Genomic DNA, 288,358 nt, shown 5'->3' with positions numbered 1-288,358 from the left:
GCCACCTATTGAATGCTCCAGACAGTGGCCTCTGAGCTACTGAATTTTCTAGTCTGGTGTTTTGGTTCAGATGTGAGATGTCCCCGCAAAAGCTCACGTATGAGATAATGTGAAAAAATTTAGAGATGAATGATCCATTATAAAAGCTTTAACCTAATCAGTGCATTAATCCACTGTGGGCAGGTAGGGCGTGGTTGGAGGAGGTGGGTCCCTGGGGGTGTGCCTTTGGGGTTTGTATTTTGTCCTGGTGAGGAGAGCTCTCTCTCTGCTTCCTGATGGTCCTGGGCCACTTCCCTCCACCACACACTTCCGCCATGCTGTTCTGCCTCACCTCCTGCCCCAAGGATTGGAGCTGCTGTCTATGGACGGAGACTAAGAAATCGTGAGCCCCCAGGTAAACTTTTCCTCCTCTAAAATTGTTTTCATCAGATCTTTTGGTTATGGCAGCAAAGAAACAGAGTAGAACATCTGGTGAGAAGGAACAGCACTATTCTTCAGTCTGAGTGAGCTCCCTCTGGGTCCTGTGCCCCACGATCATTTGGGGTGGTTCATTCCCAGGCCTCAGAGACATGAATGATCAGCACCTTGCTGAGTACTCCCAGGAGACCTCTCCTGGAGCGCAGTCTCTGCTAATACCTCCCCTTCTGGGGCAGCACCCAGTCCTGTGCTCACCTGTCCTGTCACGGCCTCACCTCCGCTGGGAGTCTCTAGGCTCCGCGGGTCTCGCCTGCCTGTGCAGAGGCCTGGATTCTTCTCCCGGCAGCACACTGACGGAGTCTCAGGGCTCAATTCACTTTGCTTTCTGTTCCCAGAAGTCACTACCTTATTTTTCCCTCGATGTACAATGTCTTAAAAACCAGTGTCTTGAAATTGCTTCCCATGTTGTGACTATTTTTAGTTCTTTTATATTGAAATGTAGAAACAGAGCATGTGACTCTATTTTTTGGCTAGAAGCAGAAGGTTCATCATAAGAGAATTCAATTAGAATTATATTGGTAGCAGAGACATATGCAGCAAATCTCCTAATATTTGGAAATTGGACAACACGCTTTTAAATAACCTGTGAGTCAAAGAAGAAATAAGGGAAATTATACAACAATTCAAATTGATTAAAAATGAAAATATAGTATATCAAAATTTGTGGGATGAAGTTAGCATCATGATTTAAGAAAATTTATAAGATAATTTTAAGTCTAAGATTATTTGAGTTGCCACCTACAGGTACTGCAAACAAGAGTAAATGAAACCCCAAATAAGCAGAAGGAAGAAAATAATAAAGGGCAGAAATCAATAGAATAGAAAACAAACGAAACAAAGGAGAAATCCAAAAAGCTGTTTCTTTGAAAGGATCGATAAAATTGACCAGCATTTAGTCAAACTGATGAGGTAAAAGTGAGGACACACCAATGACAATATTGGGAATGCGAGTGAGTCCAGACATCACTTAGACCCCACAGAACAGGAGGGTAATGAGGGTTAGTAGGAGCCACTTCAAGGAATCTCAACAACGTGGATGAATGGCCAATTTTTAAAAGACACAAACTATCAAAGTTGACTTTAAAAAATAGATAGCCTAATGTTCTTAATCGATTTAAAAATTGGGTTTGTAGTGAAAACACATTTCTAAAAAGAAAGCTTGTATGATTTATGATGACTGCTACCAAATATTTAAGGGGCAAATGATGGCAATTCTACATGGAGACTTCCAGAAAATGGATGGAAAGGGAACACTTCTTTTACCATGCTACATATTTTTATACTAAAGCCAGACCAGTACATTATAAGGGGATAAAACTGCAAATGGAAATTCCTCATGAAAATAAAGCCTTTAACAAGATGTTATCAAAATGAATGTAGCAATATATAAAAAATTATATGTATGACTTCATGAGATTTTTTGTAGTGAGGCAATTACCAATCTATGTAATTCATCATATTAGCCAATAAAAATAAAACAATATAATCATCTTAGAATGCACAAAAATATATTTTACAAACTTTAATACTCATGCTTCATAAGTAGGAATAGAAAGGAACTTTCTTAATCTTAGGTATGAAAACCTACAGGTAACATCACATTTAATGATTGAAATTTACCTGTGTTTCTATTGACATTAGGAATGAAGAAATAATACATTCTCTCTTTCCCTCACTCTCTTCTCTCTCTATCTTTCTTTGTACTGGGGATTGAACCCAGGGATGCTCTACCACTGAACCAGAACCTCAGCCCTTTTTTCTATTTTTTATTTTGAGACAGGGTTTCATTAACCTGTCCTTAGGGCCTTGCTAAGTTGCTGAGGCTGGCTTTGAACTTGTGCTCCTCCTGCCCAGCCTTCTGAGTCACTGTGACTACAGGTGTGCACCAGCGTGTCTGTCAAGAACTTCTTCTCTAAACACTTTCATTGCAACATGTGCTGGAGGTCATAGCCAGTGCCTTAGCCTAAGTAAGTGAAATACAAGAATGGGATGGAGACAGTAAAATTATCTTTATTTACAGACAACCTGATCATCTATGTAGAAAATACTGAGTAATTTTTAAAAAAATATATTTATAATAATAAGTGAATTGAGCAAGATCACAGGATAGAAAATTCATATACAAAATCAATAGTTGTTTCTCTATACTAGTCTAAAATAATTGGAGATTGGAATTAAAAGCTTAACGTCATTTAAAGTAGTTCCAAAATTATGAAATATTTAGGGATAAATATAACAGGAGATGTGCTAGACCCATATACTGGAAACCACAAAACTGGGAGGAGAAATATTAAAGAAGATCTCAATAAACATGGAGATATACAATATTCATGAATAAGAAAATTCATTATTCCTAAGATATCAATTCTCTCAAATTGGCTTATAGGTTAAATGTCGCCACAATCAAAATATTAGCAGGATCTTTTGTAGCTACCAACAAAACAGTTTAAAATTTATGTAAAAACACAAAGGGTGTAGAGTAGTCAAAATAATTCCCACAAAGAACAAAATTGGAGAATTAACACTAACCAAACTTGACTCTGACAAAAGAGCTTCAATTGTCAGCCAGCATGTGCTGTGGGAGAAAAGAAATATTGATCAATGGAAGAGAATGGAGTCTGGAAATAAAGTCACACATGTACTGTCAATTGATTTTGAAAAAGGCTCTCAGACAGCTTGATGCACAAGCATTGCTGGGACACGGGAGGCCCACATGCCACATGGGTAAAAATCTCCAATTTCACTCTCACCATATGAAATGTTAACTTAAGTAGTGAGCCCAAGTCCAAGAACTAAAACTATGGTGCTTCCAGAAGGAAGAGGGGAATATGTTACTCCCCTTTCTTCAGTAGGACCCAGAAAACACAAATGAGAAGAGAAAGCCTTGATATATTAACTCTGCCAAAATCACAAACTTCTGCTGTTTGAAAGACAATGCTAAGAAAAATGAAAAGATGATTTACAGTGTAGGAGGCAATGTTTTCAAAGCAATCAGAAAATATGTATAACTTATAAATCAGTAAGAAAATAAATAGCCCGATTTTTAAAATGGCAAAATATTTGAGTAGATACTTAGCTTGAAAAGTTTTACAAATGGAAAACAAACAAATGAAAAGATATTCAACCTTAAAATGTAAATTAAAATTAAAATGAAATACTACTACATGAACACAAAAAATAACTAAAATTAAAGAGAATAACAACACCAAGTGTTGGCAAAGATGTGGAGCAACTGGTCCTCTAATACATGGTTCACAATACAGTTACTGCAGAAAGCTGCTTGACAGTTTCTTGGAAAACTAAGTATGCATGTAACTCAACCACTCCACTCTTTACCCAAGGAAAATGAAAACATGTGCCTCACCAATATCCATACACCAATGTCGTTATCTACTTCATTCATAATATCTCAAGTCAAGAAAACAACCCAAAGTCCATCAACTGGTGAAGAAATGAACAAATTGTATATCCATACAATGGAATACTATTCAGTCATAAAAAATAATAATTTGCTGATATTTGCAACTACATGGGTGAATCTCATAAAGCATTATGCCAAGTGAAAAAGTTAGACACCAAACTATAAGTCTTGCATGATTATGTTTAGATGGAACACTTAGAAAGGAAATGACAGTAACAGAAATCAGATCAATGACTGCTGGGTCCTGGTGAGCAGTAAGAGATCACCCGTAAAGAGGCTTCTGAGCGCTTTCCCATTTCCACTGTGATTGTGGGGGTCCCACAAGCGTGGCCGTTTGTCAAACCCTCCTAATTGTATGCTTAACATTTCTAAATCCGATCGAATGCAACCACACCTCAGTATGGCACAAAGGTGAATGCCAGGCTGGCACCGGCCTCTCTCCACGGCACACGCCTGCCGTGCTTTCTGGGACTCCACTGTGGGTGGGATGGGGAGCACCTCTCACAGGTGATGCGCCTTCGCAGAAGCAGCACCCACTCCGGAAGGGTGACGGGGCCCCTGCGAGCGTTGCTTTTCAATCACTGAGCCCCAAAGAGCCTTCCAGACCCCTCTCCCAGTCCAGCTGGCCCCCAAGCCTGGGTGGAGTGCGGAGTCCCGTGGAGCTGCCTGTGCTCTGGGCCTGCAGCCGTGCTTCAGACAGGAAGAACAGGGAGACGTTTCCCGAAGAACCCGATTTCGCGGCTGCCATGGAGAAGGCACAGCAGGGCCAAGAGCAGCGGTCAGACGTTGGGCAGGTTGGTCCTCCCTCTCCTCGCTGCTCAGGCTGCCAGAGCCTCCCGATGTGTGCCGAGCCTGATTCTGAAGGGGCAGTTCGAGGTTGCCATGGTCCCCTTCCAGGCTAGCCCGTAGTGGGCTGGGCAGAACCAGGGGTAGCGACGGACTTGGGGGACCAGGAGGAGGTGGTGCTGAGTCCCTCAGCCAGGGCAGCCGAGGCTGGGCACCCAGCAGGGGCCCAGTGACACGAGGTCGTTCGAGAGCCACACCCTGTGTCTCGGGAGGCATGGGGGCCTGGGCAGGCTCTCTGGAGCCCTCCTGCCACCTGCGACCTTTCCTTGGAAAGCGGCTTCTTACCCCTGAAATGGGAGTCCTCGGCCTCCCGCTGCCAGCCCCAGGGCCAAGGTGGGGAGGCAGGGTTTCTTACTTGGGGAGAAATGCTTATTTTCCCTTCCTTGTAGGTCTGTGAGGAACAGAAGGAAAAGTTGCTTTCAAGAAATTCACTCACAGGCGCAGATATAAATATGAAATATCTGCAGGAGCACATGGACGGGAGCCGCGGGCTGGCCGCCAGCTCCCAGGCACTCCTAGTCTAGAGACGGCCGGCTGGCAGGGCGGCTCGGGGCACCCTGGGACACGGGCTCTCGCACTCAAGGCCGTGGCTGATTGGCCCAAGTGTGGACATGTGACCCAAGCCAGACCCGTCAAAGTCCCCACGACACCCGTCTCCTAAGAGATCTCTGGAATAGGGCGGCCTTCCCGACCAAGTCCTGGGCAGGCCAAGGCCGTTCCACCGAGGCCCAGGCTCCGGGCCTTGCGCCTGTGGGTTGGGAGCGCGAGCTGCGTTTCTGCTCTCTGAGCTTCACGGTAGCCTTCCAACCAAATCCCAGGATGCACCCGTGGCAAGTTCTGACCCACATCCGTCGACCAGATGGTGCCCCGGCTGCTCTGCCCTCAGGGAGAGTGTGGCTCCGCGGCTTGTGCGGACAGTCGGTGTGGCTGTGTGTGCTCAGGAAAAGCCAGGAAAGAGGTCTCAGGATGGGCTCAGGCGACACCCAGGGGATAAAGACGCCACATGCCCTCACGTCAGGTAGTAAACGTTTCGCAGTCCTCGCTGTGCGGGCCTTTCACCCCAGAGGTCAGTTTAGGGGAACGCGTCCCTGAAGCCACTGTCCTTCAGCCCCGGGACTTGCAGGGCTCAGGTCAGAAGCGGCTCACACTGCGCCCCTGATCTCCACGGCTGGCCTGGTTCCTGTGTCCTCAGTAGCCTTTCTCCCCAGGGAGGGCTCCTGGCTCCTGGGAGACCCAGGGCAGGGAAGCTCACTTGCCTGCCGCAGCCGCAGCCAAGGGGAAGGAGAGTCCCCACCTCCATCACCGTCTCTGTCCACAGCGGCCGCCCAGAACACCAGGTCTTGGTTCTCACACCACCTGCTTCCCAGCCCCGGGGCCACCTTGCTCTAGTGCCAGGTGGGAGGTTCGTTTTGACACTGGCTGCTTGCACGGCCTGGGTCAGGTGAACACGTTACCAGGACAATTATCGGGGGCCAACTGCACTGGCACCTCCCAGGACCAGAGGCGAGATGCGGCCCGGGCTTCGCCATAGAAGTCAGGAGTGGGGTCTTCAGAGTTGCCAGCTCTTCTCCAGAGCGCGTCCTACTCCACGACACTTGGGATGTCAAAGTTCTAAACATGCCCTCCATTGTGCACGAAAGTCTGCCGGTTAGTTCCATTCTTCGTACGAGGGGGTCTGTGTTGTGTTCTTGTTGTTCTTTCATAAAATTAAACAGAAATGTGGAGGAAATGAAGGGCAGCTGGGTCACCTCGGGCGTGCCTGCCTTTTTCTGGTCAGATAGATTTAAAGTCGCAGACTCTGTTTCATGGTGGGCTTGGGGCAGGTTTAGGATTTGCTCAAATGTTCTCCAAAACAAGAGGCTAGCACGTGAAGACTGGCCTCAACCAGAGACTGGCCCCAGTGCTTCTGTGTGTATGTGTATGGTGTGAGAGCGTGTAAGCATGTGTGTGTGTGTGTGTGTGTGTGTGTGCATTTCGTGCAACACAAGCGGCTTGTCCACCCTGGGATGGGTCCCTCTGCTGTGTCACGGAATCGGAGACAGTCTCTGCCACCCTCATCTCAGGTCACAGAAGGGCCACGCCGCCCAGGCCCTGCGTTCTTACCCTGCATCATCGGGGAAGAGGGGTGTCTCTTAGGTTGTTCCCTCCCCTCTCCGTGCAGCTGACACAGCCACCTTATTGTGGCCGGAGGGACGGGATGTGCTGCTGACGCCAACACCTCCCAACCCAGGACTTCCCAACTCTGGGGACTGAGGAGGGAACATGGCAAGTGACCCCTTCCCCAGCTGCCATCGTCTCTTCGACTCTATGTCACTTTCCAAAGCCCAGGGTTGCTGCCCTAGCCCAGGCCAACACCTCGGTGGGCGTGGTGTCACTCCGTCACTCACTAAATGATCCCACCCACAATGTCTCTTTGGAGCCTCAGAAAAACCCTCCATGGTGCCTGATTTACAGAGGCCATGAGTGAGCCTCAGACCTTCCCGGTCTGACCCAAGAGCACGCGGAGGTGACGGGGCTGAACGGGGGCCCTTCCCCAGGCCTCCAGACACTTGCTGCCTCCGCCTCCTGAGCCCTGTGGCTGCCTGCTCTCTTCTGCAGGGCCTCCCTCCAGGCTCGGGCCTCACGGGGCTGCTCTCGGTGGGTGTATGAGTTTTCTATGGCTCTGCAGAGGCAGCTCACAGCTCCCCAGGCCTGGGACGCAGAGCCATCCAGCCAGGCCCAGGCTGCAGGGTGGAGGGGTCAGACAGGTTCCCGGCACTGGGACACAGCCTACCTAGCTGGGGGCCTAGAGGACACTCTCCCAAGGCTGGACAGCTCTTCTGTGCCCCGTGCTCAGCTCTTCCAGGAGCAGCCTGTCAGAATAAATTGTAGATTATGTATTCCAGGGGGCTGGGGGACCAGCTGTTGCCAAAATGCCTGTGCTAATTTTAAATCAGCTCATTATGCATGATTAATTCCCAAAACCCTAGAGAAGCGAGCCTGGCTCCCCGTACATGCTCGGTCACGCTGGGAGTGTCAGCGGAGCTGCCCCTCCAGGGTCGGTGCCGCGGTCTTAATGACGATCTTAAAGCCAAGACAGAGCTAGACCTGCCCCGACCTGCACCGCCCGCACGGCTCCCACCCCTGATGAGCCAGCGCCACTGCGCCAAGTCCATGCCTCGTCCAAGTTTCCTCGCTCTTAGCTAATGTCATTCCTCTGCCTCGGGGTCCCATGCAGCTTCCCTGTTACCTTGGTTGTCAAGTCTCCTTGGGTTCCTCCTGGCTAAGGCAACGCCTCAGGCTTTCCTTGCTCTCTGTGACCCTGACACCGGTTTGGAGGAGGCTGGGCAGGTGCAGACTGCGCCTCTGCTGGAATCTGCCTGATGTCTTCTCATGAGAAGGCTGTGTCACAGGCTGGGGGAGGGGACCACAGAGGTCCAGTGTCACTCTGTCACCTTATAGCCAGGGCACTGTGGATGTCCATCACCAGGCTAAGCTGGGCTTGTCAGATCTCTACTGCGACTCCAGTTCCACGCTTCCTGTACTGTCCTCTTGGAGAGAAGGTCACTGTGTCAGTGACCCACCCTGAAGGAGTGGGAGGCAATGGCACCTTTCCAGAGTGGAGATCTACACACACCCCCGCTGTTCTCTGCGTAGCCGTTTCAAATCTTCTCGATCTATTTACTCAGTCACCTACCTGAATCTGTATGGACTCATGGTATTGATTTTATGTTTTGGATTGTATTCCAATACTACTAACTTATTTTTTTGCCCATATTGGCAGCTCTCTCAGCTGGATCCTGTGCCCATTGACGTGCATCCTCACTGTCCTAGCACAGGCTGCCCCATGCTAGGACCCCCTCCCGCACAAGCTGGAGTCAGTGGTTTCTTCAAGTGGCCTGTGCCCTTTATTCAGAGTGGCATGGGGAGCCCGGGTCTGGGAGCTGGCTTGTGCACCATGGTGGCACATTCTTGCTTCTAGGCTGTCTGGGCTGACAGCACGGGGACCCACCTCTCCCCACTCGCCCCTGCGTGTGTGCCTGTGCAGGAGTAGTTCTCTGCTTCTCTCTCCCTCTGTAGCTTTTACTAAGTTACACATGAACTCCTGTCAAACCTCCAATTTCACCTGTCACGGGAAGGGTCATGCTAGCGTCTCCCGAGCTCATCTATAACCTCGCATGCCAACAGAGAACGACTTCAGGGTACCTGTGCAGAGGCTTCCAGACCCCTGTGGGAAGCGGCTTTATCAAGTAGAGTACAGTGCTGTGCGCTGTTCCTTTGCACCTCGTCCACCGCGATGAGTAGCGCTCCTCTTGCTCAGCGCCCTGGACATCGTAGGTACTGTCAGCTTGTTAATTTTCTTCCCTGGCCATCCTAGCATTGTGCTTTGCTTTCCTTTTAATGAGAAGAACCGGGGCAATGTTTAGCCTTTACGACTGGTGTTCCTGACCCAGTGACTCGGCGGTCACGTGCTCAGACGGAGTGCCGAGGTGGGGAGGGAGGGGCTGCCTGAGCCCAGCCTGCCGCTCCTGAGGGCATCCTGACTCCGTCTCCTTTGCCTTCTATTTTCGCCTTGGTGTATTTCCTCAGTGCTCCACTGTTTCTTTCAGGGTGATGAAAACATTTTTGAATACCTCCTTTGTGTCTAGTGCTGCACAGATTGCAGACATGTAGGGATAATGACATCTCTGACAGTGGGGACAGAGATGGGGACATCCACAGTTCCCTGGGATTGTTGCTACTGCCCTGCCAATTCCCTGGGAAGGAGAAAGACTGGGGACACACAGAGGGGTGGAATCTGTCTTCTGGGACCTGCCGACCACATAACCCTGGGCAAGCTACTTAAATCCTGGTCACTCAAAATGTAGCCAGTGGACCAACAGCAGGAGCGTCACTGGGGGCCTGGTGAGAATTGCAGTCTTGGTCCTTCCCAGACCCGCTGGGTCGTGGTGACAGGATCCTGAGGTGACACACAGTGTGGATTTCATTCCCACTGCTTCATGAGCCCCAGACTTTGCTGGCCCGTCAGGGGACATTAAGTGCTTTCCAGGGGTCACCCATTCTTTCCAGGAGGGCAGCCTCCCAACTCCTGCAGGGGGACCCTCAGTCTCTGTCTCCAGTCACCCCAGCTTCCCCACTGACCCTAACTGCTGGAACCTGATGTTGCATCCCTGGGAAGGAAGGCCAGGAAGTCTCCGAGCTCTGCTGCCTGTGCTCAGACCCGGGAGCTCTGCCTGGGGGGACCTCTCCAGCGGCAGGATCTTCTGCCCAGGCCTCAATTTGAGAAGCTTGCGCTCTGTAGAGGCTGGGAATCAATGCCATCACCTGGGAAGCTCATGCTACTTGGGGAATTTCTTCTCTCTCAGTATCTCTCCCTTCCCCAGGGGATGGAACCCATGCCCACCCATGCCCACCCCCACTCAGCACGGCCAACAGGTCTCTTTCAGCAGAGCTCCCAATTGGTGCGGGTAAGGCTCGGGGAAATCTGACTTCACCATCTTCTCCCCTCCACCCCCACTCCGGTCTCCTCCCAGGAAGGCTCAGCTTGGTGACCTCCAATCAGCAGCCACCTGTTATACGCACTAAAAGCTGCCTCCGCTCCCATTTGACATGTCTTTCTTAAACAGAAGCCAGCTCCGTTTTGCCCTCTTTTTTTTTTTTTTTTTTTTTTTTAAAAAAAGGAACTTCTTTCCCCTTCTCACTCCATTCTCATTTCAACTTCCACTGCCATGGAGTCTCTTCCTGAAAGCCCACCTTTACCCCTCGGGCATCATGCATGCACTCAGAGGGTCCTTCTCCCTCCAACTGCCCAGACCCTGGCAGGAAGAAGGGGCTCAGGAGTCCAGGATGAACTCAGCTCTGTTATTTTGCAGATAACTAGTGAGGTTTCATGAGGCAAAGAGACTGAGATCCACATCACCCCCAGCTCAGAATTGTACAGGTGCTCTCCTACCTCTCTCTCTTTCTTGTGCTCTCTCTCTCTCTCTCTCTCTCTAGCTCTCTACTGTATTAAATGATCGATTTCTCATCTGCCTGTTCAAAGCTCCTCTCCAGGACCTCGTTATCATCCACCATAGGAGGTCAAGTTGTGAGCAGGCAACCATGCTCCAAGGACCTTTGTGGAATTGAAAGAGTCTGTGAACCCTTAGGTAACAGGGCCCCACTGGAACTTTGAGGGAGGGAAGCGTTCTTTAAGGGTCTCCTCTATCCCCAGTTGGCAGCCTCCAGCACATTTTCTGGTGTCAAGGACAGATGTGAAAATGCTCCGCTCTGGAAATCACTTGAATTTCAGGTGGCCACTCTGCACTAAAGAGCCAGAAGAAAGAGGAGCCTCGGTTTTCCTGTTCCAGCCATGACGGGCTTGCAGAAGGTGTCTTAGGAGAACCCAAGTTCAAGGACAGCCTGGGAAACGACGTATTACCCTGTCTCAAAGTGAAATTTTTTTTAAAGGCTAGGAATGGGGCACAGTGGTATAGCACGTGCATAGAGGCCCTGGGTTCCATCCCCAGTACCAACAAAGAAACAAACGCTCAAGTGTTTCTGAAGGCCTTTGGAAGCCACTGTGTGAGACCTGTTAAAAATACATGCTTCTCTGTCAGTTTTCTTTCAGTAGGTTTGAAATAGAATCTATCCATGCCATTTCTACTTAAAACTCAGGATTTCCGAGACCCAGCGTATAGGAAAAGGGTGCTGATAGGCCATTTTGACACTAGGAGAATCTGCGAGGGATGATCAGCCAATGTGAAAATCAGGCTAATTTGACCACATCTCAGCTCCCCAGGGGGTGGGCCTGGGAAGCTGAGTGGCCCTGGCTTCTGCTATTAGTGCCCCTTGTTCTCCTGAAACCCAGGCTGGGTTTCTGCTTCCATGAAGCTCTAACTCCTGGGCCTTTGGAGATAATATACGCAAAGTGCTTCTGGGAATAGTCATTGCTCAAAACCAATTTTATATCACTGTTCTGCTAAAAGCACTTGCTACTGAGAATTAGCTAATGCAAGACTGATGGTTAGGAAAATCTTCAGAGAAAGTGCAAGTACCTGGACTTGGGGCACTGCCTACTTTCTGTGTTTCCTTCCTTTCCTTTTTTAAAAATTCCCTTTCCTCTCTCCCCTCCCCTCCCTTCCTTCCTTCCACTTGCATATCCAGGGAACATTTTAATTTTGGAAAGAAATGCTATGTGAGCTGCAGTCTCTGATGTGTGAGAGTATGGGGTGTGGGGAGGGAGGATCAGCAGGAGGCAGGGAATTAGTTTTGTGGAGGCTTCTGGAAAACCAGAGAGATGCAGTCCTCCTAGAGGCTGGCAAAGAGGCTGAGAGACCAGGATTCACAGGGGCAGCAAGCCTCAACTCAGGAAACGTCTCAGGCAAGGTGGGGGTATGGCACCCCATAATGCCATTCAATCGTCAATCCTCACATCACCCAATCCACCACTCTTGGCTGAGACTTTCAAAATGTGTAACAGGTATATTTTGTAGCTGAATGTTTTAATTGGATGGTGTTTTAGTCAGTTTTCTCTCTGCTGTGACCAAAAGACCTGACAAGAACAATTTTTGAGGAGGAAAACTTTATTTGGGGCTCACGGTTTCAGAGGTCTCAGTCCGTAGACGGCCGACTCCATTTCTTAAGACCCAAGGTGAGGCCAAACATCACGGTGGAAAAGTGTGGAGGAGGAAAGCAGCTCAGGACATGACCAGGAAGCAGAAAGAGAGAGTGCTCCACTCAACAAGGACAAACCATACACCCCAAAGGCATGTCCCTAGGGACCTACCTCCTCTAGCCACACCCTACCTGTCTACAGTTACCACCTGGAGTTAATCCCTATCAGTGGATTAATGCGTTGATTAGGTTAAGGCTCTCATAACCCAGTCATTTCACCTCTGAACTTTCTTGCACTGTCTCAACATGAGCTTTTGGGGACACCTCACATCTAAACCATAACAAATGGGGGGAGTCAGGAGTACAGAAGGACACTGAAAGTCACTTTCTCTTAGCTTCTGGGACTGGAATGGCAGTTGGTAGGCTAATCAAAGGAGGCACTAATGAGCAGCCATCATTGGGGTGGTTTTAGGCAGGACGCCTGGAGAGAGCCCCCTCTGGGAGGCCTAGCACAGCTGTCTCTGAGACTCGCCCCTCTACTCACTGGGAGCTGAATGCAGCCCAGGATCACCGTGCTTGCTATTGTCACTAAACAGTCCACAAAAAGTGATGAAACAAGAGAGCCAAGAGAAAAGGAATTGTTTCCATGAAAACTAAGTTTGGTTCTTTAGAAAGGCTTGTTCTGTAAATGGAAGTCACTAAAAATAATCGCAGTTGAATTAGGTGTAGGCGAGATGACTTTGAAAAATTAGAGAACTGTATACATGTAAAAATACCTGCCTTTTCTTAAGTTCTTGCTTATTTTAAAGAAACCAAAAATGGAAATTATAGACAACATGTTGAGGGCGGAGTTTACGTAAAAATAAAAAACCTGGAAATTCTAAACGAAGGACTCATTCTCAAAGTAAAGTGCTTGGCACTCCATGAAGGTTTTGGTGAATGAACGACAACGGCTTTAAGTTAGAATAAAAGGGTTAATGTATTATTTGATGATTAAGAGGAATCATAAATATCACCATGGGTCATCTATGGCTCAAAGTGCTTTAGGTCTTTCCTGAGGCGACGGGAACCACAGAGGGGTTTTAAAGAGGCAGTGGAATGATCTGGCTTCTGGGATCATTCCGACTGTGTGCTGGGGACGCGTGGCAGGGGATAGAGGTGGGGATGGTCACAAAGAGATCATCAGAGAGTCTCTGATCTGGGTGGGTAGTAGGAGTCTTGAATAAACAAGGGGAACAAATTGAGAGCTCTTTGGGAGGCAGCAGGGTAGACTGAAGACTGTGGTCTGGGTGACGGGGAGGGAAGGAAGAGTTTGCTCGTTCTTGTTAGGGTCAATTCAAGTAACAAGGACCAGAAACAAGTGGGACTTAAAGAAGACAGGAGTTGGCACATTTCTGGACTCTGTCTCAAAAAATTTCCCCTTCTCATCCATCTTTCCAGACCCAGGTGTCCTTCCAAGTCAACATGGAAGTGTTCAGTCCTTGAATTTTTACCCCAACAAACCTGTGTCCCCAAATGGAGCTGCCCGCCACTCTGCCTGGAGCACTTTCAACTATAACTTACTGCCACAATAACCAGTTATTTTTTCTCACCTTTCTTTTCCACTAAATTGTGATGCCCTGATGCCTGGGGCAGCATCTCTTCTCAACCGGCACCTTTAACCCACCACCCAGAACCAAGCCTGCACGGATCCTCACCACGTGTGCTGTGAACTAATCAGTAGTCACCTGCCTGGTGATTATCACACTTACACCTGCTTCTCCCTCTTCCCTAGACCCTGCCCCAGGTGTCTCTGCTAATAGTGATCTTTCATCAAGAAGTTAGTTCTACCTTTCCTACCTGCAGAAAGAAAAGGATACCATGTCTCTCCCCAATGGCACTGGAAGCCCCGAGGACACAGGGACAGCTTGTAGCAATGAGGAAGAAAAGCACATTTATCAGAATCTGAGATTATTGTAATTTAGCATTGAATTTATTCCCGAGAGTCCTACCTCCAGTGTGAGAGAGCAAAGTACCTAAGCTACATAACAGCATTTCCCCTCCAAACCATGTTTTACAAGACAGTGCTATAGGACATCTGTGAGGAGAGGAGCGAAAGGGGTCTTCTTCCCTGATTACTTCAAACACCTAGTGGTGTTCTTTTTATTAGGAAACATCTTGAGGCTTAGTGTCAAGAGGGCATCCTGCATCTCTAAGTGGGGGACCTGGGAACCCCATTGCCTTGCACAGTCTTAGAACTCTAAGATGCTCTGCAGAGTTCTAGCTTGGGAACTATCTGCTTAATACAGACAGAAAGGCTACCATATCAGAAGGCACAAATTTACCCTAGGCAAAAAGTCTGCAAGGACCTTTGCAGGTAGATATTTACCCAGAAACACAGGCTGTGGGTGGCCTCGTGGGAGAAAGAAGGAAGAATCCCAGAGCACATGTCTGCAGTCTAATTTGTTCCCCACCTTCAGTAAGATAAATTGGTGTCTGGTATACATGGGCTGATGAATGTTTTCTCTCATTCTGTGTATTTATTTATTTATTTTAAGGTATAATTTATGCATGATAGAATTCCCCCAATTTGTGTTCATTTCTGTCAGTGTTAACAAACATATGCAGTTTTGTAACCACCATCACAGTTAAGATAGAGAGCATCTGTCAGCCCCCCAACTTCCTGTGTCCTTGGAGCCAACCCTTCACCTTCTCTTGACCTTGGCACACACCAGGGTGCTTCCTGTTGTATTAGCCAAGATTTCGTTGCTGTGACAAAGTACCTGAAATAAATCAACTTACAGGAAGATCTGGGATCAGGGTTTCAGAAGTTTCTATTCCTGGTTATTTGGCCCTGGCACTTTGGGTCTGTAGTGAGGCTGGAACATCATGGTGGAGCCCAGCTGCTTACATCATGGCAGCCAGGAAGTGAAAGGCAGAGGAAGAGAGAGAGGGTCAAGAGTCCAACATTCCCTTCAAGGGCACACCCTAGCCTCTTTTTACCAGGTCTTGCCTCCTAAATGTTCCATCACCTCCCAGTAGTGCCACAGGCTGGGGACTTTGAGGGACATTTAAAATCCCTATATTTTGCTTTGCTAGAACATCCTATCAATGGCACCATGCTCTAGGAGGTCTTTGGAGTCTGGCACCTTTCCCTCCTGTGACACGTAGGAGACTCAGCACTGCTGTTGCCTGTGCTGGCAGCTCACTGCCTTTGTGGTGGGGTGGTGCCATAGTATGGAGGACTTGTTATCATTGCTTATCCACTCACTGGTTGAAGAACATGCTTTCAGTTTTTGGTGATTACTAAGAAAACTATAAACATTAGTGTGAAGGTTTTGTTCGAATGCAAGTTTTCAAATTACCTGGGTAAATGCCTAGGAGCAAGAATGCTGGGAGAGTGTATGTTTCACTTTATAAGAAAGAACCACACCACTTTCCCAGGGCATAAGATTTTGTCCCTCGGGAGAGTTGGGGGCGGAGAGGGCAGCAAAATGCCTGCCACTCCGGGAGAAGCAGCTCTCCCCTCTCTCACTCCCAATCCTTGGGATAAACACCTGGTGCCACCAGTAGAGAGGACACCCAGTGGGCTCAAATTCCTCCTGCATCTGTGGCCCCGGAGCTTGTACAGTGTCCCTGTTGGCCACTCTGAGCCTGTAGCAATCTGTTAAAATGTTAGTTGGCTTCTTACTGGTGTCCAGCATCTGTCCCAGATGCCTGTGAGCCATCTGGGCCTGGAGGTACCAGTGTTCCCTTAGACTTCTGGTGAGTTGACTGCCCTGTGACCCAGCTCTCTGCTGGCTCAGGAAGAGGTGTGGACCTGCAGACCCCTGCCCTGGCTCTTGTGTGATGATGGGGTGGGAGCCATGCTCTCCCAGCACTCCTCATCCTATGCGGAAGCCGAGTCCTGCAGTGAAGTTTAAAGCACGTGGACTCAGCCCTGGATTATTACCCAGAGCAAGTGATTATTGTCCTCTGTTCAGGGAAAGAACAGGTGGGATCAGTTGGCAGATTGCTTTGTCCTCCAATGGCTCATTCAGTCTCATTTAACCCTACTTTCAGCCAGGGACTGGAGGTTGAAGAGTGAATTTAGGGAGTTTGCAATCTTTAGGTAAAACCCCATTAGGGTGGCATGGGGGGCTATGGAAAATGTCCTGTCAGGGAGGAGGGGGAATCTAGGACAACTTCCCAGAGAAAGTGATAGCTGTGGCCCCTGTGAATTGTCCTGGGGAATGGTGGGTTGTGTAGGTAGAGTGGGCCTTTGTCAGACTGAAGCTTTGGATGGGGTACCAGGAGGATGGGGAGAGATGAGGCTGGTGGGCTGAGGGCAGATCTACGTAGGGTCAAGTGTGCAGAACTAGAGCTGGCTGGCCTGCTGGTTTGAGTGCTGGCCTTTCTGCCTGGCCCCTGGGTGACCTTGAACAAGTCACAAAACTTCCCTGCTCTTTGAGCTTCTCATCTGTGAAACAAAGATGTGGTGGAGCCTACCTTGGCCATCTGGGAGAAGTCAAGGTGCTGCAACATGGAAGGAGCCTTGTCTGGGGCTATCCATAGCGAAGGCCTACAAAGATTTGCTGTGGCAAGCAGGGAACCAGCCCCGAGAGGTCCTGAGAGCTACAGTCATGGTCTGGAGAAGGTCATGAAGGAAGCCACTGGAAGGTTTTAAGCAGGAGACGGATATGAGTAGATTATTTTAGAAAGTTATGATGGCAGCACAGGTTGAGGATTAAGGTGGAAGGAAATCAGAAATGAGAAAAGGAAAGTCCTGAGTCAAGGTTGTGGCAGCTCTTTATTTGTGTTGCTATCACCAAACACCTGAGGCTGGGCAATTGATAAAGAGCAGAGATTGATTGTCCCACAGGTCTGGAGGCTGGGGAGTCCAAGATCAAGGCACCAGCAGATTCAGTGTCTGGTGAGGGTTGCTGTCTGCTTCCAAGATGGTGCCTTTCACTGGATCCTCCAGAGTGGACAAATGCTGTGTCTTCACATGTGGGAAGGAAAGAAGGGCAAAAGGACTGGAAAGTCCCTCCAGCTCTTTTATAAGCACCCCATCCCATTCATGAGCACTCTACCTCCTGACATCATCACCTACTAATGGCCTTACCTCTGAAGGCTGTTGCATATGTGGATTGTGGGGAATGCACTAAGATCATAGCACAGGGTCTAGAGAGAGAAGCAGATGGACTGGGGAAATGTCTAAGAGACACAGTGAACACGCTTGGAGAATGACTTAAGTGGTACATGAAGTGGGAGACAGAAGCCAACAATGGAACCCAAATTTGGTGATGAGGCTGAGCAGTTACTCAAAGATACAGAAATATTCTTCTATTTGTACCACGAGGAGCCATGCCTTCTGAATACCTGCATTGTCCTGGCCTGGTGTAGTAGGCAGCTAGCATAGACAGTGTATTCAGGAAACTCCTGTTGGTGGGAGGGCTGACTTCCCCACTTGGGCAAGTCATTGAGGTAAAGAGCAGTGGAGATCTTTGAAGATCTGGTTGGAACCTTAATGGGCTACTTTTAACTCTTCATTAAGCCAAAAAAAGTAAAGGTACATGCAATAAAGGGATCCAAGGAAATACAAAATAGCAATAGGTCCATTTTTCTGAAGTACCCTGCACCTTGTAATGAAAATGCAGAATTTTTCTGCAACTTGTGTCTCAGTCATGGCTATAATGCAAACTCTTATTTCATGCTTTGGAAAGATTTTTGCTCCTAGGGAAAAATGACAAGAACATCAGATCTTTGGAAGTATGATTAAAGGATATCACTCTCCCTTTGAACTTCATCAGAGGCCCCTGAGGCACAAAAGACATTCTTTCCTTTCTCTCCCCTTCTCCAGCTCTCATTGTTCCCAGTCAGCTAGCTTCTCCAGTCAAATATTTCAGCTGTAAAATTGGTATGATTTCATGGTCAAAAAGGGTCCATTTTCTCTCTGGTAAAAAGTCACACACACTCATTCAATTTATAAGAGGTGATTATGATGCTTTGTCCTTCAAAAGGCCTTTTTGGCCTATTGTAGCACCAGAAAGAAAATTCCTGAACAATCCTCCTTTGAAATGCATTGTGTAGGGAGAGGGATCAGGTTCAGATTTTCCAATATGACATTTATTCTATATGTTTCTTGTGTTCAGCCAGAAACAGTGAGTAAAGGAGAGATAGAGATAGAGACAGAGAGAAGATAGAGATAGAGAGGTGCCCCATGAGTTGAAAAGATCAGTTGTATGTTCTGCACAGATTTCATTCCAAGTTCAAGTCCCTGACAGCTTGTTCTGAGGGTTTATTTTGTGCCAGGTGCTGTGCTAGACCCATGGGTGATGGGACATACAGGTGATGTGCTGCAGGATCCATTAAGAAGATCCTGAAATCTGAGAGTGGGATCAGACATAATTGAGGGTGGAAGGTGGAAGCCAAAGTATGATCTGCACAGTGGAAAGTGGGGAGAAGGTTATGTGTGGTCAGCTAGGAAAGTCAGGAAGGAGCAACAGGAGCTCCCAGCTGGAGTACCAGTGATGTGCCAGAGAGTGGAGAAGGGTTTCTTGGGCAGACTCCATCCAATCCCCATAACATCTCTGCAAAACAGATGTCATTACAGAGCTGAAGAAAAGTAGATTCAGAAAGGGCAAGCCACATGCCGAGTCCAGTCAAGCTCAAGCTTGTATTTTACAGTTACTATGGGAGTTGGCTGAATAATGACTGCCCGAAGATATCCATGTCCTACTCCCTGGAATCTGTGAGTAGGGTGTTATATGACAAAAAGGATTTGTGGTTGTAGATTGAAATTAAGGTTGTTAATCAACAAAATGGCAAGTTTGGGCTGGACAAGCTGAATGTGTCCAACGGAGGCACAAGTGTCCATATAAATGGAAGGTGGTGGGGGGTGAGGTGCAAAGGAGAGAGGATTAGAGAGATGGAAACTTGAGAAATACTTGAACTGCCCTTGCTAGCTTTAAAGACATGAAGAGGACCATGAACAAGGAAGGTGGCAACTTCTAGAATCTGGAAAGGGCTTACGCTGGACTCACTTAGCTAGTCCACAATAATCTTACCATCCCAAAGCCTGTTGATTAACAAGCTCAATTCCATCATCATCATTATCGTCATCCTCCTCCTACCATTATTGTCTTCACCATCTTCACCGTCACCATCACCCCTAGAACCTCCAGAAAGAGCACAGCCTACTGACAGCTTGGGTTTAGCCCTGTGAGAGCCTTGTTGGCCTTTAAAAAAAAATGTAATGGCAGAAACCAGTTTGTTATTGATATAAATGGAAACCATGCATATTCCTTGAACATGTCCAGAGTAGATCCTTACTATGTGCTTAAGGATGGATAAAAAACATGAACACCAAATGAGAACCCATATTTCTTACTTTACTTTCTCAGGCGAGTAGAATCTATACAAAGTTGTTTGGGAGTGTGAACAAGAGGTGGACCAAGGAGCAAGTGTGTTATTAGAGACGCAGATGAACATGTGAACAAAATGGCAGCAGGAGTCTGCAGAAAACATGTTGGCTTGTCAGAAGTGTGACAGTACTCACAGCTTCAAGCAGATTAATAGTGGTAGGGTCTTCAGAGCTGAACTTGACCCACCCAGCACGAGAACACATCACATTCATGTAGTTTCATAAGTTTTATTCTCACAATGATTTCTTCATAGGCCCATTAGCACTTCATGTCATAACCTCTCATTTCCCAAGATATTATCTCATGAACATGAGTTCTCTTGGCTCAGCGTTTCTTTCTTTTTAAAAAATTTTAAAAATTTGTTCTAATTAGTTAAACATGACAGTAGAATGCATTTTGCATTTTGATAAATCATACATAAATGGAGTGTAATCTCTCCTTTTTCTCATTGTACATGTTGTAGGATCACATCAGTTGTGCAAACATGTATGTGCTTCTGACCTCCAGAAATATAGCACATTTATGCTTTTTGAGCATCTAAATTTGCAATTATTTTTACAACATCAATAGAAAACCAATACATTGTGACACACTTTCGGCAGAATTTTTAAATTCAATAGCATTTCAACAGGCATTTCATGCCTAGAGAGCTGCATGAGATTTAACAAACCAAGCAGGTGGGCCAGACAGCCTGACTCAAGTCCTATTTCTCTGCTTACCAGCTGGATTACTTCGAACATTGACTTCAGGTTTACAAACTGGTTTTCTTCTTGGTGGAGTACAGATTATAAAATATTGCTTCCCAATAGTGTTGTAAAGATCAGAAGAGTTAATGCATAAAAATGGGTTTGGCCAACATCTGCTGTGGACTAGGCACTTAATACATCACAGTTATCATCATGATTGGCATTATCTTTACCCCACCATCATTACCCTACCAACATCGCTGTGATCACCACCCCCAACACCATCAGCGTCATCACCACCATCATCACCATCACCATCACTATCCCCATCACCACCATCGTCAGCATCACAGTCGTCATCACCACCATCATCATTACCATCACATCACAATCCCCATCACCATCATCCTTATTCTACCAATATTATCGTCTTTACATCACTGTTATCCCCATCCTCATCACCACCGTCATCACCACCATCATCACCAGCATCACCACCATCACCATCACCACCATCACCATCATCACCATCACCATCACCATCATCACCACCATCACCACCATCACCATCACTATCCCCATCACCACCATCATCACCACCATCACCATCACCACCATCACCATCACCACCATCACCATCATCACCACCATCACCACCATATCATCACCATCACCATCACCACCATCACCACCATCACCATCATCACCATCACTATCCCCATCACCACCATCATCACCACCATCACCATCATCACCACCATCACCACCATCACCATCACTATCCCCATCACCACCATCATCACCACCATCACCATCACCACCATCACCATCATCACCACCATCACCACCATATCATCACCATCACCATCATCACCACCATCACCATCATCATCACCACCACCATCATCATCATATCATCACCATCACCATCACCACCATCACCACCATCACCATCACTATCCCCATCACCACCATCATCATCACCATCACCACCATATCATCACCATCACCATCACCACCATCACCATCACCACTATCACCACCATCACCACCATCACCATCATCACCACCATCACCATCACCACCACCATCATCATATACTATCATCATCATTTTTGCATCAGCAGCAGCAGCATCATTACTACCATCGCCATCACAATTGCCACTAAAGAGTGCCTAGGTGGAGGATGGCTCAGGGGCAGATGGGGGAAGGGTTGGAAAGGAAAACTGAAGAGTTGTGACCTTGCCAGTCCCACCTCCTCCACTTCTTCCTCTCTCCACACAGGTGTCTCTGTGTGACTCCCACTACCTACAACTTGAGCCTCCCTACAGCTTAGCTCTAGGTCTTTGGACCTAGGACAGGCTCTGGAATGGATTTTGGGTGCCCTCTGGCATGCAGGCTTTCAAGGTGTGGCCCTCCAGGCCTTCTGTGGCCTTCCAGGCCAGCAGGACCTGGTTCGCTCTTCTTGCAAACCCTCCTTCAGAAGAGCTGACTTAGTGAGAGATGCTCTGAACCCCCTGGGGATTTGTTTACCAACCTGGACCTTCTGTCTGCCGGCCCCAGGTCGGATACCCCCAAGCTATGCAAGCGCCCGGGGTTCCTGCTCAACTCACGCTGAGAGACTCAGGGACTGGATGAGGTGGGACTCAACCTGCTTCCCACCCTCTTCTCACTGCTGGGTTTGCCCACTACTGAGGAACGGTTTAGTGAGAAAAGATTGCCACAGGTGTGACTGACAGATGTAAAACCGTTGCCCCTGGGAACAGCCACCACCGATGCCCAGAGACTGGCAGGCCCCTTGTCATCTGAGATTCCTTTCAGCAACGTCATCCCTGGAAGGAATCCTCTCAGGCCTCCCAGGCTCCAAGAGCATGCCTGTGGCACAGGGAGGACAGTGGCCTGGCACCACGCCCGATGTGGCCCAGAAAGGCCCAGCGGGTGGGAGATGCCTGTGGGTCACCGCCTGTTTCCTCCTGTGCAGGTCCTCCCTGTGCCCAGACCCAGAAGAATGACTCAGTGGCTGAGGCCACCAGGCCCTGCAGAAAACAGGCCTCAGGAGGGGCCTGGGTCAGGACTTTGGCAGGAGTCTCTCTCCACAATCCCTGGGGCTTTGGGAGGAGGGCAGCTCTATTACTTACATACCTACTTCCAGCTGGGGAAGTGGTCACCTGGACTGTCATAGATAATTAACCGTGAGCTCTTGACAAGAGTGGGAGAAAGCAACCTCATTAAGCCCTCAAGATTTCCTTAAATGTTTCCAAGGGGGTGGCCCACTCAGAAGTCTTTCAAGTTCTGCTCCACTGAATAAGAAGATGAATCCTGGCAGGGAAGAGGGATTTGAGCCAGTTGCAAAATTTTGCTACATATTATACTTTTAAACAGTCAAGTAAGTCCCCAAACTAGTAATAGTCCTATGTCTCATTCTGTAAAATAAAAAATAAACGAGGATCTTTCTCACCTGATTGAGGGCTTGCTGCTGGGGTTGAGGCATGTCTGAACTTTTGCTTGAGTAATTTCCCTTTTTAAAGAAGTTTATAAATGGTGCTGGGGATTGAACCCAGGGCCCTATGCATGCCAGGTGGCTGCTGTACCACTGAGTCATACCCCATCTCTGCTTGAGTGATTTCTATCCACCTTATTTAAAGCAGAAGATTTAAAAGTTCGAACAGCTTTTAGTTTCCTGGCTTCATCAGCTCTAACCAGTTCAGCTGTTTGTCTGACTTCAGCTGACTTGTCCCCTGCTCTGAGTTCAGCCAGTTGGGTCAGGGGACATTCTCCCCTTGACATGTGGCCCAGGTAGAGGCTGTGGTTGACTACCCCAGGAGCAGGCTGGTTTTCTTGGAGAACAGACTACACAAGGAGAGGCCAGGATGCAGCCCAGGGCCCCGCCCATGAGGAGGCATGGCCGGGTCAATGACAGTGGAGTCCAGGTCATGTTCGTGGGACACAGGAGCTGAGGGGCAGGAGGGAATGCTTTCTCCCTCCCCCAGCTGGCTCCTGAGGGGTGGTCAGCAGCCTGCAGGGCAGGAAAAGGGCAAACGGAGTATTTTAAATCGTGAAAATGGGACAAATGACATATGATTTAAGCAAAACAACAACATAAGATTCCCCAAATCAAATCCTTGGGGACATGCATAGAACCAACCTTGCTAGTCCCAGCATCCCTGGACTGACCGGCCCACCATCCTGTTCTCTCCACATCAGAGGTCTGTTCCTGTGTCCTGTGTCATCCTCGTGGCTTGTGCGTGGCTCAGAGTGCACCCTTCACCCAGAATATTTCAGAGATATTCTCTCCCTACCTACACCCCCAGGCTAGCTCAGGTGTGATTTCTCCCAGGAAGCTTATGTGATTGCCCTCGAGAGAAATAATCTCTCTCTCTTCTTCAAAATCTCATAATCAATTGATCACACATATAATCCTTTAAGTTCATATTTAACTTGGTATACTTTTATTTTTTAAATTTGACAACTACATCATGTTTTATTTGTATCTAGATTTTATATTATCTATTAGAATTATAGACTAACATACAATTTTAAAACATTCAATAGATTTGCAGTTAGATCTGGGCTAAACTTTCTAGTGACTGTGGTCTTTGTGCATAATTCTGTTTTGTTCTGGGTAGAATTTCAGTTTTTTTTTTCTGTGCATAAAGACAAGAGCACTGTCTTCCTAAGTTTGTTGTGGATGTTTAATGAAATAACTGTTTGTGAAGACTTAGAACATGGAAGAGCACATAGTAGATGCTTAATGTATGCTAACCAGCTCTACCACATTGTGATCTCCTTAAAGCACGGGTCACAGCTCCATCAATTCTACTGCTGTATGATTTAGATGCGAGGTGTCCCGCAAAAGTTCACGTGTGAGACAATGGAAGAGTTTAGAGGTAAAACGATTGGCTTCTGAGAGCCTTAACCTAATTAGTGCATTAATCCCCTGATAGGAATGAACTTGGTGGTAACTGTAAGCAGGCAGGATGTGGCTAGAGGAGGTGGGTCATTGGGGGCATGCCTTTGGGGTATATATTTTGTTTCTGGAGAGTGGAGTTCTCTGCTTTCTGGTGGATGTCCTGGACCACTTTCCTCTACCACACTCTTCCACCATGATGTTCTGCCATGCCTTAGGCCCAAAGCAATGGAGTGGGCCATCAATGGACCAAGACCTCCGGAACCATAAGCCCCCAAATAAACTTTTAATCCTTTTATCAGGTCTTTTGGTCACAGTGGCTAAGAAGCTACCTAAAACAACTTCCATCCCACAGTGCATGCCTGTCAGGTACCTTGATCCTGATAGATACTCAGAAACACTTTACTGAATCAAGGAGTGAATCATCAACAGGTCAGGAAGGTGGGAGAAGATTCTTTTTAGCAAAACTAGCATGCTGTCTTCACAGAATTTCCATGGTTGATCCTAGATTCTTCACTTCAGATAAGCACATCTATTTCCTGATATGCAAAAACAAAACAAAACAAAACAGAAAACAAATAAATAAGCAAGCTCTCAAGTGGGCCTTCCATCCACTTTTCCTCTGGTAAGTACTTAGGTACTTGGATAGTGACCCTAGTTAATCTATAATACTTTGGAAAAAAAAAAAAAAACAGGAAAGAAGAAGAAAACTCATCTTGATAAAGTTTCTACTGTTTGAGTATTGTGTATGCCAGTTTGTTTTTACATTTGTTTTTCATTTCAACCTTCAAAACCATGGTATCATTCCCATTATTCAGATAAAGAAATAAAGCTTCAAAATCTGAGCAATTTGCTAGAGTCACACAGATAAAAATTGGCAGACGAGTATTTTACAACCATCAAGGTGGTCGGTAACTCCTTGCTTTGCTTTTAGCATGGGGCCTGAGACAATGATAAGATAGGTATTGGTCACTAGAGCCACCAAACCTTAGTTCAGAGCACAGGCAGAGATTGCAGTGGGATCATCATTCAAGGCTTGTTTAAGTAAATAGGCAGCAAACTTGGGAGCCGAGTGCAGCAGAAGCAAGTAAAAGGTGATGGCAAGGGGTTGTGTCAGCACCATGGACAGCTCCCCAACCCTTCCTGCAGCAGGGACCCGGGAGGAGCTGCTTGCTGCCTCCTTATCCTGGTTTCCTACAACCCCAGACAACTGCCACAAGTGGGCCCCATATAAAAAAGACTTATCTACAAACTGGGCTCCGGGCTTTGCACCACCCGAAGATTGGCCATGTTGCTAATGTTGGACTGCAGCAGGAGTGGGGCTTGTCTGGGCTATTTTGGTCCCTCCAGGCTGATGGAGATGTTTCCCCAGGCCCCTGCACTCTTCCTCAGTGTCCATTCAGTGCCCAGGCCTCCTTGGATCCAGGCAGGGTCCATATGGAGCCACTTGGTCAAGAACTTGGCACACATGTTGGGTGTTCCTGGAAAATGATAGAGCAACAAAGGAATCTTTAAATGCCTCAGATTGCAAAATGACATCTGAAGACAGCTCAGCATTTCCAAACTTGCAACTCAAATACCCACGAAATCTAGAAAAACACAATCGGTCATGACAGCCTTAAAAACTAAGATGGATGATATGTGAGCTGAGGCCCAAAACTGCCAGTATTTATAAGGGAACTGGGGCTCAAATAACAACCTGGTGGGAAAGCCAATCTCCCAGCCCCAAGTGGGCTCCTTTCTAGGAAGTTTCCAGCCTCCCCTGCTTCCCTCCAGGATGCAGAACTCACAAGTAGAGTTGGCGCACTCCCATCCCCAGCCCATGAAGCACAAGTCCACACATCTGCATCCCACACCTTTTTTGTTTGTTTTGTTGTTCGCAGAGCCCCTCTAGGACACACCAGATCATGTTGGAGAGTGCACCACAGTGTGAGCCTTCTTGATGTCACTCAGCTCTACACACAGGAATGGTTAAGGTGACGCTATGGCCCGAATGTCTGTGTCTCCCCCAAATCCACATGGTGAGACCTGATCCCTGACATGGTTTTGTTAGGAGGTGGGACTTTGGGAGGGGACTGTGTCACAAGAGTGCCACTCACGAATGTTGTGAGTGCCCTTGTGAAAGAGGCTGCAGGTATCTCCTTGCCTCTTCCATGGTGTGCAGACGCAGTGAGAAAGTGTGAACCAGGGCAGAGGCCCCCCTCAGACCCTGGATTTACTGGCATCTTGATCTTTGACTTCTCAGCCTTCAGAACCATGAGAAATAAAGTTTTGCTGTTTATAAGCTACTCAGTTGATGAGATTTTGTCACAACAGCCCAAGACAGATGGCAAATTTTATGTTGTAGATATTTTACCACAATTCAAGTCTTTTAAGTAAAAGAAAAAAATTTTTTCAGTTAATTATTGCCTTGTAAGAAGCCACCACAAACCCGAAGTTATTTTATTGCTCCTGATTCTGTCTGGACAGGGCTCAGAGGGGAAGGTTCCTTTCTCCTGCTGTGGTACAAGGTAGGGCTGTGCACCTGTGGCTGCAGGGTCCAAACTGACTTCACACATGCACATGCCTTGACTGGCTGGCTCTCAGGTGGGAGGCTCTTTCCCACATGTCTCTCTATTTGTTCAATAGTTCAACCTGAACTTTTGGTACAGAAGCTGGATTCCAGAGCCAGGTCTCTAGAGTCTAGGACCTACACTGGCATACTTCCACTCCTTCCGTATCTTTTGAATTGGAACAAGTCACAACAAGAGCTGAGATTCAAGGTGAGAAATAGGAAGCACTATACCCTTGGCTGCAGGGAGTCACATGCACACACATGGTTGGTGGCCATGTTGCAGGCCACCTCCTCGGTGAATCTCAACACATTTCCTCCCAGTCCTGTGCAGAGCGGGCAGATGAGTAAGGACCACAGGGTCAACTGTGGATTCATCTGGAGTGTAATCCACCCTGTTGGAACAATTTCAACTTGGGCTCTCAGAGACGAGGCTGCGTGGGCATGACGTGCACGTGTGCACCAGAGCTTGGGAGGACGGGCAGTAAAAGTTGCCTTTCCTTCTGCATAAGAAGAAAAAAACATAAGCCCACTTGTGACAAGAGTCAGCCATTTAGTAAGCGACCAGATCAGCTGTGTCATACTAAACACACACACACACACAAGAGGGCCTTAGATACATACAATAAGTCATGGCATCTCTCGGTAATTATGGAGGAGATTAATTCAATTCAAACTCTTCAGGTAGCCATCTAATTTCCCACTCAGTGTCCAGCAGAAACCCCAGCCGCAAGCAGCGGGTCAGCCACTTTATCTCCTGTTGGCAGAGGTGTGCGGTGACAGGAGCTCTGTGTGTGCAGATGAAAGTTGGATGGAACTGACTTCCAAGGCCAAGCCTCTCCAGACAGGCCTAAATAATAACAACTTGCTTTGTGGATTTTTCCACTGCATTAACCAGCTCTTTGAGTTCCCTGAGGAAAACCCTGGGCAAAGAGAATTTCTGAAGATCTCGACATGGAAGAGAAGCAAGATGTGCCCATGGCGTCCAGAAAGAACAGGACACCGTGAATTTGTCCATCTCTGGAACTGGACCTGAAGCTGAAGCACATAGGATTCTGTGAGCTCCCCTGGTGCTGTTTGAGAACCTGGCATACAGCTGGGGCCCCCCTAGGAGAACCCCAAGGAGAACATGTGACTGGAGAGAGGTCATGGTCTGCAGACACTTTCAGCTATGTGCATGACTGTTGCTGGGCCACCTCTCCCCTAACCACCTTATCTTCAGCAGCGCTTGCCCAGAGTTTTAATAGCATCGCCTTCCTACGTTGATCACAGTCTCTAGCCATCTTAGTTATCTGTTTCCTGTTTATGGTAAGGTTCACCCGGTGGTTGTGTCTGACTTGTTCACGACTGTGTTCCCAGTGCTTGAGACGTGGTCGGCATTGAACAAATGAATTGGCTAAAACTGGATCACATGAACTTGTGCCCAGCGGAAGGGTTTCTGTTATGAAGTTGCTGCAGGAGTGGAGTTAGTGGCTCTTGGAGGCAGGACGCAGGGAGTTGACTCAGCACTGCCCTTATGATGTGTGTGGTCTGTGTCATTGGGCACTGATTTTAGATGCAAGCAACAGATGAGGGAAGCTACTGACAGTTTCTTGAATGGACGTTTGGAATCTTACAGAACTAGGGGGCAGTGCTGGAGAGCTGGCTTCTGGGTGCATTGCTGAAGATAATGCTGCAGAAGTGGCCTGGTGAGAAGCCAGGCCCACGGCCACATGCTCCTGCTGTTCCTACTCTGAAAACACTGGCTTGTCCACAGGGTCACTCACCAAAGTGGTTGCCTCTGAGGGGTCCCCATCCACACAGCTGCCTTGCATGGAACCACAGTCTTCAACCCAAGCACGTCCGCTAGGTGTCCCCTAGGTGAAGCCCTGGTCAATGCCTCCAGGCAGCTGCTGTGGACAGGAGTTTGGGGGAGCAAGGCTTACAGGCTGGCGGTACCCAAACAGGGGAAGGCTTTTCTGAGCGTCCTGGGCAACTGGAAAGCCTGACAAGGCTCAAAGCGTCTGCCTCAGTTTCCTCGTAGGCAACGCAGGCCAGTCTTGTGTCCTCGAGCAGTGCGTTGGAAATCGTCATGTGAAGTGCTGGCGTGTCCTAAGGACTTCTCTCATGGGGAAGCGCTGCTCCTAAGGAGAGGAGAAATGGGACGGAGCAGGGCTGGGCCCACAGCAGAACGTTTGAGTTTGCTGGGTGTCAGGGAGGCCTTCCCTGCACCCACCTGTCCTCTGGCCTGTGTAGCTGTGGCCTCTGGTGACGGCAGGTGGAGCACGTGGCGTTTGGAAGTCTGGGAGCAGCCAGGCTCTGCACCAGGGCACACCCGTCAACTTGGCTCACCCCAGGACATAGGAAATTGCACTTCCATCATGCTCCCGAGAGGTACAGAAGGTGTGGTGGTTCAGATAAATGGACGGAATACAGCTTGTTCCTTCAGGAACAAAGAAAGGGCCAGTGTGCTTCTGCACGTCACCAGTGTAGAGGACCCTGGGAGAGCCTGCTAAGGCTGGGAAAGGAGCACTGTGCCCCACCCGCCCCAGACCTCCACTCCCTTCTCCACTGAGGAAAGTCAAAGACCAAGAGGCCTGTTGATCAAGGATTTGGGGGTCAGAGGATACAAGGTGAGGAAAAAAGTGTGTTCAGCACCGCCCCCATGTCCTCTCATCCACTCCCTGTTCCAGGCACCCTCACCTGGAAGCACTTCTCTTACGTTTCTCCCCTTCTAGGTCATTTACCCCAGGACCTCTTTTGGTTGGGAGCAGGTGGCTACCTCCTCCCTGGAAAGCCGGGTAGGGACTGACTGGTGACCCAGAGAAAGGAGGTGTTGTTTAAGCTGCTTAGGATGAAAAGAGGGTGTCCTCACAGTGCTGGGGACCCAGCCCTGCTCAGTGGGATTGGGAACCAGAGGGCCTGAGGATGAGACCAGCCACCATGGGAGTGACTTCTCCGAGGGGCGTGCGCTGCCCTCCACAGCAGACGCCTGACGTGCCTCCTGAGGGTGCGGAGCCCTTTCTCAGAGATTTTTGTGTCACTCCTCGGGCTGTCCTCAGGGCAGGGGTCGGACCCTGGTTCCCCGCTCTGCTGCACTTTTGTCCTTGTGCCAGCCGGTTTCAGCTCATGGAACTCAGTCTTGTGACTACCATGGGTCACTTTAAAGATAGGGAAATGGGGCTGGGATGTGGCTTAGTGCAGGGTGCTAACCTAGCATGTGTGAGGCCTGGAGCTAATCCCCAGCACAGCAAAGTGAAATAAATACAAATTCAGGAAACTGATTCTCAGAAGAGACATGGGCGGCATCAGAAGCCACAGTGAGCAGTAAATGTCTGAGCAAGAACTGGTGGCAGGTGTGACTGGCTCTGCAAAGCTCAAGTGCTTGCAAACACCACCCTCCATGATTTCCTACAGCCTCAACTATGTCTCTATCCTCAGCTGCCTGCCCCTTCTTACCTTCATCTGGTGCAACCCTAACTATGTCCTGGCCATAGCACCATCTCCAATGCAGGAAGTCCCCACTGAATCCCCAGTCTAGTCCAGTCCTTGTGTCTTTGCCTCCCCGGCACTGTGTGAATCTTGGCATGTGCATTGACCTGTGGCTCAATGTCCTTATCAGAAGACACTCAGTGCACACTGAATGAGATGCTGGGCACAAAGGTGTCACTCCAGCCTCTGACACAGAGCCAGGCTACATACCTACTGGTGCTATGGTTCAGCAGTTCTGTTTATCTGGTGGGTCCCGCCTCACCAGCCAGAGGCAGACAGCGAAAGCTCTCACTACATCACAACACAAGCCATTTTCAGTGAACTGGGCAGCTAAGGCTGTGAGACCACATTTTGGCATCTAGCTAAACTGTAAGTTTTATAAACGTTGAGAGAGAGGGAGGGAGGGAGAGAGAGAGAGAGAGAGAGAGAGAGAGAGAGAGAGAGAGAGAGAGAGAGAGAGAGTAGGAAAATGTCTATTTTTGTGCTGAAAGTCAGCCTGAGCAAAGTAACAGGGCCTCCTCAAAAGTGCTTTTAGAAAATGACTTTCCTATTTTAGCTTAATGACATTCCAGACAGAGCCAAATGATTAAATATTGAAACAGGACTGGCAATGTTGAGTTTCATCCGGCTGATCAATTTAAGATGAAGGAGCAGAAGAAAATGCAAATGTCAAATTACCAAATCCAAACGAACTCCATGCTGATCCTTGGTAAAATGTCACAGGAGGTCCACCAGGACATTGTGCATTCTTTTGGCCCTAAAGGTAAGATGCAGGAGGAAGGAAACAATCAGGGTTCTCAGCGTCTGGCTCTGCCTGGGAGGCCAGTGCTGCTGAGAAAGGTCATCTGTGTTGACTAACAGGGTACATGTTGCAAGGGCCAGGACTGGAAGGGGCGAAGCCCAGGGGTGACAGACCACTCCCCCTGTGCTACTTCCTGGACACAATCCTGGCAGGTCAGAACACTCACCTGATTCACTCAATCCAGATTGGTTTGGATTTGCAAACTAATTGCTATGGTCACTGGGATTGACAGAGAAGGAGAGAGATAAAGACACAGCCATCCCCAGCAACTGAAAATATCGCAGCTATTGTTTATAAGAGCTAAGGACTGAAAAGGCCCAGATGTCCACTGGGCAGGGGCCACAAAGACATTGCAGTACATGATACGTCTTTTCAATTGAACTTGTTGAAAGGTGGCTGGAGAGGGGTACTTTCCCCTGGATCCCTGTTCAGGTTTTTTTTTTAAAACATCTGAACCACATAATCAGGTTAGATTCAGCAATGACCCCACTTCTGGTACCAATTTCTGTTTTAGTCAACTCTTTTGCTACTGTTCCTTAAAGAACCAACAAGAACAGTTGCAGAAGAGGAAAAGTTTATTTAAGGGCTGACGGTTTCAGAGGTTTCCATCCATAGACAGCTGACTCCATTCCTCAGGGCTCCAGGTGAAGCAGAGCATCATGGTGGAAGAGTGTGGCTGAGGGAAGTGGCTCACCTGTTGATCAGAAAGCAGAGAGAGTCCACTCACTAGATATGAAGATCTACCCAAACCCACGCAATTCCCACCTCCTCCTGCCACACCCCATCACTTCAGTTACCACTCAGTTATTCCCTATCAGGGGATTAAGTCCCTGATTGGGTAAAGACTCTTACAACCCAATCACTTCTCCTCTGAACCTTCTTGCACTGTCTCACACATGAGTTTTGGGGGGACATCTCACATCCAAACCATAACATAGATCAAAGCCCCACAGACTCAGTAACTAATTTTTCTGCAAATTACTGGTTAGCATGCCAGCCTTCATCAGATTCAGGTTTGATTCACTTGAGTCTTTTTGTCAAGACCATTTCACTGGGAGTGTCCTGTTCTTCCATCAGAAAGCACAAGATGTTGGTTTTCTCCAGTTCTGTGACGTCAGGCACCTGTGATGTCAGGCATCATCTTACAGGATGAGGATGAGTTAATTGAGGAGATGGGAAGCAGCCATAAGGGCATTCCAGGTAGAGGCTGGAAGGACAAGTGTGTGATGTGTCATGGTTGGCAGGAGGCTCAGCATGGCGCAGCAGAGGATGTGGATGTGGAAGTCCTGGGCCACGGGCTCCAGAACTCGCCTTCTCATGGAGGGCATGGTGGACGAGATGCCTGGCCATGTATGGTAGAGTAGAGGGAGAGTAGAGATGTCTCCTTAGTCAACTGGCTCTGTGGTTTGAGGCAGCAGTTTTCACCCCTGGTCCAGCTGCACCCAGCTGGGTCAGTTGCTGGTCCCCAGGAACCAGCATCCTCTTCTCAACAGCCCAGGGTTGATCTTTGCCTTCGACTACCTTGGAAAGAACTCAGTGCTCCCTCTAGAAAACCATGAAACTCTGAGTCTGTCTTAGTCTGCCAAGGCTGCCATAACCAAGAACCACAGACTAGGCAGCTTGAACAACAGAAGTTAATTCTCTTCATGTTCTGGAGTTTGGGTTCAGAAGGGCCATGCCCCTTCCACAGTTCTCAGGGCAGGCCTTGTTCTTGCTCACTTCAACGTCTGATGGCTCCAGGCATTTCCTGGCTGTGGCAGCATCCCTCTAAGCTCTACCTTTGTCTTCACATGGTCATTGTCCTTCTGCCTTTCTATCTTCCCATGGCATTCTCCTCTCTGAGTGTCTCTTGCTGGCTTTTCTCTTTTTGTAAGAATACCAGTCTTATTTGACTAGGGCTATCTCTACTGCAGAATAGCTTCATCATAACTTGGTAACATCTGCAAAGACTCTATTTTCAAATGAAGTCACCTTCACTTGTATCAGGAGTTAGATTTTGACATAGTCCTTTGGGGTCCCAATACAACCCACAGCAAAGTCTATTACCAAAGCACACCGTAGATGTCCCAACACCAAAAAGCAACTTCTAAGTGTAATTTTTGAGTGATTAATTGACATTTCCAAGTTTCCCTGCTGCACACATTACTCCTCTATGAACTCCATTCCCCCAATCGTGTAGGACTCAGTCTGGCCAAGGGTGGTCTCCTGTCAAACCACATCCCACTGGAGATGCTCCCATCCCATGTCTGGTGGAATAGACAGAAAACCAATTGTCAAATTGGGTGTGAATTATATTTATGAAGAAATAAAAGTAGAGAAGTGCATTACATCTCCAGAAATAAAACTATTCCAAAAAATTAGGTTTTTACTGAAATAGAAAATGAAGAGACAAGAAAGCTCACATAAGTTGGGAGTAGGAAAGTGTCACCAACCACTTCCCAATCACTTCCCATCCGAAACACTTCTCCTTTGTGAGGGATGCTCTTGTCTCTATTCCAATTTTACTGAGGTATAACTTTCAAATCCCAAACACATCCATTTGAAATGTATAGTTTGGTGATTTTTGAAAAATGTATGTACCCATGGAACCAATACCATAATCAACATAAACATCACCATCACGTCAACAAGTGGCCCAGTCGACCTCATTCCAAACCTGAGCCCCAGCTCACCTCTGACCTCGTTTTCGTCACTGTGGATTAAATTCAGGTTTTTTTCTTTTTTCCAGAGTTTCATATACATAGAATCAGATGGTTTGTGTTTGTCGCCTTCTTTTTGCTCCTTACACGTTCTAGATTCATCCATGTTGTTGTGTGTTGGGGGTTAGTTTCTTTGTGTTCTTTAGTAATATTCCATCATATGAATGTATCACAATTTGCTTACCCATTCTCCTGCAGATAGACATTAGCAGTGCTTCTGCCTTGGGAAGATCATGAGTAAAACTGCTGAGAACACAGTGTAAAAATCTCTATGTGGATATAGACTTTTATCTTTTGGGTAGATATCTGGGAGTAGAAGGGCTGGGTCATATGATTAGTATCTTTTTAATTTTTTAAGGAAACCGCTCCTCTGTTGACAAATGCTATTGACCAGTGTTTCACGGTGTATTAACCAGTCATACGTCTTGTGAATTGTTTCTTCAAATCTCATGCATTTCCTAAATTTGGGGTTGTGTTTTATTATTAAGTTACAGGTGTTCTGGATATAAGATTTGTTTTCAAATAGATAATCATAATTTTTTTCTCTCATTCTGTAGCTTGCTGTTTTTCATTTCTTGAAGATGCCTTCAGAAAAAGATTTTAATTTTTTTTGGGGGGGCAGGTACCAGGGATGAATTCAGGGGCACTGAACCACTCAGCCACACCCCCAACCCTTTTTGTATTTCATTTAGAGACAGGATCTTTTTGAGTTGCTTAGTGTCTTGCTGTTGCTGAGGCTGGCTTTGAACTCGAGATCCTCCTATCTCAGCCTCCAGAGCTGCTAGGATTATAGGCATGAGCCACCATGTCCAGCTAAGTTTGTGCTTTTGATGAAGTAAAAGAGAAATTTTTTTTTTTTTTTTTTTTTTTGGTTTACACTTTCCTGGGTATCCTAAAACACTGTTGCCTACTTTAAAGTGGTGAATATTTTGTCATGATTTTTAAAAATTTTTAAATTTTATTTGTTCTAATTACTTGTACATGACAGTAGCTGTCATGATTTTTTAATAGAAGTTTTCATAGCTTTCACTTTTAAATTTAGGTCAACGACCTATTTCAACTTTAATCTTTGTGCATGGAATGACATAAGAATCATTTTTTCCTATTCGTATGTCTAGCGTTTCCAACACAATATATTGTCCTCCTACCCACTGCTGAACCTTGAGACCTTTGTCCAACTTCAACTGTTCATTTATGTGTGGGTCTCTTTCTGGAATCCCTAAAGACTGAATCTTTAGATTAATGTCTTTCATTGACTGAGGAACAGTTCTATCATCATTTCTAAAGACACCAACCACATCTATCCCATTTTCCCTACACCTCTAGGATTCTAACTATATGTATGTTAAACCATCTGACTGTGTCCTGAGAGCGGGTTCTGGATTTTTATCACTATTTCATTATTATATTTAATATTACTTTATTATATTTCAAGTTGGAAACGTGCCAAGAATTTGGAAATGAATCATCAAACTTCTAAATAACCTATGGGTTGAAAAACAAATGAAGAGGAAAATATTTGAGCTCAAATATTTAATTAAAACCACATTTATTAGGCAATTTATATCACTACATTCAAGTAACAAAAAGAAGGGTCTCGAACCCATAATCTAAGCTTCCGCCTTAAGAAGGTAGAAATAAGTCAAAGTAAATGCAAACCAAATGGGAAGACAGAAAAAAAGAAATCAAGAAACTAAAGTCAATCATATAGGAAAACTAGCAAGAGCAAAAATCAGTGAAACTCAAGGCTGCCCTGTTTTCATTTTTGTTAAAGATTGATGCACCTCTAGTTAGACTGATCCGTAAAGAAAATAAGGGGTCTGGGGAAGTAGCTCAGGGATAGAGTGCTTGCCTAGAATATGGGAGGCCCTGGCTTCCATCCCAAGCACCACTAAAAAAGAGAGAAAGGAAGAAAAGAAGGAAAACCAGCAAATTTCCTACATTAGCAGGGCAGGAATGAAATGGAATAATATTATCAATGCTATAGACTTAAGCAGCTAATAAGGGTAAGGAAAACTTTGAATACCTTTATACCAATATTTTGACAACATAGATAATATGAAATAGTTCTTGAAAGACAGAAACTACCAAAATAGATTAGAGAAAAAATAGAATATCTGAATAGGCAATCATCTATTAAATATTAAATTATTAATTAAAAATCTTCCCACTTTCCCCACGGACTCTGTGGCAGTAAACACAAAAGCCAGAGGGCAATGGGGTGGCATATTTAGAGCTGAAGGGGCAGGGACGGAGTCACTTGCAATTTTATACCTAGTGAAAAATCCTTCAAACAACAAAGGGGAAAGAGATGTTTTCACACCAAAAGGAGACAGGATTCAAGAATTCAGGAAATATTAATGGAAGCTCTTCAGGTTATAACAAAATGACCTCAGAGGGAGCATGGTATTGCAGGAAGGAATTAGAGACAACAGGAATGGAGACTGATCAGCCATTATTTCTGCACTAGCTACACCAAGGCTATTTTGAATGGATTGCGGATACTTTTTCTTTTTTATTTTATTTTATTTTATTGTAAACAAATGGGATACATGTTGTTTCTCTGTACATGGCATAAAGGCGTACCATTTGTGTAATCATAAATTTACATAGGGTAATGTTGTTTGATTCATTCTCTTCTTTTTTCCCTTCCCCCCACCCCTCCCACCCCTCTTTTCCCTCTATACAGTCCTTCCTTCCTCCATACTTGCCCCCCTCCCTAACCCTAACTCTAACCCTAACACTAACCCTTCCCTCCCCCCATTATGTATCACCATCCACTTATTAGCGATATCATTCTTCCTTTGGCTTTTTGAGATTGGCTTATCTCACTTAGCATGATATTCTCCAATTTCATCCATTTGCCTGCAAATGCCATAATTTTATCATTCTTTATGGCTGAGTAATATTCCATTGTATATATATACCACAGCTTCTTTATCCACTCATCAATTGAAGGGCATCTAGGTTGGTTCCACAGTCTGGCTATTGTGAATTGAGCTGCTATGAACATTGATGTGGCTGTATCTCTGTAGTATGCTGATTTTAAGTCCTTTGGGTATAGGCCAAGGAGTGGGATAGCTGGGTCAAATGGAGGGTCCATTCCAAGTTTTCTAAGGAATCTCCACACTGCTTTCCAGAGTGACTGCACTAATTTGCAGTCCCACCAGCAATGTATGAGTGTACCTTTCTCCCCACATCCTCGCCAACACCTGTTGTTGCTCGTATTCTTGATAATCGCCATTCTAATTGGGGTGAGATGGAGTCTTAGGGTGGTTTTGATTTGCATTTCTCTTATTACTAGAGATGTTGAACATTTTTCCATATGTTTGTTGATTGCTTGTAGATCTTCTTCTGTGAAGTGTCTATTCATTTCCTTAGCCCATTTGTCGACTGGATTATTTGAATTCTTGGAGTAGAGTTTTTTGAGTTCTTTATAGATTCTGGAGATTAGTGCTCTATCTGAAGTATGATTGGCAAAGATATTCTCCCACTCTGTAGGCTCTTTCTTCGCATTGCTGATAGTTTCCTTTGCTGAGAGAAAGCTTTTTAGTTTGAATCTATCCCAGTTATTGATTCTTGCTTTTATTCCTTGTGCTATGGGAGTCCTGTTAAGGAAGTCTGGTCCTAAGCCGACATGTTGAAGATCTGGACCTACTTTTTCTTCTATAATCTGCAGAGTCTCTACTCTGATTCCGAGGTCCTTAATCCATTTTGAGTTTAGTTTCGTGCATGGTGAGAGATATGGGTTTAGTTTCATTCTGTTGCATATGGATTTCCAATTCTCCCAGTACCATTTGTTGAAGAGGCTATCTTTTCTCCATTGCATATTTTTGGCCCCTTTGTCTAGTATGAGAAAATTGTATTTATTTGGGTTTGTGTCCGTGTCCTCTATTCTGTACCATTGATCTACCTTTCTATTTTGGTACCAATACCATGCCATTTTTGTTACTATTGCTTTGTAGTAGAGTTGAAGATCTGGTATTGCAATACCCACTGTTTCACTCTTCCTGCTAAGGATTGCTTTAGCTATTATCGGTTTCTTATTCTTCCAGATGAATTTCATAATTGCTTGCTCTATTTCTGTAAGATACGTCATTGGGATTTTAATTGGAATTGCATTGAATCTGTATAGCACTTTAGGTAGTATGGCCATTTTGACAATATTAATTCTTCCTATCCAAGAACATGGAAGATCTTTCCATCTTCTAAGGTGTTCTTTAATTTCTTTCTTTAGTGTTGTATAGTTCTCATTGTAGAGATCTTTCACCTCTTTTGTGAGATTGATTCCCAAGTATTTTATTTTTTTGAGGCTATTGAGAATGGGGTAGTTTTCCTAATTTCTCTTTCTGAAGATTCATCACTTATGTATAAAAATGCATTGGATTTATGAGCATTGATCTTGTAACCTGCTACTTTACTGAATTCACTTATGAGTTCTAAGAGTTTTCTGGTGGAATTTCCAGGTTCCTCTAAATATATAATCATGTCATCAGCGAACAGGGATAGTTTGAGTTCTTCTTTTCCAATTCGTATCCCTTTAATTTCTTTGGTTTGTCTAATTGCTCTGGCTAGAGTCTCAAGAATGATGTTGAATAGAAGTGGTGAAAGAGGGCATCCCTGCCTTGTTCCAGTTTTTAGGGGGAATGCTTTCAGTTTTTCACCATTTAGAATGATATTAGCCATGGGCTTAGCATAAATGACCTTTACAATGTTAAGGAATGTTCCCACTATCCCTATTTTTTCTAGTGTTTTGAGCATGAAGGGGTGCTGTATTTTATCAAATGCTTTTTCTGCATCTATTGAAATAATCATGTGATTCTTGACTTTAAGTCTATTGATATGGTGAATGACATTTATTGATTTCCTGATGTTGAACCAACCTTGCATCCCTGGGATGAAACCCACTTGATCATGGTGCACTATCTTTTTAATATGTTTTTGTATGTGATTTGCTAAAATTTTGTTGAGAATTAAGGATATTGGTCTGAAATTTTCTTTCCTTGATGAGTCTCTGTCTGGTTTAGGTATCAGTGTGATATTAGCTTCATAGAATGAGTTTGGGAGGGTTCCCTCCTCTTCTATTTTATGGAATACTTTGAGAAGTATTGGAATGAGCTCTTCTTTAAAGGTTTTGTAGAACTCGGCTGAGAACCCATCTGGTCCCGGACTTTTCTTTGTTGGTAGGCTTTTGATGACTTCTTCTATTTCAGTACTTGAAATTGGTCTATTTAAATTGTGTATGTCCTCCTCGTTCAGTTTAGGCAATTCATATGTCTCTAGAAACCTGTTGATGTCTTTGAGGTTTTCTGTTTTGTTGGAGTATAGATTTTCAAAATAGCTTCTAATTATGTTTTGTATTTCAATCCTGTCTGTTGTGATATTTCCTTGTTCATTCCGAATTTTAGTGATTTGGGTTTTCTCTCCTCTTCTCTTTGTTAGTGTGGCTAAAGGTTTATCAATTTTGTTTATATTTTCAAAGAACCAACTATTTATTTTGTCAATTTTTTGTATTGTTTCTTTTGTTTCAATTTCATTGATTTCAGCTCTGAGTTTAACTATTTCCTGTCTTCTACTACTTTTGGTGCTGGTCTGTTCTTCTTTTTCTAGGGCTTTGAGCTGTAGTGTTAGGTCGTTTATTTGTTCAGTTTTACTTCTTTTATTAAATGCGCTCCATGAAATAAATTTTCCTCTAAGTACTGCTTTCATAGTGTCCCAGAGATTTTGATATGATGTTTCTTTGTTCTCATTTACCTCTAAGAATTTTTTAATTTCCTTCCTAATATCTTCTGTTATCCATTCATCATATAATAGCATATTGTTTAATCTCCAGATGTTGGAATAGTTTCTGTGTTTTACTCTTTCATTTATTTCTAACTTCAATCCATTATGATCTGATAGAATACATGGTAGCGTCTCTATCTTCTTGTATTTGCTAACATTAGCTTTGTGGCATAATATATGGTCTATTTTAGAGAAGGATCCATGTGCTGCTGAGAAGAAAGTGTATTCACTCTTGGATGGATGGTATATTCTATAAATGTCCGTTAAGTCTAAATTATTGATTGTGTTATTGAGATCTATGGTTTCTTTGTTCAATTTTTGTCTGGAAGATCTGTCCAGTGGTGAGAGAGGTGTGTTAAAATCACCTAGTATTATTGTGTTATGGTCTATTTGGTTTCTGAAATTGAGAAGGATTTGTTTGACATACATGGATGAGCCACTGTTTGGGGCATAGATGTTTATGATTGTTATATCTTGCTGATTTATGCTTCCCTTAAGCAGTATGAAATGACCTTCTTTATCCCTTCTGACTAACTTTGGCTTGAAGTCCACATTATCTGAAATGAGGATGGATACTCCAGCTTTTTTGCTGAGTCCATGTGCATGGTATGTTTTTCCCCATCCTTTCACCTTTAGTCTATGGGTATCTTTTTCTATGAGGTGAGTCTCTTGCAGGCAACATATTGTTGGATCTTTCTTTTTAATCCAATCTGCCAGTCTATGTCTTTTGATTGATGAATTCAGGCCATTAACATTCAGGGTTATTATTGAGATATGATTTGGTTTCCCAGTCATTTGGTTCATTTTTAAAATTTTGCTTATTTGTTTGACACAACTTGGCTCCTCCTTTATTTGACAATTCCTTTAGGATAATTCCTCCCTTTGCTGATTTGCTTCTTTGTTTTTCATCTCTTCCTCATGGAATATTTTGCTGAGAATGTTCTGTAATGCTGGCTTTCTTTTTGTAAATTCTTTTAGCTTTTGTTTATCATGGAAGGATTTTATTTCATCATCAAATTTGAGGGTAAGTTTGCTGGGTATAAGATTCTTGGTTGGCATCCATTTTCTTTCAGGGCTTGAAAAATGTTGTTCCAGGCCCTTCTAGCTTTTAGGGTCTGGACTGAAAAATCTGCTGATATCCGTATTGGTTTCCCCCTGAATGTAATTTGGTTCTTTTCTCTCACAGCCTTTAAAATTCTGTCTTTATTTTGTATGTTAGGCATTTTCATTATAATGTGCCTTGGTGTGGGTCTGTTGTAATTTTGTATATTTGGAGTCCTATAAGCCTCTTGAACTTGATTTTCCATTTCATTCTGCAGATTTGGGAAATTTTCTGATAGTATTTCATTGAATAGATTGTTCATTCCTTTGGTTTGTTTCTCTAAGCCTTCCTCAATCCCAATAATTCTTAAATTTGGCCTTTTCATGATATCCCATAGTTCTTGTAGATTCTGTTCATGATTTCTTACCATCTTCTCTGTTTGTTCAACTTTGTTTTCAAGGTTAAATATTTTGTCTTCAATGTCTGAGATTCTGTCTTCCAGGTGTTCTATCCTACTGGATATGCTTTCTATGGAGTTCTTAATTTGGTTTATTGTTTCCTTCATGTCAAGGATTTCTGTTTGTTTTTTTTTCAATATCTCTAACTCTTTATTGAAATGATCTTTTGCTTCCTGTATTTACTCTTTTAACTGTCGATTGGTGCGATCATTCAGTGCCTGCATTTGCTCTTTCATCTCATCATTTGCTTCCCTGATCATTTTAATTATGTACATTCTGAACTCCTTTTCTGTCATTTCTTCTGCTATGCTGTCATTGGGTTTTATTGATGTAACATCTAGATTTGTTTGCAGCATTTTCTTTCCTTGTTTTCTCATATTGTTCAGGTACCGCTGAGATATTGCAGATTTCCTCTATTGATTTACAATGTCCCTGAAGATTTCTATATATATCCCCCCTTAGCCTTCAGTAGGCTGAAGTCTTGGAGGAAGTTGATAATGCGGTGCTCCACAAGGAAGCTGCCTCTCTAGGAGTGGTGGCCTTCAGGTGGGGTATATTCCCTGCTAGTGGGCAGAGGTGTCTCCACTTGTTGACCAATGGTCATCCAAAGGGGAACTAGGCTGCGGGCTGAGGCAAGGCCTGTTTGGGCCTGTGTCTCTGGTTTTACCGTCCTTGTGGGGAAACCTCACCCGGCAGGGAAGACTCACCCGGTGGGGAGGTCTTGCTGGTCAGTTCCCTCCTAGAGGTTCCCCTCAATTTACAGCTACCGCCTGGGATGGGCTGCCTTCCTCTGCAAAGTTCCCAGGGGCCTGGCCCTACCTCCTGGGCCTGGGAGCCTCACCCTTCGCAGATGAATCTCCTTAGGCTGCCCCTCCTCAGAGAATCTGCCCCATTCCTGGAACCTTCGCTCCGCCCTAAGCATGTCTCTGTGCGGCTCTTCCACCAAGAAGCCTCCTAGATCCTGGGACCCTGCTCTGCACCTAATCGCCTGGCTATGCGGCCCCTCCTCTGGACAGCCACCTGGGGCCCCGTACATTTGCTCTGAGTCCCAGAGACCTGCCACACGCCTCTTCCTCCAGACAGCCGCCCAGTATTCTGGTGCGGTCACTAGGAGTCCAAGCAACTCACTGCGTGCCTCCTCCTCCCACCGACCACCCGTAGCCCGGGGCAATCAATCACTCCGAGTCAAAATGACCCTCCCTGTTCCTCCTCCTCCTCCAGGTAATCCCCCGGGTGTTCAGGAGCGGTCACTCTGAGTGGCTCTGAATCCATGTGACCCGCTGCACACGTCCTCTGGGCAGCCGCCCGGAGCTCTGGTGCGGCCACTGGAGACCAAGCGACCCACCGCGCTCCTCCTCCAGGCAGCCCCCCTGTGTTCAGGAGCAGTCGCTTTAAGTCCAAACAACTCACCACTCGCCTTCTCCTCTGAGCAGCTGCCTGGAGCTCCAATGCAGTCACTGCGAGTCCAAACAACCCGCCGCGCTCCTCCTCCTCCTCCTCCTCCTCCTCCTACTCCTCCCGGCAGGCCCCGGGGTTCAGAAGTGGTCTGAGTCCAAACAGCTCGCCGCGCAGCCCCTCCTCTGGCAACCACCTGTAGCTCTGGTGCAGTCACTCCGAATCCAAGCGGCCACGCTCCTCCTCCTCCTCCTCAGGGCAGGCCCCGGTGTCCTGAGTCCACACAGCTCTCCTCGCCACTCCTCCCCTGGGCAGCCGCCGGAGCCCCAGTGGTTGCTCCGAATCCCAGCGCTGTGCTGAGCGGCCTCCTCTCCGATGCTCCCAGTTGTCCGAGTTCACTGCTCCAGCGGGGGGAGAGGTGTCTCGCCGGCAGCTCTACTTCACAAAGTTCCCTGCGTTTCGGGACCACCGTCCCATCCGGGATGCCTCCCCAATGGGAGAGACTCACCTGGCTGCTTTGAGTTGGTCCCAATTCTCTCAATTTCTCCTCTTTTGAATCCTGAATCCTGGAGCAACATGAAATGCAGCCACCCTCTAGCCGGATACTTTTTCTGTAGCTGGGTGCTTCGTGTAATTTATACTGGAGCAATATTGCTGGTAAAACATTTTCTACCGAAAAAGTAGTCATGGGTTTTGTAACAACAGTAAAAACCATCACTGTCATTTTCAGAGGACTGTGGCATGTGAAGTGTCTTTACAATAGTTGCCTTTTGTGGAAGACTTTAGGAAGCATTTTCCAGGCATGGGGAATGCCTAAACAATAATATTCAGGTGTTGGAGACACTTGAATAAGTGGGAGACATTAACTTTGTATTTTCCCATTTGTGTGAAGAGCTCTTGGAGTTGTATATGCCTTAATTTACAATACAAAAAATTAATATCAATAAAAATTAAAAATCTGTATATAGAATAATGCTACCTTTCCATTTATGTTTCTGTTCTGTCTCTGATTATTTTGGTTTTGTACTTAAAAAGATTCTGAGTCTCATGCTTTCCAAAGACATAGAAAAGATTTATGTCAGGAAGCAAAAATATCTAATACTTCTACATTTTCGACTTTAAATTCCTAGAAGTTGCTTTTTCAATAAGAATACTTAAATATTTGTTTACTCAACAGAAAATGCACCATATTTCTATGGTGTAGTTTTGCTTTCTTACTTGTTTTTATATTCTAAGCATCATAAATTCATGCTTTTTTTAAAAAAAATTACACATTGACTAAATTTGAACTTTACCTAGTTCAAATAAACGGGTGTACATATAATACTTTCCTTTTAAGAAATGGTTTTCTCATTTAAAAAAAAAGGAGAGTCCACACACTGATTTGAATTTGTAAAGCTAGGTACACATCACATTTTTAAAAAAAACGGTTGATTTAAAAGGCACATTTCTTAGTTTTCAAAGTGTTGAGTAATTTGAATCTGTTCACTAATCCTGTTTTTATAATTGCAAATTATATTGAAACATATAGCAACATATGAAATGATATTTTGCTTTTAATGAGCATGAAGCTTGTATATGTTGGAAAACTTGATTTAGATTTTTTAATCTAAAAATTAACAAAGTAGAAAAGATGCCTTAGCATTTATCTGTAGTCTGTAATTTTTCTATTTAAATGTTCTACGATGATCTAGTTTTGTGCCCATAGAAATTAAGACTGATTGTTGCTGTATCTTTCTCTGTTTCTTATTGGATGCTGTTTTAGAATCATTGCAATTTTAGAGAGAGAGGGATGTTTTGGGGAGCTGTTTCCTTGGGAGTTGAAGAATTACTTTAGCAAAGCTAGTGCTTGTGTACACTGGATGGAGAAGGAGTGTGTAAGGGTGTGCTTCCACCCCACCAGCTGAGTGCTATGGCTGAGTGGACCAATTTAATGAGGTTTATACAGATTTTCTTCCTTCCTTCCTTCCTTCCTTCCTTCCTTCCTTCCTTCCTTCCTTCCTTCCTTCCTTCCTTCCTTCCTTCCTTCCTTCCTTCCTTCCTTCCAAACTATTAGAAATCTTCAGTGGAAAATAAAACAAAAGGTTATAAAAGGGGTGAAAGCAATAGCCAAGGGGAAAAGATGTACCAGGCAGGCCCTCATGAACAGAGGGCTGCAGTGGCTGCATTAGTTCTAAACAAAATTATCTTTGAGGCAAAAGAATAGTAATAATAATAATAATAATAATAATAATAGATAAAGAAGATCAATGCATAAAAGAAAAGATTCCTTGAGAGGAAATAAGGATTCTAAATTGAGTATTAGTCATAATCCCTCAAAATGTATGATAATACAGAAACTGAAAGAATTAGAAACCTCCATCAGTTTGTCAAGTTGTTTTTTTTTTTTTTTTTTTTTTTTTTTTTTTCCTGTAGGCATGCAAGGCATGACTGAAGCAGGTGGAACTTGTAATAACTTTGGAAAACAATTTGGTGTCAGGAAGAAAATCCTCAATCCTGAATCCCCCCAGGAATACTGCTAGGGGAAAGTTCTCCCCAGAGTCTGTCCAGGCAGGTCCAAGGGGGCTCCTGGGTTGAAAGCTGCTGAGCCTGCAAAAAACAAAAATTGCCTAAGGAGACTGGTGGCAGGGTGGATGGACTAGGGACTGATCATGTGATTGACAACAGACAGCATCTGGAGTGGAAGATGGAGCTGTGGGCAATGATGTGAGCCAACTTTGGAGACATAATGTTGAACAACCACCAAAAGCTGTCACTGCTCTTTGCATTGCTCTCCTGGATGACATTTCCTGTGGCTGGTGACGTGGAGAAGCTTGACTTCCCTGGGCAGTGTGACTCAGGGCCCGAGTCAGATCTCACCAGTGAGTCCCCTGTAGACCAGTCCTATCCGGAGTTGCACTCTCTTCACAGTGAATAGAACATGACAGCTTGGAAAGCAGGCACCTCTGGTAGACAGGTGCCCTTTCCTGAGAAATTCCTCTTAGGAGATGCTGGGCAACCCCTGGGAAAGGAATTAAAATCGCACTCCCCCTACTCTGCAGGTGGAGAACCAAAACTTGGGGAGGAGAAGGACAGAGGGCTGCGTGGAATTTGTGTGTCTTTAGGCCTGTGAGTGGCATGTGGCGACTGTCACCGACAGGCGAGGTTGTTCGAGTTGTATAGTGTATTCTGTCTTGCAAAGCAGAGCTGCTCCTTGTTGTCTTTTTTCGGAACCAAAGAGCCTTACCGTGAGCAAGGCACAGGCAGCATTGTGAAAGAACTTCTGCAGACTGGGAAGAGGAGGTGAGTCCTCCCCCACCCAGGGTTCTGGTGTTAGCAAAGAACTCAGAAGGTAGACCACCTTGAGCTTAGGGGTTTATTTGGTGAGAATGCTCAGGAGGGAAAGGAGGGTGCAGCATCCTGGGTGGACAGAACTAGATGAGCCAGACCCAGAGGCATGGACCTGACCACACATAGATCTAGCCCTGAGTAGGGTGCAGTCAGCCCTCGCCTGAGTCACAGTCCACAGAGAGGGCTCTGGGCCTGTCTTTGCTTCCTTCAGAGATCAGAACGAGTGTGGAGTGTGATCGTGTGATCTCTGATTGTCCGGGGCAAGGACATCTGTGATCTGGTGGTTCTCCATCGCCCACGTCTTCCTTGATCCCACAGTGCTAGGATGCTGCTGATATGGTGAAGGAGACTGGGGTGGGCCTCAGGGTCAGGCAAGCAAGCTGAAAGTAAAGCCAGGGCCACGAGCCTGTGTCACCAGCTGCCCACAACTTGAGGAAGGGGTTTCAAACCCAAACAAGCTATAAGATCTCCCAGGGATCCTAGAGATTGGCAGGGATGCCTGGAGAGGTGTTAGTCTCACTTCAATGGTAGCATCTGGAAAAACATGACTGAGGAAAGTCCCAGGGGAAGCAGGAGCTGTTCTGTGTGGTCTCCAAAGTGCCCACAATTTCTCTGTACTTCGGGTTTTCTGTGGGTCACTGACAACAGGGCTTGGCACAGCTGCCCTCAGCTCAGCCAATCTGAAGTCTGGGTGAACAACACTCACTAAAACCCACCTGCCTGTTAGCTTTCAGGCCTGGGTATGCTTACAGACTAGAGTGGACAGCCTGCCCTTCCAGCAGGTAGCCCGCTCAGCTGGGTCCCCACTGCTACTACTTAACAGGAGTTTGCTAAGTTGGTGGCTGTGGCCTGCCAAATCGATTGTAGTTTCCAAGAGCAGATGTGAAGCTGATAGGAGCTTGATGTTACGCTCTTCAGAGCCACGAGCAAGCTTAGCTCTGAGGTTTCACAGAGCATGAAGGCATCACACAGTTTCTTCCTGAATCCATGTCCCAAGCTTGAAATCCACTGTGAATCCACCAACACACTTCAGGTTGGGACACTAGTACTGGTGACTCACAGTGACAGTCCCCCTGTAACAAGGAGGAGACAGGGGTTGGAGGTTGGGAGAGAGTGGACAGGGAGGAATGGCACTCCTGGTGGGTAACTACTGCTGTTTTGAATGTGAAGATGCTAGGGAATGGCACCATGGCTCTTGAACCCTGGGCTTTTCTGCCTATCCTATCCTCTCTGAGATGAAGCAATGATCTCCATTCAATGAATAATCACGCTGAGGTGCAGAGGCAACCTGACTTGGCCAAGGCCGAACAGCGAGTGAACAGTGGAGCTGCTTTCACATTGCAAGTCGGAATCCAAAGTTCTTTGCACCACAGTGGCAGCACCTGAGGCATGTAGAGCGGATGCTACATAAATTCAGTGATGAGTACAAGCATGTGCAGGACCCTGTCCACCTCCAAGGAGCTGGCCGCACAGGTGGAGAGAGGCAACAGGAATGGCTCAGTCTGTCCACTGAGAACCCACTGAAGGTCGAGTGGAGTCTGAGTGGGTGTCGGACAGGAAGCCCACCTCAGTACTTAGGGAGGGATGGACGGCATTTAGGGAAGCTGGGGCCTCTACTGCATCTGCCCTATGAAGCTGGGTTTCCTTGCAGACAGAGGTCAGTCTCATGTGTGTCTCTGTTCTTGGCACCTGTCACAGTGCCTGAGAACATCAGAGCAGGTGCTCAGGGAACATCAGAGAAAGCAAAGAACATGAGGACATCTTAGGGCAATGAGAAACACTCGCCATTGGCTCACTTACGAGGCTTTTCTGTAGGTGTTTGCATTTTCTTTATGAAGCGAAAACAGTAGGACCACCTCCCGACCTTCCTGAGACTCAGATGAGTCAAGAGGCGGTAGTGCATGGCTCCCCTAGGGTTCTCCAAGAGAGAGGCTTGCAGGGCAGACCTGCTGGCCCCAGGTGGCCTTTACCAGGAGCAGAGCCCCACACAGAAGGAGACTCCAGACTTGACACTAACATGTGCCAAGTGAAGGGCTGGGCTCAGTTTTGCTGCTTGCAGAATTCCTCCACATCGACTTAATTTCAGACGGTATTCAGGGCAGAGACCAGTCCCCATCAAATGCTTCTGTCTCTTCTTCCCAACTAGACTCCTAGGGGGAAGAGGCTGTGTCTTGTTCCCTGAGGTGGCTATGGGATCAAGCTGGACCTGCCGTTGCTCTTGTCCTGTGTGTCATTCACTGATCTCTGCCTGGTGGCTCCATGTAGACACACGGGCATTGACTCCATCTTCCCCCATTCAGCTCCGCCTTCCATCTTTGTTCATTTGGGATTTGGTCGGTGTATGCTGATCATCTGCTCTGTGCTAGGCACCGAGGACGTAAACACAGACAACAGAGGAGGCAGGATGCATAAAACCCTTCAGGCAGGGTGAGGGTCTCCAGAGCATGGAATTCAGTGGCATGCAGCCCAGAGCAGGGCCCAGGGTGAGGGCAGGGCCCAGGGTGAGGGCACAGCCCAGGCCCACCGGGCTGAGGGGGCAGGGATGACTCCCTGCAGAAAGTAGCATTTTACCAGAGTCTTGAAAGATGTCCAGAGTTGGAAGGACAAGCCTGCAGGACAACACGGAGGTAAGAATTCTAGGTGTTAGTGAGGGATTCTATGTGAGTAGAACTGTGGGCTGGTGGAGGCAGGCTGGGCCTTGAGCTGTTGGGTTGGAGCCACAAATACCACCAAGGAGTTCGGACTCCCCTGTGTGGATGGTGGAGGGGGTTAAGATTCATGGTTACAGAGGAGGAGGACTCAATCCAATGGTGGTATGGGCAGTGTCCAGGAACAGGAGGGGCCAGCCTTGCTGGGGGTCCGGGAGACCACTGCACACACCCAGGCTTGAGAAGACAATGATACAGGGCAGTGATACTAGGCTGAAAAAGTAAGGATGCTCTGGTCATCCAGGGACTTCAAGGGGCACAGCGAGGATTCCTTGGCCTTTTCAGCTACAGGCAAGCTGGTTATCTTGACCCCAGACTGTATCATGGAAATGATCAAAATTGCAATCCTTGACTTTGAAGGATAAGTAGATTCGCAAATGCACAAGCTTGAACTCTGAGTCAATTTTGTGGCAGGTTGAGCTTGGGCCAGGTAATGAATTGAGCGAGTTACTCCTCACTGGGAGCACTGGAGCCAGGAGGAGGGCCAGACATTGGAGAAGCGCTTGAGAGTGTTCTAACTGTGTGACACTAAACTGGAGGAACTCTGAGTGTCTCCACAGTGGAATATTCTGCAATTCTAACATCCATATGGTCAAAGGAAAACCTGTCCTCCAGGGGCTTATCCCTAAAGACCTTAACTTGAAGCCATGGCGGAGTGCAGCTTCTAGATCCAGTTTGATCTAGACCACACGTACGAGGCTGCAGAGGGAAACCAGTGTCCCTGGTGACTCATCTTAGGGAAGAACTTTCTCTGCTGGGGATCAATAATGAGATCCAGCCACCCCAGAAGGAGAGTCAGTTCTCTCCATTTTTGACACATTCTTGTCTCCATCAGCATCCCCCATGAATTGATCATCCTTTTCTAAAATGAGAGGGGAAGCCCCAGTGGGACTGAGGAACCTGAAAGGTGACCAGCTCTGGGAGGGCAGGGTGTCCCTTGGATAACTTGGGAGATGCCCTTACACATAGAAGAGGGGCTTGGGGCCATCAGAGAAGAAGCCCCTGGAAAGCAGCATCTTGACTCCCTTGCACTGGGGGCCAGGTTGGCTTGCCTGAGGGCCCATGTTTATGGCTGCCACACATGGGGTAGAGCAGAGATGTCCTGATTTATTTAGGTCATTCTCAAACATGCTGCTGGTCCTTTAGTCCACACCTGGAGGGTCAAGGAGAACTCAAATATCTCCCAGTTTCTGAGCACGGAGGGCAGCTCAGCATATGACCCCAGCCCAGCTGATACTACCGGGTCAGTGCCCTCATGACAGAAGCAGAGGGGGTGGGGGCACTTGGCCCTGGCCCTGCTCTCTAGCCCACCCTGCCTTCTTCCTGTTGTCTCTTTCCTAGGGCCTGCACCCACCATCCTGGGACACTTACTCTACCTTCACCCAGCACTCCCAGCCTCTGACCGTGGCTCCCTGGCATTTCAACTTCCTAGTTACCAACCTGATGACTCCCAGTTCTATAATCTCATTACTCGGAGCTGATCTCCTTTCTCCAACAAGCCCAGAGCTTCACCCTTCTGTCTTTTCTTCCAGGGCACCTTGTTCTTGCCCCTCTTCACACCCTTCAGGGCTTGCCCCTCCTGTGAGGCCTGTCAGAACACTGCCTCTTCCGCAGTCTCTTTCCTGGTCCTCAGCTGAACTGAACTTCCTCTGGGCCTCTTACGTTATATCTGTAATGATGCACCGAGAGCTCTCTGCCTGTATCATAGTGACCCAGATAAATGTTACACAAGCTCCTTGGGATCATGAACAGCATCTGCTCCAACTACAGCTCCAGCAGGGGTCTGGTGTACCACAGGCTCTCCAGAAGGATTATGGGTACATTGTCCCTATGACTCCAATCCCCACCACATAGGCAGGATCAGATCCCCCCGGAGACTGGAACGTTCTTTTAAGGACATAAGTGACTTGGGAACACTTATTACCTGTGGTCAGCTTCCTCCAAAGGCACAGTGGGTTTATCAATATGGTCACTAACAGGCTGCCTGCATGATTTATGTATAGGCACGGATTTAAAAACTCCTTTAAAAATAGCATTGAAATAAGCATCCTTTCAATTTATGAAAAATTCCTTTTTCCTCTCACATTATGAAAAATCCACTTAAAGACAATCCACACTCAAGGGAAATAAGCAGAGCATAAAGGTCTCTGCCAACACCTTGGGCAGGTACTGACTCTGCATGAGCTTCAGCCCACGCACTCTGCCTTTGGTCTCCAGTGGCAGAAACAAAAGACTTAATGAAAATGGAAACAGTCTGTCAATTGCCTGCACATTGGGAATTTGCCTAAGTACTTAAAAATATAATTGGCTGAAGTTTTACACATCTAACAAAATGTTTTCTGTCTCGAGTGCAAGGGCCATACTGAACAGAAATTGAACATTTGAAGACAACAGTGCACAAAGTTGGTATTTCCCCCAGCATGAAAATGGATAATGATTTAGAATCAGAAAGAAAGAGAAGGAGGAGGGGGAGAGGGCTGTGCCTGCTTGAACAAAACAATTCAGTTGTCCACAGAAAAAATTGGAATATTAGGGATGTTTCAAATAGCTTTCTGATAGTCTCGGTTGGCCTGCAAATCCAAATGCTTCTCCCCTAATTTATTTTGCTTCTTCTTGGACCCAAAGCCAGTTGCCTCCCCAGGAGTGGCCAAGTGCCTGGCACGTGATCAGCTGCCCAGATGCAGTTACACTTGGCAGGTTGAGGACCCCAGCTCTAAGCTCTCACTGTCCAAGGAGACCTGAGTTAGGATACTGTTACCTGCCAGGGCAGAGCCCAGTGTCCTTGCCTGGGGCTTTGCCACCATGATCTGAGCCTTCATCAGGGCTTTGCATGTCTGTGGAGAGGGAGAGAGTGACATTCTCAGGATCGAGGCGATCCTCCCTTGCTGCCTGAGATGGACAGAAGTAGATGCTGAGCTCCAACTCTAGGAAGAGAACAGGCTTGCGCAGAAGTGAGGGCTCAAGTTGTTGGATGTTTTGTCCCCTAATGAGGGACGTTTCCGCTGCCTTAACAGCCAGTCCCAGTCAACCTCACCGGGCTCCCTCCATCCAACTGCTGCCCTCAGAGGGCCAAGCACTCACGAAAGCTGGCTTTTTCTGACCTAAAGTTCTACCACTGAGATTCTCGAATGGAACTTCTGGGTCAGAGGCCTCCTTACCCCGGGGAAGCGCAGGGCCCGGGAATGTCTGGGGAAAGCAGAGTGTCGAGGGCCTGTGAGGTGGCTCTGCATGGCAGTCCAAACAAGAGGGAAGTAAGTAACTTAGAGACTTCTTCCACATGAGCTTCTGCCAAGGTCGCACGGCAGAACAACCCAAGCCATGGAATTGGTGATGCTGGAAAGACCCCACACTTCTCAGATCTCACGGAAAATCAACACTTCCTCTAAGTAACAGGAAATGGAGGCCACCGATCACCCGCTGTGGTGGAGCCCCTCCCCTAGGACTCACTCAGTGCAAACTTGCAAATAGCTTAGATGAGTGGAAGGTCACTTTGCTTCCAGCTGGGTATAGGACAACTGGGCAAGAGTGGACCTTTGTGTCATTTTGAGTGGTGGGTTCCCAGCTGCAGCCCTCACTAGCAGGGAGAGTTCACCTGGCCTGGCCTCAGTTTTCTCACTGGCACAATGAGATGCTGAGAACCACCGTGCAGGCTTGTGGGGAAAATGAAAGGCATAGTATGAGGAATCTAGGAAGAGCTCGTGTGAGGCGGGGGACAGGTCTGAGGGGGGTTGGCACACAGCGCTCCTGTTGCAGGTGCTGAGGACACAGAGACAGGCCAGGCAGATATCATTCAGGTGTGGTGGCAGCTACTCCAGAGTGCTCAGGACCGTGGGCTGAAATTAAATATGTTCATCTGCGCATCCAGCTGTTCTTCAGTGACACCTTTAATTCGCTGAACACAGTGCTGGCCCCGGGAATGTGGTGGTGAGCAAGACGGGCGCTGGTCTACCATGTGGACTTTACAGGCTGTGACAGGGTTTGGGAGAGGAGGGTCGGCTTCTTAAAGGAAAGCATTAAGTTATTCTTATAATAATGCTAAGCACATTTGAATATTGAACTGTGAGTCGATTCCACAATTTTGCAGGTAGCTTACAAACAGCTGCAGAAACAAAGGAAATTTACAAATAAAGTATAAATAAAACTTTAAAACCAATAACATGTGAATGATTGTATTAATTTGATGTGACAAATGATTCTGTTTTGCTGAAACTAAGTGTCCAATTTGGAATTTAAATGTAGAAAGATGTTGCCTCATATTTACTTTGTTCTATATTTACTTTGAATTTTGTCTTTAATAAAATGCATTCACCCACTGACTGGGAGAAGATACTTGTAAATTATACATATGATAAGGGATTATTATCAGAACACATAAAGAATTTTAATAACAGTAATAAAAAACCAAATAGCTCAATTTTTAAAATGAGTAAAGAATTTGAATAGATACTTCTCCAGAGAAGATGTGCAGATGGCCAAATGAACACAGGAATAGATGCTCAGCACTACTGCTCATCAAAAAAGTGTATCAAAACCGGTGCCATTTCCCACCCCTGGCATGACTACATCAACCTAAGTACGAGGAGAGAGCTTCTCCCACACAATGAATTCATCTGGGACTGAACATGGGTTGGGAAAACACACGGGCATATCCAAAGAGAAGAAGGAAGACGACAGTTATCAAAAATAAGATGAAAAATGTTACATGGATTTACAACTAGAAGGATCAATGATCAGGATGGCATGAGCCCGAGGCTGGACAGGTGGTGGCTGGGCAGATGTCCTCTTAGAAATCTTTTTTTGAATGTGTAAAATGCAAGGTTGTGGTGGACTTCATGTGGTCCTATGGGGTAGTTCCTGGTGTAGCATAGTCACAGGACAGCCCCTCCCTCACACCCTCGTACTATTTATTTATTTATGTGTGACTACATTTTGATTCTGACAACTGTCACATTTTTAATATTGAAATCAGATAACACCAAGATTTGGAAAAAATGTGGAGGAATTGGAACCCTATACATTGCTGGTGAGAATGTCAAATGGTGCAGCCACTTTGGAAGAGTTTGGCATTTTGTGAACGGTAAGCACAGAGTTTCCATCTGCAACTCTGTGGGCCCAGCAATTCTGCTCTTCGATAGAGCACTGAGGGAGGTGACAGAGTAGCGCTTTTCCTAATAGCCCAAATGGAAATGTCCATCAACTGACAGATGGATGCATAAAGCATAGTGTATTCATGCAATGATTTGGTGATCAAAAGAAAGCAGCATCCAGTTACTTGCTAACATAGATGAACCATGAAAACATTACATTAGGTGAAAGCTAGATCCCAAAGACCCCATATTATCTGATTCCATTTGCATGAGATGTCCAAAACAGGCAAATCCACAGAAACAGGTGATTAGTGACAGTCTAGGATGAGGGACGCCGGGAGAGGCCAGGGGTGAGAATAAGTGTCACAGAGAATGGAGTTTCTTAGCTACAGTGGGAGGAGCCCAAAGCTTCTAAAATTAGATTTATTGTTTGTACAACTCTCTATAAACTAAAAAATATTGAATCGTGTACTTCAAACAGGCAAACTGTATGACATGTTAATTATATCCCAATAAAGCTGTTAAAAAGAAAAAAATAAAATACATGCCCAGAATGCTAGAAAGAATAAAGACGTGTATCCAGTGGTATTAGTTATGCCAAGGCACTATTTACTAGTGCCAGAAATTCAAAGCCTGCATGGAAGGAAAACTTCCCATGAGCAATCCGCAAATGCCGATTTTAATGAGGTATCTGTCCCTCTAAACTCTAAAAAGCTACCTTACAGCATTGAAGGTAGCGCTGGGGAATTATTTAAGTCTTAATTAAATAGGTGCCTCTTCTAATCATTACTGGAGTTGGGAACCAAATCTTTTTTCATGGTTTATGTATATGGTAGTTGCAAGCTAGGGCCCGTGGGGATGTGGCCAGGATGAGTGTGGTTTATGGGCAATCTCTCACACCAGGGCTGGGAAAAGTCCAGGTCTCAGTTAAAAACCTTCTCTGGGTGCCACGTGAAGCCCCACTTTTTTTTTGCCCATAAAATATTCTATACAGGACATCCCGAGGTCCTTTGGTGTTCACTCAATACAAACGTAATTGTAAATACATATGTGAACATTGAAATTCTAGGGTAGAAATAGGTTATTCAGTGAAGGTCCTGGAAATTGTGTGTGTGCGTGCGCGTGCACACACACAATCATTATAAAAAAGTCTCAGACCTAAATCGAGGAACACAAATCAACAGACTGCAGAGCCAGGGGTCTGTGAAAGAGGTCGTGAAAATAAGCCAAGCTGCACGGGAGAAAAAGGGTCTCTGCTTCCTGGTGGGATGGGGTGGGGTTGGCACTGAGCCCTGCACAGTGGAATAAGCATTGGGACCACCGTGGGCTGGGGCAAGCCACCCAGGTGGGAGGGCCAGGCTCTGAAGGACAGGAGTGCAAGGAGAGTGAAACGCTTCGAAGCCATCAGTCCCTTCTGCTCCCAACGGCCCTCCCTTAATATGCCCCTAGACCCTCTGGGTCTTCTCATTCTTTTGCACAGGGGTTTCCAGTCTTTCCTGGTGAAAAGAAGAAATCCACAGCCAGCAAGAGCCTTGGCATGGTGCAGCCAGGACAGCAGCTAGACCAATCCCCAGCCGCCAGCCAGGCGTCTTTGCAGCAAAGGCCTGGGCCTGCTGTTGCTCCACAGCTTTTTGGTTCCCGCGGGTAGAAAGGAGAGAAATCAACTCCAGTTGCTGAATCTAGGGCCACTGATGAACATTGCAGGTGACTTCTGGACTGAGAAGTCACCCACCTCCGGGGCAACCTAAATGGGGGTGGTGCTGGCGCGTTTCCAGGTTGTTTGGACAAATTCCAGTCGAGACCCTCTGGGCCTCCGTCCGGGGTAGACCCACTCTCCCTGCACGTGCAAATCTCCCTCCAAGGGATGCCGGAAGCCAAGACCCTCTCTTGTGTTCTGCACACACTAGGGCTTGTGTTCTGCTTTAAAAGGTGGTGCTCACTGCAGATAGGGGTGGGAAGCCCAGGAGTGGGTTCTCCAGGGCTCTGGTAGGTGGGGCCTCGGGCAGCGGGTGGGGAACTTTTATGCCCAGCTCCTGGCACAGCACCCAGCTCCCAGTGGGGCCAATACAGTGGGCTGGTGAACCCAAGTCATGCGGAGACCCCTGTGCTGAACACCCACTGAGAAGCCCCTGGAGGGGATGACTCCCCAGGATCCTGACATTCAGACGCTGTTGCTCATCAACCTGCAAATAGGTGCTGGGCTCCTGCCCTGGACACAGAGAGGAGAGGTCCCGCACACCAACTCTGGACCACATTCTGCTCCTTCCTAGCTCGGGACCTGGGGCAAGTGACCCAACCTTGTTTTCCTCCCACAAAAGTGAAGACAATAGTGAAGACAATAGTACCTAAAGATGGAACAGTGACGCTTGAGATGCTGGGAGGCAGAGAAAGGCCGTGCCTCCTCTTCCCTCCATGTGCACAGCCTCCTCAGCTCGCTCTTTGGCTCAGGGTCAAGTCCCCGTTGGCCTTCATGGCCAGGTCATCTGTGTCCCTCAGGTGCGTGTTCACATATGTATTACCTCAGGGGACACCTCCCCACATTGGAGGAAAATCAGCTGATAAAGAAACTAAGCTGTGGGATGATTAGGCCTCTCGGCACAGGTGACAGCTGGGTATCACGGTGCAGGGTCACTGACTCCAAGTCAGAGGGGGTGTCTCCTGCTGCTCTGGTGCGAGTGGGAGGTGGGGAGGCACCGTCATGCACTCCCCCACCCTGCATTGGCCTGCCAGTCATGGTGCTGACAGCCTGCCATCCCCCTCCCCAGTTCACGCCTCTTGGCCTTGGATATTAAGAGTCTCTAAGTGGGGTTCATCCCTGGAATACAAGGATGGTTTAATATCCGTAAATCAATAAATGTAATCCATCATGTCAAAAGACTTAAGGATAAGAATCCTATGGTTATTTCAATTGACACAAAAAAAGTGTTCAACAAAATATAATACCCCTTCATGCTCAAAACACTAGAAAAAATAGGGATAGTAGGAACATACCTGAACATTGTAAAGGCTATTTATGCTAAGCCCATGGCCAACATCATTCTTAAAGGAGAAAAACTGAAAGCATTCCCTTTAAAAATGGGAACAAGACAGGGATGTCCTCTTTCACCACTTCTATTCAACTTCGTTCTTGAAATACTAGCCTGTTGGGACTAATGACATGTTAACTAACTCAGGCTGACTCCTTACTCCCTGTTTAGTGAGCAAGATCAAGGCCTCAAAGGCGGTTTCAATAGTTAATGATGATAAATTGGATCACCGTCAGGGATTGGTTAACAACAGTTCTGCAAACGTGATCAACTCGTGCTTGCCATATAGTCCTATGGGACTCGCGCCTGCGTGAACGCCCTGTGCCTTGCTGACCTTTAAGCTGATTGGGTCCCGCCTAGCCCCCTCCCTACATAAAAGCTGTGTGACTTCCTCAATAAACGAGTTCCTGCTGTGACTGGTCTCCCTGACGCGTCTGATTGTCCTCCAGCCGGAGGGCTGGGTGCAGGGGTCAGTAGGCCCTACCTTTCCCAGTCTGGCCTTGCTGGGGAGTGTCCCCTTCTGTTGCCGCTGGTCGAGAAGAGCAAGGGGGCTAAAGACCCTGGCACTAGCCACAGCAATTAGACAGACTAAAGAAATTAAAGGGACACAAATAGGAAAAGAGGAACTTAAGCTGTCACTATTTGCTGATGACATGATTCTATATTTAGAGGATCCAAAAAACTCCTCCAGAAAACTTCTAGACCTCATCAATGAATTCAGCAAAATAGCAGACTATAAAATCAACATGCATAAATCTAAAGCATTTTTATACATAAGTGATGAAACATCTGAAAGGGAAATGAGGGAAACAACTCCATTTGCAATAGTCTCAAAAAAAATAAAATAAAATACTTGGGAATCAATCTAACCAAAGAGGTAAAAAAGATCTCTACAACGAAAACTACAAAACATTGAAGAAAGAAATTGAGGAAGACCTTAGAAGATGGAAAGATCTCCCGTGTTCTTGGATAGGCAAAATTAATATTGTCAAAATGGCCATACTACCAAAAGTGCTCTACAGATTCAATGCAATTCCAATTAAAATCCCAAAGATGTACCTTACAGAAATAGAGCAAGCAATCATGAAATTCATCTGGAAGAATAAGAAACCCAGAATAGCTAAAGCAGTCCTTAGCAGGAAGCGTGAAGCAGGGGTTATAGCAATACCAGACCTTCAACTATACTACAAAGCAATAGTAGCAAAAACAACATGGTATTGGCACCAAAATAGACAGGTAGATCAATGGTACACAATAGAGGACACAGAAACAAACCCAAATAAACACAATTTTCTCATACTAGACAAAGGTGCCAAAAATATGCAATGGAGAAAAGATAGCCTCTTCAACAAATGGTGCTGGGAAAACTGGAAATCCATATACAACAGAATGAAACTAAACCCCTATCTCTCACCCTGCACAAAAATCAACTCAAATTGGATCAAGGACCTTGGAATCAGACCAGAGACCCTGCATCTTATAGAAGAAAAAGTAGGTCCAAATCTTCAACATGTCGGCTTAAGATCAGACTTCCTTAACAGGACTCCCAAAGCACAAGAAATAAAAGCAAGAATCAATAACTGGGATAGATTCAAACTAAAAAGTTTTCTCTCAGCAAAGGAAACTATCAGCAATGCGAAGAGAGAACCTACAGAGTGGGAGAATATCTTTGCCACTCATACTTCAGACAGAGCACTAATTTCCAGAATATATAAAGAACTCAAAAAACTCTACACCACGAATACAAATAATCCAATCAACAATGGGCTAAGTAAATGAACAAACACTTCACAGAAGAAGATGTACAAGCAATCAACAGATATATGAAAAAATGTTCACCATCTCTAGTATTAAGAGAAATGCAAATCAAAACTACCCTAAGATTCCATCTCACCCCAATTAGAATGGCGAATATCAAGATTACAAGCAACAATAGGTGTTGGCAAGGATGTGGGGAAAAAGGTACACTCATACATTGCTGGTGGGACTGCAAATTAGTGCAGCCACTCTGGAAAGCAGTGTGGAGATTCCTCAGAAAGCTTGGAATGGACCCACCATTTGACCCAGCTATCCCACTCCTCGGCCTATACCCAAAGGACTTAAAATCAGCATACTACAGAGGTACAGCCACATCAATGTTCATAGCTGCTCAATTCACAATAGCCAGATTGTGGAACCACAATCTGGATATCCTTCAATTGATGAATGGATAAAGAAACTGTGGTATATATATATATATATATATACAATGGAATATTATTACTCAGCTATAAAGAATAATAAAATTATGGCATTTGCAGGCAAATGGATGAAATTGGAGAATATCATGTTAAGTGAGATAAGCCAATCTCAAAAAATGAAAGGACGAATGATCTCGCTGATAAGCGGATGATGACACATAATGAGGGGTAGGAGGGGGGCAAGAATGGAGGAAGGAGGGACTGTATAGAGGGATAAAAGGGGTGGGAGAGGTGGGGGGAAGGAAAAAATAACAGAATGAATCAAACACCATTACCCTATGTAAAATGTATGATACACAAATGTTATGCCTTTACTTCATGTACAAACAGAAACAACATGTATCCCATTTGTTTACAATAAAAATAAATTTAAAAAAAGAGTCTCTTAGAGGTAGACATAAAAATATAGCATTGGACCAAACATGCTATGGTTTGGATGCGAGGTGTCCCCCAAAAGCTCACATGTGAGACAATGCAAGAAGCTTCCGAGGAGAAATGGTTGGATTGTAAGAGTCTTAACCCAATCTGTGAATTAATCCCTGATGGGATATATATGGGGTATATATTTTGTATCTGGGGAGTGGAGACTACTTCCTGCTGATGCGAGCTGCTTCCCTCTGCCTACTCTTCCGCCATGATATTCTGCTTCACCTTGAGCCTGAGGAATGGAGCCAGCTGTCTATGGACCTCTGAAACCACAAGCCTTCAAATGAAGTCTTCCTCCTCTATAGATGTGCTGGTTGGGTCATTTAGGCACGGCAGAGAGAAAAAGTTGATAAAACAGGACAGGCTGGTCTATGGCCCCCAACGCCATGCCTCCCCCTACGTTGGGTGTCTCAGAAGGTTCTAGGACAGCTGTAGGCCCTTCTGCTAGATATTTACACACACCCTCATGTGTATGTAGGTTTAACTACGAATGATGCTACACAGGATGTCATTCTCAAAGTCAATCTCTGCAACATGTCTCAGGGAGCCTTTTACATCACCCGCCTCGTTGCTGAGGCCTTCAGAGTGACTTAGTGTATGGTTGAGCTCTAATTACCAGATCTCCAAGGATGGACGTTCAGGTTGTTTTCACTTTTTGTATTTGAACATCACAATGACCATCTGAAGCCTGTCATCTTTGTGCACAGAGTAAAGATTTCTTCATTACACACATTTTACAGGTGAAGAAAGAGGGGTCAGGTAAGGGACAGGGATTTGCCCAAGGTCACCAATGGACCTACCTGGGACCAGACGTGGATATCCAGGATCTTCCACGGAAGTTCATTCTTTGGATCACAAAGATCTAAGATCCCCACGGAGGGACCGGTCCTCAGGGTCACATGGGGTTCTGCGTCCTGCCCTTCTTCCTCAAATTGCCTAGGGCTCCTGAGACGCAGCTCTGACTGCATCATTCCCTGCTCACACCTGCTCAGGCACCCACTGTCTTCAGCGTGGAGTTCGTGCCTCTTAGCCATGCCTGCAGACTGCGTGGCCCAGGGGGTGCTTCCCCAACTCCTCACCCTCCTGGAAGTAGCCATGCCACTCTGCAGTGTGCCCAAGGCTCCGCCTGCACAGACCAGGTCCTGCACTTCCTTTCCTATGCCTCTGCTCACCTGGCTGAGTGGGACTCAGCTCAGCTCCCTGCTGGTTCATCTCTCCACCCAGCAAAACTTCCTGGTGTCCTGACTCCCTGGGAAGGGTCAGAGGCTGTGCTACCTTGGGCTGTAATTTTTCTGCTAACCTACTCATCTCACACCAGGCTGTGGGCCCCTGAGAGTGAGGCTGTGTGGCCGTGTTCACTGGCACGTCCTCTGATGTGACATCAGTCTCACAACTGTGGACATGCAGAGCAAATAAATGAGTGCATGCCACAGCCACCCTCTGCTTCACCCTCAAATGCAGGAACATAGCAGACCCTGGGGAGTACTGACACTCAGATGCAAGGCCACCACCAGTGTCCCAGGACCATCACGGATGAGCAGAATTGGGTCACTTGGGGTTGATTTTGTTTCTGTTGCTGCTGTAGCCACAAGAACAGAGCTTCCCTCCAGAGAAGGAAAGAGAGAAAGGAAAGAAGAAGAGAAGGAAGAACCCAGGTACCCAGAAGGGTCACAGCTGAAATGTCTCCAGACATGGCAACTCAGTGGTTGTAACTATCATGAGCTTTTTATGAACAGCCTTGTTTGGAGGCCAGGAAGCTCAGGTCATTCCCAATGGGTGGGGTCATGCTGGTGCCACTGCTCCATCAAGGCAGGAAGGGAGCAGCACAAGGAGGCCAAAGGACATGTGGTCACCCAAGGAGCATCTCGCTGTGGCCATTCACTGGTTCATCTCCTGCTGCCAGCGACGGCGGGTTCTGCCGGCATCAGCCCAGACAGACCTACCGGAGGGTCTGCAGCTCAGGTGATTCTCTGCACACGGGTTATGTATTATTCCTGTGGAAATGTATTCCTGCCATGTAGTTATTTTTGTCTCCATTGTACAAGTGAACAATGGAATTTGCAAAGATGGGCCACACGCCCACGGACTTGGAGCCTCAACTCAGTGCTCTGCCTCCGGGACTCAGGCCCTGAACCCAGGTTCTGCTGCTGGGTCTTCAGGGCACGGCGTACAGGCAGAGCCACACTGCAAACCTAAATTCCTCTCTCCCTTCGTCTGTGTTCTAGGCTGAGCTTCTCCTTCGGGACAGACTCTATGAGCACCTAAGAGCACACAGTCACCTGGCTTGTGGAAGTATCCACACAGATAAAGCTGAGTTAATGCTGGGAACTGGGATATTCTTTATCTTGAGACAGTTGACCGAGGCAGAGTGATCCTAAAAGAGGGAGATTTGCAAAATGCACGCTTCAGATTCTCCTTGGAAAGCTTCCTGCCAGAGGCTGGCATGCCTCTCAGGCCCCAGTGTCCAACCCCCGCCTGGTGCCTCACCAGGGATTTGCAGTGAGTTTCAGGGCAGCAGGTGCCTTGTCTGTCCTTCATGAAGGGTTCAAATGTAGTGTCACGCAAAGATCCTTCCAAGGTCTGCTGACTGGACGGCAGCATCCAGTCCATATGGAAAGGGGCCAGATTTAGAGACAGGCTGACACAGCTCACAGGGAGAGGGTCCCCAAGCCCAAAAGTGAGGGACAAAACCAGATGAGAGATCACTGTATACATGCTGGTTATGGGGAAAAAATTTGGTCATGGAAGATCCAGGGTAGAGGGGGACAAATTAATGACATCACAAGGGAGCAGGAGGACAAGGCTGACTAGTTGGTTTTATCCACAGAGGGCCTGGTCTGGTCTCTTCAAGAAGTCTGTGACACTTAACAGGGACTTTACTGAGCTCCAAGGGACCTAGGAAAACAAGTGCGTGGTCTAGAGTGGTCTTGCATCGAATGCTGCTTTGGACAAACCAGCTCTCAAGGACATTGCGGGCCAGCCAGAGAAATGAGAGAGTGCTCTGGACAGGAGATGGCTTAAAACTCTTCCAGCCTGACAGAAAGTGGAGAGCATCTACTGAAAAAATTAGATTATAAAACACTATGTGCAGAATGATCTCATTTGGGTGAAGTAAAAAAAGAATGAGATGTACTAAGGTGTTAAAAGTGGAAATCTCTGGGTGGAAGAAATATGATAATTTTCCTTTTTTTATTATTGCTTGACTTTATCTTCCATTTCCCCCAGTGCACATGCGGAGCTCCTGGAACGAGAAAAGACTACTTAAAACTTAAAAACTCATCAGTTTGGGCAACGTCAGTGAGTAAGCACGGCAGAAAAGGGTTAATAACCCAAGAAAAGTATTCCCACTGATTAATAAGAAAACACCCCAGCAGGAATGGGGATGTGGGCTCAGGAGGCAAATAGAAAATGCATAAACAAGGAAATGCAAATGACTGGTGTTTTTTAAAATGTTCGGCCTCATTAGTAATCAAGGAAATGCAAACTAGAACAAAGGACCACATTTCTTCCCATCAAATTAATGAGCAATGAAAAGATGAAGCCCCTGTGCTGAGTGAGGTGAGGGGCAGGAGGCACAGCCGCTGCCTGCTCTCAGAGGGCAGTCTGGTGACCCCAGGAACATGCAAGATAGCCTCACTCAGCACTTCCACTTCTGGGATTCTTTCTTTTAAAAAAATCTGTAACATGAAAAATGTGATGCTCATTACATTATTTATAATTCTGAAAAATCATAGCTGTGCCAACCATGTGCAGGGTGGCTGAGCAGACCAGGCGAGATCCATCCAATGCTTCTCCGGGCGGTGGTTCAAGTGGCACCCTGGTGAAGTTGAGATGCACGCAGAACGGTCTTATTAGAGCACCAACTAAAAGAGCCATTGACCTTGTGATCCCAACCGAGGGAAATGAGTAGCTAGGAAAGACAACAATGAAGCCCTCAGAAAGGTGAGCGCCATTTGGCCGAGGAGGCGGGACCGTGGCAGGCTTGGCCCTCCACCTTCCGTATTTGGGAATGTTAACAAACTCCCGCTACTTTCATGATGAAGAGCTTGAGTAGGGGGAGAGAATGGGAGGGAGGAGGCTGATCATGAAGTCTTTCGGGTCTGGGAAGTTGTGAAATCTAGGCGTGCAGAAGGGCAGGGGCAGCCGCCGATGCAACGTGCTAGTCAATTCTCGTGGATGCTCGGCAGCTCGGCAGGTCCTCATTTCCAGGAAAGTGCGTGTGAGCAGCAAAGGGAAAGGAGGTCGCGTCAAAGGAAGACCCTGCCTGGAGGATGGGGCCTTAGCAGGTAGGGGGTGGGGGTTAACTCAGGGAGGTGAAGGAAATGTCTGACCATAGACAGGAGCCAAGCATGCCGAAGGGACTCTCCCACCTCTCAGCAGGATGCCTGGGCTTCCAACAGTGGCCAGGCGGTGCCCTCTGCCCTGCTCTGGCCCAAGTTCCTTTTCCTGCCTCTTGGCCACACCCCACCTCTCCTGCCCTCCACCTGCACCTCTTTCTGGTGGCGGGGCCTTGGGCAAGATTCCTCCCGTCCGTGCCGTTCACTTCTCTGTAAGGTGCTGTGCTCAATTCCTAGGATTATTGTAACAAATGACCACAAATGAGGGCGGGGGAGTCAAAACCTCAGAAATGTATTCTCTACAGTCCTGGAGACCAGACATTGAAATTCAAGGCATTGGCAAGGCCAGGTTCCTACGCAGATTTTAGGGGAGAATCATTCCTTGCCTCTTCTGGCTTCTGGGGGCAGCTGGCAATCCTTGGTGCCCCTTGGCCTGTGGCAGCATCATCCCAGTCTCTGTCTGTCTTGGCATGTCTTCTTCCTGTGTGTCTCTGTGTCTGAATGGCTTTCTCCTCACGAGGACCGGAGACACTGGATTAGGGGCACGTCCCAATCCAGTATGACCTCATCTTAACTCAGTACATCGAAGACCCTATTTCTAAATAAAGTCACATTCTGAGGGTTCAGGTAGACGTGGAATTTATGGGGACACTCTTCAGCCAAGAGCAGGCGGAGACAGCCGTCACTCCTAATCTCACATGGTTGCTCGAGCGTCCATGGGTAGTTTATGAAGCATGCTTAGACCAGTCCTCCACACATGGAAAGCGCCATAGGTGATAAAGGCTGCCCCCCAGCTGCAGTCTGAAGCTGCCCCAGGGACCCACCCCGTTCACAGGCGGATCTTCACAGGTGCAGGCCAAGGCAGATGTTCCCCAAACTTTGCTGTCAGCACATCTCCTCCCCGGGCGGCCTCTCCTCTTTGGATCGTTCCTCATGCTTTGTAATTGCTAAAGCCTCCGATCAAGAGGCACATGGAGGGTTGAGAGGCAGAGTGTGAACCCCAGGGGTGGTGGCCACCAGAGAGCCTCCTTGGTCCTCAGGTCTGCATCCGACCACCCTCCCTGCTATGGGGATGTGGCACTGAAGCTCAGGTCACACTCCTAGCTTCTTAAAAGGCTGTCCTCTCATGTTGGCACCCACCCCTGCCAGCAGAGATGTTTCCAGTCCCCAGGGACCTCAACTGCCTCTGGTCTCCAGGACTAAGACAAAGGTCACGGTGACAGCTCCTCAGAAGGATGAACTTGGCTCTGCCTTCATATTCAATGGAGAATCTGATCTTAAGAATGAACTTGGACCTCACTGCTTCTAACTTGATTAGGGTCAAATGCACACTACATCCCTATTTCTTCTTGACCCTTTGAATGGCTCACACTAGTGTGTCCACCAAATATGTATGCAGTACAAAGCAACCACACTTGGGGGTAGATTTCTGAGCTGCACCTGATCTTTCTTCTCTAACAGCAATTCAGAGATAAAGTCATGGGGCCTGGACTCAGCATGAGCACCAACCCCTTTGACCAGTCGGAGCCCCTCCCTGGGATTTGTTAAAGTCTAACTAAAGGAAGAGGCTAGCTCATTTGGGAGGGAAATTGCTAGGTTCACAAGTCTTTGGCTACCATGTTGTCTACTGGACAATTTGAACCAGCAGGGAGAAGAAAGGTGATGGGGAGCAAGAAGCAGGGTGAGAGGTGGAGAGGAAAGGGTGAGGAGAGAGCTTGCGGCAGCCCTGCTTCCTGACACCCAGTGGCGGGGGTGCTGTGCCTCAAGGTCACCCGAGTACCTCACGCTTTGCAACTTCCCCAACAAACATCCTTTTGCCCAAACTGGGTAAATTGCCCAAACTGTCTACCACAAACACAAAGGCCCTTGCCAAAATAACTGCCAGTGCAGTCCTTGGGTCTAGTCCTTGTCCTCTTGGGACAGATTTTTTTTTTTTTTTTTTTTTTTTTTGAGAAAGGAGAAAATTGAACAAATAATTCAGTAACCAGAGTCATAAAAAAGAGACCAGAGCTGGTGAGGCTTCTTGGGTTTTAGTGTGCGCTTTGCTCCCAGAGCGAGGAAAACAAAGCTGCATATGTGATCAAACACAAGCCAGCGTCCCAGCCAACCCAGTTGGATACCAGAACAAGCTGGTGCTAAGGTTCTGGGGATTATTTCCAGGGGTTGGTGGGTGACAGGTGTTCTGTCAGCTCTCTGGTCGACTCTTCACGTGTCTCACCACAACTCACAGGACAAAGACTGGGTGGCGGAGAGATGTGGGAGTCACCTTTGGACTGGAGAGGGGCTCGTGCCTGCAGGACAGTGCCACGTGACACGTTGCCCATGCGGCTGCACATTGACCTGACACATGGTCTCCATTCCCACAGGGCAGAGAGCGTCTGTTGGTGTCCTTGGCTTACAGATAGTGGTGTCCATCACCTGGTGGGGGCTTTCAGAAGCTTTTCCTGCTGACACCAAAATCAGAAGTAAGGCTCAGGAGGACCGAGCACCCCTGGTGCTCGGGGGGTCCTGGCTGTGTGTTTGCGTGCAGCCCTCCTCCTGCAGACATGCCCTTCCTCCAGGGACAGCTCAGGACTTCCCTTGGACGTTTCACCCCCTTGGTCAGCCAATACGTCTGCGGCAGGCACTCCCCAGCAAATGGACAGATGGGTGCTGCTGGGGAACGTGAACACGACCGCTGTACAGAGTGCTTAGAACTAGCTATGGACAGAACGGCACCCCGACTCTCCGTCAAAGCACTAAGCATGAGCCTACATACGACTCACACACCCAGACAGGCAGGCTCCGCCCCAGCTTTGCCCCATTCTCCTGGGTTGATCTCGATCTCCTTGCACCTGAGGACTCCCGCCAGCCTAGACCCACTTCCTGTAGGAGCTCCCCTTCCCCACAGGAAAAGTGCCCTGATTCCCCCTGAGAATTCTACAGTGAACCTTAAAGAGTCCAGCCCAGGGGGACCAGGCGCTCGAGCGTAGCTGGGCTGGGGGTAAAGGAGTTGACCCTTCTGAGTGCTCGTAGCTGGATGCGGCGGTGATGGGTGGGGCCCGTCTGAGGTTCGCAGGACCAGGCTGGAGTCTGTTGGCCCTCTGCCTGCTCTTCTGTCCTAGGGTTGTGCCCAGATGGTGAGGACACCATGTTTGCATGTCACTGTCAGGCAGTTTTGTAAACTTCCTTCAGGTCCACCTGGACATGACTGACCAGAACCTGGACAGTGAGTGGACGCTTCCAGAAGTCCTGTGAGGAAGCAGCCTTGGCAGTGAGACTACACTCTCCAGCTTACACATTGTCTCTTCCCACCTCTTCTTGAGTGGACAAAATGGGTGGCCCAGCCCAGAGGCCACAGGGGTGGAAAGGATGTAAGTTTGGAACTAGCAGACTCTGGTCCTACTGCCCTTCCTACCTTAGAGTTCAGCCCAGTTGCTTGACTTCTCTGACTCCCTCTCTGTAAAATGAGGCTTTTAATGCACCACTGCCCCGTGTTGCTGTGACGTGGAATGAAGAGCCAGTGTGAGAACAGGCAATGCTCAGGTGGCACAGAGTGGGGTTCAGTAGACGGGAGCCCCAGTCCTCCCCTCTCTGACTTCATCTTCATGCAGAAAAGGGGAAGCTGAGAGCATTCTCCTGAGAAGACGCTGACTTCCTGAGCAAAGCAGAGAGGGTGCATCTGACTGCTGGGCATTTAGGAGGAAGGAGAGAGGGTCTCACAGAAGCAGGAGATAAATAACCACAGGAAGCAGGAGGCCACCTTGGTGAATGCCCCTGGGCTGCAGCACGGAAGTTCCTCCCAGGGCCCAGACAGCAGCACTTCCCAGGGTTCTCCCGGGGCACATTGTAGGGACTGGTCCTTTGGGGATGTCTCTGCAGGGCTATGGGCTATCCTGGAACAAGTCCTTCTTCATTCAAGGACACTGACAAAGACCCTGAGGGGAGCCCACTCAGGAGCCCTCAAAAGGAAGAGGAGCCTCACGCGGGCCTCAGCACCGCCCAGCTCACTACCTGCTTCAAGAATCACAGTCCTGCAGAATCCCACTTGGGGACTTCTGATTGACATCTGTGTGGATGGGCATCTTGCTGCCTCTGTATCACTAAGGACTTCCTCTTTAAGGGCAAGAGGTCACACTCTCTGTATGGGAAATACAGATCTTTTCCTTAATTTCCGGGGACCATGGGGCCAGGGAGGAGCAGATGGATGGCCTCCATGTGCTGTCTTTCATATAGAAAGGAAGTAAGGAAAGGTAGATTCCTGGCTGGGAGCTGGGTGTGGGAGTTCTCCATTCTGTGTGTCAGTGTGTGATCTTCCCCAGTCCCCGGCCCCACACCCTGTGCCTCTGATTTCCCATCTGTAAAGTGTGGGGGTTGTGGTAGACTCTTCTCTAGGTGCGATCAGCCCTCCACGGCTGACTTTGATGACATGTCTAATGGAGGGTTTAGCGTCAACAATTCAGAGAGGTAAAGGCTGGGGTAGTCTCGGAAACAAGTTCAAAATTCAGACTCGTGCCTCCCTAGCAACCTGGGCATGAAATGCATTCGAGGAAAGGCAGAGAGTTGCCAGCAATAACCAGAAGTCCCCACTCCATAAAACCCCAACAAAAGTGTTCTGCTAAAAAAACAAAAAGAAAGAAAAGGTTTTATTGACAACATAGACCTCTTCAATCAGGACTTTGTTCTCGTTTGGCCAGAAGACCCTGTGTTGGCAAAGATGTGCCAGTGGCCCCGCCCTCGAAGCGCCAGAGGGCTTTGGCAAGGACCCAGATTTCCTGGGCACCCTGCCTGTGCTGTCCTCTTCCGCAGGCCTGCAGGTGAAGCTGCCTTTCCCAGGGCCGGCTGTGGTGGCTGGCTGGTGGCGGCAGAGAGGGAAGAGGCAGACACTTATCCCCACTCTGCTGCCTCTACCTGCAACGCTTACCCTGTCTGTGAGCTTCTTCATCCAAAAATGGACACCATAACACTGTGCTGTCTTCCCTTGCAGGGCAGCTGGCGAGAGAACAATACTTGCAAGGGTCTTTACACTTAAAACATTTCCTCTAAGTATACTATACTTAAAGTATAATGAAAAGTAAATATAAAGTAATATAAAGTAAAGGTGAAAGACTGAACGTGTCACCCACCATTGGGATGAGGCAAGGAGGCTCACTGTCAGCACACCTGGCATAGTACTAGTCCAGAGCCATGAAGTGAGACAACAAAATAAATAAAACGCATATGTGTGGTGTGTGATGTGATGTGACTACTTACAAAGAAAATCCTGTGTTATCTACAGAAAGGATCCCAGATACAGTAAAGTTTTGGGAAGTTCTCAGAGTCAAGGTCAATAACAAAATTAAATACATATTTGATATGTATATGATCCATGATATGTATACCCATATATGTATATATACATACATACACATATATATTTATACATAACCCTCATTTATGATAAAATCCAAGTGAATTAAAAGTGGAATTACCCCTTCTTAATGTGATAAAGACATCTATGAAAAACCTGCAGCTGACATTATAACTTATGGAGGATGGCAGAATGACTTTCCTCTAAAAATGGGAGCAAAGCAAGGCTCACTCCATTTTCATCAGATATGGTACAAGTCCCAGCCAGTGCAATAGGTAAGAAATAAATAAATGAATAAATCCACATAAGAAAGGGAGAAGCAAAATTACTTATATTCAGAGTCCATGATTGTGTGTATTCAAAACCCATGAAATCTATGACAGCATCCTAAACTTATATGTGACTTTAGCAAGGTTCCAGAATCCAAGTTGATACATAAAAATCAATATATTCCTATGTGCTATAAGTGAACAAATAGTAAAAATCACAAAACAATGGTGCATGCCATAGCATCAAAAAGCATTATATATTTAGAGATAAAAGAGTTGCAAGACCAAAAATGAGAATTGTTGTTAAAGAGATTTAGATAAGACTCCAATAATTGAAAAGATGCACCATGTTTGAATACTCAGTATTGTGAAGATAATAGTTCATCCCATCTTAATCTACAGTCAAAATTCCACCATATTTTAAAACAATTATAAATTGGCAAGCTAGTTATAAAGTTTATAAGAAAAATGAGAAGACTAGAATAATTAAACAATTTTTTAAAAGGCTAAAATTAAGAAACTCATGCAACCTTATTTTGGCACTTGGAGGTCTCACTAATAGGTCTCACACTGGTGTTCAAGACTTACCAAAAGGACTTGTATCAAGATACACAAAGACACAGAATGCAGTGAAGAGTACAGAAATAGAATCACTCTTACATAGTCAGTGATTTTGACAAAGCTCCCAAAGTAATTTAATATAGAAGCAAGTTATATCCAACAAAAGTTGCCTAAATAACTATATCTAATTGAAAAAATGAGCTTCAACCCTACCTCACACCATACACAAGAATTAATTTGAATGAATTCTTGGCCTAAATAAAAAAGTTAAAGCTATAAGACTTTAAGAAAAAAACAAATCTCTGCCAACGTGGGTTAGAAAAATATTTCTTAGCAGAACCCCAAAATCATTAATTATAAACATATGGTAGATTGGACTTCATAAATATTAAAAAGTTCTGCTGTCAAAAGATACAATTAAAGGCTAGGGACATAGCTCAGGGGGAGAGTACTTGTCTAGCATGTGTGCATGTGGCCCTGGGTTTGATTCCCAGCAACACACACACACACACAACACACATACACACACACACACACACACACACACACACACACACGACTTAGAAAAGGAAGGGGAAGCCACAGATTAGAAGAGTATGTGGAACACATATACCTAATAGATGTATCCAAAACATCTTAAAACTCCTACAACTCAGTAAGAAAAAGATAACCTACTTTAATGCTACTTGCATAGTAAAATTATACAGACACTTTGGAAAATTGGCATTTTCTTATAAACTTAAATATATATGTAGGTGTTCACTGAAAAGAACTGAAACATCTGTGTTTTTAAGAGCTAGTACAAGAATGTCCATAGCAGCTTAATTCAGAATATTCCCAAATTAGATATAACACCAATGTCAATCAACAGGAGAGTGGCTTAAAAAAAAAAAAAAAAAAACCCTGTGGTATATTCATACAATATGTTTCTGCTCAGCAACAGAAAGGAGTGAACTATGAAATACACAATGGCACGGATGAACCTCCACTCTGCTAATTGAAAGAAGCTTCATACAATAGAGCATAGGATGGATGGTTCTAATCAGATGAAGTTCTAGAACTTGCAAAATTAATCTGTGATGATAGAAGTGGAGCAGCAGAGAGCTGGGGGCGGGATGGACGTGAATTGCCTGGAAAGGAACAGGGGGAGCTCTGTGGGGAGGTAGGACATTCTGTACCCCACTAGATGTATGGATAACAGGGACGATGTGCTCATCAAAACTCCTCAAATGCTCTGCGTATGACTTCTACATTTCATTATGTAAATCAAGCCTTGGTAAGAAAAAATCTCCTAAGATAAAAGAAAACAATTGAATATGCATAGAGGAAAAAATGCTTCCCTTCTGAGACCACAGCACACAGAAGAATGACTCAGGGGATCTGATAGCTCCCCGATGGCCTGGCCAGGGGAAGGAGAGCTTCCTGGAGCAGAGCAGGAGGGTGTGTCGGGTGTGCAGCATCGAGTATGTCATGCCCATCTAGCTGGACCAGGCCAAGACGACACCTCACATGGGACCTCATCCTCCTGTGTGTGATCTGGCTGGGACAGTGACCTTCCGATGCTAGCCAGTGGTCCTTGAGCAGGTGTGGCAGGCTGGAGTCAGAAAGGCACCACCAGAGCTCAGCCCTCTGCTTCCTGTAACAATCCCCTTACATCTCGGCCATGAACTAATTATTTGACTACCCTTTAAAGTGGCCCCTTGATATTCATGCGAAATAAAAAATTATTTCCCCTGCTTTCTAAATCTTGCTAAGTCCCCCCAAAGCTGAGTCCTTTAGAAAAAGAGACTTATACCTACCTCAGCTTCCCCATGTTCCTGCACCAGTTTCTGAAGGACAATACCCCTTGATGTCACTGCCAGTCTGACTTGCCCCCTGCCTCTTGCACACGCACACATCCATGCACCTGCACTGCCAGTGCCCCCCACAGGCCCACAGGCAGGCTGTCCTTGAGTGCATCTGTAGAGCAGGGCCTAAGCTGAGCTCAGAGCTTGCTCCCACCCGTGTAGTCAGAGAAGAGCCGATCTCCCCCACACGTCCGCCCACGCAGACCTCGAAAGCTAAAGTGGTGTATCGCTTCAGCTGCCACCGGAGCAGAAGGGACTCCGTTCCAACCATGGGGGAAAGAAGGCTCTAGGATGCCTGCTCTGTCCCCTTTTCCTCTTCCCTCTCTCCTTTTCCCTGGTGTGGCATCCTCCAGCAACCCAAAATTCACAAGTGAGATTGCCACACTCACCCTGTCATGTCACAGTTGGGAAATCCGGGGAAGGGGGATTGTCCAAAAGCCTATGGTCAGCTAGGGTCAGAGACAAGACCAGACCAGTGCCCTGCCTGCCTGCTTCCAGTGCAGGCTGTGTCTGCTGCACAGTGCTGACAACCCACAGCCTCACTCATGTTGGAAAGTGCTAAAAATGGGGCTTGGGCTGGGTCTCCTCCAATAAATGGATAGCTGAGGACATCATATGATTGCTGCCCTTTTCATGGGGTGGGGGCATAATAGAGTGACTTTGGAATCACCAGTAAAGGGAGTCTCCTCTTCAGTTGTACACTGGGAACATATGCATAAAGGTACAGCTCCTGAGAACAGCCCCCAGGGCAGTCAGATCAAGTCAGGTTACACATTCCACTGGGAACAGTCCAGCCTGTTAGGTGCTCAGGATGGAAGGGGAAGTCATGGTTTGGAACATCCCATCTTTCAAAATGATGGGGCAATTTAGTTCAGTGATTAAAAGCATAGATTCTGGAAACCAACAGACTCCAATGTTGCCCTCACTGTGTATGTGACCATGAGACACGGTTCCTGAGCTTTCTAAATGGGACAGACCATTCTTTCCGAGTCTGCTCAATACATGGAGCTGAGACTGGTTGCTCTGAAGACTCAGTTTCAGAACTCAGCAGACACAGCACCCGGAGGCCAGCTCTGTGCTTCTGCAACCAGTGTTCACTGAAGTGAGCAGGAGGCCGAGTAGGAGGAGAGGAGCTGTCCACCATCCTGGTGCTGATCTGCCAGGCTTTCAGCCACCTGGGCTGCCCAGAGACTTTCAGGCAGTGGTTGTGCATTAGTGGGAAGGGGGTGGGATAAGAACCTGGAATAAATGACTTTTCCTAACGACTCTAGTCCTGGAGAAAAAAGACAAGCTCTACTGCCCCACTCCTGCTCAGAGATGGGAAATCAGTGAGGCCAGACATCTTTAGAAGTTAGCACAAACCCAGAGAAACCTCTGTGGACTGGTTCAATGTCTCATGGTCCAACACTCAGGAAGATCAGACACACACTTCTCTGCTCCTGCAGCCAGTCTGAGTTGCAAATAAAGGAGTTGCTCTGCCACAGGCAGGTTTAATGGATTTCCAAGGCAAGGCACAAACCTCACTGGTTGTCTGTGTGCACATGTGAATTCAGGGACTGAAATGGCTCCACTTCTGGGCCAGGCAGACTCTAGCTGGACATCAGCTCTTTCCTTCTAGTCAACAGTGAGGCAGTCATGATGTAGGACACAAGGTCCTGGCCTGGGGAGGATCTGCATTTTATCTCAGACCTGCCCTACTCTATTTGAGACCTTGGGAAAGCTGCTTTGCTGTAAGCCTGTGACATGCAATCCACAAGCAGGGTTGTAACCCCTGTCCCATGAACCACAAGAGGGGAAATGAACTTGGAGTGCTTAGCAGAAAGCCTGGGCCACAGTGGGCTCTCAGGCAGATATTGAATTCCTACAGCACTCAGCTGGCATACTGCCAAGCGTCTAGCTTGGGAAGAGGAGGAGAGGAGGAAGAGTGGGAGGGCTTGTTAATTGGCATCATTAGGAAAGACGGGGGATCAAATCTGGCATTAGAACAGTGTCAGGGTCCGTCTCACTTCCCCCATCAGTTCTAGGACCCCAAGATGCTGCTTGACCTCCTTGAATCTCTGTTTCTTCATCTGTATGATGGGGTAATTGCAGCATCCCTTGCACAGGGCTACAGGGAAGATTAAATGAGATGAGTCAGGCAGCATCTGCAGCAGAGCAAGCCTTGGGTGAATGTGGCCATGCACGCCTTGACTTCTCTCAGGAGGTTGCCAGCTGAGACTGCCAGGCAGCAGGCTTCCTTTTCCCTATGGCTGGGCCTGACACCTTCCATGACTGGTCTGTGGGGCCTTGGACAGCCACAGAGACTCAGAAGTGACAAAGGCCTGTCCATCAAACCAATCCTTAGGAGAGTGGACAAGTGAGTCAGAGGCCCGATGGCCTGTTGGAAGAACTGTTCAGTTGATTCTACTTTCCTGACATGAGGACTCAGCCAGGGTGTGTACATAAGCAGCCTTCCTGGGGAGGACCAGTCAGATCTGATAGTCATAGCAGAGAGCACCAGATAGCTCTGGCCAGCATTCCATGCCCTGGTCTGCCTCTCACCAACCATGTCCTTATGCAAAGACTGGAAAGACATCTGCTTTAGGGTCTTGGTATCCCTATCTGTGCAGGAGAACACTTGTGGTTCACTCTTAGACCTCCCGTGTTCTACAAGGATCACAAGAAGTAGCAACTGTGTTAATGCTTCGAAAATGGAAGCCAGAACATCGGCTACGGGTCCTCCCCCTTCAATGTGCACACATCTAGAACCCTACTCTTCTCCAAAGGAATGTGCTTTCAGTATTAATGTCACTTCCCTGGGTCCTCTCTTGGGAGTACTGGTACCATTCTTGTTCCCATTCAGTTTATATCAATAATCCTCTTTCTGAAGATAACTATGGAAAGGACCACAACAGCCATCGTCCCATGTTGAGAGTGGTGTTTGTGTAACAAAAATAATAGTAGAGTAGGAAGAACGTGGGTTTTATGTGCAATAGATTTGGATTAGAACCCTGACCCGGCTGTCAGAGTCAATGGATGGTGACATGGAGTGACCTAGAACAAACCACTGGCCTTTCTGGGTCTCAGCTCCTTCACTTGTTGAGATGGAATCACGATGAGGACGCTAGAGAGCTGCTGTGAGGATTGGCAGTGACGCGTGCATCCGGCCGCCTCTATGAGGTCCTGCTGCGCGAGCCCTCCCTTGGGGCCCAGTCACAGCATTTAATGAGTCATGTTAATGCTGTCATCAACATTCCATCACTGCTGACTTCTCTCCGGCTTGAAGTAGCGTGCTGTGCAGACCTCGCCACAAGCAGTTCCCTGGCAGGCAGGCTCCAGGCCTGGTTAAGCAGGCTGGATTCTTGAGTCATTCCTGGAAGGGCAGTGTGGACCCGGGTCAAGGCCAGGACAGGGCCATGCACCTCCCCTCGTCAGTGACTTGTGATCTCCCTGCTGGAGGTGTCTAAGGCCATGTTAGAACCTGTGCTCAGTAAGACCCAGCCTGGCTGAGGCCAAGGCAGCTGGGGACATGGTCTCCACAGGGATCAGTCTTCCCACAGCCCCAATGGGGGTAGGAAATTTGCTTTAACTCCCCTCCTCCAAATGAGATTCTACTCTTTAGGAAACTGAGTTTAAATATCCTGAATGTCTTTCTGGTATTTTGGCCCTTTCAATGTTGCCTTTATGAAGTCGGAAAGTGGATAATCTTCAAAATGATTTGTGTGTGTGAGAGAGAGAAAGCACACATGTATGTGCATGTGAATGTGAGCACATCCGTGTTCACTGGTTTTTACCGTTGGTCATTAACATTATTTGATGTTTCAAAGTTGAGTTTTTTTTTTTTTTTTTTTAACTTAAATACCCAAAGACATCTGGAAACCTCTGGAAAATAAAGAAAGAGCCCCTCTGTGGAGCTAGGGTGCAGGCTTGCCTTGCCAACTCCACCACTCAAGTTCTTTGGCTTTAGTGTCCTTTCCTTCTATAACGTGGACAGTGATAAGCTCTCCTTCCCATCACCGTCGCAGGGATCCAGATGTGCCGGTGTGATCATGTGTGGACGTGCTCTGGCCATTCTAACATTCTAGGAGGGTATTACTTAACATTCACATTCAGGCCTCCAGCTGCCTAACCTGGCCACTGCTGGTACAGCACGGTCCTCAAGTGGAAACCTGGACTACCCTCAGGGTCTCCTGAGCGGCTCATGAAAAGTGTAGGATCCCAGACCTTCAGATGTGGAAATGCTTGGTTGTGACCAAGGAATCTAAACCTTTATCCAATATCCCAGGTATACTAGGTGATTCTGCCAAACACTAAAATATGAGGATCAAGGGTCAAGGTAGTGCCCCCAAATATATGGGTTGATTCATTTCCTCCATTAACAGTGCTTAAGCACCTATCTTATTACAGGGGCTATCTGGGGGAGGCATGGTGTTTGGGAGCAGGAGAGACACTCAGATGAATACCTCACTCAAATGCCATATTCCAAATATCTGGTGAAGACACAGCCAGCCCTGAGCTCCAGAGGACAGTAGGGGACCAAGAGATGAGGAAGATTGCTGGCATTCTGCTGTTTCCTCTTCTGGGTAGCAATCACATGATCTTGTATACTGCTCACCACAGCTCTGAAAGGTAGTTACAGAAACTGAGGCTCTGGAGGTTAAGTAACTGGACTAGGGTCCCAAGGAATCAGTGAGTGGCATGCTGGGAAATGTCAAACAGAGGCTTGGAGTGTGGTGAGCCCTGATTTGTGGCATTTGCTGATTTCTATAGTGTCAATACTCCCAACATGGCAGATTTCAAGCTACTAACATGCTGTCTCTGAAGGGGGCTGGGGAGGGATGCTTACAACTGGGGTGAACTGGCTCCGGTTCTGCTGTTTACATTGCCATTCACACAAAACAGCTGAGGAGCGTCCTCTGTGGCAGTGCAGGGGAGAGGGGACATTGCTTTTCCTGCCCTCCTGCTGCCTCATTTCATGACCATCTACACTGTGCTTGATGCAGGATGAGGAGAGATAATTAGTTAGTATGAGACCTCTGCCTTCAGGGTAGACTCAACAGGTCCCTTAGGGAAAGTGTCCTTGCTTGGCTTATTTTATCCAGGGATCTGAGGCCTGGTCACATCCAGTCGCCACTAGCCCTACCATGAGGTTTCAGGATAGAGCTGTCTGCACTCAGGACCAAGGTTGCTAATAGGACACAAGTGGCCACTAAAGTAGGCAGCGTGTGGACAGGAAGGGAACTGTGGTGGCTGGAGCTGCTGCCTATCTGTCCATCATACACCTTCCCCAAAGTCTGGCCCAGAATCAGGAGGGTAGTGGTCATTGCACCTTTACTGAGGGGAGGCTGAGACCTTCTATACCCACAGTTACTGTGGACTCAACCAATCCATGTCAGCCACCATCCTCTCCATTTCCTGAAGAGTTCTGGCACATTATGTGATCAGAGCCCTCATAAACTTGAACTTGCTGCTTCAGCAGACCCAGAGTGGACAGACGTGCAGCCTTCAGGGCTGACGGAAGGCAGCAGCTGGAACTCAGTGCTAAGATGCTGCATATCAGGCACACTAGGGCTGCTGCTGAAGCTGGCTGTGGGAGCCGCCAAGTGGGAGCTCAGAGTCAGCTACGGTGTCACAGCTAAGGGGGGGGGGGGACGAAGGGACACCACGGGAGCCTCACCATCCCCTCAGCAGGTCTGAGATGCTTCTAAAACTCTGCTTGAAGGGCAATGACAAGAAGCACCAGGAAATGAATGCCCAGTAGTGCAGCAGCTGCCCTGGTGACAGACTGAGGAGGTGTCAGGAGATGCCTGGGCCTGTGGTCATGCAAGAGAGAGATGTGGGCTCTTACCCCTCTCAGCAAAAGAAGCCTACCTGGTTTTCCAGTTCAGCACAGAGAGGGAGGGGCACCATCCCTGGGCAGCTCAGCAGTGGGACAGGTGGGCTAGGGCTGTACCTCTCTCCTGGCCAGGGTCTGGCTAGGGTAGCCTTGCAGGGGGACAGGTGACACAAAGTTGTGAAGGTGCAGGCATCCCTTCCCTGAAGCCTTTCTTCCTCAGTCTGTCTTTGACACACACAGGGGAGGAAGGCAGGGGAAGGGGGAGGGAGAGCCACAGGGAGGCGATCACCCTGCACAGGAGCCTTCAGGGCTCATTCTCTCCAAGTGTGTCAGTGTCAGCGACTGAGAGAGAGAGAGAGTGTGTGTGTGCGCGTGTGTATCAGTGGGGATTTCCATGACAGAAGCAGGCAGATTCTAGAGAGAGAAGGGGGAGGGGAGAGAACAAGAGGGGAGGAGAAAATTGGGGGTGGGAGAGACAGACGGAGAGACAGCAGAGAGAGAAAGAGGGAGAGGGAGCGGAGGAGGGGGTGGAAGGGAGAGCAGAAAGGGAGAGCAGGAGAGAACCAGCGAGCAAGCGGAGAGAGGGAGGCAGAGAGAGCGAGAGCAGAGACAGAGCTTAGAGGGACGGAGTGAGGGCAGGAGCGAGCAGAGGCAGAGAGGCAGAGCTGGGAGCGCAGGCGCCGGACCTCAAGGATCCCAGGGCACCAAAGGCTCCGGTGCAGCAGCGCAGCGCGCGCTTGGCCAAGGCGGTGCGGGGTCTAGGGGTGAGCTGCACGCCCAGGTGCTCTGCCGGAGGGTGGCGCGGGCTCCGGGGTGGCTGCGCGCCCAGGTGCCTGCCCAGGGGGCGGCGCAGGGCTCCGGGGCGGCCGCGCTTCCTCCAGGGAGCCATGGCGGCGGGGGCTGGGGGTCGCGGGGCGGCGGCGGCGGCGCCGAGGGGCTGAGGCGGCCGCGGGCTGCGCCATGGCGGCGCGGGGTTGCGGGCCCTGAGCGCGGGCGGCGGGCGCGCACCATGAACTCGTGGGACGCGGGCCTGGCGGGGCTGCTGGTGGGCACGATGGGCGTCTCGCTGCTGTCCAACGCGCTGGTGCTGCTCTGCCTCCTGCACAGCGCCGACATCCGCCGCCAGGCGCCGGCGCTCTTCACCCTCAACCTCACGTGCGGCAACCTGCTGTGCACCGTGCTCAACATGCCGCTCACGCTGGCCGGCGTCGTGGCACAGCGGCAGCCGGCCGGCGACCGCCTGTGCCGCCTGGCCGCCTTCCTCGACACCTTCCTGGCCGCCAACTCCATGCTCAGCATGGCCGCTCTCAGCATCGACCGCTGGGTGGCCGTGGTCTTCCCGCTGAGCTACCGCGCCAAGATGCGCCTCCGCGACGCCGCGCTCATGGTGGCCTACACGTGGCTGCACGCGCTCACCTTCCCTGCGGCTGCGCTCGCCCTGTCCTGGCTCGGCTTCCACCAGCTGTACGCGTCCTGCACGCTCTGCAGCCGGCGGCCCGACGAGCGCCTGCGCTTCGCCGTCTTCACAGGCGCCTTCCACGCGCTCAGCTTCCTGCTGTCCTTCGTCGTGCTCTGCTTCACGTACCTCAAGGTGCTCAAGGTGGCCCGCTTCCACTGCAAGCGCATCGACGTGATCACCATGCAGACGCTGGTGCTGCTGGTGGACATCCATCCCAGGTGAGGCACCCAAGCTGGCGTCTGGGAACTGGGCGGGAAGTCAGTGGGAGTGGGGGTCCGGGGGTCCAGTGTGGACCGTGGGGGACCCCTCTTCCACCAAGCTCCATTTCCTCCTCGGAAAACCTGGGTAGGGAGGGGCCCATCCTCTGGACGGTAGCAGGTGCCTAAACTCAACAGAACAGGGCCACTAAATATACTTGAGGACCGTTACATCGCTTTCTGAAGCATTGAGTAGACATCAGTCAGAACTAACGTGGGCTTTCTTTGTAGTTTTCAGTTTAAATGACACGGAAATGCAGTGGACTTTGTCACTGTTTCAGGTTTGAATTGGACCCTGACAGGGTGGCCAGAGGCTTAGGAAGCCCTTGGCAGCCCTTCAAACTGAGCAGGGCTGCTCCTCTGGGTCTTTCCTCTCTCTAGTGGCTGGCGCTGCCTGTCTCTGACCCTGAGTGTGTGCACGTGTGTGTGTCCTTGCCAGAGGGAACCAGGCTGCACCTTCCCCTGTTGCTAGTTCTGAGGGGATGGAGTCTCCATCACTCCCCAGAGAGTGCTGTCCAGTGTCACCTGGACTTGGAGGCTTTTGAGACAACCTGCCCACCCAGTCCCTTCCTCGCCCTGCTGCTGTTTCTCAGGAAGGCAGAGGGAGGCAGCAAGGGCAGGTACTGCTAGGAAACCCTGCCATCCCAGGAGCCCCTCAGGGAGAGAAAGGAAGTGTACACTGCGCTGTCCCCAGCTCACCTCAGCCTTCCTCTCGGGATTAGGAGAGCAAAGAGGGAGAGTGCTGCTTGTCGCTGTGGATGCAGCTGTCTACGTCCATGGGAAGCAGGCTTCCCCTCTGTTGCCCGAGACCCTGGAGGAGGGCTCTGGCTTTCTGACCGGAGCAGGAGGGGAGGCAGGCAGAGCCCTGGCGAGGGATGTGAGGGCCCTCCTGGTGTGAGCAGAGCCCTAGGACCCAGGGAACCTTGGGGAAGGGCAGGAAGCTCAGTCCCTACGATGTGCACGTTCCTGTCCAGCGCCAGGGGCAGACTAGAGGTGTCAGTCTGAACGAGGGCTCCTTGCTAAGCTTTTCTGCCATGAGCAATAATGACAGCCCTTGAACTTCACCATGCCTGCACATGAAAGATCATGGATGTTTGTGTCCAAGTTGCCCCTAAGAACAGCTGTCCTGATTACATGCTAGAACAATCTCCTCACCACAGGACTGCCCCACAGCATCACATGAAAATGTGCACGCAGCAGCTCTCACTGCCTGTGCCCGGTCCAGTGTGTTGAAGGAACACTCTGCAGCCACACTCGCAGACCTGTCCCCTTCCCATCCCCCTCACTTTAGCAGGCGCATCCCTGGGCTCAGGCCAGGACTGCTCTTGGAAGATGCAAGGAAGTGTTGTTGAACTCTGGGACTTGAACAAGTCCTAGGAGGACTCTCTCACCATGAGTCTCCGGCCAGGGAGAAGTGGAGTTGGGAAAGGATCGGTTCCTGTGTAGACTACTTCCTGTCCAACTGCCAGAAGAGTCTGGGTAGTGACTCCCTTTCAGCCCATTTAGGGGACAAGAGCCAGCACCAAATCTCTCTCTCTCTCTTACTTCAGGCTAGACACTGTGGGAGAGTTCCTGGGGAGCTCTCAGGAGAGGGCACTCCCCTCCATACTCCCCTCTGGGGGGACCCTGAGGAGCTCCTGCACCTACTACCCCAGATTCTCCAAGGCCCATAAGCAGAGACAGCATTATTGGAGAGGAAGGGTTTCTGGGCAGCTCTCAGGCCCCGCCCAGCTCCCACAGCCCTGCCCCCAGCTCCCAGAGGCCCTGCTCAGCTCCCACAGCCCCACCCCTAACTCCCAGAGACCCCACTCACATATAGGGTCAGGAACCCCCCAACTCCCATTGCACTAGCTCCATGGATACTGTGGAATGTGGGCCACTCAGTGGACACTGACGTCCCTCCCTGAGGGCTGGTGCCCACCTAGAAAGAGTGTGGGGGAATGGGCTCCACAGAAGGGACAGACATGCCTCAGAGGACTCCCTGACAGCTGGTCTTCCAGCATCTGTCTTGGCAGCTCCAAACTCTTCCTTCACACAAGAGAGAGCCTGCGGAGCTAGCTCTGGGGGCTGTCTCTGCATCCTAAGACTTGGGCACTGGGGACTCCTCACCCAATTTGGTGCCAAGAGCCTGTGTGACCATGGGGTGCCAGTCCTGGGCTTTCAGAAGGCAGACCTCTTTCTCTGAGCAGTCAGGGTAGCAGGTGGAGTCTTGCTCCCTGGAAGCTTTTCTTAGCCACAACACTGACCACCTCCTGGGAACCATTTCAGGGTCCCTGTGGCCCAGTGTGGCATTGGTCAGGAGGCCCCGGTGGTGTCAGCTCTTCCTGTGGGATATTAATGTGATGAGCAGCAAGCTTTTCTTCAACCACCCCAAAGAGCAGGGACCCTCTCTTCTTTAAACAGGCCCTGAGCAGCGTCCGTCACTCCCGCCTGTCTGTGGCATTTCCCCAGTGACCACTTTTTGAGGCAGGTGGAAGTGGTGGGGGCCTGCACCGGCTCAGTGCCCTGTGTGCAGTTCTCTCCAATAACCACTCCTGACCAGCTATCGCCTGCCCTCCCCAGTGCTGCCAGGCACCTGAAGGCAGGTGCCCCGCTCTTTCCAGTCCAGTGCAGGGCCAGGTTCCCTGGTTTGGGCGAATGATCTCTGAGAAGCATGGTGTTGAAGAGGACTCCACCCCGCAGCAGCTGGGCTCCCCACTAGGAATTCCAAAGGTCTGAAGGGCCTTTCCCCTCTCTGACCTATGAACCATGCCCACAGAGGCTGACTGACTACTGGCGCCGGAGGGTGTCAGAGTGGTGGCATCAAAGTCAGAACCTCACCGTGCCCCTGACTTTACAGACGAGGAAACTGGGAGGCCCAGGAAGTGAGGCACTGGCCTGATTTAGCAGATCCAGAAAGTGGCTAGAGTCCAGAACCATCCCCTGGTCTATGGGGCAATTATGCAATTGGCTCACCAACACTGTGTCCAGATGTGCAGACGCTCTAAGTCAAGCTCACTGTGGCAAATGGAACGTGTTCTCTTCAGCTAGTTTGGCAAATGCACCTTTATAACAACCTGCAAGGTGGTGTCCACACGTAGCCTCTGCAGGCTCCTTGGAGGTCAGCCTTGTTCTTGTTGGGGAGAGGGGAGCTGGGCCACCTGCCTCACCTCCCATCCTGGCTCCACCCAGCACTGCCCCAGGAGCACACTGCAGGCTGCAGAGCCACGTGCACGAACACACATTGCTCACCGATGCTGCTCCTCAGGCCTAGAGCAGGGCACTTAGGCAGCACAGTCCAGCCTCAGAGGCCCGGGGCTGGGGGAGAGATGCCTGCACACGTTTTGGAAGCAGGATCAAGGCATTTGGGCAAAGAATTCCTTGCTCCAAGCACTTAGAATTTGGTCCAGGATGGAAGTGTGGGCTGGGCAATCCCCTTCGTCCTGTGAACTGGCCATTTCATGGGGAGCAGTGTGGATCCCTAAGGTGCAAGCCCAGGGTGGGACTGCTCTTGTCACGTCTGCAGGCTGGACTGCTCACAGCAGCATCCTGACCCAGGCTCAGGGCTCTTTCCATGGGCCAGCTTGTCCCTTGCCATAAAAGCTGGAAAACCAGTAGGGGTCACTTTGTGAGTGTTTGAGTGAGGGCTAAGGCTGGACTACAGTCATCTGGGGTCACTCAGGACCCAGTCACCGTGTGGAGGGCAGGGAGGCGGCTGTGGCTGGAGGTGACAGCAGAGATGACCTCATTCACCGACTCTTCAGACCTTCCCAGAATTGCCGCTCCTTTCGCCTGGTGACTGAGGCCTGCTGGGAGCATCTCTTTGACCCCACGGGTTACCATGTGGGAGAGCCTCTCCCCTTGGTCTTGCGCAGCTCAGGGACCCACCCCCACCCCACTGCAAAGCTGACTCTCACCTGCACCCTGACCAAGTTGCCTGCTGTGGGTGACGGAGGCTCAGCCTCTGTGCCACAGACTCCTCCCATGGGTCCAGATTCTAGGTGCCACCACCAGGCCCAGGGCTGTGTAAGAAAGGTCAGCACTGAGTGATTTTCATGGGTGACGGTGGGGTTGGGGGAAGCACCCCAGAACCCAGGGCCAGCAGACCTGGCATGGGGTCTGGTCCTGTCCAGAACTTCCCAGTGGCCTTGGGCATCTCCCTACCCTCTCTGCTGGCCCGCAGGGTCGTGACGTGCAGATAAGCACAATACCCGCCACAGGGCTGCGGAATTTCAAGGAGCTTGGATTGGCAAAGCTCTGGTGGGTAATGTGGTGACAAACACCAAGTGGTTTTCTGATGCTGTTGCTCTGAGAGTGGGCGAGTCGTCTCGTGCTGAGCTGAAATGACGGTGACGATGAGCCAGGACTGGGGCTGCTTGCTGGGGACGGGGACCACCCTGCCCTATCACCTTCTGCCACCTCCCTCCTCTCACCTGGAAGAGCCCAGGGAGGGAAGGTGGAGTCACCCCCTCTTTCTCCAGAGTTCAGGCAAGGTTCCCAACCAGCAGCACTGGCCCGGCAGCAGTGACCAGATGCCCATCCCACCTGCACACCACTCCCTGGGCCTCAGTTTCCCCATCTGTGAGCTGGGGTGGGCGGATCCCTCCCACTGTCATGCCATGTCCCGCTGCTCTCTCCCAGCAGAGACACAGCCCCAGGCACAGGGCCCAGTCTGCAGATGCCCTCTGTGCTCCACAGTGTGCCGGGTGAGGACAGTCATCTGTGGTCCCGAGGTCAAGAGGGGTCACAGTCCACAGGCAGTCGGGACTCAGTCTCAGGCACCTGGCTGCTCGCTCCGTCTTACTGCACCCCTGGCGCAGTCTCTGGCCACAGCTCCTGCTCGCTCCGTCTTACTGCACCCCTGGCGCAGTCTCTGGCCACAGCTCCTCTTTTTATAAATGCACAGGGTGGGACTTTTGAGTGGGTGGGAGCCCTGTGGCTTAGAAGTTCAAGGCAGAGTTGAAACATAGTATGTAATTATTCAATAAGTTTATGTTGAATGGAGAATAATGGTCAGCGTTTATTGAGTGCTTACTGAGCTAGGAACTATCCTCAGTACTTTTTGCATTAACTCAGTTATTCTCAGTATGATCCTATGAGGTAGGTATTCATTGCCCTCATTTTAGAGATGAGAAAGCTGATGCACAGAAAGGCTGTGTAACTTGCCCAAGGTCACACAGTAATTAAGGGATGGTGCCTGTATTTAAATCCTGAGGTCTGGCTCTTGCTTATCATACTCAACCACTAGGTTAGCAGTCAAGAATGGAGGCCAGGCTAGTGGAGGCTTTTCATGGTCTCATATCCATTGACCTTCCTCACTTTGTCTGATAGGATTAAGATACTTAAAGTTCACTTTAAAAAAAATAATCTATTTTAGAACATACCTCCAGCTCACTGTCGTCTCTTTAGAAAAGGTCACTTAAAAAGTGACTGAGTGAATTTTCTCAAGATGTTCTAAGGGCTGTTCATTAACTCGCACAACACACACTTATTAAGTATTTTCTGGGTGTGAGGCATGGAGCTTAGGGCCACAGGCACCAAAACAGTTCAAGACAGCCGAGTGCTTGCCACTTAGTTTCCCTGCCGCGCAGGCTTTGTGGAGGCAAGCGCAGTTACTTCCCACGGGCTTCTGCAGCTCAGGGGTACCTCCACCATCCTAGCCTGTGAAGGATCCGCTTTACTCCTTCAGAGTCGCCAAAGTGCTGCTGTCCTTCTGAAGACCCCAGAGCGCTCTGGGCATCTCTTCTCAAGTACCTCCTGTGTTTGGGGAGCAAGGTTATCCTCGTGGCTGCTCATCTGGAGACAGCTGGGTTCTCAGCCCCTAAGCAGGGACCTGAGTCCTATTTGGGGGATGCACGGAAGCTCTGCCCTCCGCAGTGGCCCTGTGACTGGCAAGCCGTGTCTGTCCCTGTGATAAACAGCAGCTCTAGTTATAGCGATTGTGAGATCCCTTGGATAAGCGAGGAACTGGTTCAGGGAGGTGAAGTGGCTTCTAGGAGTCCACACAGCTAAGGGTGGAACTTAGGAGCCCTCAGCCAGAGCCCCTTCACCCACAGGGTTGTTCTAAGCACCTGGGAGCTGGCCTGTGGTCAGGGTCACAGCTGGAGAGGGCCCAGCCCCCGTTGCTCTGGGGTCCTCTTCCGGAGTTCTTTATATGAATTTGGTGCTTCTTTTCAGAATGCTGTGCTTGTCCTGGGGACAGTGTCCCAAGGAGGCTCAGGACTCCTGGCTTGTGTCTTGTCTTGATCTTCCAGCACACCTCTCATCAATGGCACCGAAAGTCTGCGGGAAATGCGTTAATATTAATGCGAATAGGCCTCTGTGGTAGAGGCTAACGCCAGGCATCAGGCACAGTAGGGCCACCATCGTCCTGACTCGCCTGGGTCTGAGGGCTCCCAGGCTTGGGACTTTGCTTTGACACTGTCTTGGTGACAATTGAGAGGAATTGGTCCTCTCCTTGCACCCTGGCCTCTGGGGTGGGGCCTCGGCCTTCCCTCCTCCTGGCCTATGCCCTGCAAGTGTCTCCCGTCTGAGCCGAGCTGGAGGACTTGGGTAGACCACTTGCGGACACTCAGGTGCAATCGGGCAGTCCGGACATCAAAGCCCATTTCTGGGGGTGTGACCTTAGCCCCCACCAAGCCTGCCGTGTTCGTCACATTTCCTGGGTGGAGAAACCGAGTCCTGGTGCCTCTCCAGGAGGCGTGATGACGGGGACGGGCGGGAGGTGTTGCTGAAGGCTGCAGAGCCAGTACCTGAACTCAGACCCTGTCGCCACTTAAGGTTGGGACCGAGAGGGGCTTTCAGATGGGGGGTTTTCCTTTTAAAGCCAGGACAGCCCCCTGCAAACCATTTGGGATACAGGACATTCATTGCTAAAACAGGGACGTCTCAGATCACCAGGGACAAGTCACTCACCCTACAGCCTCCACTTCCCAGCTGTGTGAACCTACTGTGTGATCTTAAGCAAATTACTTAACTCCTCTGTGCCTCAGTCTCCTTATCTGAAAAATAGGGACCAAACTGATATCAGCCCCTAGCATATAGAGACACTGTGTCAATAAACAAATGTACATGAGCTCCTGACAGTGTCCGGCATGGCACATAGTACAGACTCGGGAATGTGGCTGTTACTATATTAGTGATTGGAAATTAGTGAGCAGTGTTAGTCATGAGCAATGCACGTTCAACCAGTATGAAACCTGTTTGTACCAAGCTCAGCTCCAGGTCCTCTATGAATTCCTGGAAATGCAGAGTCAAGGGAAGACCATCCTGGGAAATCTCAGAATCTGTCAATCCAAACCAACACGGCATTGTCCATCTGTGACAGGAAAGCTGGTAGAAGAGTTTTGATCAAGTGGGAAATGATGGGTCCCGGGAAGGAGGCGTGGTGCCCAGGCATTAACGCTGTCCTGGGATCTGGGTCTCCCGTCCTCTCTCTCTGAGCAGGCAGGCCTATTTTCAGAGCCAGGTCGTGCCTGTCTCTGCCAAGTTATCTGAACATCCTGGGCAATGCCGCCGCGGCCTTCCTCCCTGCCCCTTTCGGAGTTGAATTATTTAGAACATACACGTCAAAGAACCCGCCCAGGTCGGCCCCGTGAGATGGAGCATGTGAGGCCTGAGCCGCGTGCTGCCCGGGCCGCCTCTCCATGCTCCTAAAACGTGATAACGGGCACAGTAGCTGTCGCTCGTGCCTGCTCCGGTGGCTGCACGCAGTGGGTCACTACAGCCTCTGCTTTGGCGGGCCTTTGGGTGCCAGTTCCGGAAGGTCCTGCAGTGGAGTGTGGCAGGAGCAGGGCGTGGTTAGAGGCATCCGTGGCTCCCGATTCCTTCCTTCAGTCCGTCAGCAATTCCATGAGGCCTTGGTGGTCTTGCTTTTCCAAACTCCATCTCTGGAGGAATCGGTGACCCTAATGTGGGCTCTCTAGCTCCTTGTAGACGAGGTTTGGGGATGGAAGAGACAGGGCTGAGGTTGTGGCGGGAAGGAAGCCTCATGCCATGCTGCAGGCGCAGAGCCCAGGGGGCCCCGGAAAGGCCGGCTTTGAGTCTCACGGATGTGGTTCAGACCCTGCCTCTGGGTGGGCTGTTTGGCCTCACAGAGCTCACGGTGTTCACTGGAAAACAGGGCAGGGGAAGAGCACCCTGCAGGGCCGAGCATGGTGAAGGTAGAAACTAGAAACTGCTGGGCAAGGCTGGTTCTCCCGGGCTGGTGCATGGCGGCGATCAGTGAATGATGTGAGTCTAAGAGTGGAGTTCATTCTGTTCGTAGTCACGCACAATCGCCACTGCTCGACGTGCCCTCTGGGTTGGGCACATTTCATGCATTTTATGTGCTTTATGCCTCTGGTTCTCCAAACAGCCCTTCCTGACGCTGGGCTGCGTTGCGTGTAACCTCAGAGAGCACACACGTCAAACATGCACAGTGCGTGCTTACGTTCCAGACGATGGCCTCAGGCTTAGCAATGTCACACAGCTTGCTCACGGCCACACAGCTGCAGCCAAGACTTGACCCCGGTCTCTAGGGCTCCATAGCCAGGTGCCTACGCTGGAGGCCACTGCCTGTGTCTGTCAACCATACCCCACTGTGAGCTGGCAGGCCACCCACGAGTCACCCTCTCCCCTCTTTCCCACAGTGTGCGGGAACGCTGTCTGGAGGAACAGAAGCGGAGGCGGCAGCGTGCCACCAAGAAGATCAGCACCTTCATAGGCACCTTCCTCGTGTGCTTTGCCCCCTACGTGATTACCAGGTGAGCTGAGCCCTGGCGTGGGGGTGGGGCTTAGGAGAGCAGGGCAGGCCCAGGACCCTTAGCATAGCATCCTCTCCTGGCCTCGGTCTTCCCCAGGGTGCAGCGGGGACAGAGTGCACTCACCAGTGTGTGTGCAAAAGAGCGCGTATGCTTTTCCTAACCAGCCTTGAATTCTTTTTATTATTATTAATTATGATTTTAATTGTGCCCAGTCATGGGGCATAGTGATAATTCGATGCACGTACACAGTGTGTAATGATCAAATTGGGGTAGCTAACATTTCCACCTCCTTAAACATTTTAAAACATTTTTTTATTAATGTGTAGTAATTGTGGATGTTTATGAAGGACAGTGACATTTCAATACATGTCTATAGCATGCACTGATCAAATCAAGGTCGTTAGCAGTGCTGTCTCCTTAGCTTTACTTCATGTTTGGAGCCTTCGAGCGCCTCTCTCCTGGTTGTTCCTGAAGTACATAACAGGTCCTTGGGAACTGTAGTCACCCTGCTGTGCTGGCGCATATGACTGCTGTCTCCTCTGTTCTGTTCGGTTACCTACTATCCAGCCTCCTGTGTTCCCTCCCGCCTCCAGCTTTACTAATCTCTACTCCACGTCCAGATGGATTTAACAGCCATCCACATGAGAACATGTGGATTTATCTTTCTGTGTCTGACTTATCTCACTCAACACAATGTTGTCCAGTTCTATCTATTTTGTTCCAAATTTCTTTTCTTTTTTTTTGGTACTGAGGATTGAACCCAGGGGCATTCAATCACCCAGCCACATTACCTGCCTTTTTTTTTTTTTTAATTTTGACACAGGGTCTTGCTAAATTGCTTAGGGCCTCACTAACTTGGTGAGGCTGACTTTGCCCTTGCAACCTTCCTGCCTCAGCCTCCTGAGCCACAGGTGTGGACACCAGGCCTGGCCAAATGTAATTCTTTTTATGACTGATTACTATTCCCCATTTTCTTTACCCTCCATGTGTGACCAGCGTCTGATTGATTTCCCATCTCAGCCATGGTGAACGATACCACAATAAACTCGGGTGTGTCGGTGTCTCCTGGGGATGCTGATTGCATTTCCTTTGGACATGCACCCAGAGACGGCTAGATCACATGGCGGATCTTCAGCTGCTTGAGGAACTTCCTTGCCATTCTCCTAGTCAGCCCTGCCTTATTTCAGGTAGACTCACCCCTCATTTCCAAATCACAGCTTCCGGTCTTTTGCCAGACTCAACCTAGGAGGCCGTAACAAAAGGAAACAGGAAGAAAGGCAGAGGAGGCCTGTGCTGGGCCTGGGCTCTTGCTGCCCACTGAGTGCTGTGTTGGTGGAGCCTCCGGGGTCCCCAGCCAGGACACCCAGCGTGCTGTAAGGCCACCTTCAGCCTGCAGGGAGCAGGGAGCGTGTCCTGCGCTCCGCTGCTGCAGTGGGGGCCTTGCCCATGGGGCCAGGTGGGCTTGTCGTGCTCCCTGCAGCTGCAGCCCCAGCTGGCCAAGGCTGCAGGCTGCTGGCCTCGGGCTGCACACTCCTCAAGCCAGCCCACTTTTTGGCATTGACCCATATCAGCTTCGGTCTGAAGAAAGAAAAAAGACGATTTACCACCCACTCCATTTTGTGGACTGAAGGGAAGGAAACATCCTGCAACTTTGATCCAGAGCGGCTCCACTGCCTGGGACGTCGGTGGTAGCAAAAGAACTTCCGTGTTCTGTGAGGAGGCGGAAGAGGAAGCTTCTGTTAGACCTGGAGAGTGGGGTCTGTGCAGTTCTGTGTGTGACAGACAAAGACATTGAGAGACAGCACAGCCCGGTATCCCAGCAGTCCCCAGACCCCTCAGCTGCAGGGTCCTGCCTCGCTGTCACCCAGCACCCTGACACCCTGGGAGGAGGACCCCGCTGTGGACAGTCCTCTCCATCCTCTCTTTGGTCCTTACACGATGCCGAAGCCTGGTGTGCTGTAGCTTCAGCCACTGCTTCCGGTTCTGCCTTCTGCTGCCCAGGAGAGGTGCTCTGCTCCCACCAGCTGCGGACGCACAGTGAGCCGGCCTCCCCGGGGCCAGTCCTCTCGTCTCCTCCTTAGACCGCACAGCTCAGGTGCCTCTGCTGTCTCCCCCGGTGTGCTGCTTCCTTCTGGCCTCATCTCACCTTGGACACAAGACCCAGAACTGCCTGCAGGTCTCCCGACAGATTTGACCTAGGCAGAGCAGAGCCGTCAACTCTTCCTTCTAGAACTGTCTACTAGACCTCAGCATTCTTGACGTCCTGTGCATGGATGGTTCTTTGATGCTTAACAGCTTTCCTGGCCCCGTACACTGGATGCCAAGAGCACTGCCACGCTCCCCATCCCCCAGTTTCAGTAACTGAAGACCCTCCAGACATTCCCAGGTCTGCTGGGGACCAGCATTTCCCTGATGAGAACCACTGACTGAGATCCGCTACTTCAGCCAGGAAGCCAGAGCTTTCAGCGATCCGGGCTCTCCAGGACACAAGCCCGTGCACAGTGACAGAGGAGAATGGGCTCCTTGCTTTCCTGGGAGATGAGTATATGGTGACTCTGGGGCCACTCCAGCCCCACCCCTCCACGGTGTGACCTCAGGGCCAGTGCCCTCACCTCCTCTCCAGGAGAGAGCGCAAAGTCATGAGGACAGCAGGTCGCAGAGCAGCGGTGTGTGTGGCCCTGGCCCAATGCGGGTGACCTCCTGGTCAGCGTCCTCCCTCCCTCTGACACAGCAGCACCGGGGCTCCTGCCTGGCACTGAAGGTGATCCTGTCCAGCCAGGGAAGGCACGTCAGAGAGGAAGGGCGCACAGAGGCTCCCGCCTCCCAGACCCCAGCGAGGGAAGCCCCTGGCAAGTAGGTCAGAGCGCCACCTTCCAACCATTGGACTTCTCTCTGGCTGAATCTCATTTCCCAGCAACTTCCCCCCTTCCCCCTTTTCGTTTCTAGCCTGGTTCCTTTCGGCAGTGCCGGAAGTGCATTTTTAGGAAACTCAGTGGTAGGTTCACAAGTCAGTATGGATTGGATATATTTTGAGTTTTAGAAACATGCACCAAACTGTTCATCCTTCACGGGACACGCAGCGATCTACTAGGAGAAAAACTGCACGGGAGGCCCCGTGAACACAAAATCCGGCTCCCGGGAAGCCACCCTGACCCCAGAGCCACTGCCCACTGCTCCGCCCACCCATCTAGTGATCTGCATGCCAGGGGCATTGAGAGCACAGCCCAGTGCAGGCCCAGTGCGCCCAGGTAGAACTAGCGGAGCGCGGAGGACTGGGCAGGTGGTGGAGAGCCCGGAGTCCTGCATGGCTGGAGGGGGAGGCCCTGCCCACACTCGCTCTTGTCTGTAGTTGTGGCCTGGACACTCAGCACACAGATCCCCACCCCGGGGCTCTCCACCTAACATCTCCAGGGGTTTGCCCAGGGACCACAGGAGCTCACGGCGCCGACCTTGTGCAGCCTGCTGCCCTGGCAGAGCCCTGCTGAGTGCTGATGCTCAGGATAGAGGAGGCCACTACTCCCCGGAGCGGTGGGCTCCCCTCTGCATCCCTCCAACCTGCCAGGTGCTCGGTGAGGGTGGTGCAGGAGGAGTGAGCTCAGCTGCAGCCCCAGCCCCAAAGAGGTGGCCCAGATGTGACAGGCGTGGATCTGAGGCGGGTCAGGTTCCTGAGGTGTGGGACTCCTGGCCTGGATTTAGAGGTGGCACCTGCGTGTGACCTGTGGGAGCCCAGAGGTATGTTCTGGCAGCAGTTCAGCTGGACCTGACATGGCTATACTCTCTGTAGCACTTTACAGTTTGGGCAGATGTTACCACTCAGACCCAGCAGCATCCCAAGATAGGGACCCATGAAGTCATTTAGCTACTGAGCCTGGGACCGGCAGCCTGGATGCTACCTGGTGTGGTCAGCACAACAGCTGGGTGCGGCAGCTCCTGCTGCTCTCTGCCTCCTTCTTGTCCTGTCCACAGGGATGAAAATCACAACCCACCAAGGCAGCAACGGATGGAGAATTCAGAAAGAAAAGTTAAGAACAAGCTGTCTCTTAAGCCAGCCCAGGAGCGCGCTTCCCTGTTTAACCCCGTGAGTCCTACTCAGTGCCTGAGGCTGTACAGAGCTGGACAGGCGCCTCTGTACCTGGCTAACCTACCTGCCCATCTTAAAGACGAGGAAGCCGGGGCTTGGTCAGGTTCTAGGCTTGCTGCATACCAGTGAGTGATTCAGTCAGGGTGTCGCCGCCTCTGCCTGGAACAGGGCGCATGGCCCTCTCGCCTCTCTGCTCTGCTTCTCCTGAGTAGTCAGTGCCCAGGGGAGGGGAGAGCCTGGAGCCCTGAGCCTCTCAGAGTCAGAAAGTGGCACTCGCTCAGGTGATCAAGGCCATGTCACTTACCGTCCTGGCGAAGCTCTCAGCACAGAAACTAAATCCCCACAGCTGCCATGACTCTGCTTCCAACAGCCGACCTCTGCTCCCACCCATGCCGGGCCCTATAAACAGAGCCGTGTCAAGACTGTGGATAAGGTGGGATGGTGACGAGAAGGTGGACCTGGCAGGATGGGAATACGGGGGCAGAAGGGGGCTTGTGCTGTGTTGTCCGTCACCCCCTGAACTGATTGAGAAGATCTCGCTGACTGGGGAGCCCCTTCTCTTTGTCCCTCATCTATCCACATCCACTTGACAACTTTCTCAGTTAAGGAAGCACCGTCTCAGTCTGGGAGCCGGTGTTGAAAAGGATCATTCCAGTCTCAAGCTTCTTATTGGAGAACATGAAGTCTGTGTAGCCATGCCTTCCACCTGGTGAGCACCTATCATGTATCCAGGGATATCACTGCATGCCATACTGCACCTAGGATGGCTCTTCTGCAAGGTGACAACTCGGACCCTAGCCTAGGTTCAGAGAAGTGAGTTGAGTTGCCCAGAGATGCAGGAGTAGGGAGTGGCCAAGCCAATGGTTAAATTCAGCATCAGGCCAATTGGCTATAATTTAGGCTTTGGGCCATGCTATAGTTCTGAGGCCTGGGGACCAGGCACCAGAGACACAGAGATGCCCATGGACAGGTTTCATCCCTTCCTCGTGTCAAAACACAAGCAGTCCGGCATGAACCCAGACAGCACGTCGGCCCTCCTGGCAAAGCAGGCTTGTGGGTTTTCTGACTAAAAATGGTTGGTTCATGTGGGTTTGTCCCCATCTCCTACCTGACTGGTAGCAGCCTGTGTGGCTGAAGCAGAGCCTAGGAGGCCGTCAGCACTTGGCCATTGGCAGACAGGTTTGGCACGTGCTGACCAAGTGGTCAGCTCTCATAAAGATACTGTCAGAAAGACGGCCCACCCACTGCGCCAACCAGAGAGCCACCTGCAGCTGTGTGCTGGGGTGTGAAACGCAGCGGGGAGCGTTCCCGAAGGTCTTAATAGGAGTCTGACACCTCTGCTCCACAGTTACACTGGCTCCGTGTCCTCAAATCCGGGGTCAATAGAACTCTTCCTGGAGCCACTGAGCAGGGCCTGCAGATCCACAACAGAGTCTCCCAGAGCAGCGCTCGCTAAATATTTTCTGAATTAAAATTCACGGGTCCAGAAGCAGTTGTAAGGCTATCATCTCTGCAGTGATATATGCTCACAAATAGTTATGGCTGTCGTAGATCATTGCAATCAGGCTTTGAGACATTTGCACATCTGACAGCCCCATTATCATGGCTTTTCAAAGTAATGGAATCATGTAGATGGGAGAGAGCTTCAATATGCAGGTGGCTCCTGAGTTAACAGCCTATCAATAAAACTACTTTTCCATTCTCTTGCCTCATGAAAATTTCAAGCATTAGCTTATGACTTTCAGGTCTTCACAGACGAAGACCATGTTCTCCAGAAGACTTGGCAAGACAATGAGCTGCCTTCCCAAGGAATGTTCTGTGGCCCGTGCTGTGAAATGCACAATGTGTGTGTGTGTGCGCACAAGAGAGAGACAGAAAGACAGACAAATGAGACAAACAGATGATGAGCACAGACTGTAGAAGAGAGAACTCTAACTTACTGCTTTGCATTCAGTGTTGAGGCAAAGGGGCTTGACTGCTGTGGAACCAGAGATGGAGCCAGGGCGGCCTGCGGGCAGCTGACGTGGGCAGGTGCTCGTCATTGGTGCCCACAGTGAAGGCTCCTGTCCTGGCCCGGACACACCACTGCTTTGGCTTCATCTCTGTAAAATGATGGAGAATGATGTAGGGTGGCAGGGAATGATGCTTCTGGTGCAGCTGGTAAGGGGCTGAGCCCCTGGGGCCTAGAGGGAGCGCTGGTCAGGGGCTGCTGTCCTTAGGGATTCCTATCATGGAGAAGGCCAGGACATCGGTCTCCCCGGGGTCTAGAGAATGACTCAGGGTTCTTGCAGATGTGCCCCCATCCTTCTTCCAGGGACCAGGACGCCAGGCTGCTGGGTGAGGTGAGAGGTGGCAGTGAGTGGGGGGCCAGGATAGGTGGCCTCCTGTGTCCATCACCCTCTGCTCTGACAGCCAGCTGGGAGTGCCTTGCTGGCAGCCTTGGAGGGCCTGCTGCCGAGGGAAGAGCTGCGGCTCACCAGGAAGTCCCCTGAGGATGGGGCCCCAGGGGTGCTCGGGGCTTGCGGGGGGCGTCTGCTCTGGGCTCTGCTTCCAACAAGCTTCACTCCCTGCAGCATTTTATTTCCATGATACACACACACACACATACACACACATAACACACATACAACACACAATACACTAAAACACACACAACACACAACACACACAACACACAACACACACCACACATACACAGCATACACACACACAACACAGACACACACACACAATACAGACACACCACATACCACACACACACACATACACACACACACACATAACACACATACAACACACAATACACTAAAACACACACAACACACACAACACACAACACACACCACACATACACACACAGCACACACACACACATAACACACATACAACACACAATACACTAAAACACACACAACACACACCACACATACACACACAGCACACACACACACATAACACACATACAACACACAATACACTAAAACACACACAACACACACCACACATACACACACAGCACACACACACACATAACACACATACAACACACAATACACTAAAACACACACAACACACACACAACACACACACACACGGCACACACACACACAACAGAAACACACACACAGACACACCACATACCACACACACACACACACACAACACACAACACACACCACACACACACCACTGCCTGGAGTTCTTCCGAGAGGGCAAAAGCGCTGGCTTCGAACCGCCTGAAGCACTTCCAGAGCCGAGCGCTGCGCTGCCTGTCCTCTGCCGTCCCATCCGGACGCCCCCTCGCCTGGCCTGCTGAGGACAGGGACTCAGGGGCTGGACAGACGCGTGTGCATTTTGAGCTCGCGAGCAGAGCTGCTTCCTCCTGAACAGAGCCTGAGGGCAGACCGGTGTTTCTCTGCTTCATACCCAGGGCACGGGGGAGTCACCTTGGTGCCTAGTGGCAGGCCTGGCGGGTGTAGGAACAGCGAGGTGGGGAAGGAGCTCCTGGGGCTGCTGATCCTTTGCAAGTCTCCAGTTCCATCCTTGGTGTACACGGGGCTGTAGGATGGGGTGGGGCTCTGTGCCATTTTGATGTCATGGCCAGGGACTCCAGGACGACCAAACACTGCGAGCGTCCCTCGACCCCGTGGGTGCTTCAGGGCTCTTGGTTTGTTAGGAATGCCACGGCAAAGTACCCACACAGAATGGCTTGAACGACAGGAAGGCACTCGCTCGTGGGCCCGGAGGTGGAAGATGGCGGCGTGAAGAGGGTGGTTCCTCTGTGACTGTGAGGGACAACTGTCCCGTGCCTCTCCCCTGGCAGTCCGCTGGTGGTCTTTGGTGTTCCTGGACTTGCAAATGCCTCCCCCAACCTCTGCCTTGGTTGTCACCTGCTGTTCTTCCTGTGTGTGTGTCTGTCCAGATTTTCCACCTTCCTGAGGACTTCAGTCCTACTGGACCAGGGACCCGCCCTTCTCCCTTAGACCTTATCTTCCTTAGTTACAGCTGCAATAACCTTGTTTTCAAAGGCCACGTTCTGAGATGCTGGAGGTAAGACTTCAGCAGGTGAATGTGAGGGTGATGTGGTCCAACTCATCACGGGTGTTATGACAAAAGGAAAGGCCGTCTCACTGGACGAACACCTGAGCCCAACAGCCCAAGGTGCAGTGCTCGATGGCAGCCAGGGCTTGCTCTGGAAGCTTCTGCTCTGCAAGTTGCCCTGGCTATCAAAACCTGAGGCCGCCAACCAGCTGTGACTGCCAGGAGGGGCGGGAAGGAGATGGAAATGCACCACCCTTGGAGTGGAAGAGCGCAGAACATAGACCAGGGCTGTGCTGAGTCATGGTGCCTGTCTCATAGGGAGGGCGGAGGAAGTGGTGGCAGGGCTGGACTTGGCGTGAGAAGATGGGAGGCGTGTTCCCTCTCTAAAAGGTCATCTGGGAGGGACCCTGTGGTCAGTCCCACACCTGGCCAGACCTGGAGTTAGGGAGAAGCAGTTTGGGCAGCATGGAAACCCTCACCTCTTCTCAGTCCCCATATATGGATGGAGCCTTGGAACTGTCGGAGGCTGGGTGGGCACAGCTCACCATGGAAGGCTTAGGGGTCCAGGCCCGCTGGGAAGGCAGAAGGGGCCTTGACCACTCACATCTGAGCACAGAAAGGGCTTCCCAGCTTCCCCTGCTGGAGACCACATGGAGCCTCCTCCAGCTCTGTGCTCGCCCTGAGTTTCTCTTTGTCTGGGACCTGACAAAGCAGAAGGCACCGTGTGCGCTGTAGGGAGAGGCAGGAGACAAAATTTCTGCCTGGCCTGTGCTGACCTCATGGAGAAGGGGTTCTTGGAGCTACGAGAGGCCCTGGAGCTTGTCTCCTTCACCCTGCAATGCTGAGAGTCAGGTCCCATGGCAGCTTCTAGCCAGGCCTTGCTCTGTGGCTGGATGGAGCTACGCTTCCCAGCAGGAGACCCTGGCTGGCTGCTCAGTCTCTCTGAGCCTAGACATCCCCGTCTGTGAAATGGGATAATGATCCACTTGGCAGGATAATTGTGGGATTGTTCATCAGGGTCTTGACGCAAAGGAGACGCTAAGTGGGAAGTGTGTATATGGAGTCAGCAGAGGGTTCCAAGTACAACAGATTACCTCCTTCACTTTCCAATTGCTGAAATTTAAATTTGCTCTGAATAATTTTATTCTGTGAAATCTACAGGATCTTCTGAAGATAACTTTGATTGTGCTGGTTGATGATATTCAACTCTTTAATTTTGGGGAGAGTTACAATGGCAAGTCCAAATTGAGCCACCCATAGAAGACTAGGCATGTGGGGAGCGTGACCCAGCACCACGTGGCTGCCGCCAGCCGGCCTCCAGCTAGTTCACTGCCACTACTAGGTGTGAATTCTAATTCCAGGGCTTTTGTCTCTTCAAATTCATCTCTTTCAAAAATCGTAAAAGAACCTATTTCCCAAATGCTAACCATCCCATTTCTTCATTCAGCTCCCAAGGACCTGAGAGGAGACATACCCACTGTCCCCATGGGGTCGAGGGGCAAGGGAGAGAGTAGGCTGGACATGGAAAGTCTGAGAAGGGCCTCAGATGGACTCAGGGGGTCTGTTTGTAGGGAAAGGGCGGTTCCCTGGGGGATGGCACCCCGCAGCTTCCTCCCTGGCTCTCTGCTGCCTCTGCAGCCATCCTCCCCACCTCAACCCAAAGAAGGTTTACCTGGCAACAGAACCCCAGCGAGCTGTGCCTGGTCTTCCCCCAGCACCAAGCTCAGAACCATGACTACCCTCTGTCCTGCAGAAATGCAGGTGGAAGACAGGTGCCAGCATCTCAGAGTAGAATACAGGGGCTGAAGCTACTGCAGCCACTGATGTGCTGTGTGGTGTTAGGCAACATCTTCCCCTCTCTGGGCCTCAATTTCCTCATCAGATAATGGGTGAGGGAGAGGGCAGTTTGTGATCTCCAAATTCTCTCCCAGCTCTGTAAGTCTTTTTAAAGAATCTTATATTCATGCTGGATGATGTCCAAATATGGCCAAGGGTGCTGAACACCCAGGTGTCTGTTTGCATAGCAGGAAGCGCTCACTCCTTCACAGCCTGGCATTGGTATCGCTGAGTAGTGGGTGCCAGGGGTCTCTGAGAATTGTATCCTTGGACAGATGGGCTGTAACTTCCTTTGCCCTCCCTTGTGAATGAGAGTCACTTTAGGGCCTGACCCTGACCTTGGTCTGATCAGAGACCACCAGAATCCCAAGCCTGCTTGGCCAGCAGATTTTTCCTACACAGGACGTGCTTTGAGCTTCGGGCAGGATCTGCCAACTTACTCAGCCCTTCCCCCTGCACAGCCTGGCCAGGAAGGCAGAGCAGTCTTTAAGCAGTCGCACCAGACTCTGTGGGTTGAAAACATGTTTGGGACGATCTCATCTAAAGTTTGGCTGTTCATAGAAGACCTGAGTTCCAAGGAATGGAGAGACCTGCCCAGGGTCATGCCAGGTGGGCAGCAGAGCCAGAGCCAGAGCCAGAACACCGTCAGCTACCAGCCCATTTCTTAGTGAAGCTTGGGATTTAGAGTCGGTCAGAGCTGGGTTCAAATTCCACCTCTGCAGTTGACTGGCCATGTGACCTTGGGCAAGTTGTCTGACCTCGTGGCACATCCATTTCTTCACCTGTGAAGGAGAGATAAAGCTCATGCCTGCAATCCCAGCAGCTCTGGAGGCTGAGGCAGGAGGATTGCGAGTTCAGAGCCAGCCTCAGCAACTTAGGGAAGCCCTAAATAACTCAGTGAGACCCTGTCTCTAAATAAAATGCAAAACATAGGGCTGGGGATGTGGCTCAGTGGTTAAGCATCCTGGATTCACTCCCCAGTACAAAAAAAGGAAAAAAAAAGTCACATCCCCAGGTTCAAGGGTACAGTGTTTAGAACGAACTAAGAGCCTGTGAAAGCCCACCGCCATTGTGGTTGTTAGGAGTTGTTCCTGTTATCCTTGCTCCTGAGCAGGTGGTCCCTGAGCAAGGTCCTGGGGCCAGGAAGCCATGGGTGGGATGCAGACTGGAGCCTGCCCGTGGGCCCCACCTTGGTGCCTGGCTACGCTTTGAGTGACAGTGACGTCCCTGTCTCTTCACAGGCTGGTAGAGATCTTCTCCACGGCGCCCATCGGCCCCCACTGGGGGGTGCTGTCCAAGTGCTTGGCCTACAGCAAGGCCGCCTCGGACCCTTTCGTGTACTCCCTGCTGAGACACCAGTACCGCAAAAGCTGCAGGGAGATTCTGAACAGGATCCTCAACAGGCGCTCCATCCGCTCCTCGGGGCTCACAGGTGACTCTCACAGCCAGAACATCCTGCCGGTGTCCGAGTGAAGGACCACGCTTCGCGGAGGGTTTAGGAGGAGGGGGCTGGGAGAAGGGGGAGAGGGGCTGGGGCCTCTGCCGTCCCCCGCAAGCCCGAGTTCTGTTTCCCAGGCTCGCAGGGACCCTGGAGCCTGCTCTCTGGCTCCTCAAGGGCGGAGGTTGGATTGTCCTGTTATCACCAAAGGATGGCCACAGGCCCCGCTCAGGCCTTTCTTCCCGAGAGGCCCCCAGGGGACGACAGGGTGGTCACTGTCAAGGTTGCAGAGTGCTGGTGGCAGTGGAGAGCCAGGCATCCACCTGCTTGCTGACCACTGGAGGTGGGGCTCCTTGCAGAGGAAGAGGGACGGTCTCCACGGGACATTTCAGGCCTGCCCACACTGAGGCTACAGTGGCCTGTGGCCCAGACCTGGTGACTCCTCTCCACTTGGTAGTGGTGGCTGCTTTAACCCAAAAATTATCCAGCTGGGACCCTTAGCAGGGACCCCTGGACTTTGCACCCAAGAGGAAAGAGTTTGACACCTGGTGGCCACCTGAGGGCTGCCCACCGTGGGCTCAGGAACGGCACATCGGATTCAACTTTGACCCCCACACCCAATAAAAAAATGTGTGTGTGTGTAGACAATCTTAGCATGAGACTGGTGTAAACAGGCAGGTAATACACGTGTTCGGTTCTCTGAAGTCTGCCCAGGACGTCACCTTTGGTGACTTATGTGCCATAAATGTGGAGGCCAAGGAACAGCAGGAGGGAGGTGGCTGTGTGTCTCCCTCCTTCCCAGCTGTGACTTGAGATGACAGGAAACATTTCACCATATTTTATGCATCTGGTCCAGCACACTCTTGAAATGGACAGGCAAGAGCCACCAGCACAGCGATCCCACCTTTATTTTTAGGCCTTACGTTCCATCATCCTAGTGGCTCAATAGACTAGTTTCTTTAAGTTTCTCTGCAGGAAGTAGAGGCGGTCCAAGGTCTTCGAGAACGTGCCCTGTGCTAGTGAGGAGACTGCAACTCTGACAGAATATGGTGGCTGCAATACCTGGGCGGACCATGAGCAGCCCCTGCCTTGAGTTCAGGCAAACCAAGGCACGTGGCCTGGGTTGGGCCAGCCTATCTCTATTTCTGTTTTACATCAATTTGTGAGTGCTCGAAGCCGTTGTTTCTCGATCCTAAAGTGATCCCTTCAGAGTGGAAAGGAGGGGGAGCCACGGAACCAGGTGTCCCCCTCTCTCCGTATAGTTCCACACGCCCTAGCTCAGGAAGCACGGGGGGCAGGACACACCACCAGGGACCAGCTGGCAGAGGCTGTTGGTGTTCACTGCCAGTGAACCCCAGTCTTTAAAGGCAGAGAAGTATCTGCCTGTCTAATTGGAAAGATATCATCTTATTAACTCTTAGCTTTTCATTTCAAAGGCAACGCAGCCAGGCCCAGGGTTGTCTGGTCCTAAGGTTTCCATGGAGACCAGAATGGTGACAGATGGAGCATCTAGGGAGGCTTTGAGTCTTCCCATTGCTGGCAGAGGCACCTCACACCTGCCTGGGGGAGCCACTGGGGCATGTCCCTCTGCCTTCTGTGAGGGGGTCATCATGTTGGTAGCTTTCCATCAGCCATGGAAGTTTCTATACCATGAAAATCAGCAAATGCTGCAAGTCTGGCCTCTTGTCCCGACAGCTGGCTGGCAAGCATCTACCACACACCACTGCCACACGTGACGATGTAGCTGAAGCAAAATCGCTCTGGTTCAGAACCCATTTGGCTGCTCAAGTTCCAATCATGACAGACACACTCTTGAGAGTTTTCCCAGTGACAAGCAGCTGTTCATCCTCCATTGTCCCAATGCCAGAAGTGCGATTGAGGTTGCAATCAGGCTGGGGCCCAAGACATAGCATACACCTGAACCTGACAGGAGAATCTCCATTTCACACGAATATTCCAAAGCCAGGCAAGCGAGGAGAGGCCGAGTTGGGGATGTGGTCGGTGGATGGCCCAGTTCTACGTTTTCATCGCTTCTCGGTTTGGAGTGATACTATGGCAAATCCTCTCCCTGCTGGCTCTGCTCAGGCACCAGGCTATACTTCCAGTGGCAGCTCTTCTTTAGCTAAATAGCAAGATCTATCATCCACAGCACCACATATCTTGAAAGAGGCATTTCTTAATTTCCCCTGTATTCTAAAACTGCTTAAAAGCTGATAAAAACCAGTCGTGTTGGCATCATGTCAACAAAACCTCGAAACAAGTCAAATGGGGGGCTTCATTATCCTTTAGACATCGGTGTTAAAACCCAAGGGGAAGCAGGGCAAAAGTGCTGCATTAGCGATCTGCATCCACCAATTCTGCTAAAATTACCTTCCAAGCAATGTTCATGTGTATCTCTTCCCTCTTCCCTCATTCCTGACTGAATGATCTACCTCATTTTGGGAATTTAATTTATCAGACGTCACATGGTTTTCTCAGGTATAACACTAGGGTCCCCAGGACTTCTAGCACCCAGTCCAGGGGCCTGAGTTTGCTCGACTGGAGCCAGTGCAGGGCATGATGTGTAAGGCCAATCGTGGGAGCAGCGATGGGGACAAGACGTTTTGAGAAGCCTGGAAATTACGCCCATCAAGGACAGGCTGCCCCGCTTTGCAAGCCACATAGGGCTCGGTTCCTGGTCCTGCACCCTCAGAATTTGCTTTTGTGATCCCTCTGCCCCACTTCCAATTGGGTTTCTTCTTGAAGGAGGGGATTTCAGAGCCCTGGGGCCCCAAGGGCACAGTGCGCTTGATGGGTGCCCTGGCATGTGGGTCGTGTGCCCCGTGGCCAGCTCCCTCCCAGATGCCCCCAGCTGGCTGGCTGCCCTGCGCTCACTTAGAAGGCCCAGGGAGGAGGCTGGTGCCCGGAGTCGTTCCTTTCTACCTGCAGTTATTCCAGCACTCTGCCAGGGCTCCTGCCACCCTGAGCAATAAAGCTCCGTCCTCCTGTTTGTGAAGTTAGTTCTCCTTTTCATGTGACTTTCTTCCTGAGAGAAGATGGAAAGAATGGGGCCAGCTTCATGTCCTGGTTTTCACCCAGGTACCTGCTTGGGTGCAGGGAGGCGCCTTGTCAGGCTGTGTCGAGACGCTCAGAGGAAGCCGAGGCAGCACAGTGATAGCATTTAACTGGAAGGCAGAATAAATTGATTTGCTTGATTTTAATGAGGACATTTTATTAGGTGCCAGACCCCCTGGGTCAGCTTACATCTTTGGGCCCGTGAGCATCACAAGGAAGAGCTCCAGGGCGTGTTTGGGGCTCCGACTTCCTTTCCAAAAGCCTGAACGGAGTCGGTGGCTCAAACTTTTCTATCCCTTAGTATCACCAAAGGAAGTGGTTTAAAATGCAGATTCTGAAGTCCCCTCCTCAAAGATCAATTTAAGCAGGATGGGCAGGACTTGGGATTCTGCATTTCTAACATTCAGTGCCCAGTGACTGACGTGGGTGCTCTTCAAACTAGTCCCGCAGGGAAGATCTTAGATATCTGGTAACTGTAGAGAGCTGGATAGTTCTAGTAAATCGCCACTATCTTGTATCTCCCCAGTTCTGCAAAGAGTCCCATCTCTGACTTTATTCAAGGGCTGGATCACTTTGTTCTCAGAAACACAGAATGGCTCTCTCCATTTTTGGAAGATACCGGCCCAGGGAGGCGGCCCGCCTTTGCCTCTTTGCAAAGCAGGGTTGCTCCTCCCAAGGGACTCAAGGGACCAGGCACCAGACAGATGCACTGGGCTGTTGGCAGAAAGTGGTAGAGTTGGAAGCCTTGCCAGGGAAGGGGAACCTGGGCCCCCAGATGGTCCCTCAGGACACGGGCTTGGGTCCTGGCTCCAGCTCTCCCCTGCAGCCTGGCTGTGGAAGGTGTGACACCTGGTGCTTGTGTCCCTGCCCAGAGTTTGCCCACCTCTTCCCACCTGGCCTCATAACTGGAAGCTGAGCCAGCTGAGCCAGGGTCAGGGAGCGATGGTTCCAGACTCCAGTCCCGGGTGTGGGGCCCTTGTGGGTTCTCAGCTTCCTCCAGTATGGCCGCCCCTGCCAGGTCCCCCAGGAGCAGCTAGAACAAAGACAATGTCCCCAACAGCTGGCGTGCACTGTGGGGAGGCTGGACACCAGGCCCCGTGCTGAGGGCTCAAGGAAGCGCTTCCAGCGTGATGTGTAGCTCCCGGGGGCAGAGAGGTTTCAGGGGGATGCAAATCAGGACAGCCCTGGAAGGGCAGGCTGGTGACGATGGGAAGGCTCCCCGCCTTGCCCAGCTCTGGGCGGCCTAGGCCCTGTGGCCGTCTCCACCGTCAGCCACACCCCTCATCCTCAGGGAAGGCGCTCAGCAGCCACCTGCATACCCAGAATACATGGTTCACAAGCCCCTGACCCTGCAGGGAATCTGTCTGGCTGACGTTTTAGGTGTTGTCAGGGGAGAAGTCTGTGTGAGAGAAGTGCGCTTCGCAAGAACCAGATCATAGTGACTGCTCAGACCTGGTCAAAGGAAAGTGGCAGGGGCCAGATGGGGTGGCACACCCCTGAAAGCCAGGCTGCTTCTGAGACAGAAGAATCACAAGATCCAGGTAGCCTGGGCAACATAGAGAGATTCTTTGTTAAAAATTTAAAAAGTAAATAGAAGATCTGGACATGGAGCTCCGTCCTTAGAGCACACCTGGAATGGAGCCCCAGGAAGGTGACAGGGATTGCAGGCTGGCTCCTGCCTCTTGTTTCCAGAGGCAGCCATGAGGTTAAGGCCTTCTTGTGCCTTCTTCCCCAAACACAGGGAGGAGGAACAGGAGCTGGATGTTTGGTTTGGGGGAGGGCAATTACCAAGTGGGGAGGAGTCAGATTACAAGGAATGGGATTCTCCTACTTCCCAGGGAATTTGCAAGAGGGGAAGGAAATGACTAGGATCTATGGGGGCTTCACTTAACCCTACCTGGATACGCTGTACAGAGGCCATGATCTGCCAGGGGCTCAGGAAGCCCAGTCCTGGGGTGGAGGGCAGAATGACAAGTGGCACCTGCCAGCTCCGTGTGCCAGACCCTGGGGGCCACTCTAGGCTGTGGGCAGGCTGCACACCAGGGTGTGTGCCCAGTGCTGGGGTGCAGAGAAAGCTGGGGACTGGGCTGGAGGGAAGGAGGGATTTGGGAGGCTTCACAGAGACAGCGAGGTCTGGGCCAGAACTGAGAGTGGGGAGGTACATGTGGCCAGACTCAGAGAAGTGACCTGCCCCATGAGGGCCAGTGGGCAGGAGCTCAGGGTGCGTTCAGGATGGAGCCCAGAGAGCACAGAGGAGCGCGGGGCTCCTGGGACAGTGACCACTCCTGTGGTCCACAGGAAAGGACAGAAATCTTGAAGTCCTGTCAAAATTAGGAACAGAAGGCATGGGGGAAATCAATATATATTTAGCTGCCCAAAAAGAGAAGGAAGAGACGTGAGGACGTGAAGGAGAGAAGGGAGGGGCAGGGAGGGAGAGACGGGGGGGCACAGGAATCCACCATCTGAGGGCACCTTTCCTAAGGGCACGAGTCGTTCTTAGGAAACCAGCCCGTTTGTCCAGGGCACATGCTCCCCCAGCATCCCGAGTGGGCACAGATGGTCTTGGTAGGTGACTGCTACACATTTCATGTCAAGCTCGGTCTGCAGGGCCACCGCCACCTACCCCCAGGGACTCTGGAAGAACTCACATAGCAGAGGCCACTGCGCTGCCAGGTCGTCCTGGGACTGCTGGGCAGTGCACAGGCCACCATCTCTCAGGGCAGCAGGGGAGACTCTGGGTGCAGAGCATCCTGCCAGAGCATATCCAGCATATCATAGGTCAGACGTGACTCTGGTCCACCTAGCGGAGCTTGTTTACCATGTGCAAGGTAGTCGAGGACTTTTCAGATGCTGTGGACGTTTGGCTCAAAGGACCGTGCCTGTCCCTTGCATGTGTGTGTTCTTGGGAACAGCAACGCATGGTGACTTCTGTGTCCCTGCACTCATGTTCAGGGATGGTACAGTCAGCATTAGACTTCTTCCCACAACAGGAATTGTGCATGTTTAATAGAACCCAAAGCCCATGGTGCGATGGTTTCAAAGAGCCTCAACTCTGTATTTGGAGACAGAAGTCTCAGGGTCCAGGCCTCAGTCACGCCCCATGCCACAGAGAGGGAGTGGTGGGTGGGAGAGAGCATCAGATGCCATCCCAGGCTCCTTGATTAACTGGGTGGTGGGCGCTTCCCATCTCCTAAGGACCAGATCATAGTGACTGCCCGGGTCTGGCTCAAACCCCGCCACCCAGCCCCCAAGGCCTGCTGGGTGGTGCCTTCACTCACTGCACTCATTCAGACCGATTGCTTAAATTATTAATAGTAACCAAACCCCCTGCTTGAAAAGGCTTCGAATGCCAAGTTTCCTCGCCAACTGAAATTGTTCCAAACCTCAACAATCCTATTTTACAACTAGTGTGTAAATAAGCCTCTTCTGGAGCACAGGGACATTTATGGGGTCTGGTGTCTCGCCAGCCCCATCAGGATCTCCCAGGGGAAACCCTCTTGCTATGGGTCACAGCCGTGGAAGTCCAGCAAAAAGGTGCCTTGCCTCACCCTTGTGACCCCCATGGTGGTTTTGCTGAACATTGGGATGGGATAGGCCCGACTTGTTTTCTTTCTTTCTTTCTTTCTTTCTTTCTTTCTTTCTTTCTTTCTTTCTTTCTTTCTTTCTCTCTCTCTCTCTCTCTCTCTCTCTCTCTTTCTTTCTTAAGTGCTGGGGATTGAACTCAGGGGCACTCAACCACTGAGCCACATCCCAGCCCTATTTTGGATTTTCTTTAGAGACAGGGTCTCACTGAGTTGCTTAGCGCCTTACCCTTGCTGAGGCTGGCTTTGAACTCACGATTCCCCTGTCTCTGCTTCCCAAACCACTGGGATCCCAGAAGTGTGCCACCCCACCCCGCCTTGTCTTGTTCCCTTGGGTGCATCTGGGAGAAGGATTCTGAAGCCTGGCCACTTGGGTGTGCCTTTCTCATTTCAGTGAGGAAGGCCCTGGAGGCCGTAAGTCTGTCCCTGTGCCACAGTGTCTAGTGCAGAGGATGATAGCAGACCAGGTCAGCCACCCTGTCCATCCTTCCGCCTGGACCAAGCACAGAATATCACCTTTAGAACTCACCTCATGAGAACACCAGGTCCAATTCCTTGCATTCCTTGAGTTCTCATATAGTCCATTATTTTTTGGTGTCTGTGCAAAGTGAAGTAAGGGGACTGCCATCATCTGGAGCTTGGGACATGGAGAAAGTGGCAGTGGGTGACAAAAGAACCTTAACAGTATCTGCCAGCTAGTTTAGTAATCCACACAGAAATGCACTTTATATTTGCACACTTCAAGAACACTTTTGGAAATCAGGATTTAGAAAAACTAAAAGATATTCCATTCCGGGGACAGAGTGAGCTGCAGATGATTGCTTCTATCCAGTGTTGCAATTCCTTACATCAGATCCGTAGGAAAATGGGTGGCGCCTCTGTGCGTTTGTGCTGGAGCAAGTGCACCCATCCATGGGCACGCCCGTGACCAGGTGCCCATGAGCGTACATGTGTGCGCGTAAAACAAAGAGCTGCACAACGAGGAGGAAACAAATGAGGCAAAAGTTTAGCATCTTCTCATATTTCTTGACATTGCAGCTTTGATTGACTTTCTTCTAATTTGCGAATCAGAGCACACCTCTGCTTATTTTTTTTTTAAATACCAGAAGCCTTCCTGCCATGGCAATACGACCCATCATGTACCACACCTGCCAACAGTTGTTTTCTGTTGAAATGGGACTCCAGGTTTTTGAACCCAAGGCCAATGCTGCCTGGTCTGTTTACAATGGCTCATGTCTCGTGAACACATATCAAACGTTGTAATATATTTTTATGATAGAATTGATGGTTAATATGGGGAAAATATATATATATATGCATATATATATTGTGATTCTGTCCAATAAAGGCTCCTGTTATAAAATCTCATCCATGCTTTACTGACCTGGTGTGAACACATTTTTATGTCTAAGTTAATTGTCAGAAATGTTGGTTTTCCATAATGTCCATGATTTCATCCAAGCATATGTTTCTTTTCTCTTCTGCCTTCCAATATCGTATGAACTCTTCTCTCCTACGTCCACTGCCCCAGGGGCTTCTGACTTTGCACCACCTTCTAAGTGGTAGGTATCCATCCTGCCTTAGTTTGTTCTGTGCTGCTATGACACAATACTTGAGACTGGGTAATTTTTAAGAACAGAATTTTATTTGTTACAATTCTGGAAGCTGAAAAGTCCAAGGTCAAGGAGTCTGCGACTGGCAAAAGACTTCTTGCTGTGTCATAATGTGGAGGAAGTCATTGAGTGGTGAGAGAGATTGACCTGCTGTGCCTGCACTGTGCTAGGGGCCTCAATCAGTTTCTCACACAGAGCTTCAGAGGTGGGCCTTCCCCACTTCATAGCCATGAGGAGGGATTGAGCTCTGACAGGTAAAATGACTTGCCCAGGATCACACAGTTTGTAAAGGGGTATTGAGACCTGAATGCAGGTGTTACTGATACTAAATTCCTACTTCCACCAAAGCCATGAAGATGCCTTCCGAACTTAGAGATGACTCAGCAAGGGCCCCCTTTTTTCAGTTGGAGAAACCAAGGCATAGAGAAAGAAGTGACTTCCCAATAGCGGTCATTAAGATACAATTATCCATTTGCCTGAAAATGCCATAATTTTATCATTCTTTATGGCTGAGTAATATTCCATTCTATATATATACCGCAGTTTCTTTATCCCATTTGTTTACAATGAAAAAAATATTCACTATGATTAAAAAAAAGATACAAATACACTGGAATCTTAGGCAAGTCATTTCCTTCTTTCTTCCAAAAATCACTGTTATTTTCTGGTGCAAATATCAGATTTGCTCCTTTCTGGTTGCACCCAGGTGCACAGTTAGCACTGATTTCTCCTCCTAACTGGGCATGGGCCACCCTGGCACCCACTCAGGACTAGTGCAGCCAATCCTGGAATAAGGAAGCAGGAAAGCAGCTGTGCCTGGAAATGGGACATCCTGGTCACAGGAGCCACCTTCACCCCTCACCATGAGGACTCAGATCTGGGGCCAGCTCCAGGGGTGAAGCCCCCTCTGCTGAGTGAAGGTATGGACAGCTTAGTCCCCTGAGCACCTACTGTGTCCCAGGTGCTACACTATACACTCCAAAAGCATTGTCTCCACCAGGTCCCCCAGTGGTCGTGGCAGTATTCTTACCCACGCCCTATAGCGGAGCAACCTGCAGGGATGGAGGAGCTTGTGCAGGTGACATGGCTGCTGTGTGAAGCACCAGCTCCCTCTCTGCCTCCCGCTGGCGTCTCCCTTCTGCAGGGACCTCCAGGCAGCTGCAGTGTGGTCCCCAGCATCAGCATCCACAAGACTACTTGTCACAGCAGTTCCTCCTGAGCCTCGCTTCACCACCCAGGTTTGTTACCCCCAGTCAACCATGGTCCAAAAAAATTAAATGAAAAAATCCCAGAGACAAATCATTTGTAAGTTTTAGACTGCACTCCGTTCTGAGAGTAGAGTGAGAGCTCTCACATCACCCTGCTCATCCCTCCTGGGACACGAAGCATCCCTTTGTACACACCTGCCCTGTGCTGCCCATCCGACCTGCTGACCAGGCACTAAGCCACTCCTCAGTTAGCAGGTGACTGTCACAGTACCACAGTGGTCCCAGAACATAAGAGGAACAAAGCTGGCAATTTGGAGGTGCCGAAGAGCAGGTGTAAAGTGCTTCCTTTAAGCAAAAAAGTGAAGTCTTTGACTTAAGGAAAGAAAAAGAAATCATATTCTAAAGTTACCAAGATCTAATAGCTGCATAAGAATGAATCTTCTATGAAACTGTGAAGAAGGAGAAAGAAATTCATGCAAGTTAGGTTACTGCGTTTTCAAGTGCCAAAGCCCAGCCACAGCATGTGATAAGGGCTGAGTTAAGATGGAAAAGCTGTTGGCTTACAGGGTTCAATACCACTTGAACCCTCTGGGGGTCTAGGAACCTCTTCTCCGCTGCATTTCCCTCATTGCTGAATTCTAAAAGGTTTAAGATGGCTTTGCAAAGGCACATTCCAGCCCGGCTGCTAACTTATTTGGTTTGGTCTTGTACAAAGATCTTCTCTCTCAGTTGCAGTTTAGTCATCTTTAAAAATAAAGCCATGTTGTAAGTTTAGACACAGAAATCAATATAAAAAAATAGAATCCAGAAATAGACTGACACACACAGGGTCAATTGATTCCACAAAGGTGTTGAGATGACTCGGGAGCAGGTGCAGGAGAGTCTTATATCTCATGGGGCTGGAGTCTGGATATCTGCAGACAAAGATAAGTAAATAAACCTGACCCACTCCCCTCCCTTGTGCTGAGCTTCACTTGAAGTGTGTCACAGAGCCAATGTAAAGACTAAAAATATAATATCCCAGGAGAAAACTTTTGCAACTTTGGGGCATGCAAAACATGTCATTGATAGAATGCAAAACCCACTACCATAATATTTAAAAATTGATGGATCGGATTTCATTGCAATTAAAAACTTCTGCTCCTAAGGCACCATTTAGAGAATGAAAAGACCAGCTACAGAATGGAGAAAATATTTGCAAGTCATCTGTCTAGCAAAAGAATTGCATCGATAATACATAAGACAAATAACCCAATAAAAACTGGTAAGATTTAGATGTTTCCAAAAGAAGATACGGATGGCCAACAAGCACACAGGAATGTCTCATCATCACGAGCATCAGGACAAATGAAAAGCAAAACATTATGACCGACCACTGCACACCGCTGGAGAAGCCAGCATGAAAGACAGATGGTACCACGTTGTGAAGCAGGCGGAACAACGGACAGCTCCCATCCCTGCTGGTGGGAATGTGAAATGATCCAACTCTTTGGGAAGAGTTTGGCAATTTCTCATAAAGGCGAACATATACTCACCATGTGACCCAACGATTCTACCCGTGTTTTCTCCCAGGAGAAATGAGCATGTGTTGCAGAAAGACCCGCAGCTAAGTGTTCACAGTGACTTTATCTATCATAACCAAAGGCTGGAGAGAGCCCAAGCACCCACCACCAGGTGAACCAACCATTGCCGTATTTTAATGAAATGATTAAGAAGAAAAGAAAAGAAAAAACTAACCAATAGTGGCAAAAAGTGATCAGTGGTTATTTGGGCTTAGGGTGTTAGACATTTATGTAAAAAGCATGAAGCATAATGGGACTGTGGTAGAAATATTGTGTATTTTAATTGTGCTGTCAGTTACTTGTGGACTTCTCCCAAAGGCTGCATTTTGCTGCATACAGATACATCACGGTTGAGTAAATTTGATTGAACAAGCAAAGCTTCTCAAAATCTTGACAAAAACTCAGAATTACCTTCTTCTCATGATTGAAAATGGTTCACTTTTCCATACTGCTGCAACTACCCCACCAATAAAAAAGATGAACTTCATCCATGCTGACAAGTCCTGGGCTGCAGGGGTCTTTCAACTATTTTCTGGTCACAGGCTTACTGCCTATGAAACCTATGGATATTTTTTTTTTTTCAAAGAAAAGTGAAATACATAAGATTTCAAAGGGAACCAATCATATTAAAATATAATTGCCAAAATATTCCAAAGAGGACCAATCACATTAAAATATCATTGCAATAAAGTAATAGATGTGCTTTGTTATTGACATACTAAGTGGCAAGATCCAGTGGCAGGCTAAAAACTGCCATGTTTAACATTAAGTCTCTTAAGTTTAAGCCTAAACAATCTCACAAATATTTGCAGTGATGGCAGAGCGAGATGAAAATACCTGTTATTTTAATTGGTAACAGTCATAGGTGGGCTCACATCCCTACAGCAAATTCCTCATTTATAACCAAACGTAATGCTACATTGCTACATTTCCACTAAGGGTTAATGCAAATGAGGATATAATTTTCCATGCATCTTCAGAGACTGAGTTCTGTCTATGGAACCCGGTTTGAGAACTAATAGTTTGGTGTGAGAATTTTTTTTTCCCCTTTCTACATTTGTGTAAAATTTTTAATCGGCTTTCTTTCAGTTAACACTGAGATTAGCCTCTTACCCACATGAAGGTGCTTGGAGCCCTCGGTACTGGGGACAAGGAGGTACAGAGGGCTGGCATGGCTGGGATTGGGGATGGGGAGGTTGCACCTGGAAGTTTCGTAGAGGACTGGATTAGCTTCTCTACTCTGCACAGTTTTAGAAATATGGTGCTCAAGGGAGGGTGTTTCCTGGGTCTCCCAGAGTCTTGATGAACTCAGATGAACTTGATAGAGGATACAGTAGGACCACAGTGACAACCAGCCTGTTCCAGGTGCCTATCTGTGGGCAGTCCCAGTCCCCTGGGGTCAGGACGCAGAGCAGACCTCTCTCCATCACCACCACAGCCCCAGCACCCAGGTTCCACCCGGGTCCCTGGCTCTGCTCCAGGGTTCTCTGCCCTGCCCAAGTTCCTCAGGGATGGAGACACAAAGGGGTGCCTTCCTGCTGGAACTCCCCAGGATTCCCCCTGAACTGAGGTCAGGGGAGGGAGGGAGGGGCTGGCACCACGCCAGGCCTGGGCCCCAGCTCTTCTCCCCACAGACCTGCTTGCTGGTGGCCACCGTGGAACACAAAGGAAGGACGGTGGCAGCAGCACCCACTGGCCCACCCAGGGTCACACACAGGCTGTCAGAGGCAAAGTGGAGTTCGGACGTCCTCGAGTGTACTTAAAGGAAAACTGTGGCCAGAGAAGAAGGGACACGCTTGCCACAACCTCACCTGGCAGGTGTTCAGACTCTTCCCAAACCCACCATACTCAGGATCACCTGGACTGTTCATCCGGCCCAGGACCCCAGACACCTGTCCCAACCCTGCCCCATCAGCACTCCTGCAGGGGGCCTTGCACCTGCATCGTCAATGACAGCCCAGGGAACTCCATCAGGGACCAGGTTTGGGGCCCAAGCACTGAGCCGTTCCCAAGAGCACCTCTGGGAGGGGTTGGATGTTGGCCTCTGGCCCCATACTAGTCTGAAGGGAGAGGGAAGGGAAGAGGCAGGGAGTACCAGGTTCAAGGAAAACCTAAGCCTTGATTTACTCTTTTTTGGTAGTTCCATCTAAGAATAAAGAGAATGGGAGGCAGGGGCCAGGGGAAGGTGGTCTGGGAGGCTAGTCTTATCTCAGTAGGCCAAGCCGAGTGTGGTCTGAGGCTTGGGTAGGGATATGGAGTGGGACTTCCCATCTTTCCCTCAGTGACTATGGAAGATAGCACCCAGGTCACAGGGTGGAACTTTCTGGCATGCAGCCCCAAGAAGCAACTATTTTAGTTTGAATCTGGAATGTTCCCCTGAAGGCAGAACAGCAAGTTTCAGAGGTGGGGCTTTTAGGAAATAATAAGATAATGAAGGCTCTGACCTCATCAGTAGATTAATCCATTTGATGGATTAATAATTTGAATGAACTACTGGGTGTTAACAGTAGGCAGGTGTTGCATGATTGGAAGAAGTAGGTCACCACAGGAGATGCCCTTGGGAACTATATGCTGTTCCTGGCCTCCCCTCTCCTCTCTCTCCCTCTCTCTCTCTCTCTCTCAGCTGTCATGAACTGAGCAGTTCTCCTCCATGACACCCTCCCCCATAATGTCCTGCTTCACTTAGGCACAGAGCAGTGCAGCCGGCTGACCATGAATTGAAACCTCTGACAGCGTGAGCCACAGTGACTCTTTCCTCCATTAAGTTCTTGATCATAGCGATGAAAATCTGGTTGACACAGCAGTGCTGGGCGTGGCTCCCAGGTCCGCAGCCCCAGAACCCCACCTACATAAAAGCCAGAACCTGCAGGATGGAGTTTGTGTCCCCCCAGGTCTGTCTACACTGTGACTCAGTCCCAGAGGGTTTGCAGCGATGCCCCTCTGGGTTTCAGGTGAGCTTCCTGCCCCCGGGTCACAGCTCCGCTATGAAACCTGATGCATCCTGGTCCGTCCTTCAAGCTTCCCCAACAGGCCTCCTCACTGACACTTTCTGCCCCCAGGTCTCAGATCTGGCTGTCCAGGGTTGCAGTTGCTTCTGGTTTCTTCTCTGGATCACCCACAGGACGTAGCTTCTGCTTCGTTCCAGGCTCTGCTTTCTCTTGTGGTGCTATTCTGCTGAATTCTCCAGTGAAAACCCCTTCCCACCGGAGGTGGTTTGTGGAAGGGTGGGTGTTATGACTTGGATACAAAGTGTCCCCCCAAAGCTCCTGTGTTGATACAGAGTGTTAGGAAGGGGAATGATTGGATTGTGAGACCATCCTAGTTTGAATGGACTGACTGGCGGTAACTGTAGGCAGGTGGGGTGTGACTGGAAGAGATGGGTCACTGGGGGTGTGCCTTGAAAGGGGTCATCTTTCCTCCAGCCCTTCCTGTCTCTGTGCTTCCTGGCCACCATGAACAGAGCAGGGCTCCTCCACCATGCCCTTCCGCCATGATGTTCTGCCCCACCACGGGCACAGAGCAAGGGCGTCAGCCGACCATGGACTAAACCTTTGAAACCATGAGCCAGAATAAACTTTTCCTCCTCTAAGTTGTTCTTTTCAGATATTTTGGTCACTGCAACTCACAACTGACTCACACAGTGGACACGCGTGTCCGAGCACTGGGAGCTGCCATGTCTGTGGCACAGATTGTCATTTTTCCAAGGACTCTGGGATGAGTCCGAGTTTGAGTGGGTCCCTCCTCCTAGGAATGAGTTCGCATTTTTTTCATTAGATGTTTTAGTCAGCTTTTTCACTGCTGTGACTTAAAGACTCGACCAGAACAACTATAGAGAAGGAAAAGTTTATGTGAGGGCTCCAGGTTCAGAGGTCTCAATCCATAGACAGTAGGCTCCATTTCTCAGGGCTCGAGATGAGGCAGAACATCAGTGCAGAAGAGTGTGGCGGACGGAAGTGACTCACAGGAAGCAGAGAGAGAGAGAGACTCCACTTGCCAGATACAAATTTGTACCCCAAGGTCACACCCCCAGTGCTCATCTCCTCCAACCACACCCCACCTGCCTCCAGGTACCACCCAGTCATCCCACCAGGGATAACTCACTGATTAGTCTAAGGCTTTTGCAACCTGATCTTTTCCCCTCTGAACCCTCTCACACTGTCTCACACGTGAGCTTTTGAGGGACACCTCACATACAAACCATAACAGAAGATGATATTTCAAACAATTTTCCTTGGCTTTCAAGTAACTTTGCAGTCAGTGGTCAGAGTCAGCTTAGGGCCCCCTTGCTCTAGGTGGCATCTGTTCTGGTTTATCTTGAGCATCAATTTGTCATTGACCTAAAATTGCTGCTTCAAAACTTTTGACCAAATGCAGGCATGTGTCGGAATTTAACTCCATGAAAGTTTCAGTGGCTGACATAGAAATTGCAGGAGGAATGTGGGCAGAGCTCTTTCCCTCCCCTCCTCACCCACTCACCTGGCCTCCTTGTGGACACTGTGCTTCTGCAGCTGAAGCAGCTAAGAACAAAGCTTCATGCGCTGGGTCTGACTCAGTGTCCACTGAGGGTAGTGTCCATCAAGCAGCACTCCTCTTGGTGGAGAGAAGAGCCAGGCGCTCGTTCCTTCAAAACTAGAGAGGACACTGACTGTAGCCCACAGGCTCTCTACAGGAAGGCAGAAGGCCCTGGACAGGTAGGAACCGAGAGGACGCTGCACGAGTCCCAGGAGAAGCTCAGAGCTCCCACAGGAGTGGGCCACCCCCAGAGCAGCACCAGAGCACCTGAGCCTGCCCAGGTGTGGGTTTGCCGGCTGTGTGAACCCTCTCTGAATGCTGGTTTCCTCATCTCTACAAAGAAAATGACAACACCCAATTTACAGGTTGCTTGTGAGGATCAAGGGTGATCCTTCAGCCTGGGCAGAGGGCCCTGTGTTTACTCATTTACTATCTTTCTGTCCCCTCCCACCTCTGTCCTAACCATGTGTCCTCGCCTTCTTGGTTTTGCCTTCCCAGAAGGAAAGGAGTGCACTTCCTGGCAGAGAGTGCACACTCTTGGGTATTCTTCAACCTAGGAAGAGTCAACACTGGGGTTCAGTAACTGGGGAGCCAGATGGATTAGCAGCCAAGCTCTGGCTGTCGACAGGGTGGGGATCGCTGATATATCCTGGAAATGGCTGGGTCCCGTGTCCCAGTCTGCTTCCCGTACATGGACCGTTATGTGCCTTCTGCACAACGCTGGAATACACCAACATTTGCTTCTTCTGCCTCCTCTCACATCTCTCCTCCCATATCCTAAGTGCTCAGCACAGTGCTAGGTACACAGCAGGCACTCAATAGATACTTCTTCTCTTGAATTCCCATTATAGCTACACTGTGTGAATGGTGCAGATAGATTTTCCTGTCACCCCTTGAGTTTCGGCAGACATCAGGCATCGCTGAGAATGCTGTATTCCAAGTCAAAATATTCATTATGACACATGCTGTTTGCAATTTCCACAGTTCAAGTCATTACACCATAATGTGCCTTGGGAGGAAAATAAACCTCTCTTGGGAATGCCACTGTGCAGCGTCTGAGGTCAGAGCTCCGCCCCCAAGCTTGGTGACCTCGCTGGGGCACCTCTGATGACCAGAAGGCATCGCAGGCCTGGGAGTGTGTCTAGGGGCCCCCAGCTGAATGAGCTCCAGTCACACCTCTCAGGTGAGGTCAAGAAGCCCAAGGACCCCAGGAAAGACAACCCGCCAGGCTGTACTGCCTGCAGCACATTTCTTTGGAAGGCCAGGTCCCTCTCGGGCATTGAAGCCACACGGAGATGCCTCTGTTTGACATCTTCGCTGTTTATCCCATTAAAAAAAATAGCTGTGTAGTGCAGAAGTTTGCTTCTGTCTCATTAGGTGCCTCCTTGTAATTGCAGGGTTTAAATCAAGCTCAAGGCAGAACCTCGCAGGGAAATTAAACCCGACGAGCAAGAGAACAAGAAAATGCGTAGGAGCAGGATAATTGCATGCCTGGGTCTCTAGCAGTGGGCTCAGGCAAACAGAGTGGCAGATGGAATGGAAATTGAAGGAAAAGCTGAAATGAAGCACACCCAGACAAAGGGTGATCAGAGCAAGCCCTGAGAACATTCTGGACAAGCCTCTGGCTGGTTATCGGTTGGGTGATTTTGCCTGGTAATGGGCTCTGTCACTTTCCCCCACCCCTGGTGTCTCTTGCCCATGCCCCTTTCAGTCCTCCTGGTGGGGGAGGAGGTCTGTCAAGGGCTCCTGGGGCTGCAGGTTAGTGGACACTAGCCAGGGGAGTGTTTTCTTACACTGTCTCCAACAGCTGCCTGAGCCTGAGTCCTGTCAGCATGAGCCTGACCAGGGCAGGTGGGCAAATGCTGGTTGTGTTTTGTTCTAACCCAGACTCGTGCTCGATGGCTGCCCAGCATGGGTGAGGAGGAACAGCACAGGCCTTGGATCGGTGACCTCACACGGAGTCCATCACTTGCTCTCTTTGTGGACTTACTCTCAGAGCGGTGATCAGTAAAATGGTGATCACGTAACCAGATGAGCTGCCTGGTAGGTGCTGGCAACGGTGGGTGCTCCCGTCATCCTCGTCCCACTTAGTCTTTCTGGAAGGAGAGCAGATGCTTTGGTGTGTTCAGAATTCCTCACCTTACGTGGCAGCATCTCTGGAAGGGAACGTGACTCAGTGCGAGGAGTTCCCAGAGCCTGAGACGCTGCCTACCGACGTGAGCTTGTCCACGGCCCCGGTACCTCTGAGCCCCTGCCTCCCCAGGGCCATCAGGATGTGGAGACACTGTCCCAGACCTGCCTAGCTCAGTTGATGAGGCTGTCCTGGGTTCTGGTAAAGGCATGGGGCCAAGTCCTAGGAACTGTTGAAAGTGAACCATTCCTCCAACCCAAATGGGTAGCTATGGGCAGCCCCAGAAACTGACAAAGGAAGAGGGTTCTCAAGGACTTTCACTGGGGACTCCCAGGGCGCTGGGAGCGTGACGCTCAAGCAGCTGGTGCAGTGGGACAGGGGCAGCTATGGAGCTAGACCTGGTCCTCAGCTGCAGTGCCCAAAGCAGGCTTCACCCAGTGGTGGGAATGATTTTCTGAGGGTGGATGTGAACGCTCCTCACATCCACGCATTACTTCTTGTGACCTTCCCACCTAGCACCAAGGATGCTCAGCTCGACATCACGACACACCGGCTGGGACTTAGTTTAAAACTCCCAGAGAAGGGGAGGCGCCCAGGCCCTCGCTGACACTTCCTTGTGTTCAAGCTGCGCTTGAAGCAGTTAGCCATACCACAGCCACTTTGGGAGGACAGTGGCTGCTGAGTGACGTCCAGTCCTGCTTCCCAGGACTCACAGGCGTAACCTTACTTGGCCAGTGAGACTTGGCAGGCGTGGTTCAGTCAAGGAGCTGAAGTTTGGGATAGTGTCCTGCATTATCCACGCAGGTGATGCTATCTCAGGGTCCTTAAAATAGAGGAGCAGGAGTCAGAGAAGACGTGACGTGGAAACAGGGGCAGTCGGGGAAGAGTGGAAGGTGCAAGCTCTGAGATGGCGAAGGGGCTGTGAACCAGGAGTGCAGGTGGCCTCCGGATGATGGAAGGGCAGGGACCAGATTCCCCGATAGAGCTTCCAGAAGCAACACAGCCCAGAGTCACCTTGATACTAGCCCAGTGGAACTCCTTGGGGACTTCAGACTGGCTGAATTGTAAGATGACACATTTGTGTTATTTTAAGTCACCACATTTGTGGTGATTTGTTCCAGCAGCTGGAAATTAATACACAGGTAAATGGAAACTTCTGCAACCTGTGTACAGAAATCCCAGGTACAAAATGTGAGAAACCGGCTTAGCAGCTATACTTCCAAAGAGGGCTTAGTGACTATGTGTCTGCAGCGTGGCTGTGTCCCAGAGGCAGTTCAGAGCTGAGCTTGTTTATGGGAAGCAAAGTGACTAGAATAAGAATGGCTCTGAGATCGTGGGGCAAAGAAACAGTGGGTCCCCACGGGGGCCGACGACCCCAGAAGGGCAGTGCAAAACGGCACGTCCCCAGAGCACCCAGTGGACCCAGAGCTGGTGCTGCCCACCAGACAGCCACGTGCCAATAATGGGCGTTGAACATTCAGGGCACGGCGTTGCTCTAAGGTTGATTGTGCAGGCAACCAGACAAAGCGGCATAGGCCCCCGAGGAGCTGAGTGCCTTACTTGTGTAGTGAAAGACTGGAAACCGCTGACGACCCACGTCAGGTGAGTGGTTTAATAAACATGGTATGGCCAGACCCTGGAAGACCTTCCTATTTTTAAAGAGTCAGGCGGGGCTTTATGTGCCGATGTGGAATAATCTCCAGAGTGCATGCTTATGCTTTTAAAAAGCAAGGTGCAGACTAGCGCACACAGTGCTTTTGTCCGAGAAACACGTAGACCTTGAAAACGCAGAGCATTCCAAGGAAAGCAGTGAGGGTTGACTCCAGAAGGAGGACTGGCGCTTGGGTTCTCCTTTGCTCTCCCCTGTGCTTCCTCCTGTGCTTTCCCCTGCCGTGCATCTGCATTTCGTGTGAGATGAGAAGGATTTGAGCAGACGTCCTGAATCGGCGTGCAGATGGGTGTGGAAAGGACTGCACTGTAGACTTTGCAGAGAGCAGGGCTGACCCGGAGCAGGGGTCTGATGGAAGCACAGACCCTTCCCACCCTCAGGGAGGCCAGGTCTAGGCCAGTGGAAGGAGGCCAGGCTGCGTGGGAGAAGGCCGTGCTCTGTGGCTCACAGCTGCAGAAGCACAGGCAGGATCCTGGTGGGGCCCTGGTGGGGCCTCCGGGTTTGGAGGATATTAGGCTGCAGAAAGTCTCCAATTAAGGTGATGTGGGGAATGCGTGGCTCTCCAGAAGCCTCAACCCACCCCCCACAGCCCAGCTGAATCCAAACAAGGAAGCTGAACTCCACCTGGCCCCACCCAATGCTGTCCCAACTGGAGCTCAGCAATCTTGAAGAACATCAGTCTGATCATTTCGTGAACCCTCTAGAACCTCCTATAATTTTTCCATTGTATGCATCACAAAGATTGTCACTTACCAAGGCCTCAGGTCCCCCTGAGGTGCTATCCTGTCCCTCACAAGCAGGCCCCCTGTGGCGACTGGATGTTCACCCCTTCCCTCCGTTCATATGCTGGAATCCTCTATCCCAGGCGGTGCTCAGATGGTAGAGCCTTTGGGAAGTAATTAGGTCATGAAGGGCAGCTCTCCTTAATGGCATAAGTGCCCTCATAAAACGGATGCCAGAGAGCTCCCTGCCCCCTTCTGTGTAAGGACACAAGATGAAGATGGTCATTTATGAACCAGATACAAGATCCACCAATGCCTCGTCGATCTTGGACAGTCTCCAGGACTGCCAGAAATGCATCTCTGTTGCCTGCAATTCATCGTGTTTTGCTATTTCATTACAGTAGCACCCATTTCAACCATTTATCGTCACAGGCTTAACAGAAGCACCCAACGTATTCACTGTGCCCCTTGATGGCTCCCGGATATTCATTTTTACTTTGATTGAAGACACAGGTGCACATATTGCTTATTTCAGGTGTTATCTAGGGCCACAGGCAGCCAATTATCCCATTACACAAATCATGTACTATACTTGGAATAATGATTACACTTCAGAGTGATCCAATTTCATCCACCTGAGTGAAGCAAAAGTATTTATATTGCTCTGAAGACTGGCTTATTCTTAAGAGAGATTCTAGTGTGGGCGAATGGTGGACGGAAATTCTACGGAGACTCAGAACATGGGGGTGGGAATGACGGGTCCATGTGGGACAAGCCAGGGAAGAGGGGCCATGGGAGTCTCAGATTGAGGCATCCAGTTGACTGTTGGGTAGATGACTTTGAAGACAGAGAGTTCTAGAATGCACATAAGGGTTTGGGAATCCTCCATTCTTAGGAGATAGTTGAAGCCAATGTGTGCAGCCATCGGTCAGCCACAGTGTGGAAGAAAGGCTCAGAGAATGCCAAGGTGGGGCCGGTGGTGGAGGGGAGGGTGGAGACTGAGACACGATGAGAACCAGGATGAGCACAGAAGCCAGGAGTGAGGAGTGCTCGAGAAAGACAAGATATGGCAGAAAGGATCGGCAAGGTGAGACCAACCCCAGTACTGTGGCCGGATGCAGGCAGTCAGAGTAGAGAGGACGGAGCTGGGAAGGGGAGACGCACAGAACTTCACTAGACTGATGAGAACCATGGATCCTTCTGTGCATTAAGTAAAGTTTAGACAGGAAAAAGAAAGATAAATGCCCCTCTGGTTCCCGGCCCCTCACTGGCCAGAGCCTCTTCTTCCGACCTCAAAGAGTATGTGTGTGTGCATGTGTGTGTATGAGAGAGAGAGAGAGAGAGAGAGAGAGAGACTGTTATGCTGTTTGTCACTTTGCTTTCAGGTTTTGCTTCAAAACTATTTAAAATAGAAAAATATAATGCATCCCACAACAGGGAGGGTTCTCCAGAAAAATAGAACCCATGTATATTAGGACATTTATTTTAAGGAATTGGCTCATGTGGCTGTGGGGGTTGGAAGCGTGAAGCTGAGGCTGGAAACCCAGGCAGCAGTGGATGCTGCAGTCTTGAGGCAGAATTTTTCTTCTCCAGAAAGTTTCAGTTCTTGCTCTGAAGGCCTCCAACAGATTGGATGAGCCCATCACTGAGGAAGATGGTTTCCTAGATTTAAATGCAACTGATAGGAGACTTTAGCCACATCTGCAAAGTACCTCACAGCAACACTGAGATCAGTGCCTGAAGAAACAGCTGGCCACTCTCACCACGCCCAGTCAACACATAAGCCAACCATTGTACACCCTCAATCACCTGAGCAGCTAGTTTCCTCTCCAAGCTAGACCCTGGGTGGACTGTCATTTCTGCTTAATAAACATTGGAAAATGGAAGAAGAAGGACTTGGGGTCCTTCTGTGACCTCCACTAAGTCATGAAGAAGTAGAAGTTGTGACGACCCCACTTTCTCAGATGATTTCAGCTCCTTCAGGTTCACCCCATAGAGCCTGAGTGTCTTCACCAACACCTTATTATTTATCCAACAGTTGTAGTCTCAAAGCGACTTTCTCCACAAAGGGTCAGCAAGCAGAGCCTTTTCAATGGCAGCCAGGGAGCAGAGAGGATTGCCCCCCACACTGGGTTGTTACATTGTGTTGAATGAGGAGGAAACTCTAGCTGGAATGTTCCCCCTCTTTAAGGTCAGCCTGTTGGCAGCTCTGAGGGCTGTTCCTGGAGGGCCACACGTCAGCCATCACAGAGGAGGTGAGACGATGCAGAGAGGCCCACAGAGCCAACTCTGGGAGATCCTCCCCCAGCTGAATGTGGCCAACTGGAAGTGGACCAGAGAGCAGGACCAGTCCCTTGCTGTGCAGTTGCCCCTTGAGCCCAGAGGAGGAGGCTAGAGGAGAGAGGAGATGCTTTGGGCTTCCCGCCTGCCTCCCTTGGCTTTTGGCTTTGTCTTTCTGCAGCAGTTATTCTTTCCCTGGCTTTTAAAGTCCATAATCCACAGTCAGCAGCATCCACGAAATGCATGGCCATAGGTATACCTGTGGGGCAGGTTAGCATTTCTCAGTCTGAGCCCGAAGACTCTAGGTTTGGGATAAAGATCAGCCACCGGCAACTGAGGAATTCTGGGGCTGATCTGACAGCTGCTGAGCACCCAGAATCTACGCCCCTCTTCCCTGTGGACACTCTCAGTGTCAAGAGATGAGTGCCTTTGATTCTGCTGCCATAAAAGGCGTGAGATAACTTGAGGTAGGAGCAGGTCCCCTAGATGGGGGCCCCATGGGGCCCTTTGGGTTCTACCAATTTGAATAAGGAAAAGAAATTGCTTTCATTAACTTCTGAAGCCCAGCATTCTTCATTTATGGCCTTAGGGGACACTTCAAAGTATTATTAGTAGTACCTATGACTTTGTCACCACTAATAATCATGATATTTTTATAGCACATTACGGTGGCAGAATTCTAAAAATAGCGTTTCTGCTCACTTCTACTTCAAAGTATAGCCAGCCTGAGTCAGCTGTCAGATCAGTATTTCATGTATTAATAGCAAAGTAGACCAATTACTGTATCCACATTTGTTTATGAAAATATTTTTATAATTGCATCTCGATGTGATAGGTTTGGCGATACTCTTTACATTGTCTTGTACACTGCAATTGATGAGATGAGAAATCTGTGGCCGAGGAGGATTCTAGACCTCCGCACTGGATCAATGATTTTCAAATGGTGGGAAATATCCCAGCAGCCATGGGTCACAAAATCCATTTTGCAGGTTCCAATTGCCATTTTTCTTTAAGGAAAAATGAATAAAATAAAAAGTAGAAGAGTACATTTTGTGTACTAAGGATACATCCAACTTTCATTATTTATTGTGTGGGGTGTGAGTACTGATTCGCAAGAAAAAATCTATTTCTCACTGTGCTGTTTGAAAGTCACAGTCCTGGACAGCAAGTCTGGTTGGGACAGGAGTCATGTCCAAATCTCACTCCCTGTTGCTTCTGTTTCTAGTGCTGAGGACAGTGCTTACAGTGAAGGAGGTGGTCAGCACTTATCTGTAGGATGGAGAAATGAAAACCAAAGAGTACGAACCATATGATACACTTCCCCATCAAAAATAGTTATGAGGCCATCAAGACATACTTTTTGCAGAATTTCAATAGTAAACAGTTAACCATTGTGAAGTTTTTATTCTAGCAGAAAGAATAACTTTTTAAAGTTTTGGCCAAAAAAGAGAAAGAAAGTGAGAAAGAAGGAAGGGGAACAGATAATCAGTGACATCTTCTGCTGCTGCTGTTCCTGATCTAAAAGCCTCTGTTATGATTTTCTTTTCTTTCTTTTTTTTAAAAAATCTTTGGTTGTAGATGGATACAATACCTTTATTTTATTTATTTATTTTTATGTGGTGCTGAGGATGGAACCCAGTGCCTCCGGCGTGCCAGGCAAGTGCTCTACCCCTGAGCTACAATCCCAACGCAGGATCTTATTTTCTATTACTATATTTAAGATTTCTAAAGTCATGCTTGCGTTTGGTCATTTTGGAGTGGGTCTCTGCATTGTCCTTCTGTCCGTAGTCTCCTCTGCAATGCTTACTGTCTATGAAGGCAATTACAGTACTTCTTGTCATTGTTCCTTGTTTGTCTAACCCAGACTCAGAGAGATTGTTCTCTTGTTGATTTTACAACTTTTTATAAACTGGTGGGCTGATATGACTGGAACTCTCTTCCTGGAAGTAATGAGCAGTTGCTGGACGGTCCCCTCCTCAGGGAAGACCGTGTTTGCCTGCCCAGTTCCTGGGAGCGTGAAGGACCTACGTTCGCTTTTTGTGAAATATTTTCCTTGAGCCTCCTAAAATATACAATTTCATATCACACCAATGATAGGCTCTCCAGTTCCATGGGTCAGCTGATGGTGACAATATTTTAGGAGAGGCTTTAAAAAAAGACTCCTTCTTGAAGTCAAATATGAGGCAGACAGATTCCCATGGCGTCCAGTACTGTTGGGCTTCCTAATCCATCTCCCTAGAGGGACATTGCCTCTGTGCAGCAGGTGAGTCTGGGCACGTGGAGCACAGAGCAGTGCTCCATCTGTATTACCTGCCTGGCCACCTCATCCCTGGCCTCAGAAGCTCCTCTTTGTTCTTTGGGATCTGTCTGGTCATTTTCTTAAAAACTGTTTTTAGTTATAGATGAGTAAAATACCTTTACTTTATTTGTTTGTTTATTTATTCTTTATGTGAGGCTGAGGATTGAATCCAGTGCTTCACACGTGCTAGACAAGCTCTCTACCAATGAGTCACACCCCCAGCCCCTGTCTGGTCATTTTAAAAGGATGTTCTATAGTTGCATTCTTGGGTACATCGAGCCTGGGGGACCTTAGGGTCTCTGGTCCAGGGTGTTAGAAGACCTTGGCGTTTAGGTGCATCTTAGAAGGTGAAGAAAGCACATGCAGCCAGGGACCCACACCCCACAGCTCATGCTCTGGCTGCTGTTGGATGACACGGCATGTCCTGCAGCTTTGGAAGTGGGGTGGACATAAAGAAGAGTTGGCTGACATGTCAGCTGTGCCTGCGATTCTGGGCATGACTTATGGAGTCAACAAAGATGTCACCAGCACCTGTCCCATACACACATGACCAGACAGGCCTACTTTCCAGGAGAAGGGGAAGGACAGGAGAAGTGCAGGGATTACATAGGGGGCCATGGAACAGACACTTCTGGGGAGACCGAAGCAGGGAGGCATCTGAGACTGCAAGGGGAGGTGTGGTTTTGATAGGGCTTAGGAATGACCTCACAAAAGAGCCCATTAATGCTGGACCCTCCTGAGTCTAGGGGTCGTGCTTACTTCTGAGAAGAGGGGACAGCAAGGGAAGGCCCTGAGGCAGGAGTGGGTTTGGCATCCTTGAGACTAGAGCAGAGGAGTGAGAGGCAGGGTGTGGGGCAGCCATCTGGCGATGCAGAGGAGACCAGACCATGAAGCCCCTGCTGGTCACGGGGAGGTCTTTGACTTTGCTGCATGAGATGGGAACCCCTGGGGGCTGGGGGCAGAAGAGTGTCATGGCGTGACTTAGATTTAACAGAATTCCTGACAAGATGCCCGGGGGTGTCCGGGAGCAGAGGGATGGGTGGACAGTGTGAGCCAGGAAGAGACCTAAGTTCTGGAATCACCCAGTGGTGAGACAGCACAGAGCAACAGACTCATGGGGTCTCACACTGAGTCCTGGCTGCTGCTCTCCCCACCCACTCGCCACCTAGGACTTGGAGTCCCAGTGCAACAGAACCTGCACATGGAGAATCTTGAAAATAATTCCAAGACTGCGCAAGACTGCCCGGTGCCCAGCAAGAGCAAGGCACTCCAGAGGTTTTACAGTGAGAGCAGATTCCCAGGTGGAGAACGTACATGAGAGACACAAGAGGCTTCCTGTTCTCGAACCATGAGGCACAGTGCCTGACACCAGGAGGAGCCCCTCCGCCTGGGACAGCAGCCTTCCTGGCTTCGCCTCAACAGCCAGCTGAGCTCCTGCTCCCAGGCCGTTCTCTTTCAGACTGGGACTGGGATGTGGTCTAGACTCAGCATGCAGCCACCAAGTAGCCCTGCCACTTAGCAGTGAGGCCCTACTCAGACAAGGATCTGTGTTTGGCCAGTCTCGTGGAGTCCGGAGCATCCTGGAGATTTCAGGAGTGTCACCCCAGGCACAGGTGGCAGCTTCTCACTGTACTCTCCTGGAGGCCACTGTACAGCGGAGGGGACACCTGTGCTCACACACCTGTATATAGAGTGTCAAGCTCTAACATGCACACACACACACACACACACACACACACACACGCCACCTGCCTGTGAGCTCACTGAAGAGTTCCCCACTGTCCCCAGATTGCAGAGGGAAGGTGTCAGGGCTTTGGAAGCTCCTTCTGGCTTCATCTTGGTCTCCATGGAAACCTTGAAATGAGACAGGACAAGGTCAGGCTGAGTTATTTGTCTCCCAAATGAGGAGCTACAGTAGAGCTCACTCCCTGGGGCTACAAGTTAATAAGACAACGACTTCTCAAATAGACATGCAGGACACTTCTGTGTCTTAAAATACTGGGGCCAGGTAGACTAGGGACAGTCCCTTCAGACAGAGTCAGATGTGTGAGGTGGCGAGTGCTGGGACTTAATATGGGCTGGTTTCTGCAGACATAGAAATGTACATTCATATTGTATATCCACCCCTTAGTAATATTAATAAAATAAAATGATAATAGCTATAGACAATTGAGGATTTACTGTGTGCCAGGCACCAGCTAAAAGGCTTTAGCAACATTACCCCCTGTAAACTTCACAATTTAGGAATCTTTCTGCAGTTGTGTAACACCTCCAGAGTCCCCGGTCTGCTCCTTCTTGCTCTGCGGAGCCTCTGCAGCCCACGATCCTGCGCACGTGCTCTGGGCTGCCCTTCTTCCTGCCCTTTGATCTTCCTCTCCCCGCTCACTGGCCAGCACTGCTTGGGACCTGACAGGTCCAGAGCTGGACACCTGACCCTGATGGTCTCAGACACCCTCCTTGGCCATTGTCACACTAGTTCACAGATGGACACTTGGTCCAAATCAATCCTATGAAGAACAACCTCAGGATATTTGCAGGAACTACAAATCGGCCTTGTTTATACCAGCGTCTCAAAGCTACTAGGATGCAGGTTTCAAAATGCCAGGCACTTAAAGGGTGAGCCGTGGCTCTGAAACGGCCCAGCACGAAACTTGCCAGCTCACAGCAACAGCAGTGTTATTTTCCCTCATGACTTCACAGCTCAACTGGATCAGCTAGGAAGTTCCTCTGCTCCATCAGATGATTCTTGGGCTTTAGCCATTGGGCTCTGCTGCACAGGAACATCCAAGATGGCAGCTGATGCTGGCTGCTGGCTCAGAGCTCAAGTGGACTGCTGGCCAGGGGTCTCTGTTCTCCCTGTGGCCTCTCCATGTGGTGAATGAGTCCCACAGCCAGCATTCCCATAGGACAAGCTGTGGTGTGCCAGCACTTACCAAGCCTCTGCGTATCATCGCAGATGGTGTAGAAAGAGAATGAGACCCGCCTAACTTTGTGATCTTGACTTTTTTCATTCATGTAATGACTTTGAGGTCCACTCACTGTGAGTATCAATAGCTCACTCCTTCTTATTGCTGAGTGATTACATAGCATGGATGTACCCCAGTATTTTAATCTATCCACTCGTCGATAAAGCTTTGGGTCCTTTCCAGTTTGGGGTTATTGTACTCTGTACAGGTACACTCATGTACAAGCCTTTACCTGTGCTGGACTACGTAATAGGTCCACGTTTAACTTTAAAGAATCCACCAAACTCCCCTCCAAAATGATCAGACCATTTACATCACCACGATTAGAATATGAGAATCCTACTTCCTCTGCATCCTCACCATCGCTTGGTAACAGTTGGTTAATTTTTTTGTTTTTAATTGTAGTCATTCTTGTAGGTGTGTCATGGCAATTCATTGTGGCTTTAATCTGCCTTTTCCTATTGACTCGTGGTATTAATCCTATTTTCATGTGTTTATTTTCCCTCCATATATCTTCTTTGGCAAAGTTTGTTTAAAATTTGTTGTCCATTCTTTAATTGAGCTATTTGTTTTTTATTGTTGAGTTCTTAGAGTTCTTTGTATAATCTGAACATAAGTCCTCCATCAGATTTTTTTGCAGAGACTTGCTCCCAGCAATGGACCATAGACCCAAGTTTAAAATCTAAAACATAAGACTTGTAGAAGACAGGGAAAAATACTTGTGACCTTGGGTTAGGCAAATATTTCTTAGATACAACACCAAATGCCTGCTCTGTGAAATAGCATATTGATAAATTGAACTTCATCAGAATTAAAAATGGATCTTTAGAGGACAATTTTAGAGAATAAAAATTTTGAAACTATAGTTATTTCATTTTAAAGAGGAGCACGTGTCATCCCTTAACTATGAAGTAAATTGCCTCATTAGCCCAGAGTGAGGATCAAGTCTGAGCCATTCCAGGCATGTACCCTTGACCAGCTCTGTCCCGTATTTCCTGAGAATGTTCTATGGCCTCTCTTTAGACAACAGGAGCAGACTTTGAACACTTTCCAATTACTCAGACAGGATGGAAGTTTGGACATATTTCCAAAATCCAAAAAGAAAAGGAAAAAATGGAGATATTTTCTGGGGCAGAGGGAACATTCGGACACACACAACTTGAATCCTAAAAAGAACTTCCGCGGACACTCCCATTCCATCGCGAGAGTTGCTCGGGCCTCCCCTTTCGCCTCAAGGAGGCAGTGATGAGTCTGCTGGGAGACGTGTGTGCAGCCAGCTCCAGGGGGCCTCCCTTCGCCAGGCCCAGGGCCACTGTGCTGGCTGCTGGAGATGACCAGAGCTCCAAGCTCTGAACAGCCATGAACAACCTTCAGGTGAGACTCGGTTCCTGAAGTTTGCTGGCTTCCCGATGGAACCGATGGTCAGGTTGCCCACGTGACATGAGTGACATGAGTGACACGAGGGGAACCCACCTGGCCCTCTTGCCCCACCTCCTCCTGTTTCTCAGGACAGAGTTTGGTCTCCCTGGACTGAAAAGGCCACACAGCAGGGGACTGTTCTGGGTCCTTGTAGGGGTGCAGGCAGCCCGTGGGGTGGCAGGGCAGGGTGAAGGCACAAATCCCAGTGAGGTCCCTGTCTTCCCCCGCAGCTCCTGCACAAGACGTCAGTGACAGTTCCAGTAGGCACCAAGGCAAATCCGAAGGGACATGGGCACAGACAGGAGCTCCTGGGAGGCTGGCGGGAGGGATGGAAGATGCCAACAGTTCCCTGTGTGGGGACCTGAAAGGAGCTGGTGACACAACAGGGCTGGGACGCGAAGGCAGTTACCTCTGGCCTCATCGCCACGGACACGAGCACTGTAGTCAGTGTTATATCAACATGGATGGACTTCTGGACAGAGTTTTCTCAGGAAAGAACTCCACAGCAGTCAACGTGTTGTTTGCCAAGCACTCTGTTGACATTTGTGTGCTCAACGGTCCAGGAAGCGAGCGGCAGTGTCCCAGGTAGAAGATGGACATGTTCGGGCTCACAGAGAGTAGCACCTCTGACTTGCTGAGGGGTGAGTCCAGACTCCAACTCAACGTCCCTGCTCCTCAAGGAGGTTTGCGTCACAAGTGGGCAAAAGCCGCACACGTGGTTAGGGGTCCTGTGGACACAGCCCTAGTTAACGTGTAACGTGGGAGGAAGAGAAGACTGGATGTGGGGAGACCTCAGGAGCAGACGGAACAGGTGAGGGGTGCCTGGGAGGCGGACGGGCTTCCGCAGGAAGAGGGAGGCAGGAATTTGGGGTGACGTCAAAAGGTGCTCAGGTCTCTGGTCGTACAGTCTGCACCCGAACCAAGGGCTGGTGACAATGGAGCTGTGCTGTGACGGACTCACTGGAGGCCAGGCCAGGCGTGGGGGTGTCCTCTGGGTACTGGCAACAGTCACTCTCCTGCATGGGAGGGCTCGGTCCTGTCGGCAGCCGGGCCCAGCACACTGACGCCCACCCTCCCCAGACCTTGGCTCTTTGCTGCCAATACGCAGGGCACCTGGACTGTCCTCTGCCAACCTGGGCCCTACTGGTCCCAAAGCAGAAGCTATTCCAGATCCCCCTGCCCTGGAATGTCTGCTCCAGGCACCTCTGAACAAGGCCTCACACTCCCGTGGGGATCATGAGGAGCAGGTCTCTAAACCTGAATCCACCACTGGTGAAGTTCAAGGCCAGGAAGAGAGAAGCCAGCAGTGCACAGTGGAGGCCCACCCACCTGCTCTGCTTCAGGCTGAGCTTTTCTTCTTCACCAGACCCTCGGGTGAAAGCCCAGTCCTACCCCCTGCCCTGAGCAGGTCATCTTGACATTGTGAAGTAGAGCTTTGCACAGAGCTCTTCATTAGAGGAGAAGCCCGCAGCTGGAATCTAACGAGAAATGCACGGTTACGGGATCAAGGGTTTCTTCTCATCCTCTCATTTTTTCAGATACTCATTTCAGGACACTCAGCCAGCCACGCAAAGGCTCGTGAATGGATTGATGGGATTTGGAAAACAGCAAAGAAGATGCCTCTGTGAGCTGAAGTCACAAGAAGGACCAAAACCTAGGAAATGTCATCTGAGCCTATTTCCTTTAGGCTCCAGCAGTCCCCGAGTCCCTGCTGCCCTCTCCCCCAACATAGCATTTCTTTTCGGGCCATCAAATATCAAAGGGGGAAAGATTTTCCCCAGATCATAAGGGCCCAGCAGACAGAAAAGTAGAGGACCATCTGCCCACAGTTGCTGCTGCTATGGAACCAAGATGGGGCCATCCTGTTCTAGAGAGTGCCGTTCACGGGAGCTCAGTACAGACAACCGCCACACATGGTGTGCAGGCAGAAGGCGCACCCAACAGGGAGGGAGGCGAATCCCCCCCGGGGGGCTTGTGGAGTCTTATTAATCAGATTGAAAGACTCAGCACTGGAAGGGAGATAGAGGCCCCATCACCTATGGTGCTTTTATCAAGTCACTTATAAAAGCTCCATGCAGCAGTGACTGGATTCCCAGGTTCCTGGTCCCCGGCCAGTGCCCACTCACTGAACCACACGGCACCAGTGACACAGAGGTTAACAAAGCAGCAAGAATCCTTGTCCTCATGGAGCTTGTGAAAATCTGCTGCTGCTGTGACTTCTCTCTAAAACTCTGTTTTGAGAACCCACCCACAATGCAGCAGCCTCCAAGGGAGCCAAAGGCAAGTATAGAGAGAGGTGTCCAATGACATCCTCTACCCCCACATCCAGTCACACCCGATGTCCAGATACTGCTTGAAATGTCAGTAACATTCGTCAATGAATTTCTTGTATCTGAAGCTCATTTCAGTTGCTTTTCTCTCCTTTTCAATTGAGAGTTCTAATCTCTAATATGAGGCTGATCCTATGTACACCCCTCAAATAAAGCTACCTGACAAGCAAAGTCCAGGTACCAATCAAATTCCTTCCATCCTCCGTCACCCTGTGTCTCATCCAGCTGTTAATTCCTGCCTCGTCTCTACCCAGCATGATCAACCCATGTTCACACACTGAATCTGGCCCCAATGTTATGTTTTTTTTTAATTAGTGACCAGCATATAAAAATCCAGATTTCTGGCTTTTCTGGAGAAACCAACAGATCTGGTATCCCAGCTGCATTTGTGCTAGGACTTGGGATTTCTGGTAAATCTGGCAATTTCCTTCTGTTCCTGCCAGGCTTGCCTGCTTGCTGCTCCTGTCCCAAGTCTCAGCTTGAACGAAAGCCAGCTGGCACTTCCTCCTGCAAAACCACTGGGTGGCCTGAGAAACTGGTGGACACAGCAGGTTCTTGACAGCCTAGGTGCTGTCGAGGACCATGACAGGGTGGAAAGGCAGCGTCCAGCAAGGCCCAGGCGTTCCTGATTCTCCTTCTCTCCAAGGGACTCCCCAGTCTCCTCTGGGATGCACAGCCCACTGGGAGTCCCCCCTGGGTCTACGGGCTCCTGTGTCCCTCCCTGCAGGGGGACAGGCAGCCCCCACTCAGTTTCCTCAGTGCGAGCCTGTGTGGGCTGCTTAACCACAGCCTTTGGGACAGAGTGTCCTGGGCTGGCTCAGACCCCACTCTTCCTGAAGAATGATTTCTACTGGAACATGGGGATTGGGAAATCCTAATTCAAATCTCTCTTTAAACTGTGAAGAAAATGAGGCTCCACGACCCCATAAAAGAGCTCACAAATCACAGGCCTAGCAGTTGCATCTCTGCGTGTTGCCACCTCTGCTCTAGAGTCCGTGTGGAGGAGAGCAGGATGGAGCCTCTGCTCAGGGATCACAGCCTGGCCCCGGGATCAAAGGGAAGACAGGGAGTACACAGGCAGCTGTAGAAATCACTCTTGTTGACCTGTCTGCTACCATGTCAGCTTTCCCCAGGTCTTTAGGCTTTGGGGGAGCAACTCCGAGGAGTGCAGCTGGGAACTGGCAGGCGAGGCCCATGAAGGAGGCATTAGGAAGAGCCTCCCATTGCTCTCCCTGCAACTGTTTTCCTATCACCTGGCAAATGCTAAATGCAGAACTCACGTCAGGAAGAGGAATGTAAACCAGCCTCCGGCTTTCATGCTCCATGGGCTGATGGATAGTCATTTACGTGTGTAATCTGATCCCGTTAATTTTCCAGTACATTGCCGCATCCCCGCAAGAGCGCATAATGCGCGTAATTTCTTCACAGTACAGAGTTACTGTTTTCTTTCCTGCAGGAGGTACGCTCCTGCTCCAGAAGAACGTTACTTCTTTGGGTAGGAAACCTTATGTGACATGGGACTGAAAAGACAAGGACTATAAGACTTCCCTAGATATGCCCTCTGCTTGGTTGTCCCACACAGGACTAACCCTCAGTACTCCTGTACTGAGAGGCATCATTTGGGAAGATTGGCACAACCTCGAATCTCTTTCCAAGTTATAGAAAAACGCCATGCTTATCGACAGAAGTGCAACCAATTCCCGTAACTGTCCAAGCCCCACCTGGTAGAGAACAGGGCTTCGGGTTGCTTGCCCAAGCTTTGCCCCCACCCCTTGCTTGGAGATGTTGTCACCCACTTTCCATAGAAATTGACAGTGGGAAAATGTAACGGGTTCACCGGATGCATCGACTATGTATCCCTTGTCGCTTTGAAACTTGTGTGGTTTTTTCTTTTTCCCAATCTTTTCCCTGATCTTCTCTCTGATCTTCTTTTCCCTAAACTTCTCCTCCCTGATCTTATTCTCTCTGAATCACCTCTATAAAAGCTCCAGAAGAATGAGAAATCATACTCCATTATATATGATGTATCAAAATTCATTCTGCTGTCATGTATAACTAATTAACATAAATAAAAAATTTAAAAAAATAAATACATTGAAAAAAAGCCCCCTGTTCCTGCTGATGGGCAGAATCACAGCCTTTAGGACAGGAGTCCCTGTGCTTTCCTTTGCTAGTAAAGCAATTATCCATCCCCCCACCCCCAGAAAAAAAAGAAGTGCAACCAATTAATAAAATGGGAACATCTGCTCCTCTTCTGAGCAAATGATGAATTCTGTCCCCCTCTCTGCAGTCCAAGGAGGAGGTAGTGTGGTTTTTGGCAGAGGACTGTAAGAGTGTAGGAGTGTCTTGCGGAGATGAGCCCTGGGACATGGCAACAGCATCGGGTTTGTTTGGCCAAAGTCAGTGAATTTCATCAGCTCAGCTAAAGGAAAGTGGCCCCAAGTACGGGTGAGATGGACTGGGAAGATCCATGGCAGCCTGGCTGATTCTGAGGCCTTTAAGAGTCCTGGTCTTGGCCCCAGTCCTGATGAGGGAGGAAAAGCATCCCCTTGGGAGCACTGGAGTCCTTGGCTAGCTTCAACACTTCATTGCTACCACTGGGTGAGTTAGCCGTGTTGGACTTGAGACCTGACATCTCTATGGGGACTGCCAACATGGACTCCCCAAGAGTAGGCCCTGGAAGACATGACTTGGCGCATCACTGTTCCATATGACGGCCACCTGTCTTAGACCTGTATGGACTCTAGCCAGCACTGGAGCTTCCCAATGACGCTTCTATGCACTTTTCTCACCAACACCATTTTTCCGGCTGCTGCCAAGGCCCCTTCTCATGTGCAAAAGCCATGAGCTGGAGGAGGGTCACTCATCCTTGGCTCTGGGACCTCCTTGCTGCTCAACCACATGTACACATTTGTAGAAGAATTTAAGTCTTGTGTGTGAACAACATGGGGACACACCAACCTTGCCAGACTTTGCAAAGGCCTAAGGTTTACCATCAGCCTCTACTCTCCCTCCAGAAAGCCGCTCTTTTGGATGGAGATGTTTCCATCCTGTAGACTTTTCTCCAGGCATCCTCTCTGGCTGAGCACATCCCCGTATTTAATAAAGATTCCCTCCATCTGTACCCCGTGGCACCATCTGGTACTCATCTCCAGCAAGCCCACTGAGGCTGAAGTATCCAGGGGAAACTCTAAGAACACCTCCAAAATGCCACGTCCATGAGGCCAGAGACGTTCCCTGCTTCCTTTCTGGCTAGGACAGTGCCCTGTCAACAGTAGGTGTTCAATAAATACTTGTTAAATGAGTCAGTGAACTGAGTGCTCAGCCCAATCACCAGATCACCTCTTGGCATCCAGGTACTGGAGGTTGGAATTTCTTACAATCAACGGTGCAGCTGGGAGATGAGGTTGTTCCGGTTGGGATGTGAGGTGTCCCCCAAAAGCTCATGGGTGACAATGCAAGAAGGTTCAGAGGAGAAATGATTGGGTTGTGAGAGTCTTAACCCAATCGGTGATTTCATCCCCTGGTAACTGCAGTGGTGGGTGTGGCTGGAGGAGGTGGGAATTGGGGTGTGGCTTTGGGTATATGTTTGTATCTGGTGAGTGGAGTCTCTTTCTGCTTCCTGATCAGCACGATATGAGCTGCTTCCCTCCACCACCCTCTCCCACCATGATGTTCTGCCTCACCTCAAGCCCCAAGGAATGGAGCTGGCCTCCTAAGGACTAAAACCTCCAAAACTGTGAGCCCTCAAATAAACTCTTCCTCCTCTAGGATTGTGCTGGTCGATCCTTTTAGTCACATCAGCAAAAAAGCTGGTCTTCAGAGTCCAGATGTTAAACTGATGAATGTGTGACATCTTCTCTTCAGCTGCGTGCATGGAGCATCTTCCTGGGCCGCCTTACAAAGTGGCCTCCCTCCGGGTGCTGCAGGTGCTGATGGGGACTGTCTTCGCCTCCCATGGTCCACCTCTGATCCAGCCTTTCGCTTCCTGCCGGCCGTATTGGCCTCATCCTCTGCCTTGCTCTCCTTTGACCCCAGGCCCTTTCCTGGCTCCCAGGAGCCCACGGGGGCCTCACACAAGAATACCCTGAATGTGCAGGGGTTTCACTCCTCTGGGGACAACATGTGCCCAACAGGAAAGGAGCAGGGGACCAAAGCCCCGCCTCCTGTCCTTCACCTGGAGGACAGCAGGGCATCTGGACTCTTCTCAGAGATCCCAGGATCTCGAGCCACCACTGCTGAGAGCAGCCCTATCTTGGCCTCTCCTTTCCCACGTCACCTTTCCTGCTTCCTGGGACCACCCCTCAAACAGCACCGAACTTCTGTTCTGGGACTTGACTTTGGGGGCGCCTCAAACCAAGGCATATGGTTAGGCAAAATGCTCCATGGTGAATATTTTTCTGCTCCAAATACCCATCTTCTGAACGTGTCAATTATCCATCCTTTCACGGAGTTCTAGCCTCTCGGAATTTCTGCTTCTCGATAGAGGTGAAAGCTTCAGAGAGCTCCTGGCTGTCCGCAGGCCTACTTGCTCCCTGTCAGACAGAAAGAAGGACACCAGTGTCCCCAGTCTTTCCCGCTGTCCTGGGAGCAGCACAGGACAAGCTGATGTGTGGTCGGGGATGGCAAAGCCACCAGATTTGCCAGATCTGTTTGCAATTAAATTGGAGGGACCTTTCTGCAGGGGCTTGACTTTTTAAAAGCCTATCTACCCTCCTTTCTTAAGAACTAAACATTTTTTCCACTCCATTTATTAGAAAGAAGCTTTTTAACGTGCCTATTTTGAGAAGGCGTAACCACTCTGGATGGCCGATTACATCTCAGCAAAAAGCTCTACTCCTGCTCCCTCTGCGTTCCTGGGAACTGTGTGGGGCCTCGCCGCCTGCTGCCCGGCCTAGCACTCCGGTGGGGTAACTGAAGCCTCGCCAGGCAGTACCGCCAGCTCCGTCTTGCTCCGCTTTCCTCTTGGCATCCTCTGCCCCCGCCCATGGGGTTTTCCCTCTACTGTAGGGCCAACTCGTGCTCCTCAGACATGATGCATCTGGGCCCCTCTCTGCCACCCCTACCCCTATGCCCCTTTGCCACCATGTTCCTCCTCCCTGGAGAAGTCAGTCAGCTCTTACCCTCCCCTGCCTGCCAAGTAAATGCCTCCCCATCCAGGGAAAAGGCACCTTTTGGCCTGACATTACCCATGGTCCTCAGGGAAAGCTGACCCGCCTCTGGACACCCACCCAAGTGCATCTGCAGGTCTCTGTTGTCACCTCCCTTTCCCAGGGCTGGAGACATTTCCACCTGAGAGTCCCCAGTGTCTATCAGAGTGGGGTCAAGCAGACGCTCAACAAGGTTTTTAACACAAAGCTTGTGTGGGAAATCTGCAGTTCAGGAGTTCTGCAGCACCTTGCTTACAACAGGACAAGATGTCCTTCCTGGAAGGAGTTACAATAATGCCACGAGATCACTGGAGCAATTGGGGTCCTTCTGAGCAGGTGCCTTCACATCTCACCTCTAAAGAATGCCGGGCATTAGCAGATGCTTGGCCTCTTCGGGGTCAAGGCCTGACATTGTGTCCCCTTTCCTGGCTCATCTACCACCTCCTGAGGGCTGAACCACAGATCATCATTGGTTCACACTTTCCCTGCAGGTGGGTTGCTGTACTCCGAGGGCAGGAGACCCTGCTCTTCCTCGATTTGGAGCCCCTCACTGAGGCCTAGGCAGATCCAGTGCTTTGGGACAGGCAGGCCCCACTTGGATCCCCTCTTCCTGGCACATGACAGTCAGCACTTCTGAATCTTCTGCCATCCTGGTGGGAAAAGGTTTGGTTTGTGACCAGAGAAGACATTGGCTGAGCTCTCTGTCAAGAGGCCCTGACTCCTATTCCACATTACTGGCTCCTGCCTGGAGCCTTGCCCAGCCTCTCGGGAGGGGGCAGAGGAGGCCAGCAGGGGAGGATGCGCGCGTTCCCATGGCACCTGGAGCCTCACATCATGAAGAGCTCCATATCTCCTCTCGACTCTGCAGGAGCCCTGCGGCCCTGGGGAAGCTTCAGCAACACGGGCCAGCCAGAGAGAAGCCCTGAGGTCAGAAGGCAGGAGGAGGAAGACCAGGAGCGGGCCGCACCGCCCAGGGAGGCTGCTCTGAAGAACTGAAGCATCCGTACGCCACTATCCAGATGCCCTGGGAACCAAGCGAGGGGCTGGGTTCCCTCCTCCATGCCAAAGGGGTCAGCGTAGAGGCGGAGCCGGGCAGGCCCTGGCTGCACATCCCTCACCAGTGGGCCATGAGTTCACCCTCTTCTTAACCTCAGCTCCTGCTCTTACATAACAGGTGGAGAATAACTTCCTGCCTCCTCTAAGGAGGTGCTGGGAGGAACAAGTTCAATACGTGTAAGTTCAACAATGTGCAAGTCCTCTGCAAACTGCAAAGTGCTATGTAAATGAAAAAAATGTTTACCCAAATATCTAAAAACAGAAAAAAGTGAAGACCGTGGCACTGACTTCCAGAAGGCAGATTTAATAAAGCAGAGGGGCCCCTCCTGGCTGGCCACTTGCTAGTTCACTGCTGGCTCTGTGAAGAATGTTCCAGCCCCTGTTTTGGATCACTGCAGGGACTCTGCATGGTAATGCTGCTGCCCATTTTGCAGATGAGAACCCTGAGCGTGAGTAAAACCAAGTCCCACACTTGGAGCCACAGGGCAGTGAGCGACAGAGTATGAACTTGAATTCATTCCTCTCTCCCGAGGGAATAAGCAAGGCCAGCCAAGTGAGAATGAGCTATGTGTCTAGGAATTTTTAGCAAGAGAGGCAGACACCCCACCCTTTCCATTTTGTAGAGTCTCAAGGGCAGCCAGAGCAGGGGACAGCTGGATGGTGGGTAAAAGTCAGCTGCAGGTGTGCCTGGCATGGGGAAGGTGGGGACAGACCAAGAAGGAGCAGAGCCTCTTCTGTCCTCAGTAAGGGAAGGACATTTGACATCCTCCAATTACTCCTGTCATGGCCATATTAACAAAGGTAGGGAAACTGTCAGTTATTATTCACATCCTGGTGGACAGACTGGTACAGAGGCAATTGCCTGGCCTCCTGGAATGCTCTAGAGACAGTGGTCTGGTTTCCTACAAGTCTGACTTCTAACAAGAGGTCATTCCGGACTGGTTACTGTAGAGGATGGGTGGGTTCCGGGCTGGTAGCTGCAGATTGTGGGTCAGAATTCAGGAATTATACAGGTCCTGATCAGCACCCACATGCATTTCAGCCTGTCCCTGACCTGATTCAGTACCTTTCACAAATGGGAAGTCTTTCTATTATTAGGTTTTAGAAGAACACAGGAAGCTCCCCTCTATGGGGTAATTGGGTAAGTGCTCACTCCTGGAAGCTCTTACCATTCTCTTATCCAAAACAAGAGTCCCACAAGGCTCTCTGCTTCCGGGAAGGGGTGAAGCACGGCTTGGAAATGCTATGTTCTGTCTGTGAATGCAGTGTCCAGCCTGCGGGTGTGGACTGGCTGGGCTGCACCTTCTTGTTCAAAGGTGCGTGCTCAGTGGCTTCCACGGCCCAGTGGGGTCAGGGTTTGGAGTCATTCTAAGTCTCACTCTGTGACTCTCATCAGGGCTGTCGAGTTGTGGGGTGGTGGCCGGTGTCACCTGAGAAATGTTCCGCATCCTAAGTGACTGGGCGAGGATTTCTAGAGGGCCCCAGTGTGAGGAACACACCTCAGAGCTGCAAACACCTCAGCAAATGGTTCTTTTCAGTTCAGTCCAGCACTTGGGCTTCAGGTTCCGACGCTCTAAGGAGGACTACATTAGAAAAATAGATGCAGACCTTTCCTGAGTTCAGGGTTGCTTACGGTTGCACATGTGACTTCGGCATCAGAGCAACCTGGACTTGAGCCAGCGTCCATTAAGAAGTGCTGCCACATGTAACATGAACGCCTCAATAGCCAGAGTTGAAACGGGCTCGCTCTGCCACCCCTGAGGCTCAGCGTCCGTCTTCAAGGTCAGCGTTGAAAATGGCGCTGGGGCACCAGCCCCTGTGTCTCCTCTGACGGAGGAGAGAGGGGCAGGAACAAAAGGGCATTCACTTGGGGGCCTCCCTAGAATTTTCACGTTCGTTTAAATGTCCAGAACTTCTAAACCTGGCAAGCGCAGTTAAGTAATGTCGGCTCCTCCTTACGCACAGTCACGTACAGCGTACCAAGTAGTTTGATTTTTTTCCCTATTATTCTCTCCACACTTGATATAGAACATCTGTAACCAGATGTGTGAGGGTTTTCCCCCAACCAAATAATTCTATGACACCTGCTGGGCCTCTGTTGTTTGGAAGTCCCCAAAAAGCTCATATGTTGAAGTCTTGGTCCCCAGCTGATGGCCCCACTGGGAGCGGCTGGGATCTTTCAGCAGGTGGGGCCTAGGGGAAGGAAGTTGGGTCTTTCTCTGGCTTCCTAGCCATCATGGTGTGGGCAGCTTTGCTCCAGCCCAGATCCCCACTGTGGTACTCACCTCCCTGCAGGCCCAAAGCAATGGGGCCAAGCAGCCCTGAAGCGAAACCTCTGAAACCACGAGCTGAAATAAGTCTTTCCTTCTTTTAAGTTGTTGATCTCAGGTGTTTTGCACAGCGATGGAAAGCCAACTGACACTTTCCTACCGTTTAATTTAATTCTCACACTATCTACCTGAAGACAGCACCAGATCCCATGGGTGAGTGCTCAGTCCTACAAGAAGGCCCACTTCAGATGCCAACCCCACACAGTAGGTTGCCCACGACTTGTGCCCAACATGGCTGCAAAGCAGAGGTTCCCAGAACCTCCTTCTGGGGTCAATTAATTTGTGAGAGCGGTTCACGGAACTCAGAGAAGCCCCTTTATTTCCTGGTTTATATGTTGCTAAGGGCCACGTGGCAGAGCAGATGAGCAGGGTAAGGAGGTGCCCAGGGAGGCCTAGGAAGACCTGGGCACAGGTGCCTGTGGCCTCGGGGTGCGCCAGCCTCCTAGCACAGGGGTCGTTCCCCACCCGGAGGCTGAACTCTGAACTCTGGCTTTCAGAGGTTTTTATGGTGGCCTCATGGGGAAGGCATGAGCCGTACCACAATTCCCCACCCTGGTTTTGCTTTCTGTCATTGTCCTTCTCCACATCAACCATGTTCTGAGAATATTGAATGAAAAATCCAAGAAATAAATAATATGTTCTGAGTAATTTTATTAAAATATATTGCTATGATTATTGTTTTCTTATTATTGTTAATTTTCCTGTACGATCTGTGCTTACAGCCTCCAAAGATCAGTGGGGTTGGTGCACTACCCAACCCCCAGCTCCTCTCCCCTTGCCGGAGAATGTGCTGGTGCTGAAAGCTCTAAGCTGCTGTCAGGGCTTGGTCTTTCTGGTGACTTGCCCATCTGGGAGGTCACCAAGAGTCACCTCAGTAGAACAAAAGGTGCCCCTATCCCCCAAGGAATTAGGAGCTGTGTGTCAGCACCTGGGGACAGAGACCACAGAGCTCCTAATTCCTAATCGCGGTATCACAATATTGTTCCCACAAACACACCCAGGGTCCTGTTATTAAAGATGAAGGATTGTGAGGTACGACCTTGGGTGGGGTTCCCCAGAGCAGCTCCTGGGATAAGGATTTGTGGGAAAGGGATTATGGGAAGTGAGTTCACAAAAACCTGGTAGGAGAGTGGCGATCTTGGATTAGGGAAGGAAGAGGTCAAGTGGAGGCTTGATCCAAGCAAAGTCTCACCAAGGGTAACCTTGACTGAGCCCCCCGGAGACTGCAGGGACAGTGTTGGCCATGTCCCAGAAACACCCTGACCCAGGAGGGAGGGAGCTGGAGGTTTCGCCTGCGCATGCCCAACCCTTGGTGCTGGTATGTGCCAGGAAACAGCACCTCTGCACGCACCGGATGAGTAAGCCCCAGGGCCTGGGCAGCCCAGACTAGAGGTCAATGCTACTGCTGAGAGCAGAGCTCACCTCTGAACAGTCCTGCCTGTCCACTTGTCAATGTTAAAAAATTCAAATAAGAAGTGTATGCCCCCCGGGATGAATGACAGCTCTTTGATATTTGGACCTGGGTGTTCTTGTGAAGAGTAGATAAAGTGTAAAGAAGAATCTGTCAGCAATCTATGGGAGCACATGTCCAGGTGTCTGTGATTCAGAAAGACATTTACCTTTTTGGGGAGGTGTGTGTGTGTGCGTGTGTGTTTGGTGCTGAGAACGGAACCCAGGGCTTCACGCACACTAGGCCAATGCTCTGTCACTCAGCTTACCCCAAGCTGCCCCTTCCATTGTGTATTTACTGTTCTCTTGTGTCCAGAGGTTATGAATAATGTTCATTTAAAAGCCTTTTAAATTAGGAGGTTATCTTCTGATTGGTGTGTAGGGATAAACACAGAAATTAAATTTCCTAAAATTGTCAGAAAACAAGGACATTAACCTTCTGATACTTTAAATGTATCAACAAAGCTAACTTAGAAGTACTTTAGGTATTCACATAATTAAGGTAAATCTTTGGTAAATGAGATTAGTTGAATGGTTTGGATATGATAAAAACAGCAATGTTTTCTCTAATTAATGCTATAAATAATATGAGCAATATTTCATTCTACTATGTGTGCTTTTTCCTAAATTATTATTATTCATATTTGCTGATCAAATAATGACATTAATCAGTTAATGTTTAAAGCTACAAAAAATTAATTTGTTTCCAACTAAACTGACTCATTATCCTGAGAAGCCCCATATTTCCATAGAAAATATATTTCATGACGTGTTGGCTTGAAGATAATTTCTAAGATCTTGAAGCAAATTAAATCTTGGACTGATATTAAAGTGCGTTAATTAATGAATCGTCATCAGATGCCCAAACCATTCCTTGTTAAGAAGCATCAATTATTAAGCATAGACTGGAGTCTGTAGGCAGTTGCTCCTTGCGTGTGTACGCTTTGGGCCATATTCGTGAACGTGTGGGGTTTGCTACTTTTAGAGGTTCTATAAGGCGGGTAGGAACATGGAGTTAGAAGGTTCAGGGAACTGAGCAGCTCTGTCAGGCCCCTGAAACGCTGGCGTGGGGTGCCAGTTCTCCACGTAGAGAACCCTCCCTGCAGTTTGCTCTAGGAAAAAGGGTTTACTTTGATCAAAATAATAACTGATGTAGTGGTTCTGACTGTACTAGACGTTGGTGATACCAATACAACTGCATGTGTGCTTCTGTCTTCAAGGACAAACCAAACGGTAGTTTTGTCCTAAAGTGACCTTTCTCAGAGTTTTAAAATTCTGAAATATGGTTGCATTTGAAATTTATGCAGGACTCAGGGAAATTTTTACTTTTGGATTATGACTATTAATGCTTTCTACATGGGAAACTGAAATTGAGAATTCAGTTTTTAAATGTTTATTTATGGATACATTTGAAGAGAACAACCATGAATGCTCTGCATGTCGATAACATCTTAGAATTATTATGAAATTACTCCTGGCCTCACAGAACCCCGTGACCTGTTCTCAAGCAGAGGGTCAGTTTATTCCAGAATATGCCGGCACCAAAGAAGAACCAGCTTGGACAGGGGTTGTATTTGACTTGGCTTTTAATCTTGACCAGAACCTCTCCTGAGTCTCCTTGCTTGGGATGGATTTGTGTGGTTATTTGTGTACATTTAATAGGAATCTGTCCTCATCTTCACTAGGATATAATCAGAAAAACTGCTTATGCAACCACGGTTTTGCCTAGAATGCCTTATTTGAAAATGATTAGTTATGGCTCTATTTTTAAAAAGACAGCTCTATTGTGAATTTATGCAGCTTAGAGTATATAAATTTATACATTAAAAGTGTTCAACTCCATGTTTTGTTTTGTTTTGTTTTTTAACCACAATCAACTTGGAATATTTACCCAAAGGAAACCCCATGTGCTAAGTAGTCTGCACCTGCCCCAGTCTCCCCTTTGCCCTGGACAGCCGTTGGCCTACTGTGACTCTGTGGCTTTGCCCACTCTGGACATTTCATAGAAATGGAGCCATACAGCATGTGGCCCTCCATGATGAAGTTCTTTTGCTTGGCTTGATGCTTCCCAGCTTCACCGGGTGGCTAAGGTGACAGCATTCCACTGCAGGATGGCCACATCTCGTTTATCCAGTGCACGGTGCCACTGGGTTGTTGGCTGTCTTGAGTGAGACGCTGCTGTGAACTGGGTTTTGAGCTCATGGTGTCCCGCTCTCCAGTGTGCATCCCGGGGTAGAGCTGTGGGTCTCCAGGCGCCTCCACGGTTAACATGAGGAGAAGCTGCCTGTCCCTCTAAAGCAGCCGCCCTCTTCTGGAACTACAGCCCATTTCACTTCTAGGTCACTTCAGTGCCATAAGTTCTCAGTGTTTTAATTAGATCAACCTCAACTGAACCCACACAACCACCCCCAAAGTCAGGGGTGACTGCGTGCACTTTGGAGATGGGGAGTCAGTCCTGGGAGGTTGACATCACTTGCTCAAAGTTGCTCAGATGGAGAAGTTGCCTGGGGTTCGAGCAGGCCCACCCACCCCGAAGATCCATCCTTTTGCTCTCAATCCCACTGACCCCCGAGCAGTGCGGGGACTGGTGGGCTTCTTCCTTCTCTGATCACCTGGGACTGCCTCTCTTCAAGGCCTCTGTCTCCTCCCCAGGCTTCCCTGTGAGGTCAGTTATTCTGCCCATTTTACACATGAGAAAACTGAGGGTCATAACTCACCCTCGGTGGTGCAGGAGCAAAGCAGGGCTGGGACTTGAACCCAGATCCCCTAGTCCCAAGGATGAGACCCTCAAACACCCGGCTTCATAGAAGGCCACTCCGAAGACCTGGGGGCACGTGAGGTTGGTGGAGCGTGGAATCCCCGGATGGACCCACACCTCAGGTCCCCCCCGTTCAGGCCTGCTCCAGAGCGGCTGCAGGCAGCGCCAGGAAGAGGCCTTCTCCACAGATCCCGGCAAACGCAGCAGGCACAGTGTCCCACAACCCAGCACCAATGAGCACTAGCGGGCCACTGTCCCCTTCCACGCCAGGTGGTGCTCACAACACTGCCGGTACGCAGCTGACCTCCGACACTTGGGAGACAGACAGGGCAGTGAGGGATGCAGCTCACTCACCTCCGTGACTGTCACCAACGGAAACCCAAGTGGGGCAGGCAGGCGGCATGTCACTAGCTATCAGGTGGTCCCACCCTGACAGGGAGCCGTGACGCGGGAATGGGGTCAATCAGCTTCTTCAGGGCTTTGCTGCGTGTTGAACCAGCTCCCGGCTGGTTTCCTGCACACGCCTAGCCAACGAGGGCTCCTTCCTCCTTCCTATCACCTCCAGAAGGGGCCTGTGGCTCACGATGCTCTCTCTCTGCCTGAAAATCCGGGCTCTGCAGGCCATGATGTCAACCCAGGGCCATCAGGACCTAATTACAGCTTCCCAGGCTGGCAGCTTTCCTGCCGGGAGTGGAACATGCCACTCTCCCCGGCTCTGCCAGGGCTCAGTTTTCATGCTCTCACCCAGGGGTTGGCCCTAAAGGCCAAGGGTGGAAACACAGGCATGCCTGCTCCCAGCCCTTCCCGTACCCAGAGCACAGGGCTAATCAACGCAGCCATCTCCCTCACCGAGTCAGGACTCTGCCTCAGGATCCTTCTGAGGAACGAGGCCTGATGAATCGTCCTGCAAGAGACCCGGCGGCCACGTTTGCAGTCATCGATCTCAGAAGGGCCCTCAGCTCGAACGAAGACCCTCTGCTCTCCTCTGCACACACCAGAAGGGACTGAAAGATTCTTCGACGTTTATTAGATGTTTATTTTCCTAATTTTCTCTGGACTCTCTGTGCCTTGGACAACTTGGGGATGTGATGGGAGATACAGTCAGCAGGAAGAGCCACCACGGCCTCAGAGGAGGTCAGCCTGGAAACCGAGCTCAGATGTAAGAGCTCAGATGTAAGTCTCTGTAGCCTCCTGAACAGTCCTGCTGGACTGTGGCTTTGTGGGTAGCGGCCACCCCCACTGTTGTGACTGCCCACTGGGTATGGGGACACCAACCCAAAATGATACAGAAACCCAAGCTTCTCCAGGCAGGGTGTGTCACCCAGAAACAATCCCAAACCTGCAAATCTGGGATGCCTTTCTGGGCTTGCCATGCAAACACCACTAGAATCCAATATCACTCACACCCATCGTGACTGTATACATTAACCATGTGCTGTGGCTCCACCGTTCTTTGTAACATCCCTTTGTGCAAGGACTGGGTACTCCCGGGACTTCCTGTGAAAGACTGTGTCCCAAACTCACAGAAAATGAGCTGCAATCATTGAACAGTTCTGATGTGACCTTCTGTTTCACGCAGCCCCTTAAAACCCTTCAGCCGTACACACCTGTGATCCCAGCAACTCAGGAGGCCAAGACAGGAGGATGACAAGTTCAAAGTCAGCCTCAGTAACTCAGTGAGGCCCTAAGTAACTTAGTGAGACCCTGTCTCAAAATAAGAAGTAAAAAGGGCTGGGGATGGGGCTCAGTGGTTAAATGTCCCCGGATTCAATCCCTGGTACCAAAAAAACAATCTCAGCATCAAACAGGTGGAAGTCAAAGGGAAGTGGAGCCGGTTGGGACTTGAGTGGGGGATACAGATGGCAAACAACACAGATTCTCTGCAGAAGCAGCAGCATTGGCTGATCTTATCCTGTAGAAAGAAATCTGAAACAAAACACCCTCCTGAATGGCTAGGGTTTGTACTCAGTGAAGTCCAAGATTTGCTTCTAAAAGTGAAGACTCAAGAGGTAAAAACATGTTCAATAAATTCAAATGACCCACTTTCAATTTTTTGGGGGGGTACCAGGAATTGAACTCAGGAGCACTCGACCACTGAGCCACAGGTCAGCCCTATTTTGTATTTTAGTTAGAGACAGGGTCTCACTGAGTTGCGTAGTGCCTTACAGTGGCTGAGGCTAACTTTAAACTCATGATCCTCCTGCCGCAGCCTCCCAAGTCGCTGGGATCACAGGTGTGCGCCACTGCATCGGGCGTCAGCTTTCAATTTCTAAAGTCACATTTTCTTAACTTGTAAGGGAATCTTAAAAACAATGGTACTGTGCACACAGAGTGTCCCATACACATTCACCGACACCTGCTGTGAGCAAGGCACCGTGTGGAGGACACTTAGGACGTTGCTGCTCCTGCCCTTGGGAACCCAGACCTGGCTCGGAGGTCTGAGTTTCCAATGCTTCATTTACTGAAGGCTGTTCTGAAGGACTCCAGGCAAGTGGGGCGGAGGGACTGCTGACTTCCAGGGACAACCCACAATTCGGCAGACCTTCCTGGCTCCGCCTTGCTTCCAGACCCAGGGCTGAGAGGCCAGCAAGGGGCATCTGAGAGATGCTGAGGGCGGATTTGTTCAGGGCACGAAGGTCCTGAGAGGGAGGAAGGCTGCCTGGGAGAGTCTGAGGGACCGTCCTGGAGGATCATTCTGCCTGAAAAGTGGAGGAGGCAAGTGGGAGCAAAGCTGCAGGAACTGGGCCCAGGGAGCCGGTCTGGGCTTAAAGGCCTTGTGCGGGGCCGCTGTGGATGGAGAGGCCCAGAGAGGTGACTCCTGACTCCTGCAGAGCAGAGCTTTGGGACCCATGGCTTCGAGCTCCGCCAGAAACCACTAGCATCACGGCCAGCCTGACCTTTTGAGCCGGGGTTTCACTTTGCAGGAGCCAATGAGAGACACAGTGACTTCCTGACCCGAGACCACATGCCCAAGGACAGTGCCAGCCCTGGAATCCAGAGCTCCTGCTTAGCGCCCGTGGCCCCTGAGGAAGGAGGACCGCAGGGAGGACGGGCGACTGCATGAACGCTGGCGACTGCAAGGTGTCCCTGCACGTTGCAGAGCTAAACCCTGATCATGACACTGAGACCTGGCGGCCCCCAGTGCCAGGTCTCGGCTTCCAGGTCCGGCAGGGGAGAGACTCGACACATCCTCCATTCCTGAGCAAATGTGGAGCTGTCGACCTTCTGGACTGCAGGGGCGGGTGACAATTTCAAATGCTTTGTAGCAGCACCATCCGGCTCTAATGCTGAGGGGTAGGATTTTTTTACCATGGGCTGTACTGAGAGCTTCGTGGCCCGATATGTAGCCTGCAGCCACAAATGGCTATGGAAAGTTAAATTTAGATGAACTAGAAGTAAATAATACTAGAAAACCCTATTCCTCGGTTTCACCAGCCAGCGTTCAAGTAGCCCACGTGGGGCTAGTGGCTACTGTGCCAGCTAGCACAGAACAGAACATTCCCACCATCTCAGAGAGGTCCGTCAGACACCACGGGTTTACAGCAGGAGTCGACTATATCCCAGCCTGTGGGTCAAATCCAGCCACCACATGTTTTGGTAAATATGTTCACTGGACCACAGCCACACCCAATCATTGACGTGTGCACGTCAGAGCTGAGCAGTTATGGCAGAGACCACAGAGCTTGTGAACTCCTCCATTATCAGAAGTTGCTGAGTCCCGGCGCAGATTGTCATGAAGCCGCATGAGGGCCTTTACTGTAGAGATGCTCTCTGGCATCTCCGGGCACTGGTGTGTACTGGTCACTTGTCTGTCCTGGGAAGAGGACAGGGAGCTTTCAGTGCCGTTGCTAAGTTTTACAGGGGCCCAGAAGGCACCTCTTCTAGGATGACCAACCTCAGAGACAGGCAACAGCAGTAGCACATGGGTGGCCACAAGATCACTTGGAAAAGGCACAGAGACTCTTATCATTTGCTTTCTTTATTTTTTCCCATTCTTCCCAGATCAATGAGGCAGCAACACCAATAAAAAGGGAGACACAGCAGTTTTCTTGCTGGTTCCTGATAACCCTCCCAACCTGACGTTGCACAGGTAATCCCCAGGGTTTCTCACGGACTCCAGTCCGATGTGGAAGACCTGCATTCCACACATCAGAAACGACTCCCTCCCTGACAGCTCAGCTCGGGAGCACTCGCTCCACAAGATGGTTGACAGCTGGAGTAGAGAGAGGCCGGCAGGTCCACCTCCTCCTAGCTAATTCCAAGTCCCAGCAGGCACAGAGGAGACCCAGGCTCACTCATCTGGCCCCTTTGGAAGGCCGGCACGTGTGGTTCTCCCCACCCAAACACAGACCCCCATGGTTATTGGGCCAGCAGGGAGCTGGGGACTCCAGGGGCCCACCTTGCACATGACAAGCCCAGTGCTGCCTGCTTCCCAGCAAGCACTCCTGAGTTGTGCCTGCTTCTTTCCCCTTTGGTGGACACAATCCTTTGCTGAGAAGGATACTGGCCTGACCCCCGAGGCCCACTGATGCTCACTTGGTAATGTCCCTATTGTCATCGGAGTGCAGCATTTATTTGTAGCAGCTCAGCATGTCCTGGGGCCAGTCAGAGAGGGTGGGTTCTCTCAGGGTGCCCAGGAGCATCCTGAGTGGTAGCACTGGGGACAGCTCTGGGAGGGCTGCAACATCAGCAGTGCCAATCGCAAATGCAGGGGAAACCTGCTGTCACGCAAGTGGGGAAGCCCAGTCCCCTCCACGTGCAGTGGAGGGCCTGACCCTGGAGCCGCTCCCTCAGCTTCTGGGGTGGACTTGCTGAACTCTGCTCCCCACCAGCCTTTCTTTGCTGCCGTGTCCAAGATATGTGGATAAATGGGAACAAAGAGAAGAAAACATCCTAAGCCTCCAGCGGCGGACCAACCTTGCAACACACGCGCTCCCAGGCGCTTCTTGAATTACCGAGAAAACGACGTGAGCGAGTCCTCTACAGAGCTACTACTGGGGTGGGTCTCCTCGGCAAGAGTCTGGGACGTGTCTCACGTGTCCAGAGGGTCACCCGTGCTGTCGCCTCTTTCTGCCCCTCAGCCTCAGCCGCCTGGCAGGCAGGTTGACAGGCTGCTTCCCAAACTTCTCCATGATCTCCCTGATCCTGGCCAAGTTGGTCTTACTGAGTGTGAAGTCGCAGCGCGTGGCCCCCATGTCGTAGCCGACCATGCAGGTCTTGGTGGAGGTGGTAAAGCCCTCGGCCTTGGCAGTGACCACGTACTCGCCAGGGTTGAGGAGGCGCCAGTAATCCCCATCGCTGGCTGTGAAAAGAAACCAGGGGCTCAGAGCAGTTCTCTATTAACACAAATGCCACCAGCCTATTCCAAGACGGTCCCTGGCAGCCAGCCTCTGAGACCGGCCGTGGAACCTGAGCTGCTGCAGAGCAAGTCCTTAATGCGTTCTGGAAGCCAAGACACTTCCCTCTTTAGGAAGCTTCCATAATGGGTTTAACAGGAAGGGGATTGGGGTACAGGATCCCCTTAGAGATCGTGAACACTTCTTTCTCTGTGGTAGCACAAGCCATTCATTATGAACTTGAACTCAGTGTGCCCTCACCACAAACCACCACCGGGTTCCTGATTCTTCAGCATGGCTACGAATACAGAAAATCAATGTCTAAAAGGGAGAAAAGAGGAAAGGACTACCCCAGGAGACAGGTACCCCTGGAGGAGGGCCTGGTACCTGCCGCCACTCCACAGCTGGTTCCATGGCCAGGGCTGAGAGGGCCGAGAGAGACAGAGCCACCATGAGGCAGAGATGTCCTGAGATGAGAGGCTGAGGCTGGACCCCGGGGAATCCCCTGATCCAGTTATGCCACTGGCCACTCACCCAGCTGGTACCTCATTGACCAGGGTCCACTCCTGGCTTCCTGTACCTTAGAACAGCCTTGGGCAGGGGTCAGCTCAGGCCTCAACGGGTCCCTGTGAGCACCCGCAGTACTGCTGACTTCCCATATCCACCTGCGTGTGCTAAGGTGGCATCTGGCCCCGTTTCCTCATCCCATTCGATGAGGATGGATCTCCCCGGGGCACTGGGCAGAGGGCCAAAGCGTGAGACACACACTCGGAAGGATCCTCCAGCCGAGCAAGGAGCCGAGACGGAGGAGGGGGGCTGTTCTTGCCTTCAAGGACACTTGGTGAGGGAGAGGCGAGGGGATGGGGACATGGGAGGAGGGGCTTGCTTCACTCAACCCAGGAAGTGGGGAACCAGAGACGCCTTGCGGGGGACCTGCCTGAGCTCAGCACCGGAACAGCCCCAGGGATCCCTCATCTGCGGAAGATCCAGGAAGGCATTCTACTTTGTAGAAATCCCTGCACTTCCACAAAAGGAAGACCAGGGCAAGCTCTGGGAAACTGGGGAGCCACCTCCCTCCTGTGCTGCAGGGGGGCACCTGGTCTCCCTCACAGAGTCACCGTGCAGCAGACTGTATGCACCTGCCACAAACAAACACCCTGCGATCACCTTCCAAAACGCTGTGCTCCGGAGAGCTCACTGCACGGCCCAGCGTCCTGATGACTGGGATCTAATGTGAATTCAAACCTGGTGCTGCCAGGTGTCCCATACGGCCAGGTGTTCCACACGGACACATGCCTTGTCAACTTAGTCCTCGATCAAATCTGGCCTTCGCTCTCAGAGCTTTAGACTGGGTGTCCCAGGAGCGAGATCTGCCAGTTACTAGCTGTGTGACCTCATGCAGAAGAGGTCACCTCTCTGGGCATCAAATGATGGCATGTCGGACAGGGACTGACCCTGCAGCCTCCACCGGGAGTGGCCTGCAGGGTTCGAGGAGTCAGCGCCAGCCCTGTCTTTCTGCGGCATTCCTGGGGAGTCCCTGGTGTCTCCTGCCTCACAGCCTCTAAGGTGTTCCCACCAGGCTGGCGGCTCCTTGGGAGGCATGACCTCAGCCCAGAAGCTACGTCTGTGCAACAGGGAGATCAGACAAGCAGGTAGGGACTGGGAGACAGGGCCCTGTCACCTAGAAGTCCCCATTCACGGGAGAGCTAAGCACTCCGCAAAGCCCCGCTCAGGCCTGGGGCCCGGCCCACCTCATCGCCTGCCACTGCCCACAGCCGCCACTCCACCACACACAGCTGCTCTTTGTTTCTGGACTCTGGACTCTGAGTCTTTGCATCGACCTGCCCCCCAGCTGTAATGCTATTCCCGGCTCTCTGCATTTCCCCCTTTCCTGGCACTGGTTGAGTGTGCATTGAGCTCCAGTCTTCCCCTCACCCTCACTGCAGGTCTCCGTGGGAAGGCACACTCTCCGGGAGAGGAGCCCCCCTTCCTTTTGTTCTGCAACATTTCCCGCTGGCACCTAGTAGGTGCGCAATAAGACATGTCAGAAGACTGAATGGAATTATCAGGACAATCAGAACAAGAAGTGTTGGCTCTGTACTTTCTGAAACCTGATCTGCCTGATTTCTCCTCGGCCAGCAGAAGCTCCTGGCTGGGGTTCCCCCACCTTATCCCCGGGGCTCTGTTATCTCTACTTCTACCCCTGACAACCAGAAATTATCATATTCTTGACGAAATGTAGGGCACAGCAGGCAGGTCCCTGTCCTGCTGAGTGATCAGCTGGTGTTCCAAGGTGAACACTCCAAGCAGCAACAGTGGAGGGGGACGCCAAGTGACATCGCTCAGCATTTACGGACAGCAGGGGCAGCCCAGGTCCTGGGCAGGTCCATCCACTAGGAGGTCAGGTTGGTATCAACCAAACAAAGACAGTCCACAGTGGAATTCCAAGTCAGGTGTTCAGCAACACGTTCACAGGCATCGAAAGCATCCCGAGGAGTTGGCTCCCTGCAGAATTCTGGTTAATATTTATTTGTTTTATGCAAAATCCTCCGGAAATAAAACTTGTCAGGTTGAATAAGCCTCAGACAGAAATCAAGGCAAATTCAGAGCTTTTGTTGAGCACCAAAAGACTCAGAGACCAATAAAATAAGGAGCCACGTGTTAAGTATGGAACACGCCTGTCAGGAGAACACACTGGGAAATTGCTGATGGGGGAATAAAGGGAAAGAGAAGCGCTTCCCATTAGCTCATCCAAACTGCCTCCGCGATTACAGGGGCTTGAAACTCAGAGCCCATTAGGCAGAGTACTCTCCTCTAGGCTTATGGGACCCCGGGGCCTCTTTCCCTCCCACTCAGTTGAAAACCCTCGTGTCTTCTCACATTGCTACCAGGCACTAAATAGTCCAAGGAATGATCCAGACTCCTTTATGCATCACTGTTTTAAAGGAGCTCTTAAGTAATATTTAAGATGCAAATCCTATGCAGGACCAGACCGAACAGGCTTCCTTCATTCATAAGGATCGCCAGCATCCCCATAGTCTGCAGCACCTTACAGTCCTCAGTCCACATTTGCTGAATTAACAGAGGAACGAACCAACACCGGTGCCCCCGCGGGCTGCTGTGTGCAAAATTCCATGCAAGGCGGTGTGAAGCCTCAGGGTCAACAGCTATCAGATCAGGACAAACTAAAAATGTTCCCAAATATTGAGTGTAGAAATTGGGAACTAAATGGGAAGGATGCATTCACGGCACAACACAACCATCTGCCATGCTGTGGTGTTCTGGTCTAATCATCCATCTAAGTAACGCACTGAACACATGGCCGGGGTGGGCCTCCACCTGTCCTCCTCCTGTGTCCCAGAGTCTCTGTCTCCTGGAAGGTGGAATGGGACCATGTGCTGGAGCTCGGGGTCTGTGGACAGCTGTGATCGGTGAGGACGGCCAGCAGGGGTTCTAGGAAGGCGCTCGGGGTGGGCAGCCTCAGACCTGGGCTCCCTCCCAGCTCGGCCCTCACTGCGCAACCCTGGAAGAGGCAAGGCTCCTCCCCTTCATTCACTCCTTGGGGAATAGTGACCCAGCGCTGGTGGCCAGGCAGCGTGCCCGGGATGCACCAGGCACAGGTGGGGCTTCAGCCCTTGTGTAGGTTGGGGCAGAAACAACGAGAAGCACGATAAACACTGGACTGTTGAATCATATGTGGAGGAGAGACGTTCCCAGGGACCGTGGGGTGGCCGAGCAGGTGCTCAGTGCTAGGTCGTGTGGTCGCAGCTGGCGGCCTTGAGTGGTGACATCTGAGTAGCCTGGACGGGATGAGGGAGGGCTCCCAGGGAAGAGAGTCCAGGAGGAAGGAGGGGCTATGGCAATGACATGGGCTCCGTCCACAGGGAACGGCGAGTGGCTGGAAGGAGCTCAGCACCCCTGCTTGCCAGGGACTGGGGGTTCCCGGAACCCGGCATCTCCGGTTTTAAACTGAGGTCTCCTGGGGGATGATGGAGCTCTAAACCCAAGGCCTGTGGGAGCACCGTCCTTCCACGTCACCTTCAGGTGGGGAGGCACCAAGGCAGCAGCCCGTGCCCCCGTGTGGACGCTCCGGCCCACCCTGGAGTAGTGACCTGAGTGCAAACCCAGCTCACCTCTTGAACCCCCATGGGGCCAACTAGCCTCTTGGAGCTTCTGCTTTTCACCTGAACAGGGGAAGGAATGGGCTAGCTCCCTCAAAGGGCTAACGCGAGAAAGAAGAGAGAAAAGATGCACGAATGTTCTCGGGGAGTGGGGAACAGGTCACACCAGACAGCACCACATCATTGCTGCGACTGAGTGACCCGGGACTGTGGGACAGTCTTTTGCTCTCCTGAGGCTGTGTGGCCACACCGTGAATGCATTTGAAAGTGTGAAGTTAGGAGGGAGCAGTAGTGCACACCTGTCATACTAGTGGCTCCAGAGGCTGAGGCAGGAGGATCACAAATTCAAAGCCAGCCTCAGCAGCTTAGCGAGGCCCTAGGTAGCTTATCAGGACCCTGTTTCAAAATAAAAAATAAAAAAGGGCTCATGGTTGAACACTCCTGGCAGGCAGGTTCAATCCCAAGAACCAAAAAAAGAAAAAACATGTGAGGCTATTTTGATATTTTAGGAACTAGAGACCAAGTTTGTAAGACTCTGGGTATTACCAGAGAATTGGAATAAGATTTCAGCGTTGCCTTTTAGAGATCAACTTCTGACCCTCGGATTATCCCATATTCTGGAATTTTCTATCCTCCACTCAAGTGGAAGTCAAGAGTTAACATGCCAGCCCCTTTGCCCTTCAGGAGGTGGGAGCTGGGTCTCCCTGCTGCATTTCTCCACGTGCCTCCTTTCCTCATCTAGCAACAGCACTGGGAAGACAGGAGCATTGTCAGGAATGAGTAAATCAATCCACACACAGCCATGAAGAGTGTCTGCGGGCAGGAGAGGCCAAAAACAGCATGCCGGCTCATGGAGAGCCTCCGCTTCACATCAGAGACACTGGAATCTCCTGAAGCGTGTTTGGTGACTTCCCGTGGAGCAACAGAAAAACTGCATCCTCTCTGGATCTGCAGTCAAGGTCCTAACGCTGCCCACCCCTGCTGCTCCCTTGAGGCCATTCCCTCTGATGGCTCCACCCCAGCCCCAGCAGCTCCCCGTGAGCAGGAACACCCAAGCCTACAGCTTCTCCTTCTCAGGGCTCCTCCTGCCTGGCCTGGGTGCTAAGCTGCCTGCGCAGGTAATTACCCGGGCCGGGGCGGGGCGGGGCACTGCTGCTTCCCCAACCTCTCAGAAACTTTCACTGCAGCCGGAAGCTGAAGGGCTGCTCCAAGCCCATCCAGAAGCAGAGGCAGAAAATCCGCTCCCGGGGGTCACTTGGGAAGGTGGACGAAGGAGACTAATTCAGTTCTGAGAAAGGGGTTTCTGGCACTTGGGCCATGATTAGAACTGAAGCAAAACACTTCAAGAACACAAGTTATTTCTTACTGAGTGACGGTTTTATAGAAACGTGCTCTTACCTGTTCGGACGTCATGGTTAACACCTTCTACAGAGATGATGGCATTTGGAATTCCTTTTCCGTGCAAATCTCTCACCAGGCCTTTGATACCGCGATGAACCTGCTCAAACATGGTGAGACACAGTGAGGTCACCACCAGCTCTGCACGCTCCAACACAAGGAAGTGGCCCAAATCTCCAGGCAGCCTGTTCCGTGCCAAGCAAGCAGGCTCACAGCACCAGGCTTGCTCAAAGGTCCCTGGCTCTGCATGGACTTGGTGCATATTTCTGCACTCCATTTAGGGGTCGATGCACCAGAAAGTTTCCCATTGAACTTAAAACATTCCAGAGACATAAAAAACATCCAGATCTGAGATTTCATAAAAATATACCCCAAACTAAAATTTAAAGTTGACACGGCACATTTACTTGGATTTCCCCAGTCTGTGGAATTAATGACTGAAGAGTCAGAGAGGAAAGAAAAGAATTGAGGCCCTTCTAGAAATGACTACTACTCGTGGGCACTTCTGCTCATCAGCTGTGTCAGGAGACACACATCAACTCCTGCCTTGGTCTTCCCAGGTGTAGAATGGGGTAATGATCCCAGGTGACATGCCCTCGTTTCCGGCAACATTTTTTACACATATGGCTGTGCCTGGCATCTTATCCATGGGAGGCACTTTGGCTAAGTCAGGTCATTGCTTCAGAATGACGTGTTGCTGTGGTCAAGTCACGATGGCAAAGGAGAAGATACCACCCTTCACGAATCCCCAGGTGGGGGCAGAACGGGTTTTCACAACTTCCCAAGAGGGCAGACTGGTTTGCACGCTTCTGTGCTGGGGGGCTGACTGGGGCTGTGCTGAAGCTCCTGGGACCTCATGGGGCAGATGCAGAGGTTAGCTCCAGGTGACAACCTCTGCCACCTGCAGAGGTGCAACCACAGGGTGCCAGGTGCCAGGAAGCTGGCACGCAAGCCATGGGCTGCCGCATCTTCTGACTCATCCACAACAACCCACGGGAGGGCATCTCCATGTGCAGCCTCTGGACCTTCCTTCCCCTAGGGGGTTAAGTGGCATGGCCTCATGGTAAGCTGGCAGAGGCCTGAGGCTCGAGGTGTGTTCTCGCTCATCCCCCTGACCTCTAGGTCGTCTGCTCTTCGTGGGGCTCTTTATAATGCAGCTAGTCTTAGCATTAAACCAGAACTGGCTAACTCATTAGTGGCACCACATGGGTGTGTCTTGAGAACTCGAGGCAGGAAAGGTGTCCAAGGGCCCACTGAAGACACAGGGCCTCACCAGTTGGCCACAGGACTTTGGCTGGCCTTGGTAAAAGTGCTTCCAGGCATCTCACGCTGCTCCCTGCAACAGTGACTCTGAAGGCCTGAGGGGTCATGGGCTGCCCTGGATCCTCTGAAGTTCATCCTGTGAAGCTGAGTGCCTCAGAATGTGGCCATTCGGAGACAGGGCCTTCAAAAGGCAATTGTGTTCAAATGAAGCCATGGGTCCTACTCCAGTGAGACTGGTGTGTCCACAAGGGGAGATCTGGACACACAGATGCACATGTCCAGAGGAGGGACCTCATGAAGAGACAGCAAGAGGGCGGCCATCTGCAGGCCACGGAGAGCAGCGTCAGAGGAAACCAACCCCATGGGCCCTGCTCTTGGACTTCCAGCTCCAGAACTATGAGAGAACAGCCTGCTCCTGAAGTCGCCAGTCTGTGCTATTTTCTCATGGCGAAAGCAAACTCAGACGTGGGAAGCGGCACAGTGGCTCAGACAACATCACCCACTCCCTGCAGACAGTGCCTGAGAGCGTGGCTCTGGACAGTGTGCCATCAGCGGGTGGAGGAGCCGCCGCTGGCTTGGAGCGTTCTCCTGTGGTTCTGGCCAAGTGCAGACAGACCAAGGTTCTGGGCAGCACTATGGCCGGCCAGGATGACGACCTGGGCCTGAAGCACTAAGCCAGCCCACTCCCTAGCTGCCCCATCCCAGCCACGCCCCCCACCATACCTGCTCCAGGAACACAATCAGGGACTCCCGGTTGTTCTCCCACTCCTCGGGCAGCTCGCTCTCGTGCGGGAACTTATCGCAGCCCACGTAGATGGACAGCTCGAAGCAGTTCGTGTGCAGGTAACTGAAGTCGTTCAGACCTGTCAAGCCAATGGACATTCCTACTGAACAATGCTCCTGGTGGCGGGAACGTTCCCACACACTAGGAAGACGTCGTTAGACCCAGAGGCGTCAAGGTCCACCACAGACCAACGTCTGCAGGATGGCAGACGTGCATGGTCTGGGGAGACTGGGAAGGACATGGAGGAGTGGCCCAGGGCGGGGGGATGGTGGCAGGAGGCGTCATCCACAAAGGAAGGGCTGAAATAGGTGCTCTTTAAGTATTTATTTTGTTAACGTAGTTTAACACACCGTGTTTGGAATGATGCTATCGTTAATTAACACGATGGGGTTTTGAAGTGTTGGACTAAGTTTATAGCTATGCTGACCTCAGCTTCAGCTCGTTTCCTACTCTGATTCTTAAAAGTTGGCATAATTCCATGCCATGTTTTGCTGAGTGCCTTCTGTCACCTAGGGCCTGCCCAAAGCCCCCTGCGTCCCCTAGAGTGGTCACCGCACTCCCTCCACTCAAGCACAGCAGAGGCACATTTTTACACATAAGAAAATTGAGGCCACAAATGATAAGAATCAGATCTAGAATGTGGGCCTGGGAAGGGCCAGTGAGGGGGTGTGAGCCCAGGACTGCTTGGTGATAGCCCTTCCTCTCATCTCTGGACAACATGTCACTTCTTGTGGACTGTGGGGCAATCAGGCCCACCCAGCAAGCCCCAAGCAGAAACCCCTACATCCAACAGGACCACAGCATGCCCAAATGGAGACTCTGCATGCACTTTCCGGGCCTGCTACTGCTGCAAAGCACCACCGTTCAGCTTATGATGGACTGGAACTCACTCCCCGTAGCTCCAGAGGCTGGAAGAGTGAAATCAAGTGCTGTGCTCCGGGAAAGCCTCTGGGCGCCCCTTCCTGCCTCTTTGGCTCTTGGTGGCCTAGGTAGTCCCTGGCTTGGGGCAGCTTCCCCATCTACGCCTTATCTCCACATGGTCTTCTCCTCTGTCCCTCCTAAGAACACTTCTCATTGGTTTTACAGCCCACCTGGGTAACCCAGGATGACCCCTTCTTGAGACCCTTAATGTGATCATAACTTCAAAGACCATCATTCCATAAGGTGACATTCACGGGGGCATGGGGAGGAGGACCAGTGAAGCCACTGCCCTATCCAATATTTGTGCAAAAGCCACTCTTTACCAGCTTCTGGTTCCAGTCACCCAGAAGCCAGCACCAATGGGCTTTGGACGCCGCTTGTGATAAAGGAAGGGAGAGCAGGAGCGGGTGGATGGGCGCAGCGGCGTCAGTGAGCAGAAGCCCCTCACCAGGGCCTGGTCTGGCTGCGGGAAGCTGGCTCGGTGCCTGGTTAACTCATTCAAGCACATCCGCAGAAGGACTGCAGAGGGCATGGGCCCCGGGTGGCGCCCCCTCCGGTAGGCACAGCCCTCCGCCCCGGGGGGCTGGATTCCTCGGGCCACATGGAAGTCTGTTGCCACCCTCTCGGTCTGGCCGGTACTGACATGAGGTGATAAGGAAACGTTCTGCAAGTGTCTCTAAAGCACAGGGAGCCTGAGCAGTAGGATGAGAAAGCAGAACTGGGAGAAGCTAAGGCGGGGCCGGCTTCGCTGCCACCCTGGGTGAGGCCCTGCCGAGAATGGCTCCAGTGGCCGGCAAGTGCACAGCGATGAGGAGCTGCAGCACCTGTCACGCCTCAGTCCCAGCTGGGCCCAGGACATTCCCTGGTGTTCTTGGACTGGACTCTCCCAGCTACCAGCTGCTTGGGGCACAAGAGGCCACGTGCTCCTCAGAGGTTTGTGCGCCTCCCCCTGGAGGACAGGGCGCAGGGAACGCAGGCCTGGCACAGGCAGCCCACGTCTGTCACAGTGGAGCTCCATGCACGCCATGCCCACGGTGGCACTTTGAGTTTACTGAGTCTGGCTCTCAGCTGCCCCGCCCCCATTAGCCGGCAAGCACACTGCAGAGGGAGGCACCAGACGACAAGACGGAAAGGCACGAAGGAAATGGGAATCCTGACTCGTTAGTCTACAGAGGACAGGCTGCAGACCACACCGCACTGTGGGAGGGAGAATGAGGAAAGAGGCCCAAGCCACCGCGTGGCTCTGCCACCAAGTCCCGGGGACAACGCGAGATACAACTGAGAGAGAAACACGCCCCAATCTGCTATGTCCGCAACCAGTGAATAGCCCCCCAAAATACACCCATTGCATGAAAGGTTTTGTAGGTAGGCTTTTGGGGCTAAAACTGAACATGTGACACGTGTCTTGCCACTAGGAAATTTTCTTGATAGGGATTTACAGTTTTAAAAATTTCATATGAGGGGCTGGGGAGATAGCTCAGTCGGTAGAGTGCTTGCCTTGTAAGCACAAGGCCCTGGGTTCGATCCCCAGCACCCCCCAAAAAAATTTCATGAGGCAGAAATCACGGCGGAGACGACAGGAAAGACTATAGCCAGGAGAAACTCGGGAGGGAGGCTTTCTGTGTTATAAAATGACATGGAAACATGTGTTCCTACTTTTTTTCTGAGAGTGGAAACATACATGAAAAGTGTGTGAAGGCTGAATTTCAAAGTGAAATATTAAAGTTCACACTGGTACAGTGACGCAGAGAATAAGGAGATGATCAGCAGAGATTTCACAGTGAACCTGCCCTGACAGAGGAAACGGCGGGGATGGCACCGTGCCCTGAGGGTTCTGAGAAGCCAGACACTGAGCACCCCACACCCCCACCTCCCACGTCCCACAGGGAGATTCACCACCGCCAGCAACATCGTCATGCCACTTTTACTAAAGGAAAAGTATGGGGGTTCAGAGAGGTAAACTAACTTGCTCACGGTCACAAAGCATCTCAGAGAGAGAAAAAAATTTGAATCCAGGTCTCTCTGATGTAGAACATTATTCAAATTCATCATTGGCTTAATCAACCCTCACAAAGTCAAGGAAATAAGCAATAAGCATTATGCTGGGGTCTTGCAATCCAACCCAGGGGACCTTAGGGAATACATCATCTTATCCCTCCTGGATTAGGAGGCTTGGCTGAGCACCGCCAGAGTCAGGAAACGAAGTAGGAATGGCCCGTGTGGACCGTGGGGACTCGTGGCTCCAAGCAGTTCTCCAGGTTTCTGGCGGCGGCGTCTCCAGCCTGGTGGATTCCAGGAGCAGCCCCTTTGGGGTCCCCACTCTGCACACAGCCTGCTTTGACCACGTGCAGTGGTGAGTCTGGGTGGCCAGGCCTGCTGGCCTCCCGTGGACAGCAGATGTGGCCTCTGCCATCCAGGACCTGCCCGTGCAGCCCGTTCACTCCACGCCTGAGCGTGGGATCTCCGCCCAGCCCCTTCGTGGGTTCCCAGCACCGCGAGCCCCAATCAGAGAGGCTCTGGGTGACACGCCCCAGCTCTGTGCCGGTGCCAGCACACTCTGCTCCTCACGGGGTTTTCTTTGGGGTCCAACATCACCACCAAGTCCGCTTTTGCCCATCTGTGATCCTGTAACGTCTGCACAGCTCAGTGGCCAAGAGCAAGGTCAAATAGACCCCAACTCACCCCTTTCCGGCTTGGGCAGATCCCCGCCAGCTCCAAGGCCCAGTTATCTCACTTATAAAAGGAGGGAGAACCACCTCCAAGACCCAGGGGGATTCAGGGGGGCTATGCCAAGCCTACTACCGCAGCTGTCATTGGCCACGGCACCGAGCTTGACCAGAGGAGCGGCTGGGGGGAGACCCCTGCCGGTCCTGCTGGGCCCGCAGTGGTGAGAGCTCGGCCTGGTGACGCCCGGCGGGGCCCCCGAGACTTACTTCCGGCGACGGTGTGCCAGGAGGCCCCGTTGACGGTGCCCTCCTCCTTCTGGAAGTCCTCCGTGTGGCACACTCTCCTCCTGGCGTCGGTCATGAGGCGGTGTGTGGAGGCGTAGGAGTAGGCCAGCCAGCGGAACACGTGGTCGTCGGGTGTGGGGCTGTGCTCCTGGGTCTTCCACGGGGAGCGCACCATGTCATAGGGGTAGGCCACCACCAGCTCGCCCCCCTGCAGGTTGCCGCCCAGCACAAAGGGGATCTTCTCCATCCAGGCGATGACCGCTCTGGTCTCCACGGCCACCTGTGAGCACGGAAAACCCACCAGTAACATAAGACGGAGACTGCTTCACCCCTGGCTTCAGGACAGGGACCTGTTTTTTAAAAAAGCGGCCATTTCCTGTAATAATCTTAGCAACAGTTAGAATTTCAAAATCTATCCTGGGGAAACCTGGACTTGTGGAAATAGTGAATTAAGGAAAAAGAAAAAATGGGAAGCCGGGGAAGTGTCTGATTTCCATTGGTAGGAATATTCCAGTTAATATCAAAAAAGGCAGGGTGACATTCACTCCAACACCACTGAATCATTCGCGGGCAGCACGCTCACCCAGGCCCGCCAACGGCGCCAGAGACACAGAAGCCAGACCTAAACTCCAGCAGCCCCGAGCGTGGCCGCGCCCCAGCCCAGGGGTCTGCAGTCTCTCTCTGCAGAGGGCCAGAGAGTAAATATTTTAGACTTTGAGGATATCAGAGGTTCTGTCATGATTATTCAGCTGTGGCCTGCAGCAAAGAATCACAGACAAAAGGCAATGTGCACCCACACGACGCCATTTTCCACTCAGCCCCTGCTGAGGCCCGCCAACCTGCTCTGTCTGGGCGAGGTCAGCCTCAGGCCACTCCAGTGGCCAGGAGGTGCGGGCGATGCCTGGGTGACATCACGGGACACAATGGCGGCACCCAGACCGCAGAACACACCACAGAGAACCTGGTGGCTCACAATCCAGCCGTTACAGACAACGGACTCACAGGGAAACCCCACAGCTTAAGGAGACTCTCAAAGACTTACAAACCCATGAAACCCAGAGCTTCACGTGAACCTTGATTTAAGCCAGCTGAGGGGTTAGGTGGGATGAGAGGGTGAAGGAGGAAGAGACAGACCGAGAGAGGAGGATGGAGGAAGAGAGGAAGAAAGGGAGAGAGGGAGAAAGAATTCATTGGCCAGTAAAACAGGGGAAATGTGAGCACTGGCCAGTAAATATTAGTAATTTATTTGACATAATGGTAATCTATTATGGCACTTTATTTCTCATTATCATTTAGTTTATATAGGTATGGTAATATGGCTTTGAAAAAGAGTCCCTATTTTTTACAGATGGCTGTTGAAAAATTGATACATGATTGACACAATCCCTGGGACTCACTTCAGTCAGAGGGCAGAAGAGGACAGGGGTGAAGGTGTCGATGAGTCCTGAACTGCCAAGTGGCGAAGCTGGCGGGGCACCTGAGGGGTTTTACGACTCTCTCAGGGTGCATGCTGCATGAGTGTGTCGTCATTACTGCAGCACCGTGGACTGAACCCAGGCCTCGTGCACGCTAGGCTAGCACTGAGCTACGTTTCCAGCCTTTTTATTTTTAATTTTGAGACGGGACCCTGCTAAGTTGCTGAGGCTGGCCTTGACCTTGTGATCCTCCTGCCCCAACCTCCCAAGTCCCTGGGATCACAGGCTTGCAACACTGTACCAACTGTCACTATTAAAGTTGGAAAGTTTGATACGGTCAAATACTAAGTGAATCGAATATCTATGATGAAATACTCATCCCTATGAAGATGATTTCAGCAAGATAAAATTGATCATGACAAAGAATAAACATTGGCAATGATTTAACTGTGCGGGATAGAAAACTGACTAGGGATGGGGCGCCCTTGCTAGGTTGCATTAAGCTTTGATTTTGGATTTAAACACAGCAGGGGCCCTGGACTGGGGAATCACGGAACTTGGTAGTCATCAGTCCTGGTCTCTGCCGTGAACCCACTGCCAACCCAAGACCTGGAGCTCACCCACCTGCTGCATCCCACTCGGAGTGCACAGCCTCCTGATATGGCCCCCACTCTCTCTCTGCTTCATCCCATCTGGAAATATCTAAAGAGATGGTATTTGGTTTCATTTGCTTTTGATCTAAAGAAAAGGCGGGGACCAACCATGCCGACAGTTGTTTTTTGCACACTGTTTCCACTCAGCTCATGTTTCTAATACTCAGCCCTGAGGTTGACTAAAGCTGTGCTTCAGTCTTTTCCACTTCAGCATGAAGACCTCATTTATGTGTGTGTATGATGGTGGCATTAAGTAGTTTTCAATCCTTTGCTGTAATGATCAGTGTGCTTTGACCTCTCCTGCACTGTCTCCTGGACACACGTGCTGAGATTTCTCTTGCCTGTATCACAAGCAGTGGAATTATATGCAGCATCCCAGGATGTCCAAATTGTCCTGTTTTACAAGGTAATCAAGCTCGTTCCCGAAGTCGTGACACTCACCAACAAGGTATGATACCCACTGTCCCCATCCGGTCTGACATCTGGGTGTTGCTGGGCTTCTTATTTTTGCTGGTTGACAGAAGGGCAAGGTTCTCTCATCCATGCTTCCCTGTGCCCGTGAGATGGAACGCCTTTGTGCTCACCAGTCTCCCGTCTCCTCCTCTGTGAACTGCCTCCCGTCTTTTCTACTGAGTCGCTTACAGTTTCTTGTTACTCTTTATATATTTTTTAAAATTCTAGCTCTTTTCAGCTATACAATTTGCAAATAACATCTTCCAAGTTGCAGCTCATCCTTATGGTTCATTAAATCTTTGGATGAGTAGACTTTCTTATTTTGATGTAGTTGAATTTATTAATCTTTTATTTTATGATTATGGTTGTGTGCATCTTGCCTAAAATAGGCTTTCTCACCCTGAAAGCTAATCATGTGTATCCAAAGGTTTACTGAGACTTTACTGTGAATTATTGTCAAATTTTATCAAATGCTCATTTCTACAGACAAATCACTTCATATTTCTGTTCTTTATTATTTCATTAACTTGGATTTCATGTTATCTTAAATTAGTTAATTTTTGACCTTTCTTCTTTTGCAATAACTTAAAGGTACATGTTTCTCTAAAGCACTATTTTGTGCTGCACTCCACAAATTTTGATATGGAATGTTTTTGTTACCACTTTTCTTAATATGTTTTTAGTTACCAGGATGATTTTTTTTCCTCTGACCCATTATTTAGAAGATTTTTAAACTTTTTCTTAATACACAGTAATGTTTTCATTCACCTTATCATTGCCTCCCTGTTTAGGTGTAAGGTGGTGATATTGTTTGTCTAAGTTCTATTCTCTGAAATTCCTTGAGATTCCCTTCATAGCTCCATTCACCCTCAATTTTTGAAAATGTTCCCAGATTATTGAGAATATTCTCCAATTGTTGGTTGTGGAATTCTAATGGGTTCTTTACATCAAGCCTGTTGGTCTTGTTAACTAAATCTTACTATTATTGATTTCTTATCTCTAATCTGTCCATAATTGAGAGAGAATAGTGATGATGTGTAATTCCCCTGTATTTCCAGAGAATAAGCTTAGGAAACTAAATTCCAGGCTTAAAGCAAAGTTGGAACTCTGGGGAGCTTAGCCTGTTTGTGCTGAAGTAATGGGGCATCTCTATGGCCTCGGTGGGTGGGGTGATAGGGATGAGAGCTGGCAACCAAGTTCCAATTTTGATCCAAGAGTTCCCAAAATATAATGTCACTTGAATTCTCAAGTTTGCCAGGTCAAGATGTTTGTTGGAAAGAAAAAGCAAACCAACTGGGTTGGACTAGAAACCATGAGAAAGGATTCAGAAGACCCAGAGGCCAATCCCATCCCAGCATCAGTCTCCCTCAGTGGACTCTGCTTCCGGGGACCTGATCAGCACTGGGCTGTAGGCCGCTGAGTAAGATCGCATGCTGACCTTCCACCAGTAAGTGGCCCAGCGCACAGTGCTGCCTGGGCTGGGGCTTGAGGCGGCTCAGACAGCCGCTCCAGCATCTCCTGGACTAGCCTGCAGCATGCTGCCGAAACTGCAGCTTCCCCAAGGGGTAGATGCCATGTGCAGAGAAACGCTGCCCAGTGAGATTTCAGCAGAAATGTGTAGGGATTCTAGGAAGGCTTCCTACAGGAAACCAAGCTACCTGAGGTGGGGACCATTAAAAAAAAAAAAACAGTCAAAAACTTTCTCTCCTCTTCCTTCACAGCCATGACGGTCTCAGTACCAGCTGCCAACTTGGATTATGACCTTAAGAATAAAAGTCACATGCCACCGTGGTAGAGACAGAAGACAGATGGATGCTGGGTGCCTGATCGTGGGGTATCTATCTGGCCACCCCCGCCCTCTGCCTTCAGGGTCCTGTTATGTGCAAGAGCCTTGTAGTTGAACCTAACAGTAACTCAGGTACCTATCCATCAAAGCAGACCTGGAGAAGGATGCAGGAGATCCAAGAATAAGGGAAAGGAAGTGGGTTTGTGATGGGCGGACAGATCTGACTCCATGAGAATGTCATAGGCCAGACGCCAAAGGAAATGACTAAACAGACTCCATTTTGCTCTGAGACTCCATGCTATGTAGGAAATAAGCTTCTCCCATGGGAACACCCCACCTCTGTGCCCATCCTCAGTCACTTGGTGTGACATGTTTAATAATATATAATGGCAACTCCTATGTAAAGAAAAATTGCTCTCTTTTGATTCCTATTGTTCCTAAACAACGTACCATGTGAACAGTGATTGTGTGGATGTTAGTAACCATTCTTTAGTGTGTACCTAGGTAAGGGTCATTTTGACCCACTTCCCCCTCTATCAATGATCTCATGACGTTAATGTGTAATTTCGAATCATAGCAACAGACACTTATGATTAATGTGATTTTTGGTATAAGAACCCCTACAACCCTGTGGTCGGGGCTGTTCTCCCAATAGCCATTATTTTGGGCATTGTGTGAGACAGTCAGCCAGCCGGCTTAATAAAGACTCTCAAATCTGGACTTCTCAGTGGTGATGGGTCTGTTCTTCAGTTGCGCCCCATAACAGGTTACCACAGGGCACTCCGATGCACGGTGATTTCATGAGAACACATTTATGAAACAGGAACTAAGAAATCGGGAGATGAGATTTCTCACCCAATTTCATTTTTCTTTTCAAAGATGTGACACGTGATAAATCCAGAGGGACTTATTCAAATAAAATCGGAAGCATCGTCAAGCATTCACCATGCATAATGTCATAACGGCCAGGACCATGATAACAGCAACCAGCTGGTATGGTTTAGAAGGTGAGCTGTGTTTTGTGCAGCACTGTGTGGTTGGAAAGAAATACAATTAAGTGGTTTTTACGAGGAATCTCCCGAGTACGGATTCTGAGGTGGCGTTCCCCAGCACGCTCCCCTGCTTTTGGAGAGAGCATGGAGAATGCAGCTGGTAAATGCCAGGCCTCTGCCATGGCAGGGTGTCCTCTGGCCGCCCGCTGCTCAGCAGGTCAGGGATATTTTTACTCACTGTGGCATTTTCAGACAGAAACCACTCAGGAATGGCAATGTAGTGATTGGGAACTTTCCTGGGGACGCTCTGCCGATCCTCTGCCTCCCAGAGCAGTGTGTTTAAATCTGGGAAGTTGTTGTTGATGTCAATCCCGTCGTGGGTCCAGCGTCCGAGGGACCAGCCTCCCAGCTCTGAGCCCTGAGAGGAGATTCAGAATGTGACCCGAAGACCGCAGGAAACCCTGCAGCCCCTGCCATCGGAGACGCTCCCGGGTCTACCTCCACCCTCGACGCTCTCTGACCAAAAGACGGCATCTCAGGAGAATACTGAAAACCTGCTGCTGGCATTTGATAGGTGATGGTGGATAACAGCAAAATCTGCCCCCAGAGGGCACCCAGAGAACCATCCTGCCACCTGGAGGGGCCTGAGAGGATGAGACCCCTCCTCCAGCTCCTCCCCCTCTCCTACACAGCTCAGCAGAACCTCTGAGGGACCAAGAACCTAGGACTCCACCCTGCAGGCCCCCCAAGACTGGCACAGTGTGCGCTTGTTCTCCTGCCCTGCCCGCCATCCCCACTTCCCATGGAGCACAGCAAGCCCCCACCAACTGTCTGCACCGCTGGTCAAAACCAAAGCTCTGGGTCTAAAGTCTGCATTTGACAGGTGCCCTTGTTCATATGGCTGCCCACTTTATTCCCAGATACCGCGGTAAATCACTGTGGCCACGCGATGTAACGTCGTCATTCTAAGTAGAGCCAGCACATATTTACACACATGTATGTTTACATCTACCAATGACCTACGAAAATTCTGCATCGTAGTTAGGACATGAAGCCTAAATAACTTCTCAGAATAATAAAAACTCCTCTCCTTACGGGCTGCGGAGAGGACCAAGGTGATGAGCACGGTGAGCACCGGCTTCAGGGCACGGTCAACGCAAGGTGTCACTGTCTTCTGTCATTATCGTCCTATATATAAAGTCACCATGCTCACTCTGCCCAGTTTCTGAGCGTGTCCCTCTTACAGGGTCATCGTGGTTTGCATCCCCCATAAACCTGTGGCTTCTCAGCCTCAGCAGGAAGGCACCAATGAAAAGCCTCCCAAGGGGGGTTGCCCCTGAGCTGGTGGCCGCACCCTGAGCTGGCCCCTTACCCCCTCATAGGCCTTCTCATAGCCGTCAGGGTTGAGGGAGGGCGCGATGTGGATCCGGGTCTCCTCCACCAGGCGGACGATGCGCGCGTTCTGGGCCAGGTACTCCTGGCACAGGAACTGCAGCAGCAGCAGCAGCAGCTCGCGGCCCAGCACCTCGTTGCCGTGGGCGCCCGCGATGTAGTGGAACTCGGGCTCCCCTGCGGAGAGAGAGGCACAGCGGGCTGGTGAGCGCGGCCTAGGGCGCCCGTGCCGCCTCTGAACCATAGACCTTAGCAACCGAGCCCAGTCTGTTCTTTCCAACGTCCAAAATCATACGGGGACAACTTTTAAAGTCCCAAGTAGTCAGGGATGTAGGCAAAGACAGAAAAATCCCGGACGACCCAGCCACGGGCAGTCCTGTCCACCCTCACTAGGTTTGCGGTTTACAAGTCACAGCGACTGTATTATCCTTTAGGGAGGAAGTTGTTATCCTCAAAGGAACGTCCCATTGTCTTACAAGGACACAAAGGTGAAGGGACACAGCAGGAAAGAGCCCTGCTGGGCAGACCAGCACGGTACCACTGGCAAAGGGCTGAGCATCTTCTCTTTTAAAGCTCGGTTTCCAAAATATGAGGGGTGCTATGGTTTAGTTGTGTCTCCCCAAAATTCATGTTGGAACTAAGAGCCACATGATAGTATTCAGAGATGGGGCTGCAGCTGATTAGGGATTTGCACCCTTTAAAAGGGCCCGAGGGAATCAGCAAGGCCCTTTTCCCCTCAGGCTTCTGCCCTGAGAGGACATGGCAAGGAGGAGCCTTGAGAGAAACAGGCCCCCCCAGACACTGAATCTGTTGGCACCCTGATCTTGGTCGCCCAGCTTCCAGAACTGTGAGAAATAGAATTCTGTTGCTTGTACATGATCCAGTCTCTGGAATTTTGCAATAGCAGATGAATAGATGCAGACATGGGGCCATCTGTGCTGGGCAGAGCTGACACTTCTCCGTCCCTTATTGTCCTCACTGCTGCTGAGGATAATGTGATCTACCAGCAGAGCTGGCATCTACAGTTTAAAAGAAACCTCCTGAGATTCAGCTGAAGGCTAAGGTTGAGTGAATCCGACCATCTCTGCACCTGAATGTCAGTGGATTTCTAAGGAGCTTTCAGATTTACCAAAAAGGAGTCCAGAGAAGCCCACTCAACTTGCAGGGTCTCAGGATGGGGAGCAGCTGAATGGAAGTGGCTGGGGGCAGGAATGGTGAAAGAGAGGACCGACATATGAAGAGGGACCCTGTAACTTGAGCCACCAATGCGCAGCATTTTCTCCTGGAAGAGCAGACCCGCCACTTTCTCTGCTGTGAAAGGCCTCAGAGGAGAACAGGACTAGGCCTGGGCTCTAGGGAGCAAAGGAAGGGACGTCCAGCAGCCCATGTCACAGGACAGGAGGCTCACAGGCCTCCAATCTGTCCTCGAGGGGCAGTGTTCTCCCTGCTGCCTGAGGAGGCACGTGGATAAGGCCCACCGCCACCACCCCAGGGGCTCCTCACCGACTTCATGCTCTCCAGGGTGGTCGGAGATCTCCACAGCGTACAGCTTCAGGCCCTGGTGGCTTTTGCCGATGTTGTAGATCCTGGTGATGTTGGGGCACATTTCGTTCACGACCTTCATCAACTGAAAGACAAAGTCAATGGTTTTAAGTAACAATCGGGCAGAAGTCCCAATAGGACATCCAGCTCCTGCTCCCCAAACCGCCCTGGAGGATGCTCCTCCCCACATCCTGGCTGCTGCCTCTGCCCTCCTGATGCTGACACCCACCTTTCCTGCCAGCACCTGCCCTGGGGTCATCTCCTCTAAGGAGATGCTCCTGGCCATCGCCCACCCCAGCCCTGGACTCTGAGCACCCTTCACTGTGGTACCACCTTCTGCTGGGGTCTCAATGCTCATGTCCCCCAAATGCATATGTTGAGGCCACCAGAGCCACAGTGTCCAGAGGTGAAGCTGTTAGGGGTGATCAGGTCACAGGGAACAGACTAGTGACCGTGTAACTTTGGGGAGCTCGCTTGCTCCTCCTGCCATGTGGGGACACAGGGTGCGGCCATGCCTGTGAGCTACAGGGCGAAGCCTTGCAGACAGCAGCTCTGCCAGCGCCTTCCTCCAGACCTGCCGCCTCCCGCACGCAGGCAACAAATCCCTGTTGTTCAGCGGCAGCACACTTGTGGTATCTGCATTATGGCAAGCCTATGAGCAAAGATGTCTTCCCTGGCTGTGGCTGTCACCTCCTTGAATGGGGCTGTCTCCTCCCTCAATGGTGAATGTTACCTCCCTCAATTGTGTTTGTTGACTTCCTGGTTGTGGATGTCACCTCCCAGGATGTGGTGGTCACCTCTCTGGTTGTGACTGTCACCTCCCCGGCTGTGGCTATCACCTCCCTGGTTGTTCATCCCTTTTGTTACTGCCTCCTTGATTGTGGTTGTTACTCTTTCACTGTGATTTTTCTGCTTTTTTAATAAATATCCTTGGACATCAGTTGTCCACATAAATATCTCTTGAATACGATTTCTCATAATTTATGCACACCTGCGCCAGGCTGTGGGCACACTCCTTGCCCACCCTCCTGAGCTGGCTGAGAGCACCCCCTCCTGTGAGTGCTGAGTGAGAACATGTGACAGGTGTCCCCAGGTAAGGGTGCAAAGCAGTGGCAGCATGGAAGTGAGGTCCTGAAGTCCGTCTGCACTGCTTTCTGGATCATGCCTTCACAGTCAGCCAGTCAGACTGTCAGCCGCGGTCTTCAAGGATGACACAAGTGCCAGAGGAGTAACCAGGCCCTGCAGCCTCGGGAGCGAGTGAACCTTGTTGGGGAGGACAGAGACACCCTCTCCCTAGAGGCTGCATGGTCTCACGCCACTGAACGAGAGCCTACGGGTTAGCTCTGGAGTGGCTTTGATTTGCTGGGTTGGTTAAACCTGTTTACCATCCCCAAGGGCAAGAAGCCCTGATTTGAAGAACACTGTCCACTCACTTAATGCTTCTTGAGGAGCCCGCTCCCTGCCAGGCATCCGCCAGCCCCAGCACTCAAGGTGGAGGCTCGACTCTCCGTGGCACAACTCAGGACCCTGCGCTAACCGCAGGAAGGATGCTCAGGAGCTGCCAGAGCAGGAAGGAAGCTGTCCCAGCCAAGACGGTTGGCAGGCAGGCGCCATTAGGAAGGGCTCTACCTTTCTGAAAGACGAGTGAACTGCTGAGCAAGAACAGAGGAGAGGCATGGTGCCACGGACAGCAGGGGCCTGGGCACTTGAACGATCTTTCAAAAAATCCTCCATTGACAGTCCTTATACACTGTAAATAAACAATGCTGCAACTCTCGTGGTGGCTTGAAATCTGTTCAAACTGGAAGACGGATATTACAGGGTTTATGATGTGGGGCGGTTGCCGTGCTGTGTGCCTAGGCACCTCCTAACACAGCATTCTGCCACAACCAGGCAGAGCAGGTGGAGGAGCATTCCTGAGGGGCGGAGAGATATGTCATCACTGCCGTGACTTCTGTGACACCTGTGACTGGTGTTCCCTGGTTAGGAGTTCAGGGTCTAACTCTCTCACTGATCCTGGGGAAGTGTGCTCTACTCTGCGGTGACTCACTGTGTCACAATATTCGGTCGAGAGAAAGCCAATGACTAAAGACTTTTGTTTGCAAGACAGCTGAGGCAGAGCTGCCACACAGGTAGGAATGACATGCAAGGGAAGTGCATGAACATCCCAGGGCACCACACATAGGCGGCACCAAAAATGACTACAAGAAAGAGCAATCGCATCCCTGACAACGGAAGGAAGAGAGCAAGATTGTTATTTCATCATCAAGGTCGCCAGGCGAGGTAGAGAATGCAGAAGAGATTGCCCTCATTCTGAAGATAAGCAGACTGAGGCTCAGAGAGACACAGTTATCTGCCCTGAGTCACTGAGCTGGTATGGGTGGAGCCTGGGCTTTGTGTTCTTAGGGCTCTTTCTGCAGCCTGCCCACAAAGGTGCACAAAAGCAAAGATAACTTGCATATCCCTGCTGCCCATTTCACCTGGTGCACGCTGCGACCTCCTGAAGGACGGCCTCCTTTGAGGCCCGGCGTGCTAGTCTTTCTCGGCCACCACCCTAGATCTCAATGGGTCCTCAGCCTGCGAGCCACTGACTAGGGTCCAGATGGGTGACTAGCCTGCAGACACAGAGCCAGGCAGTTCAGCCCTGACTAGGCAACTGGGGCCAGTGTTTGGCACAGGCCTAGCTGCCCTTCAGTGGTACCTTCCTCCCCCATTCAATCAGCACAGCAGCAATATCTGCAGGTACTGGAGGTCATGACCTTGACCGTCTTCGCTCAGGATGTGCACTTTATGGCCTAAGTGAGGTTCAGTCCTCAGAACCTAAGTGATGGCCTAAGTGAGGTTCAGTCCTCAGAACCAGCCCTCCATGACCTTAGCCCTGCTGTAAATCTACTCCAGACACTTTCCCTCCAGGGGCACAGTGTCAGCTATTAACCGAACTTCAAGCCACTGTGTCACACCAGCAAAAGCAGCTTTCTCTCAGTACATGACACTGGAAGTCTTCTGTAAGAAGGCCTCCTACAGCTCTCTGCACAGTGAACGCTGGAGTACCAGAAAGCACTTCTTCCATGGCCGCCAGGGCCATGTACGGGGGTGGTCCACCCTGCTCCTCCCGGCAACACGACGGAAGTCCTCCATTCAACCGCTTCCTCCCGAAAAGGCCCAGATCCTCTTTTTCAGAACCTGGGCCTCTGTGGTACATGAGTGAGTCCTGATGAAGAGAGGGACTGGGGTTTTCATCAGAGTCCAGGGCACGCATCTCAGTAGGGTGAGGACATGGGTTCTCCAGGTCTAAAAAAAATCTAAGGTATCACAATGCCTTGTGGCCGCCAAAGCTCTACCTACCTGGAAGAAATTTCTTTCTTAGAATTTAATGGACTGGAGGGGAGAGTGAGTAGGGAAGGAAGGATTGAAAGGCCCCGAGGGAGGAGCAATGGAAGGCAGGTGGAGGAACATCACGTTAGCAGCAGGTTTGCAGGACCTCTTTGCTGGTGGAACCGTGTTCACAGTTTAGGCTCCCCTGCTTCCCTCCTCTCCTGGAGGAGATGGAACAAAGAACCTCTTTTCTATAAAGCCAATTTCTTAAAACGTATCAGATGAGTTCAGGAGCATTCAGGGTGGTATGGCTGTAGACTCTTGACACATCAGAAGGAAATTAGTCATGGAGATGGTAAGATCAAACACACAGTGAGACTTCCCATGGACTTTTCCACATTCATTAAAAGTCAGGAGATATCCAAAGGTTCCAGAGCAGGAAAGGTGCTAAGAAGCTGATGCAGTCCTCCTCAGACCTCACAGTAAGACTGCAATTACTGTTAGGTCAGAAGGAAGAGGCCAATGGTCCAATTGAACTGGCAAAGATATAACTATCTTCTGATCAAAACGATACGAATTCTGTGAACACAAGTTCAAACGTTGGATAGATATAGGGTGCTATAGTGTGAATGTGTATAGATCCCAAAATTCATAAACTGGAACCTAAGATCCAGTGAGATGGTATATAGGGATGGGGCCTTTAGGGGGTGTCCTAATGAATGGATTTGATATCCTTAGAAAGATCTGGAGGGAACTAGCTAGGCCCTTTCACCCTTCCACCTTCCACCACAGGAATATAGAGCAACAATATGCCATCTTGGAAGTGGACAATAGCATTTATCAGATACCAGGTCTGCTGATGCCTTGACCTTGAACTTCCAGGCTCCAGAATTATGACAAGTGAACTTCTGTTGTTTGTAAATTACCCACTCTCTGGTCTTTTGTTATCATTAGTATGAACAGACTGAGGCATGGGGGAAAATAAACACTGCTGATTCTTCAGTGCAGAGTTTGAGAAGGATTTATCTACAGGGTCACATTTGATGCTGATACACAGTGTTTGTGAAAATAAGGCAGAAGAGAAAAAGTTCTCTTTTATTGTCTTTCTCTTTTTATTGTCATTTGCCTGGGAAATAGACACTGTCCCTGGTCCAACGGGAAAGGAATTCCACAGGGAGGGAAAAGGGAGAGAATCACCGTGAGAGGACTTGGGTGTGTCTGGACTCAGAGGCCTGACTCCCTGCTACCATCACCTCCCCCAGGGTCAGGCTCAGCAAGGAGCAGGTGGGCACACTCAGCTGCTGTCCTTTCAGACTGATGCCCCTAGCCATCAGCTGCCCTGGATAGCAACACCACTAGCTGGCTGCCCTTAACTTCTGTCTACCTGTACCATACCCTCTACAGATCAACCAAGCAACCAGGAGGTCCTGAGCATTTGGGACCTGGTAACACTGTACCCCAAACAAGTCAAGTTAAACCTAGTTCTCAAAATCACTTCTTTTCTAGGAAAGCACTCCACTTTCCCATGGGACAAGGTCAGAGTCCTCTCTCCCCAATTCACTCCACCAGGTGGCCACAGACTAGCCAGTTGGCCTCAGAGATGCCCCCCCCCCCATTTTCCTCCATGCCCAGGAGGTTCCTGTCCTGAGGACCCCAGTGGCTCTTGTTCATCTTCTCTCCACACAGAGAAGAGGCAAGGCCTGCTCACTGCCACAGGACCAGGCTCACTGCCTAGCACACTGCCCCCTGTTTCAGACACCCCTCGAGCATTCCCACCTCCACACCCCTGCTCTTGCTGCCCTCTCTGCCGGGCATGCCCTTCTTTCTGCTCCTGCCTGCCCAAGCCTGGCCACATACCCTGGACAAGAGCCAGTCCCAGCCATGGGCAACTGGACCTGTCACTCCTGCCTCCTGCACATCATGGATTATGGTGGACTGGCAGAGCCTCTGCCCTCATGGGTGCAGATGAGGGGGACAACATATTTGTGAACAAATATCGGCTAAGTGATGGTAAACTGTGACACGCTCGGCAGGTCCTCCGCCTTCTCTGGCACGGCTCTCCCACTCTGCCTCCACCTCCTCCCCACCCCTCTGCTCCCCCCGCCCCTGTCTGCACCTCCCTGGGCCTGGACAGAGCTCCTGAGTCTGTAGGATAAGCTGACCATTCTCCCCGAGGCAGAGGGATTTCTGCGGTAACCAGCAGATGCCATGTGGGGATTGCTAAGCTGCTGGCTTCTCCGCATCCCCAGAGCCGGGAATCCAAGTGGCGAGTCACACTCAGAAACATACCTAAGGATGGAGAGCTACACCCTGGATGGTCTCCAGTTGAGCATCACTGGGCAGGGGGCCTTAGAGGACACAGTCAGTGTCCCCTGAGGCAGCTGACTATCCTCGCAGTGGCTTTGACACCCCTGAGTGACAGTGACCTTGAGTGATGAAGGCTGCTCTAGAGCTGTCCTTGCAAGAGGTGCCCCGTAGTCCATGTGGGCCGACTACTTAAAGACACCAATACTCACGCGCAGTGCAGCGTGCTGCCTTTTAAGTACACTTAGATTTATGGCTCTTGACATTAATTGCACCAACTAATTAATTGCACCAATTGACATTTGCTCACTTCTGGGCTCAATGGGATGTCCCGAGATATCTAGAAAGCAATGCTGGGTTGATCCAGTGTCCCTGTGATGGAATGGGGGGCAGAGTCATATAGACACCCCAAGAACACGGAGCTGCAGGCGTGAGTCACAGACCTCAAGTCCTGGCACATTATCTCTGCTTCTGAGGAGCAAGACAGCAAGAGAAGGCTCAGCACATCCCACCTCCGAGTGAGTGTTGACAGGCGTCCAGAAGCTGCCTGTCAAGTTAAATGACATTGGACTGCCAGGCGTGTTCATTCATGGGACTGGGGCTCAGCCCAGAGGCTCCAAGCTCAGACCTATCTTCCATGTTGCCCCCTTCCATGTTTGTTTGAAGAAGTCTGGCCCCTTCCCTCTGCTCCTACAAGACCTCCTTTGAGCCACAGTAATTTGACTGAGTGAATCCCTGTTCTATAAATATATTCTACAGAACATTCCTGCCTGTTCTGACTCCAAACAAATTCTTGGATATCCAAGGATTCTGTGTCTGCCCACGACCCCTCGTGCTTCCTAGCACGTGCCTGGGGCAGACGTGGAACAGGATTCAGAGGCAACACACTTAGCACAGGGGGCTGCCTTTACCTTCTTGTAGTTAGTGGGTGGCCCTATCCCCTTCCTCAGCCAGCATGCACAGGCTGCCATTGCCCAGACCCACCGGCCTCTGTGATTCAATCTGGGGAAATCTCTGATTGTCTTTGCCTGCCAACTGCACTCAGGATAAAAGGTGCCATGCAGAAGCTCTGAGGCTTGGCTATGCGGCACAAGTACAAGGCCAGTTTTTAAAAACTCAGATCCCCAGGTCCTTCTCCTGAGTTCTGCTTTACTTGGTCCAAAGTGAGTTCAGGCAAATGTGTTTTATAAATTTCTCCAGGTAACTATAACAGGCAACCAAGATAGAGACTGAGAATCTGCCTAACACAAGGAAATGCTGTGTAGTGTCTTGGTGAGTCGGTTTCCCATGTGTGAGAAAGGATAACCATAGTCCTACCCTCCTGGGGTGTTAGGAGGACTGAACACAGTGACATTGGCTAGCACTGGGCTCAGCAGAGACCAGGCCCGTGTGAAGGCTTCCCGCCAACAGCAGGGTCGTTCACGTCCTCTCTCTTCTTTGACTGTGCACATGACTGATTTCCTTCAATCCCTGAGCTGGCTCACACACACAGTGGTTCCTAGGAACTAGAGTATTAAATGAGAAAGGTCTGCATTTCAGTCCTGTTTCAACCACGTGCCAGTGGGAGAACCTTCCTCTGGTCACTGAACCCCAAAGAGGCCCCTCTGTCTTGAAGCCACAAAAAACATATATGAAGTGCTTATGGCTTTGGCTCTGTGGCTCTTTGACAAACCCCTGGCCTGAGGCTTCAAGCTCTGTTCTTTGTTTTGTTTTGTTTTGTTTTTTTGAAGTGCTGGAGATTGAACCCAGGGTCTCCCACCCTAGCGGAGAGCTCCATCACTGAGCCACGTCCCCATTCTCTGTGTTCCGGGTCTTACCTGCCGCATTTCCTTATAGTTGTGGTGCTTAAAATCCAGGTCATCGGTGGTGGTCATTTCATTCCTTCGGTGATAGTAGTTATTAGGATCTGGGGACAGAGATGACCGTGAGTTCATTCACACCGTTCTGTCACTGTGGCATGCCTGTTAGGGCCTGATTTGTGCAGGCATCATGGGGACTGCAAGGCCTTCCCACCCAGTCCAGCCTCAAGCTTCTAACATTGCTCAGAGGTGACAGAACCAAGATGCAGGAAGCCAGGTAGGAGTTGGAATTACCCAGTGGCTAGGAGTGTGGAGCCACGGTGCCTAAGCCCAAATCTTCTCTCCTATTTACGTGTTGTGTGATCTTGAGCAAGACACTTGGACAGTCTTTGCTTAGTTTTCCATCCATAAACAGGGAATAGAGTGGTACCTGCCTCAGCAGTCTACTGTTATGTGCCTAGCAAATAGTCACCCTAAACAAATAGATGTGACATCAACGTCATGTGCAATGCAGAGACTTTACTATGTGTGTGGATGCTGTTGGCCTCTTGGTGGGGACACATTCCTTTAGGTCTTCCGAACAGAAACCCTACATTTGGAAATCCCTTCTTCCCAACTCTAGAAAACTCAGGGCCCCAGCTCCAGGGCCAGGCCATCAGAGCACAGCACCCTCGCTACTCAAATTGCTCCAGAAGCACTTGGGCACAGAGGAGGAGAGAAAGTACACAGAAACACATCACCCGATACTGAAATGGGCCTCTGACCACAAGAGGAATTAGCCCTAGGAGGACCTCAGGGACAGGGACCACCAGGAGTAAAAGACAGAGAGAAGCCCAACTACATCAAGAGCTACTGAGCAACCAGCCCAGCACCTGGCCTTCCTTGGGACTTCCATTCACAAGAGACAGAATTGCCAGAAGACTGAAGTCAGTGGGTTCCTGCCGTGGGAGCAGAAGGCCCCTGGTATTAACCAAGGTGACCCTGAGGAGTAGGGTTTGGGCTTGGGAAGGGCATGCCGGCTCTTCACTTGATTCCCTTCCAGGAGAATATATTGACTTTTAACCCTTCAATTCTTTAAGCTTGTATTCTTGATATCATTATAAAACCAAAGGACACACAGGAAGAACAGCACACGGAGGAGGAAGAACAAGGAGGACAGCAGGAAGAAGGGACCCTCAGTTGGTGCCGAGGTTCTTCTCCTCATTCGATAATGAGGAAAAAGGAGGGTCATTGGCCCCTGGTGGCATCTTTAACTGGAGGATGCAGCCAGAAGTTACACCAGCACCAGCTCCCCCGACATGGAGAACATGGGGCCTTTGGAAGGTTGACCTACAACCCTAGGAAACATGTGAGCAGCCTGAGAGCCACAGCAGCTTGGCTTGATGCAAGTAGTTCTTAGGCCATTCTGGAGGCAGAGCAGGGGTGGGTGGTGGAAGGACTGGCACTTGTTCCCTTGGGTGGCAGGGTGAGCCCTATCTGTGCCCCAAATGTGCAGCACTAGCTCCTTGTCAGACTTTGCAGAACCAGCCCTGACCTGCTGAGTCAGAACCGCACTTTAACAAGCGCCAGCTGACTCTGTAGGCTGGAGTCTAAGAGACGCTAGCATGCTGGCCGTGGGGTGGAGGCATCAGCACATGCTCCACCCGCCCGGCCAGCTGAGCCGGCCCAGTGCCCTTGACTTCAGACAGCTTCACCCTTCAGAACTGAGGTCACTTGCCACAAGGTAAGAATCACATATGGACCCAAACACTGAAAATACAATTTTAAATCTTCACAGAAAGTTTTCCGGTAGTATAATTAGGTAGAAGTAACTGAGGAGAAAAGGGAGTATCTCTAGGAGGGCAGGCTGGCATACTGGCCAGGCAAGAATAGAAGAGCTCAGCGAGACGCCCACTCATTTCTCCAGCACTTTCCTTTGGGGAGTGGGCTGACCACACCTCTGGCAAGCTGCCTTCCTTTTGAATTCCAGACCTGCAGATTTCAAAGCAAATGGAAAGCATATTTTTCACATTCATTTACACTGAACTTACCCAGTCATTTACACTGAACTTAACCAGTGCTGTGTGCTGAGAGCTATTCAACACCCCCGTCCCAGTCTCTGGGGCCTCTTTCCAAAGGACTTGAAAGCCCCTTTTGTTTTCTAACACAAGTTGTGCCTTCAAGGTTGTGAAAAGGATTGAAGAAAAACTGGGAGCATTAAGTACAAAAGAACTCTGTGTCTGGCAATATTCTCCCTTCCTTAAGACTAATCAGTTTGCAGAAGAGTTCAGGTACATGTTCCAGAACCGTCTCAAAACCACGGGTGGTTAGCACAACTTTCAGTTTCCCTATTTTGAACAAATACTTATTCCTTGCCCATTTGTTCTGACTGGCCAAGGTTTTTACTGAGGGTCTCCTAGGAGCCCCTCACTTCGAATTGGGCTGCACACACAGAAATTAACCTCTGTGGACAAAAGAATTCCTTTCTCCTATGGGTTCAGAGGCAACTGCCCTGTCATGTGACTCAGGCCAGCCCATGAACAGACTGTGGCTCTGGCCACAGTCACCGGCTTGAGTAGCCCCAGGAGTCACTCTGGGCCACCAGAAGTCTCCTACCCCAGAGCTGTAGGACTCTCTCCTACTGGAGTCACTCTGAAGAGAGGATGAGCTCGGGTTGTCAGTGGCCACCTGGCCTGACCCCACAAGGAGGCCCTCAGATAGTAGACCTACCCTGTCCTGAAGCCAAAGCCAGACCTGCCCCTGGGATTTCAGATCAGCCCATCTCTTCTCTTAAGCTAGCTGGAGCAGCAAAGCCACAGCAGTTCAGTCTACAAGCCTCACTGTCTCAGGCGGAGCTTTGGCAAGTCATCCTCCTGTCTCCTTCTGTGTGGTACGTCCCGTATGCCGAAAACCAGCTGATTCCTCAGAGACACCCTAGTTATGGGGACAAACTCCAGACATGGTGCCTAAAGCTGTCTTCCCGGTCTGCTCCCCTTACTAAACTCCCCAAATACTCTGTTCCACAGATTCTGCTGACTGAGACACCCTCTCTGACACGTGGTCTAACCAGAGACACCACCACGTGCTGGTTTACCTGGGGCTGGTCCTAGTTAATAAACTGAAAACCCCCTCTATCCCAGGCAACTGGGATGGGTGGTCACCCCATCTAACCAAACAGCTCTAGGCAGATCTCCCTTTACAGTTTAATCATGCAGCTTAAAGGCTTAACTCTGAAAGCAGATGCATGCATACAGATGCTTTTTGATTAAATAATTAACTGTTAATTCACTGGCCCATTGTTCGCTACCTCAAGATCGCAGTAAATGAGAGCAACCTCTTGACCCCATCTTTGGCTGGATCTGGCCGGCATCCAGCTAATGCCAGTGCTTGATGGAGATGTGGCTTTCATGTTGGAGAGAAAGGCCTTCCCCAGCTTCACTTGGTTGTTAGTGAACACTGCTTCGTGCCCAGCCTGCACACCATGCTGGCAGCACTCAAAGGTGCGAGATGCAAGTCCTGATGGCAAGGGGCTCCGTTGTGGCTCGGGATGGGCAAAAGCAACCACAGACACTCCTACTCGAATGGGTGAAGGCTGTGTCCTGCTTCAGGAAGAATATATGAGAGGGAGTGAGATGACAGACTGGGGGAAGAGGGGGCTGGGGGTGGGGGGAGAGAGAGAGAAAAACAGCAGGCTCAGCTGCCTTCCCTTGAACTTCAGGCAGCTGCTCTGTGGCTTCCAGCAGCTGGGGCAGGAGTCCACACAGACCTGACAAGTCATTTCACATTCCCATGACAGGACCTCGAGCATGCTGGCCACCAGGAGAAAATGAAGACGGCGATGGGAAGGGACAGGGTCAGGCCTGGAACGGGAGATGCTGGAAAGGCAGGAAGTGGACCTGGCAGAACCAGAACCCCAGCCCTCCTGCCAGCGCCAGCACCCACCAGTCAAAGCTGGGTGCTTCCAGGTCCCCAGTCAAGCACCAGCTCACTGCACAGGGCTGGAATTAGGAGAGAAAGAGCCCCAGGTCAGAGCCCAGCACTGCAAACAAGGGGATGGCCAGACTCCTGACTGCGGTGCTCTGGGCTTGCTGCTTTCAGCGGGGACCTTGGCTGAGAGGGTGGGTGCTCAGCCAGGAGCGAGCGGCTTTCTCTGCTGCAAGGGGGCTCCCCTGCCATCAGGAGTCACTGGGCTCCTGATTCCTTTGACAGGCTATGTCCAGAAGACAAATCCAGAGAGATGGCATGGAGGGACGAGGGGACAACAGGGATGGGGAGGTTACCAAGGCTCAGAGTGATTTTAGGGGGCTATGACAAAGTTGTGGAACTAGAAACTAGAAAGCCAGCGTGTTGTGAATTACTGAATGGTGCTTTATTTCTTTTGCTGGGTTTTGATCTTTAATTTTTGATTAACACGTGCTAACTGATATTAATGGGATTCAGTGTGCTCTTTCCACCATTTTTCTTGAGATGGTTGCCAGGATTGGTCTCACAGCTGGGCTCAAGCAATAAATCCTCCCACCTCAGCCTCCTGAGTGGCTGGGATGGCGGGCATGCGTCGCTGTACTCAGCTTGGTGTGGAACCTCCTGATCAGGCCACCCGCCCTTCCCAACCTCTGCTAGACACTATTCTATATTGACGTTGAACTGTACACTTCAAAATGTTGTGTGAATTCCACTCAAAAAAAAAAAATGAGAATTCTGGCCTCGCGCCCCTCTGAGTCTCACACTACGCACCCCTCCCCGCCTCTCTAAGCCCCGCACATCTGGAAGAGACCCCTGAGCACAGGCAGCAGGTGCCATCCATGCGCTACATCCGTGAGCTACGGGGTGACCAGAAGCCAACATCGGTCCAGGCCTCATCTGACCGCTCTGATGTCAAGGCCATTCCTAGAGAGCAGGGTCCTAAGAACCCAGGGGCTGAGGACCCACAGGAGAGCCGCCCTGGCTGGGCTCACCAGGCAGCAGCACATCATTCGCTTCACTGGCACCTGATGCTTCCACTGCATGTGACCCCTGCCACTCGGCTTCTCCAGGAAACCCTCCACCCCTTGGCCACTGCTGCTCTGCAGACAGTGGGGACACGAAGGACAGTTTTTAAGAGAGTGTCAACAGTGAGATGACACCTTTACTAAGCCAGTAAGGGCAAGCTGCCTTCTGCCACAGGGAGGACGGGCTGCTGCCAACAGGGTCGGACCCCTGAATCCAGAGGGCCCAGCGGGCAGGTAGGTGGGCTCCTCACTCCCTCGCTGAGCTCTGAGCTGGAGACAGCACCTGGGCCAGTCTGATCTCAGGCTCCCGGGAGCCTCGGACCAGGCGCTCACCAGTGGAACGAGAGGGCGAGTCAGCGAATGGACGATCGAGATTCTAATCTTAGGAAAGGCCAGTTATGGAAGAGATGCACTTTCTAAGGCCCAGGAGGCCTTCGGGGGCTGCCTGGTGCTGTGTGACCTCCAGGGCAGAGCAGAGGGTGGGGACAGGGAGGAGGGGTGGTCCATCACAGCCACACCCCCCTCGGGTGCAGGGCGTGATGAAGCCATCCTCTGTCCGTCAGTGTGCCTGTCCTGCGGCTGCCCCAGCAAGGTGCCATGCAGCAGGTGGCCTATGGCAGAGAGGTGCTGCTGCAGATCTGAGGGTCAGAGGAGCGGGACACGTGCTCCAAGGCTCCAGGGGAAGGTCCTTCCTCGCTCTTCCCAGGTTGGGGTGGTTGTCGCCCCACGGCCCCCCTCTGCCTCCATCTCCACGCGGCCTTCTCCCTGTGTGCTCTGCCTCTCTGTTCTCTTAGGACGTGGTCATTGGATCCAAGGCCCAGCCTGCCCCACAGGACCTCACTGTGACAGATTCCATCTATGGATACTATTCCTAAGTAAGGTCACATCTGAGCTGCTGGGTGGACCTGAGCACTGGGGGACACTGTTTAGCCCAGTCAGAGCCCTGTCCCAAAGCCCACTGAGAGGCTGAGAACCCCATCGCTCTGAAGCGCGTTGCTTCTGCAGGGAGAGGTGGGCTTCCTGCTGTAGCAGTCAAGCCGGGTCCAGGGTTGGGCGTGAGACAGGAGGGAAATCTGCTGTTCTCACAAGGCCTGGCCTCAACCCCAAGTGGCAGAGTCCTCTGCTCAAGGGGCACCAGAAAGGGAGGCCCCCCACATTCTGTGCTGGAAAAGCAGGGGTTTGTTCCCATCTACAAGTCACACAAGACAGAAATAAAACCAGAACAGGACTAAAGGGGCTGGGACTCACCCAGCATCCCTGGGTCTGGTGACCTGGGGGATGGGTCAGCAGAGGGCAAACTGGACAAACCAAGGGCAGAAAGAGGGAAGAAGGGGGAGCGAGGAAAACAAAACTGCCTGAGCGTGTCCCCTGTGTGGGGCCTCTGCAAATGCCGTCCCCTCACGCCACGCTGTCCCCTCACCCCACACCCTCTCTGCGCAGGGATCGGAAGAGCCACCAAAGGGACAGCAGCTCCCTCTGCACTGCAGGGAGCAGCAGAGTCCTCACGGAACTCGTGGCCTTGTAAGGCAAGGTGCCAGCCAGCGGGGAAGGGAGAACCCCAGACACCAGGCACCCACCCTCCCGCCACCGGCCAGCCCCCTCCCAGACTCCCAAGAGACACAAGGCCAGAGGAAGACAGAGACAGGAAGTGTCGGAAACCGGAGAAGGTCACGTGAGGAGAGCAGTCCTGTGGCCAGGGCAGGCAGGAGGAAGGTGCCAGCACCAGGGTCTCTGCAGGGATGAGGAGGAACCTCAGGAAGAGGGAGGTGGAGGCTGGGTCCCTGCAGCTTCACGGTGCACGTGGTCAAAGCCCTTTGATCCCCCATACCTTCTGCCCACTTCCTGGTGCACATCAGCATCGGTGACAGAACCTAGACTATGGCAGGGGAGGTCCAAGGCGACCAGAGCAGAGCCGAGAGACTCAGGAGGTGGAAGGCAGTCAGGCAGCCGCCCCAGGAAGCCCTAGAAATACTCGGGCAGAGGGAGGCGGGGCAGGGGGCTTCTGTAGGGACTGGGATGAGGGCTCGAGTTGATCATTTGGTGGTTGTAAGAAAGGGTGGCCCCAGAAGTTGAAGGGCTTTGTCACAGTCCACAAGGGAAGGCACTGCCTCCTCTCATGGAGAAGGGGAGGAGGGAGGAAGCAGCACGGATTCCCACAAGTTGCCTGAGGCCACAGCTGCCGAGGAGGAGATTTGAACCCAGATCAGATCTAAGCCAGAACTCATGCCCTGCTCAGCACCAGGTTTCCCTGGAAGGGACAGGAAATCATTCCTTGGCAAGCAGGAAGGATGAGAAGGGATGGCAGTTGGTGCCCAGCAAGCCCAGCAACCTCTTCTGTGATGATCCCAAAGATCCACAAAGAGAGGCCCAAAGTGAGGGAGGTAACAGGCACCTTCACGCCATCACCTGATCCATGACTTTTCAGAAGGCCAAGACAAGGGCCTCAGTTAATGAGGATCTCCTTGACCTAAGAGGGCACTCAGACTAGGGACCCAGCTTTGTAAAGAAAAGAAGGGGGTAGCAAAGCAAATTGATTTATAGTTTCTGCACCTACGATGACCCAAAAGAGCTAAAGCCCATTTCCCCCCAAAATTTACACATATTGATGGGAGGGGCTGGTGGGCCATGAATGTAGCTCACTGGGCAGGTGGTGGCCCTGCCATTCAAATACCTTCTCAGCAATCCGTGACCTAATCAACATGGACTGATGTCCACACTGGGAGGGAGGTGATACAACTCTTAACTGGACCTGATCAGCCCAGGGAATGCCTCTTGGGCACTGCCCTTTGCTAGAAGGACAGTAAGCTTCTTCCCACAGACCTCTGTAGGCCTCACCATTAGGTTCTCAGAGTCCAATCTAAGAACCCTGGCTACCTCAGCACTGAGCAGCGGAACAAGTACTCAGACCTAGCGGCCTGTAAGAGGAGGTGGGAGGTCCCCAAAGATGTCAAAGGCATACTCCTATACTGGAAGTTGCTGGGCAGCAGTGGGGGTGCCAGTGTTTATCTCCCAACCCCAAAGGTCATTTCCCAGGACTCCGGGTACGACCCTATAGCCTATGGGAAGTCTCATGCAAAGTTCACTAGGTCCTATTAAGAACCAGGCAGTGTGCCTGGCAGTGCTGTTCACAACAGCAAAACACCTAGTCTGAGTGCCTTGAAGTCAGCAGGCATATATATGTCTTTACCTGAATTCTTCATTTCCAGCTTTTAACCAGTATAGATTTTTAGTTCTAAATGGACATTTCCACTCAACTTGGGGAACAGAAATTTCTTTTACTTTTTAAAATTAATAACAATCATCTTATTTTGATTTCTTGTTTCTGATTGGGGTAAAATCCACGTCCTACCTCCCATAGGGACCACGTGTTAGATGCAGAACCCACACTCCCCCTGAGCAGCCGTCACCGCCAACCATCTCCAGAACGTTTTTCATCTGGCAAACCTGAAACTCTAAACCCACGCAACTACAACTCCCCATTTTCTTCTACTTCTGAGCTTGAAAAATCCTATTAATAGTCCACGGTCTATGGTAATGCACTTTCCAGCTCAAAGATTTCTGGAAACATTCACCAGGTCTTAAAAAGCAACCGGCACCTCCAAGCCCTCCTCCACCAGAGGCCTTACAGGAAGAGGGAAGGGAGGGCACGGTTGGAACCAGAATGGAGGCATTTTTCAAAAGAAGAATTCCAGGAAAAGCAGGATCGGCATCTGTATTTAGACCTCAAGGTCACCTTGGGTTTGGGGAGCTGCATGGTCTAGACAACTCTGGCTTCAGCCTCATTAACTTTCATGAGGACATCTTGTCTGCACAGGGGTGAGGGGAGGCTCATTTTGGACCTCTGTGCCACCCTGGTCCTTGGACCTGACCACCACCAGGCAGCATGTGGGAATACTAGTGCACCTCTGGACAGAGTGCTAAGTAACTTCTAGAAGACAAATGGCCCTAAATATTTAGGGGGTGGAGCGCAGAACCATGCTGAGGTCGTACTTGAGAGCCACCCGGATCTCACAAGGCAACTGTCTCAGTGTTTCAACAGCCCCCAGGACCTATCTTCAAACACACACCAAGAATAACTTCACAGGGAAATATTTATTTCATGAGACTCGAACAGGCTGCTCTCTGCCCTTTGCCAACAACAGATGAATTCCTGCCTGCAGAGAAGAACCATGCCCCTTCACTTTCAAGCAGGCAGACTGCGACTGTGCTGAACAAGACTCCCAGGTTCGTATAACAGCCCACGACTCTCTGCAGAAGCCTGCTGACTACCTTCAGACACACTGGGCCTGGCAGGTCCCAGATGGCAGCAGGCCGGACCTGCCTCAGTGCCCAGTTCCAACACGAACCAGCCACAGAAGGAGTCGTGAGTCTCAAATCAGGCAGCCTCTCTCCACGTCAGCCTTGAAAATGTGCACATCCTTCGTACAGGCAACCCCACTCCCGGCAATCCTAGGAACTGATTGTGGACATGTAACACGGAACAATGACGGAGAAATAAGAAATCACTGCGGACTGTTTACAGAATCAAAACACCGGAGACAACCAAACTCAGTTCTCCAAGGAGAGTGAAAACACGGATGTTTCCATGACTAGGACAGAAAGCATCCATACGACAGAGGGTCTCTGTCAGTTTTAGTGACATGAGAAAAGTAGATGCAAACAATTATAAAACAAAATATCTGACGTGAGGGAAATTAAGTAGGTACACACACCAACTTGTATTCTAAAAATCCACCGTTGCCAAAGCAAGGTTGTAGAAACTATGGGATTGAGAGAAAAACAGTAAAGTGACATTAGACACACTTTGAAACCACAGTAAAAGTGAGCTCCTGGCAGGGGTGGGGTCACAATGGAAATAGCATCCGAGCACTAAGAGGGACTGGGGATCCAGAGGGAGGTGGGTCCAACTCACAACTGCAAGATCAAGTGCAGGGAGGATCCCTGGAGGAGAAGCCTGGGAGAGATGAGTCCTGGTTCTGCCCCTGCTCCTTCTGACTCGAGGTAGACAGGAATGAAACGTTCCTGCCAGCTGCCTTCCCTGGAGACACCTGATCAGGATGGAGGGGCTGCTGCTACAGGTCCCTGAGCACATGTGAAAGCCAGACCAGACCAGCCTGTCCCAAGCAGACACTAACAGGGACCCAGATGGCACATGAGTCCTCACCCTAGGGTCACACCCAAATACCATCATGCAGAAATAGGGGCAAGAAAACAACAGACCAGAGCAAGTGGCCCAAGGCTTGGGCATCCAGTGAAGCTCTTGGAACGAGACCACGTCAATGATGGAGTCTAAAGTGAACCTCTGCCGCTCCTGCCCTGCCTCTTCTACTAGAAAAGTGGGATCTGCAGAGACAAATGAACTTGGCCTCCCAGACTTACTTTTTGCAGTGCTAGGGATGGAACCCAGGGCCTTGTACATGCTCACAAGAGCTCTATAGCTGAGTTGTGCCCCAACACCCCAGAACTCCTTTATAGTATTTCTGCTCACTCTTTAGTGGTGGGGCTGGGTGAATTTTCAACCTTGAAATATGCACAACAGGTAAAACCACACTTGGCAAGAGACCTTGCCATCCCCAGTGTTCATAATGCTTCTTAGCAGCATAATGGGAAATTTTTGTTTTCTTTTTGGATCACCTGTATTTTCAAAATATTCTAAATAGACACATCTTTTCTTTTTAACACAAGAAAACAATTGTGTGGCTTATGTTACTCACCTCAGCTGGCACCTGTTTGGTGTCAGCATCCTGCCCTGCAGGAGGAGTAGGTGGGCGGACTCACCTGGCAATGGGCAGCCCAGGATCTCCATCCTCAGACAGATACTGCCATTGTCAAACCAGGACCGCGGGTTGATGCGGATGTAGCGGGCCACCATGGGGACGGGCAGCTCGTTGAGCACAGGGATCTCCTTTTCACTGTTTCCTTGGAATATCTATTTATGCTCAAGGGGGAAAGAAGAGTCTTGTAGGGTTTGATCGTCAGGGGTGAGAGAGTCAGCAGTTCACTCATTCAGCAAGAGGCTGTGGAGAAATGCCTAATGGGTGCTGGGCATTGAGGGGAAGGGAGAAGAAATCAGGTTCTGGGAAGCTGCCATTAACTGGGGTCTGTGCAGAACCTCTTTTCTGTAGGATGATCTACCAACGTCAGGGCAAAGGGACACCACAGAGCTTTGGATTTCAGCAGAAGAGGACCAGGTAAAGCTGTGGGGAAGCAGTTTTACCTGACCTGGCATGAGAGAAAGATATTATCTCTGTGATGAGTCATCTAGAGAAAAGACACGGTCATGGGTAGAGAAGCCAGTGATGGGGTTCACAGGTGGACGAAGAGCTGGCGCCCTTCCACCAGAACTCAGGGGTGTTGGCGTGGGGTGAGGACGAGAAGGAAGGCAGAAAGGAGGCTGCGGTCAGTGCATGAGATCACGGGCATTGTGCTGGGAATACGCCCTCGAGGAGCTCAGCGTGACTGCAATGGGATCAGAGATCAGGGCTGGAAAAAGTCACAGAGCTAAAGATCAAGGTCATCAGAAAAAGTCAGGAAACTCATAACTGAACACGGCTTGCCCTCCAAGCTGTCCCTCCAGGGCTGGCCTGGGAGTGGGTCGGAGGCTGCGTTCAGAGCCCTGTGCCAGCAGCCAAGCAGGATTCCAGAGCTGGACCACTTGGTGCTGAGCTTCGGGGCATGAAAGGGGGTCACTGTCCATTGACTATCAGGATTGGCTGGAGTTGACCCAGAAATGGCAAGTCCCAGGGGACTGGGCATATCACGTCTCTCTGTAGGGCCCCACATGGTCAGCGCCAAGGGCGAAGAAGAGACTCACCACGTCTCCAGATGCGTTCTTGACAGTGACCCACGTGTGGCTGTCATTGCTCACCATGACCTTATAGGATGTCACCCAGTCACTCCTAGAGAGAACAAAGCACCATTGGAACTACACACGCTAAATGCTTACCTCTTCCACGAGAGGTTGTTGAAGTAAGAGAGCAGATACACTCTTCCCAGCACTGGGCCAGACCCTGGTTCCATGACAGGCTGTGAGACCTCGACCAGGTGACTGACCCATCCATGCCACTGGCTATTCACCCCTGGGATGGGACTCAGGGGTACCTACCTTCAGGGATTCAGGGAGCAGGGAGTAGTTTAGTACCCTCTAACGTGGGACTACTCCCAGCCCCAGGCGGCACTCGGCACTGATCACACACATAGCAGTGTATTTAACAGTGACATCACACACAGGAGGAGCTTGGGAAAAGCCACAAACTGCTCTAGAAATTTCATTCGGGAAACTGACTTGGGAATGTAACAAACCAAATCCTGCCAACTGCAAACCTAACAGCTTGGGTCTCTGAGAGACACTGGTCTCTCCCTGGCTGTCCTGGCCACACAGATGATCCCCGCCTAGCAAGAATCCAGAGGCAGCCAGACCCTTGTCACCAAGCCCCGCTGCCCCGACATCACTTGGGGACAAAGCAGCCGTAATCCGATTTCCCAGAGCGAAGCTCAATGTGAGGGACTCAGCAAAAACAGAGCAGAGGTTGCCTGTGGACAGAGCATTTCCCACCTCAGTTTTCATGATGTTAGTTCTTAGCAGTCTGGAAAGCCTCCCTCTGTGCTCACCCGCTCTCATTTCTTACATACGCTCACTAAGCTCCCCTTCCCTAGTTTTCTAGAAAACTCTGCCTGCTGAACTGCTTGAAATTTTTTCCCTGCTGTGAAGACCGCTTGGTCCTGGGGTCCAGAGCTATCAAGGTTCTGAGCTTCCAGTGCGAGGCAGGAGTGTCCAGTGCGTCTACTCAGGAACAGCAGCTGGTGTGTTCATTCTGGTGCAATCGCCCGGCGAGCTTTCACACCTGCTTGGAAACACCTGCCTCTGTCACTTTCTCCCCTCTTCCCGGCTCCCCAGCTGCATCCAGATACCTGCGGGCAGCCAGAATATGCCCAGCAACAGGATTCTGCTCTGCGAGCCCCGGGCTCCACCCACAGCACACGTGCCCATCGTAAAGCACCTCGGCGAGGGTCATGCCCCTTGCCCGGAAGGCCACCCTCCTCCCAATAGCAGCCTGTTGCCCCCATTCACATCATTCCCAACGACTCGAGGCTGCGGAGGCTGCGGTTCCTCTCTGGCTGTGTCAGCTGATAAGGCGCCACGGTGATCTGGCCAGGCAGAGGGCAGAGGAGGGGCTGCAGCCGGGGAGGAGAGTGGCAAATTCAGGAAACCCCTCGGGCAAACCACAAACGGAGGCAGAAAGAAAACTCAAGATAAATTCCCCAAAGAAAACAAGAGAGAGGGAAAAAAGGAAAGCCAAGTAACAGTTTCTCGAACTTAAAAAATTCACCTATGAACAAAGCTGCACTCACGTTTGAATAGCAAGCACCGGACTCTGCCCTAGACCTCTGGTCTCAACTGCAGAGCGACATCACATCCTGCCTGTCGGGCCCTGCACTTGGTGTCTGGGTGACACCTCGGCGCTAACCCTCCCAAAGCCACTGCACCTTTCTGCCACCGCACACCAAGCCAGAGGACCACCAGGTCCTGCCTCAGGGAAAACAGTGCCACCTCCCGGCAGGGCAGAGTCCCGTGCCATCCTTGGCATCCGGCCCCCACCACTACATTCAGTCCGTCGGAATGGTCAGCTCTATCCCCCACATCTTTGCAGAAGGCTCACAACTCTGTCCCACCTCCACTGTCACCAACCCAGCCCATTCTCTCGGGCTAAGGCTATTACAGTTGCCTCTAAATGGTCTCCTGGAATCTAAACTGCTCCCCAGTGTATCCCAGAGCCAGAGAGAGGCTTACTTTTCTAGCGAACTGCCATGTCACCTTCTGCTTAAAATACCTCTTACTTTAAGCACTGGGCATTTTAACAGTTGGTGTACCCTTATTTTATTATGAAGACCAAAATCTTTACCATGTCTACAAGGCTCTGGCTTACCTCTTGTTTTCTGTGTTTTCTCCTTCAACTCCCTACACCAATACACACTCTGCTGCCTCAGGGCCTTTGCATATACTTTTTCATCTCTCTCAACTCCTCCTCCCATCTGCCTCTGAATTGTTCAGATATCAAACTTTATTGAAAAGCCTGTCCTGACCTACAATCTAGCCAATTTTCTATTGTATGTTCTTTTCTTTCATAGTTTGAGTTTATAATTTTAAACTCCTATCTGGCATTGTCTGATAGTGTCCTTTATCCCCCCACTGGAGTCCGAGCAGCTGACAGACGGAGGAAGGAGAGGCCATGGTGCTCTGGAGGCCACACTAGGAAGCCGAGCACATGGTAAGGGCCTGCGGGGCAGGGCCAGGCCTGGTGGGCTTTGTAGGCCATCTGGTGGGAGCAGAGCTTCTCTGCCAAGCAGTAGGAGCTCCCCTTCCCTGAAGGCCACCAAGCAGCATGGCCCAAAGTACCTGAATGCCAGCTAGGAAGTCTCCTCTGCCTCCTCAAGTTGCACTGTAATAGGATGCTCGCTATTCAGAGCTTAGTGTTCCCTGCTTCCTCCGTAACCCCCCCTTTCTGGACTAGGACCCCAGCTGAGGTGAACACGACCAGAGAGGGGTCTTCCCGCCCCAGGTCCATGAGGCTTTGCTCACTTTGTCTCAGACTCTGTCTAACCATCATCATCCTGCCATGCTGGGGGGCAGCCCAGGGCTCATGTGCACCAGGCAAGTACCTGTCCTGAGCCACAGCCAGCCTGCCATCTCACACGGTCCGCAGTACTACCTATCACCATGTTTTTCTTTTCATTCTCAGTGCTTTCTAGTATCTTCTCTGAGCAGAAACCCCAACTCATCTGCCCATTTGATTGCCAGTGAGGATCTGCATCGTTTTTGGTGTGAACTATAAAGAGCAGCATTCCTGGGAATATTTTTGCCTGTGTCTTTTGGCAAATGTATTCAAAATTCTGTTTGGTGTATAATTGGGAGAACAATTTCTGGTCACTGAGTCATAGGACGGATGTCTATTTACATATATATGTTCAGCTGCAGTAGATTTCCAAATTAATGGGAGCTGTTTGCACTCAGGCCCCCAATATGTGCGAGTCCCTGCTGCTCCAGGTTCTTGTCAACACTTGGCAATGTCTTTCTCCTTCTTCTCTGCCATTCTAGTGGGGGCATCCTGATCTCTTTGGAGCTTTTAAATGAACTACCTGGCAACTAATGAAGCTCAACGTTCAGCAGGTCTTGGCATTTGAGTAACATCTGCGAGGGGCTTACGTTTCCACCTTTCTCCAGTTAAGTTATCCACCTTTTCTGTACAGGTTTTCAAGAATTCTTTATACATTCTAGATGTGAGCTTTTTGATTGAACATGTGCTGAAAGTATTGTCTTCAGTTTCTTCCTTTTCATTCACCTTTTTAGTATCCTTTGATAAAAAGATTTTCTTAATATTAGCCAGTGCACCATTTTTCTTCATTATTTTTAGCACTTGTGCCCTTTTCAATAAAATTTTGCCTACTCCCAGATCATAAGATGTTCACTTATGTTTTCTATTGAAAGCTTCATTGCTTTATCTTTCACATTTACTTCTATAACCCATCTGAAGTTGACTATCATAGGGTTTGAGGTAGGGGTTAGGATGCACTGTTCTCCATATGGCTTTCCAGTTAACTCAGGTGATGTACATGATGATTTTACCACAGCACCTCTGTGGCACTGTTATTACAAATCACAGGGCCATTTATGTGTGGGTAAGTTTCTAGACCCTCTGTCCTGTTCCATTGATCTATTCCCTTTTTTTTAAATATATTTTTTAAATATTTTTTATATTTTAAATATAAATAAATCAAGATTGATAGACCTTGATTTTATATGTGGTGCTGAGAATTGAACCCAGTGCCCCACATATGCTAGGGAAGTGCTCTACACTGAGCCACAACCCCAGCCCCTATTCCCTATCTTATCCAAAACCAGCCTTCCTTTAATTTCTACAGATTTATAACATATTTTAATAGCTTTCAGTGTGTGTTTTCCCCTTTGTTTTTCAAAGTTACCCATCCTTGGCCCTCCCATACAAATTTTAGAATCAGCATGTTAATTTCCACAACAAAGTCTACTGGGATTTTAATTGGAATGACATGACACTGAGTATAGATATGAGCTTCTTGTATCTTTACATCTTTATCATATTAACTCTTCCAATCCATAAACATGGTATATCCATCTATTTATTTACATTGATTGCCAGATTTGCTATCTTTACTCTTAAGTAGTTGACTTTTCAATGATTTTGAAGATGATATTACTTTAAATTTTACTTTCAATTTGTTTGTTGCCAGTGTATAGATATATAAAGGCTTTTTGTATCTAGCTATTTTGCTAATTCATTAATTAATTCCAATAGTTTGCAGATCCCTTTGGATGTTTTATGGATGTGATTATGTCATCCAAAAGCAATGGCAGTTCTGTTTATTTCCAATCATTAGGTCTTCAATTTCTTTTTCTTGCTTTAGTATACTTGCTAAGACTTCCAGTTGCATGCTGAAAAGAATGGTAATAATGGACATCTCTGCCTTCTTCCTTTGAATGAAGGAAAGATTTTAATATTTCACCATCAAACAAGACCCAAGTTTACAAACTACTGGTTGTGGCATTTAGTAAATGTACTATAAGAATATGAGTAGGGAAACGAATTCTAACCTTTTTAGCTCTAGTCCAGTTTTATTCTCTACTAACTATAGGAACTTGACAAGCCACCTGGTCCTCTGAAAATAATAGCTAGCAGGAGACTGTGTGTTCATTTTTAAACTAAGAGGCGTTACAGTAGAAGACTAAGACCCAAGGCTCTGAAGTCAAAAAGCGCAAACCTGAATTCCAGTCCTTCCACTTACTGCCCGGTGTGAGTCGTGGGGTTTCTGAGCTGCAGCTGTAAGAAAAGATGACCACTCTACCTTCTTCTCAGTAAATGAAGATGAACCGAAGCAGCAGGGTCCGAGCTCAGTGCCAGATGCACAGTCTCTCTAGAGGAGCTGTTAGCAAGAAGGATCCCCTCCTACTCAGCACACTGTGGAGTGCCAGGTCGGCCCTGAGGTGACAGTTTGAACTGCTGTCAACCAGATGCATCCTTCGGGTGCTCCCAGGGACAGGGGCTCCCAGGGAGTGGACCTTCAGCTTGACCCTTCATGCCCTCGTAATGGGAAGGATCTGTCAGAGCCATAAAGAAATTAAGAATGAATTGTCTTAATTAAAATGATGATACTGCGGGGTGAGGGAAGAGACCCCTGCCCATCGATGGGACCACCTGTGCCTTCCACACGAGAAGGCTAGGGCCACGGGGCCGTAAGTCCTGCTCCCAGCCCTGCGGCCACCGCAAACCGGACGTTTCCAGAGTGTGCCTCCGAGCTGTGGCGAGGCCCGCGTGGAGTCTGGCACCCGCGCAGAGGCAGGGAGGAGGCAGGGTAGGCCAGCCGTGAGAGCGGCCTATCTTATTCCGTTGTTGGGGCTCATTCATCGTTGTCAGAGAGCCAGCCCTGAAGACTGGAGCCACAATGTCCCTGTTTTTTGGTCTCCTAATCCTTAGGGAAGGCTTGAAATTCATAGCACTTCTGTGGCTTTCTTTCCATTTCCCTCAGAGAGATTATTCCACATCACAAAGCCACCTTGATATTCAATCCTCAGCCGCTAAAGGCTTTGGCTCAAAGCCCCACAGTCCATGCAAAGAAGCCCTGGTCAGAGGCTTCTGGAGAGCAGACAGGCGGGCTGGTGCTGCTCTGGGCCACAGCCAGCTCCATCCCTTAAGAAACATGAAAACAAAACAAAACACCCTGTGGGCCATTATCTCACTGCCCCCTCCAGCCTCCCTTCAAATAAGGGAAACAGAGGATTGGGCCCCAAAGAAGAAGTGGGAACCCACTGAGATCTGACTGCGTGGTGTAGATCTGGAGCCCACAGAAACAGTAACGCCCACCACCCCCGAGACGGCCCACAGAAGGCTCACACTAAAGCCAGCACGTGCTTCAGCCAGGAAGGCAAGTCTCCAACAAGGGGGTGTGCAGGGCCCCGTTAGGAGCTGAGGCAAAGAGCAGCCAGCAAGGTGCCAACGGCGTGCCTGGCTGCCGGGGAGGCGTAGGGGGCAGGGAGCCAGACGTCAAGCCAGAAGGCTGGACACAAAACTGTTTCCGGGACCCGCCACGGGGCTAACAGGAGTGCCTACCTGGTTCCTGAGAAGCACCCACCAGGCTCTCCCAGGCTGAGGTCGGGGAAGAGCCGGCAATCTTAACACATCACTAAACACACAAGAAAGCATCCTGTGAGAAAGCAGCAGCAGAAGCAAAGAGCAACCCACTTAGATCCCAAAGAACTTCAGACGTGGAAGCAATGGCAAACGTACTTTTAATTTCCTTTATGGAAGAGGCACACAGTACAGATACTCCCCCACTTATGATGGGGTCACGTCCCCACAAACCCACAGTAAGTCGTAAGTGCGTTACATACAGGTTCTAACCTACTGCACATCACGGCATAGCAACTCAGCACTCGGGGGCCACAGGGGCAGGGCTGATTGGAAGCCACAGCATCAAGAGAGAGCTTCATTCCAGCCAGGAAGACAGAGATTCAAAGTGTGGCCTCACCTGCACCCGCACTGCCTTGGCAGCCCTGGGGGACCCTGGCTCAGTGGCATGCAGGATCGGCATGCTGATTGTATTGTGATGCTTAACGCCTCACATGTAGATTGTGCCCATTCTTTTGTATCCATCGAATATTACAGAAGGAGAAAAAGAAAGCACTTATTTGAATGTTGTATAAGAGGCTGACATACAAGAGAGTACCCCAGTTCTCTCTTGTGAAATGTCTATGTGAAGATGTCACGCTCATCTCTCAAAGACAGACTTTAAAAGAAATAAATAAATCTTATATAACTTCTTATATACAATTTTTCTCTCCTTGAAAGAACACTAACATTTCCTAGTACTAATTCAAGTGGCATGTTAGTCTTCCAAATGCCTCTGCCTACCTGGTCCTTCTTCAGCTTAGAAAAACAAGCCAAGTTCCCCAGTAGGGACGTGGTTGCTCGCTGGCTTGGAGGGAGGAAAGGGCTGGGTCACTTCTATTCCTCCACCTAAAGCTCCCAGTCTCTCCTCTGGTCTTCATCAAACTTCTCTTGTCCCTTGGTTCTAGGTAGAAGACGTCAGTACCAGCTCCGTCTCGCGCCCCCGGGGTGCGCAAGCAAGCTCTGAAGCCACGCTCAAGGCCCTTCTCGCCAGAAGTGCTCACGCTCCAAACCTGCAGTCAGCGCTTCTCAGTCATCGGCAAGCAATCTCCTTCTTTTTTTATTTTTATTTTTTTCTTGGTAATGGGGATTGAACCCAGGGCCTTGTGCTTGCGAGGCAAGCACCCTACCAACTGAGTCATGTCCCCAGCCCTGCAATCTCCTCTTCTACAAACGCAGTCGGGCTGACGCATCCTCCCCAAAACAGTTACTGAACGTAGCAAAGGGAACCCAGAAAGCATCGGGTAAACATGGAGTCCGGATCTTAATGAATTGTTCTCAGGATGGTTTGGTGACATCACTGTCTTCAATAACCAGAAAGGAGAGCCTCAACTATCTGAGGGTGTGCAGAAACATGGTAGTAGCGCTGCCTATGGGCTCACTTTGATTGTATCTGTATGGGACACTGTGTGGGTGTTCGGCCCTGTTGTTTTCAAATCACTTTCCACTTCCGCCTTCTACGTGGTCACACTTGAAGCAGCTCTTGCACAGAGCATGACCTTGCACCTTGCCAGAGGAGGGCACCTGATAGAAATCTGGACAATCACAGTTGACTGGCCAACACTGGACACTTGATCCAAACGGGGCCAAGACACGATTGCCTGGGATTCTGGATTCGAGAGTAAGAGGTGGCTGTATCATAGCTGCAGCCCTTGGGTGCCAAGGGCAATTCCCTTCCTCATCCTGTGGCTGGAGATGCAGAGGCCACTCTGCAGAGCGGAGAGGCCAGAGAACTTGGATGCTGGGACCCAGTTACACCTGAAGAGTCTGAGCCCACCTCTTTTCCTTCCCCGAGGCCTGCTGATACCCCAGGGTATTTCAAGATGGGCCTTGTAACTTTCAGACAAGGAAGTCCTCCTGCTGCTGAACGTAACCAAAGGTTCAGGGTCCTCAGGTGTGCAACCTGCTAAGCCTGAGTGAGACAACTTAGGAACCCAAGTCAGGCGGCTGCAAGTTGTGGCTGTACAGGGACAAAGCAGCCAAGCCATCGCCAGCTGCATCTCATGACAACACAGCAAAGGTCGGGAGCAGGAGCAGGCTGGCTACATCTTGTGGCCTCAGTATGGTGCTTACCACAGGGAGAGAGGCTCTGGTCCAGGTGTGCAACTGGAGGCAGGCAGGCAATAGCAAAGGAAGTAGGCAGTGTGGCTGGGCAGCTCCTGGTCCCCCATCGAGAATCAGAGCCACTGAGACTAGAGGAAAGTGTGGGTCTTAGGAAACAGAGATTACTACCGGGGTAATGGGAAGATCTCTGAGAAGACCCAAGATGCAGTAAAGTCTGCTCCCCAAATCCCTCCCCGTACTCAACTGACTTTCAGCAAAACTGGGTCCAGCATGCAGGCAGATCAGCGTGAGTGCCCCACCTGACCACAGGCAGTGGTGTAGCTGCAGTGAGATCCGAGGACTCCCGTCTCAGCTCTGGGGCTCAGGAACGCAGTAGGGAAGACCTAGTCTCTGCCTTTGTCTTTTCTCATATGCCTTCTTTTCTTTCCTTGAAAGAGGGACTACTACTTTCTAATAATTCAAATAGAAATCCAGTCCAATGTGCTTCCACAGGCAGGACCCTGCTTCATCTAAGAACGAGCCATGGCGTCGTGAAGGATCATCCACAGCACATGTTCAGATGGGGTGAACACATTCCTTCTCCTCGCCTGGGGGTCACACTGGCAGAGTCCCTCTTGCCATGTAAGGTCACCTATCACAGATTCTGGGATTGGGACGGGCTAGTCTTGTGGGAGAATGTCTTCTACCTTGGGACCGTCACTATGATTCTGGCTCCACCCTTGGACCCTCCAGAACCCCTTTTCTCCTGACCCAGCCATGAGGGTCCAGGCCTGTCCTGCCAGCCCAGTCACAACAGGACAACACTCTGTTTCCCCAATTTCAGTCAATAAATAAGAACCTTAGGTCTTCGCCAGAAAACCACAGCCAAAGAAAACTAGATCACTCCACGCCCAACCACCACCTGGCTCCCTCCTAAAGTATCACTAGAGTTCAATGAAAAAAAGAAAATTCCATCCCATCTGACAACTCATGACTGATTTCGCAACCCACTTACTGTAATTAAAATTCCTCACTATTTCTTTAGACACCTGGCTCCTTCTACAGGGGCAGAAGCTGTGTTCCTGGAAGAGGTAGTCCACTCTTCACCCAGAGGCAGTCCAACTGGTAGAACTGTCGGGACATAGTGTTGGCCACTGCAGACTCCTGGCAACTCTTTCAGTTCCAGCCCGGCTCCCTGGGTTCTCTGGGCACTCAGCAATCATGCAGGTGTAGCCCACGACACTGGGGAATGCCCTGGGCTATGTGCCCTTTGGGAAGAGGGTGTTTCTGCCCCTGGGGACATTTGCAGGGTCTGGGGCCATTTCTGATTGCTACAACTGTGTGGCTGAGTAGGGCTACCCACTGGGTAGGGAGCATCTCCTGAATAGAGGCCAAGGATGCTGCTAAATGTCCCAAAATACACAGGAACAATCACCATAGCAAAGGATTATCCACCCCAAAGTGCCAACAGTGCTGCGGTAGAGAAACCCCATTCTCAACCCTTCGAATAACAAGATGGGTATTCTCCACTGGGTTTGCACAAAACTATTTTGAGGGAAGGGGAAGGTCACCTGCAATTTATCAGTGTGGAAACTAAGGTACAGCATTGTCAGGGACTATGACACTTTAACTATCAGAGTGGATATCAGATAATGCAGATTTCTTCAACATGCTCCTGTTGATTTGCCTAAAAGAACAGAAATGACTCGGAACTAGGTATGTGACCAGAGAAGAAGATGCCAATGAGACCAGTTTTTCAGAATGTGGCTCAGTTACCTGGCAGACACATGCAATGAACAGCTGTTCAGTGAACAGAAACTGGTTCTTCCAAAATATTTGAAGACAATGTATTTTCAAATGTTTGGACGGCCCTGCACATGGCAAACCTGTTCCTCTCTTACCAAAGCCTGTCTTTGCAAACAGCCTGGCGAGCAGCTCAGACCTGGCTCATATTACCCTAGAAGCCACCATATTGACTCATGTTATGGTTTGGATATAAGGTATCCCCCAAAGTTCACGTGTGAGACAATGCAAGAAGGTTTGGAGGAGAAATGATTGGGTTATGAGAGACTTAACTCAATCTGTGAATTAATCACCCGGTGGGATTGAGTGGTAACTAAAAGCAGGTGGGGTGTGGCTAGAGGTGGGGCATTGGAGTGGTGTGGCTTTATATCTGGAGGGGAAGTCTCTCTGTCTGCTTTCTGATCATCATGTGGGCTGCTTCCCTCTGCCATACTCTTCTACCATGATGTTCAGCCTCACCTGGAGCCCTGAGGAATGGAGCCAGCTGTTTACGGACTGAGACCTCTGACACCCTGAGTCCACAAATAAACTTTTCCTCCTCTACAGTTGTGGTGGTCGCATCTTTTGGTCACAGCAGTGAAAAAGGTGACTAAAATAACTCATGACCAATGCTTGTCAAAACCAGGGACAGGGAGTGGGCCAGGCACTGGGCAGTGACCCTGGGCACAGGGAGTTTACAGGCTACTGGGGAAGCAGAAGTTGCATAATTAATCATGCAATTAATTATTCAACTGCCATTGTGATCTTGTTCAAAGGAGAAACCCACAGGCTTGTAAACGGAGGCAGGGGCTGCCTTCGCCCAGGGCTGGCTGGGGAAGGCGCTCCTGGAGAGGCAGTATTGAGACGCGAAGAGCAAGCAGGAGTGACTAGGTGAGGACTGGTTCCATTTTAAGACATGAAGGAAAAAAAAAACTAATGATGTTTAAAAGATAAATAATAATAATTCTATAAAAGGCAGGAGAAAATAGAGCAGAGATTAATATTAAGAACAATAACACAATATACAAAGAATTTCCTAGAACTGAAAAGTACGAGTTCCTGTATTTAAGGTCACATCCAGCGCCAACGATAATAAAGTACAATATTGTGTGGGTTTTAGCAGAAGGGATATAAAAATAATCCTAAAAACTTCACAGAGGAAGAATAATTCTTAGGTTCTTAGTAAGTATGTGTCCTCAGACAACTACATCGTTAACACTGAAGATAAAGAAGCAACGGAAAAATGCTTCGACTTTAAGAGGTAACTGCATATCTTTCTGGCATAATGAAAATGTTCTGAAATTGATCGCGTGATGATTGCACAATCTTGTGAATATGCTAAAAACCACTAATCATGCCCTTTAAGTGGGTGACAGTAGGGTATGGAATTATACTTCAGTGAAGCTGCTAAAAGTTCTTAGGGAAACTGTTTCCAAAGTACCAATCAAGGGCGAGACCAACAAAATCACATTTTCACTCGAGGAACCCAAAATATTACCTCCAATGCTCTATTTCCAGAAGATTCATAGAACCAAAATAAAAGGGGACCACGGAGGGATGAGAGATCTAAGAAACAGAGTGTAACTCAGGAAAGTGGGAGAGAGATCCCAGGGAAAGGGGAAGGGCAAGGGCTAATGGCTGCCCAGGAACCACACAAGCTCAGAGGCCGGCAGGGCCCAGGAGGCCCCAGGAGGGACTGCAAGAGTATGGCCCGTAGGTGGTCAGCCACCTGTGCGTGGCTCCTCCCACACCATAGGAGACTCTCGGGTCAATCAGAAGACTTTGGAATGAATTAGTGAGAGGAACCAAGAAAACCATTTAAAAAGTTATTACCTCCAGTAAAAGAAAAAACAAACTAATGATATTTAATAGGTAAATAATAATGATTCTATAAAAGGAGAAAAAATGAGTTATAGTACAACATGCGACCTGGCTGTAAATAATAAATATCCCAACGATGACCGTGACATAAGAACTGAGTGCTGATCTTCACAAAAGTTTTAATGCAGGTCCTTTGGAAGGATTCGATGAGAGAGAGCGAGAATATGAGAAGGTGCTGGATACAGGTCCATGGGAGACTTCAGTTCTCACCTTTCATAGCAGAATGTCAGCAGACAACTGATTTAAAAGCTTAAGAAAGAGCACTGAGAGCATTTTATTTAGAAATGTGGGGATTAAGAAAAAATAAAACAGAATAAGGGTTTGCAGCAGCTGCCCCAGAGATCTGGAAAAGGGACATAGGGGCATGAGAAGGAACTGCTATTTGTAATTGTCATTAGTGATATTGGATTTTTTTAAACTGCACAATAATTTTTAATTAAAAGATAAACCCACCACATTTTTCTCATTTCTGCTTCACTCCTCTGACACTTTTTCAATTCTTCCACTCATTTCAAGGTCTTTTTCTTCCAATGCATGCAAGAATTGAGGCCAATTTATATGTGTCACAAATTCAAAGAAGGACTAAAAAGCAGAATTTCTTCCTTCCTTGTAAGAGCTCACATTTCACTAGCTACTGAGAAGTCGTCAGTGGGACTTTATGAGAACAACTGGGAAGCGCACGGTCCCTCTCCCCGCTGGGCACCCGGGCCCTGAAGCGTTGCCCATGGCCTACACTGCTGGCTGCAGGAATGTTATACTTTAGATGAACTGTAAAGAAAAACTGGAGAACAGAAGGTTATTTTAAAAGAATAAAAGCAAAGTCTTCTGTGAAACTTAGCAAAGAGTTTACTAGCAAAAATGCTAGGAAAACCACGGGCTCCATTGCTCCTTCAACCTGGATGGAAGCTAGCACCGTACGAAAGAGAGATCATGGTAGAAATAGGGAGCTTCCTACCAGGCACGAAAGACGGAATCAAGAGAGCAACATGCAGACCCTGAGAGCTGCCTGCCCTTGAGCCCGGCTGCAGAGCTGGAGGGAGCTGTACCCCTGCTGCGGACGGCTGCTATGCTGAGGGCCTCCTGCAAAGGCCAGCATGGGGCTCAGATGTGCTCTGGCCCACACTAACCAGGCCACTCTGGCAGGTGTAGTTCCTCGTACCAAGCGGACAGATCCTAACTTCCAGAGGTGTTGGGGGGAAAGATGACCAGCACTTGCCATGATGGTGGCTCAGGACAGGCTAGCTGTTCTCATCACGACCATTCTGTAATGAAACATGCCGTCTTCCAGCATCTTCCAGCCCTGCATGGCAGGAAGCAAGGACTCAGGTATTCAACTGACAGCTGCTTCTCCAGGACCAGAGGGAGGAGCCCGGCCAATGCAGAACGGGCACCTGGAGGAAGCAGGTCTTCTCCTGGCTGAGCCTCCTTTTCCTTCAAGTCAAAATTAACAGACAAGGTTTGGAAATTTCTAATGCGATGGCTGAACGTGTACCAGAAACTTTCTAAGACCAGAAGTTTTGGGGTAGAGGATGGTGAGGGGGAAGTTCTCATCTTCTAGACCTTGATGACCTCTGTGACTTGATGACTTGGGAAGGACTTCCTAAAACTGAGATGCCCCTGGCTAGATGTCACAGGCCTCTCACACCACAGCTCCACCAGACACACAGTATGCACACACTCCACAGAGGAGCGAGAGAAACAATGCCAGCAAAACGCCAGAGTCGTCTTGGTCCACACACTGGGGCTTCCCCATGTGCTAATCTTTGTATCACCAAGTTCCAGCAGCCAAATGGGAGATGGGCTGACTGGGTTGCATACAGCAGGCCTCAGAGGAAGTACATGACCCCCGTTCTCTCTGCCTTTTCTTCTCCGCTCAGTCTGGCCAAACGTTCCTCTCGGAAGTGCTCCCCGCATAGTTATTTACATCTTCGTGCAAAAGAAACAAAAACAAGGTAAGAAACCAATGGGCCTTCACCTCTAGCATCACAGCACTTTGCCAAGTTAGCAGCTGCCCCTTCACCCCTGCTTGTGATGACGCATCCATCTGTCCTTGTCCCTACAAGCAAAAGGCAGCAGCTGAACCGTTCGGAACTACCTTCACCTTGGTTGGAAGTGGGGTCCGGTTGGTGCTGGCACAGAGGTGGGGCACCTCATGAGCTACGTGGGTATTTGCACAAGGATTCTTGTTGGGTTTAGTGGTGTTCTGGTGCCACGTTGCTTGGGTTTTGTGAGGTCTGTTCAAATAGGCTCCCTGACGTGCAGTGCACAATGTTAGGTTTTCACACTGGTGTGTCACTGTGCAGGTGGCTTTTCTCTGGCGAGAAAGGCTCACAGGTTTCCTTACACTCTTCAGCAGCATCTGATGTGAACATCTTCAGGGACAGTCACTTGTACCACCTGCTTCATGGATTTCTAGTAATCAGGGCCACCAGAGTGCAAATCCAAACCCCTACTGGACGCTGACTATGCAGCAGAGAGGGTTCCTACTACTTTCCTTGCTTTATTCCATTTAAAGAACACTACAAGGCCCACAATGTTCCTCCCACTTTACAGATCAGGCCACCGAAGCACATGAGTTTCTCAAAAGCCTTCCCCACTCAATTCTTGTGCCTTTCCAGGGACAGAGAAGATGCCACCTGGCAAGATTATTGTTATTATTATTATCTCCTCTGCAAGATGATGCTGAGCACAGAAAGTTTAAGAGAAGTTCCCAATACAGTCAGAGGTAGAAGGGGTCTTGATTGTTATGAACGCACTATTAACAGCGGAAGAAGGGAAGGGCAGCTTAGAAATATTAAAGCTGATAAATTAAGCAGTGGAGACAGGAAAATTTAACGTCGCAAAGGTAAACAGTAAGAAAGGCCATTCATCAGCTAAAATGGGAGGGGGAGGGGATGGGATATGAAGAATGACATCAATTTAATCACTGTTCACAGGGGATTAAAAGCATCTGAAGAAATATTGTAGTAGCAGCGTTCTGTAAAGTTAGAGTCATAACTTCGTGGCCATAAAATTAGAGACACATAACACATAAATTGTAATCTTAATTATCAGAGCGAACACAATCCTATTGTTATGCACAAAAACACACAAAGTGACTTAGAAAAGTTCAACCAGGGTGTGGAGGAAGCAGAAATTGGCAAAGGCGAGAAGGCCAAGGAGGCCATCAGAAAACCTGAAGGTTGTGCTGGGGATGTAGCTCAGTTGGTAGAGTGCTTGCCTCACAAGCACAAGGCCCTGGGTTCAATCCTCAGCCCTGCAAGGAGGGGGAAAAATCTGAAGGTCGAATCCAGAAAGGAAGAAAGAAAACAGCATCAAACCAGACCCAGAAAGGGGCTGTGTGATCCAAAGACAGAGCTCACCAGGCACTCAGGGCCATGGACATGGTGCATGAGGTACAGAACCAACCTTAACGGAAAGTTACAGGGAGAACAGGGGAGAGAAGCTCCCCAAGCTGTTGGGGGTAAGCATGTGGAGGAGACAAAGCAGCAAAGGAGGAGAATCCAATTATTACCCAGAAAGTTTTGTGATCTGAAAACAAAAATAGTCTTTTCTTTCAACATTCATAAGGCAGTTGCAAAAACTGTTCCTGTTTTAGGCCGCGCAAGAAACTTCCAAAACATCGAGAAAAGAGACATAACATCCTCTGAGACAATGAGGAATGTATAAAATTAAAAATCCCAAAACCTCCTGCCCCAGGAAATGTAGAGCAAGCTCTCAATCTTTGACTAAAGAGAAATCCAAAATAAAATTAGGGAACATTTATAAATCACTGACTCATGAGAACCAACAGGGTAGACTAAAGTGGGCTTCAGCAATCTCACTACTTTACACACATCTGTGCGAAAGGGGAGAGAAAAGCAAGTGAATGACACACTCAACTCAGGAAGCTACTAGAACAAGTAAATAAAGAATACAAAAGGAGGAAATTAATTTTTAAAAAAAGAATTTAATGAAATTAAGAACAGAAAAAAGCAAAATAAATAATTTCGAGAAATGTTTGTCCTTCAAGAAAGAGGAAAACATGATACGATAGATAAACCACTAAGTCAACCAATCAAGAAAAAATAGAGAAGCAAAATAACTAAAATAAAAATAATAAAGGAAAAAACCCAAATACCTGAAATTAAAATAATCAAGACAAAGTAATTACTGATGAGAAAAAATATAAAGAATCTCTAAGAGACAATTTTGTTAAATCAAAAACACACTTGAAAATACAGATTTACTGGGATGATAGAATCTGTCAAAGTTGACCACAAAAGAGACTGAAAATCTAAGTGGTTTTAAGTCACGGTGGTGCACACCTATAAACCCAGCAGCTCAGGAGGCTGAGGCAGGAGGGTTGAGAGTTCAAAGACAGCCTCAACAACTGAGCGAGGCCCTGAGCAACTTAGCAAGGCCCTGAGCAATTTAGCGAGACCCTATCTCTAAATAAAAATATAAAAAGAGCTGGGGATGTGGCTCAGTGGTTAAACGCCTCTGGGTCGATCCCTGATACAAAAAAAAACCAGGATGGAAGAGAGTTCCCACAGGCCCACTGAAATCTCACACCTGCATGTATTCAGAGCATAGAAAACAAAGGAACCTTCCCTTGTGGGGTAGATTTAATACCACAACCCAACAAAGACTGCCCACAAGAAAGAATCCTTTATCCTAATGTTATATATGAACACAGAAGCAAACATCCTAATATAAAATGGGAGTAAATAATAATATTTACTTTAAAAAACAAAATACTTAGATGTGAATCCAACAATGCACATATAGGACTAATGTGCTCAACATGATAAAACTCTGAGGCAAGAAACCCAAGATTTAAATAAATGAAAAAATACCCTGTGTGCTCAGTTTCAAGAAGTAACACAGAAAAAAGGTCAATTCTCTCCAAATAGACAGGTTAATGCAATTCTTCCAAAAATCCCAGTAAGAGTTTTTTGTTTTGTTGTTGGTTTTTTTTTTCAGATACAAACAAGATTATTCTAAAATCGATGTGGAAAGGTAAAGGATCTGGAGTAGCTAAAACAATTTTGAAAAAGAATAAAGTTGGAGAAATTAGTCTACTGAATTTAAGACAGTACGTAGCTCAGTCATCAAGACCATGTGTACCTGGGTTTGATCCCCAGTATCACAAAAAAGAAAGAAGAGAAAAAAGACTGAGTGGTTTGTTGAAGGGACAGACACACATCTGGGGAGCGGAAGAGTCCAGAGGAAATGCACTCAAATGTGGCTAAGTGACTGTCAGCAAAGGCACAGGCCACTGAGTGGGGACAGAGTCCTTCTGAGTGGCCTTCCTAAGTGTGACACAAACCTCGAGAGAACCATGCAAAAACTCAAAACTTCTGTGCAACAAGTTACCGGATGCAAAGCGACAAGAGAGGGGATAGCAGGGGAAGAGAAGTAGCTGAAATCCCAAAGAACTAATTTTGGAGGGGACACAAGGTAAGATCTGAGACACCGCCAGAGGGCCACCACACTGGAGTTCCACGGCCTCACCGCACAAGGAAGAGATCTCCCCACATCTGTGCAAGCAGCCACCATCAGCTCCAGCCATCGCCACAGGCGCATCACCGACACGGCCAACGGGCAAAGCCATCAAGCACAGGTGGAGCAGGCTTAACTGGAAATCCAAACTCTGAAACTCTGAGCACTAACATTTGTGACCTCACAAATGGAAATCACAAATGGAAGCCCCCCACCTAAGCTCGCGTGAAGGGTCACAGTCAAAACACAAGCATCTAAAAATGTATGAGATTGCCTTCCAGCTATGTGCTCAAGGGGCAGATGAGACAAATGGATTTCATGTTTAGACCTGAGTCCCATTACCAAGACAGCTCATCATGTCTGCACAAATACTCAAAAAACAAACAAAAAATCCAAAACACTTCTGGTCCCAAGCATTTCAGATAAGGGGCACTTGGTCTGCCACAGAATCACTACCAGCCCTCGGCCCGGGTGGTGACAGCACTGGGCGTTGCCCACTTTCACCCAGAAGCAGGGGAAGCTACACGCCAAGTCCCCCTCGGGTAGAAGGAGGGGGCGTCCCAGGCTCTCACCTTAGCAGGCCAGCTCGCTGTTGGAACTGGGAGGAAGCTGGCAGCTCCCTCTCCCATCCATCACCCCAACAAGGCGCCGTTCCAGCAGCCTGGCAGGCTCCAGTCTTGCTGAATGCCAAGTTATAACTTTGGACAGGAATACTGATCCCAAGAGGTCCAGACCCACCTTTAGCAGCTTCTGGAGATGACATGTGAAAAGGAAAGTCCTATCTTTCATCTACAGTAAGCAGAGGCAAGAACACAGTGTACTCATTGCGCCTGTCTGTCCATCTGTCTGTCTCTCCCCACTCTTACCCTCTCCCCCTTCTCTGCTGGAACAACACTTGACAGCTAAATAGTTCTGCCACATCCTCAGGACAGCCAAATGCTGGACGCTGTGTGAAACATCAGCTCACTGATTTATTGGATTTTTCTCTTTGGGCTAGTTACCATGGCTTTCCGAGACAGCAGGAGGGAATGTCATAAATGTAGAAATGGTATCTATTTTCCATTACCTCCAGTAAAAACGTCTACCAGGGAAACAAGAGGGGAAATGCCACTTTTGGAGCCAGGGTGCAATAAATCTGGGAGAATGGTAAAGCATTAAGACCCACTATAGAGAACGGAAAGTAAGAAAGCATGTAAACCCCCACCCCAATCTGGAAAAGGCACCTGGGGGGCCAGGAGGAAAGGAACCAAAGAGAAGCCCATCTGAACGCTACAGAACAGAGCAGAGGGCTGGCCCTTATCCTGCTCCTTGCCTGGCAGGCACTGCCCCCAGCCAAAGAGCGCCAAGGTGGTGTGGCCTGCTCGGAGAGCCCGGGGCTGGGCTGGACTTGCAATGTCCACGGGGCTGAGCTGGCACTTTGCATTTGTAGGCATGCTGGTTTTCTACTCTGTTGCAGACTTATGGTTTAAGTAGCACGAATCTGTCCCCTCACAGTTCCGGGGGTCAGAAACCCTAGCATCAAGGTGTCAGCAGAGCTGCATTTGTTCTGGAGGCCATAGGGAGAATCTGTTTCCTTGTCACCGCCCCTTCCTCCGTCTTCCAAGCCAGCAGCAGGGAAGGCCATTTCTCTGGCTTTCCCTTCTGCCTCCCTCTGCATTTAAAGGCCCTGGTGATTACATGGGGCTCATCTGTATGGTCCAGGATCCCCCCTGTGTAGGTCAGCTGGTCAGCAGCCTCCTCATGCCCCTTGACTGTGCAAACTTGTGTAGTCACAGGTTCCAGGAATCAGGACACTGACAGTGTCGGGAGGGGTCTCGCCCTGCTGACTGCACTTCCCTTCCTCTGCAAAATCCCATTCTATGACGGCACCAGCAGGAAGACAAGGATTCACATCCTCGTGTTTTCTTCAACCTAAGAGTTAATTTTTTTTCTTCTTACTTTAAAAGCAATTAAATACTTCATGGGCTCCTGAAGGTCTCATGACCTCAGGCACCATAACTGCTGCTCAAGGGCCTCAGATGCACTCAGACGAAGTTCCCGCAGTCCCCGCACCGGCCTCCACATTTGCTCAGCCTGTAGCAGGAGAGCAGACCCTGAGTACGAGCTGAGGTGGGTAGGAGGAGGGACCAGAGGTCAAGGATTTTCACTGTGGCAAAGCAGGTTAGAATATGTTATTTAGTCTTTCTAACCCTTGGTTTTCTCATCCATACAATGGGGACTAAAAAGGCCCTCCCTGGCAGGTTGCTGGGGTTACTACGGAAGATAGCATAGGCAATGAGCCCAGCAGCCCTGGTCAGAGCCGGTGTGCCTTTATTTAAAGAAATTTCCCATCCACCAATGTGCTTCAAAGAAATGCAGATGGGTGGTGGGATATTTTCACACAATGTCAGACTCAGCTTCTCGGTGGCCACATGATACAGTTCTAAAGTCTCCTAGGTACATCCAAGGAGAGGCGCTGGCCACACTGGTGGACCCTGCTAGGGATGCCTGGGGAGGGGCTCCAGGTTGAGCTGCTGGGCAAGGAGCAGCGCCAGCTCATGGTCTCAGGCCTCCCATCCGCTGCCCCTCCAGCAACACAGCGAGCAGAGCACAAGGCAGCTCCTCTCAGCTTAGGAAGGTGAGATGACTCCCTGGGCCACCCACCTTCCTGGGGCTGCTGGCAGCTGCCTTCTAATTAAGGTCACTGAGAACAGAGGACGCACACTTCAGGTTGGCTGGAGAGAAGAAACAAGGACGTTGGGGTGTGAACGGGACTCTCCTCCAGTGGGAGGGAGTCTTAAGAAAATCACAGCAGCAGCAGGGCACCCCCTGTGAGCCAAGGAAGGATGACCTTAGCCACGTGACATGAATTTACTTGCAAACAGCATTATTACTATCCTGTGTTACAAATGAAGAAACTGAGGCACAGAAAGGTCAGAAACCTGTCCCAGGACATGCAGCTCAGCAGGTCTGGAATCTGTCTCAGTCTGGGCTCTAACTTCAGGGGAGCCCTGGTCAACAGAGAGCCAAGGATCAGAGCTACCTCCCGACAGGGAACAGCTGCCTCCTCTCCTCCCCATCGGGACGGATTATGGGTTGGCTGGCCTCTCGAGGAAGGAGGGTCAGCAGGGGCTGCTTTCGCAGACCTGCTCTGGGCAGGTTGCTAATCTAATGCTAGAGATTTGGAGGAAAACGAGTCACCTGCTCCTCAGGAGTAGCATCAATGCAGATGCAAATCAAATGGCCTAATAGAGGCAGAGGACTCAGAGCAACTGAGAGTGGGTTTTAGGAGGTGGTCAAGGAAAGCTCTGGGTGCAGAGAGGGTGAGTTCTCAGGCAGACAGCAAGGCCACCCCGAGAGCCCCGGCAGGAGCATGCTTGGTGCATATGGGGAAGGAAAAGGAGGCTTCTGGCTCCATGTGCAATGAGCAAAGGGAGCGAGGCCACACAGGGCCTGTGGCCAAGCCCAAGCTGACCAGGAGAGGTGGCTTCTGCAAGAAGGCCCTCCCCATCAAGAAAAAGAAGAAAGAAAAGGCAGGGGCACCCAGCAACCCTCCAGAGGGCCTCCCAGGGAATCAAAAGGCAGGGGTGCCCAGAAACTATCCAGAGGCATTTCCAGGGAATCAGGCTGGGGCACAAAGCCCCTGAATAAAGCAGGGTGAACCAGGCCACCCAGGAACGAGCTCTGCGATTGTTTCCACTTCACGCCTGGTATCATCGCAGAGCTCGCTCCTCAGTCGATGCCCAGAATCCACACGGGAGCCATGGACGCCACTTGAGAGAGGACTATTTGATTTCAAGTAACTATCTCCGCACAGCTGAAATTCAACATAAGATAAAGAAATGGCTGCGTGCCTGACCTTGTCACTGAACTTGAAGATTTTTCATTAAAATCCATTTCCTGACAAACTCTGCCGTTCAGAGTGACAGTTCTCTAAGAGGTTACAGAGGAGTTTGGAAACATCCCTCTCCCCAGCCCCCCACAGGTGCCAAACTGTTCATTTCACTGTTCAGGGAGGAGACGCAGGTGACAGTTGTGCAAACACACCCCCTCTCCCAGGAAGACACTGAGCCTCCCGCTGAGCCCTGCTTCCTGAGCTCCCACCCTGGCTCTGGGGCTCCTTCTCCCTGCACCTTGGCACCCAGACCCAGCCCGGAGGTTGACCCAGGAGCAAAGGCCGGGATGGGTCCTCAGGAGCAGAACCAGATACAGCTGAGCACTGCTCAGGGTGGAGGTGGTGTTTGGAGAGATCCCTGTCAGTCCCCAGCCTGGGCCAACGTCCTCCAGCTGCCCATCTGCCCTAGCCTCTTGTCACCCTCTCTTTTCCTTCTGCTACAGCCCCACCATCCAAGCGCAGCCCCCTTAGCTCCTCTGCAGGGTGAACCAGGCCACCCAGGAACGAGCTCTGCCGCTGTTTCCACTTCAGGCATCATCCCAGAGCTCGCTGGTCCAGCCTCCCCACAGAGCCTCCCAGCAGGGCAAGCTCGGAGCAGCAACCCTGCAGCCTCCAGGACCCAGATGTCCTTTCTGGCCTTCTGCTCACTTCCTAAGCCACTGGCGCCCTGACTCCGATCATCACCTCACTGCCTCATGGACTCCTCAAATTGGCCTCCGTCCTCCGAAGTCAAGTCTCCATCATGTCTTAAGTCCTATCTCTCCCGGGGGTTCCGCGAACCTGACTCCTGGCTGCAACTCCTGCACCCATCCCTCCCCTCCCCATCCAGGTCATGTTCTAAAGCACCGCAGCACCTTCCTCCCCTGCAACTGCCATCGAGTTGGACCCCTGAGGGCATGAACCGCCAAGAGAGCCCCGGACAAGTCTAATACACTCTCTAGAGCCCGCTGAGCCTCTCTGCAGTGAACAAACTCCCCGTGCTTTCCTTGACGTGGATCTTACTCTCTCTGCATCTCCACTCCCTAAACTTGCCCCTCTCTGGGGACCCACCTCTGCCTTCTCTAGGACTGTAAAACCCCAGGCCCTGGGACCCCTCGCACTTGCTTCCCTGCCTGGACTGCCTCAGGGGACCAGGACCCCCCCCACCCAGGGCGAGTCCTCCACCGTGGGGCTTCAGCCTCTGGGCCCCGGGCCTCTCCTACACCTGCACCATCACGGACCCCACTCAGTTCCAGGCCCACGTCTGCTCTCAACCCGACCCACCCTCCAGGCTGTGGATGGTGGTCTGACTAGGGAAGGCAACTTGCCTTTCCTGACCGTCTTCCTTCTGACTTGGGTACCTCAGCTTTCTCAAAGAAGCCTCTCTGAGTCTCTGCTGAGTGTTCCCCTTCGAACGGCACCAGCTTCCTGGGGCTCCGCCAAGTCTTGCCTCCTCGTATTCTTGGGCACAAAGCCTGGCTCCTGGCAGGGGCTCCCTGTCCTCCCTAACCAGCCCAACTACTTAGTGCAAATTCAGCAGTTAGCCAGCCTTCCTCGGCCTCCGCCGTACAAACCCACGGCAGGCTTGCTAGACGGTGAGATTGTTCTGCCTATTAAACAGTTAAAATGGAAAGCATTTGGCTATTTTAAGTTGCCTTTATTTATTCCAAGTTCTTAGAAGCATCTACACACCTCAAGCAGATTAATTAACTTTTCAATCATCTCCCTGGTTATAACTGTACCTCTCATACACCTAATAAACTTTCTGTCACTGGGGAAATAAAAGATTGGCTTTTATTAGTATACTAACATTTCACTCAAGTGCAATGCAGTGGAAGGATAATTTATATTGGTGAAAAATATAAATTATTCAATGTCATTAAAACAATTGCATTTTATTGCTTTCAAGTAGAATTAATTATTTGAAAAATATTAAAAACTGAAATTGTATACTTGTCAACTTGGCCATGAATTGGCTGGTCATAGGACTATGGTGGCCAAGACTCAAAACCTTGCTGCATCCCTGACTAACACGGGTCTGGTGGCAGCTCCTGTCTGTCTCAAGTCAGTGGCAACAACAGGGGCTGGACTGGAAGCTCCCGGCAGACAAGACTGCTTTGTGCTCACACTGTAGCCCTGATGCTAGTACGGAGTGCTCAATAGACATCACATGAATTAATTCATAAACACGTATAGAGGATTTCTGGAAGAAATATTATGGGTGTTCATTTAAAAATATCAACTATGAAAGTCCTATAAGTGAAAAGTATCACCAGCATTTTTACATATATGTTGGAACTCTAATTGTAAAGTGCTTCTGTATATGAATGACCAGCAAGAAACCATTTCAAACAGCCACATCCATTGAGCAAATGCCAAAGGGCCAGCAACCCCTTTCCTTTCCATGTCTAAGAATATTACCGATCAAAATGCAGCACTCTTTGAGAATGGAGTCTGTTCTGCACACTTATCTAGAAAAATAAAACTCAAATCCCAACTCTGGCACTGCTTGCCTTGGTTTGAATCCCACCACTGCCCAGACTTGCAGAACTGGGATGTGGCACGGGGTATCTGGTGGCCTGGCCGCAATTATCACCTGCTCGGAGGCCCCTCAGTTGTCTGGTATGCTTTCATACAGACGCCAGCATGGATCTGTCTTCCAGAGGTGTTCCTGTGGCAAGGAGAGATGAGGGCCAGGCAGGCAACATCCCACCACCCAGAGATCCACGCAGAGCAGCCTCACCTATCTGTATTTTCTAAATATTTCCAAGAAAGATCTTATTTGAGAAAAGGATTTGTGGCTAAAAATAAAACTGGAAATCCGTTGTTGTATATAAACCCAGAGGTGCTGAGGGAAGAACCTACCATCCACTGAGTGCTTATGTGCTGGGTAATTTTAAAACGCTGTAATTCCATCTAACCCTCATCACATCTTGATGAGATAAAAAATGATCATCCCTTTTTAGAGAACAGAAAACTGAGGTTTGGAGAAGGGAAACCTCATAACCAGCAAGAGCCATGATATGATTCCAAATCCATGAGCTCTGTAGACCAGCCATCTCTCAAGTCTCCCTCATCCCTCAGCCTTCTCTTTGAGTCCCCTGCTTCTGCCCCCTTAACTCTGAAGCCTGATCTCAGTCATTCACAGTCATGGGTGAACCCATTACCATTCGGGTGAATGAACCTTCGTGAATTCACTTCATGCTGCCATTCACGCATTAGAGTCATTTATAGAGCACCTAATAGATGCCTGGGACCAGAGAGGGTCCCAAGGATGCAGAAAATCACCTACGGCCACTGCCATCAAGGTCTCACTGCCCAGTAGGGAAAGAAACAGACACCAATGACCAGGAACATTAAAACGGACGCTATCTGCTGGCAGCAGTGTGGGGACAGGACTTGGGGTGACAGAAAGAGGAACGACAGCTTCCTTTTCAGTATCAGTATTTAGTGGTATCTATTATTGACGGGCTTTCTAGTCCTGCTGGAATAGTCCTGTTGCCTCTGGCATTATTCACACTCCTAGGAGAAAACAGCTGGGTGCCACCATGTCCCTTGACCGTTCATTCAGTCCACGCCGGAAGCACTGCTATTCCATGAGGTAAGACACGCTGGGATGCAGCAGACTCCTTCTTTCCATGATCCCTGAAGAATAATTCGACTTGAAATACATTTAGACGCTTTAAAAACTCTAACTCTGAAAAGAAATTCTATGCCCTGCCGTCCCCTTGAATGTTTATGTTCTGGCTAAACCAAAGAAAGATAACGTCCCACCACCTGCCTTGCCTGCCCCAGGCCCCTGTGCGTCCAGTTGAAATGGAACATGAGCACTACCTTGCTCTTATTCTCTAATCCAATAACCCGACCACTGGATCTCCAGTGACAGTGGCCAGACAGGTTAATATCCATTCATGAAGGTGAAAATCCCTGTCTCGTCCCTGTGGAGAATCTCAAACCAAACTTTCTTTCCAAATTTCCATTTTCCCTGAGCAATACAACTTCAGTGACCCCTCCCCCCTCAAAGACTCTTGCCTTTCAGAATCTGAATAGTAAAAGTAATGACCCTGGCAATAAGCCACCCAGGAGAGCAAAATCCAAGCTGCAGGACAAAACTGGCACACCACACCCGCTCAAGGAGCTGCCGAAAGCAGAGCGAAGGAGAAGCGTCCACGAGGCAACACAGATATGCCACCAAATGCTGTCCAAACACACGGATGATTCCAGCTCTGGAAACTGGTTTGAAGGAGATAATTCAAACAGAGCAAAAGTATGGAAATGCTCCTTGCAATATGATATGCAACAGCAGAAAATTGGGACAGTGATCCAGGCCAAGCTGAGTAAATTACAGGCCATTAACAATGATCATTATGAATCCCGAGTCACAGCCTGAAAGATGTTGCCGAGATATTCAGTTAAAAATAACACAATTGGAGATGCAATACGATGGCCACATGTAAAAAAATCTGTTTACATAATGACAGTGGGATCCGGGGTAATGTTTTAAAATGCTGCTCGATGCTACAATATCATCTGTAAAATAAAAAGAAATCAAGAGGAAAACAGGTGGTGAGTCATTGCCTGACAATTGCCACTGTGTGACAGAAGGGCCCCTTTGCAGGGACAACGACAGGTGGTTAAGTGTGACTACAGAGACCAGGTTCAGCTCTTTTGTCCTGGTTTATTTATTAATGTTGACCTCTCCAGAAGTTAATCTCGCCCGCAAGTTACGGCCTGATCTCCCGTGGCTGCCAAAAGGTAGTGAGTAAATACTGAACGATGTCAAGAAACAGAGCTGGAGAGTGCAGCAGGCACATGGGAGGGAGGGGCTGCTGCCAGAGTTACAGGGTGCGCATCTGTGTCTTCGAGGACATAGGGCAGGCCCCACATCAGGAGAACAGGCAGCACTCTCACTTAAATTCAGAAGTGTGTAAGTCATGTTGGCCCTTCCAAAGCCAGGCATGCCCAAGTCCCTGCAGGCCTCTGTCCATGGGGCTGCCGCTGAACTGCTACAGTGGCAGCTGTGCCTCCACCTCCACAGCTAGCCCAGGGCTGGGTGGAAGGGGAGGGTAGATTGTCTCACACGTGTTTGTCATAAAATATGCATGACATAAAACATACCATCTTAACCATTTATAAATGTGGAATCCGTGGCACCAAGTACCTTCCCAGTGATTGGCAACCGCTGCCCTTTCACCCTCCCCACGTGAAACACTGTACACTTGGCCCCCACCCCCCACTTCCCAGCCCCTGGCAGTCGCCATTGCACTTCTGTCACCTCGCATCCTACCACACTGGGTCCTCGTGTGAGTGGAACCGTACGCTCCCTGTTCTTTTGTGACTCATTTATCACTTTTAGCATCACGTCCCGGAGGTCCATCCACATGCAGCATGTGTCCGAATTTCCTTCCTCTAAGCTGAAGGCAGCTCTACTGCAGGGACATATCAGGGGATGGAGGGCTCCCAGGGCTGCAGACGCTTCTCTTGGGATTACCATCAGGTCACGCTTGCACTGCCCCAGCCTCGACCCCAAGTTCAATTCTGAGAAATGGCCTCGCATCTCACTTGGGCCTCACACCAGGTCACGCTCACTGGTACTATTGCTCGAGTATTCCTTCACTTGTAAGCTGTCAAGGCTTCTAGTCCTTCTTCTCAGAGTCTGGATGGTTCATACCCTGCACCCTAGGACAAGCATGTCCAGAGTTCTCACCTGGGGCTGTGCTTGTTCACCTGTCTGGATGCCAAGATCATGCCATGGATCCAAGATGGCAGCCACTTGACTATGGCTTTGGACAGTACCTTTGCTACTCTATCCTACGTTCCAAGTGGATCCTGCTCTCTGTTCCTGTACATGGAAAGGTGTCTTTCTAGAAAACGGACCTTTGCCTTACCCATTGCCCGATATCTCGCTCCAGCTTCCCATCTGTCCAAACCCTCCGACACTGAACCGAGGACACAGAGCCCCAGAAGCACAAGTGCAGGCCACTTACAGCCAGAGTGAGTTCCGTCCCTGTGTGATGACCCCTGTGAATCTGGTCAAGCGCCTGGCGTCCACTTCAATCCATTGGTGAAGGTCGTTCCTACCTGCACACCATGCCCCGTCGTAAAAGTCATTTTCATTAATGCCTGCCTGGAAAGAAAAGAGGGCATGCTTCAGAAAGATCCAGACTGAAGAATATTAAGACAAACATTTTCCCGAGACTGAGAGGAGGGAGGGGGCATGGGAGAAAATGAGCACGGGGAGAAGCAGCACAGCCCCTGTGCCCTCGAGTCCTAAGACATAAAAGGGAGTTGCTCATATTAATAAGTTGGAAATGTCTCCATGTGTTGTGTCCTCTTCTTGCCCAGTGTGAAAGATGAAATTTAATGAGTTCTCCTATTACTCATTCATCCAACACACAAAAACTGTCTCCCACACCCCAGCCCACACACACCAGGTGCCGGGGAAATCAAAGGTGAATCACTCTGTCCCAGAACTTCACCATCCAGGAGGCAGGAAGACATGAAAACAGATAAATCAGAACACAGTGGGGCAGGTGTGATTCCAGGAATAGGGACAAACTGCTGTCAAGCGTTAAGGCTAGCATGCTGAATCTCAGGAGACCACACAGGAAGCCTCAGGGAGGGGGGTACTTGAGCTGGGTGCTGAGCTGGGGACTGAGAGTGCTTACCTAGTGAATATCTGTCTGGTAGTGACTGACTTATTTGACGTGCTCAGTACCAGTTACTATTATTACCAAAAATTCTTTGGCTTTGACTTTCCAAGGTAGGTGAAGTTTCCCTACATTATCACTATTTGAAGAGATGAGACCTGGACCAATAAATAAATAAATTTATAAAGGACACTTAGGACACAGGAAGCATCCAGGTTTACTAAGACCCTTTCTGCACCGATCCTGTTTCTCCTTGGCTATTTCTCAAGGACATTACGAAATGAGAAGTCTGGATGGTAGAAGGACAGGCCAGCTCATCCTCCCGGCCTCAACTCCAATTCTCTACATGGCCCGACTTTCAATGGCAGCAGAAATGTGCAGCTCACTGTACAGTGACAACAGACTAAGATGGCCAAGGGTTCCCCGCAGCTCACGTGAGCCTTGTATCAGGACCACCCACAGTCTGTGCAGTCCCAGGCCACCCTGAAGCCAATCTCAATGAACTGAGGGCCAATGCTAGAATACAAACAGATCCTGGCACCTTCCATGAGGGTGAGCGTAAGAAACCATCAGTCAACAGAAACCCACCCCCTCCATAACTAGATGGCCTCAGAGACGTCCGGGAGGACCCGGAAGTGCTGCAGGTTCTGCCTTCGAGAACCATCAGAGGAAGGCCGCTCTCATCACGTGCATGTCACCAATTCTTCTGTGTGCTTTGTGACACGTTAATTCCTCAGAAGCGGTGGTGCCTCTACTCAGCAAAGCATCTCAGTTCCCAGCCTGTCAGCCAGCAAGGAGGCCTGGAATCCAGCCGGAGGGCTGTAATTAGGCCACCGCTTCCTTTCTGCATTGGGAGGCAATTACCCTCCTAATGACAGAGATTTGTAACACATTAATGACCTACAACATCACAACTCGTCTCCTCTCACGAAGCCCTAATATGCACTTACTGTTTGTTGTGACTCCCCTGTCCTCGTCCACCGCAGGCGAGATTGCAGCTTAGAATGGTCCCGTTCATTTAGTAAAGCAGATCTTCACTATGCCTCCACTATACAGCAAGTACCGGCCCAGGCAACAGGGACATAAAGGTGAGAAATGTGTACAGCCCTGTCCTCTGGTGCTCAGGATTGGCAGATGAAGTTGTCTACCACAGTGCAATCTTAAAATCAGCCATCACAAGGAACAGTGTCTCTGAGGTCCCACTACCTGGTCAGCCATTAAGTGGCCTAACGTGGCCACTTAAATGCTGTATAAACTCAGGCCACTGGCCCCAAATTATGCCTGGGTTTCCCCTTCTGTCAGTGTGGAAGCCATGATCATTTTTCCCTGAGGATGTTTGTTGTGCTTACAACAGGATCCGGCACATAGGGTGGATTCAGAGTTTGTGCTCCATAAACATTACTTATGGAAATATTTAAGGCAATGGAAACTCAGCACTGGTAAAATGTGGAAATGTGGCTGGCTTATGAATTTTTTCAAGTTTCACAAAATTACAGGGAATTGTGCAATTCATTCCACTTAACTTCTGCCATTATTTTCTACAACTTCAAACACACAGAACAGAAGTAAACAAAACTTGAAGCAAAAGGAGACCCATAACCTTAAAGTCCTCACAGGAGTCCAATGCCACCCCTCTGGGGTATTTGGAAACATCTGGGGTCATTTTTGTCTGTCACTACAGGGAATGGGGGTGGTCCCTGCATCCGCTGGGATGCTTGTTGAACATTCTACAGTCACATCCTACAGTGCACAGGAAAACTGGCACAGTGATGAACAGCCTGGCCTAAATATCAGTGAGGCCAAAGTTGTATAATCCCAGCCTAAGGCAAAGTCAACCAGCACAGAGCTGACCCGCGGCTTGAGATGTTTACCCTACGGAATCCCAGAAGTCTAGAGGAGCTATCCTCAAGCTATTAAACCAACATCTACTGACCAGGATTTGCAATTAAATTTAAGGTTCCTGGTTTGCCAGCTGGGAGATTTTGCTTCTGCTGCCAATCTCAGTTCGTTCCGAACACACCAGTCAATTAAATGTAGTACAGTGTCAGAGAAATGGTGAGCCCTGCCTGAAGATGACTCACTGGAAGATGACAGCCACCTCTGCAAAATCAATTACTGAATTTAAAGGACAAGCACCTGGGCGAATTCAGTGGAAGAGGATGTACCAGCCCCAGAGATGTCACCAAATTGTACCACAGTGCCACATGCAATATTTATAAGATGCCTCCGAGAAACCAGGAAGAAAGCACATTCGCCCTTTCTAGTTAATAATACAGGGAAATACCTGAAAAATTTAGGAGAAATTTTAATTGAAAGTTGTTGAAATAAAAGGTTTGATGCCTTAAAGGATAAGCTCATCTTGAAAATGTTGCTAGCACCATGTGATTCATTCCTCTACAATAGCAAATCAACTGAGGATTAATGCAATTTTCTCAAGGCAACTAAGTCATGTGCATCATTTCTTTATCTTAAAGAATGAATGCACCCAAAAGAGTCAGTTTTATGTAAGATAAATGTGGCAATTACTAAGTCCATAACTAAGAGAAAACCTGATATTATCTATTTAAAATCAATCAAATTGAATTTCTCTGGTTCAAGAGGATGGAGGAAACATCTAATTTTTTTCTGTGTTCTTTTCTCAAGTGTCCTCCCAAAGAAAAGAAGATACAGAAGTAGAACCTCAAACTCTGATAAAAAAAAAAAAATAGAAGGCATTTATAATTCCTAAATTACACTGCGTGAATATCTGAAATCAGATGGAAGATCCTGGATGACTCCAGAAGAGAAGGAAACGCAAACCTCCAAGCAGCACACGGAGAAGCAAGCCACCTAAACCTAGAAAAGCTCAGAACTTGTGTTTCAAGGTGTCTTGGAAGGTGATCTGGGACTGTAACAGGGGATTGCTTTCTAATGCATATAAGAACAATTAGAGCCCCACATCCTTACTCTCACTCCACAAAAAATCTACATTTTTTCCTAATAAAAAGCAAACAACAGAAGCTCTGGACTTGGGTGTACTAGGCACAGAGGAGGGCAGAGAGTCTCTGAAGGTCTCAGTGGTTGTCAGTATATTGAGAGCAAAATGCACCAGCTCCCCGCATTCAGCTGGAGAAGTTTATAACAGGAAAAAATTAATGAAAATGTGAGAGAAGATAGTTGAAAACTTCAAAGAAACTACTTCTTGTCTCTAGAAAGAACATATTGCCTGCATAAAATAAAAACAGAAAGAAAAAGCAATGAACAAGAAAGAGCTCTTGGAAATTAAGAATGTAAAGGCTAAATATTTTAAACAGTTGGTCAAAAGCTAGAAAGAGAAAATCGGAAAAATCTCAAAAAAAGTAAACACAAAAATAGACAATATGATAAAAGTACGGAAAGCAGAGGGAAAAAATCAAGAAGAATCTTAGAGGGGAAAAATGTGCCAAATAAAAACTGTAAGATTATTTCCCATATCTGAAAGGTTTAAGTCTCCAAAATGCTAACAAAAGAGTACAGCACACCATTCTGATGTCAAAACATCAGAAATAAAGGGAAAATTCTAAAAGCTACCAAAGAAACAAGTAATAAAGCAAATACATATAAAACTGAAGAAGAATAAAGATGGTACCAGAAATCTCAACAGCAGCATCTGAAGCTGCAAGATTGGAGAGACCATGCCTTCAAAATTTTGAATTCTCAGAAAGATTTTTCACCCTAGAATTTTATGTTCAACCAAACTATCAATCATGATAGTAAAATAGATTCACACATCCTTAAAACTTTTCTTGCATTATTTCCATGAAGCTACTCAAGGATGCACTCCAGAGAAATAAGGCAGAACACAAGAAAGAAGAATCAACGGGATCCAGAAATAAAGAGCTCCAAACTAGGACAGTTCTCAAAAGGATGGTGAAGGATGTCCCAAGGCAAGAGCTATCTATGCAGAAGACGCAGCAAGCAACCAGAATGCAGCAGGCCAGGGCTCCTGGAAGGATGTCTACAGAAACATAAAAAATAAAAGCAGGACTAAAACTTACCCAACATGCTTGGTCTTACAGAAAATTATATTGAAGGGTGTTTTACAGACCCAGTCATGTCATAGGATATGGGGAGGAGATCTTTTAAAAATCAGGGTAGTCCTAGGAAGACATAATATCAATAAATATGAAATAAATTTTCTAGGCTCAAAGGTGTAATACTTCTTGGTTCAGTAAATAGTTGTATTTATACAGTTATAATAATGAAAATCTTAAATGTGGATCTACCCAAATACTGAGACATGATGTAACTGGAAGTGTTAAAGAGGGGCAAGGGGATGATGAACTGATTGCCTCATCTCACATGACAAGAATCCAAAAGACAGACAAAAATTCACATATTATTACATGTCAATCTGTACATTTTCAAAATAAAGATTAAAATTCCCAAAGAACACCTCTAAAGCAGTTGTCCCATCCACAGAGCCCAAAGGCTATCATAGGCGGTATGGAATGGGGAATGCATTGACAGGGGGCCAGTTTTTTGTTACATCATTTCAACACTTGGATTTCTTTGACTTTTTTCTAAAAAAAAAAACTGATAATTTTTTTTTTTTTTTAATTTCAGAAAGCAAAAGGAAAGGGAAACATAGATATCCAGTGTGGCAGACAGGAAGCCTTTTGTTTTTCTTTGACTTTTCAGGTGTCTAGAGAGAACCTACTGTGTGCTAGGCATTATGCAAGGTGTTTTGCTGTATCATATGTATAGAAAATGGTGCATCCCAAACTCCTCTGCTTTGGTGAAGCCATTGATCTGCACTGTTCATATTTCTTATCATGAAAAGCAATACAAGAACAAATACAAGAACATCTGGAAGCAAATTAAAAACTCATATCCAAGTGAATGTCACTCTTCAGCAATTCTAAGAAATTGACCTACAGCTGCTACTCTGCAGATGTAGCCCAGGGCTATCTAGACAGAAACAGAATAAAATGATCATTATTTTAAAATATTTTTGAGAAAAAAAAATTTAGAAGCAATGGCTAAAACTTTCTAGGTTACTGACAAGATACCACTTTTAAGGGCAGGGTTACTTAAAAATGTTAGATGTGACTTCTGATTAGTACAGTTAAGTAAGTAATCTTCCAGCAAATGGCCATAATGGCATCTGAATGTCTGCCTTCCATAAATCTCTGTGATAAACCTATAAAACTGATCAGATACAAACCAGTTGATCCTTCTGCAAATTAGCAAAACACCTTGTCCCAATTTAGACCTAAATCATCAATAAAGTCAGATAAAAAGAAATACTCATTGGTTTTTATAGATGTTTTTAAAACCCAAAACCAATTTTCTTAATTATACCCTTGCACTGGCCCAGAAAACCAGTATACATCCAGAGTTTGAAATTAAAAATGCTAAAAAACGAAATCCATTACTACACCATAAATCATTTATTAATTATTTTAAGAAAGGAAACATGAGGACAGAAATACACTAATTGAAAAAAAACTAAAGAATATTTTCACAACATTTCTAATTAAATTCAACTTAAATCAGAAAAACATTTTGGCCATTAAAATTGGGTATGTGTGGAATAAGTTTAATTCTCAAAATAAATCATCGTTGTTTCATTTGTCAGCAATCCACATAAAGACCAGATTCCTGGCACTCCAGAGAGACAGCTCAGTATGGAATTCCCCTTGAAGTCCGCCGAGTCCCAGTTCAAGACCTGGTTCTACAGCTCATGTCGGAGTATCTCCCATTGCACTGGCCTGTCCATAAACTAGGGACAGCAATGGGATCTCCGTGGTAGGACTGCTGGGGTCATGACACCATTCACATGTAAAACTCCCCACAGGACCTGGCACAGATAAGCACCCAAGAAATGGAAGCCCTCATGGGTACAGGTACGATTCATCTTATTATAGGTACACACCTGCCGTGCCCTGTGACCACATTCATTTTATGACAAATCTATGTTTCCTTCTATTACTAGGTGAATTTAGTCCTTTGACAGATATTCACTGAGTCATCGATTCTTCTTCTTATTCTATTTTTACTGCTTCTTTTAGCTTTGGGGGTTTTCAAATTTTTTTTTTTAGCTTTCGTTTTATTTTATCAATTGACCTGTTAACTTTATTTTGCTCTAAGTGCAAATGATCTCTGGAGATTTTAAAGGTTTGTATCTTTTAGTGGTTGATTTAGTGACCATCAACCTTTTATGTAGCATAGTTAATTCTGTATTTTTTTTAATTACCTTTTAACTTCCTACCAAAGACAGTGAAATTATTTCTACTTCCTGTTGCCTCTCCTTTTACCTCTTCATCATCTCATTTCATTTGTTACATTATTATTAACATTCATTTTTATATACTTTTTAATTTTAATCAACACATAGTAACTACACAGGTTTGTGGGGTCCAGAGTGACATTTTAGTATCTATATACAATATGCAAGGATCAGATCTGGGTAATTGGCATATTTAAAACTTCATATATCATTTCTTTGTGCTGGGAACATTATTTTTTTTTTTATTTTATTGTAAACAAACGGGATCCATGTTGTTTCTCTATTTGTACATGGCGTAAAGGCATACCATTTGTGTAATCATAAATTTACATAGAGTAATGTTGTTTGATTCATTATTATTTTTTCCCTTCCCCCACCCCTCCCACCCCTCTTTTCCCTCTATACAGTGCTTCCTTCCTCCATACTTGCCCCCCTCCCTAACCCTAAGACTAACCCTTCCCTCCCCCCATTATGTGTCATCATCCACTTATTAGCGATATCATTCGTCCTTTGGCTTTTTGAGATTGGCTTATCTCACTTAGCATGATATTTTCCAATTTCATCCATTTGCCTGCAAATGCCATAATTTTATCATTCTTTATGGCTGAGTAATATTCCATTGTATATATATACCACAGTTTCTTTAAAAATCCTCTCAAGTAGCTATTTTGAAAGAGTCAGTTAATTGTTGAAAACCACAGTCATCCTTCACCGCTACAAACATCAGAAGTTATTCCTCCCATCTGACAGCAAGCCTCCTGTGCTGGGTAACCACCCACTCTCCATCTCTTCTCTTTCCCACTCCTCTCCCAGGCTCCCATAACCATGATTCTACTCTTTACCTCTTCAACCTCAACTTTTTAGCTTCCAAATGAGCAAGAACATATAGCATTTGTCTTTGGGTGCCTGACTCATTCCACTTAACACAACGAACTCTGGTTCTATCCATGTTGCTGAAAATGACAGGAGTCCATTCTTTTTATGGCTGAATAATATTCCACTGAGTATATACCACATTTCTCTATCCATTCATCTGTTGATGTTCCCTCAGGTTGATTCCATCTCTTGGCTGTGGTGAACAGTTCCACAACAAGCAGGAGAGCACAGATGTCTCTTAGATAAGCTGGTTTTGGTGCCTTCAGAATGTGCATCTAGCAATGGGACTGCTAGATCAGACAGTTGTTCTATTTCTAGTTTTTGGAGGAATCTCCATTCTGTTTTCCGTAACACCTGCACCAACATGGATGAGAATCCCCCTTGTCTGCGTTCGTTAATGCTTACCTTTTCATAACACTCACTCTAACTGAGGTGAGTCCTGTCTCTCTGCAGTCTTGATTTGCATTTCCCTGCTGGTGAATGATGCTGAGCATGTTTCATGCACATGCTGGCCATTGTGGGTCTTCCTCTGAGAAATGTCTATTCAGGCCGCTCACCCAGTTTTTAATTGGACTATTTGTTTTGAGGTTTTTGTTTGTTGTTTTTGCTTTTGTTTTGCTGCTGAGTTGCTTGAGATTCTTATATATTCCCGAAAGGAATCCCTTCTTGAATGAATAGTTTGTAAGTATTTTCTCCCACTCTGTCGATGGTCTCTTCACTTTTGAAGGATCTCTTTGCTGTACAGAAGCTTTTTAATTTGATATAAACTCATTTGTCAATTTTTGGTTTAGTTGCCTATGCTATTAGGGTCATAGCCAAAAATGTCTGTGCCCAGACCAATGGGCCTAAATTATTTCCCCTGTATTTCCTTCTAGTGGCTTCGCAGTACCAGGTCTCACATTTAAGCCTTTGATTCTTTTCAGTTGATTTTCATATCTGGTAAAAGATAAAGGTCTAGTTTCTTTCTTCTATATATACATATCCAGCTTTTCCCATTTATTAAAGAGGCTTTCCTTCAACACATATGTTCTTGCTGTTCCAAATATGTAAATATGTGAAGCGAGAGGTACTGTATTCCATTCCAGTGGTCTAGGTGTCTTGAATATTAATTTTTAAAAGTCTGAATGAGATGTAGTTCTTTGGTTTATCGGCTATTTGTGAAGTTTTCATTGGGTTTGTAAATATACGCAAGTCCTGGGTGTGTAGGTCCACATGTACCCAGACAACCACACCCAGACCAGGTGAACCTGGTAACAGCAGCCTCCCTGGGGCCCTGCCCAGCGAGCACCGCCCCCAGAGAAAACCACCAGTGACGTCTCCCGTGCTAGACTGACTTTCCTGTAATGCGTGTGTAAAGGAAGCCGACCTTGATGATGCCTTTGCACCCGGCTTCTCTGCTCAGGGCTCCTGGAGGTCCAGCCACAGGACCACAGGCAGCACAAATGGGCTCCTTTCACTGTGGTGCGGTGCTTCGAACGGCTTTCCATGTCCCTGGGTGGGCGCGTGGCTGCTTCCATTTGAGCGTTATCAGGAAAAAGCGGCCACGGACAGTCAGTCTGCACACAGGTGAGTGCGCTTCCGTTTGGTCACAAGGGTGATATGTCAGGCCAAAGAGAATCTGCAACTTCGGCAGATACTGCCAAGACCATCTCCAGAGTGGCGGCGCTACCGACACTGCCGTGCGGATCAAAGGCCCTGTGCTCTGCGTCTTTCAACACAGTATGGTCCCTTTCTTCAGGGCTGCCCTGGTGCCCGTGCATCATACGCACCTCACTGGGGTCGAAGTTTGTCAGTACTTGATGACTAAAGTTGAACGGCACCTGGTCTTAGGTTCCTTGGCCGAGGCACTGCTCCACAGCCACAGCACGCTCCAGGCCCCGTCTGCTCAAACGTATCACGCTCCCGCACCTCAGGGCCTTTCCGCACGCTCTTCCCTTCAGCTAGAATGTTCTTCTCTCCCTTCTCCTGACCCCTGCTCTGATAAACACTTCTAATCCTGCTTCAGGTTAGCCCAAGTCCTCCAACCCAGGAGAGTCTTCCAGGCGCCACTCTGGACATCAGAACCAGGGTGCTGAATCACATCCCCACCCCCAAGATCTGCATAAACCCCAACCTCTGGACCCTCAGAATGCGACCTCATTTAGAAATAGGACTGTTGCAGAATGGATAAAGAAAACGGGGTACATAGACAGAATGGAGTTTTATTCCGTTATAAAGAAAAATGAAATCATGTCACTGGCAGGAAAATGGATGGGACTTAAGAACAAAAGAAGCCAAACCCAGAAAGTTGAGGTGGTGTGCTTGCCTCCTACGTGGAAGCTAGAGAGGAAAAAGGAAAGAAGAGGTTGGAAGGGATCGCGTGAAAATCAAAAGATGGGTAGAGTAAAGGGACCAAGGGGGAGGAGGGGAAGAGGAAAAGGGGAAATACTGGGGAAAGATATCAGCCACGTTATATCGTTAGATTGTGTACATGCACGCGCACACACACACACACACACACACACACACACACACAGAGGTCACAACTAACCCCATCATTGTGTTTAACTATAAATCACTAATAAAAATAAGGATGAAAAGAAATAGGGCTGATATAGAACAGTTAAGATGAGGTCAGGCAGGTGGGCACTGGATGCAACAGGGCTGGTGTGTTTGAAGGAGAAACCTGGACACAGAGACAGACACACACGGAAGGAAGCCAGGCAGAGGCTCAGGTGACCTGAGGCAGAGGGTGGGGCAGGCACCTGAAAGGAAGGACCACCAGGGAACCTGAGGCCACCAGAGCTGGAGAGGCAAATGGGGACCACTTCCAGGCTCTGGGGAAAGAGCTCTCCGACACTGTTCAGGCCTCGGCTTGCAGGACGAGGGAACACACTGCTGTCATTGTGACACGCTGCCTGTGGCATCTTGCTAGGGAAGCCCCAGGACACCAATGCACATGTCCTCTCCTTCTGAGGACTTGTTATAGATGAGAATCAGGACTTGGCTAAGGAGAAGTTTTAGTGACCTGTCTCCCCTTAGGTGATGAGCTGCAGGTCACACAACAGCAGACACGTCCTTGACTCTTCAGGTCGCTTTGTCCCCTGTCCAAACCTCTTCTGTCTCCTCATCAGAAACTCCTGCTTCCAAAACACCCTCGATCCAGCCATGGGTCATCAGCTATGTCATCCTTGTCTTGGCCCGAACCACCATCACGACCTGCGGGGCACTGGGGTCATCCCCAACAGGCCTCGCTGCTTGGACACTACCTGCTGTGAAGCCACAGCCACAGGGCTGGTCCCGCTCCCAGGAAAGCCGGGGCACACCACTCCTGTGCTCAAACTCTGGGAGTCTCTGCCAATGGACTGCAGAATAAAAGACAGCAGTGGCCTCCTTGCCCAACTGCCAACTGCCATGACCCAGGAGACAGCTGGCCAGCTGAATGGCATGTGGCTGGGCCAGTGACCCAGAGGGCCCAGTCCCACAGGACCCCATTCTGATGGCCCTGGGTGGTCACAGCAGTGAGCAGGCACACATTCTCTGTGGTGCGACTGCTGAGCTCCCTCGGACATGTGGGGCCATGCAAGGACATGGGCCCAGGAGGCAAGAGGGGCAGCTCAAGCCCGTGGTCAGGGAGCTAAGTCCGATGAGAGGCCGTGATCTGGGGAGGAAGCTGGACCACCCCCAGGGGCTGGGGAGCACTGGGTTTCTCTGTAGCCAGAAAACGTGTTTGAGTCCCAGCTTCCCACTTGGTGGCCATGGGAGAGAATGGATGGTTCCTTAGCCTCCGACTTCGGCTTCCTCATCTCTAACACCGAGCTTTTCCTCTGAGGATGTTGAAGACTAAATGAAATATGAATTCCATGATGCATTAAAGGAAAGCAGAAGTGGAATGGACTACCCCTGGGTCCCCTCACAGTCCGTGACCACAGGTCAGGGCTCTGGTGGCTCTGGCCCCTCGGACCTCTGCTGCGCCGGCCTGTGTTCACAGCGGAAGTTTCTTGAGAAACAAAAGCAGTGCACTGTCATCCTTTTGGTAAACACACATTTTTAATTTTCCAAGGAAGTCCTGATTTTAAACATTTGGTCCTGCTATTCTCATAAAAATCCAAATAGCAAAAATTCCAGTGTTTTGGCACCCAAACTGTCTCCCAAGACGGTCGCTTAAAGCCAGATGCAGAACAAAGCCCTTTTGTCGGAATGAGAGCAACATTCCTTGACTCAAAAACCATCACCATTGCTTTGCCCCTGCGGCACCCTGCACCTGCTAGCCCCTCCGAGGGACCTGCTGAGCCACGGCAAGGTTTGTGCAGCCAGAAACCAAAGCTGGAGGCTGAGCTCAGAGATTAGGAAGGTCGGAAGGTACAGGCAGGCTTCAGGGTCAAGGACTTGGGACAGGGTCCAGCGTCAGGCAGGCACAGAACCTGCGGGGGTGAAGTCTGAGAAAATGAGCTCCAGCTTCCTCCCACCAGGTGAGACATGGCCTCCCCCTTGGCCAGGGTGGAGCCCCAGGTGCAGAAGGTCATGTGTGGGATGTGCCCAGGCACATAAACTTTGACACCAAGATAAAACTCGAGTGGTTTCATATTCTAAAACCAAGTTCCTGTCTTCCCGGGTGGGGGGCACCCAGGAAGCCCCAGGCAAGCACTGTATTCAAGTCTTATACCTCACTTCAGGTACAAGAGGATCAGAATGCTGGAATTGGGTCCCAACACCAGCAAGCCGGTGCTCTGCCGATGTCCCTCAGTGGAAGGACCAGAGAGAAGCCATGCTTATTCCAGGGCTGGAGGGGAGAGGGTCCTATTATATCCAGATGGCTCAGGAAAGGGAACAAGGGTGAGCTCCTCTCTGGGGCCAAACTGAACCACCTCTGACAGTCAAGAAGTGGGCCACCAGTGTCCAATGTCACAGCCAGGCACAAATAACAGCAAATAACAGCGGGGCCAACCGGAGGGTGAGTGTGGGTACCACCTTCTGTCTTGGGACTGTGCACACTGGCCCTTTCCTCCTGGCTCTGATCTGAGCACCGGCTTCCTTCCATCCTCGGCCGTAGGCAGGGACCACAGCAGTACCCGCCCCCAGGCACCTGCTCTCAGGGTCCATTTTCTTCTGCGCATGGCTCAGGCTGGCCCTTCCCATAACTCTGAAGACTTACAAGTGAGATGGAAACCCAGGCCTTCGAAACTGCCAAGGCTTGAAGCCCAGCGCCCTCCAGCTAAGGAAGCATCCAGCACCCTAACTGTGTGGGATGCTGCCTCTGAATCCCCTTCCTTAAATTATGAGCATGGGAAATTTCTCAGGGTCCTCAGAGGATGCTCTGGGGATGGGACAGGTGAAGCGCTGCCGTTAGACAAACCATCTAAATACCAGGCTAGCTCTTAAGACTAAACACAGCAATTTAGAGGTAATAGTCAGCCTGCTCTCCTGGAGACTCCAAATATTAAGTTCTAATCTGTCTTTGGCTTCCAGAGCAGAGGAGCCACTGATGCTTTCTAAGTGAGATCAAGCCTCGGGACTGAGTATAGCACAGTCCTGGGTACACTGGAAGAGTAATCAGAGGAAGAGGGCAGTCTCTGCTTTCCTGTTGCCTGCCTCTGTCCTCAAATTCCTGGAATATCTATCTGGTCCCGATGTCCAGGTCAAGCATAGACACTGGTTTCTTCTCTAAGTTTATAACAATACAATAATGTAAGTAAAAGTCTACTTGGAAAAAAGGAAGCTGTACACTGAACTGCGAAGATTCTTTCAAAGTCCTCTGCTTAAAATGAGGGCAAAAGAGGCAGGTGCTTCTGCTACACCATGGCAGATGCATTCAAGTAAAAGGTCACAGTCTGTAATACCTTCCACAAAAAAAAACAAGTTCATGGAGAAAACCAAGTTCTAGCCAGATCATTCAGAAATTGATGCAGCTCCATGATCAAAAGACTAGAAAACAATTAATTCTAAAAAGGTTAGCACAGTTAAGACAGGTTGAACTGCTAAAAAAAAAATTAATGCAGCTGCATGGTAGGATCTGACCTTAGATAAGCAAATGAACAGCACAGGCAGGTGATGCAAGCAGGCAGAAAGCAGAGTGGAGCTGCTGAGCTGCAGAGGCAAAGACGACACTCACAAAGGGACAAAGCAATGAGGCAGCACATGGCCACTCTGAGACAGGAGGAACAGGAGGCCAGGAGCACCCTGCAGGACCACGCTCCCTACAGCCTCCACATTCACCCAGGCTGGTGCACTCTGTGGTCAGGGGCTGGGACCTGGTCCCACCAACATTACTGCACAGTGGCCCTCCTGCTGATTCAACCAAGCACCAATCAAAACCCTTCAGAATCAGGATTTGTGTTGGTGCTAAATATGTACAGATTTCTTACCATCACTCCTTAAACCATGCAGAATATCATGTATACATACAGAATATTATGTACACAGCATTTACACTGTATGAGGTCTTGCAAGTCGTCTACAGATGATTTAAAATATATAGGAGGATCTGGTAGGTTACATGCAAACACTGTCATTATTTTAGATAAGGGACTTGAGCAGCTGTGGATTTTGGTTTCCAGGAGGTTGGGGGCTGGAACCAAACCCCCACCGATGTGAAAGGATGGCTATACTGGCAAAAATCACACATGAATCAATGTTTCTGTGTGTCATGACAGCATTCCTGCATCTGCCAAACACATAGAAGGAAGTATGCAAGTGACAGCTGACCCGCCTCCTTCTAGACATCTCCACCATAGCTGTGGAACCCATGAGTACTGCAGCAACTGTCCAGAGCCCCTCTGAAGCACATGTGCAGACCCTGAGCTGACACGGTGTAGAAAGATCCAAGAAAGCAGGATGCACATTATTGGCAAGAGGTTCATCACCTGGCAAGGGGACAGATGAGTAAATCTACATGAGCTCCCTGTCAGAAAAGAGAGAGGAACACAGCCAATCCATCATTCCAGATGTTGTAGCTAGAACACCCCAGCTGCCAATGTGGGAGGCAGCTTTATAGCACTGTCAGGGGCAACAAATCGAGGTTTCAGGCTGCTGGGATTCATAATCCACCTCTCCTGGGAAATCCAAGCTGAGTCACTTTAGCTCCCTGTCTGTTTAATGTAAGACAGACGGAATAATAATGACCCTTGTCCCTCCTGTTGAATAATAAATGGAGCCACGTGTGTAAGGTGCTGAGCTCAGTGTGGACACCTCTCAGGGTCTGCTCTTCCTCTGCCACCGACCCAAGCCCCTGAAAGATGGGCAGTCAGCAGGGGCCTCTTCCTTATGCTTTCTGTGCCTGGCCAGAGGAGGCACTCTAAAACAGTCCCCTGAGGGACAATTCTCTCTCTTTACTCCTCTTTGTCCTCACAATACCAGGAAGGCAGCAGAGTCAGAGGTGGGACCTGCACTTTCCTGACTGTGAACCGAGTCTCCAAGGAGGCGAGCACCTCACTGAACCCCTCAGCTGACTGGAACCTCCCAGCCTGTGACTGTGTGCGCCAGCCTAGACCATGGCCACTGCGTGCCCAGAGAGCACTGGGTCAGCTCAGGACTGCACTCAACCTGCTCGCAGCCTGCAGCGCTGGAATATGTATTTAAATATGACTTCTAATTCTGACACCTTGCTGTTTCTCGCACTTAAAATCCCATTAGCTTGACACGCCTACAAAATACTCATATGTGAGACAAGATGTAGTTATTTTTAAGTTGCATTTGAAACCGTTATGTGTGGGGAGAGGTATTTTTGGAGTTGACTTTAATTGTGCACCTGCAGCAGCGGAATCACGAAGCTTAGGGAGCTGACTCTGGGAGGCACAAACCCCAAGCAGGGGCCTGACCTAGGCTATTTGCTGTGGGGTCCAAGTCAAAGCCTGCTGCAGGCCCATCTCCACACTCTGAGGTCCACGCCAGTTAGCAAAGGTGGTGACCAGAGGAGGAGGGATGGCCGGCCCCGCCCTGGTCATTAGAGCAACACATTTGAAGAGCAGGTCTCAAGATATTCTTGGGTGGGGACATCAGGGAAAAGAATATACCACTGAAGAGAAAAATCCCCATAAAAACAAACGTGATTTCCAAGCACCCTGACGGATGGCTGGGGAGTAGGCTCTGCTGGCAGGCTCGTGGTCAGGAGCCTGGCTGCTCCCTGGACTCTGCCTCCCATGGGTGAAGGACAAAGGAGGTGGTAAGATGGCCAGGAAGTAAGGACAGGTCAGCCATCCACCAGGGCCCAGTGAAGCAGGCAGTGAACAAACACTGTCCACGCCGGCCACATTCTCTGTGCTCCTTTGTGCTGCAAGTGCTGTTTTGGGGCACCTGGAGAGAGAGGAGCAGAAGACCAGGTCCCTCTCACAAGGGGCTTCCACTCAAGGAGGATGGCTCAGATAACATCCAAGGAAACGAGTAAAGGAACGTTCAGAGAGGCTGCACCACACAGAGGAACCAAGAGGGCTCTCACCCAGGGCCCAGCTGGGAGTTTGTCCAAAGAGCAGCTGGGAGCCACCGGGGGTGTTCAGCACAGGAACGAGGTGACCCAGCAAATGCTTCCGAATCGTCATCACCAGTTTCCCTGCTCAGTCAACCCTGCGGTTGCTCAGGAGGCTCATTTTTCTGATGAGGCAACTGAGGCTCAGAGACATGAGGTGATTGTTCCAAGGGTCTTGGAAGGGTCTCAGCATGGAGAAACATCCAGACCAAGCTCAAACTACAGCTATGGCACCCTTGCTGCCACTCTCTGTCATCTAGTCCCACCTGGAAGGACTCAGTACACCCCCTTCTCACTCCACACCCTACAAGTTTAGGATCAAGAGGGCCTTGCCATTGTTGACAGACAGCATGTATAAACATGAACTCTTTTATTTAAAGGATAACTTCATTTATAGAGAAAGCACTGAGGGCGTCAGATGACAGCCCCCTCGTCAATGCACAAAAGAGCCCTGGGCTGCCATGTGGATCTAGCCCTGCTTGGGCCTGACTGGGCTCTTTGGAGGACCCTAGGGTGCCTGGGACACTCAGGGATTGACAGCAGAAACTTCTAGTCAAACTCTTTTGAGAGTTCATGTGTACGACAGAGGAGTTTTTTGCAGTTTTCAGTTGTACATATCCAAATGTTTCTTAATGACTCTTTAAGAAAAGAGTATTTGAAAACCCATCTGGATGGGGTCAAGCCTGGGACCTGGGGTGGGAGAGCAGAAGCTCGGCTCAGAAAACCCAGAGCCCCTGCACTCCGTGGGAAAGGGGCCTCCAGCACAGCAGTGAAACCTAGCACACTTACAATGACGGTGGGGGTCCACGCTGCCACTTAGAAGCCATTAGCCTGAGTGTAGTAGGGACGGAAGGACCACCTGCCTCCGCAGAGGGAGTCAGTGCATGTGCACAAAGGGTCTAGAGACCGCACACAGTTACAGAGCAGAGGGGTAAGAGACATAAAATACGGCACAGGAGAGACCAGCACGGGGCAGGACAGGGCAAACGCCTGGTTGAGAAGGGCTGGCCAGCAGGAGCCACATCGGGGAACAGCCCCGGAGAGAGTGGCTAAAAAACGTCCCCCAAGAGGCCCACATCCCAGGGCACATGTCAGGCTACGTGGCAAAGGGGAATGGAGACTACAGATGGAATTCAGGTTAGCACAGGTGAGGAGATGGTCCTGGGGCATCAGGGGGCAGTGGCATCTACAAGGTCCTCTAAAATGAAACGGGGGGCTGGGGTTGCAACTCAGTGGCACAGCACTCGCCTAGCATGTATGAGGTACTGGCTTCGATCCTCACACCACACTAAAATAAATACATAGAATAAAGGTATTGTGTCCATCTATGACTAAAAAAAATCTTATAAAATGAAACAGAAAAGAGAACCAGAAAGAGGGCAGCACCAAAGGACTCAGCCGCCCTGCGGGCTGTGAAGGAGGAAAGGTCGCAAGCCAGGTGCAGGACCGCCTCTAGGTGCTGGACGAGGGGAGGAAACAGATGCTCCCTGGAGCCCCCAAGAAGGAAGCGACCCCACCCACACCTTGACTTAGCCCAGTGAGACCTCCAGCCGCCGGACTGTGAGAGAGAGAGTGTGTCGTCTTAAGGGGTCACGTTTATACCGAGTTGTCACAGCAGTGACGGGAAACCCACACCACAGATCAGCAGGGATTCCCTCGGTGTGGCACGTGCAGGCCGAGGGGCTCCAGGGAGAAGAACCGTCTGAGGAAGAGCCTGGGGTCAAGGCTGTGAAGCATGCAGAGTGTGTGGGGACAGTCACTAGAGAAGGACCCTTGACAGCATTGAGGGCCAAGGTCAGAGTGCCCCCGGAGCCTCAGGGAGAAGGCCAGGCGTGATGCACCCAGCCCCAGGAAGCACTAGGATTTGAACAGCCTGGAAGAGGCCAACAGGGTGGAGAGGAGAAACTGGCAGGAGCCAAGGAGGACCAGCGCCACAGCCTCCCCGGGCCACCCCTCAGCCCTGAGCAGGCCCCAGGCCTTTCTCACTCTGCTCCTGCCCCTCCCAGACGGAGGGCATGTGGACGGGACACGTCGAAGAGGGAGGCAGACCCACCTGGGTCTAGGTGCCAGTGACCTCAGTTATACTAAAGGTGGGCTTTGAAGAAGACACATCCTCTCTGCACAGTGAGATTTACGCGGCAAGGCCCGGGTTTGTCCTGAGAGCCCGGCTAACACGTTCTCCATGCCAAGCACCGTATTCAACCCACACTCGGTGAGCCCTGGCATGTCTGTGACCAGAGCAGGCAGCAGTGCAAGCAGAAGGCCTCCAAAGGTCTGGTACCTGGATGTTGAGCCTCCCTCGATGCGCTCCCAGGCCATAGCGCTTCACTGTGGAGGCGTGGAGCTGAAAGTCCGTGATCTTTAAGGTCTCCAGACCAAGAGGTGGGCAACCTGGAAACAACGAGGCTTGTTAGGAACAGGCCTGATACAGCCAAGAAATGTTTCTGGTTTTCCAAAGGTGGCCACGTGCTTTTTCTTTCCCCCTGACCCCCAGCCGCCGGCACACCCGTGTTTCCAGACAGATACGGTCAATGCAACTGTCAACGCTCTTGTCTCTTGCCAGCACCTGCTTTCTGGTGCGTAGGCTTTGCATTCCTTCTCTACTGCTGTCCTTGCTGCTGTCTGAGGCTGTTCCCAATTAGGGGCCCTTCCACAAGGTGACTCAGTCAGGGAGAGAATTGGGTAACAATTTCAGAACCATCCCATGGTTGAGCTGTGCAAATTAATCAGAAGTTGTTGATTTTGCTTCAGTAACTCTGGCCTCTACAGTGAGCATGCTAATGAAGATTCCTTCCATAAATAGAAAGAATCTATTGTCTTCTGTTCTTGGCAAAACTGACAACTTTGAGAACAGCTACTAAGTACAGTTCACCCCTGGAATAAACACCAGTGCTTGGGCAGGCCCCTGGTCTCCTTCTAAGTTCAGCCCATCGTGCCTATGCAGAGAAGCACTAACCAATGGGGCCGAGTTGCAGGCCTCCCGAGTCTGGGCTGTCATTCTTAGCTGCACAGCACCTGGTGGCTGACATCTTGCCAGGCTCTCCAGCCACTTGAGACCAGCAGGTTTTTCCTGATGAAACTCCTCTTGGATGTACAGACATCCTACATCCCCTGGGGTGCCCTGGGACTCCAGGACACCTCCTTCTCACTGCTTGAACCTGGTGTTCTCACCTATAGTCCTGCCACTGTGCTAGAATCCAAGTCTCCAAGTAACACCTCCGCCTTAGCATCTGACTTGGAGAAAGCCACAAAACCCCCAAGAAGAAGTGAACAAACCTATCTCTACCAGAATTACTAGACAACCCCAAATGTAATGGGGTAAGTGCGAACAGTCATGTGGGTGATCACTGAGAAGGAGATGCCCAGGATCCCAGGGCACCCCAGGAGACGTAGGGCATCTGTCTATCCAGGATGACCCTCCACAGGGAAAAGGCTGCTGGTCTCAGGAGGCTGGAGCACCTGGCGAGATGACAGCCGGCAGGTGTTGCACAGCACTTGCCGGTAGGACCCCAGACACTATCAGGCCTTCCCCTGAGTTCTCAGAAAAGGAAGCCAAGGCCCCGAGAGCTGAGGCCATCACCAGAGACAAGGCTGCAGGCAGCAGAGCTGGAGAGCAGAGGGTCTCAGCCCCAGGCTGACACGTGATGCCATGGGGAGGAGGCTTCCGGGACCAGGAACTGTTCATTAGACCAGGTCCCTGCCATGCAGAGGAGCTGGAGCCAGCAGGTGAGGTGCCGCGTGCCCCACGGGACACCGCAGGAGTGCAGGGCAACTTCGGGTGAGCACTGGTGCTCTGAATGGTGCCGAGAGCGACCTGCAGCAAGGGTCGTGGGAGGGGGAGGGTGACACTTGAGGGGGGTCCTGCAGGGAACCCAGAGGGAGGCACCTAGGAAGTGAAGGGTCACGGGAATGGGGCTATGCAGTGAACAGCAGCCCTCATAGCAAGTGGGGACCAGGCGCACAGTGCAGGGGTGCCGTGCAGTGAGCCAGAGAGAGGCCGTGCAATGCAGGATGCCCAAGCAGCAAGTACCCATCACCACCAAGGCTGACCTCTCAGAGGGTAATCTGGTCACCCCAGCCATTCCCACACTAGGCTTAGACTTCCTCCTCAGGCTATAGGCTATGTGGGTCTGGTGGACATAGCTGGCAAATTCTTAGTCCCAAATGTTAACCAAGCACTTCAGAGGTGGGACTCTGGGGAAGTGACAGGGTTACCAGGGCTCTGACCTTGTCGATGAATTGACCTGTGGATGGATTCTTAGTTGAATGGACCCTTGGGAGGGGTACAAACTGCAGGTGAGAGCTGGTGGAAGGGAATGGGTTCCTGGAGGCGTGACCTTGGAGACTATATCTTACTCCAGCTTCTCCCTCCCTCTGGGCTTCCCAGTGACCATGAGGCAAGCACTTGCCTCCACCACACCCTCCTACCACGATGTCCTGCCTCACCTCGGGCTCAGAATCAACAAAGCTGAAAATGGGCTGAAACTGAAGCAAAATAAATCTTTCCTCCCTTAGGTTGTTTTTCTCAGGAGTTTTGTCATAGCACAAGAAAACTAGCTAACACAAGGCAGCAGCCTATTCTACCCTCTTGGGGATCCAGCAGCCCCAAAGCTTGGTCCCTGAGATCAAGTAATAAGCCCACATCCCTCCCTCCACCCGAGGGCCATTCAGGATGAGGGATGCTTTCTCTGCGGTGTCGCATGCCTCTCTGGGCTCTCCCACCCCAAAGGTCCCTGGTCAGCACTCAGGGCAAAGTCTGGGGGTCAAGCACATTGACACATCGAGGACATCGGAATCCCTGCCCCACAGAGCCAGGCTGACTCTGGTTCTCCCCCTAGAGGTTGCTGTCCCAGTGCCCCTACTCTCCCCTGCTGCTCTGCCCTGCTCCTGGCTCCCTGGCCTTCCACTTGCCACTGGGCCTCAGCCTGTCCTTCTGCAGACCATCAGTGCCCAAGAAAAACCAGCCTGCGCTGAGAGGTCCCACCTGCTGGCTGACTCGAGGTTCTGCAGCTGGTGTCTCGCGGGCTGGAGAAGCCCCTCTTCATCTCCGCTCTGCCACTGTGCTTTCGGATCCCAACAGACAGGGGTGTTTCAGACCCAGACAAGGACGAAGACACTGGTTCTGTCCCTCCAGATCCAGGTGCTCATTATAGCTCTGCAGCATTCCCACCTAACCAAGCATCAGAAATACTAAAAGAATCTACCATCATTGTAATGAATGACTTCAGAGTCACACTGAAAGTCTTATATCCACCAGTTCCTCCTCCTTAGCAAAAAACTGAGCGAATTCCATCCCTTTATCCAGCTAAGCAACTTCCATTTATATTGATTATATCAATTATATGGTCAGACAGACAGACAAGCAGGTGCACAGATAGACAACCAGCCAGATGGACAGATTATAGATTATATATATATAATACACACACACACACAGCTGGCAGCGCTGAGAACTGCCACATCTGACAAATGTCCACTCTCATCCTCCTTGACAATGGAGTCATGGAATAAACCAGAAGTCCACCCGCTCCATCCTCAGTATGTCTGGTGGCCCCTTTGGTGGGGAGCCAGGTAAACACACACGGACCTCGCCAGCTGCAGACGTCCTCTTGTGTGAACCAGCACGGTGACACTGGGTTGTTTTTTTCTTTTTCTTCCTCATTAGATGATGCTATCTTTAGATCATCTAGTTTGGGATGGAAGCCTCGTCATAGAACGCCATTTAGAAGCATCTAGAAATGATGCACACTGAGAGAACAGAGCATCCTTGAAAGGCAAAGTTTCTGACCCCCAGGGGTTAGCGAGGCTCTGTTGGTTAAGAAACTAGCAATGGCGAGTTTAGGTTGGAGGAGTCACTGGAGGAACAGAGCAGAAGGCGCACAGAGGAACGGGGGACAGTTGCAGATCAGAGCCTCGAGAGCTCTCGTCATCCAGACGGCAGGAACCTCCCAGCCAGGGCTGCCCAGGAGAGGAATGACCCCGGTGGTGTTTCCAAGCCCACATCAACCTGTTCAGTCTCCAGCCAGCCCCCAGGCACCACCCAGCGCGGGCCTGCCTCGCCCAGCCAGCCGCATCCACCTGGAACGAGGATGCTGTCAGCAAGGCCCGGGGAGAGCTGCCGAGAGGCCAGTGTGGGACAGGTGTGCGCCTGTCCAGCCCTGAGGGCCAGCAAGGCCAAGAGCAGGCCTATTCCAGCTGTGGCATGCGGGTCCTCCTGCTCTTGCTGACCAACCCCCAAAGGGTCCACAGCTCCTCACTTTCCCTCCTCCCATCTCTTTCTTGGGTGTTGGATTCTGTGCTCTGGCTTCTGTCTCTTCTCACATAGCCCTGGTCACACAGTGGCCCTCTCTGAGCCCCAGCCTCTCCTGTCTCCTCAGTACCGGGTCTGCAGGGCGCTCCCTCTGGCCAGCTCTCCACCCTGTCCGCACTGCTTCTCATGACAGGGAGTCTGTCTTCTCCCCTTCCTTCTCAAACACACCTTCCTTCCTCGTTTGGACCTCTCTCCACAGCCCCTGCGGAGGGAGCTTTTCCTGCCCTGCAGCACAGGTCTGCCACTCTCAGACACACCCCGAGTGCTCCCTCCCCCTCCCTTCAGCAGTCCGCGCTGCCCCTTCCAGGCTAGCGGGAACTGAAGTGTGCACACCAAGCTGCGGTCAGCCCCACTGTGGGCTGGCTTCATAGGGGCCTGCCAGCCCTAGCAGCCTCGGGCGCCCAGGGCTGCTGCTGGTCCCTGTGGTGACATCTCCAGGACTTTGGGCTGCACTCTGGACCTCAGACTCCACGATGGGGACAGCGGCGAACACAGCACAACTCCAAAGGCTATTTCTCTGGGGCAACGGCAGCCACGCAAAATCCATAGCAAGGATGAGCAGGCTCCAAGGACACTCCCCTGTCTTCAAAACCAGAAGTACAGGAGGACAGAGGAGACAAACAGCATCCCCAGCTGGCCCCACTGTGACTTCTGGGAGAGGACCAAGGGCAGTCATCAAACTAACAAGACTTCCCAATGGCCGTTCATGCACCAAGGCTTGAGGAAAAATAAATTAGAATCTGGGCTTCATGACCCACCAGCTATCAGCTAACAGGCAGGCTATTCAGGGTATTTTAGACATAAGTGCTCAGAAAGCTCCCCGCCCCCCACACCACGAGCACGGACCCCCTGAGAACTGCTGGGATAATGTGCCAGAGACAAGTGACACACAGGCACATAACCCTGGAGACAGCAAGACGCAAGGACCCTGCCAGCCAAAGACTCTAAACACAACACAGAGTTGGAACGAGAACTTAGAATTCCTTTGGTTTTAAATTCTCAAAGAAACCTCTGGTGCTTGTCCAAGGACCTGTCAATCACTATACTGCCTTTCAACAATGAGGACTCTCCGTCAGCCTTCAGGACACGATGCTAAGGAAGACAGGTGCATTCATGGTCAAGCAGAATGAAGGAGAAAAACGTGCTTCAAAGCAAGTTCAACACCTGTGAGCAGAAAGCAAAAACAAGTCTTTGACGGAACTGTATCATATTTATATTATGATGTCCAGCCACGTGATGGTTACTAGGCTTAAAGAACACTTGAAATAAATGGGGGTCTCATTCACAGCAACGCACCCCTCATCAGTGCTCTGCCAAGCTCCCAGCCGGGCTGCAGAGCCCCTTGCCTGCTACCAGGATCCGGATCTCCAGTGGATCAGGGCCAGCAGTATCACCACACTATCCTCAGGCAAGCTCCCCCTCATCTAGAAAAACAAGTGCTTATGTCTTTTACCATCAAATCACGTTTCCATTGTTTCTAGGAAGAAAAAGGCTCTAATCCTGAGAAGCATGTGGGTGAGCAGAACACGGGGAAAGGTGTGAATAAACATTTCGGGAATATATTAATTAAAGATATGAGAACTGTCACAGTCTGGAGGAAAGGAGAGTGACAGTCAAAGATGAGCATACATTCTTTTAAAGCCAGCAGGGCTCTCAGAACACCCACGCCGAGTGGGGTGCAATCCCCAACCCTGGGCTCTGTTCCTTGGGACGTGAGGATAGGTCCCTGCCTCATCCCCACCCACCCATGCTTCATTAGATCTGTCCCTTGCTAGCATCCCCTGCACTGCAGACACTTTGCAAACTGGGTATCACCATTCAGGTGGACATCCATTAGTCCTCATGGTCCTTATCACCATGTAAACCACCCTGCATGCACACAGGCTCCTGAGCCAGCTGGGCGTATGCATCATCTTTAATACCAGGGAGGACTTTGGGACCCGGAAGTTACAGGGCACAGTCAGAACACAGCATGTAAGTCGTGAATGGGGGGCACCAATCCCAACACTCCACCCCCAACATCCCAACTCTGCTAGGGTGTAGACAGGTTGGTGGGAAAGCTGCTATACGAGGGCCAAGTCATTCATAAGAATGAATCTTCATAATGGCCATGAGACATGGCATACCATTCATTCCCACAGGAACAAACTGAAACTCAGGGAGGCTAAGCCCAGCTAAGCAGCTACTAAGTGTCTGAGTTAGAAGCTGAAAATCAAGTGTGATATAAGAGGCCAAATATCTTTATGCCACCTCTGTTCGACTTGAAGACTCCAAACTAGACTACAGATGCCAGTTGCTCAGTTGGTGTTTGGGCCACACCAGGAAAGCGGTCTGAAGCTAGGACAGTTGTCACCAAATTGGCAGAGAGGGTCCTAGTCCTTGCAGCCCGCTGTGGTTGTCTGCTGGAAACAGAGCGGGGAATTTTTAAGGGCAGGGGACCAGGGCACAGGCTCCAGAGACAACTCCCAGCCCTCCTGAACTTTGTTTTCGTTGTCGCCTATAAATGGAAGAGCTTTGACTTATGGGATTCTTTCCTTTGCCTTTCTGAACTTGACATTCCCTCTGGATGAGAAGCACGGAGGCAGCTTCCTGGTGCCTGAGACCGTGTTGAGTGGCGCCCGCCAGTCTCTGACGCACCGGACTCGAGCCTGCCACGGGCCTCTCAGGTCTTGGGAAATCTCTGAGTTAGCCTTGCTGTTAATTTTAATGAAAATACATGAATGTAAAAGGAAATTTTATCACTAGAAGATAACATAGGAGAAGTCGTCAAGACCTTAGGGGAGGCAAGAAATATTTAAATGAAGAAAAAAGCACTAATCATAAAACATTAATGATTTTTAAAATTTAAAATTCACATTTAAAATTTTTAAGACCATCTTTTATTCAAAAGACATCATTGCTAGAGTGAAAAGGTAAGCCAAGGAGTGGGAGAAGAAACTTGCAATGCATATATCCAACCAAGAACTCATATCTGCAGCATTTTTTTAGGAAAAGCAAATAAACAAGGAACCCTCATATAAATGAGTAAATTGGCAAAAGATGGGAATTCACAAAAACATCAGCTGATGACAAGGAAGCATTAGCCATTAGTCATCAGGAAAATGCAAACTAAGACCACCGTAGGCTATCAGTACAAATAAAACCTTAAAAACTGATAATCAAATGCCACCTCCAAAGGAAAGAAGCAACCGGACTCTCCTTCACTGCTGGCGGGAATGTTAAATGGTATAATCAATTAGAAAAAAGCTCTAGCAGTACTTACTAAAGATGAATACTCATACCCTGGGATCTAGCAATTCCACTGGAGGAATACCCCACAAAAACACGTTCACACATGCACTGGAAGACCTGCACAAAAATGATCCTAACTGTGCCCTTTGTATTAGCCCCAAACCAAAGACAACCCCAACACCCATCAATATGAAAAGAAAGGAAAAGCACAGTTCTGTGATAGAATACTGTGATCAAGGCACTGCAGTCGGGGTGACTCTCAAAAACACAAAGCCGCGCAAAGAAGTTGGCTCTAGAGCACGCCAAGTTCCACCAAGCAGGTCATCTCTAAGGGTGGAGATCTTTGAGGAGGAACCAGGGAGTGCCAGACTGGGGCAGCGGGAGACCCCAGAGGTTCTGCAAGCGCCCTCTCCTCCTTCTAAGCTATAGTTTAATGGAGCATTTACACCATGTGTGGATGGGGTCCGTGACAATCCGAACGGCTATGACAATTCTGTATGATTCTAGAATTCCAGGACGATTCTGTATGATTTCTGTACTTTTCTGTATACATGTTAGACTTCACCAAATTTTAAAAAAGGGCTTAGCTTTTCCTGACAACACTGTGCTGATTTCAGACTAAGTTTTTAATCTAATTCAGGAGGCATGAAAGAGAACTATGCTGAACATAAACAAATAAACAAAAAAGCCTATCTGAAAAGTTACATACTGTATGATTCCATAAGTCTAATTGTCTTAAAACAACAATGAAAAAAAATTATGAAGAAGAAAATAGATCAGTGGTTGCCAGGAGTTAGGGACTAGGTGAGGGTCATGGTGCAGCTACAAAGCAGCAGCACCAAGATGCTTTGGCGGGACAGCAGTCTTCCCCTGAACCTGCGCACACCTGCACACGAGGAGCTGAAGAAGTCAGAGCATACTCTGGGGCTTGCACCAATGACAATTTCTCAACTTTGTCCTTGTACCACAGTTATGCAAAATATCAGCGCTGGATCAGGAGAGTAAAGACGGCCTGGGATTCTTCTCCCTGAACATCTTTTTGCAACTTCCTGGGTTCTATAATTATTTCAGGGGGACAAAAAAGTTGTGTGTGTGTTTAAAGAGAATTTAAAAGGAAAAACTTTCTCACACTATGTTCGGGATTATTTAATATATCTCATAAAACCACCAGCGTTCACAAACTTTGGAGAAGTCTTGTTTAAAAATTTTTAACCTCTCCCAAACTTGCCCAAAAAAAACACATGAAGAAACAAAATAGGAAAGTCTTCCGACAATGCTTCAACCCAATACCAGATGTGGACTAATAGTCACCACGTGTGAGTCAGATGGAGATAGTTAAGGGGAAAACAGGGTTTCCCAAAGGAGGGACAAAAAAGCCTTTCATCCCTCTTTTACTGTGTGTGCCTCCAGCAAATCCAGGGTCTGCAGCAACTAGAAAATTAGACACTGTCTATGAAGCACACATGTGGCTTTCTGGAATGGCCAGGAGCTTACCTCTCCACCCAGGCAACCTTCTGTAACTATCCGCCTCAGGAATTCTCAGAAAGCAGCTGAACAGAAAGTAGGGGGAAGACAATGCCTACAAGAGGAGACAAGGAGAACACCGTAACACCAAACACAGGTCATTACCATTTTCCCAGAGTCCCATCAGAACAGTGTGTCTAAGTCAGCAGTGGAAACTGAACTTGGCATCTCAGAAGAAAACCAGTGGAAAGATAAAAGCCTGCTAGAAGGGTCTGTGCTGTACTGGGGACTGGGTCGGGGGTGGACCTGGTCAACCTGTGTAGATCTGAGAAAAGGCTTAGACCGCCCTCTGATGGAGAAAATCTGACTGGATCTTGCTGCATTCAAAAACGAGTTAAGAAGAAACACCAGTATGCAGTCATGGGGAATAAAAATGTCCCATAAGAAGATGAAAAGGGTGCACCAGCCAAAGGACTGCAGAAACAATGTGCTCTGAAAATGAGTTGCTGTAATAGCCTGGAAATACTTTTCCCAGAAATTATTCTTCTTAACTATAGCCCAAGAGACACAGCCTTTACTTAACAACAATAACAAAAATGACACGATGAAGTTAAAAAATAAAAAGGTACGATAGGTGTTTAAATATTTAAAATAAGGACATGTAAAAAAACTAAATATGTAAAGGTAGAAATTAAACCCAAAAGGAAAAATCTATTCTTTTTTGAAAAAAATGAAATCTTTGCCAAAGAAGCAAACAAAAATAAACAAAGGATTTAAGAAATGGAAAGAAAAAGCAAAATTGTCATTATTTAGCATATATTATGATTTTGCACCAAAATCCAAAATAATATATTTTTTATAAGCAGTAACAGTTGAGTAAGGTTGCTGGATATAAAACCAACATACAAAAATCAACTATATGTCTGTATCCTAGCAATAATGAGTTGGAATTAAAATTAAAATCATCATATAATAGCAATTATCTGAGAATATATTAAAATATGTGCATGACCTGTAGAAAAAACAATTATGAGGAATAGTAAAGAAAATTTAGCAACTGAAGAGATATACCATGTTCATGGATTAGAAGATTCGATGTTGTAAATATGTTTACTCTCCCCAAATTTATTTGTGAAATCAATGAAATTTTAACCAGAATTTCAAGAGAGCTTTTGTAGAAATTGCCTAGATGGCATAAATGTATGTGAGTGTGGTTGTACACAGATGTACACACAATGGGTCAAAAATAACCAAAAGAAGGAGAAGCAGGAGGAGAGGAAGAAGAGGAGGAAAAAGGAAGAGGAGAGGGGAGAAGAACAAGGAGAAGAGAGGAGGGAAGAGGAGTAAAACTCTACCAGATATCAATATTTGTTAAAAAGCTTTAGCAATAAAGAGAGTGAGGTATTTCATACATGAGTAGAAAAATTAAGTAATGAACCTGTAATAGTCATGTTTAAATGGACACTTGATATCCAACAGACAGAGGCAGCACTGTGGAGAATCATCCTCCTGTTGGAATATTACCTTGTTCCATTCATGTTGCTCAACCAGTATACCACAGACTACATGGTTTATAAGCAACAGAAATTTATTCTCACAGTTATGGAGGTTGGAAAGTACAAGACCAAGCCACCAGCAGATTGAGTGTCCAGGAAAGGCCTGTTTTCTGATTCACAGACAGTAGTCATTTTCTCCCTGCATTCACACTGGTGGAAGGAGTAGGAAGCTTTGGGGATCTCTTTTATAAAGGAACTAATCCCATTCATGAGAACTTGTCCTTAAGATTCATCACACCCCAAAAGCCCACCTTCAAACACAGACTCCCTAGAGAACAAAACCTTCTCGTGCCACTCAGGTGTGCTACCAAGACAGCAGAGCTCTGTCTCCTGAGCCTGGATCTGGAAAGAACACCTAAGTTCTTGTCCATCCTGAACACTGAGGTGCTAGTTCTGGCACAATGCATGTGTCCAATAAACAGGTGTGCCATTCTTGTCAAGTGCTGCTACCAATAGTGAGTGCACCCCGAGACAGGTCTTTCAGAGCCTTGCACTTGAGCATTCACACTCTCTTAGAATCAAAGAGCCACACATAGGAATCACTGTGAGACAATGAGAAAAAGGCACAGAAGTGTGAAAAAGAGATGTGCCAGGGAGGTCTTTCTGGAGTCAGCATTTGCCAAACACTCATTCTAACGTAAGGGCTAGCAAACCACAACCTTCAGGAGAACCAGACAGGGTCCACCCTCTTGTTTTGATGGCCCATGAGATAAGAATGATTTTTTTTTAAGGGTTACATTTTAGGTGGTTATATAAGTTCTTACATAATGTCCTCAATTTTGCCTCTTAACCAATAACATATTTACAAATTGAGATTTTATAAAAGTTCTCTGATCTCTCTTCCAAGGAACACACAAAAAAATCCCAAGATGGCAATCAAAATCAGCAAACATTTGCTGAGGGCTTAGTGTGTCTTGTGTCTGCTACACTTAGCAGACATCGTATAATCTTCACAGGATGCCACTAAAAGGGATGTTATCGCCACTTTACAGAGGAGGAAACTGAGCCATAGCTAAGTTAATAACATCCAGAGTCTCACAGCCAAGAAGTGTAGAACTTGATCCCAAAGCTGTCCTCTCAACCACCTGCTCAGCCACTGGTCCAAGTCCCTAGAGAAAGGATGCATGAGCAGAGGCTTAAATCACAGGACATCTGTGAGAAACACACTTCCATCTGGCTGGAAAAAGAGAAGCAGAGGCCAGAAATGGGTCCAGTCATTGCCAAGTAGGAAATCATTTTGCAAGTTATACATGGTAAATGGCATGGCATATGGTAATTTCACTACAACGCTGTTGATAGTGGCAAAAAATTGGAAACAATCTAAATGTCCATCATTGGATGATTAAATGATGTACTATTCAATTGGTGGAACACTAAACAATCAAGGATATTCTTTATCTCTGTTGTATTAGTCAGCTATTGCTGTGTAACAAACAATTAAAAACTCTTAATGACACACAATAAGCATTTCTTTCTCAAGTGTCTTGCTGATCAACTGGGCTCAGCTCAAACGCTCTAGTCTACAGGTTGGACCCGCATCTGTTCCACTCACTGCTCAGCCTCCTTGGACCAGTGACCTAAGTGTGTGCATTTGGAAACAAGCAAAACCTCTTAAGCCCTTGCACATGGTCAGTACTTGCACATGGTCACTTCTCCTCATACTACTGGCCTAAACAAGCCCATGGACCAGCCCAAAGTCAAGGGGCTTTTGCCTCCTAAGAAGGGAACTGAAAATTACATGACAAAGAGTGTGGACATAGAAGGAGGTTAAGTAAACCAATAATTTAACCGACCTTGTATATTATTACAGAACAACATCTAGAATGCAAATGGAGCCCTGACACAAGGGATGTTGCTCCTTAGTTAGAGTGACAGTAGATTCCTATTCTCTCCACAACACAAAAGATCCCCAAGTGACTTCCACAATCGAGACAAATCCTTCAATGCTATCCACCACACAACTTGATGTGGTCAATATCTGCACCAGCAACTAACTGCCCTGCATGTCATGTAGTGGACATCTGCACTGTCCACCACCTTGAACTTGATGTGGAGGCCATCTGCACTGCCCCGACCTTCTACTACACCTCCATTAAGGCCCCCTAGTATGACCGGAGGAGATGCTGAGAGGAGGTGGACTCTGTCCTGCTGTGCGCCTGAGACCCCGCCGTGCTCAATGCCCCACAGGTGCTGCTGCCTGACTCCAGGCCAGTTCCTAACAGCCATGCCACCTGCCCACACCTCATGGCACCCCATCCGGCTCTTTCACAGCTGCGTATCAGGGACCTCCCAGTTGTTCTTCCCCTCCCAGGTTCTCCTCAATCTTATTTTTTTTAAACAGAAGAATTTCCACAGGCTAAAATCACACATAGAACATCAGAACCATGGTGGCTGCCTTTCAAGTGAGTGATCCCATCCTAACAGAGCCTTGAGGCCAAGTCAGGAGAATAACCCCGAATGAGCCAGGGCCAGGGGTGAGGTAGCCGAAAAGGAGGCAACATCAGGTCAGTGAGAGAGAGAGGGAGAAAGAGAATGAAAGAAAACGGGCCTTCGAAAATCTCTCTGAAGCTGTCTCCCCAAATTATAACAACTTCCAATTCTGAGAATGAAGAACTAAGATCATTCAGCCCAATCCTTTTGCTGAAGCTGCTCAAACATCTGCACCAAATATATTTGAAAGCATTAACAACGAACAAGGTAGTGAAGAATGACCTGGCCCAGCTCAAACAGCAGCCAGAACCCAGGGCACGATTAAGGCCAGCGCTCAAAGCCACCCCAGCCCTGCAGTATCTGTGATCCTGAAGAACAATGGGTGCTTTACCAACCCGCTTGGAGAGAAGGACAAAAAGTCAACACCCAAGGCCACTCAAGCTGAGGCCCAGCACCACCCAGTTAGTTAAGACTCCAAAGGGCCCAGCTGGTAAAGCCAGAAACACACACAGCCCCCAGGTCACACTGGTCCTCAATACAGCCTCTGATAGACTAGTTCTCTTCGTGGGCAGGGGCACAGAGCCACCTGCCCACTTCATGATGAAATATACTTCTTCTTTGGTAGGTGATTGCAGAAGTCCATTCATTACTGACTTCTGTTTGTATGTTGGAATGTTAGTCTTACCTGTAATTTCTTTGATGGTGGGTTCTTAGACTCCCAGTTCCAAATCCCACATTGTGCTTGGGGGGACATGCAATTCCCTCTGTGACTGTTTACTGTGTGACACAGTTTACAGGTTCACACAGCAGCCGAAAGTGAGTCCTGTCTCTGTGAGATGCTCTGCTTATTTTGAGCAGCAATATTGCTAAAGCAAATGTCTAGCATCAGAGAACTTTGGGTTCAAATCTGTTTTGTCAACTGTAAGCTGCATAACACAAGTCTCATTTTCCTCATTTGCAAAATATGGATAACAACAATGATAATGATGCTCAGAGGGGCACTAGGAGATGTCAAATACTAGGCCACGCACCTGGCAGTTACTTAAGTATTTAACAAACGCTGCTATTACTAGTATCAGCCGAAAGGTGATACTGGATATCATAGTTTAAAATAATAGAAACGGAATAGTAAATTATAGTAAATATTCAGCTAGCAGACCAGAGTTTGACTATGAGTCTAAAACTAACCTTCAAACACCCTAAGCTAAGTAATTACAGGACTGATGTTTTCACACAGTGCAAGATGCCAGGCCTAGCACTGCATACTTTCAAAACAGAAGACTTGATCTCTGATTCCAGGGGCCCCTGGGTCAGGCTGGGAGGTAAGAAGTGCAATCAGGGCTGTGGGCAGGTAAGAGGTCCCACAAGAAAGGAAGTGATGTCTTGGGGAGGAGGAGGGGGCGGGATGGCCCAAAGGCCCCGGGAGATTCAGAAATGACTTGCATGAACTGATTGGGAAAGTCTGTCTGGGAGCTAAGTTGTGAGTGCTCTCACCCCTGCACGGTGGCTGAGAAGGCATGGCAGGCCCTGGCAGCGCCCCTGGGGCTCAGGGCATCTGTGGTCGGGCTGCAGCACCCGGGGCCCATGTCTGCCCTGCACAGGCAGCCGATGGGTGGGGCTCTCCGAGGGGCTCACTTACTCTCTCTGACAGCTTCTCCAGGCGCAGGGACACTGTGGTCATCACTGGCAGCCTTATCAGGACCCTTGCTTCTCCTGCCTTTTCTGTTGCTATTTTTACCTAAAAAGAGAAAAAAGAGAAAGATTCCTTTACTTCACGTGTCAGATCCCACCTGGGAATGTCAGAGCTCACTGTCCTCTCCTGCATGTCAGCCATCTCCAGCTGTGCCCCTGTCCCCAGACACGAGGCATCTTGTAGTTAAAGGAAAAAAAGCATATTAAACACACTTCTGATAAAAGCGACACACACCTGCCTGTCATTATTATTATAAGACTGCAAAATGCTCTTGACCTTCTCTGAGGCCCAAACACACCCCACAGCTGCTGGAGCTGGAAGGGGAAGCCTGGGGTCCTGGCTCCAGCGTTTTCCCCCACACAGGGCTTCTCCCACCTAAATCTCTCCAAGGCCCTGGCTTGGGAACCTGCAGGTAACGATGCTGCCCACCAACTGGAAGGTCACCTTGCCGAGGCCCAAGAAGCCCGCTGGCTATGCTCTTACTTCTCCTCGCCCTGAGCTCCCCGCTGCTCCAGACGGCTGCCTGGCATCCTTCAACTCGTGCCTCCACCCCCCCCAGAACCTGGCACATGCTCTTCAGCCTCCTGGGGTGCCCTGCCCTTCACTCTTGAACTAGTTAGCTCTGCCCACCCTGCGAGTCTCAGTGTTGGCCTCATCTCCTTAAACTGGCTTTCCTGACCTCTCCATCTGAATCGATTCCTCCTTTGATGGGCTCTATAGCTTCCGTCAGGGTCCAGCTGCCTCTAGGCAGTGCCTAATGCAGGAGTTTGGGGGCAGGCAAGGTACCGAGGACCAGAGGGAGGGAGAGAAGCAGGGTGAGGCCAGGAAGGCGGTCCAGCAAGCAAGGCTGTGGTCTCAGCCTGAGACTGGCTCAGCTGGTCACCCAGGAGCTCTGGAGCAGAAACCACACACACAGTTGTCCCCACCTAAGACGAGGGTCTGCCATCTGGGAAGTGGGAGATGCGGCCTTCCACGAGAATTTCTCCAGAGATGGGAAGAGCTGTGAGCAACCGAAGGCCAGCCCCCCAGTGCCCGGGGGTGGCATACATTGTTGGGGGAAAACAACCTGGGAGCTCCAGCAGCCTCCTGCACAGCTCCACACACCTGTCCCGGGTGCATCAGCACAGTGGCACTGTGACGAGTCTGCTCAGAAGGGCAGGGGCTGCATCTGGCTCTGCTCACTGCTCCAATGCCAGAGTCGGGGGCATGGCAGGCTGTGATGAGTGAATGAGTGAGATGCTCAATTACTCAGGAATAAGAGTCTGGTGCTTTAAAGAGACTTTCAATTGCTGCCTGTAATACCAAAACAGCTTGGGGCTTGTGCCAATTAATGAAGCCCATGTCAGATTTCCAATCACCTGCTTCCCAAAAAGGGTTTCTTGTTTTCTTACTACCCTAGATCTTGAAGAATGCCAAGGTGCATTGGGCCCAGCCAAGGGAAGTCCCCGTTGGTCATATTCTTGGGTGATGCCCACTGGGAACAGCTTTCATTTCTCATGTGAGCTGAAACAAATCCCAAAATTAGGTGTCCCTGTCAGTGTCTAGAAGCCAGAAAACTGATACCTCAAAAAGGCTGGGAGAGGACCAACCTAGAGACCTGACCACACCAGCATTTGCTCAGTGCCCTTGCTGCAGCAGTGGGCGGGACTATCACGACCAGGGCCCACCACAGACAAGATGGCCACTTCCAGAAGAGTCTGACAGGCAGAGGGCAAAGAGACCTTGGTTATCCAGGAAAACCAGCCACACAGCTGTTGGGACACTGAGTCTGCCGTGGGAGGGAGATGAGGTATTCTACCAAGAAATAAAAGGCTACATGACATGACCAACTTGTGGGGAACGGGGTCCTCAGTGGAGTGGCAAACAGCACTGACATTGCAGCTGGGTGGAGACTGGCAGTGGCCAGGAACACCGTCCTGAGGGCCTGGCCAGTGTGGGGTCCCGACCCATCTGCTCTGCACGGCCAGCACAGCCAGGAACCTGCCTTACCTCCCCTGGGCTCCCTCTTCAGCAGAAGACACAGTTCCGCCACAGAGCAAGCTCCGGGATGGAACCAAGCCATGTGAGTGACCTCTGGTCACCCCCAAACAAAAGAAGGTTTCTCTCTTTTCATGGCCAACGTCTTGCCTGAGCCCCACACACCACAAGGCACTGTTCCAGTGGCTCACAGCTAACGCATGTGGTGTGATTCACGATTCACGAGGCATGCCTACAGTGATGCTGGCCCTCATCGACCCACAGAGGACAGGAAGGGTCACTCACAGAGCCAGGAGGCGACAGAGCAGGAGACTGACTCCAGACCTGAGCCCTTCCCAAAGGGATTGGGCTCCCTTCCGTAGTCCCCTCCTAGCATATGAGAAGAAGGGCCACATATGGTCTCTACAGATGAAAGGAGAAGTGAGGTGGAAACAGTGCTCAGAGAAGGAGCCAGAATCAAATCAACATCTCCATCTGGGCCGCGTGACAACACAGAATTCCTTAAAAGTAGCAAGCTGAAGTGCCAGTGCAGGCCACATGTTCTATTCTGGTCTACAGTGATAAATATACTTCATCTGGCTTAATAGAAAACTATTTTCCCCTCTCTACACAAGGAGCTTACAGTAGCAACCCCAGAAACTGAAAATTCCTTTGCTTTGCCATTCCCCAGGAAATTCCAGTCCCCTAGGGCTCTGCATCCCTCTGAAGGAGGGACCTGGCCCAGGGCTCTGAGGCCCCTGCCTGCTTCTTGTTAAGGAACCCCCTTGAGGAGAAAAACTCAACCAAATGGGTTCTTGGGAGCTCCCCAGAAATGCAGCCTGAAGGCCTCAGGACAGACACTAATCAGAGCCTTCCTACTGACCGCAAAGGGGCAGCCCTGCAGGGCCCCTCCCACAGAGAGGGCCAGGGGACTGGGCAGGTGTACGGACACAGCCTCGAGGACAGTGGCTAGATAGTCCTGCTCCACATGGACGTGCATACAGGAAGGAGGGCAGGATACAGAGGGAACGGCCTTGGGCTCCATTCCTTTCTGAGGACAGGCAACTCCCAGAGGAAACAAGAATCCCCAGGTGGCTCAGTGGCTGAAGGGTGTGTTTCCTTCCACTCATCAGTGATCTCTGTGTCTGGCAGGGAGTGGAGGCTGGGGACATAGAGGCTCCGGTGGAATTTCCCAAGTACGTTTTATCAGGACCAGACCAAACCCAGGCAATCGGGCAGCCAACCACGCAGCTCCTCCCACACTCCTCTCGCTCTGCCTCTCTGCTGTGTCGTCCCTGAGAACCAGCCTGGGTGGCCCTGCCCCCAGGGGCCAGACTGTCATGCAGGAAACTGTCCTCCAGGCCCAGGGCTTGAGGGACAGTGGGGTCAGCTGTGGCCACAGCGCCTTTGTGGCCACTGCCTCCCACCCTCTATGCAGTCATCCCCTTCCTGATTCATGACCAGATGGGGCTCCTTACTTTTAATTTAAGAAGGCACAAGCAGAAGGTAGGCACAGGCGGGTGCTGCCTGTCTCCATTTGGGCTCCACCTAGAACAGAGCTGGAGACAGGAAGGCCTGGAGAGCAGGACTGTATCTGGGAGGTGATTTTAGGCATCACAGTGAAAAGACAATGGGGAACAGGGGGAAAGACACACTAACAACCTAGGGTATGCCTGGCAGGACCTGAGGAACAGGGAAGGGGTGCCACTGAGCTGCCCGCCAGAGCCTGGCAGGCTGGACACACATCACACACATCACACCTCCCCTGCAAGCGTGAGGGCATCAGCGTCTCCACAGTGCAGAATCAGGTTTGGAAATGTCACAGGCCCTCTCGATGGCAGAGCCAGACTCTGATGCCAGCTGCCTGGATCCTGGATCACCTCACATGCTTTGCAAGGAACAGGTATTCCATACAAATATGCAACATCAGAGGCTCAAATTTAAAGGTGTTCTATCGTCCTGTGATGCCCAAGCATAGCCAGTTGGTGCCAGCCAGGTGGGGACGCAGTCCTTTCCCAGAGCCAGCCAGAGAAACCCTAATTCATGGGTTTCATGATCACAGAGCAGCAGCCACAGTTGCAGGGACCTAAGCAGGCCACAGGGGCTAAACCTGTTATTGCTCACAATGCCAAGACTGGGAGTTCAAGGTCCCCAGCCCCCGAGGGACACCCAAAGGATGCTCCACCTCCATCCAGGCTCCAGGGCCAGGCTGCCTTCACCCCAGCACTGACGGCACCAACCACTATGAAATCTGGCAGCCACGGACCTTGAGGCACACAGGGAAACATGATGGCTATTTTTATGAACCACAGCATGCAAGCCAGCTTCCCCAACCCTGGAAGGGTCCCCCACCCTTTATTATCCAAGCCTGAGTCCTTATATCTGGAACATGGGCACAGGCAGGAGGGAATGCGCCAGCGCCGAGTTGACTTTGGAAAGCACTTTGGAAAGGGCGGTGGTGCCTTCGAAAGCTGATTTTTCTTTTTTTTTTCAAACAGGTCCTTTCCCTGGAGTCTTGTAGGAAGTTGCCCTGGACAAAACGCGTTTCGGATCTAACTCACAGTGAGCCTGGAGGCTGGACTGTTGGTTGTCTGGGTGGGGTGATAGCATCATGGTGATACTGAAATATTTACAAACACGTTCTCCTAATCCTCACACCCCAGCTTCACCCAAGAGAAGACATTTCCATCCAAAGGCCAAACAGTACAATGCCGGGGAAGAGAAGCAGCAAAGCTGAGAAGGGAAGCCCCCTCCTCCCACCAGCAGCAGCGCCTGCAGCGGAAAGGCCTTTGTCGACCATCACACGCGCTCAGATAACAGCTCTGGCTCTTTCCCTCGCAGCCGAGACACGGCACAGTACAAAATGCAGACTGGATGGTTCTGGGCACAGACACGCCAGCAAACATGGCTCGGTGCCCACTCTGCAAATTCCGTGGGCTCAGGACTACGGTGGCAGTGCGGGTTTGTGCATATGCTAACGGCCATGCAGCCTCCCCGGGCCTGAAGAAAACCGCAAGCAAAGGGACAAGCAGGAACCCAATGTAAATGCTGCGTATCTGAGCCTCCTTCTCAGCCATGGTGCCCTGGAGGGGAAAAAATCTTCCCATCATTTTTTCGGAGTCTTGTTTACTATTTTGTTTCTTATTGCTAAGTGGAAGGGTGAGTTATGTAACTATGGTTTATTACTCTGTGGCATCTTATTGTCTAAAAGGAGTGAGGACACTAACCAAAGTCATGAATTTGGAGATGTCATGCAAAGCAGGCACACCCCAAATCCACTGGCCTGTCCATCATGCAGACCTTTGTCTTACTCTTCATCCCGGGACCATGCCAACCAGGATCCTGAGGGCTCCCACCTTGAGCCCCAAAGCATTCCAGCCACAGGGATCTGGAAACCGTGAAGTTCAACTCGAAGCAGCTGAATAAATAGAACTAGAGAGAAGTGGGCTGTCAAGTCTGTATGAAGAACATTCTAGCAATCAGTACTGTTCACCCAGTGAGCCAGCAGCCTGGAGATGGTGAGGGCCACCTGCAGAAGGTGTGCACAGGGCCTGCACGTTCCCCGTCAGAGTCCTGCCAGAGAGCAATTCTCACTCGATGACCATTTAGGCTCCTCCAAGTTCTAACATTCAGGAGTGAGCTGAGGCTCACAAGGAAGACCTCAGAAATTCTATGATACCAAAGTCCACCACAAAGTCAAAAAGAACGATTCCATGGTCCCACATCCTCAAGGGAACACGTACACACAAGCATAGTAAAAACACGTGAAATGCAACATTTGATTAATGGTATTTTCAAACGTCAATTTCCTGGTTTTCTTACTGTATACAGCAGAGTCTCTCAACCCCCTGGGGACGTTTGGCAAGGTCTAGAGACATCCATGGCTGTGACAATGACAACTGGGGGAAGGTGCTACTGGCACCCAGTGGGTCGAGGCCAAAGATGCTGCTTAACATCCCCCAACACAGGGGCACCAACCTCCTCAGACCTGCACACAGTGGTCCAAGATGTCATGGTTGCCGCAGCTGCTGCAGCTGAGAGGCCCTATGCTACAGTTAGCTAAGGTTTATCCTTGGTGGAGACTGCGGGTGGGGATGTGGGACCTTACTGTGACACTTTTGCAATGTCCTATCAGTCTGTAATTCTTTTTAACTAAAAGTTTTAAAAAATGTTTTCAAAGACTTCATTCCATTCTGGGTATCAGGGTTCTCCTCATGGAAAACGTGGTACAAGTGGAGTAACCCTTATTCAAAATGCCTGGAGCAGGAAGTGTTTCATGCTTTGGAATTTCTCGAATTTTAGAATATTTGCATATGTTCCAATATCCAATATCCAATATTTGCATATATATTCCAAGATGCAATATTTTGGAAGTGGGAATCAAATCTGAACACAATGTTCATTCATGTTTATACACTTTATACACATAGCCTGCAGGCAATTTTACACTTATTTTTAATAGTTTTGTATATGAACCAGTTTCATGGTGTGGAAGTTTCCCTGGTGGCACCTCAGTGCCCAGCCCGTGCTTGGTACCCAGCATGCAACATCCACCCAGTGCAGGACTTTACCCTGCGGGCTGGCCCCTTCCTCAGTAAGAACCTTTCCAAGATAAGATGACGGCCTGCTTACAAAACAGCCCACTGAAGAGATGAACGCGCCTATGGCATCCTGAGACGTGTCACGTCAAGACACCACTAGAAGGGGGAACAACTGTTTCCTAGCACAGTTTAACTGCACAAAATTGACTCCCTTAATCTAGATTGTTCCTAAACCTGTCTCTCCCACTACTCGAGGTCTGGGTCTACTGTGCAAACACCAAAATTTTTAAAAAATAAAAATATAAAACCTAGGCACTAAATAAAAGTGTGAGATAAGTGTCACAACACCTGGATGAGCCTAGTGCAGAGGAGCTCTAAAAAGCCCAACATAATTCATTTGAATGAGCAGAAAGCTTGGAAGCAGCTCCCTGGCAAGACAGCTTCTTCAGACATTCTGGAATTCTCCAGGGCCTGTTTTGGGTCTGGGGAAGCCTGTTCGGTGGATGCCAGAGACACATTTCTTGCAGGAACCAGGGCTGCTATCCAATAGGAATAAACGGCTTCTTGCCCCACTATCTCTATCTCCAAGATGGTTTTCCAAAAGCAAATGACCTATTGCAAATCAAGGTGCACCTTGATTTCTCCTTCAGAGACCCCATTCCAAGGCCAGCAAGTGCTATGCTCAAAGGACAAAGGAGAGCCACCTCCTCATCTGAGTCCACAGACACATCGGCCCGTGGACACTGACGAGGGCAGGCTGTGACTTTCTGAGCTATTTTCTTTAGTGGAGGCAGCTGCCTCAGGAATGATGGCTAATCATAGTGAGATCCCCAAAAAACAAACTGGCTCCCTAGGCAGGCCCTAAACATCAGCATTGCCCAAGCTCCCTTATTTATTTGACACCCCATACTTTTACCTCTAATTATTTTCTCCAAGTCCTCCAATTTCTATGAGGTCCCGGAGCGTAGGGGACAGGTTGTCCTATGCTTTCTATCCCTAGGGTCTCCCCAGCACCTGGTGCTAGGCTGGCTCTTAGGAAGCATCTATGGGATGAAAGAAGGGCTCCTAGGAGGGTGAGCACACCTGTAAGCTGTAGGTGTTCTGGAAACTACAGTCAAAAGGCCTTTGCAGCCATGGACAGAGTAAAGGCAGCTGCAGGTGCTACTCTTCCTATCTGCAGGTGACGAAGTTGAGGCTCCGGAAGCAGAGCCAGGAGCCCCAGATCCCCAAGTTAGTGAGCCCAAGACCTGGCTGGTAAGCAGTATGCAGCTTCATCCACCTTTCCCCTACCACCACCCCAGGGACTACAAGCAGCTAGCCACGCTAAGCACATAGCAGAGAGAAAAGACAACAATTCATGCAAATTTGACTCCAACCATCAAACCAAACAGGCCTGAGTACCTAGCACAGGAGAAGGGCTTTCAAATCTCCCAAGTCAGCAAGTGACATTGAGCAAGTTACTTCAACTGCCAGTGCTGCCAGTTCCTCATCAGTAAGTTAGCAAGGACAGCTACCCTCCAGAGTCACAGAAAGAACTACATGAGAAGGGTGCACATAAAGACCAGTCACAGTCAACACCCTACAAGTGGGAGGCTCTGTCCACGACCGTTAGCAGCCACCGTGACTTTTACACATCTTAATTCCCACCACTCTCTGGAAACAGTGGGAAATCTGGATGGTTCAGTTCAAGGTCACACAACTCACAGAACTACCTGTGTATGTGTAAAGAGGGTGCTTAGACAGGGACACCCTCTCAAGAGTGTCCCAACCACCCCTTCCCTGCTACCCTTACTAGTGACTTCCAGGAGCAGTTTAACCAAACAAAGGTGTCAACTTCTATGCCCGGAGCTCTGTGACAGTGTCCCTGTGCTTCAAGAAAGGCTACTGCCAGGCCAGAGAACCTGGCTGCAACCCTGATCATTCCCCACTGCTGAAATACTAAGACTGCAGCGTGTGCAATGAGCAAGGACCACTGGAAGGAAGGAGTAAGAGAAAGTCCCCTTCGCAAGGTTAGTGGAATAAAGGGAGTAGAAGTCATTTCCCAGGACAGGGCTGGCAGAAGCAGGGCAGATCTGAGAAGGGTGTGAGGGATGGATGTAAAATGGCCCACCCCAGGCTGCCAGCCACCACAGAGCTTTCCAGGTCTCAGGCAGCCTGGCCTCCCCACCATGCTACACCTGGGGCACTGGGTCCTGAGCCACATGGGGTCCCCACTGAGGCTGTATGGGCCATCTTACCCCAAGGGCCAGAGGATTCAAGGGACCCACTGACAAGAGGAGGGAGGGCCTGAGAGGGACACAGGCTGGGCAAAGGCCCTCTGGCAGAGCTTTCCACAGAAGGCCATCTGCCAAAGCAGGCCAATCATTCACATGGCCAAAAAGGAAATTCACTCTCAAGAAAACGCTGCCTATGTAGCCTGAGGAAGAAGGCAGAGCAGGAGGAAGTGCCCAGCAGAAAGATCCTTCGCCCCTCAGGAATGTCAGCTTGGGGGCACAAGGGTCCCGGCTCCCTGGGGCAGCTTCCCAACTGCTGAGCTGGAGTGAGCGTCGCCGCAGCTCAGTGTGGGGACCACGGAGCACAGGGAGGCAGATGCAGTCCCCACGGAGGCGTGGGCACCACAGGAGGTGGGCTGGGAGCCAGTGTCCCAGTGTCCCCTACAGGCCAGCGTTGGCGGGCGCCTCTTCGGGCCGCCCAGCGCAAAAAGTTACCTGGTGGAGGCGGAGGCGACTCTGCGGCTAACTTTTCCCTTTGGGGCGCTTTCTTGGGCTTGGTGGCCCTGGTGGGCGGCCTGGGTTGGAGCGGGCGCGGCTCCCGCTCCTCCTCCCGGGGCCCCTCAGGCAGCGGCGGCGAGAAGGGCTCGGGCTCGGGCTTCGGGCGCTGGACGCGGGGCTCCCGGCTCCAGAGTTCCTGCACATAATAGTCGGGGTCCTCGAGGGTCGCGCCCTGGGCTCCGACGCCAGCCAGGGCCACAGCCAGGAGCGCCAGGGCCAGCGCGGGCGAGGCGGCCCCCGGATGGGCCATGCCCGCTCCGCCCCGCGCCCTGGGCAGGGTCCCGGTGACCGGAGCGCCGGCGGGCGGCGGGCGGACGAGGCGCGGGGCAGGGGCGCGGGCGCTGCAGCGGGCGCGGGGCGCTGGGCGCGGGAGGCGGCGGCCGGGCGGGTGTGACCGGCCCTCCGGGCGGGGCTGGGCCGGGCGGGCGCGGGGCGGGCGCAGGGGCTCGGCCCGCCCCCCTCCGCCCCGCCGACCCGCGGCCCGCCGCGCCGGCAGGTGTTGGAGCTCCTGCCGCCTGGGACTGCCCCCGACCTTTCCCTTCCCCACGCCGGCCAGCGCGCTGGGCACCCCTTTCCCCTGGAGTCCCGAGTTCCCAAGTGAGAAGGAAACCTCCAGGCACCTCGTCTAGTCCTCCCTTTTACAGGTGGAGAAACGGGACCCTAGAGCTCAGACCTGCCCCAAGAGCTAACGCAGCTGGAGCCAAACCCAAGCCTGGCCTGCTGCCCTTCCGCCCCACCCCGGCCCGCCCCTCGCACCAGACCCGCATTCCCACCGCCAGGACACGCTCAGGAGCCATGAATGAGGAATTCCAGAGGTCCCCAGGAACCTGGGATAAACCTCCCATGTGACACTGTGATTCTGCTGGGGAGAGAATGGAGTCACGTCAAGGCCACCATCCCAGAGCCACAGAGGACATTTGTTAGTCCTGAGAGCAGGCCTACCTAGAGCGCCCTGCCCTGCCTCCCTTCCAGAATGTGCCTCCCACCTTGGACAACTGTGTGCAGGTTTTTCCTATGTGGAAAGGGACCCCACAGTCCTTTGACTTCTACTCTCCAGACTTGGGGTGTTTGGGGAACCCAGAACTGCTTGGGGTTTCTATTCCTACCCCCCAAAAGTTCCAACAAACTTAGTGACTTAAAACAATACTGGCTTATTACCTGGAAACTCTGCAGGCCAGCAGCCTGACTCCTGTGTCTCTGGTTGAAGTCCAGGTGTGGGCAGGGATGGGGTCCTCTGAGGAGCTCTGGAGGAGACTGCCTCTGAGCCCACGCAGGGTAGCTGAAGCCAGTCAGTTCTGGCCTTTGTTGTACAGGGGTCCTGTTTGCTTGCTGGCTATGGAGGCCAGACTTCGGTGCTGTTGACCGTATCCCTTCCAGGGCTTTCCACAGCTCCTAGAGGACTGTCATATCCCTGCGTCTGGGTCTGAGTCTGAGGGCCAGTACTGGCACATCAAATCCACCCCACAGCCTCAAATCTTCCACTACTGCCAAATCTTTCTTCCTTGCAGTTGGAGAAAATCTTCATTTTAAAGGGCTTATGTGATTAGAGGGGCCCTCTAGTAACCCAGGACCACCACCCTCTCCAGAGGTGCTGACTTTAATCTGTCTGCACTGCACATTCTGTAACTTAGCCACAGGTTCTAGGGATTCAGGTTCAGACACCTGTGTTGCCTGCTACAGGGAAAAATGACCCCAGAGCCCTGGGTTCAGCTCTCACCTCCCTAGTCCCTTCTGGCCTGAGATGTGATTTCAAGATGCCACTGAGCTGAATCTGGACACCAGGGCAAGACCTCCACCTTCCCCCCGGGAGTGTGGAGAGTCACATTTCTGAGCCCCACAGTGGACAGGGCTTGGACCAGGACAGTGCCATCTTTGCCTGGGCCCCTCTTGCCATCCCATTTTCCTTCATTACCCCCGCCTAAGTCACCCAACCAGGCCCTTTTGGGGGTCAGTCTTCTGGGTTTCTAGGTCAAAGTCCAAAGCAGATTGGGCAGAGTGAGAGGAGAAGGCTGCAGACTGAGGCAGGGCCTGCTTGGAAGCATCAAGATTCTTGGACCTGGCTGTCAAACCTCCAGGACATTCTGGAATGAAACCACCAGAGTGAGAGGGGAGGAGAGTCCTCCGCCTGCCCTGGTGTTCCAAGAAGCCTGGATGGGCAGGATTCCACCTGCTCTCCTCCATGATGTGTCCCCAGAGCTCACTCACAGGAGCTGTTTTATCTGAAGCCAGATACTCCAGACAACAGGACAGGTCAGCATGGGGCTTCAGTGGAAAACAGAAAGGGACTCCAGCACTGAGCCACACACCTGGAGGTCCCAGCTAGCCTGGCAGCCCTCACCAGAAGGGGCTGCAGAGATTGTCCAGGACAACGGTATGCCCTGGACCACCTCATCAGAGCCGCCAGGGCTTGCTAAGCATGCAGACAGATCCCAGGCCCACCCAGACCTGGAGAACCTCCCAGGGGTGGGCTCAGGCACTCCCGCACCAATAAAACACCTCAGCTGCACAGAGTTGCATTTTACAAGGAGGCTGAGGGCCCAGACCCACCCCAGGTCACCAAGGTCAAGAGGAAACCCTGCTTCGTCCGGTAGTTAGAGTCAGGCTGAGTAAATCTTGGCAGCCCCAAATCCATGAGTTCCGAAAACATTGTGCTGCTTTCCTGGCACTTCTAAGGTAAATAATAGACGCCAAACCTGTACTGCAGTGTCTGGGAAGCATCCAGAGAATGTCCCCAAGTGCGATTCTCAGCACATCCCTGGAATCAGGAAACAGTCCTACTCATGGCTGTTCTCCTTGCTAATGTGTGCTTGTTTGTTTTCCCTGGAGAGACACATAATTAAAGCAAGCAGAACAAACAGAACGAGAATTGATTGCAGCATGGAGATTCTCCCAGAACTGCAGTCCATGGCAGTTTCTAGAGCACCCTTTGTCTACCTCTCTCTGGGGCTGCATACCTGGAGATTTGTGGGAACAGAGTTCAGGAAGTGTAAGAAGAGAGGGTGGCAAAGCTGAGCTTGATCCTGGTCTCCAAGCCTCTTCCTGCTGCCCAACTTCTGCCTGGCTGCCAGGGAAGGGCACTGCATTCTTCTGCTTCCCCAGTGAAGCCTCCCCAGGTCACCTTTGTGTCCCATCTGTCCTTTAGCCTCTGCTATAGCTCACCTATGGAAAGTCCCAGGGCCTCATATGGAACATTATTCTTCAACCCACCTCCTCCCCTGTTCCCACTACCACTCTTTTAGTTGGACATGCAGAACTGAGAGGTTATTGGCGTACTGCTCACTGGGGTGTCCCTGCTCCCACCAGCTCTGGCTTGCAGTTCACCGGCACTCACGGTTCCCACTACTCTCCAGGTGCACATCACTCCCTACCAAAGAGCCCACGCAATCTCTCTGCTTCTCTTCCCTTCCAGTGGGCAAAGATGGTAATGCATACTCTTCATGGTCTCCTGTGCAGCACTTATAAGCTCTTTTTAAACTAGTGATTATTATAATCTACTAATTTTATATCCCCCAAGAAACCAATAGAGTTTAAGAAAAAATCCTCAGTAACTCCTTATTGCATGCTGGCTAAGGTCTTCCGTGGCATCAAAGAGTGCTCCTTTTTTTGACCTCTTTGCTCCCAACCTAATAATGGGTCTGTTTAACTTTAGTCTTGAACCCTACCCAAAGGGCCATGAGCATCTCTTCAAAGCCTAAGTGAGCTTGGTAAAATGCTGAGGATTCTTGGAGGAGAGTCATGCCATAAAACTAGACACTCGCACTGGGAGCAGCAGCTGGGCTGAAGAAAACCAAAATGGCAGCCCTGATCCCCAGTTTCTTAGTTCCTAAAACAGCGTTCATTACAAGCCAGCCATTGTTTGCTTCACTCGAGAATCCATTAATGCATTTCTGTTAAGCATGATAAGCCAGTGTTTGTCTGTTCATTCATCCCTTAGACTCGGGATGCTGTTAAGCCAGTTTCTGTTATACAACATAAATCTGCGCTTGTCAAATAATCCTCAAACACCTTACACAGCTAATAATTGTTCAAATATTTATGAGCCCCACAGAGGAGATTTATGTTAAGCTGCTTGACAAGGAACAAGAGCGTGTGCAGGTCCAAGGAACATTCTGTTGAAACAAATATTGCCAAGACATCAATACGTTGCATAGCATTTTTCATAACGGACTTTTGCACCTGCTCATTTCCCTAATTATCCCTGAAGCTTTACACTTTCAGAGAGGGAACGAAAATGGAATTTTTTTGAAAGATCAGTAATTTGAAAAATTAGCTTCTATATAAAGAAAAATACACACTCGGGCACAACCATTTCTAAAAATACGGTCTAGAGATAGATGCTCGGAGAGAGACATGGAGTTGTTATGGCAACTATGATCACAATGGCGAAGCTGGAGGGTTTTCCTGTTCATTATCAGTTGAGATGTGGTGGTTCAAATGGAGGCATCCTTGGTAATGTCCTCAGCCTCATCACTATGTAATCACCCATCTCATACTCAATCTTCAGTGTGCTTGTTCTTACTCCTGTGCCCCGGAGAGCTGGCATCTTCTGACAAGCCATCTTAGCTCATGGGTCCCCCTCGCACCTCAGCTCCCCTCCTCACCACGGTCTCTACTGGGATTTCATGTTCAGTTTGGCCTCTGGGGAGACTTGCTTGGGCATGAGCTAGTCCATTTGTAAATAAGAAGACACTGTTAGGAAAGTTGATAAGAAACTACCCCAACAGACACATGGGGAGATGCTGAACTCAGAAGAGCCAGAGCCTACTGGGCATCCCAGGAAATCCAGAATTTCTTAGTCACCTACTACGTGCAGGGTTGCTTACAGCAGCATTGATGCTTCAACTCTGTGTTGACTTTTCTGTGTGCATCCCTGGGTCGCCAGCCCTTGCCTTCCTGTACTGAAGGCACCCCCTTGAGGACTGAGGGCCAGTGTCCTCTGGTTTCTGATGGGCATTGGCCAATGGGAGGTGCCAACAGGAAGTAGAAAGATGAGAGGAAGGAAAGGTTTGGGTATTTCTTCCCCTTGACCCCAACCTTTTCACATCCCTGCCCCAGGGGACCTGCTGGTGGCTGCATCTCTTCAGTGCCCTGGAGTCCTCTTTTCCAGCCCCAGCCTTGCAAGTCTGTGGGTGTAATGACTTCCTGCAGGCTGGAGCCTGCAGCCACTAGGCTCTGGTACCTTAGTAGCCCCCATGAGTCCTCCTCATTGACGCCGTCCAGCGGAGTCAATTTGGTGCTGGACACAAACGAATAGCGAGGCTTCTGAATTCGGAACGGTTTATTGTAGATTCAGGAAACCCGGGGACTGGAACCTCCAACCTCCAACCTCCAACCTCCAACCTCCAACCTCCAACCTCCAACCTCCAACCTCCAACCTCCAACCTCCAACCTCCAACCTCCAACCTCCAACCTCCAACCTCCAACCTCCAACCTGGGGCCTCAAACTTCGAACCCCAGCGCCGGCTTATATCCCCTCCAGGAGGTGAAGGGTAGAGCTGACACCAATTATGCAAAGATTAGGCGAGGAGCTAGCTGCCCAATCATGGTAAAGGTCAAAACCAGCAGGCACATCAGGAGCACTCGGGAACACCTGCGCACACGTTGTGTGCGTGGACTTAATTGGATACGGCCAATGACAAATCACCTGGGTGTGCTTATGTTAATCAACCTCCTCACCGCCGATGTGATCAAAGCAACCTCTGGCTGGCAGCCAGGCGCCCTCCCGGCGCAGTCCGCACAGCATAGCCCCCAACACCTCATCCCTGCCCACACCTCTGTACCTCAGTCATCTGTGTGTGCTGCTCTTTCCTGCTGGTCCCTGCTGACTGATAGTCTCCTCCCAAAGCCTGTGAGAAGAGAATAATTCCCTGTCCTGCGGCTGAGGAAACTAGAATAGTTAAGTCACTTCTGAAGGAACTTAATAAACAAGTCACACAGTCTAATGACCTTCTGACTGTTTGTCTCCAGAACCTCTGCTCCGCCGTGGATGGCACAGCGTCAGGCCTAAGAATGCCAGCCCACCCACAGCCAAGATGCTCCAGGCAGAGCAGCCGAGTGAAGGTGGAGCATGCACCCTCACAGTGGTCCCCAGTGGGGCTGGCTTTAGACCCCAGCACGGCGCCAGCCCCTCCTTCCAACAAGATTGCTTAAGTCCTTCAAAGTTAAAAATTCTGGGGCTATTCCTGTTGTCCCTGAGTGCACAAACCCCAAGAGAAAAGAAGCAATTATCCCTTTGGCGTCTCTATTTGCATGAAGAGGAACTCCATGTGAGAAGCCAAGACACAAGGCCTAGGAAGATGCCACCCCTCTCTCCAGCCCTTCACTGCCACATGCATGGAACAGCTGTGGTCCAGCCCAGAATCAGAAGAGAGGGTCAGGAAGGCCTGAAGCTCCAGTGCATTACTCTGTGCCAGGGCCAGGGCTCTGCAGTGTCAGCAAGTGCCGCTGGTCTACCCATTTGGAGAGACCCAGGACTGGAAAAGAACAGCAGGCCTATAGTCCACAGTCACCTCAACCCCAGCCAGGGCTCCCAGAGAAGCCTCTGCGATGCGGCCTCTGCTCTCTCCCACACCAACCACCCACTAAGCCGACAGAATGGAAACTAAAAATATTCGAAGTATTGTGAGCCTAATAAATTTGAAAGTCTAATAAATTCCCAGAAAAAATTAAAAAGTTAGGATTGACATGAGAAGAGAGAACCCAAATAGAATAATAATAAAGGAATTGAAATGGGAGTCAGCCAATCTCTGCAAAATGGATCTAAGTAGTTTTCCAGGTGAATTTACCAAACTTTTAAGCTAAATTCCCATCTTATAGAAGTTGTATGGTTTTTTTCCTCAGAAATTGGAAGGATGAAACTTATTATCTTATCATTTTATTAGGCTAATGTGACCTTAATACTAAAACCAGAGAATGAAAATATCAGAAAATAATAAATAGGTTTATTTTGTTTTGAACATAGATGCAAAAAATCTAAGTCAAATATTAACTAGCAACTGACTTTTTAAAAATAAGGTATACTCAAATATTATACTCAATTATTTTAGGAATACGAAGATGGTTCAACTATAGAAAATCTGTGTAATTCATCACATCAATAGACCAAAAGACTAAAATTATGTGATAATCTGAATCAATAATTAGTCTGAATCAGAAAAGTGTTTCATAAACTCCAACATCTATTTTAGAAAGAAATTTTCAACAAACTATAAAAGAAAGGGAACTCTTGACCTGATAAGATTATAAAATAAAAATTTACAGCAAACATAATAATTAGTTGAACAAATGATGAACTCTCTGGGAGACCTGATTTAAGGCCAGGATATCATTTCCTGATCCTGGACATTATGGCCAAAGCTCATAGGGAAAGAAAAGGATACTGGGGGGAAAAAGTGTAAATTTCAGAAGAAAATTAAAATACCTTTAATTTACAGGTAAAACAATCAGGAAAAACAAATGAAAATATCAGACAAAATAAGGCTTAGTTTTACAAGACTGGTTGATCAAATATAAATATTATAAATCAATGCCATTTCTCTAATACCAGCAATAACCAACTGGAAAATGTAATAAAATGCAAGATCCATTCATAACATCAGGTAGCCTATGAGTTATTTTGTAGTTTATCTTACCAAGACTATAGAAGAAAGCAAGACTCCTATGGCAAGGCAATTTTGAAACTTTAGTCAATGTCATGGAAAATGTGTTGAACTAAAAGAAAAATATCTCTTGCTCTCGAGTAGGACAACTTGACATAATAAAGACCCAGTTCCTCCCCAACCATTGGGTCTATGAATAAATTAACCATAAATAAAGTATATGCAATATACTCCATAAATAAAGTATATGCAATAAACATTCCAGGTTTTTTTTTTTTTTTCAGGAAATTAATAAATGTACTCTGAAATGTTTGAGGAAGAAAAATGTCCTCAAACAGCTGAAATAGTGTTGACTTACCCACTTAGGTATTAAGGCACATCATAAAGCCACATTTAAAAATAAAAAGGAGAAAGAGAGAGAAAGAGGGGGGGAGGGAGGGAGGAGGGAAAGGAAAAGAAAGGCAGGAAGAAAAGATGGAAGGAAGTTTTATCGCTCCAAAATAGGGTATGGCTTAATGTATCCAAAAGAGAGCTAAGTGCAGAGTTCTGTGTCATATTTGGGGATAATACATTCATTATATGAGAACAATGAAAATCAAGGTAATTCTTTACTCTTTGGCCTTGACAAACCCAAATCTACACAAAGAGAAGTAAAACTGGATCCGTACCTCACACCACACAGAAAGGTGAACTCCAGATGGTCCAAAGAATTAAACATGAAAAGGGAAAACATAAAGATAAAGAGGAAAATATTCTTTGCATCCTAGAGATGGGGGGGACTTCTTAAATAAAATCTCTACAAAAAAGTGAATATCCACAATACTTAAGGAAAAGAAAGAAGAGTCCCGGTAGAAAAATGGGCAAAGGCAATGAACAGGCAGAAGAGAAAACCGAAAAGGCTGATCCCTGAAAATGAGCTGCTCAAAGTTATTAGGAGTCAGAGAAAGGCACATTTAAATGAAGAGGAGCTGTCAGCTACCAGCTGGGCAGGCGTCACAAGCTGGATGGCATCAAGTGTTGGTGAGGATATGAGGAGCCCCCAGCACTGCTGTCGAGGCTGCAAGAGTGTCCCATCAATCTGGAAAACAGATGCATGTCCCTCAACGAACCCTGCATTCACATTTGTCACCACTGAATGCTGGTGACAGTCCTTCTGCATCTGCAGGCTCCACATCTACAGATTCAACCAACCTCAGGTCAAAAAATATTTGGAAAAAAAGTACCGCGTCTATACTGAACACGAACACACTTTTTGTTGTCAGTGTACTCTAAACAATGCAGTATCACGACTGTTTGCAGAGCATTTGTGATGTATTAGGTAAAAATAACCTCACATTTGGAAGGATGTGTACGTGTTCTGTGCAAATACTGTTCCTTTTATATAACAGACTTGAGCTTCCACAGTAGTATCCGCAGGGGGACTGGTTCCCTGTGAATGCCAAAGAATAACTGTGCCTGAATCAGAGAAAATGTCAGAGATCATGAACTCAATGAAAAAGAAAAATATACCTGAGATGCATTTTTTCCCACTAAAACATTTGTGCCAATAGGGAATATTTGAATATTACATTAACTCAGGACACAGCACTAAATAATTTCTACATGTTGCCATTCAATGACATAAGACTTAGGTTGATCAACATAACTGATTTTTTTCTTTTCCACTTCATTGACTATGCCAATTCATTTCTATGGCAGTATCTTCCAGAGTCAGCCCAAATTAATTACTGGGAAAAGCAGATTAATCATTTATTCTTCCACAACTTTCTGATCACTGTTAGGGAATGAGATAGTTTGCAGATAAACAAATAAATGTGTGTATTAGAAGCAGGTGTAAAATGTCCTCTTGCCATTTAAGGACTGTGTTATGTAAATACCTCTATCTAGTAAGAAAAATAGGTTTCCCAACAGTGGAGCTACTATTACCTAAGATCATGATACTGAACATATACCAAAAAGGGAGAGACAATAGTTTACTACATCCAATTACATCTACCTTCAGGGGCACAGTGAGGAAAAACAATTTTCTAACATCTTGGCATCATTCCTTGGAACCTGGGTTTCACAGAGGACTTGGTCCAACATTGTAAATCACTTCCTGAGCTCCAGTGTGCGTTGAGGGAATGAGGCTTCAAAGATGGAAACCTGGAGCAGCACAGATGTTGTTTTCCTTCCACCCAAGCTCATTAATCCCTCCATGTGCAAATGAAGGCAAGTCATCACATCGTTTGATAAACTCTGTCACTAAGAATCCGTTTCTGTTTCTAAGAAGGTTAATGTTCAAAGTCCAAGACCTGATGCTTTGGGTATGCAACTGACGTCCGCAACCCTTGCTGCAGTCTGGATAAAATTTTTACATCTTTTTCAAATCTAAGTGCGTTAGTCAGCTTTTCACTGCTGTGACCAAAATACCTGACAAGAACAACGAGGAAGAGGAAAACCATTTGGGGTTCAATCACTGGTCAGCAGATCGCACCACTCTGGGCCTGAGGTGAGGCAGAACATGGTGGAAGACTCTCCAGAGGAAAGCTGCTCATTTCATGGCAGCCAAGAAGCACAGAGAAAGTCCCTATGGAGGGCTGGGGAGATAGCTCAGTTGGTAGAGTGCTTGCCTCGCAAGCACAAGGCCCTAAGTTCCAATCCCCAGCACCACAAGGGAAAAAAAAAAAAGAAAGTGCCTATGGAGCCAGGAACTGAACAACCCCCGCAGGCACTACCCCAGGGACCTACTTCCTCCAGCCGTGCCCCACCTGTCTGTGGTTACCACCCAGAAATCCATTCAAATTATTAATCCCTCAAAAGGATTAGGTCACAACTCTCACAATATAATCCTATCACCTCTGAACATTCTTGCATTGCTACATGAGTTTTGGGGGGACACCTCATATCCAAACCATAACACTAAACTTTCCAAACTCCAGGAGATAAAATAGAACACATTTTTGTCCTTATTGTTTCCATTTTCCATCACAAGGGTGAGTGGAGGTTGTTAAATATGGAGTATTTAAATCTTATATTTTAATAAAGAAAAAAATTCTACATGGAGGTATGTAATCCATTAGTGACCTGGTTGAGGACACACACAGGCAAGTGACAGGTCATCATATCAGCATGAGCATGAGGCCTGCCATCCTGATTCCACCCTGCCAGCTAAGAGCCTTGAGCAGGGATGACTGCCAAGTGGAAGGACCCCATGACAACCTCATAGAGAATGATGGTGAGATTTTAATCAAATAATGCACATAGTAGCTTGCATACATCTTGCCACATAGTGACTTATTCTCTTTGGGCTACCATAACAAAATATCATAGGTTTGGAGACTTACAAACAGCAATAGTTTAATTCTGACAGTTCTGGAGGCCCGGAAGTCCATGATCAAGGCAGCAGTAGATTCAGAATGTGGTGAAGGCCCATTTCATAGATGGTGCCTACTTGCTGCATGCTCCTGTGGTTGAAGGGGCAAAAGAGCTCTGTCGGCCTGTTCATAAGGACATGAATCCCACTCACAATGGCACCTTCCTCTTGACCTAATCACCCCTCACTTCCTGACACCATCGCCTTGTGGGTGAGGAGTCCAACCTGGGCACATTCAGCCCACAGAACATGATAAGCACTCAACAAGGGTTTGCAGCTGCTGGTAACCCTCACTGTCATTACTATTTGCCCTGTCAGTGTGAGGTGCAGATCGTCACTGCCACCTGGAGAAAGATCCCTCCCTTTCATTCTTTCCCTGTCACCACCCTGCCATTGACAGTTGGCTGTGCCTACCTGGAGAGTTCTGGGCCCCTCCTCTCTCAGCAAACTCCTCCTTTGACTCAGAGCATGCCCTGCCAGCAGTGGGTGATGAGGTCTTGTGTCTCTAAGCCTGGGCTCCCCAGTTCCCTCCCTGTACATGAACCTCAGGTGGAGGCGGAGGACACGGAAGTGGTTCCTGCTCATGGATGGCTGCATCCTAGGCAGCAGGCATCTCTCCTGCATATAGAAGGTGCTCAGTGAGTGTGGTTGATGGCTGCTGAAAAGATTTTGAGAGTGGGGTCCAAAATCGAATTCTCTTCATCCTGCTCAGGATCCCAGTGTTTGCATACAGTAGGTGCTCTATAAAAATTGTTCACAGAAATTGACTTTCCAGGTTTTCTGCCTGGACCATGTTCCCTCTGAGTGCCCCCACTCCCAGCCTTTAGCTCGGCAGGGACCAAGGCCACCTGCCTCTCCTGCCCTGCTGCCCCTAGTCTCCCAACACAGCCCTCAGTTCCCTCTTGGCATCAGTACAATCTGCTCAGGGGCTGGGGCAGATCCTGCTGTTCCCGTGAGACCAGGATGTGGCCCTTCCTTGTCCCATAGTGTGGAGCCCTGACACTGAGGACCTTGGGAGTCCACAGTGCTCAGAATGTCCCTAGGTGACACAGCTACTTGAAACTTTACAACGGGTTCTTGTTCTCCAAGAAGAAAAAGCTGGAGCCAGACCAATTAATTTTTTAAACAGCCAAGAGATCCAAATTAAGCTAGTTTCCAGGCACAGCTATTGTGTGACAGCAGTGGGGGATTTACTGAGAGGTTCTAAGAATTTCACCCTCCTATTGGTCCTTGCAGGGTCTCAGCATGATCAAAACCCCATCTCAGTGAATCAGCTTTGTAGAAAACTGTAGATGAGCTTCAGAAGCAAAACGAGAACAGCATAACCATTAACGTCAGTATACACTGCTTTCTTTTCCAAATGAAACAACCTCCTCAGTTATTAGTTACATAAACAAAATCATTCTCATGTTCCAGGTCTCAAGGTTCATTTCCTCAGGGAGCCCTTTCCAGAAAATTCTATCTGGAGACTTCCCCTTCAGGGCCTCCCTGCCACCTTGAGGATGGTGTCTATGCTCTGGCTCTGAGTCTCTATTCTATTGCACTGGCCAGGCCTGCCTTCCTGCACCCTCTCCACCTGTCACTCACCAGCCATGTCCAGGTGGAGTGAGGTCACACCACTCCATGGCTCCCCACACCCTTGCTCTCCCACCTCCCACTGCCAGTAGAGGACTCACCAGCTCCAGCCAACCCCTGCCTACTCCTCCCCTCTCCCACTCCCCATTCCCGCACCTGGCACATAGCATTCCAGAAATCCTCCTCAGACTTGTGGAAGGCATGTTGGCCAACGCTAGCAGACCATGTGCTGATCTCACTCTCTAAGCGTATGGAAACTCAGCCTCCTGCTGTGTACAATGGGACCCTCAGCCTGCTTGGCTCCCCCAACTGGGAATGCTGCACAGATGTCAGGGCTGGTGCTAAGTAAAGTTAGCTGTGCCTCTGCCCATCCACCCAGGCACCTCCCGTGCAGGGGGTGGGGTTCCTTTCCTCCTTCAGACAGCTACGGGATCTTGATGGGTCTGCCAAATCACGTCCCAAACACCCCAGCCACATGTCATGTCAGCCCCAGCAGATCCTTCTGAGCTCCTGGACTCAAGTACGTGACATCAGAGCAAAGCTTAAACTCAATCCAGAAGCTGCACCACATCATAAACATCAAACTGCAGATCCCCCACTGTGGGACACAGACCCAACAAAGAACCATAAATAAGTACCACATCTTGTCCCATGTACCCTGAACAATCTAACTTGTCTCCAAAGGGATAGGGTGGGCGTCCAACGATAAGAAGTCTATGCAGCAAGCCTCTCCAATGGTCAGGAGTCAAGCTGCTCTCATACATTTTCTAGAAGAGAAGCAGGGTCCCAAACCACTGAGAACCAGAAGCAGGGAAAGCAACCCAGAATGGTGCCAGGGAGAGTAGGGAGCACCCCGACTGCCCCCCATGAGGCCGCCTCCCTAACCAGGACCAGCTCCGGTTCCCCAGGCGAAATGCCTGTGACCCATCTGGAGTCACTGCGGGGACTTAGGAGTTTCTGCCCTCCAGGTTCGTGCCCAGAGGCACCTGTAGGAGCCTAGGCAAGGTGTTTGAGTGCGTTTTCTAGGCAATCGTGTTCCAGGAGGGCTCCCTTTGGTCTGGAGTGTTTGCCAGTGGCTGCTGCCAGGTGGGGACACCTGCTTCTGTGGTAATTAACACTCATGCTGAAATGGAGAAGGTGGGTCTAATCACAATGGCTATTTATAAAGACCTCCAATGGAAAACTCTTTTCCTTTCAAACCACACAGCTTCCAGTAATTGGAAGAGAGACCATTATTCAAGTCAGATTGTAATTTTTTCTCAGATTTCTGTGCTTTGTAAGATGTTATCATGAAAATGCATTTACTTGGGGATGACAACACTGAGGGCAAGCAGTGCCACCTGGGAGGGTCCTCACTATGTGTCACCCCCTCACTCAGGGGAGGGAGATGGTCTCACCATGCAGGTCCTCTACCCCCACCCCAAAGCCCACACTGCCCTTCTGGGGATCGCCTGGTGAGGCAGAGCCCTCCTGTGCAGTATTCTCTTGGGACCAGGTGGCCCCTCTCCTCACCCCATCTCTTTGTCCCCAGCTCTCCAGTGTAACCTTGACCTCCCGGGAAGGTGATCCTCATTTGCATGCCTGTCTGCCTAGGAGGCTGCAACTTGAGACCCACAGCCAGGTTCCCAGGCCTGCCCCGGGACTGGCCCTGGTCTCTATTCAACCAGGGTCTCCATGAGCTCTGGCGTTGCTGAACAATTATTTTAAAATTTTTCTCTCATAATTTCCACCAGAGAGTCACTGATACCCTCCTCCAGGTTCACCATCAGACAGTGAGTACCTTCTTGGTGCCGAGAGGGACTGGAGCCTGCCAGGGACCATGATGATGGACAGGGTCCTGGATGGCTCATCTCTGGCTTCACAGGGCTCACATATTAGTGTGGGGGAAACTGGTGCTGAATAAATAAGCCATGACCTCGACAAAACAAGCTGCTTTTGGTAAATACTTCAGAACAAAAGAAAGGAAGAAGAGGGACCAGAAGGAAGGGAAAGAGGAAAAAGGAAGGAAGAAAAGGAGGAAGGAAAAAAAAGGAAAAGAGAGAAGAAATGGGGGGCGGGGAGGAGATGGGTCAGGAGCATCGGATCTGGGATTTGAGTGGAAAGTGAGGGTGCAGGCCACCCTGCCTGCCAGCCACCCTGGCCTCCATGGGAGGGATGGTGGTGGCTGGGGGTGGGCACAGGGACCATGAAGAAGGAAAGGAGGGGGTAGATTCCAGCCAGCTAGGAAGACAGAGTCTGCTGGAGTTGGGGCGAATGCTGTAAGTGGAGGAGGGAGGAGGAAGCCTGAGTGGGGGACAGGAGTGGGGGCCTTGTGTTGGAGTAACACTAGGAGGGAAAGGGTTTTGAGATCTCAGTTTGAGCAGCGACTATTGACTAGAGGCTCCAGACCAAGTGCAGAAACCATCCTGTTTGAAGTTGAGCCAGGTCACCTGCTGATTCCTTCACTGGTCACTCACTCAGCAAACACCTGGTCAGGCTGGGATCCTACCTGGGGGTACTCAACCTGCAGCTGAGCAGGGAGACAGATATGCAAGTGAGATCCACCTGGATCCACCTGCCAGGGGCACCAGGAGCTGCTGCTGCAGGACCAGACAGCTGAGCAGGGCCTTCCAGAGCAGCTGGATTCGGACAGACTCTGTCCAGGTGCACCGAGTGGACTGAGAGTAGAAACGGACAGAAGTCACTGACTGAGAGAGGTCTGCAGCAAGGGAGCCACGAGTCACAGCTGGTGTGGATTGCATATGTTTACTAAAACTCAGCAAAGTGTACACTGCCCATCCATTTCACTATATGTAAATATCACTATAGGCAAATGATACCCTAAGCTAAAAAAAGGAAAAAGATTTAAAATAGTAAACATAAAGCCAGGAAGTCTATCATCAGCTCTAAGTTTAAGTGAACATTTTCTTATGACCTTAAGTATTGCCTCTCCCTTTTAAGAGACAGGTCTGCCCTTTTGAAGCTGTGGTTTCAAGCTTTCTGCAGGACTCAGGCACATCCTGCCACTCAGTTCAGGCACTCTGGTCCCCCTGGGAGACCATACAAGAATAGGATCTGAGCATCACATGCATCACCTAAGGGACCCTCGCTTCCCTCTGCCCTGAGGTTCCAAGCCCAGGAAAGGATTCCGGGGGCCTCGTGGAGACCATGCCTTCCTGCTCTTGTCTCCCAGGCTGCAGGTAGGACTTGCCCTGCCAGGACCTCTCACCTCAGGGATTCTGACTCTGTGAATTCACACCACATGCTACACTGGGCTTCCCTGTATTTTTTTTTTAAATAACAAACTTAGCCCAAGTACCAAATCTGTGTTGAGTAAGGTGATTAAGTGGTGCCATGCCCAAGAAGGGAAAGAGCTCTGGGATTGATGCCCTGCTGGGCTTTGCTGACAGACGGAAGCCTAAGGACCAGCCTCTTGCTACTGTCCCCCTGTCCTGCACTTGCTTCTAATGCCTTCGTCCAGGCTGCCATCTGACATGTTTAATTGCTGGGCCATTCGAAGCCTCCAGATATTTCTTTCCATTGTTAGTAGTAAATCTTTGTTAACAAATCCCCAAAAGCAGAGGTTGACAGTCAGCCTTCAACGTCTAAAGTATGACTCAAATGGAAAGCCAATAAAAGCTCCCTAAGGGACGCCTTTCAACAAGTCATTCTGGTTGCATAGAATAATCCAGAGAGAAGGCAAGGCCTGAGTGAAGAGCTACAACCCCACTCTTCTTCCCTGTCATGGTCTTTGAAATTAGAGACCATGGAGGGATGACCCAGGGCTTCCCTGGTGCCCAGGGATGGTGTCAGTCATGGGGTCCCCCAGCAGGATGGCCTAGGAAGGTTTGGGGGAGGTACCCCAAGGAGGATCTCATTCCAAGACCTGAGCCTTCGTCTGATGCATGAGAAACAAGGAAGCCTCCCAGCGTAGTGTCCCCAGCCCCCACATTGCAGGCCTGCTAGGGTCACAGTGACCTGCCTGCATCTGTGGGTGCAGCCCAGGCAGCTCCAGAGCCCACACGGCCAGTGCAGGTTAAGTGTGGAGCTTCAGTCCACGGGCCACCACTGCAGATGGAGCCTGGCAGTGAGCAGCTACACCATGTCCCCGCTGAAACAGCCCCATCCTGCAGGCCGACCTGCAGGCTGCTGCAGCTCCACGCTCAGCCCTTCGTGGGCTCACCAGAAGGCACCATGCCCGAATGCCAGGGTTGGACCAAGGCTCTTTTAATCCTGCTTCCTCTAGGGCTGGGGATGGATTCTGTGTACCCATGACCTTAGATGGACTTGAATGACCAAGAGCTGACTTCTACCCCAACCCAGCCCATCAGGTCCTATCAGCCTTGACCAAACCTCACACCATACACTACAGATTCTGGGGGTGGGTGCACCACTGGCCCCTGCCTGGGGGCCAGTCTGCAGGTGGTGGAGATCCCCCCACCCCACCCTGCTGGACCCCAGTTTTCTCCACCTCTTGCCAGTCAGTCCTCAGCAGACCTCAGATACAAGCCACAGTTTAGCTCAGACTCATCAGTTACTGGATACTACTGGCCCTGAGTTAGATGGTAATGGACAGAAGGTACAGGTAGTTTCTCATCCAGCCATGCCTAACCCTGATTTGTTGACTTCATACCCATTTCCCAGGACTGCTAGAGCAAAGTACTACAAAGGCAGAAGCTTTAAACAACACAGATTTATTCTCTCGCAGGCCCAGAGGTCATCATCTAAATTCAGGTGTCAACAGGGCCACCCTCCCTCCAAAGGTCCGAGGACCTTCCTTGCCTCTTCCAGTTCCAGGCCCCAGGGGCCTCTTACCTGCAGCCACCTCCCTCCATTCTCTGCCTCACCCGTGCCCGGCTTCTCCTCTGTGTAGCTGCTCTTTCCCATGGTGCTCTCCTCTGTGTCTGTGTCTATGTCCCACTTCCCTCTTCTAATGTGGACAGCGGTCACCTATGACTTCATCTTAACTCCTTAAGTCTACAAAGTCCTTAAGTCTCAATAGTCACTAAGTCGATTTTCAAATAAGATCTCATTCACAGGCACCAGGGGTTAGGAATTCAACATATCTCTGGGGTGGACACAAATGAGCCCACAACTGACCTTATGTCTCCTGCCATGCATCCAGTTTGCTGACTTCTTCATTCTTTGACGTTTGCAGCAAGCATTTATTAAGTGCCTGTTGTGACTCCGCCACCTTGCCAGGTGCCAGGGACTCCAGCTCTCAAGAGTTCATGGTGCAGGAGTTAGGGTTAGCAGGCAGCCACCATGAAGTGTGACTTGAGAACACCAGGTGGGCTTCTGTCCCAGTCTTGGGACATTGATGAAATTTCTCAGAGGGAACAATGACAGAGTTGAGTCTGAGGCTGAGTCCTCGTTCAGCAGACAAGAAGGCCATGGATGGGAAGAGTTCCTGCCAAGAATTCAGGGATGAGAGAAGCCTCGAGTCTTCCAAAACCTCAGAAGTTTCTGCAAGGTGGAAACGGACAGGAGGTAAGAGATGAGGCTGTAGAGTCACCGGGCGGCAGCTCCAGGTCACACCAGACACTCACATGACACTCAAAAGTCATGGCATACCTGGGGCACCTCCAAGGACAGGTGCCACAGTGAGCAAGCAGCTCTCCCTGCACCCCAGCCAGCCTGCAGAGGAGGGGTTCAGTGCACGTGGCGTGGTCAAGGAAGCTGGGGCTCCTGTGCTTACATCCCTCTCCCAGGTCCTCTGAGGCCCAGCAGAAGCTGGACTCTGGGCTCTACTTGAAAGCCTAGGCCCCAGTCTACAGACTGGTCCTTCCAAGATGTCACCTAGGGGCAAAAGAGGGGCTAGACTGGTGGCCACTATGCACTGGTGGGCCAGTGCTTATTTTCAGCTGTGACACCATCTTGGGTTCTGACCCAGGTGAACTGCCGGGAACAGGAGCATGAACCCAAACACACACACTTATCCGCTCCATCCAGTGAAGGGCTTCTGAAACAGGGACCAATGGTACTCTGAGACCTTACTGTCCGTCTGCTTTGCCGTTTTGACTCCCAGGAACTATTTATTTTTAAAAAATCAATCAATCTCATTCCAGGCAACCATCTATGGGTCCCCTTTGTCTCTCTGATTTCAAAAAAGTTCACTGTTTTGTGTTGTTTGTTTTGACAACGGCTACACGGTGTCATGCAGGAACTGTGAACTCATTCCTCTCCATGGCCACACCCAGGACCCGGGAAATTCACTGCCAGGTCTGGAAGTGCCAGTCTGCTGGACGGGTGCTGAGAGGTGTCACCGGATCCCAGGGCCCACCTCAGAAGAGACGAAGAGCTCCAAATCTGGATGGCTCTGACTTCTGTGGGGTCTCGGGCTCTCTGCCTTGATTTGATTCATGACTGTAGCATTTGGCAGATGTGTTCTTGGAAGATTCTGGATCGGTTGTGTGTACACATAAAATAAAAGATGCACCGAGGGTATTTTTAGCTGAACATGACTGATAGCTACGGGAGCAACCCCGGCCGTCTTAAGTTATACGGAGATGCGCCAGAGAAGTGGTGTCTTATCTAAATGCAGAGTTGCAGGATCAATGGGGAGAAAAATCCTTAAACTCCAAGCAGCATTTGGTGAATGGCAGGCTGGAATACATTTTCCCTCACTCCCTATTTATTTTCCTGATAATTGTTTGAGTGGCGTTGGCTTGGAAATGCTCTGGGATTATAAATGTGTTTATGTGGGTAGGCGGGTGTGTGCATACATCTGAGTGAATACGCGTCTGCGCTCGATACCTTATTCCCACTAAGGGAGTTAAAGAGAACTAACAAAGCAACACAACCGAATTTTTTTTTTAAAGGATGAGGAAATCAGGACAAGTGAGATGGAAAGTGAAGAGTAAAAATAGAAGGAGAAATGTAGAGAGAAGGGAGCACGTGGGTGTGAGGACAGGAAAGAAAGAAAAGGGGGAGGAGGAGGAGGAGCCTGAAAGCCCAGAGGAAGGGGTGAGCAACAGCTTCTGTTTCCATGGTGACCAGCAGCTCCAGGTCTGCAGATGAAGCTCTGGAAGGTGCTGCGGATGGACAGTTTAACCAGATGCTGTGGGCGTCCTTCCAAGAGTTGGTTCAGTGCAGGAGGTACCCACCCTCCCGTGCTCGGGAACTGGAAGCGGCCGCCAGCCCACGAGCTACACAAGTCCCTGACAGCAAACCGCGGCTACCACCAGGCCAAGAGTACTGGCTCCCTGGGGGTCAGGAGTGGCCTCCCAGGGGCAGGCAGTCATGTCTGCTGGTGGAATGTGGCAAGTTGCCAGGGGCTCTACCTGCCCTTGGATTGAGGGGCAAAAAAAGTGAATGTGAAGGTCAAAACGGCTTTTGCCAAGGTCATCTGTGGACTCCGTGAAGACAGCATAACTGTCCACTTGGTATTCTCTCTGCAGTTTTAGGCACTTGGCCATGGCTTCCTCCCTACAATTCTCCCATCTTAGGCCCAGAAGGCCCCTCTGCCTTTCCCCAGCTGCCTGACCAGACTTCCCTGCTTTGCTGAGCCTCTGGATGCACATGCTGGTTAGTCCTGGCTCTTGGTCCCTTTCCTAGCTGTCCTTTCTCTTTCTAGGGAATGCCCTTTGCTCCTGTGCCTTAAATAGTGTTCATGCAGATGTGTCCCCACGTAACTCTCAGGCCCTAGCACCCTGAGCTCCTGGTCTGTCTGTCCAACACTTCCCGATACCTGCACTCAGATAATCACATCGGTGTCCCAAACTTAAGTCCAAAGGCAAACTCTGAATTTTTTCCCCAAAACTTGTTTTCCTCCTTTCAGTCAATGACATCTCCTATACTCAGTTACTTACGCCAGAAATCAGGGGCTCAGCCTTAACTTCTCCCTCTACCACCGGGGCCCAGCCCCCATCTGCAGTTCTGGTCGCCTCAGCCTCCAGGATGGACCATGAACCTGTTTCCCTCTCTCATCTAAAATCAGTCCCTCCCTCAGGTCACCACTGTCTCCAGCCTGCCTTGCTCAGCGGCCTCCAAACTAGTCTCCCTCCCACTCTTGCTCACAGGTGGTTTGTTCCCCGCACAGCATCCAGGGGACCAGCTCAAACAACTGGATCTGCTGGACCCCTGCTTTAACCCTTCCGACGCTTGCCCTCGCAGGGTGAAATGCACTCTCCTTTCCCTGGGCTTTGGGGTGGCCCTGTCCCGGTCCTGTCCCCTCCGACAGCAGCTCTGGCTCCCTTCCCGCTCCTCCTGCACCAGCTTCTTTTGGTGTCTCAGACGTGAGATGCTTTCCTGCCCTGGAGCCTTTGCACGGTCCCTCTGGCTGCAGGCTCACTTCCTTGACTGCCGACCTTCCACATCCCTCCCGCGGCAGGTCATCCCACAGGTCGCCCCTCGGACCTCCTCCCACCTTCCATGCAAAAGAAGCTTCCCACGGTCGGTCTCCCGCTCAGCTACCCGCTGTTTCCTCCCCAGCACTTGCCCAATTGGCAAGCTTTTTATTAGCTTGTTGCCATGTGTAACTTCAACTGTAGCCCCCTGGGGACAGGACTGCCACTGATTTACCCACATTGTATCCCTGGGATCTGTCCAAAGCCACATTTACAAGTGTTACTTGGAAAGAATCAGAGACGATAACAGGGAGATTGAGAAAGTGTCCTGTGGACCTTCTAGTTCCGGGGCCCAGTCGCTCAGGACCTCAGAGTGCATCCCAGCTTTGGGGTCCCATCAAATACTTTTGGAGGTTTCCAGCAAAGCCCCTGTTGGCCTCAAGCAGTCCCCTACTCTGGAGACTGGCACCTAGCACCTGAACCAGAGCCCCTTTGGTGCCATCTGGGAAACCAGCTACCGGCCCTGGAAACTGGTGGGCCCCAGAGTACTTGGTGCAAGACTTGCTCTCTTATCAGGGATGGAGTTCAAAGCTCTTGGAGGAAAACAATACTTGTGCAAACCCCAATTACTACAGGCAGGGAGACGGCTCAGCTGTCAGTCAATCCAGCCCTGAGTGTGCTTGAATTGTATCCAGAGGGTCAGGGGGAGACTTCAGTATGTGTGTGATTGGAAGTGGGACCCATGGAGCAGGGGCTGGGAGTCCCGGGGTAGCGAAGTCACTCTGCACTGATGAGCTACACACTAGATAAGGCTGTGGATTGTTCCGGGCTTCTGTGGAGAGGCCAGAGTCACCAAATCACTCAGTTCAAAGTCCTGGTTCCTCTACCCCTATTCAGACACACCAAAGAGGAGTGGCAGGCAGACTCCTCCCCACTCTAGAGTCAGGCCCCACCCCCACATTCTTGCCCGCTGCAATCAGCTGCTCCTCCGAACCCTGCCAAGCGCTCTCTTCTGAGTCTGCACTGATGACACAGCTCTCCATGATCCCCATCTCAGAAGCACCTCCAGGGCAGGGGCCTTGGATCCCTCCCTCCCCCAACTCAGAGCCTGGCAAACAGCAGACATTAAATTAATGCTTGTTGCTTGTTGGTTTGATCGCCAGGATTCCTTCCAGCTTTCGGCTCAAGCCGCCTCCTGCCATTTGATTCTCCTCTTGATTCCAGTTGCTTGCTGGGCAGGGAGGGAGAGCAGCAGATGGAAAGATGGGGGCAGGAGGGGAGCAAGGATGGGGGTGCCGGGCCTGGTGTTCTTGAGATTGAGTGGGGCTGGTGTAGGCACAGATGCTCAGAAAGACCTTGAGGCAGAGGGAGGGCGGGAGGGTTGGAGACAGATCTATACAACCTTCAGCACGTCTCCCTGGAACACCCCTCCAGAGGCCTGGAGCGAAGATCCTTCATCCCCTCTCTAATTAAGGATCTGCTCTGACGGGCTTAGGCACAGGAAGGAAAGTTACAATGACTAACATTTTTAATGTCATTACAAATAATTAAATTACAGAGTCATTTCTTACACCCAGCTTGGACTTTTTTCAGCACTTTTCTTCAAAAGGAAATATCGCCAAGCCTTGGGGGTGTTGGCAAGTGCCGCCCACCCAGCCTCTCTGGGGAGAGGGTTGTAATGATTTCGCAATCCCCTGGAATTCTTCCTGCTCTTTTGTATGCGGAATAGTAGACATAATGCCTTGGATTTGAATGACACCTTCCTACCGCACCTCCAAATGCGCTCTCCCAACCTGAAGGATTACTAGCCCGTGGTGCAGAAGTAGGAATTTGAAAGCACCCCGCCAGGCCCTGAGCTTGGCATGCGTTATCATTTACATCCTTCAACACACTTTTGAGGTCTGAGTCAGGATTAAAATCCAGCAGTCTAAGAACACATAGGCTTAAAGACCATGCTGTATTTCTTGTTTGACAAACATTTACTGAGCTTCTACTGTGTGCCAAGCACGATACTGGCTGCTGGGATATAGTGGAGAAAGAGAGACAGATCCCCATTCTGGAGGGGATGACATTATAAGACTATGAAACACAGAACAAATGAGCTATGAAGAAATTAAAACAGGTGCTCAGCTGGTGGTAGAAGAGTCAGGTGCTTCCTGAGGTGTTAAACGACAAGAAGATCCTCTTCATGGGAAAATATGGGGCAGAGTATTACAGAGAGCAGGAAGTACAGGGGTCTAAATATGTTCCCATAGTTTGACTCAGTATTCCACTCCTGGATACCTGTTGTAAGGGAACTGGTCTTCAAACAGAAACAGATACTTCCTGCTTATTTATAATAATGAAAACAAATAGAAATGACTTAAAATCCAGGAGAAAATATCAAGGAATCATGAAACACAGATTTGCTGAAATGTTACACAGCCATGAAAAATAATGTGACAGATTTTGATTCTGGATAAGAGGTACACCCCACCCTGCCTCTCCCACTGGTTACAACTAAAATTCCAGGGTAGAATATATAAAAACAGTGATGGGAGCATTCTGAGAAATAAATAATAACAGGGGCAGTGAGAGGGAAGTAAAAATTGAAAGACAGCATTGGGAGTCCTGGTTCCCCCATCCCCCATATTTCCTTATTTAGAGGCAGAACAGCCAAATCCCAGAGCTATGCAGAGATGTGGCCAGAACAAGTTCCAGGAGAACCCTCTCTTTCTGATAGAGAAGGAGAGAGCCATCCCCTGAGTTCAGGGTGTGGGGGTCCCCTGGGCTCTCTTTCTCTTCCTCTGGCTCTTCCTGGGGCAAGCCTCTGCCATGGAACAAAGGTCCTTCAGCACCAGCTCTATGGCAGCCAGGCAAGCCTTAAAATTCCAAGAAAGATCTTTCCTCTGACCAGGGGAACTTGCAAAAATGGTCCTCGTGGTCCAAAGAATGATGTGGGAAAGATGCCCGTTATTTATCTGTCTTGCTCTTATTTTTCTAAGCTGCCTTGTACCAGGTAGACTCCATTACTACAGAAAGTATGTGAAAACATAGGAAGTTGGAAAAAAAGCAATAACATTTCCAGCCAGAGCACCAAGGACTGGAAAGAATGGAAGAATCTAGAAGAGCAGGAAGCTAGAGAAAGAGGGTCTTACCTTTGTGCTTGAAGGCTAGTCCCTGTACTGTGTGTATATGGAACAAACAAAGCGAAATACACCAGGCTGCAGAACTTGACTTCAGTGTGACCCCCATCCCAGCCTAGATCCTGTGTGGTGTGTACACAAGACATATCCAAATAGCACCTTGAAGCTTTTGTAAATAAGGTTAACATAGTGACAGCAGCAGAAGTTGAGTGTGGGACTTCTGTCTAACCCTGATCAGGGCAATTGCCTGCTAAAACAAAACATAGCAAAGAAATCAACACTCACCAGAGGACTTTAACAGCACCCAGAATCCCATAAATATTCAAAATATTCCAGATAAGATCCAAAATTACTCAACATACAGAAACTACAGACAAAAAATACCCAAGGGGAAAGATAAATCAATGCATGCCAAATAAAAGATGACCCAGATGTTTGAATTATCAAAGGGTTTGACATAGGTTTGACATTCTATTTCATAAGTAAGTGGTGGTAGTCTGTGAGGCTCAGTGGTAGAGCACCTGCCTAGCATGTCTATGGCTCCGGGGTCCACCCCCAGTATGAGATGCAAAACGTAAGGGTGAACACTCTTGAAACAAATAGAAAGTTAAAAGTTCTCACCAAAGAAATAGAAACAATAAAAAGGACCAAGTGGAAATTTTAAAACTGAAAATTATAATAGAATGTTTTCAAAGAAATCACTAACTAGGGCCAATAACAGAATGGAGATGAAAAAGGAAGGAGTCAGTTAGTTTTAAGATAGGTCAATAGAAATTATCCAAAAATAGACAGAAAAAAATATTGGAAAAAAATTAGACCCAAGTTCCTGTGAAATCATGGCAAAAGTCTAATATTGATGCCACAGGAGACCCACAAGAAGTAGGATGCAGAAGACATTTGAATAAATATCTTTAAACTTCTCCTGAATTTAGCAAGAGACATAAATTTACAAATTCAAAAAACTCAGCAAATCTTAAGTAAAATAAAGTCAGAGAAAACCCATGCCAAGTTATCACACTCAAACTGCTGAAAGCCAAAGACGAAGGGAAAATCTTGCAACTGTCAGAGAAAGAGGAGGCTTTCGGCATCGGAAGCCATGATTTGCATGACGGCAGATTTCTCACCAGAAACCATGGAGACCAGAAGACAGTTGAAAATTATTTTTAAAGTTCTCAGAGCCAAGAATCCTTTATCTAACAAAAATAATCTTCAGGAATGAAGGTGAAATTAAGATACACTCAGATAAAGGAAGACAAAGAAAATTTATCACCTGTGGTACATAAATTTAAAAATTAAAAAAATTATTTTCCTGAGAGGATGCAATAACTCTGAAAAATTCCTATAACCTAATGTTTTTAAAAAACCGTGATTCCAAATTTAAGACAGTATGATTGCAGTTATGTCCAAAAATTCTATTCAGAGAGGAAAAGCAAGATGAAAGTGAAATGAAGAAATGAAGTGTCATTTGTGACTTGTTTTAGTTAGAGAACTATCAGCAATTTTTCTCTTCATTTCTTATATTTTCTAAAATTTCAATGGATAATCCACTATTTTATAACATTAAAAAAGTACTTCTAGGGCTGGGGATCTAGCTCAGTTGGTAGAGTGCTTGTCTCGCATGCACAAAGCGCTGGGTTCAATCCCTAGCACCACAAAAAAGAAAAGAAAAAAAAGTACTTCTAAATGTATTGGTTAGTTGGGGGAAAGGGTAGAGTAACTCTCTGAATTTTAGTACAAAAAATAGCATGCTTAAGATTGAAGATTTCTGTGTAGAGAGGACAGGGGTGTGAGAGAGAGTGCTCACCAGATGAAGAAAGTGGCCAATTATTTCAGCTTTCATTCATTTTCTTGAAGTTCCAATTATCTGAGATAATTGGAATTTAGAAAAACAAAACCTAAAGTTCAAAATCATTACACATTACACATTTAGCCTGCCTGACAGTTCTCAACTCTGTTTACATAGAGAAAAAGGTCTCATCCTCCAAGATGCCAGCAGTCACCACCACCCCACCATTAATAATGTCATCAACTGCAAAGGACAGAAAAAAAAAAAACCTGCTAGCCTCAAATGACAGAAGCAGACCAAAAGCTTAAGGAACACTCTGTGCAGGAGACCAGGACAAGTGGCAGCCACCACCCAAGACATCATGTGTGAAGAGCACTCTCAGAGGTTCATGAGTTCAGGCCGCACACTGGGGACAGGATAAAGGAGACACGGATGAAAATGTCCTGAATGCCCAATAATTCAGGGGACCTGCAGGGTGGTGTGGAAAGTGGAGGAGAGAGAGGCAGACAACCAGGAGGCTAAAAGAATCCCAGGAGACGTGGCAGTTTTCTTCCCTGGCAGCTTCCAGCTGTGGGCAGGAGAGCACATTCCTGACTTAGAGGCCTTCCAGGAGCAGGGTGGGGGTGGGGCAGTTGAGGTCTACAAACTGGTGTATAATGTCTGATCCCTCCCTCTGCTCTTTTCTTCCTCTCCCAGTCCTTCCCTGCACAGTCCCTTGAATCCTCTGCCTTTAAGAATGTTTCTTATTCTGTTTCAGGATTTCTCAAGGAAATTAAGAAATTTCACTATTGATCTACTTGGGTAGGCATTTCCTTATTGCAGGGAAATCCAGTGCCTTGTAGGGCATTTGGCAGCATCCCTGGCCTCTAATCACAGGGACCCGTAGCACCCATGCTCATGGTTCTGACAAACACTTATGTCTCCAGACACTGCCAAATGCACCCTGCCTCAAAAATGGTGGAGAACCATTATCTAGCTATGTGAGAAACTGCACAGATAGTAGTTTCTAAAGAAGCAAGAGGTGGGTCCAGCTGTCTTAACTATAGGTGTGACCACTGAGCCCAGCAGAACCTATGAGAATAAGGACAGAACACACATGTTTTAAGATTTTGAAAGATTTGAAAAAAGTGAAACTTCTTTTGTGGCTATAGTCCAGGTTTGATCTTTTTATAATGCCTTGCTTTCCTTCCTGAGCCTCTGTTTTAGGGACTTGCTTGCTCATTCCTTCATTTGAGCAACACAGAGTTGGGTTCCAGTGGGCCTCACCCAATAGCCGCTGCCACTTGAATCGCGGTTAGTCTTCCCAGTTTGCAGACAGGGGACGTGGCAGTTCACGAAGTGCACTTTGGATCATTGCATCTCCCAGCACTTCTGAGAATTGAGATTAAATTCCCCAAAGGAAAGGAGACTGGGAGAGGTGAGAGAGGGGATGGAACAGGAAGGCCCTCCTCATGAAATGTCACTAGTGACCATGCAGAAGGAACAGAGGGAGGGCTCCATTTTGCTACCCTAATATAATGATTGAGTCAGGCCAGAATCATCAGTGGGTGACAAAATGCTGGGAAACAGGATGTTCACAGGTGCCAAATTGTCATCCCAAGACACATCCCAAGGTCATTGCAAAGGGATGTGTGGGCTCAGCATGGACATATCTCATGGTTTACTCCTCCAAATCATGAGACCACCACCTGAGGCAGAGAACAATGCCACGGAACACCATGTCCCCATAAACCTTGCCAGGGAAGTACCCACCAAAGAACCAAAATCAAACCTCTAGGCCTAAAGCCCAGCTCACAGGAACTACAGGGGACCACACAAAAGAGGGGCAAGGACAGCATAAGACAAGCCAATGGCAAACCTGTTGGGCAATGTCTGGAGACAAGAATCCAGGCTGAGGGACATTCCAAAAGACAGCTGCTCTGCACACTTCAGGGGGTCACGGTCGTGGAAAAGAAAAATGGAGGGGCCATTCTAGACTCAAAAGGATCGGGACATGACCACCAGCTGCAGTGCCTGTGCCTGGAGCAGATCCTGTGTTTTAAGAAACTGGCATGAAACACGGTCCTAGGATGGGGAGGCGTGAGAACACAAGGTGGACATTTTACAGTTCAAATGGTTCACTCTGCAAGGGTAATAACAGTATTATGGCGGTTTAAAGGAAAAGGAAGAACATAAAGCCCTCTTTTCTCTGCTGGCTCTCACGCCCTCACTTCTGACAGCAGCTGGTTCTCCAGATCTCCCAGCTGCCTGCAGGTCAGTGATGGTGGAGTTGATGGGTGAAGGGCTTGCCTCTGCAGGACTGCCTCAACTTCAGAGGCCGGTGGCCTACTTAGTGGGTCCCTGGCATGGCCACAAAGAGAGGGTTCCTAGGACCCCCCTCCTCGAGTTCAACAATTTGCATAATGACTCAAAGACCTCAGGGAGACTTATGTTTACTGGTTTATTATAAGTGACATGATAAAGGACAGATGAATAGCCAGAGGAAGAGGGTCACTGACTGAGGCCTGGAAGGGTCTCCTGTGCAGGAGCTTCTGTCCCAGTGAAGTAGGGGACAACCACCATCCCAGCACAAGGATGTTTCCACCAACCCAGAGGCTACCTGGATCTCATTAGCACTGTGGGCATTGTACGTGGCCTATCCAATCTCCAGCCCCTCCCCTCTAGGAGGGTGGGGAGGAGCCAGAAAGTGCCAGGCTTCTGACCATGGATGGTTCTTTCTCGAGACTAGACCCCATTCTGGAGCTGTCCAGGAGCCCAAGACACTTCTCATTAGCGCAAAAGACACCCATCCTCTGGGAATTCCAAGGGATTAGGAGTTCTATGCCAGAAACCAGAGACAGAGACCAAGTATGCAGACATTTTTATTATGTCACACTAAGAAAATGTTTTTGTTCCTGAGAAATATGTGCTGAAGGATTAGGATTTGAGGGTGAAGTGTCATGATAGTCACAACTTACTTTCAAATGATTTATGTGGGCATGTCTATATATCTAAAAATATATGCATATTTTATATATGTATATACATCACGATATCTAGTAATATACATATATTCATTATATATGCTCACAGACATACAGAGGAAGACAGATCGAATGTGGCAAAATGTCAACCCTAGAGGATTCAACTTTTCTGTAAATTTGACCAATTGTATTAAAGTCTGGTGGGATTCTGGTTCCCACGAAATTCCCGATGTCCCCATTCAGCACCCTACAGATGAGCACCTGCTCTCTGCAGCTCAGTATTGTGCCCAAGGATGGCCCCCTCAAGCCTGGCTGGGCAGGGTCCTGCCCTCAAAAGCCCACCTCCCACGGAAGGTGGAGCCAGATGTGGCCCCCACAAAATTGAAGCCCTGGATCTGGTGCCTTTCCCTTGCACCTGAGGGCCAGGGGGAGGCTCAGGGAAAGACCTCCTGAATAATAATTTTTTTCAGCTAGATGTAATCTCTAACATTGCAAAACAGCATCACTTTAAAAAAGCAAGCAAGCAAGCAAGAAAGTCCAGAGAAGGCAGGCTGGTATGCTTGCCTAGCTCTGTGGCAAATTTCCAGGCCTCATTAAGCCGTGGGGATTATTAGAAAGAATCACACACACTTATTAATTTTGTTTTCCAGTGAATCAAAGATCATCTTTGTCAGCCTTCGCTGAATCCGCGGAACACATTGGCAGCTTGATTGCTAATTAGTGTATAGGGAGGGATAGCAGCTCCAGCAACAATTTCACATAGTGGAGCAAGTTTAATTGAAATGCATAAATTCTAAAAACACTCTAATTTGTAAACATCCTCTTGGAAGTCTTATGCCTATGCCAAAATATTGGTAAGTTGCACACATCCAAGGTGATTGGCATCTCCATGCCTGGCAGGGGTATGAGGAGTTAAGCCCAGTACTCTGCACCGCCCCCCACCCAGCACATACTGTGTGGTCTTCCAGTGGCCTGTCTAGCTCCCATTCAACAGTAAAAACCACTCACTCGCTCATTCATTCAACAAATATCTGTTGACAGTCTACTACATGTCAAAACTCCCCAAACTAAAGGTATCACATTGAACAAACCCATGGAGCTTCCAGACATAATCCTAGCACATGGCAATAACTTCACAGTAAAAATTAGGCTCCAAGATTACACATTAGGCAAAACAGTTCTGTTTGCATTGCTTCTCTGTGAAATTCCAGTAATGCATGTGTGCATTAATGTTTACAACTTTAGCAGGATTTAGGCCTGGAAGGGCCCTGGAGATACAGCCATTAAGCCCTGCCCTGTAGAGACGCTATCCCTGCAGGGCGAATCACAAGACGGCCAGAGGGCAAACTGGACGTGCCTGTGCCATGGCCACCACTTTCCATTGGCCAACTGGCGAACACCACCCCAAGGGACAGAGAAGAACTGGGAAAAACCCCATCTTCCAGCGCCCCTGTCTTGCGGTGGGGATGCCAGTCTCTCCTCCCTACTCCTCTGCCTCTTCTAGCTCCTGCTGTCCTTAGACTCACCTCAGACATGGCCTCCTCCCCCTGGTCCTCCCTGGTGGGTCTTGCTGACTTCCCAGGGTCCTGGACATCCCTCTGCAATGGCACCTAACACAGCTTGCTGGAATCATCTGCTCACATGTCCATCTGTCCCCCTTGACCTGAACTCCCGTAACAGACCCCTCCAGCTCCCTCCCACACATCTTGTCTCCTTTAGGTCTTAGAGAACACTGGTTTTGCCAGAGGCAGTGGACAAAATGGCAGTGGGTCCCTTTGAAACTATTCACCTTCCTGGGTCTTCTTTCCATTAAACCATCCATAAATACCAGTCTAGCTTTGCTAGAACTTTCTTAAAAAGGGCAGAGACCCAGCTACCCTGACTCTCTTTTGTTTTTGGTCTTTGCTCTTCTTCTTTCTTCCTGCCTGGAACATGAATGTGATCTCTTGAAGTGCTGCAGCCAAATTGCCCCCATGGGGACTAAAGTCATCATTTAAGATGGTATGAAAGAGAGAAAGTAAAACCAGGTAGTCCCCTGCTGCCCCAGCCCCATACTGCCTGGCTACAGACTTGCAGTTTTGTGAAAGAGAACACTTTACTTCCTTCAGTCACTGCTATTTGGTTTTCTGGGTGTCCAGGTCATATGGGCCCTAACCGACAGAGCCTCTCAGAGAAGGGACAGACCTACTCCTTGTATTCTCAGACTTGGCAGAGGGCCTGGCACATGATAGAAGCCCAGCTACGGATTTTTCCATAGGACCCTCCGCGTGTACCCAAGCTCCAGTCACCCCTGGGCCCTGCAAAGGTGGCTCCGTTCTCAGAAAAGACATCTGTCTTCTCTCCTCACCTCCCTCGAGGCCCCTGAGGCTCCTCCTCTGAAGGTTTATTGTGCTCCACCTTCTTATGACACTAGACCAGCAAAACGTTCCCAGCCTTAACGTAGGCGTGATAACAGCACCGGGCTCCAGGGCCATGGTGGGAATGCAGTCGG

General features: G+C 49.5%; 2 protein-coding genes across 2 annotated transcripts; one reads left to right on the top strand and one right to left on the bottom strand.

The window, feature by feature from the left end:
- The first annotated feature begins 78,444 nt into the window (after positions 1-78,444).
- On the top strand, positions 78,445-100,019 carry GPR26 (G protein-coupled receptor 26). Its single transcript, XM_079136274.1, has 3 exons — positions 78,445-79,152; positions 87,801-87,914; positions 99,114-100,019. The coding sequence occupies exons 1-3, from the start codon at positions 78,485-78,487 to the stop codon at positions 99,343-99,345; spliced, it is 1,014 nt and encodes a 337-aa protein (XP_078992400.1). The 5' UTR covers positions 78,445-78,484; the 3' UTR covers positions 99,346-100,019.
- Positions 100,020-147,360: 47,341 nt separating this feature from the next.
- CPXM2 (carboxypeptidase X, M14 family member 2) lies at positions 147,361-257,586 on the bottom strand. Its single transcript, XM_079138071.1, has 14 exons — positions 257,136-257,586; positions 247,877-247,975; positions 233,528-233,637; positions 215,018-215,157; positions 187,606-187,690; positions 186,570-186,720; positions 175,843-175,931; positions 168,368-168,491; positions 166,845-167,041; positions 165,711-165,890; positions 160,156-160,453; positions 156,241-156,380; positions 154,255-154,354; positions 147,361-148,701 (listed from the first exon to the last, which is right to left on the bottom strand). Exons 1-14 carry the CDS (start codon positions 257,446-257,448, stop codon positions 148,448-148,450), a joined length of 2,280 nt encoding a protein of 759 aa, XP_078994197.1. The 5' UTR covers positions 257,449-257,586; the 3' UTR covers positions 147,361-148,447.
- Positions 257,587-288,358: the final 30,772 nt, after the last annotated feature.

The sequence above is a fragment of the Sciurus vulgaris genome (assembly GCF_902686455.1).
Source record: "Sciurus vulgaris genome assembly, chromosome: 4".
Classification (NCBI taxonomy): Eukaryota; Metazoa; Chordata; class Mammalia; order Rodentia; family Sciuridae; genus Sciurus; species Sciurus vulgaris.
Note: the sequence above shows the minus strand (reverse complement) of the source record. Positions and strands in the feature narration are given on the sequence as shown.

Bases quoted from the DNA above. Each gene is read 5' to 3' on its own strand.
- GPR26 (XM_079136274.1), top strand. From the start codon at position 78,485: ATGAACTCGTGGGACGCGGGCCTGGCGGGGCTGCTGGTGGGCACGATG. The intron at 79,153-87,800 runs GTGAGGCACCCA...TCTTTCCCACAG, and splicing joins CTGGTGGACATCCATCCCAG to TGTGCGGGAACGCTGTCTGG. The intron at 87,915-99,113 runs GTGAGCTGAGCC...GTCTCTTCACAG, and splicing joins GCCCCCTACGTGATTACCAG to GCTGGTAGAGATCTTCTCCA.
- CPXM2 (XM_079138071.1), bottom strand. From the start codon at position 257,448: ATGGCCCATCCGGGGGCCGCCTCGCCCGCGCTGGCCCTGGCGCTCCTG. The intron at 247,976-257,135 runs GTAACTTTTTGC...TTCTCTTTTTAG, and splicing joins GTCGCCTCCGCCTCCACCAG to GTAAAAATAGCAACAGAAAA. The intron at 168,492-175,842 runs GTAAGACCCGGA...TTTGTCTTTCAG, and splicing joins ACTATAAGGAAATGCGGCAG to TTGATGAAGGTCGTGAACGA.